Here is a 288358-nt window from a genome sequence, read left to right as displayed (position 1 = left end):
GTATTCATGTCTCATCTTGCTCCTGCTTTCCCCTATGTTCTAACATTTAGAGAATCTTTTAGAGTGCTATGGCAGGAAGGACTGGGCATATGGGATGGTTTTTAGCACTCAGAATCCTTAGGGTCATTCTACATGTAGCCAGCAGCTATCTAATGAAGCCTGATTTCTCGAGTATTTGCCTCTTATGGCTGACTGACTTGCTAACTGAATGGTTCAAAGATTTCGTAATCTGTTTAAATGTCTTTTATCGGTTCAGAGGATAATGATTCCTAAGCTAGGTCCAGGACTCAGCTGAGAGAGAAAAAGATCTGTTTAAAAGATGAGAATTTTTTAATTTAAGAAAATGATTATTATGTCCTGTGGATTCCTACAATATTAGTTTGGGATTCATTTGAAACTAGGTGATTGGATAGTGATAGTGAATTCAGACAACCAATCTGTGAGAGAAGTTGTTTTATTGCTTGCTTTTCATAGAAATTCTAAAAGCCAATAAGCACAAAAGTAGAAAAGTTCAATACCTGAGTATTAACTGTCTGCAGGGTGAAATGTTATGTATAATTTTTAAACCAGAAAGCAAAATCTGAAGCTTTCCCATTTGTCTAACTTCCCACTAATGCCACTATTTTATGTTACACATAAGGTTAAATATATGTCCTACTAAAATGTCACATCAGTTTAGGATGTTTCTGTAACAAGCTCCCAGCTCATATGTTGAGCTCTAGACTATCCAGCCATCACAGAGAGAGGTTCCTTAGATTCCTCTAAAGTGTGATATGCCTGTCTTTAAATAAAAATGTGTATAAAATATTCCTAAAATTATCTCCTGAGAGACACCTGTGAGACTGTAAAAGGACCTATTTGAAGTACCTGCTGGGTTCGCATTAAAAATACGATGAGCAAAAGTCATTCCTGGCTTTGTCTGGGTAACTTTTTTATTATTTTAATAATAAGAAATAGCATATTTGATATGTTATCAAGAAGGAAGCTATTCCCCTATCATTATTTTCTTCTCCAGATCAGAAATGTGGGATGCAAAAGAAATGCCCCAAATTAAAAAAAAAATAAATAAAGTTCCCTTTAAAAATTTTGGCATCCTTTCAAGTCAACAATATTTTTTTTTCCTTTTGTGACTACTAGACAATTAAGAAAAGTCCTGCTTGTAGGTGCCTTTCTATTTAAGTGGAGGAATATGGGAAAGAAAAGTTTACAGACTGAAGGGGTTGTATGTGGTTAACCATTAATAGTTAGAATTCATGCATTGCTTTACCTCTGTAATTCGGAGGCCTTGTTAGAATTTTTTTATCTTTCTGTAAACCATTCCTCTCTCCAAAATAGTGATTTTCTTCCCCCACTCTCTCATAAGTCCTCTGATGGTGATTGTTTTCTCAGAAATTAAGTTTGAAAATTTAAGTATTCACTCTGTCAGCTCTCAGTGATGTTATTTGTTGAGAGCTACAGTATTTTCCAGTTTGTTTTTCTTTCCCAAGAAATAGCATATTTTGGGAACCACTTCATCCCGTGGGAATGTCAGTGGAGAAACATGTGCAGATGAGTGGCTCCCACCCTGTGGGGCATGGACTTTGAGGGGGAGGGACTATGGAAAAAAGCCAAAGGTTTGTAAACTTCCTAAGTACAGGAAATACATAATTTACTTCATGCATAGATGTTTGTTCTTTGTTTTTGAATGTATATAGGTGTTTTTTTCTGAAGAAATTCTGAAGAAAATACAAATTCACTTAAGGCTACTTCTGAATTACTAAGAGCTTCTTGTCACTTTATGTGTTTCCCAATCAATTGTTACTAAATGTACACCTATTACATGCAATTTTTGAAGTGAAAATGGAGCCCTTATTTTTGAAATGGTGGCGGATGCCTGGTAAATAGTGAAAAAGGTGTTTATCCCTGTTTAGAAAAGCATCAGTAAATCAGAAGAGAGAAAAGACTTTTGTGTGAAGACTGATGAACTCAAACAGGAAAAATTAGACCAGGCTCGTGAAATGAAAATAGCCAAGACAGGCTGGTAAACTATTTAGAGTTTGAATTATTGACTACTATATAGGAAATGACCCTGATACTTAGGGGCAACACCATCTCTTTAAAATCTGTGGGTTGACCAGGCTTAAAGAATATGTTCTGCGGCCTGTGACATTGCCTCATTTGGGTTGAGTGCTTGAAGCTTCCCTCACATCTTTAACACTCTTAAAGAGACAGAGTCTCTCTTCTTCTTTATTATATCAATCTCTCTTCTTCTCCGTGATCTCTCTAAAAGGTAGCCAGACTTCTTACATGGTGAATCGGGGTCCCAAAACACAAAATTGTGGCATCTAGGTTTTGTATAAGTTTAGGTCTAGAACTGGCTTAGCACCATTTCCTCCATATTATATTTGCTAAAGCAGGTCACAGATCAACCCAGATTCAATGTAGAAAGGGACCCTGAACTCCTAGGTCATTGAGAAACATCTTTGGAGACAAAAAATGCCATGGCCAGTTTTGATCATATCAAAAGAACAGTGTAGTTGGGCTATTTCTGCTGGGCCTGTAGCCATAGATGCTCACAAATGGCACTACCAGACTCTTAACCTAAATATGTTATTGCTAGTATAATTTTATAATGACAAATACATATTTTACATTATTACTTCAAGTAGCATCTGTTTGGCCAAACTAGTACAAATGCCCACGTCCTTGCTGACAAGGAGCAGGGAAAAGAGTTGTTTCCCTCTCAAAGGAGAAATTGAGATAAGCTGACAATTTGTCCTGGTTTGCTTGAGACAGTTTGGGTTTATGCTGACTATTCCAGAAGGATTATTATTTGTGTCATCTTACTCTTAATTGCTTTCCAGTGTGGATGGTAAACGACTTGGTCATCTTCTGGTCCAGACCCACTCAATGAAAGATTCTCCAAAACTTAGAAGGAGGATTCAGTTTGTAGATAAGCAAAAATGAAACATGCCCACTCGTACCCTCTATTGGCTGTTCCGTATCCACATTTTTTCTTAGCTATGTAGGAAAAGGGAGAAAACATGGGATATTTTCTTGTAATGGGTGGAAAAATGATCTGGGCACCTAGTAGAAATCCCTTGTGTTGAATCATGAAAACCTGAGTACTAGTCTAAGTCTGCCTCAAATTGGAGCCATTTGCATAGATCATTTCTTTATTCATTAATTGGAGGATCTCGATCCAATCAATGAGACTTAACATGGGTATCTCCAAATTCCAAGAGGCCCTCAGTATAGAATTGGAGGGAGGAATATTCTACAGAATTTAGTTCATTATCTTCAGTATATAGACTCATAGCTTCCCTGAAAGGTTAATTCCTGTAGACAGACATTAAACTCTGAATATGATGAGTACATTAAACTTTAAATGTGATGAGTAATGGTGCAGGAAAAATGTAGGGTGACCTGGAAGTGTACTGTGGGATACTGAGCCTATTCTAGGGATCTGAGAAGCTCTCTTCTAAGTGAAAGGTGAAAACCAAAACTGAACATGCCCAGTTATGTTTAAAAAAAGAATCCAGTTTTGGAGCATGATAAAGATCAGCATAATATGGACTGGATATTTTTCTATCAGTATCCTAGTTCTAACTATGTGGAAACAAGGCTATTTGGGATGCAGGTGAAAAATTGCTGCAGAAACTATGGAGATAACTTGGGTTTCTCACATGACCTACTAATTTTCTCTGGTTTCCATCTCCTTAAATGAACCACAGTGCCCTCTTGTAAACACAGCATTTCAGCTCTGAGTTGCTCTTAGAGCACCAAATAGAAATGTACCTTGATTTTAGCTTTTAATCCATGATAACACAACTGTTGATGCTTTAAACAGATTTCATTAAGGCTGGTATATGACTCTGCCTCTCTGTCATGCCCATGATAGTGAAGTATAGCTTTGGATGTATAATTAAAGTCATTCCAGAAAGCATGATAGATCAGTCACCAATTTTGTGAGAATTTCAAGAACTGGGGCTTAGATCTCCCTTCATGATCTTTCTGCTGTCTTTCCAATGAAATTTACTTTTTCTTGAAATTTTTGCTGCTGAATCTTGATAAGAATTCTACATTTTGTCCATTTGATGCTGTTATAGGTTGGTTGTTAGGGTGAAATATCCCCCTCTCCTGTTAGAGTAATTATATTTTAGGTTCTTCCATAGACTTGGGGAGATCTGACTTAGTATTAATCCTGGTCTCCCAAGTTGACATCTTTCCTGTGAATCTAGCTGTCACTGAATGAAATTCTGTGTGGCTAGTGAAAAAGTCTCTCCTTGTGTCTCCTACAAATATTAAAAGACCAAAAGAGCAGAGGAAAATATTTCATGGTTTTTATGAAATACAAATTACCTTTGGTCCAATGTCTATGGATGCTTACAATGCTGAATACCTATCCCCTTTTAGCTTCTGTTCAAGCCTCTTTCCTGATTTATCTATGCATTTTGAATACTCTGAGTTGGCTGTGACCATATTTCCCATTTTGTGTGTCAGGGCAGTAATAAGTGCCTGCCTGATACTCTACCGTCCAAACTCTGCACTTTTTGTTCAGAGGGACAAGCAAGCAAAATGATTTCCATCTGGGAGGGAGCTTAAAATAGTGCTCATGCGTCATTTTGCAGTTAGGAATCTGGATATGGCTAATGGGGTGTTATCAATCAGGAGATAAAATTAAAATCTTACATTAGGAACTGCTCCTGCCAGAAAGAGTGGGTTTTGGAACAGCTGTTTTCTATTAGACATTATTGTGTCCTTTAGCAGCAAATTACATACATCAGAAATATATGGTAACAGTTTCCTCAAGTGAGGTTGTAAATGAGGCTATTGTCATCTGAACAAAAGATATTGCAGGGACAGGAGAGGAAGCTCTGAGCACAGCCTTGTGGACTTCATGCTCCCCTTGGAGACTCAGTAACAGCTCCCTCAGAAGGAATAAATATATTTTTTGTGATACTGGCATAGGGAAATGACCTTTTGAACTCTGAAAGAAATGGTATTAAAGCTTTCACCTGTCTAGTGTCTCAACAGTCTGCTTTTGATTGGTTCCAGAATTCATTAAATCTTAAGAGGGAAAAAATTAGCTGGAGTTGGATAGAGAGAGGAGAAAGAGAAGAAGCACAGTTCTCAGCAAGCACCAATTGTCTCAGCTCCAAATGAAGATAAGTTGTTTGAAATGAACAGCTAAGAGACAGTCCGTGCATTCTCCTGCTTATTGCAGCTCAGTAAATTAAAATTAGTATGCTCAAAGGCTGGCTCCATACTGATGTTCTTGCCTTATGGAAAATAACGTACTCTCCCTGCCCCCCCCCCACCCATTTTTTCTGTCTCTAACAGATGACAGTAATAATGAGAACTAAAATCACTCAAGTCAGCATATGAAAGGGAACTGTCTATTTAAAAAAAATAAAAAGCCATCTCTCATTGCCATCTGCTAAGGTACAATAATGTTTTGTAACAGGTTTTAGAAAGCACATTAAAAGGCTTCATCTGTGCTTGTCCTTTCCAGTTAGTCAAGATATAGTTGTGTCTCTCCTGCCTGATGTGGATTCTTGAATCATGTAATTATTTCTAATTTATCTCTAAAAGTAAGTGTCTCAAATACAATTTTAATTGGAATTTCATTAGGTACTTATTATACCATGTGTCAAATGATAGTTGATTATTCCGAGCATGGATAGAGAGATCTGAAAAAAGATAGTGAAAGACTGATGGGTACCTCTGAAAGTTGATGGGGCTCAATAAATATGCCTTAAAATAATCAGTTGATATATAATTAATGTAAGTAGTTACTGCAATTAGACTCTATTTATGGAGTCCCACTGTGTTGTTTTCCATCTTAAGTTTAAACATGGTTGTTGTTCTTTTGCCCAAATAAAATTAACATAATGAGAGAAAAACAAAATAAATACAGGCCTGGATAATAGAAGAAAACATCTTCTCTCTTAGGGAAAATGACATGAAGAGAAAATTTGACTTTCATAAGAAAAAAGTGTATAAATGTTTAAAAATATCTGCCTCTCATAAATGGATTAGGCATATTCAATGTACTTTGTGAAGCAGTAGAACTAGCAGGTAAGGTGTAGAGCCAAATGAAGGAAGAACAGAGAGATTGCCACAGACTTCCTTACTGTGGGGATGCTATTATAATTTATTTCTATATTCTCAGCATTTAGAATAGTGGCTGGATATAGTAAGTATTTTAAAGTGTGTGTTGTATGATTATGACTATGTTAAGTCTGCTGTCAATGAAAGTGAGCTTGGATGGTTTATAGGGAGATGACAGAAAAAAACAAATTAAGGAGAAATCAATTGACTCAATTAAATATGCTGTCAATGAAAATGAACATTCTTTACTTTGTTTCGGGGAAAGATGAATAGCAGGTACCAGCTTCACCTCTCATCTGAATCAACTTAAAACTGTAGCAGAAAAAAAATGCCTGGAACATTGGATTCAAGAAACTGGATATTGAGAAATAAAGGACAATTTCCTGATATATAAGGAGCAAATAAGAGCCATATGATTGCCCTAGGCTACTCCTGAAGAGAGTTTTTAGGCTGTGGCATGTGAAAGGGAACTCAGGTGGTGCATTAAGGAGACAGAGCTAGTAATCTGGGGACATCAGGATAGCTAGAATACGTAAGGTGAGGTGCTAGAAAAGAGAAATCTACATAGAGATAGAGCTTCAGAGGTCTGGAGAAGTGTCACTTGAAGATTCAGCTGAATAATGATCAGTCTGTGCTATTAGGGAAACTTCTGCAGCCATGGAAAGAACAATTTGAAAGAAATAGAAAGAATGCTTGCCAGAATACACATGGGGCTGGGAGTAGTTCTTGTTCTTATGAGCTATAGTAGAAAAGGGTAATAATATGAAGTTATAATGTGGAGTAGTCAGAAGAACTTTGACTCAGTGATGTAAAAGAATTAGCCATCCACTAAACATCACTCTGTTTCCACTTAACAAAGCTGAAAAGACCTCTAAAGAACAAATTATTTCTAATCAATGATGTCCTCAGGAATATGTACAGGGATAAAAAATATCTAGTACTCAAAAAAGTAAGTCAAAATGTTTGATATCCAGTTACATATTATTAAGCATGCAAAAAAATCAGAGAAGTATGACCTACAAAAAATGGAAAAATGAATCAACTGAGAAGCCCACATTCCTTTATTGTAACTAAGGAGAGTGGCAAATCCACTTACTTGTAAATAATTAAATCTGACATATTATGAAAACAATTATTTTATGGGCCTTGAAATCCACCAAAGCAGAAAAATTTAAAAGCATTTATCATGAAAAAAGGTTGAAACTTAAATAAGTATATTGGGAATCTATCACTTCTTGCCTAGAGCTCTTTCCACTCTTGCCACATTGGTTGGTGTGGTAACTCTGTGTAGGTCAGGGTGTGAAATCTAGAAACTGCTGCCAGAGGAGACTCATCTGATTTTTCATGGAAGTTGATATATCCATTCCCAATAGCATTCTCAGTAAAAGTACCAATTTCAGAAGCAAATTAATGAAGAAGATATCAGCTTCTTATCTGAGATGTAGTCCCAGGTAGGACAGGCCACGGAACAGTGAATCAACTAAAAATTAACAGAAAGATCCGATATTTGAGACATATTGAGCAGGGATTGACAGTATCTCCATATATCTTTGCTGACTTCATTATACAGACACATGGGAGACCACAGAGAGTACAATATGCCTACATATCCCTGGCTAATTGGGGCCACGGACTTGTGCAGAGTAGAAACAAGGAAACCTAGCAGAAGTAGGAATGATTTCATACATCTGATAGTCCTGTCAGAGTTTCAGAGCTTTGATGAACCCACACACATATCCAATTTTAAACAGAGTAAGGCTTCTTGGCTCAAAGAGTTTGAGTAAAACCATTGATAAATCATACTAATAAGCTATGCAGACATAGAGATAAACTTAAAGATGCCAAGTTTTTGAAAAAAAAAAAAAAAAACTTGAAAAATTATTGAGTTGAGGCATCTGGGACTACCCATGGCAGGGGAAACCAATCCCAAAGATTTATGGCTGTAAATTTCTGAAACAAAACAACAAACCATCAACAATAGCAGCATTTAGAGAAATATCAGAATCCAGGGTTAATATATTATTTCAAATGTATAGTCAAGGGGCCAGTGCTGTGGCACAGTGGGTTAAAGCCCTGGCCTGAAGCGCTGGCATCTCATATGGGCACCAGTTCTAGTCCTGGATGCTCCTCTTCCAGTCCAGCTCTCTGCTATGGCCTGGGATAGCAATAGAAGATGGGCCAAGTCCTTGGGTCCCTGCACCCACGTGGGAGACTGGGAAGAAGCTCCTGGCTCTGGCTTCAGATTGATACAGCTCTGGCCATTGCTGCCATCTAGGGAGTGAACCAGTGGATGGAAGACCTCTCTCTCTGTCTCTACCTCTCTCTAACTCTTTCAAATAAATAAAAATAAATCTTTAAAAATATATAGTCAAAACAAATAATGAAACATGCAAAGGTATAGGAAAGGGTGATGAATACACAGGAAAGTGAAGTCAGCAGAAACTGATTGGACCCGGATGTTTTATTTAGCAAAGAAATATTTCAAAATAGCTGTTACAAATATTTTTAAGGATCTGAAGGAGGCCATGTTTAAAAGCTAAAGGCAAATATAATTACAACAACTTAGTAATCAGAGAATACCGATAAAGAGATATCAAATATAGGATAGAACTACATGACATTTTGAAGCTGAAAAGAAAAACAAAAGAAAAATCCAGTACAGTAGCTCAACAGAAGACTTGAGAAGAATCAGCAAATAGAAATTCTCCAATCTCAAGAATAGAGAGAACAAAGATTGAAATAAAATGAAAAAGCCTTGGAGGTCCATAGGTCAACCAGCAAGGTCATCAATATACAAATAATGGATTACCAAAAAAGGAGAAAACACAGAAATAATATTTTTAGAAATAGTGAAATATTTCAAAGATTTGTTGAAAAACATGAATCTACAGATCCATGAAGCTCTACAAACCCCAAGTATGGTAAACAGAAAAAGATTCATACCTATCCACATCATAGTCAAACTGTTGAGAAACACAAAGAGGAAATCCTGAAAGTAGCAAGAACAAAAAGACTCCTCAAATACAAAGGAATCCTAATAAGATTAACAATTAACTTCTCATCAGATACAGTGCATGCCAGAGGCAGTAAAATACATATTCAAAGTGCTGAAAGAAAAAAAAAACCTGTCAGCTAAAACCTGTTTTTTGAGGAAAACTATTCCTCAGAGTAAGAAAAAAAAGACCTTCTCACATAAACAAAAGCTGGAAGGATTTGTTACTAACAGACTTACATTACAGGAAGTACAATAAGCCTTTGAAGCTAAAAGGAATGCCACTAGATGGTGACTTAAATGTTTATTGAGGAGAACAACTAAAGAAACTTCAGGTGGTCAAATGTAAATATAAATGACTGTATGCTGTTTTTCTCTTATGTTCTTTTGAAGGAATTAAGAGTATATAAAGCAATAATTATGGCTCTGAGGTTGAGTTTATAACTTACTTACATGTAATATATATCAATAATAGTCAAAGGGAGAATGCAGGTTATTTTCTATATTTTACCAAAATTAAATTGATATTGGCCGGCGCCGTGGCTCAATAGGCTAATCCTCCGCCTGCGGCGCCAGCACACCGGGTTCTAGTCCCGGTCGGGGCACCAGATTCTGCCCTGGTTGCCCCTCTTCTAGGCCAGCTCTCTGCTGTGGCCAGGGAGTGCAGTGGAGGATGGCCCAAGTCCTTGGGCCCTGCACCCCATGGGAGACCAGGAGAAGCACCTGGCTCTTGGCCTCGGATCAGCGCGATGCGCTGGCTGCAGCGCGCCAGCCACGGCGGCCACTGGAGGGTGAACCAACGGCAAAAGGAAGACCTTTCTCTATGTCTCTCTCTCTCTGTCCACTCTGCCTGTCAAAAAAAAAAAATAAATAAAAATAAATAAAAAATTAAATTGATATTAGTTTGCAGTAGATTGTGATGACTTAAGGTGCATATTGTAGTTCCTAATTCAGTCACTAAGAAAATAGTTATGTAGTAACAACAACAACAACAATAACAACAACTGAGGGACTCTGCTGCTATAAAATATGGAAAAATGGAATATAGATTTAACCTCCCACCTGAAATGACCAAGAGAAAAAATATCCAGATAAAATATACTAAAGATTTTCAAGGTACTGGATTTTTGAAAACAGGAATAACAACGAATATGAGAAAATTTTGAGAGTAATAGATATGTTCATTATCATGACTGCGATGATTTAATATGTGAACATATTTCCATTCTTATCAAGTTGTATACTTTAAATATACGAAACATATTTTGTGCCAATGACACCAAAATGAAACACATTTTCAAAAATCATGGATTCACAAACTTAAAATACATATACACATATTTGTCTAGTACACAGATAACTTTTGCAGGGCGAGGTTATAAAAGTAACATGTTAACTTGGAACTCTTCATATGGAATACTTTCCTGTAATTTGGAAACAATTTCGAAACAATTTAGAAAATGGATAATTTGAAAGATGCAGAAAGCAGATGCAGTTTTTAGCCTGGTAAGTTTAGCCTCTAAACTTAGCCTCTTAGAATATGCATCACAAAATATATTTGTAAAGAAATACTACTTTTTATAAATCCACTGAATTTATATAAAATAGACTGAGTTTATTTCCTTTGACATAGTTTCCTTTGACAACAGAATAGTGCATGGAGAAAGAAGGGAGGACTCTTAAGCATTTTCTGGATAAGTCAATATTGTTTATGGTAATTGAGGTTGAGAAGTAAAGAGTGACTTGAGGAAAAAGAATTTCCATGGCATAATCATGAATGATATTTCTTTTTTTTTTACATTTTTTTAAACTTTTATTTAATGAATATAAATTTCCAAAGTACAGCTTATGGATTACAATGGCTTCCTTCCCCCATAACTTCCCTCCCACCTGCAACCATCCCATCTCCCGCTCCCTCTCCCCTTCCATTCACATCAAGATTCATTTTCAATTATCTTTAGATACAGAAGATCAGTTTAGCATACATTAAAGATTTCAACAGTTTGCACCCACATAGAAACACAAAGTGAAAAATACTGTTTGAGTACTAGTTATAGCATTAAATCACAATGTACAGCACACACTAAGGACAGAGATCCTACATGAGGAGTAAGTGCACAGTGACACCTGTTGTTGACTTAACAAATTAACACTCTTGTTTATGGCATCAGTAATCACCCGAGGCTCTTGTCATGAGTTGCCAAGGCTATGGAAGCCTTTTGAGTTCACCAACGCTGATCATATTTAGACAAGGTCGTAGTCAAAGTGGAAATTCTGTCCTCGCTTCAGAGAAAGGTACCTCCTTCTTTGATGACCCGTTCTTTCCACTGGGATCTCACTCACAGAGATCTTTCATTTAGGTCATTTTTTTTTTTTTTTTGCCAGAGTGTCTTGGCTTTCCATGCCTGAAATACTCTCATGGGCTTTTCAGCCAGATCCACATGCCTTAAGGGCTGATTCTGAGGCCAGAGTGCTGTTTAGGACATATGCCATTCTATGAGTCTGCTGTGTATCCCGCTTCCCATGTTGGATCATTCTCTCCCTTTTTTATTCTATCAGTTAGTATTTGCAGACACTATTCTTGTTTATGTGATCCCTTTGGTTCTTAGTCCTATCATTATGATCAATTGTGAACTGAAATTGATCACTGGGACTAGTGAGATGGCATTGGTACATGCCACCTTGATGGGATTGAATTGGAATCCCCTGGTATGCTTCTAACTCTACGGTTTGGGGCAAGTCAGCTTGAGCATGTCCCAAATTGCACATCTCTTCCCTCTCTTATTCCCACTCTTATATTTAACAGCGATCACTTTTCAGTTAAGTTTCAACACTTATGAATAACTGTGTATTGATTACAGTATTCAACCAAAAGTATTAAGTAGAACAAACAAAAATACTAAGAGGGATAACGTATTAAGTTGTTCATCAACAGTCAGGGCAAGGGCTGATCAAGTCACCATTTCTCATAGTGTTCATTTCACTTTAACAGGTTTCCTTTTTGTGCTCAGTTAGTGTCACTGATCAGGGAGAACATACGATATTTGTCCCTTTGGGATTGGCTTATTTCACTCAGCATAATGTTTTCAACATTCCTAACAGGGATCACTTGTCAGTTAAAATTTAAACACCTAAGAATAATTGTGTGTTAATTACAGAGTTCAACCAATAGTTCTAGAACAACAACAAAAAAATACTTCTGACCATTAGGTTGAAGGAGTCCTAAGATTTCTGTGGATTTGTATCCTGGGTGATTGGGTAGGTGCATGGTCATGAGATGAGGGAAATTTTTCAAGGGTACAGGAGGCTGGAGAAAGGAGGGAATGATTTATTCTTAAGCATGACAGAGATTTTGTTTTACATAACATATTTGAGAAATATAAAGGCACCAATTTCTTGGATATCTTGCCAAAGTTGTCCAGTCATTTAAAAGCACCTTTATGCAGAGAAGAATGTTACACTGATTCTGAAAGTGATAGTTCTCTTCTGTAGCAACACTAAAGATTAACCTCAAGAATCAACTGTCTGAGGGGCTTTAGCGCAATCAGCATATACTCATTTATTGAGACCTTCTCTATGCCAGAGTTGAGTCAGTTCTGAAAAATGAACTAGGTAGACAGACAATGTCTTTCTACTTTCATGGGGTCTTTTTTAAGATTTATTTTATTTATTTGAAAGACAGAGAGAGGTAGAGAGAGAGAGGCCTTCCATTCGCTGGTTCACTCCCCAGATGGTTGCAGTGGCCGGAGCTGAGCAGATCCGAAGCCCAGAGCCAAGGGCCTCCTCTCATGTGTGCACAGGGGCTCAAGGACATGGGCCATCCTCTGCTGCCTTCCGAGGCACATTAGTAGGGAGCTGAATTGGGAGTGGAGCAGCTGAGACTCGAAACAGCACTCATATGGGATGCTGGCACTGCAGGCCAGGGTTTTAACCCGCTGCACTACAGCACCAGCCTGTTTCATGGGGTCTTTACCCAGGAACATGGAAAATACGCAGCTATATTTTTTTGAGCACATCGAAGTGGAGTAGTTCAGCGTTTCTTTGCAGTCACTGGAGAGAAGCAATTTAGGGGAAAGAGCCAGGAGTGCAGACTGAGGTGCTTCATGTAGTCAGGGATGTTACTCACTGGGGCATATGACAGCTCCATTCTGCTTCACTCAGCCTCAGACTGTGCTTCATTAAACTCAGGAAGATGCTGCAATTTCCTAATAATTGAAGGCAGGAGAGTACGTGAAAACTCTGAGTACCTGGAACGTTTCTCTTTAGAATCAAATTATGGCATAAGAGCTACCACAAACACCAGGCCGTTACAGTGACAGTGCTTTGAAAGGCAGAAGGAATGTGGTGCTCTTTGGTTTTCTGTAATAAGATCTCCCTCCCCATTGCTGACCTGATATTTATTTGGTGGGAATGGTATCAATGTTGAACTTTTGCTAGAAAAACAATATGAATTTGTGAGATGCCCAGTTCTAAAGGGGGCTTTTCACTGAAGACTGTCTTGAATTTTGTTTTATCAGCATTCACTCATGCTGTTTATTCTAGAGGAAAAAAAGATGTCATTGTTTTAAACAAGGTTGGCACTGGCGTTGTGGTACAGCAGATTAAGCCTCCATTTGAAATGCCAGAATCCCATATAGGAGTGCTGGTTTGAGTCCTGGCAATTCTGCTTCTGATCCAGCTCCCTGCTGATGTGCAAGGGAGAGCAACGGAAGATGGCCCAAGTGCCGGGCCCTGCCACCCACATGGGAAGCTTGGATGGAATTCCAGGCTCCTGACTTCAAGCTGGCTAAGTCTGGGCTGTTGTGGCCATCTGGGGAGTGAAACAGTAGATAGAAAATCTCTCTTTCTCTCTTTGTCTCTATCTTTCTCTCTGTCAAATAAATAAATCTTTTTAAAAAGAAATAATGAAACATTCATTGTTCTATCAATAATTTGATAGCACAGCGTAATTATCACATTTCTTTTGCAAATTTTGGCTCAGTAATTTTTAAAAAGTTATTTAAGGATTTATGTATTTGAAAGGGAGAGTGATAGAAATAGAGGGAGAAATAAATGCAGAAAGATCTTCCAACTGCTTGTTCACTCTCCAAATGCTCACAACAGTCAGAGCTATGCCAGGCAGAAGCCAGGAGACAGGAAACTCCATCTGGGTCTCTCACATTGGTGGCAAAATCCCAAGTACTGTGACCATCTCCTGTCTCCCAGGCACATTAGCAAGAAACTGAACAGGAAGTATAGAATAGCTGAGACTCAACTTGGCACTCTGATACGGGATGCAAGCATCCCAAGCAACAGCTTAGTTCACTGTGCCACAATGCCCAACCCTTAATTTTAAAACTAAACTATTAGATGGCTCTGAACAGATCTAAATCTAACATTTGAATTAGATAACACAGGCTTTGTTTATTAAGTGGTATCCTATTATTTCCACATATTTTGATTGTGTTAAGAATGGCATATGATTACAAAAAATCACTAAATTCTGGAAAAAATATGTTAGTTTGAGTACAACAGTGCTTTTTATAGCTGTTCTGAGTTTAAAGCCATTTAAATAAGTGTTATTGTGTGATAGATTTGAATACTTCAAAACCCTAGTGAATTTGGCAGTAGTGAGAGGGTCACATGTATGTGTAGCTTTGTGAATTAGCTATTGTATAAGTTTTGAGGTTTAAGCCATAAGTTCAAGCCATGGTCATTTTTATAATGACCAATGTTTAATGAAATCTGAGAGTTATTTGTTGGCCCTTTAAAGGATTGGATGATATCAAAGTAGCTTTTAAACTGTTTCTTCTCCATTTCTTTTGGAAAATATTTCATCGGAAAATACTAAGGGATGACTTAATGTTTTTCACTGTAACCTAGAGAAAAATGGAAGAAATATAAATCACATAAATTTGCTCTTACTTGAGAAAGATTTTTAAATACTGCAATTATTGTAACAGAATTTTAAAGTTTAGGCTGGCGCCGCGGCTCACTAGGCTAATCCTCCGCCTTGCGGTGCCGGCACACTGGGTTCTAGTCCCAGTCGGGGCGCCGGATTCTGTCCCGGTTGCCCCCCTTCCAGGCCAGCTCTCTGCTGTGGCCAGGGAGTGAAGTGGAGGATGGCCCAAGTGCTTGGGCCCTGCACCCCATGGGAGACCAGAAGTACCTGGCTCCTGCCATCGGATCAGCGCGGGGCGCCGGACGTGGCGGCCATTGGAGGGTGAACCAACGGCCAAGAAAGACCTTTCTCTCTGTCTCTCTCTCTCACTGCCCACTCTGCCTATCAAAAAATAAAATGAAAAAAAAAAGAGATGTCTTCCATAAAAAAAAAAAGAATTTTAAAGTTGAGGAGATCTCATTTTCTTATCCTTTGCTTTTAGTTAGAGGGAAACCATATTACTTACTATACACCTGAAATTATTTCAGAAAATGTTATCATTGGTTCCTGCCTCTTTGGAACTTCAAAGTCTACGAGTATATGGCTACAACCCAGAGACAAGGTGCTTGGCATTTGGAACTCTTGCATATTATCTGAACCAGAGTCAGCATCTGTGTACTTCGGAGCTTGAATCATTGTTGACAGGAAAACAACAACAAAAACTTTTGGGCATATTTATACCAAGTAATGTATGCACTTAGGACTGCATAGGTTGTTCACAGAACAACTCCATGGTTAGCCATGCAGACTGGGAATTCACAACTCCTTAAAGTTGTTCCAAAGCATTCCAGTATTCAACTTCCACAAATGTTCCTACCTTTAGTTTTTCTGTGATTTAATTTATTTAGAGAGTCATTGTTATGTTACTTAGATTATCACATTGAAATTATTTGCATTCCCATTGTTTCATTAAATATAATCTGATTTTTTTTTTAAAAAAATTATTTATTTATTTGAAAGGCAGAGTAGGGGAGAGAGAGAGAGCAAGCATGCAAATGCCTTCTATCCCTTGGTTCACTTCCCAAATGGCTACAACTGCTGGAACTGGGCTCATCTGAAGCCAGGAGCCAGGAGCTTCTTCTGGGTCTACCATGTGGGTATAGGGTCCCAAGTATTTGGCCCATCTGCTTCTGCTTTCCCAGGCACATTAGCAGGGAGCTGGATTGGAAGTGGAGTAGCTGGGACTCAAACTGGTACTCATATGGGATGTTGGGACCACAGGTGCTGGCGTTACCCATTATGCTTCAGTGCTTACTCTGGATTTTTTTTTTTTTTTACACAGTTTTCATGGTGGTGAGAATACCTTTTGCTAATCAAAGTATACACACACATACACACAAAGTGCATCAAAGCCATGTTACTGTTTCTGTAACAAACATTAACATTTAAAGCAGCACTTTATTCTCATGGAGTTTGTTTTTCTTTCTATTTTATTTTTTCTCCTGTTGCCTAAGAAATTTATTGAATAGTTAGATGCTACTTTGTAAGCACAAAGTTATATAGATGATATCATAGAAAACAGTATTTAAGAAATATTAAGAAATATTAACTTACACTTAGACTTTTTCTTTTCTATTGTCTTACATTCCTAGTGTTTTTAAAGTCATAGCTCCCCAAATTAGCATATTTCTCTGGAGTCTCTTTTAAAATTGATGATTTCTAAAGGTTCTTCCATAGATGCAATATTAAGCTAATTTTATACTTCCACAATTCATTTGCTTTCATATTAGGAATTTATGTATCTAATTGAGTGAGTGCTTGTTGCAAGTGCAGCTATGATAGATGCATTTCTGGAGCAAAGTCTTTGAAACCCTTTACTGTCAATTCCAATCAGTTTTCTCAGTACTAGAAACCCATCCAGATTGTCATATCTCCTTGCACTCTCCCAGTGTCAATTTGGAGTATAAATTCCTCCCATAAACTAACCTCAGTCATTCTAATAATGGTTGGTATAGCCTTTTATGCTATAAATTTTGTCATTCCTTTTTCCATTTTTCTAGAATTGTAGGTAGTACTTTTCTTGGGTTTCTTAGCTATAAGTTTTAAGTTTCCATTTTGAGATTCAGGAGAAATTACCCTTGTGTCCCTTTTCAATCTTTAAATACATCCTCACTCCTTTGAAGTTTATCGTTTCATTCATTGTTGTTTTCAACTGATATTAATCCAACTCAATAAGACCATTCTTCAATTGATATTAATCCAATTCAATAAGACCATTCTTTTAGGTCTGCTGAATTCAACTTTGGATTCATGTGTTTATCAACTGTAGAAGAATTGCTTGTGAATGCAGTGCTTGATCTGCTTGATCTGGAGTTGCATCAAAACTTTCTGACCAGCGCGGTTTCTGGAAATCATGAGTGTGGTTGATTCTATGAAGTCAATAACATAACTAAAACTGAGAAAAATACTTGCCTGCAGTTCATTTCTTTTGCTGTATTTACTATATCATTATTGTGACATTTACTGGTATAGATTGGAGAGAAATTCACAAGCTTGTACTAGATGTCACACTAGTAGTGAGAGAAGAATTTGAGGGAGTGGAGATGTTCACTGAGCAGGAGCCCAGCCTACCATTCCAGCTCCAGCCACACTAATGCTTGCTTTCTCATTCTTTATCTTTCTCTTTTGAATATTCCTATTGGGAACTAGCTTAAGTGGAGGCAATGGGGTAACTGGTAACTTGTGTGTGTGTGGTGGGGGAAGCTGAAGTTCTGTTTCTGCAAACTATTGTCTCTCACTCAGCTCTATCTCTAGTACTGGCATTTCTTTCTTTCTTGCTTTCTTGCTTTCTTGCTTTCTTTCTTTCTTTCTTTCTTTCTTTCTTTCTTTCTTTCTTTCTTCCTTCCTTTCTTTCTTTCTTTTTACTTTGAGAGGTAGAGTTACAGACAGTGAGAGGGAGACACAGAGAAGGAGGTCCTCCATCTATTGGTTTACTCCCCAAATGGCTGCAATAGCCACAGTGACCCAATCCAAAGGCAGGAGACAGAAGCTTCTTTTAGGCCTCCCATGTGGATGCTGGGGCCCAAGAACTTGGACCATCTTCTACTGCTTTCCCAGGCCATAAACAGAGAGCTGGATAGGAAGAAGAACATCTGGGATACAAGCCCGTGCCCAGATGGTATGCTTGTGCTGTAGGCGGAGGGTTAGCCTATTACGCCACAGTACTGGTCCTAGTATTGACATTTCTTTTAACTTGTAATCCTCTGTCTCCAACTGCCTCTGGCATGCCTGTGCCTGGATTAATGATGCCATTTTAAACTCAGCATACTGAAAATAACTCACTGTATTTTCACAATCAACTTTTCCACGACTTCCCTCTGTCTATCAACAATGTAATAATGCTTTCCCCAGACAATGAGTCTTAAAAGCTATCACATGTAACTCCTCCTTTTTCAATCACCACATTGAACCTACCAAAAGTCTTAATAATTCTCTTAAACCACTCCTTCACTTCATTCTTACCTGGCAGTCCTTTATTCCATGCCCATTTTTTCTCACGTGAGCTCTTTCAGCAGTTCCCTCGCGAATCTGTGTTTTCACTTGGTTATTTCCCTTCCAATCATTAATAGTCAAGTAAGCAGATTACCCTTACCCTACTAAAACATGGTTTTTTTTGTCACATCACTCCCTTGTTCAAAAAAATCTTTAATGACTCATAATTTCCTACAAAAATAAATGTATTGCATTTCAAACTTTCAAAATAAAATGACAACATATCCTTTTAGTTATATGTTGTATTTCTATCCCATATAAATTCTGTATTTCAGCTAAAATAGACACTTTGCAGGGGCTGCAAGAATAGCAATATTTGAAAAAGCAGATTGATGAAGAAATGGAGGCAGATGCTGGCACTAAAATGTAATCCAGGTCACATAATCACATGAGTGCATTTTTATCCATCAGCTACCAGCTACAAAGCACTATGTGCTGTAGAAACTATGTGATAGGAGAATATAAAGGTGGATTCTGTGCCCATGAATAGTTTGCATTTTAGTTAGTTATACAAGATGATATATAATGTTAAACAATAATAAAACATTTAAAATGACAAGGGATGTCATAATGCAAAGTAGGATCATTTTCTTAATGAATTTTATAATTTATAAATTTTGAAGGACATAGAGATCATTTAGTCTGAGCCAGATTTATGGAACTGATGGGATTTGAATGTCTCACAGGCAGCATTGTTTGATTTGACTGGAGGATGAGAATATAAGATTGGTAATATAAATCAGAAGAGGCAGCTTTTCGTTTTGAACAATACATTTTCTTTTTTTTTTTTTTACTTTTTATTATTTATTTTTTTTAACTTTTATTTAATGAATATAAATTTCCAAAGTACAGCTTATGGATTACAATGGCTTTCCCCCCTCCATAACTTCCCTCCCACCCAAAACCCTCCCCTCTCCCGCTCCCTCTCCCCTTCCATTCACATCGATTCATTTTCAATTATCTTTATTTACAGAAGATCAATTTAGTATATATTAAGTAAAGATTTCAACAGTTTGCACCCACACAGAAACACAAAATGAAAAATACTGTTTGAGTACTAGTTATAGCATTAAATCACAATGTACACCACACTAAAGACAGAGATCCTACATGAGGAATAAGTGCACAGTGACTCCTGTTGTTGACTTAACAAATTGACACTCTTGTTTATGGCGTCAGTAATCACCCAAGGCTCTTGTCATGAGTTGCCAAGGCTATGGAAGCCTTTTGAGTTCGCTGATTCTGATCATATTTAGACAAGGTCATAGTCAAAGTGGAAGTTCTCTCCTGCCTTCAGAGAAAGGTACCTCCTTCTTTGATGACCTGTTCTAGTTACATGGTCATAGAGGAGGACAAGGGTGGAAATCAGGACCTGCCTTGCAGAGAAGGAGCCAGGTGGAATCAGTAGTTTGCTGGGGAGGCATGATTAGAAACTCAGATGGGACAATTAAAGCAGAGAGATCACAATCCCATGAAAAAGCTAAAATCAGGATCTTGATATTTGGCCTCATAGTCCACGTTATGAATTCTGTGTAAATTTACCCTCATATCCCACAGTAAATTCTGTGGGTCCTTTTCTTTGAAATATTTCCCCAAATACTTTTCTTCTTTCTAATATCGAACCGATATCATTTTTCACCTGAGCTTTCACCACAGACCCCCATCTGGCCTCCTTTCCTTTCATTTTAATCCCCACCCCTACTCCTACCTAGCCCTAGTCTATTACCATATAGCAGCCTCAGCTTAATTTCAAAGAGAGACCATTTTACAGCAGAACTCTATTATTCCTTGTCTCACTAAGAATAAAAGCCCAAGTCCTTACCAAGGTCTATGGGGTCCCATGATCTTGTCCCCAGGTACCCTTCTATAGTACCTGCCATATCAACCACCTTGTTTCTTCAACTCTCCAAGTATGCTCTTCTCAGGGCCTTGTCTTGTAATTGCCTGGGGTATTCCTTTTCCAATTATGTTTGTAAACTGCTCTCTCAACCCTTCAGACCACCTCCCCAGAAAGGTATTCTCTGATCTTCCACCAAGCATTCATGCTTATCAGCCTATCGCTTTCTACTCCCTTATCCTGCCTGATGGTTTCATACGGCACTTATATGATTAACATAGTATGTATTTATTCATATATTATTTATCATTAACTCATTGCAGTAAATGGGAAACTCTATCAGAGCAGAGATTTTTTTCTATTGTATCCTAAACACCTAGAACAGTACCAGATACATAGTAGGTGCTCAATAAATATTAAATATACTGACAGTAATACCAATGAGTCAGAAGAAGAGAAAATGCATTCGGGGGTGATGATAACTCTCAAAGCAGTGAGAAGGTAAAAATTAGTTTACAGACTGATTGAGCAGGGCCTGTGCTCCAGGAACCATTACAGATGATGATGATGGGAATACAGTTTCTACCTGTATCTCCTGAAAAGATACAGACCATGATTAAGTAAACAAACACAATAATTTAGAGATTAGGCTTATGAAAACCATCTTAAAAATTGCAAAGCTGTAGACAGTGTTGGTGGAGTATGGTACATTAGATGGAGTAGGTAGGCATACCTTTTTTAAGAGGATAATCTTTGGGCTGAGATCTGAATGACAGGGTTCTAGCCAAGTGACATGACAGAAGTCTTGGCACATGTACAGAAGTGTGTTCCCAAGGAAGTCTTTCTTGTCTTTTCTTGAGTGACCCCTGTCTATTCATGAGTATGGTAGTTGGGAGGGGCAGGTGAAGTATGTAGTGCTCTTGGGCTTTTGTTTTGCCATTGTGGAAGTGGCTATGCCATTTTTTATTCTGGAGCTCTCTGACTGTGTCTCTGGGGTTCACTGAAGACTCTGTTGGGGAGCGCATCATGCAATTTTCAAATGAATCTAGTCAAATACTTGACCACAAGAAGGGAAAAGATTACATTACTGATAATCCCCTCCCATATCAATCCAGCATATAATTTAAAATGGGGTCTGGCATACTGACAGAAATAAAGCATTTCACAGTTCTTGTATCAATCACTTATAGTAGAATTTCAGATATTCCTATTTTCTCCCAATTATGAGGTTCTCAGAGTCTCAGATATGTTTACTTACTGTTCACAATGTTATCTTTTCTCCGTTTGTTCAAGTCTTTTTTAGTAGCATTTAAAACTTCCTTCATAAAGGTTGTATATTTTTCTTTTATCTTTTGATATTTTATTTTTCTGGTATTACAAATTGACTCCTTTCTACTTGTTCTCTGCCTGCAATGGCCAGGGCTAGTCTGGGTTGTAGCCAGGAGCCCAGAGCTCAATATGGATCTCCTACATGGTTGGTAGGAACCCAATTACTCAAACTTTTATCACTGCCTATCAGAGTTTACATTGGTTGGAAGCCAGAGCCAGGAGCCAGAGCTGGGTGTCTAGCTCAGGTGCTCTGCTATGGATACAGGCATCTTTAACTGCTATGTGAAGTATCTGCCCCTCCAGGAACTTTTTGAAGTACCCTCATCCATGTGTCCTCCTTGGAGGAGTTTGGGAAAGGGTGAAATCAGAGCTCAGTTCTCAAGAATGTAATATTCACAGATATCCACTGTCTTCATTCTTTTAACTCTTTATGGGGAAATCTGTCATCTAATCATTGCTTAGAGCATATTAGAAATAGAGAATCTTGTATTTACAGCAGATCTGTTGTCCAGGTGTTATATGGGCAATTTCAGTGTGAGAAGCATTGATCTAATCTATTCTGAGGCTCTTGTTTTAAAATTTTTGCTAGTAATCTTATTTACATCTCATGTTAATTTATAATATCAATCATATCTTTGTTTCTGAATAAAAACTTGCAATAAAACATCTTATATATAGAATAAGCATGAATAAATATTAAAAATCAATTGAGATGACTTCTATGTTAAAATTGTGAAAGAGTGATTGTTATGGCTTGACTTGTGTCCCTTCCTCCAATTCATATGTTGAAGTTCTTTGTCCCTCAGTACTTTGAGGTCACTGCAGATAGATATGATGGCCCTGTAATGGGCTAGGATAGTCCTCTAATCCAGGACTTCTGGTGTCCTTACGCACGGGAAAATTTGGAGACAGACATACATACAGAAAGAATGCCTTGTGAAGATGAAGGTACAGATTGTGGTGATGCTTCTACAAGCCAAGGAACACCAAAGATTGCCAGCAATTGTCCAGAAACTAGAAGGGAGAGGCATGTAGCATATTGTCTCACCTAGTTCTCAGAAGGAGCAGACTCTGTTAATTATTGGTCATATACTTCTAGCCTCCAGATCTGTGAGAGCTCATGACATAATAATTTTCCATTATTTCCATTATTTAATGTGTGGTAGTGTGGTATTTAATGTGTGGTACTGTATTACAGAAGCCCTTACAGACTAATAACACAGTAATAATCCATGATAGTGACTTTAGGTTGGGGGTTCAGAAAAGGACTCTTGCAGAAGGTGACATTTTGCCAAGACCTGAATGATAAGAAAGGAACAACCTTGGAAAAACCCGGGAAGAGGTATTCATTAAGAGATACAAGCCGGCGCCGCGGCTCACTAGGCTAATCCTCCGCCTTGCGGCGCTGGCACACCGGGTTCTAGTTCCGGTCGGGGCGCCAGATTCTGTGCCGGTTGCCCCTCTTCCAGCCCAGCTCTCTGCTGTGGCCAGGGAATGCAGTGGAGGATGGCCCAAGTCCTTGGGCCCTGCACCCTATGGGAGACCAGGATAAGTACCTGGCTCCTGCCATCGGATCAGCGCAGTGCTCCGGCCGCAGCGTGCCGGCCGCGGCGGCCATTGGGGGGTGAACCAACGGCAAAGGAAGGCCTTTCTCTCTGTCTCTCTCTCTCACTGTCCACTCTGCCTGTCAAATAAATAAACAAATAAACAAATAAAAAAGAGAATACAGACACAAACCTAGAGAAGGAGTGAGATTTGTGTTGTAATTGTGTATTGGGTCTATGAATTTTACCCCTGAATTAATATTTTTGAGAAGTGTTTGAAAAGAGTAAATACACACACTGAGTTAACCAAGTTACCACTGGAGAGTAACTCGAAACTTTTGTGATTTCTGTGATAGTTCAGTGCATGTCTCCTGATGCACAACACATACAATTAGGTAGGACTGAATTACAGTGGTTGCTCTCTTAACAGTACTAAATTTTAGCTGTACCATAATGGCAACCAGAGTGATTTCTTTTCTAGAATTCTCAATTAACTGCTTTGTTCAAATAGCAAGCAAAGTACCATGTGACTAGGGTCTTAGAGCTGGGAGGGAGCATAGGAGATTATTGCAATTTACAGGGCACAAGATAATCTACATTATTATAAGAAACATGGCATCATCCTATCAGGTTTCACCCAGAAAAGTGGGAGTATAACCTGCTTCTTCTAATCCCCAATTGCATGCAGCTTCTTGTGGTCCTGCTACAGCCTCCTGCAGAGCCTTCGTGGGCAGTGAATACATATTTGTTGATGTGACAACATCAAACAGTGTCTTGCTTTGGAAAATATAAAGCAAAGGGGAAAAGGCAGTTTCTGGTAAATGGAAGTAATTCTTGGCAGGCTGAATTCTTACCCAGTTTGCACTATGGAATTTTGCTCATGTAGTGAGAATGAAAACATATTGAAACAAATAACCCAAGTTTTCCATTGCAGTTCCAGAAGATGAGGATTTGGCTCGTTATTAATATTCTCCGCTTGATTGCTCCTTTCTGTTGTGCAGGAGATGAAAGTACCCTGTGGTCCTACTCAAGCAGCTGTTCATTAATCTCCAGACAGGGTTGGAGGAGCAACTGATGTGAGGCATAGCCTAGCAGGCTAGGGACATGCGGAGTTATTGGTAGGAAGCCCAGGAACATGTTGGCATAAGTGGGAGGCCGGCAGAGCTCCCTTTTCATGCCCTTTTTGCTCCTTTTTTTCAGTTACCTCATTTTTAAAAAAAGAAATTCACTTTTAATGATTGCCATGCATATTTGCATTGAATCCTTGCAGCACAACTTGGCTATAAATATCTTTATCCCCAGTTCCTAAACTGAATCTCTGAACCCAGAGAGTGAGTCCCTTATTTTATTGGATATCATAAAGTTAGTACAGAGTTGGTCGAGGACATGGGCTCTTTAAGCCAGTCTGCCTTCGTTCAGATTCTAGCCTTACCCCTTATTAGTTGTTTTATCTTGGGCAAGTTACTTAAACTTTGTGCACCTCAGTTTTCCTATCTGCAAAATGGAAATAATAATACTAGTAGTTCTTACTTCCTAGGGTTGTTGAGAGGATTAACAAAATCTTTATGTGTAGTGCTTGGAACATTGCGTTACCAAGGAGGATGATATAAGAGGAGCAGGAACCTGTTTGGTTCCAAGCCTCCAGTCTCTTTCCGCTGAGAGCAGTTACTTATACTCCCAGCTTTCATGATATTTGACCATTCTTCAGTCATTTCCCTTCCTTCCCTCCTGCCACAGACCTCTTCTAATGCCAAATTTTTAGGAACTCTCTGGTGTGATTGGTTGGTCTGATAAATCACTAGAGGCTAAGGTGTTACTGAGTGATTTTGGCTTGGTGATGTGCTTTTGCTATGCTGGTGTTTGGAGTTGTACAGACTTGGAATGTGCTGTCTTCTAAAACAGAGGTTGTACAGTTGCTGGTAGAGGGACTGAACAGAAGCTACCTGGACTAAGAGAGATCTGCTCTACTATGCTATGTGAAAGGAAGACCAGTGTAGGAACTGCAGACTTTGCAGGAGACTGGAAGACAGTTCTTTGTGTTTTGAAGCCTTGCCTTTCCTTACAAAGTAAGGCAAGAGGTCTTTGGTTAAGAGGTCTTCTTTACTTGTGTGTGGGTCAGTCAGAGTTGTTCACTCTGGAACCTTTGTGGAAACTGATTTACTCATGTGACAGTCTTCTTATTGAAATATGCCGATGTTTCTGTTCATGGATTTAACATACTTGGGGAGTAATTCTCTGAAGCCAGATTGATTATTTATTTTAAAATTTATTTCTATCTATCCTCAAGACTAGATGTTTAAATTTTAATTTGTGGTAAATTGTTGCCGAGTATGCGATTTCTTGTTCAAAGTTTATTTCTTCCAAAGCTTTATCAGGCTAGAGAAGGTTTGAGTGTAAAACTAGCCTGATCACCTAATGGTACAAAGAGAGTGCATTGAAAAGAAAAATTTTTGGCAGGAGTCAGGACAGAAACAGATCAAATACAACTATCTCCTATTGCTGAAACTGCACCAGGAAGGGCACTGAGCTGAGAGGCCACAGATATTTTAAGAAAACAAAGCGTGTGTGTGTATGTGTGTGCTTATTTCTGTTGACAGATGGGTCTTAGCTACCAAACTTGGAAGAAACGTAGGCAGTAAATCAGTTTTCCCATTTTATGACAGACTTTATCATGAAAGATGATTCTAAATGTAAACACAGTGGGTAAAATGCCACTTAGGGGGAATTTAATAAACATACTAATTTAGGCCTCAGCAAGAGAGCACCTAAATATCAAACATAATGATATACCACAAATCAAATATTCAGGATATCTATTTTAATCTAAGAGGAAACAGAACTCTTTATTCTAATCTTCTGTAAAGCCTTTGGCTTCCTAAAGTATGTGATCTTGTTAAATTAAAGGATTAAATTGAATGCATCCTTACTTTGGTATGTACTTACAACTAAATAAATAACATGCTTGTTATGATTGCAAACAAAATGAATTAACTGAAACAAGACAGGCGGCATGGACTTGCTGATGTCTTTGTTTTTCACAGCATCTAATCCTGGGAACAGGAAGATATTGAGATGAATATATAGTCTTGTCTGTGTGAGCTCCCAAGTGGTGAAGTTTATGTCCATACCTGTGCTAAGAAGTTCAGAACCTGAAGCATCTGGAGACCTTGCATATGTATAAAGGAAATCTCTCCCTTACATGTCTTCTCTGTTTCCTGCTTTTCTGAAAATCCTCTATTGCTTTAGCATTTGTGGCCCCTCATGTACAGTAAAGAAGAGGATGGAGAATAAAAATCCCTTGTTAGACAGACATATTTGAAGGATTGTCCTTTTTGAAGAGCTGTCCAAGTTTAGTTTTCATCAGCTATTACTGAACCTGTCAGAGAGAGAGAGAGAGAGAGAGAGAGAGAGGAAAAGTCCTTGTAATTGTCATTCAACCCCATTCCCAGCAACATTCAACCCAAGGGCCATGGATGTGTCCCCTTTCTTCATGGAATGCTGTGCTGAGCCCAAATATGCCAGTAGTTAAACAGCCCACAGACACACCACAAATATTTGTTTATTGGGACTCAAGATGTAGAGTAGGCTACAGTAACTGGGGGCTGCATTATTAAGACCAGATTGTAGAGTGCTGTGGTGGTGGTTGGGTAAATATCACTAGTGGTACAATATTGAAAAAATTGGGAAGTCATCAACCAGCCCTTCAGAACTAAAACACATGATTTAACCACAAGCTGTACTTTATGAAATCTTAAACTGTGACACGAAAAGTGACCTAATTTAATCCATGTGAGCTACATGTTTGATGTCAACAGATTTTTCTTTTTAAATCATTTGGGGAATGCAACAGGGTCTTCAGTCTTTAATAAAATCTGGATTATTTCCTGCTAAGTCATTTATTTTGGGGGGGGGGTCAATTATTTTTACATTATGAATTATATTCTATGAATTTCATGGATTTTTCTCTTCCATTTTATACTTTTTCTTTTTGTAAAGAACAATTAATTGAAAATCTTAAAACATCAGTCTCTTGCAGGTGTACTGGGTGCAGAAGTACATCCTGAGGCAGACAGTGTTGTTCTCTCTCTGATGGAATTCTAAGAGGCAGTCAAGATAATAGTTTTTGTCAAAAGTAATAGACACTATGCTTGCTTCATGCAGAGGTTTCTTGTAGACTGTAACATGACAGATTTGCACATAATACAGAAAAACACCTCCTAAGTGATTCCTCTTAAAATAGTTCAAGATATGGATTTGGGTTGGAGATTCCCTGTGGATTAGGCACATACCAATTTTTTTTTCCTACCAGAATATAGATATTCTCAACCTGAACTTAAGTTATTTCTTCCATAAGATAGACAATTAGTTAGTTGTTCACTTATGTTTTCTTTAACATTCTACCAATTAGCTTTAAAAACACCAGAGAGGCACAAAGGCTTGTGTGACTGAAATTTCTGAGATGATTGCCTCAGTTCAGACTAGAAGAGTTGTAAGTGATACAATGTCTGCCTCAAGTAGCACTGAAGAGTTGAGGTTCATAAAAGCAGGAATAATATAACCATCGATATGTATATATATATATATATATATTTATATATGCATATAAAATAAAATACCATAAAAGGTAAGCAGAGAAGAATCCAGTCCTTCAAGGAGTTACCCAATGTCTCTATGTATAGTTATTTATTTTTACTTTGCAGTTAATAAGCAATCTGTGGGGGAGATACTTTAAGACCATACAATTCTGTTTATCAAAATTTTTCCCTATTAATATTTCTTGAAAATTGACAGTTGCGGAAGGATGACCTTCCATCTCCAACACTCACCAACCATTATACTTGATGTCTCACTATGACAGAGGCCCTTTTCTTCCATAATTAATTAATTTAAAATCCTATTTTTTCCTTAAAGTATAATAATTAATTATATATAATTTGGGCCTACACTGGCCACTTAGTACTCTTTCAACTAGTTTCTGTGCCCTTCTATTATGATCCAATTATTTTTGTTTTGTGTTTGAATGCTTCCTTACTTTTTGGTTTATCAAGGTGTGCTAAGATCACTGCATGAATCTTTACTGTATCACAGCTCTGGTATCAGCTACTTCCCTAGACCCCTGACTATTTTGGTGAGCAATGATACTAGGCATCAAACCAAGGCTGACTAGTATGCCTATTCTTTCCATAGGAATGCTTTGCACTCCTAGAATGAATCCCACTTGCTATGATATATAACTTTGTTTTTTACATAGATTTTATTTTTGAAGCATTTTTAGATTTATAGCAAAATGAGTAGGAAGTACAGAGAGTTCCCATATACTGCCCCTTTCACCCAAACTTCTACTATCAACTTCTACCACCAGAGGGGTACATTTGTTACAATCAATGAACATACAATGACACATTATTATCAATCGAAGTTCATAGTTTAGGAGGTGGGGGTTGTGGCAGAGTAGGTAAAGCTACCACCTGCAATGCTAGCACCCCATATGAGTCCAGTTAGAGACCAGGCTGTTCCACATCCAATCTAGCTCCTTGCTAATGCTCCTGGGAAAGCAGTGGAAGATGGCCACTATACCCATGTGGGAGACTCAAAATGAAGCTCTGGCTGCTCGCCTCAGCCTGGTACTACCCTGACTGTTATGGCCATTTGGGGAGTGAACCATGAACCAGTAGATGAAGATCAATCTTTCTCTCTCTCTCTCTCTCTCTCTCTCTCTGTCAGCCCAGCCTTTAAAATAAACCTTTTAAAAGTTTATAGTTTATATTAAAGTTCCTTTTTGGTGCTATATACTCTGTGGCCTTTGACCACAGAATACTTGTACTTCTCTGAAAATTTTCACTGCTCTGTGTATTTATCCAATCTTTTTCTTTTTTTTTTTGGATTTATTTTTTTTAAACTTTTATTTAGTAAATATAAATTTCCAAAGTACAGTTTATGGATTACAACGGCTTTTTCCCCCCCATAACTTCCCTCCCACCTGCAACCATCCCATCTCCCGCTCCCTCTCCCATTCCATTCACATCAAGATTCATTTTCAATTATCTTTATATACAGAAGATCAATTTAGTATATATTAAGTAAAGATTTCATCAGTTTGCACCCACACAGAACATAAAGTGTAAAATACTGTTTGAGTACTAGTTATAGCATTAATTCACATTGGACAACACATTAAGGACAGAGATCCCACATGAGGAGTAAGTACACAGTGACTCCTGTTGTTGACTTAACAAATCGACACTCTTGCTTATGGCGTCAGTAATCTCCCTAGGCTCTAGTCATGAGTTGCCAAGGCTATGGAAGCCTTTTGAGTTCACCAACTCTGATCATATTTAGACAAGGTCATAGTCAAAGTGGAAGTTCTTTCCTCCCTTCAGAGAAAGGTACCTCCTTCTTTGATGGCCCGTTCTTTCTACTGGGATCTCACTTGCAGAGAGCTTTCATTTAGGTCTTTTTTTTTTTTCCAGAGTGTCTTCGCTTTCCATGCCTAAAATGCTCTCATGGGCTCTTCAGCCAGATCCGAATGCCTTAAGGGCTGATTCTGAGGCCAGAGTGCTGTTTAGGACAACTGCCATTCTATGAGTCTGCTGTGTATCCCACTTCCCATGTTGGATCGTTCTCTCCCATTTTTACTCTATCAGTTAGTATTAGCAGACACTAGTCTTGTTTATGTGATCCCTTTGACTCTTACCTATCAGTGTGATCAATTGTGAAATGAAATTGATCACTTAGACTAGTTCTTTATTTAGGGGATCCAAAGAACTCTTCTAAGAGACTATTGGAACTCATAGAAGAGTTTGGCAAAGTAGCAGAATGTAAAATCAATGCACAAAAATCAACAGCCTTTGTATACATAGGCAATGCCTCGGCAGAGAAAGAACTGCTAAGATCAATCCCATTCACAATAGCTACAAAAACAATCAAATACCTTGGGATAAACTTAACCAAGGACGTTAAAGATCTCTACAATGAAAATTACAAAATCGTAAAGAGAGAAATAGAAGAGGATACCAAAAAATGGAAAAATCTTCCATGCTCATGGATTGGAAGAATCAACATCATCAAAATGTCCATTCTCCCAAAAGCAATTTATAGATTCAATGCAATCCCAATCAAGATACCAAAGACCTTCTTCTCAGATCTAGAAAAAATGATGCTGAAATTCATATGGAGGCACAAGAGACCTCGAATAGCTAAAGCAATCTTGTACAACAAAAACAAAGCCGGAGGCATCACAATACCAGATTTCAGGACATACTACAGGGCAGTTGTAATCAAAACAGCATGGTACTGGTACAGAAACAGATGGATAGAACAATGGAACAGAGTAGAAACACCAGAAATCAATCCAAACATCTACAGCCAACTTATATTTGATCAAGGATCCAAAACCAATCCCTGGAGTAAGGACAGTCTATTCAGTAAATGGTACTGGGAAAATTGGATTTCCACGTACAGAAGCATGAAGCAAGACGCCTATCTTTTACCTTACACAAAAATCCACTCAACATGGATTAAAGACTTAAATCTGTGACCGACACCATCAAATTATTAGAGAACATTGGAGAAACCCTGCAAGATATAGGTACCGGCAAAGACTTCTTGGAAAAGACCCCGGAGGCATAGGCAGTCAAAGCCAAAATTAAGATTTGGTATTGCATCAAATTGAGAAGTTTCTGTACTTCAAAAGAAACAGTCAGGGTGGTGAAGAGGCAACCGACAGAATGGGAAAAAATATTTGCAAACTATGTAACAGATAAAGGGTTAATAACCAGAATCTACAAAGAGATCAAGAAACTCCACAACATCAAAACAAACAACCCACTTAAGAGATGGGCCAAGGACCTCAATAGACATTTTTCAAAAGAGGAAATCCAAATGGCCAAAAGACACATGAGAAACTGTTCAAGATCACTAGCAATCAGGGAAATGCAAATCAAAACCACAATGAGGTTCCATCTCACCCTAGTTAGAATGGCTCACATTCATAAATCTACCAACAACAGATGCTGGCGAGGATGTGGGGGAAAAGGGACACTAACCCAGTGTTGGTGGGAATGCAAACTGGTTAAGCCACTATGGAAGTCAGTCTGGAGATTCCTCAGAAACCTGAATATAACCCTACCATACAACCCAGCCATCCCACTCCTTGGAATTGACCCAAAGGAAATGAAATTGGCAAACAAAAAAGCAGTCTTCACCTTAATGTTTATTGCAGCTCAATTCACAAGAGCTAAGACCTGGAACCAACCCAAATGCCCATCAAGGGTAGACTGGATAAAGAAATTATGGGACATGTACTCTATAGAATACTATACAGCAGTCAAAAACAATGAAATCCGGTCATTTGCAACAAAATGGAGGAATCTGGAACACATCATGCTGAGTGAAATAAGCCCGTCCCAAAGGGACAAATATCATATGTTCTCCCTGATTGGTGACAACTAACCAAGTACCAAAAAGGAGACCTGTTAAAGTGAAATGGACACTATGAGAAACAGTGACTTGATCAGCCCTTGCCCTTACTGTTGATGTACAACTTACTACTTTATCCCTTTTAGTATTTTTTTTGTTCTAGTTAATACTATTGGTTGAACTCTGTAGTTAACACACAGTTATTCTTAGGTGTTTAAATTTAACTGAAAAGTGATCCCTGTTTAAGAGTTTGAATAAGGGAGGAAGGAGATGTACAATTTGGGATATGCTCAATTGGACTTGCCCCAAATGATGGAGTTAGAAATGTGCCAGGGGATTCCAATACAATCCCATCCCAATGACATCTCAATCTTTCCCTAACCCGTGTACACTAACCCTTGATCTCATTATTTTATCCATAGTTTTGTATTTCTATAATGTCTTATGGTACATACTGCGTATATTATATAGTTTTTCTGATCATCTCTTTTCACTTAGCGATATGCATTTAACTTTCCTCCAGTCTTTTCATGGCTTGATAACTCATTTCTTTTTCACAGTGAATAATATTCCATTCTCTATATTCTCATTTAGCCATAGTTTTCAACTTATTTGGGTAAATGCCAAGGAGTAAAATTGCTGGATTTTATGGCGAAAGAATGGTTAGTAAAATTAAGTAAAAAAATTTTTACCAGTTAATCTAGAATTTGCAATATATATTTATAATTAGAATTACCTGTATATGTTTTTATTTTAATTTTATTTATTTATTTTTCCTGTATGTATTTTTATACAATTTCATGTTTACTTTAAGGACCTTACAATGGTATATTCCCAATTTCTCCTTCCCATCTTTTGTTGTACTGTTGTGCTACACTTCACATTCACAATACTATAGACATATAAGTCATTGATACTGTTTTTGTTTTTGACAATTTTCTTCTAGAATAATTAAAATAGAAAGAATGAATTTTAATTTAATTGAATTCGTTTCCTTTCTTTGTGCTTCTTTTTGTTTTTCATTTCTTTGTATTATTATCTTTCTGTCTTATATAATTTCATCTGCGTTTAAAATTTTGGGGAGAAGATTAGCTGGCAATGAATTCCTACTGTTTTTGCAAGTGTTTATATTTCACCCTCATTTTCAAAAGTCATTTTTGCTGGGGCTTATATTTTGTTTTGACAGTTCCATCTCTAATTATATTAAAGATGCCAGTCCATTCTCTTCTAATTACATAATTTTTGAAGAGAAATCTATTGTTTTTCTTATCTTTTTTCCCCTTGGAATGTAATGTTTCTTTTTTCTCTGCATCTAAGGTTTTTATCTTTGTTTTGCTTTTGGCAATTTAAATAAAATTTGCCTGTACGTGTCTTTTTATCTTCTTCCTTAAATTTCTTGTATCTGTGGTTTGACATTTGTAATTATATTTGAAAAGTTCTTGGTCATATTTTTTTTCAAATATTTCTGCTGTCCTTTAGGGTATCTTCTCCTATTGGATTTGACCTAGTCTAGGCCTGGCTATTGTGGCCACTGGGGAATGAAGCAGTGAATGGAAAATTTCTTTCTGTTTCTCTTTTCCAACTCTTTCTCTCTGCCTTATAATAAATAAAATATTTAAAATATTACTATAATTAAGCATAATATTAATGAAAAGGGAGCCTAGGACAGTAAAAAGAGGAAAAAAAAGATTTAACTTTAAAAAGAAAATAACAATGATGCTTTTGTAACAGAACAAATATGAGTCATTCTTAGCTAAGAACTTCTGGATATTGGATAGTTAGAGAAAGGACTGGCCTAAGAACCAGGGAATTGGAGTTTCCTTCTCTGTGTTGGTTTAAACAAGGTAGTGAGTATTTCTAGAACTCTCTTTTCACAAATAACAAATGAGAGATTGAGTGGGTTGGATTAAAATATCCATAACATTCTTTTCAAACTAATGATTGCTGGAGTATGGATCGTGTCTCCTGATATCTAATATCTTTCCCAAGTACACATGGATATCCATAACAAGTGTCATCTACAGTTCATTTTATAGCTCCAGATGCTGTGTGAGAAGCCTGACTCTTGCCATGTTGGCATTACCTATTTCATGGCTCCATGGAAATACAGTAGGTATTTTCAGTTTTTAGACCTATGCCAGTATTGTTGGTTGAGGCAGGTGGGCTCCTCATGAAGACAGTCACTTTCATTGGACAAAGCTGAAAGCTAGATTCCTGACAATTGTACAGAGCTACTTTACAGTGGTACTGAAAGTTCAATGGAATTATTTCCTGCACAACACCTTTAAGGTAAAAGAACTATTGATTTGCACATGCTCACTGACATAATTGTTTCTTTTTTTCTTTTTTTTAACTTTCATTTAAAAAATATAAATTTCAAAAGTACAGCTTTTGGATTACAGTGGCTTTTCCCCCCATAACCTCCCTCCCACTCACAACCATCCCATCTCCCGCTCCCTCTCCCATCCCATTCACATCAAGATCCATTTTCAATTGTCTTTATATACAGATCAATTTAGAATATACTAAGTAAAGATTTCAGCAGTTTGCACCCACACAGAAACACAAAGTGAACAATACTGTTTGAGTACTAGTTATAGCATTAATTCACATTGTACAACACATAAAGGACAGAGACCTTACATGGGGAGTAAGTGCACAGTGACTCCTGTTGTTGATTTAACAATTGACACTCTTGTTTATGGCATCAGTAATCACCTGAGGCTCTTGTTTCTATACGTTCAAGTCAAATTTATGGAATTTTACAAAGAAACCTTATTGAAGCACTTTCCAAAGGAAAAATTTAAGTCTCTTTCCATGACCTGAAACAAAATAAAATGATTTTGGCCACAGAAACAAACACTGGGCTGTATTATCTACAAACCTTAGTTAGGATATTAGATGGCTGCAAAAAATAAGTAGGAGCAAACTGTCTAATGAGTGTTCTCTGCAGAAAGAGTCGTCATTCCGAAGAGGGAGAAAAGGAACCAGCATTTCTGAAGATACTCACAATAGAGTCATGAGCACCTGGGAGGGCAGCAAATTGTAGTGTCTTGAAAGGTAGTGCCTCAAGTGTCAAAGCTTTTGCCTAATATATGTAGTCATGGGCTGCCTCGAAAGACAAGCTGCAGAAAGGCAGTGTTCTAGCAAGACCTGTGAAAGATAACGTTTCTTGTCTCTTTTTGGTATGGGGCTGCAGAAATATCAGGCTTAAGAAGCTTTGGGAAATGCCACAAGGCTCAGTGTGAAGAAGTAATGACCAATCTGCTGTGAATCTAGGACGGAGGCTCTGATTCCTGGGCATTGATATTTCCATGAGAGTTGTATTTCATTTTTGAAGGAAAACTTGGGTCATTGTGTACAGATCACCTAGGAAAAAAATATATTTTAATAAATCTTAAAAGTCTGGATTTCACCTGAACTCTTAGCGTTTGTCAATATCAAATTTGTTTCACCACCCTGCTATCTAAATGATATTTTGAAATAAACCCATTTCATACCACTACACAATTATCTACTTACCATTAATTTTTTTTATTTATTTATTTAAGGGAGAGAGTTCTCTGGTCTTCTGGTTCACTCCCCCAATTGCCTGCAACAAGTAGGGTTGGGCCAGAGCTGAAGCAGGGAACCAGGAATGCAATTTGGGTCCTCCTGGTGGGCGGCAGGAAACCAGTTACTTTTAGCCATCATTGCTTCCTCCCAGAGTCTGTATTGGCAGGAAGCTGAAGTTGGGAGCCAGAGCAGGGAATGCAACTCAGGTACTCTGATGTGGGACAGAGGTGTCTGAACAGCTACACTAAACACCTGTTCCTCTAATTTCCTTTTATATTCTTCCATAGACTTAAATGAAGAAAGTCTTATAAAACATCCACTTGACACAGCTTTCAATTATTTTGTTGTTGCTGTATTAATTTGTGAATTCCTTAATCACCTTGGTAATTTAAAGATTTCTACACATATTCACAAAGAAAAAGAATCAGATTTAGAAAATAAGGGGGAGCAATTGATTGAGTACCTTGTTGTCTTCAAATCCATCAAGAGAGCAGATAGTGCCAGGGTCTCCTTGTTTATTTTAAGATGAGAGGGAGACTGCTATTTTAATTGTTCAGGACACTTCCCTCAACAGTGGTGACATTCAGTGGTTAAGGGTAACCTAAGGTTTTGAGACAACCATAGTGGTGTGTCAGAAATATTTTATTACCAAGAATGCCAACTAAACAGAGCCTTACAGCAGTACCTTCAGACATATAATCTGCCTTCATTCATGTGAAGACCTGTGGTCCTTCCTTTACTTTCTGCTCACTGTCAGTTTTGTTCAGATAATTCTTACTTTGTCTCATCACCCTCAATGATCTTATTTTCTAATTTTTATTTCTATGGGAACTAAGTTCCCTTGTGGATGTTTGTTATCTCCTGACTGCATATGCTCAATTGGCCAATCAAGATATTTTTTGGTGATCCAGTCGCCTATATTAACCTTGCCTATCAATTTCTTTCTCTAAATGAATTATTCTATTGATCTGATTAGTTAGTGTACAAAAAACTTCACAAGAGATGCTTATTAAAAATTATAAATTTTAAGACCTTTCTTAGGGAGACTGTAATTATTAGATATTATGAGCACCCAAAATCTGTACTCTTAACAAATACACAAGAAAGTCTGATGCAAGTAGACCAGAAGTCCAGTATTAGACTGAAAAGCACTGATTTTTATGTTTAAATTAATTTAGAAAACATATTTTGCCTTTGTGGGCTTGTATGTTTGTTTGCCCCAAATAAATAAGATCATCAAAAAAATGTTGGAATATAAAAGCTTAAAGTACAAAATGCTGACTGCACCCCTTGTGTCCAGAACTCTAATAACAATGCCTTCTCTTCCAAACCTGTATTACCTCAGGCTGCCTTTTGACCATATTCCATTGCTGAGAAAAGTTAGCTAAATTTTCAGTTCTTCCTTTTTTGTTGTTTTTGAGGATCTATGTATTTTATTTTTATTTATTTATGTATTTATTACAGACAGATAGAGAGACAGGGAAAGAGAGATCTTCCATCTGCTGCTTTACTCCCCAGATGTGGAGTGGGTGGGGTCAGGCCTAAGCCAGGAGCTTCATCTGGTCTATCCCACATGGGTGGCAGGGGCCCAAACACTTGGACCATCTTCCACTGCTTTTGCCATACCATTATCAGGGAGCTGGATCAGAAGTGGAGTGGCTATAACATGAACCTGCACCCATACGGGATGCTGGCATTCCAGATGGTGGCTTTACCCACTACTTTCTCCTCTGTAAAATTGTACTTTGGGATCTGATTACCAAAGCACTGCTCCTAAGATTTAGATACTATTCAGTGTTTGTAAATAATAAGGAAAAAATAGACTGTATTTTTAAAAGCTGCCCTCCTTCCCCTCACAAAATGTTACCCTTCTAAAAGTCTCCCAAAGGGTGAAAGTGCTAATCCAAGGCTATACAACAGCAGAGCAGTGTCACATTTCCAGATTGCTATGTGACCTCAACATAGTGGATAAACATAGTGAAGGAAAATAGATAATTAACCAGGAAATAATCTAGTGGGCAGAATTCTAAGTTAGTGATCAAATCTTGGCTTTATCACTGACATCATGATTAATCTCTTGAAAATAATTTCACTGCTCTGTTTTCCTTTCTAGTTCACACAACCTTTGGGTCGAGATATGGCTCTGTAGGAATTTCATATCTAATATAAAGACATTTTATAGTAGTAAACTTAGTCATGATTAGTTTAACAAAATTAATTACTTGCCAATCTTGAAACTATTATGTTTCTGTCTCAAAATGCATTTAAACCCATGTTTAAACAAACGCTTATTTGAAAGACAGCATAGCATAAAGTCAAAAATGTTGAAACTCTATTTCTCTGAAGTCCAAGAATCAATTTTATTATAATGACAATGTCAATAAACTCCTGATAAAAGGTGTTGGACTCAGCATTAATGACTCAATGTAATGAAATATTATGTAGTAAAATATTAGTCGTGTGCTCATATGAACCAAATGTCACTTTTGGGAAACAGTATTTTAGACCTGATTATGGAAGCAAAAGCAAAAACTGTGCTGTTAGAAACTGGGGAGTGAGCTGCCACTGCGGCATAGTGGGTAAAGCCACCACCTGCAGTGCTGGCATCCCATATGGGCAGCTGTTTGAGTCTTGGCTGCTCCACTTCCAATGCAGCTCCCTGCTAATGTGTCTGGGAAAGTAGTGGAAGATGACCCAAGTCTTTGGACCCCTGCACCCACATGGGAAACCACAATGAAGCTCCTGCCTCCTGCTTTGGTCTGGCCTAGCCCCGGCCATCGTGGCCTTTTGGGGTGTGAACCAATAGATGGAAGACCTCTCTTTCTACCTCTGCCTCTCCCCTCTATAACTCTGCCTTTCAAATAAATAAATTAATCTTTCAAATAAGAAAACTTTAGTGAAACAAGTAAAATTGAGTAAATGAGTATACATTAAGGAAATTAAGGTAAACTAGGGAGGCTATTAGGATGTTTGTATATAACAGAACTGGTTATCTTCTGTTTACTGTGTGTCACTTCATTTCATCTCCCATGACACTTATTTCAAGGATAAGGGCACACCTTGGAGTGGGCAGTCTATAAGTCTTTATAAGGCATTGATTACCACATCGGAGAGTGAACCAAAAATTTGCTTGAGTAACAGAATATAATACACAAAGGGAAAATCATTAGATTGACTTCAAGAACTTTCATCAAATGAATGAATTGAAATTCTGAAAATTCTAAATTTTGAATTTGAGACTAAAACTTCTAAAATTCCGATGAACCAAAATGTTGTACAAGAGATCCATTTTCTCAAATCTTTACTATGAATTGGCTATTTTTCTATGATCTTGTTGTTTGATAATTTGGCAGGTACAAGATTTTAGTGTGAAAATAATTTTTCCTCAAAAATTGTTATTATATGGTATATTGTTTTAAATGAGAAATCTGAAGCCAATCTGATTATGCCACTAGTAGGTTGTGTTTTTCTCTCTGAAACCTCTAAGATTTTTCTTGTATTCTCAATATGCGGAAATTTCATGGTGATGTGCTTAAATGAATATTTTTTGTTGTACTGGGTACAGTTGTTCTCTTGCATTCTGAGGAGTTGAGTCCCTAAATTCTGCAAAATCATCTTAAATGGGTTCTTAATCTATGTTCTCATTTTCTACCTATCTGTACTCTGGTTCTGTGACTCTTTCCTTTTAAATTTAAGACTCTTGAACTAGAAACTCTAATTTCATTGGATTTTTTCAAATATTTTCACCTACATTTTGAGTAATATGTTTTACTCTACTATTCTCTCCCATGATTGTTTTGTTTTCAGACTATAAATCATGTTTTATTCATGTAATTTTTGAAATATTTCTAAGGATATTTATTCAGTCTTTAAGAAAACATATATAAACTACCTTTAAGTTTCCTTTGTTGTCTGTTTCTGGTCCATCTCTTTCTATTTTTTTCTATGTACACTTTCCATAATGTCTAATTCTCCTTGATTATTAAATCATGTTTAAAAGTGAAGCATTCTGGGTGGATGATATTTCTGATGTGTTGTTGGATTTGATTGGCTAGAATTTTGTTGAGGATTTTTGCATCTATGTTTATCATAGAAATTGGTTTATCATTCTCTTTCTCTGTTGCAGCTTTTTCCGGTTTAGGAAGTACGGTGATGCTTGCTTCATAGAAGGAATTTGGGAGGATTCCCTCACTTTCAATTGTTTTGAATATATTGAGAGAAATTAGAGTTAGTTCTTATTTATGTCTGGTAGAATTCAGCAGCGAAGCCATCCAATCATGGAATTTTCTTTGTGGGAGCACTTTTATTACTGTTTCAATTCCTATTTTCATAATGAGTCTGTTTAGGTTTTCTATGTCTTCATGGCTCAATTTATATAGGTTATATGTGTCCAGGAATCTGTCCATTTCTTCTAGTTTTCCCAGTGTGTTGGCATACAGCTTTTTGTAGTAATTTCTGATGATTCTTTTTATTTCTGTGGTGTCTGTTGTTACATTTCCTTTGTATACAGGGATGGTTCAACATTAGCATATCAATCAATGTGATACATCACATTAACAAACTGAATAGCAAAAAGCATATGATTATCTCAGTAGTTATACAGAAAGCATTTGATAAAATACAACACCCTTTCATGGTGAAAACTCCAAGAAAATTTGGGATGTAAGGAACATTCCTCAACACAGTCAAGGCAATCTATGACAAACCCATGGCCAGCGTCATACTGAATGGGGAAAAGTAGAAAGCATTGCCAGTGAGGTCCAGTACGAGACAAGGATGCCAACTCTCACCACTGCTATTCAATATAGTCCTGGAAGTTTTAGCCAGAGCCATTAGGCAAGAAAAAGAAATCAAAGGGATACAAATTGTGAAGGAGGAAGTCAAACTATCCCTGTTTGCGGATGACATGATTCTATATATAATGGATCCAAAAGACTCTACCAGGAGACTATTGGAACTCATGGAAGGGTTTGGTAAAGTACAAGATATAAAATCAATACACAAAAATCAACAGCCTTTGTATACACAGATAATGCCAAGGCTGAGATTGAGCTTCTAAGATCAATCCCATTCATAATAGCTACAAAAAATCAAATACATTGGAATAAATGTAACCAAGGATGTCAAAGATCTCTATGATGAGAATTACACAACATTAAAGAAAGAAATAGAAGATAAAACAAAATGGAAACACTTCCATGTTCATGGATTGGAAGAATCAATATCATCAAAATGCCCATTCTTCTAAAATCAATTTAAGGATTCAATGTAATACCAATCAAAATACCAAAGACATTCTTCTCAGATCTAGAAAAAATGATGCTGAAATTCATATGGAGGCATAGGAGACCTCGAGTAGCTAAAGCAATCTTACACAACAAAAACAAAGTTGGAGGCATCACCATACCAGATTTCAAGACATACTTCAAGGCAGTTATAATCAAAACAGCCTGGTACTGGTACAGAAACAGATGGATAGACCAATGGAACAGAATAGAAACACCAGAAATCAATCCAAACATCTACAGCCAACTTTTATTTTACCAAGGAGCTAAAACCAATACCTAGAGCAAGGAGAGTTTCTTCAACAAATGGTGCTGGAAAAAATGGATTTCCCAATACAGAAGTATGAAGAAAGACCCCTACCTTACATCTTAAACAAAAATCCACTCAACATGGATTAGAGATCTAAATCTACACCATCAAATTACTAGAGAACATTGGGGGAACCCTGCAAGACTTGGCATAGGCGTTCTTGGGAAAGACACCAGAGACTTAGGCAGTCAAAGCCAAAATTAACAAATGGGATTGCATCAGACTGAAACATTTCTGTATGGCAAAAGAAATACTCAAGAAGATGAAGAGGCAAGCAACAGCATGGGAGAAATTATTTGCAAACTATGCAACTGATAAAGGATTAATAACCAGAATACAAAAAGAAATTAAAAAAAAAAAAAACTCCACAGCAGCAAAATAAACAACTCAGCTAGGAGATGGGCTAAGGACTTAAACAGACATTTCTAAAAAGAGGAAATCAAAGTGGCCAACAGACACACAAAAATGTAGAGGATCACTAGCTGTCAGGGAAATGTAAATCAAAACCACAATGATGTTTCATCTAACACCAGTTAGAATGGCTTTTATATAGAAATCAACAAACAAAAAATGCTGGTGAGGATATGGGGAAAAAGGTACCCTAATCCACTGTTTTTGGGAATGTAAACTGGTAATGCCACTATGAAAGAAAGTAGGGAGACACCTCAAAAATCTGAATAGAGACCTACCATATGACCCAGCCATCCCACTCCTGGGAATTTATCCAAGGGAAATGAAATCAGTAAACAAAAAATGTTATCTGCACCTCCAAGTTTATTGCAGCTGGATTCACAATAGCTAAGACATGGAATCAACCTAAACACCCATCAACTAAAGACTGGGTAAAGGAATTATGGGATATGTACATTATGGAATACCACACAGCAGTAAAAAAATGAAATCCAGTCATTTGCAATAAAATGGATGAATTTGGAAAACATTATAGTTAGTGAAGTAAGTCAGTCCCAAATGGACAAATACATGTTCTCTCTGATCTGTGAGAACTTCTAGAGCACCTAAAATGGAAACTGTATTATTGAAATTGATGTTTCTATAAGGGATGGCTTGAGTTGCCCTTGTCTTTACTATCAAGGAACAGTTTCAGTTTATTGTTTCTTTATTTTTTTTTCTCTTCATACTGTTTGTTTAACTCTTTACTTAACATAGAATTAATCATATGTGTATAAAGTCAACTGAAAATAGATCTCAGTAAAAAATAAGAGTGGGAATGAGAGAGAGAAGATGTAACTGTAAAACTTTATAGTTCTGCACACATTCCTACGGACTTACTTCTAAGGGTAAAGTTTGAAAACCTGTCATGGGACTACAAATCCCATTAAGCTTGGTGGTAAAAATGTCAACTTAGTTGTTAAAATGATCATATTAAGTGTTAAAGTGAGCATATAGATAGTGACCATATAAATAGGATCAAGTGCCTGGTAATAATAGATAGAATTAAAAAGGAGAGAATGTTCCAACATGGGAAGCACTCCACACAGCAGACTCATAGAATGATAATTGCTTTAAGTAACGCTCTGACCTCAGAATCAGCCCTTGAGGCTTCCTGGTCTGGCTGAAAAAAAGCCCATGGGACCATTTCAGACATGGAAAGCCAAGACACTTTGCAAAAAATGTTCTATATGAAGTATCTCTGTAGTGAGACCCCAGCAGAAAGATGTGGCCATCAAAGAAGGATGTACTTTTCTCTAAAGGGAGGATAAAACATCCACTTTAATTATGGCCTTGTCTAAATATTGACGGAGTTCGTGGATTCAAAAGCCTTCCATAGGGTAGTCATCTCATGTCAAGAGCCTTGGATGATCACTTATGTCATACATAAGAGTGTTAATTGTTAAATTAACAAGAGGAGTCACTGTGTACTAATTCCCGATGCAGGACCTCTGTCCTCAATGAGTTGTATTATGAGAATTAACCTTAAAACTAGTTCTCAAGCAGTTTGTTTGTGTGTGTGTGTGTGTGCAAATTGTTGAAAGCTTACTTACTTTACAGAAGAGTTGGTCTTCTGTGTACAAAATAAACTGAAAATGAATCTTAATGGAGAATGGGACTGGCAAAGGGAGAGGGAGGTAAGGGGTAGCAGCATGCATGGGAGGGCAGGTATGCTGGGAAGAATAACTATATTCCTAAAGTTGTATTTATGGAATTTGTATTCCTTAAAAATAAACTTAAAGAAAAGTGAAGCAGTAAATGATTTGTGGATTTGAATAAACTGTGAGAATACCTAACTAGAGCGCTTTTCTTTACAGTGAATGGTGTGTCAGAAAACTGTTACACTGGGAATCTTCCTCATGAGTGAATGTGGAAGAATCTTTTTGTTTCTTGGGCATCTTTAAAGAATGCATCCAACTTTTTGTTGTTGAATCTCAATTGACTATGTTGTGGGAATGGGAGGGATGGGGCTGTTGACTATCTCTTGTACAGACTTTCAGTTAATCCTGTTTTCAGCTCTATATTTCAACTCTATGCTGATTTATTTTCCCCTTCAATGTGCCTGGTATGTATATTCATGAGTCCTGAGTCCCTTTGTGGTTTCTTTGATTGGTTGATATAGTTCTACACTGGATCCTTCTTGAGACATTGTCAAGTTTGTGGCTTCTCCTGTTATCGTACCTGTTCCTGAATCTTCTTTGATTGTGTTCCAACAATTTGTTGAAAACTCTTGTTAGTTCTTGGCTTTTCTATTATTTTCATCATATAGGATATACCTTAATTTTATTTTCTTTTCTTTCTTTTTTTTTTTGACAGGCAGAGTGGACAGTGAGAGAGAGAGACAAAGAGAAAGGTCTTCCTTTTGCCGTTGGTTCGCCCTCCAATGGCCGCCACTGCCGGCGCGCTGCAGCTGGTGCACCACGCTGATCCGATGGCAGGAGCCAGGTACTTCTCCTGGTCTCCCATGGGGTGCAGGGCCCAAGCACTTGGGCCATCCTCCACTGCACTCCCTGGCCACAGCAGAGAGCTGGGCTGGCAGAGGGGCAACCGGGACAGAATCCAGCACCCTGACTGGGACTAGAACCCGGTGTGCCGGCGCCACAAGGTGGAGGATTAGTCTAGTGAGCTGCGGTGCCGGCTAATTTTCTTCTTTTATAATAATTTAAATAATCTCTTATATGTCTATCATTTTAAATCAATATGATATCACTTTTAGATAAACTGCTTAATGATAATATAAAATTTGGAAGTAGTACATGCCTGTGGATTGTTTACATTTTGGAGATTTTTAAAGTACACTAGCACATTAGTAGAGAAGAAAAGCCCTGCCAGAGATGAAGATGTTTAACCATGATTATTCCCATGTTTCCCAAACTTTTTTTACCATGGAATGCTTTTTATTAAGAAAAACTATTAAAATCTGCTATATATACACAGCCAGTATTCTTTTTTTATCTTTTTCTTTTTTTAACTTTTATTTAGAAAATATAAATTTCCAAAGTACAGTTTATGGATTACAATGGCTTTTCCCCCCCATAACTTCCCTCCCACCTGCAGCCATCCCATCTCCCGCTCCCTCTCCCATTCCGTTCACATCGATTCATTTTCAATTATCTTTATTTACAGAAGATCAATTTAGTATATATTAAGTAAAGATTTCATCAGTTTGCACCCACACAGAACATAAAGTGTAAAATACTGTTTGAGTACTAGTTATAGCATTAATTCACATTGGACAACACATTAAGGACAGAGATCCCACATGAGGAGTAAGTACACAGTGACTCCTGTTGTTGACTTAACAAATCGACACTCTTGCTTATGGCGTCAGTAATCTCCCTAGGCTCTAGTCATGAGTTGCTAAGGCTATGGAAGCCTTTTGAGTTCACCGACTTTGATCTTATTTAGACAAGGTCATAGTCAAAGTGGAAGTTCTCTCCTCCCTTCAGAGAAAGGTACCTCCTTCTTTGATGGCCCGTTCTTTCCACTGGGATCTCACTCACAGCAATCTTTCATTTAGGTATTTTTTTTTTCCAGAGTGTCTTGGCTTTCCATGCCTAAAATACTCTCATGGGCTCTTCAGCCAGATCCGAATGACTTAAGGGCTGATTCTGAGGCCAGAGTGCTGTTTAGGACATCTGTCATTCTATGAGTCTGACACAGCCAGTATCCTAAAAATTACTGTTTAGGAACAGATACTCTATGTTACCAATTAAATAGATATGCAATAAGAGAAAGATATTTTATATCATTATAAAATATAATTTGTAATTAGAAGGGATAATAGAGTATGTACCTCTGATCCTCCTGCTTTGTAACAGATGGGAAAAGTAAGTTTTATAAAGTAACTTTCTTTATTTTTTCAAATTTTGGTCTCTCTTTTTTCTCTCAACAAGAACATGCTTTGTTTATTTGATGGTCATAATATATATATATATATATATATATATATATATGCATCAGTTGCACAGTTGAGTGTAATTTTTCCTGCCATCTACCTGAAGGTGGGATTCTTCAAGTAAACAAATAATCTCAGAACCCCAGAGCTAGTGTGGAGTGTAGTCACTTGGTGATGGGGCAGCTAGTAAGAGATTCTGCCCATGGCTTTCTTGCAAATCCTTTCAGGGACATCATAATGGTGTCATAAAGGAATATTTCCACCTATCATCATCAGTCGTTGTCATCACCTTCCTTTTTCTCTTGTTCCTCTCTACCCCCACACATATCTCCTGTTTTTCTCTTTCTCTTATTCTTCCTCATCCTTCTCTTTCCTTACTCCTTCTTTCCATTACTTCACTTGGAAAATTGATAGAAATTTTCTTCATAATGTTTTATAGAATCTGGTAAAGTAAGCAAGTAAGATTTGTAAGGAACTGAGGTATCATTTGATGGTGGGATTTGTAACCATTACATGTGGTATTTCTCTTGAAAGAGACATATAGATCTTGGCATCTTTTGCTTAAAAACAATAGCTATTATCTATTAATTTCATGTGACTTCTTTAAAAATGAAAGTCATTTTGTGGAATATTGAGGTCTCAGGTTTTATATAAAAGGAGATTTTCCTGAGGATCTCCTTATTATTTGAAGATAATAAAACATGTCCCCAGTCAGGATGTTCATCCAAGATTCCTAAATCTCAGTCCATTTTTCTTTCTATATCTTACATTTCTTTTGGTATTTCTTAAATTCTTAGTAAATTAAAAAACACTGGGGCCTGCACTTTGGTGTAGCAGGTTAAGGTGCATCTGCAGTGCTGGCGTCCCATATGGGTACCAGTTTGAGTCCCAGTTGCTCTGCTTCCAATCCAGGTCTCTGCTAATGAACCTGGAAAAACAGCAGAAGATGGCCCTAGTTTTTGGACTCCTGCACCCATGTGAGAGACCCAGATGAAGCTCCTGTCTCTTGGCTCCTGACTTCACCCTGGCCCAGTCCTGGCAGTTGTTGGACAGTATTTCTGTCTCTATCTCTTCCTCTCTAATTCTTAATTTCAAATCAATAAATAAATCTTTGAAAAAAAAAACACATTTTTGCTCAAATAATCTAAGCATTCTAACTCCTGCCGTAAGCTCTTGAGGGTCTATATTTTCCAATGGCCTGAAGATAACTATCTTTTTTTTAAGATTTATTTATTTATTTGAAAGTCAGAGTTACACAGAGAGAGGAGAGGCAGAGAGAGAGAGAGAGATCTTCCATCCGATGGTTCACTCCCCAGTTGCCCACAATGGCTGGAGCTGTGCTGATCTGAAGGCAGGAGCCAGGAGCTTCTTCCAGGTCTCCCATGTGGGTGCAGGGGCCCAAGGACTTGGGCCATCTTCTACTGTTTTCCTAGGCCATAGCAGAGAACTGGATCGGAAGAGGAGCAGCCGGGACTAGAACTGGCACCCATATGGGATGTAGGCTCTTCAGGACAGGGTGTTAAACTGCTGCACCACAGTGCCGGCCCCTGAAGATAATTATCTTTATTGGACTTTACTGTAATTCCATTATTAAAAAAGCATTTATCAAGAAGACACTCTTCCAAGTGTTATTATAGCAACAAAAAAGGAAATAGTGATCTACCATCTTCAATGAGTTCACATTCTGGAGTTTTTGCATAGCAATGGCATAATCATGTTTAATTTTTAGGGTATCCCTCAAGCTCCCATGAGAAGATTTGTGTGGAGGGGAATAGTATGATAACAATGGACTAGTGAGGAAGGCATTACAATAATGTAGCAGATAGATAATAGGGATTTGGCCAAGTCATAAAGGAAGAGTTCTACATTTGTGACACATTTCAACAAGGGAAATCAATGGCATTTTAAATATTTTGAATGTGGATTGAATTTGAGATGATTATTTCAACCTCAAATAGAGGGACAAATGCCTCCACATGGGAGACCTAGATTGAGTTCCCAGCTCCTATGTTAGACCTGCCCTGGATGTTGTAGACATTTAGAAATTAAAACAGCAGATGAGATCTCTCTTTTCTTGTGTCTTTTTCCATCTCTCTGCTTTTGAAATAGATTCATTAAAACGTAAAAATTGTTTAAAAACTATGCAGTTGGATACAGTAGTTTGAAGTTAAATAGTTGAGTAGGAGGTAGCAAAGGGACCAAAGTATGATCACTGAGGAGAGGGGAAATCAGGAGAGGCTTGGCATCACCCAAAAGTCAAGTGAATCTGTAAATTTGTATATTATTTTTGAGTAAACTTTGGCACAATTGCTCTATTCCTTTCTTTGCTAAAAATACCATCTTGTTTGCCAGCCCTCAAGGAATCATGTCTCTTAGTCAAAATCTTGCTAATTCTCTTTCACATAGACCTTCAGCTTGACTAATCTGTCATTACAAGAATCATGCCAGCAGAGGCTTGATAAACAATTTTATATTGTAATTTTTCCTTTTGGAGCATCTGCTCTGGGGACCCAACTTCCATGTAAATCTGTTCAGCCAAGGCACTATACATGTTATTGAAACCACTTTGTATGTTTAAAATGTAGCTGCCATCTGACTGGCACTGTAGGAAGGACCTCAAGCAAAATTCAAGTGGATCTCCCAGTGGAGTCCCACCCATCCCACAGAATTGTCAATAATTACAGGGTTGTACTAGTAAGCCACCAACTTTAGAATTTTTGATATGCAGCTATAGGTAAGGGAAACAGCAGGTGCATTTATATTTGTTTAGCAACATGGGTATAATTGAACATGATTATATATGTTCCTGTACTTATATTTCCCAAATCATATCTGGAAGGAGTGGGCCTCATTTGTTTAACTGCCTTAATTAATCTATATAAATGTTCATTATGACTTACACTGTAGTGGAATTGGCTCTGGAAAGATGCATGTTCTCTGCTAAATTGATAAGATTGCTTCTTTCTCTGTCCCTTTACTGATTTATTTCTCCTAATTTCTCTGCCACAAGAGTGCACCTTTTAATCCAGGCTCTCCCACCAAAGAGTACTGTCATTATACAGGTCACTTGATTTTGTTTTAGTCTTGGTTTCTTTGTAAAAATAGTAAGAACTTTAAAAAAAAAGCCTATTTTGCTTAACTGGCATAGATTTTTGTGTGTTAAGATGAACCACAAGCAGCTTGCGAACAACTTTTAAAAAGTGCACGTGTAAATCAGCATTTGAAAACTTACAGAAACAAAGCTGTAACTTGGGTAGGTTTAATTGTTATAGGTCAAGCATTATCTTGACTGTTTATTCATTTACTCCTTTAACACATTTTGAGACTTCCTCCCTTGGTGCTGTGCTCAGCACTGGTAAGGCAGAGGTCAGTAAGGGCAAGATGGTTCCTGCCTTTGTGAAATCATACAGCAGTCAGACAGTAACCAGCTGGCTATTCACTGGATTAATTATTTGATGACAGTGGTGGGAGGCACCATAAAGAGGAGTTCACTGTGCCTTGAGGTTGTATAGTGGTACACATGACCTGTTCTAGAGGTCACAGAGATCTGCTGAGTGTGTTGTATACAGTTTTGGAGAGTAAGTGAGGCAAGAGAACTCAGAGTAAGAGTCTCAAGTGGCAGATCTCTGGACACCAGTGGAGATTAAGACAATGGCAGCAGAAAAGCAGGGAGATTTAAAATAATGTTGCATGGTTGTTTACAAATCATTAGTCTCCCATATTTGTCTAGAGATGCAAATGAGATTAAAATTGTTTCTTAATTGTTTTTCTTAAATATGAACCCCTTATTTTCCTAGGTCACTTGAGTCTCCAACCAACATTAACTTGCTTGGATCCACACTGATGTTTTCTGGAAAGATTGGTAAGAAATGGTAAACAATTACTTCTGGTATGTATGATTTGAGGTTGGAGGAATGGGGAAGAGCACTTTCATGTTTGACCTTGTGGTTTTACCTATACTTCTGGAATTTCAAAGTTCTTATCTTGGTCATGTATTATTTTTGTAATTGTTGTTAAAGGCAGTTTTCCTGCATTGATGGAAAAGTGAGTTGATAGAGTTCTGTTATGAAACTCTAATTCCAAGGTCAATAGCTTAGACTGAAAGTTGGAGAAAGAGAACATTGAATAATGTTTTTGAGCAGAAATTAGGAGGAAAAACCCTCATAGGATTTGTGGGTTGAGATAGAAGGAGGAAGACATTCTGGAAGACCAGTGTGGTCTGGTATGTGTAGTTGGATGAATGGTAGAGTTGGTCACACAAACTGGGAAGGGTGGAGGAGGTCAATCTCTTGCTGGTTTTCCTGCCGTTGCCTAACAGTAGGATAGGGCTGTTCACAATCTGCTGTCCCTTGTCTTATGCAGGACTTTCATTCTATGAAGGAACCTGCTAGATAAATGAATTAAATCCAAGAATAAATGAAGGGGTAATGTAGAATATGAAAACACTTGCTTGAATTTTCCAAATAGGAATGTTTTATCATGGTGCAGGCATTTTCTTCAAAGTATCTTCAAAATTTTACTTCTGATGTATAGAACCAAAAGTATATTGGGAAGCCTATACAGTATTTATAACAAATTTAACTAGATTTTAAAATTCTTATAGGCAAAAACCTCATTTTAAACAGACAGATATAATGGCATCTGGTCCTAAAATGGTTACCTTGGAAGAATTTACTGAATAATTAGACAAATGGATAGTTCTACAAAGTATCATATCATCTGGGAAAGTATACAAAAAGGTATACAACTCTTTTTGGAAACTTTTTTTGCAAGAATACATATTGGTTGCAATATGCTTGGTATACACTTCTGTGAATAATATAGCCACAAGGCCACTCTGGTGTAGAATAGTAGCCCATATTTTGCCAGTCAGGTTGACATAAATCTGTGTAAGATAGGCTCTTCGTCTATCTTTTTGGAACTGAGGCTGGAAGGGGAGCTCTTGTCATATACTTGTATATACTTCTATGTCACATGCTTCATGTAACTAATTCTCAGCCACAGTTGCATGCTGGAGTGCTGAAGAGAGTATGATATGGGAAGTTAAGATAGCTATAGTCTGTAACTTGTTAAATTTTGTGGCTCTGAGAATGTGTAATGACTTTGGCTTGGCCAACAATGATAGAAGGCTCTGATTGTATCTGTGCATTTGTTTACTCCATGCTGATGTTGGTTATATTGAAAAAATATTGTGTTGGCAGGAAACTGGAGTCAGGAATCAGAACTGGGTATTGAACCCAAGTAATCTGATATGGGATGCAGGGATCTTAGCTACTAGGCTGATGTCTTCCCTGAGATGAAGAATTTGATCAGATATTGGCAAGATTGCTGATAAAACTGAGTGATGTTGAAAGAATCAAAGAAGTCCAAAGATCAAGGTTTTGTTGAGAGGAGGGTTCAGAGGAGCCTTACTAAAGTTTTTTCAAGGAGAGTCTTTGTCAACATATAACATATATTTTGTGACATCCACAGGAGGATTGGCAATATTACAAAACCAAATAAATTTAGCATTTCTGGATGTAGGAATAGTCAGATTTTGCTACCAAATAATTATGAAAATACTTTCAGTTTTCACAGTTCTTTGGATTTTAAAATTGTGCACTTGTGAGATATCCTGTTCTTTACTCCTGATAACAAAAAGATAAAATCAAGAGAATACATCCAAAAGATGTTGGCAGTAGACTGAATCTTCTTCTTCATCTTTGTCTTTGTCTTTGTCTCCATCTTCATCTTCTTTTGTCAAATAAGGTTCTCTTTTGGAGTTGAGAAATGTAGACTTCAGAAATATTATTGACCACAGATCATAAATTAATCATTGAACAAACTTATGAATATACAAAATAGAAGATAATTATAAAGGAAGGCATTAAGAAGCCTGAGACTAACTCTTAACAGAAGCCGTTGGGTGATACAGAGGAGGGGATTTTTGAACAACAGGACCTAGGATGGAGTAGCTTGAAGTATTAGTATTATTTGGAAATAAAATAAGTTCCTTATGTGAAGATTTTGCACTTAGAGTACTGGAGTCCTAAATGGAGAATTTTTTATGCACATTTACATTTTTATTCATAACAAATGGTGAGCACGCACTTATATCCCATTGTAATTGACTTCATGAACCTTCTATGTCTTTTCACAAAGATGCTCACTCTTCCTTGCGTGGGAGTGGGGAACAATGCCCAGAGGAGACAGCATCTGCTCAGGATCTATGCCTTTAATAAGCAGAAGGAATATTGCTGGGGCATGGATGGCCGAAGCGATGGAATTGGGAACATATTTTATTTGGGGACAGAGACAGGTATTCTCTGAATGGCAGATCTTTTCAAATGAACACAACTTGGGTCATGAATGTGGCTTACCAATTGAAGGCATCTTCTTTTTTTTATTTTTTATTTAATGAATGCATTTTTACAAAGATACAACTTTAGGAATACAGTGGTTCTTTCCTCCATACCTCCCACCCCCATTCCCATCCCACTTCCCATTCCCTCTCCCATCTCCTTCTTCAATATGGATCATTTTTAGTATGATTTTATATACAGAGGACCAACTCTATACTAATCATAGACTTCAACAATTTGTTCCCACACCCACACACAACATATAGAGTACATTTTGGGGAGAGAATTTGCAGTTGATTCTCATATTACAATTCAATAGGGACAGAGGTCCTACCTGGGAAGCAAGTGCACAGTGACTACTGTTGTTCCTTTAACAATTAACACTCTTATTTATGACATCAGTGATCATCTGAGGCTCTTGTCATGGGCTGCCAAGGCTATGGAAGCCTTTTGTGACCACAGACTCTGTTGGTATTTGGACATGGACGTCAACAAAGTGGATGTTCTCGTCTCCCTTCAGAGAAGAGTGTCTCCTTCTTTGATGACCCTTACTTTTCCCTGAGGTCTCATAGAGATCCTCCGTGTAGTATCTAAATGGAGAATTTTTGTAACTCATGCTTTTGTGGCTTAGACTGAGTATGGCATGTGCCTAAATGGAATGTCTCATAAATTGAAGTTTGCTTTTACATTTCAAGTAGCTATTTAGATACCTGGCCTCTATTGTATGATCCTCTGATTTGAACATGGTTTTTCTTTCATTTCTATCCAGTTTCCATGACTCAAAACCTTGTTAGGCCTGAATGTGGTAATAGAGGCAATTATGCCATTGAGTATGCGGCCCAGCTCTCAGAGTAAGGTTTCACACCTGGGTATCATTATTCTTCCCCATATCAATTTATTATTTAAGGACTTATTATCTGAAAGCCCTTATAGTGCATAAGCAATTAGAGTAGCTGAAAATCTGTCTGTATTAAATGTATTTATTTTGCTTTCCTAGCTTTTTGTGCCAGAATAATTAAACCCCCTTCTAAATTGTCAGTTGAAGAGAGTTTTGAGATTGACAGTGCTCTTTGCTCTCCTCTTCAGTAACAAAAAACCACAGAGGCCAACAGATTAATAATAAACAGCTACCAAAAAAAAAAATGATGAGAGAAAACAGAACACATACTAGTTGAGAGGCTATTTCCATTCCTGAAATAAGTACTGACGCATTGAATATATCTTATTTTTAACAAAAACAGTTTTTAAAACAGCTTTTACAATACTTCTATTTTGTGGACTCTAAGAAAAAAACCCACTCCTAGGAAATAAATATTCAATGTAGCACATTTATTCAATATAATGTATGAGAAGGTATTATATTGAGCATTTAAAATAAAGTGACCTATTCCATAGGACATTTTTTGGAGAAGGAAATGGATTGGCTGACCTCAAAGAAATACTCATTTGCATATACTTTGGCTGCGAAGAACACTGCAAATTTTGAATTTTACCATGTGGCTGTTATAGCAGAATAGTTGGTCTCTTTTATAAAGAGTATATTTGCATATGATAGTTTAACAGCTTTTCTCTTTTGTTCCTGGAAGATTAAGTCTGAGTCCAAAGAGAAAATAAATTAAAGGTGGATCCTTATGATTTGGAAAAGTATAATTTGTAGATAACAGGAAACACTGAAAAGCAGCTTTTACTTGTGAAAACTTACATTAAGAAATAAGATTTTTCTCTGTATGTGCCAGAGTTGTCCCTGATTCTTGATAGTGAATATGTCACCAGAAGCCCCGTGAAGTCTAAGTAACTCCTAAAAATCTCTCCCTTATTGTTCGTCTACCAGGTAAAATTCAGTCTCCAGCATTTCACTCCTTTGGTTCAGGGCTTTTATCCTTTCCTTAAAATTCAGATTTCCCTGGTGAGTGGATAGAGAGCATAGAGAGAAGCACATGAGTACTTTCTGAACAACAGTGGTGACCTCAAGATTCTCTGTGGAAAAAGGACTCTGGGCTTGAAGGAAAATTAGGAAAATGCACAGCACATACACTTTTGGTGGTTCACAGTTACACATTAGCATGTGAAAAGACTGTTATTCAATGTGGGGAAGTCTTTCTATTTCTTCTTTTGAGTCTCTTAAACATCTGACCTTGGGATTTTTTTTTTTTTTTCACATAATGCCTATTAGAGTCCTTGGAACCTTCCTCTGGAATATACTTTAGGATATTGTAGAATTTATTGTATAGCACCATAGAATTGTTTATTGATTCATTTTTGTTCAAGGATGTTCATCTTCATAAGAAGAGAAGTGCTTTGGGGTTTTTCATAGTGCTGGCTTCCATTAGAATATGGCAGTGTTGACAGATTATTCATGACACTTGTTATAGAATGGTAAAGCATTATCATAGGTATAGGAATCACTGCAATGAAGTTTTGCAGTGGGAAAGAGAGATTGGGCTCAGCTCTGAATAAACAAGGAAAAGTAGGAATTCAAAACCAAAGAAAAAGCGGGTGTGTAGAAAATTTCTAAGAGGTGGAATTCTGGCTAAAGCGACCTGATAGGCAATTGATCAGACATCCCGTGAACATAGTGGAGGATGAGAAACCTGAGAGGATGAGGAACATAATTACCTATTAAAGGTGATCAGATATTGAGCATGGAGAATTCTGGTTAAATAAACGTAGCAGGATTCTTGGTGAAATCAGACAATTTAGGGAGGGACATGGAAACCCTGTCAGGGCCTAGTTGACAAGAGAGAGCAGAGTGTCTTGATTGGTGTTTGGTCAAAGAAATCTCGTAGGGACCTCAGAATTCTCTGCCTTACTGCTGAGGAGAAAATAGATATGTGCAGAAGGTACTGACTGGTTTCTCAAAAGGAGTTAGGTCAGCAATCAGGAAACTGGCTGACTGACATTTTTAGTTTTGCTTATACTTTGATAGATGTTATATAAAAAAACCTTTGCTATGCTTTTGTCAGGATCTATATTCCACTGGAGTACTGCCAATTCTTTGGGGTGGCATTTGGTTCTTTCCAAACTTTGTCTCCTTAAGTATTCTGAGGAGTAAAATGAGATTTAGAAATATCATACAGATAGTAGAGAACTAAACTTTTAAAAAGTCTCCATTTGGGTCTTCTTTTGTAGATATTTGTGATTACCCTTCTGTTAAAATTGATTTATTTATTCCTCTGAATTTTTTTTTATTTGTGAAAAGAAGCTAAGCCATATAAAGAAGCAATTTTCAAATAGTACTCAAACAATATTTTACACTTTATGTTCTGTGTGGGTGCAAACTGTTGAAATCTTTACTTAATATATACTAAATTGATCTTTTTATAAAGATAATTGAAAATGAATCTTGATGTGAATGGAATGGGAGAGGGAGCGGGAGTTGGGAGGGTTTCGAGTGGGAGGGAAGTTATGGGGGGGAAAAAGCCATTGTAATCCATAAGCTGTATTTTAGAAATTTATATTTACTAAATAAAAATTGAAAAAAAAGAAGTAATTTTCAGATTAAAGAAAATAGAGAACACAGTAAGGTCCAAAGATACTTAGAAATAATAATGTCAGTACTGGCATTGTGGTGCAGCAAAGTTCATATTCTGGCTGCTCTACTTCCAGTACTGCCCAGGACTAATGTTTCTGGGAAGACAGCAGAAGACGGACCAAGTGCATGTGCCTCTGCCACCCATATAGGAGACCTAGATGGGGGTCTATCACTTTCCCTTTCAAAACATTTTTTAAATCTTTTTTAAAAAATGATAATGTCTTTACTCGGTTGCTGCTAAGTAAGCCTATAGCACATGTGGAGTCCTTCTAAAATAGAAATTTAAACAATATTGAATTTCTGAATGAAATCAGGGAATTGAGAAGTTGAATTTGAAACATAGCAAAAGTTTGTTATCTATGAGAAAATATGGGCTATTGATTCTAGCTGAAAATAAAAATAGTACTCTTGGGGCCACTAGAACAGCTTAAAAAAAGCCATTGGGATGTTGGTGGTATAGACCTATTCATGATGTAAAATAATAGAGTAATATTTTGTAAACAACCCTTGCTCTCTGATCATTATTTATTGTATTGTGAAAATATAATACATTTTGTGGCTTGCTATTGAGACATCTATTTCAAAAAACAAACAAGTTACACCTAGAGAATTTGAGCTACCACACATCTGGAAATTAACTTCTTTTATTTCTTTAACTGGTAAAATTAAGTCATACAGATCAAATGACATAGAATGAAATGGGTTGAATGTGTAAACAGTGATATTCTCCTCTACCCACCATTTCCAAATGAATGCCAATAAACCTTTCAAGAGAAATAATGTTGGTCACATAAGCAGTGTTTCTTTTAAATCCTAGCATATGTTTACAGGGTGCCAGACATCTATGGATGTTTAAATATATATGGATGTGGAAACTAAGCTTCATTAAGGTAGACATGAAGTCTGGCTTTTCTCACTCTTTTATTCTCAGCACATAGTCCTGGGTCTGGTAGTTATCACTCACTAAATATTTATGGGATTAATAGGTGAATGAATACATGGCTGGAATATTTGAATGTCTCTTTGGTTTTAATCCTGATATTTGGCACTGTATAAAGTTAACAAGACCATGCTTCCAAATTGATCAGTTGTTAGTATGGGAGACTTGGCCAGTGAGGGGAGGTACCTCTACAGATACAGGATTCATGGGACATATTTAAACTGAAAAATGTAGTCATAGTTATCCTGAATTCAGATTTGACTAAGTTTCCTGTGTTTTTATTTGCTAGCTCTGGTAATCCTTTATAGAAAGAGTGATGCTGCTGGTATTGAAGTTGATTTCTATAGACATCTCTGTTGGGGCCCCTTCCAAACCTTTCCTTTTAGATTAGAAACTCTCATTCAAGATTAGATTGCTGTTGGTCTCTGATGTCTTTTTGCTCACGAGGACAATTCTTCACCCAGGATCAGGTTGAGTGTAGGGACTTGATCTGAAACCCTACCCTACTTGATTTCTTCTTCTTTAGCCTGCTTCTCCCTTACTGGCTTTTCCTAGGAGTAATTCCATAATGAATAAACTGAAAATGTATGTTCTGCTTCTAGGTGACCTGATCTAAAAACAATTTCTGTTTACCTTTGTGAAAAAGGAAGTTTTGACACCAAAACAGGGAATCCTTAAAAATTTTCCCAGTTGAGAGAAATCTTTCATTTTTTTTCACTAAGTTTTTTTTTATTTAGTAAATATAAATTTCCAAAGTACAGTTTATGGATTACAATGGCCCCCCCCCCATAACTTCCCTCCCACTCGCACCCCTCCCACCTCCCACTCCCTCTCCCATTCCATTCACATCAAGATTCATTTTCAATTATCTTTATATACAGAAGTATATATATTTAGTATATATTCACTGAGTTTTAAATAATAAGCAAGTACTGCTTTCACAGCATGTGGTCCTAAGGAGTAGCAGCAGAACAAACGCTCCTGAATGAGGTGTGGCAAAGACCCAGTGGTCTAAAGAAGTTCTGTTATGGCAGAATCACAGACATAGCCAAAATGGAATTGGGCTGACTTAATAGGGTTGCAGTATGGACTCTTCTGAGGAAGGAAAATGGAATTAAGTTAGGTAAATTCATTTATACAAACTTCTGTCTGGTGTAGTATTTCTACCAATACCCACTTTACTTTTTTTTTTCCTGGAAAGCTTTTAGATTGTGCTTAGGGCATCTTGTTCCCAGAACCTGTGAAGTCTGTGGCAAAGAGTCTATAAGTGGGTGTAAAATCCTCTTATGTCTGTGGTCCTTCAGGGGCTCCTTAGTCTTTCTTGAGCCCATCCTTGGCACTTCCTAGTTCATCAAAAGTTTTTGTTCAGTTTTTTCCAATGTCTTACTGTGTTAGACATGTAAGCAAGTGCTGATGTTCCAATTCTCCTTGAAAATACAAGTCTCTCCTCAAATTCTGCTAGTTTCAGCTCTCAGATCAGATCAAGAAAAGTAATAAATTCTCAGGTTGTCCAGTTTTATTTTGTTTTGGTTTGGTTTGGTTTTGGTTTTAGTAAGGATGTGTGTGTGTGTGTGTGTGTGTGTGTGTTTTATATCTTCCTTTATCCCAGAAGCCCGAAGTCCCACATGTTTTCCAGGGTAAGTTTTTACCAAAGTAATAAGAGGCAAAATAAGGAGACAAATGAGAAAGTTGATGTCAGTTCTCATATTGTTAAATGATGAGTAACTGAGTTGCTTCACCTTTGTGACAGTGATGCTTCACAAGCTACTTTGATGCTGGTCAGGAATGCTTCTGGTCTATGCTGTTCGATAGCCATACAACACTATTTAAATGTAAGCACATTAAAATCAAATAAAATTAGAAATTCAGTTTCTTAGTGATACTCACTCATCATATTTCATGTCTTCTTAGCCATATGTGTTTAGCAGTAACTATATTGAACACTACAGACCAGAATATTTCTAAAATGATAGAAAAGCCACTTGAGATCCTCATGACAATATGGCAGTCCCTTCAAATGAGAGAAAAGCTCACCTCTGTCTGGGTTATACTCAGAAACAAAAGTGAAATAGGACAGAATAAAGCATTTTTTCTTTTCATGTGATGAGCATAATGGTCTTCTTCTCTGGCCATGCACAGACCACCAGGATGCAGGTGCAATGGATTAGATTTTCAGGAAAGCACACTGCTCTTAAATCTAGCAACCCTTGGTAACATTAGGCCACTGTGGTGCATTGTGAGTTTTCTGCCCTCAACATGTATTTTCTCTGAGGGACCCTGCTATGGTTTAAGTGTATTCTCCAAGTGTTCATGTATTGAGAGCTTGATCTCCAGTGTGGTGATGTTATGTGGCAAGGAGGGCTTTAAAAAGTGGGGCCTTAAAAAGTGAGGTCTCAAGGCTGGTCCATTTCCCCAGCTTTGCGTCTTGCAGTGTGATCAGTCTGCCTCTCTCGCATTTGCTCTGACCACGAAATGATACAACTTCCATGATGTGATCCAACCAAGGGGCCACTCACTAGAGGCCAAATCAGTGGGGCTGCCTGATGTTGGACTCAGCCTCAAAAATTGTGAGCTAAACAAACCTCTTTTCTTTTTAAGTACCCACTTCAGATATTTGATTATAATAACAGAAGATGGACTAAGAAGGATCCCATCATACTTCACTGAAATTTGCATTTCTTCAAGTGTCCTGTAGTCAATGATATATAGCATATATACATACCCAAGTTTCATATGTTCATATGAAACAAATCTTTATTAGTATATATTGCAGCTATGTTGAAATCCAGTAATTTTTCCATAAATCTTGTCAACTGATTCGCAAATTGGCAGACCCAGTCCCTGAGAAACCTGCTACCTAACCACAGGATAGGACCAGGACTACTGCATGATCTTTGGACAATATCTATTATGTAGCACAAAGTTTGCTTACTCAAGCTTTCCAGACTAAGACTTTATTTAGGGCTCTTACAACATGTATATCTGTAATTCTACCTCTGTGATATCATGAACAAGTAATTAATCAAAAAAATTAAAATTTCAGTTGAGTACTGTTATCACTATCTTAATGATTAATAAGCTCAACTGCTCTAAAAAACTGCCTTGTGTTTATCTTTTTCTCTCTTTATAAATATAGATATAGATATAGATACAGATATAGATATAGATATATCCATCTGCCCCAAGTATTTCTTTTTCCCAAAATCTCCTGATCTTTTGGGTACAATTATAATAGTGGTACAAAACATGTAGATAGCATTTAGTATATACAAGACATATATTTACTTCTTTTTAAAAAGACTTAGTTATTTGAAAAGCAGAGTGATAAAGGGAGAGAGGGAGAAACAGCAGTCTTCCATTTACTGGTTCATTTCCCAAATAGCTGAACAGCCAGGGCTGGACCAGGCCAAAGTCAGGATCCAGAAACTCAACTCCATTTTGGTCTCCCACATGGGTGGAAGGGGCCCACATACTTAGACCATTTTCTGCTGCCTTCCAAGGCCCATTAGCAGGGAGCAGGCTTGGAAGCGGAGCAGCCAGCACTGAAACTGGCACTCTGACATGGGATGCCAGCAATACAAATGATGGCTTGATGTGCTGTACCACAATGCTGGCCTGACCCACTTAGTTCTTACTGCAATCCTATGAAAAATACACTCTTAATATCATTGTTTATTGATTAGAAAAACTAAGGCACTGAGAGGTTAAAGTTCACACTGCTAAAATGGGAGAGTAGCGATTTGAATCAAGATAGTCTGATTCCATATGCCAGTTTTTTTAACCTAAATGCAAATTATCTGATGTTGCTTATTACCTGCTTAACATTTCTATGTTTTTCTTGAAGATTAATTGCTCAGAGCACTTTCCTAATAAAGAAAGGCACTGGCCAACTTTTTCAGCCTGCCGTGTTTTGGGCCTGTTAGTCAGTTACTCCCTATGTTTCCTCTGACCATTTTTTTTTCACACATTGTTCCCGTAATTCATTCTTGAAATCTGTTTTGTTTTTCTTCTGACTTTGCCCTGCCCTGGTGTTTTTTTTTTTTTTTTTTAAACTAGCGTTTCTCCATTTTGTCTGAGACACTAATCCCCAATATTTCCAACAAACATGTCTTTCTTAACATTTTAAACTTTCAAGCTACATAGTATTTAAATGAATATATGACTTTTTTAAGATGGGCAAATTTTTTCCCATTTTCCATATGTATAAAAAATAAAAATGTGACATGTAAGAAAAGCTGTATTAGTTTATATATCTTTGTTACAAAACTTGAATGCCATGATTGAGTGGAAGTTAATTGAACCACTCTATGTATTCAGTTTTTGGGATTCTGTTATATATGAAATCATTATTTTTTTTCTGCCCATTTTTATCCATTTCACCCTCTGCTACCTCCATTTTTCATAAACCACATTTTGTTTTTATCAGCCTTTAGAGGTTTTTTTCTATGAAAGTGCTTAAGTAAAATGTTTGTCATGATAGCAATGATACATAATAATACAACCTAATGAAGGAAAATGGCACAAGTAAGCTTTATTCATGCATCATGCTTTAAAATTAATAAGCACGAAGAATTGAGATGCTAGACGTGATCAGTGTATACCCACTGAGTGTGTGTGTTTGGTAACATTGCCTTCTAATCCATATTGAGGCTAGGTTAGTCACTGTGCTGTGTCGTTTATCTAAACATGATTTGTGACCTTAAGCTTCCCATTTGTTCTCATCCAAGCTCACCTTAGAGTCAAATTTAATATGTTTTTCCCTAGTACCAGTGCGTGCAGAAACCCATATTCCTTGACATTTAGAAAACAGTGTTGCCCACAAAAGCCATTAACATCTAAAGAGATTAAATTAAAATTCATTTAAAGGCCTCACATGTTCCTGAACATTCTTAGTTTAAGATTTCAGTGTAAGATGAACTTTTACCAAATTCCTAGTAGGTTTTTTTTATCTTTTAGAAATTATCATCATTTAAACCCAGTCTTCTCCCACACTTCCTATTTTTCCAACTAGATGCTGAAATAACAGTCTCATTTGGAAATTTGACTTATTGTATAGATAGAAATTGTGATATGCAAGTATCTCTATCTTTTCTTTTTTGTTTTTGGTTGAATTAGGCCACAGCATGATGCTGAAAACCTTAAGCTTAATATATATTTTAAGGATTTATTTATTTATTTGAAAGGCAGAGTTCCAGAGAGAGAGAGAGAGATCTTCCATCTGCTCATTCACTCCCCAGATGGCTGCAATGGCCAGGGATGGTCCAGGTCAGACCCAGGAACCTAGACCTCCATCCATATCCCTCATATAGGTGGCAGCCACCAAAGTACTTGGAGCATCTTCTTCTGCTTTCCAAGGTACATTATCAGGGAGCAGCCAGGACTTGAATCAGCCCTCCAATACGGGATGCTGGCATCACAGGCTATAACCTGTTGTGCCACACACTGGAACCCTAAGCTTAATATTATAACTAGTAACTTAATTAATTTTTTATTCTTGAAGTGTTGTATATTATGTCAAATACTTCTTTTAATATTTGCCTTTGCTATTAACATGTGAAATGAAATACAGACTACAAAATAGAAATGCAGATTTACTCTTTGTAGTGTTGTACATATTAATACAAAAGTGGGCCTAAGAGCACATTGACAGAGTATAAAAATCTCACTGACTTAAACCAGTAGGAAATGCAAGAAGAAATTTAGATTTCTAATTCAACCATCATATTGGTTGAATTTGATGTTATGTCCTACAATCAGAATACGAATGTGAAATAGGTGTAGTAACAATTAATTTGGCTACAAATAAAGTGTCTGCTACAAAGGTACTATAGGTACTATAAGTAGCTCTCTTTTTTCAGGGGTAGAAGAACTAGAATGAGAAAAACAATACTCTTTCAATAAAGGGAGTCTGCTTGTAATTCAAAAGATTTTAATATTAAGCACACGCACTAGAATTAGATCTATATTCAAATTCCATCTATTTAATGTATAACATTGAACAAATTCCTTGTGATTTCAGTTGTATTATCTGTGAAATGGGGGGTAAAACATAGTACCCAGTTTGTGTGGCTGTATGTAGGGGTTGCACATTGCCTGGCACAAGCCAAATGCTCCATAATGGTAATTGCTACAGTAATATTACTACTAATAATAGTGATTATAATAATGATAATATTTGTCAGTAAAATTCTAAGGAGTTTTTAAAAAGAAGTATTTATTTATATGAAAGGAAGAGTTAGAGAGACAGAGAGAAAGAGAGAGAGAGCTCACTTCGGCAGCACATATACTAAAAATTGGAGAGAGAGAGAGGGAGAGAGAGAAGGAATCTCTTCCATCTGTTGGTTCAGTTCCCAAATGTCTACAATAACCAGGGCTGGATGAGCCTGAAGTCAGGAGCCAGAAACTTCATCTAGGTTTGTTTCATCAGTGCCAGTGCCCAAAAACGTGGGCCATCTTCTGCTTTCCCAGGCCATAAGCAGGAATCTCAATCCGAGTGGAGCAGCCAGTTTGGGCTGGTGCTATGGCTTAGTGGGCTAAGCCTCTGCCTGTGGCATAGGCATCCTATATGGGCACTGGATTGTGTTCTGGTTGAAAATGGCCCAAGTGCTTGGGCCCCTGCACCCACATGGGAGACCCAGAAGAAGCTCCTGACTCCTGGTTTCAGATCAGTCCAGCTCCAGCCATTGAAGCCATCTGGGGAGTGAACCAATGGATGGAAGACCTTTTTCTCTGTCTCTTCCTCTCTCTGTCTGTAACTCTACCTCTCAAATAAATAAGTAAAATCCTTAGGAAAAAAAAAAGTGGAGCAGCCAGAACTTGAACTGGTGCCCATAAGAGATGCCAGCATTAAAACTGGCAGTTTAACCCTTTTGTTATGCTGGCCCCAAGGTTTTAATTAAACTTAATTTTGACTCTGTTTCTTTTCTATTTTTTAAAAAGATTTATTTATTTGAAAGAGAGGGAAAGCAAGCTTCCATCTTGTGGTTCACTCTCCAAAAGCCTGCAACAGCAGAGGCAGGCTTGGCTAAGAGCCAAGAGCCAAGGACACCATTTGGGTCTGCCACAAGGATGGCAGGCACCCAAGTACTTGAGTCATCCTCCACTGCTTTCCCATGTGCCTTAGTGGGAAACTGGATCTGAAGTGGAGCAGCTGGGACACAAACTAGCATTCTGATGTGGGATGATTGCATTGCACACAGCAACTTAAATCTCTATTCCACAACAGCTGCCCCCTCTTTTCTATTTTTTAAGTGCATGGGGCTGTTTTATTCGGAGTCTAACCCTATCTAACTCTAATCAACTAGAGTCCTTTGCAGAACCAGAATATGAGTAGTTTTATCATAATTTTCCATGATAAAGTTGAGTGGATGTTGACCTTGGGATATGACTGCACTAGAACACAATTAGCTCCCAAACTAGTGACCTTTAATAAAAGCTCTGTCATTGAGAGTATGCTATCAGCTTGAGTTTTTATGTTTTCATTTTCTGTATTTATCCTGAAACATTTTATTTTCAATTATTTTAAGTGTATATATTTATGGACTACTGTATGATATTCTGATACAGACCTACATTCTGTAGGATCTATTCAGGGTAAATATATCTATCTCTTTGAAAATTTAACATTTCTTAGAATACTCAAAATGCCATCTTCTAATTCATTAAATAAATAAATATAAGGTACATAACATTATCCATAGTCCACCTTACTGGGCAATAAAACCCCAAAATTTTTACTGTCTAGCTATAACTAAGGTGCAATGAAACAGAATAATGAGCAAAATAATGTCCCATTTATTAGAAACAGTCACATGAAATTTTCTTTGCAGGAGCCCGGACATTGTAGATCCTAGACAAAGACTTTAATTCAGCTAGTTTAAATATGTCTGAAGAACTAAGGTAGACCATGTCTAAAAACAATTAAAAGAAAATATGTGGATGATTTCTTTTTTGTTTGTTTGTTTGTTTTTTTTTGACAGGCAGAGTGGACATTGAGAGAGAGAGACAGAGAGAAAGGTCTTCCTTTTTCCATTGGTTCACCCCCTAATGGCCGCTGCGGCCTGCGTGCTGCGGCTGGCGCACCACGCTGATCTGAAGCCAGGAGCCAGGTGCCTGGTCTAGCATGTGGGTGCAGGGCCCAAGGACTTGGGCCATCCTCCACTGCACTCCTGGGTAACAGCAGAAAGCTGGACTGGAAGAGGAGCAAACAGGACAGAATCCAGCACCCCGACCAGGACTACAACCCCAGGAGCTGGCGCCGCAGGTGGAGGATTAGCCTATTGAGCCGTGGCGCCGGCTGGATGATTTCTTAATAAAGTGGAGAATATCAGAAAAGAAATAGAAATTACATAAAAGAGCTAAGCAGAATTATGTAGTTTTAAAGTACAATAACTGAAGTTAAAAAAAAATTAACTAGACCAGCTTAACAGCTGACTTGATGAGGAGGAAGAAAAAAAAAATCAGTGAACTTCAAAATAGGACAATAGCAATGATCTACTCTGAGGAGCAGAAAGACATAGAATGAGGAAAAATGAACACATCCTTAGAGATCTGTGGAACATTATCAAGTATACCAATATATGTACATGAGAAAAAGAGAAAGAATATTTGAAGGAATAATAGTTGAAAAAATTCCCAAATTTGATGAAAAAGATTTAGTATATCTGTCTGAGAAATTCAACAAATCCCAAGGATAACTTCAAAGATATTTACACCTAAATACAATGTAATCAAGCCATAGACAGAAAAAGAGGGAATCTTGAAAGCAGAATGAGAAGAGTGACTCATCACTGCATAAATGATTCTCGATAGGATTTACAGCTAATTTCTCAACAGAAAACATGAAGACAAGAAGATGAAATTTTGAAAGTACTAAAAGGAAAGACTATATCAGTTAAGAATTCAATATCCTGTACAACAGCCTTTTGTAATAAATGAGAAATTAAGTCATTCTCAGATAGGCAAAAATTAAATTAGGCACTAGCAAACCTGCCCTACTTGAAGTGATAAAGTTAACTTGTCTTTCACACTGAAGTGAAAAATACTTCACACTAACTCAAATTTGCGTGTAGAAATAAAGGCTACCAGTAAATCTAATTACACAGGTAAATACAAGAGCAGGATAATGTTTAAGTGATATAAAGTTATATTTATTTGTAACTTTTTCCTCCCAGCTATTAAAAATGATAATAGCACAAATGAGGGGGAATAAATGGAATTATGTAGGATGACAATTTTTTTTACAAATTATTGTAATTAAATAAGTATTAACCCCCAGAAAAACCATGAAGAAAATATATAGTGAAATAAGTGACAGTGGAATGTGTGGTGTATGAAACATATTTTTGTTTAAAGACACAAGTACAGTGAAACTGAAAGGATAGAAAAAGAATGCCATGCAAACAGTAACCAAAAGAGTGGAAATGTTTATACTAATACCAGAGAATGTAGACATAAAAAAAAACATTGTTATTAGAAACCAAGAAAGACATTTTATGAGGATGGAAAAGTCTACCATGAAGAAGATACCACAATATAAACATTTATGTGCCTAATAAGAACTACCAAAGCTAAATGAAATAAAAGCTACAGAATTGAAAGGAGGGATATTCAGTCCAGTTATAATAGAAATTCATTATATTACTTTCAGTAATGTTAAGAACAATTAGACAAACTCAGCAAAGTTCTAATAATTTGAATAATATGCGCAACTAGGCATACCAAATGTTTACAGAACACTGACCTAATATCAAGTGCACACAAAACATTTTCCAGGAAATACAATATCATGATCACAAACAAGTCTCAAAACATTTAAAAGGATTGAAATCAAATATAATATGTTCCTCAACCACAATGTAATAAAATTAGAAATCACTAAGAGAAGGAAATTTGGAAAATTCATGAATATGTGCAAATTACTAACAGTGTATTTCTAAATAACAAATAGAGCAAAAAAGGAATGGTAAGGGAAATTAAAGAATATTTTTATACAAATGAGAATGAAAAACAACATACTCAGATGTGTGTGATGCAGGGAAAGCAGTGCAATCTTCTGAGAATTGTTTATTTAAATCCTTTGCCCATTTAAAAAGTAAGTTATTTGTGTTTTTGGAATTGAGTCATTTTGAGTTCCTTATGTACTTAGTATGTTAATTTCTTACACAATGTATGGTTTGCAAATTCAGTCCCCATTTATGGGTTATTTATTCACTTTGTTGCTTTTTACCTGTTGCTTTGTAGAAGCATTTTAGTTTTATATACTCCTATTTTTCTAAATTTGCTTTTGCTGCATAGGCTTTTGGGGTCACATTGAAAGGTGATTGTTCAGACCAATGTTGTAGAGCATTTCTCCTATTTTTTTAGTGGTCTTACATGTAAATATTTAATCCATTTTGAATTGACTTTTATATATAGGATGAGAAAAGTATATAGTTTGATTCTTCCACATGTGTATATCTAGTTTTCCAAGAACTACTTATTAAAAAGACTATCATTTGCTTTTCTGTACCATCTTTGTCAAATGTCAATTGAGAGCTCATGTCCATGCCTAGCAATCAGCAGAGTAGAGACTCCTGACTCTGGTGGGGAGAATTAACAGGAGGCTGGGTGCTTGGGAATGTGAGAGGCATGTGTTGAAGACTGAAAAAAACTGAGGTTTTGTGGGAGAACTCACAAAGTTGCTGGGTCTTTGGGCAGTCACTGTGCAAGACTCCACACACTCAGGGCGTCCTGGTTACCTGGTGAGGGGCATTGCTGGGGAATCTGAGCTTATATTGAGGACTGCACAGATCCTTTGTATGGTCCTTGGGGCAGAGAGGATGAATATTATACCCACTGGGGCTGGTGCTCAGGCACTGGTCTCCTTTGTGGAGAAGAACTCAGCTGGGCAAAATAAAGCTCCCTTCAATAAAAAAAAAGAGATTCACCGCACCAAATCTGGGTGTGTCACCTTAGAGGAAAACTAAAAAACACTATTGGGAATCTACAGGGCACTATCAAACACCTCCATGTTTATTGCAACTCAATTCACAATAGCTAAGACATGGAATGAACCTAAATGTCCATCAACCCAAGACTGGATAAAGAAATTATGGAATATGTACACTATGGAATACTACACAGTGGTAAAAAAAATGAAATCCAGCCATTTGTAACAAAATGGCTGAATCTGGAAAACATCATACTTAGTGAAATAAGCCAGTCTCAAAGGGACAAATACTGTATGTTCTGCCTGATCTGTGAGAACTAATAGGGTACCTGAAACGAAATCTGTAGAAGTGAAATTAACAAGTTGAGAAGGAATGACTTGAGCTGCCCTTGGCTTGACTGTCGAGGAACAGTTTTGTTTTTTTTTTTTTTTTCTTCATACTGTTTGTTGAACTCTTTACTTCACATAGAGTTAATCATATGTGTATAAAGTCAATTGAGGATGGATCTCAGTAAAAGAGTGAGAATAAGTGAGGGAGAGGATGTTTGTAACTGTAAAGCTGTAGCCTGTCTTCAGCCTGCCCCAGCTTGGTCATTGCTAAGTGAACCAATAGATGGAAGATCTTTCTCTCTCTAACTCTGACTTTCAAATAAATAAATCTTTCCTTGTAAAAAATAAATGGAGTACCAATAAATACTATAACATGGATAAATCTTAATAATATTATACTAGATGAAAGAAAAGTGGAGGATGGCCCAAGTGCTTGTGCCCTGCACCCGCATAGGAGACCAGGAGGAAGCACCTGGTTCCTGGCTTTGGATTGGCGCAGCACGCTGGCCGTAGCAGCCATTTCAGGGGTGAACCAACGGAAAAGGAAGACCTTTCTCTCTGTCTCTCTCTCACTGTCTAAATCTGCCTGTCCAAAAAAAAAAAAGTGGAACTCATATAGAATACTAAACATCAGTAAAAAAAAAAAAAATGAAATTTGGTCATTTGCAACAAAATGGAAGAATCTGGAAAACATCATGCTGAGTGAAATAAGCCAGTCCCAAAGGGACAAATATCATATGTTCTCCCTGATCAGTGACAACTAACTGAGCACCTGAAAAGAACCCTGTTGAAGTGAAATGGACACCATGAGAAATGATGACTTGATCAGCCCTTGTCCTGACTGTCAAGGAACAACTTACTACTTTATTCCTTTCAGTATTTTTTTGTTCTACTTAATGCCATTGGTTGAACTCTTTAATTAACACATAATTATTCTTAGGTATTTAAATTTAACTAAAAAGTGATCTCCGTTAAATATAAGAGTGGGAATAAGAGAGGGAGGAGATGTACAGTTTGGCACATGCTCACTTGGACTTACCCCTATTGGTAGAGTTAGAAAGGTGACAGGGGATTCCACTTCAATCCCATCAAGGTGGCATGTACCAATGCCATCTCACTAGTGATCAGTTTCAATTCATAATTGATCATAATGATAGGAATAAGAGTTCAAGGGATCACATAAACAAGACTAGTGTCTGCTAATACTAACTGGTAGAATTAATAAGGAGAGAACAGTCCAACATGGGAAGCAAGATACACAGCAGACTCATAGGATGGCAGATATCCTAAACAGCACTCTGGCCTCAGAATCAGCCCTTATGGCATCCAGATCTGGCTTAAGAGCCCATGAGAGTATTTCAGGCATGGAAAGCCAAGACACTCTGGCCAAAAAAAAAAAAAATGACCTAAATGAAAGATCTCTGTGAGTGATATACCAGCGGAAAGAAAGGGCCATCAAAGAAAGAGGTACTGAAGGGAGGAGAGAACTTCCACTTTGACTATGACCTTGTCTAAATAAGATCAGAGTTGGTGAACTCAAGAGGCTTCCATAGCTTTGGCAACTCATGACAAGAGCCTCGGGTGATTACTGACGTCATAAATAAGATTGTCAATTGTTAAATCAACAACAGGAGTCACTGTGCACTTACTTCTCATGTAGGATCTCTGTCCTTAATGTGTTGTACATTGTGATTTAATGCTATAACTAGTACTCAAACAGTACTGTATACTTTGTGTTTCTTTGTGGGTGCAAACTGTTGAAATCTTTACTTAGTATAAACTAAATTGATCTTCTGTATATAAAGATAATTGAAAATGAATCTTGATGTGAATGGGATGGGAGAGGGATTGGGAGATGGGATGGTTGCGGGTGGGAGGGTAGTTATGGGGGAAAAAGCCTCTATAATTCAAAAGTTGTACTTTGGAAATTTGTATTTATTAAATAAAAGTTTAAAAGAAGTGGAACTCAGAATAGAGGTCTGCAAACTCAATTGCTAGTTTGAAAAGAGTAACTCTTGTGCTGACGTTGTGGTGTACTGGGCTGGGCCTCTGCCTGTGGCGATTGAATCCCACATGGATGCAGGTTCATGTCCCGACTGCTCCTCTTCTGATCCAGCTCTCTGCTATGGCCTGGGAGAGCAGTGGAGAATGGCCCAGGTGCTTGGGCCCCTGCACCCACCTGGGAGACCTGGAGGAAACTCCTGGCTCCTGGCTTCCAATCTGCTCAGCTCTGGCTGTTGCAGCCATCTGGGGAGTGAACCAGCAGTTGGAATACCTTTCTCTCTGTCACTACCTCTGTCTGTAACTCTGCTTCTCAAATAAATTAAAAATCTTATTAAAAAAAAGAATAAATCATTAGCCCTCTACCAAAAAGCAATTATAATTTTGGCAGGCACTTGGATGATTACATTTTTGCCTTGTACAGTCCTATTTTTTTGTTTGTTTTAAAGATTTATTTATTTATTTGAAAGAGTTAGAGAGGGAGAGACAGAGAGATCTTCCATCTGCTGATTCACTCCCCGGATGCCCTCAATGGCCAGGCTGGGCCTGGCCAAAACCAGGAGCCAGCAGCTTCTTCCAGGTCTCTAGAATGTGGAGCAGGGGCCCAAGCTCTTGAGTCATCTTCCACTGCTTTTCCTAGGCCATTAGCTGGGATCTGGATTGGAAGTGGAGCAGCTAGGAAAGTTAGAGTGAGGAAAAACAACTTGTTGTAAAACAATACAGAATTCATAATGGGATAAAAAGAAGCCTTTACATCACTCCTGGTGCTTTCTGAAATATATTTACCAATTTCCCTAAAATCCTGTTTCTGCTATTTTGTTTCCATATTTTTCCATTATGTAAATATTCACTTTTGCTTAAGTTGTTATGCCATTGGAAATAATTTTACATCTTAATAAGAAATGTTCTTTAATTTCTAGACATAGTAAAGATTTGGTTGTTGTCAATCTCTTAATGCACCATTAACCATAATATTCAACAAGTAAAAAGTAGGAAGACCACAGTTCCACAGGTGTATAAAAAGGGCTAAAAACAACAATCAAATCCTAATATGTCTGTTTCATTCTTAATCATCTTTTTGGTATTCTATATTAACTACCACATAACAGAAAAAAGCATATGCTATTTGTCTTTCTGGGACTGGCTTATTTCTCTAAAACTAATGGGTTACAGTTTCATCCATTTTGTTGCATAAAACAAGATTTCAGTCTTTTTTAAAAACATTCCATAGTTCAGAGGCTGGCACTGTGATGCAGTGGGCTAAGCCTCCACCTTCAGTGCTAGCATTCCGTATGGGTACCAGTTCATGTCCCAGTTGTTCCACCTCCAATCCAGCTCTCTACTATGGCCTGGGTAAGTAGTAGAAAATGGTCTGAGTTCTTGGATGCTTGCAACTGCATAGGAGACCCAGAAGATGCTCTTGGCTCTTGGCTTCCGATTGGCTCAGATCCATCCATTGCAGCCATTTGGGGAGTGAACCAGCAGATGGAAGACCTTTCTGTCTCTCCCTTCCTCCCTCCCTCTCCCCACCCCCTTCCCGCTCTCTCTCTCTCTCCCTCTCTCTGCAACTCTTTCAAATAAATAAATAAATAAAATTCTTTATTAAAATTCTGTAGTTCATTTGTCTATTTTCTATGACCCCATTGTTCCTTTCCCTCAAATAGTCTAACAGCTCTGTTACAATGCCAACAATGTTACTACATGGTAAAACATCAAATAATATATTGACTTCCCCCCTCAGGAAACATTCTTTGACATTCCTCCAGTTTACTACAATCTAGTCATTTACTTTCTCCTTCTTTTGTCAGCCATTAGTTTTGCAACCGCTATTTCCTGGATTCTGTGTAGATAATGTTTTTATTTTCTATAGCATGCCCTTCAGGGGGTTTATAGGAAACAGTGCCTTGAAATTCATCTTCTTATTCTTTGGATATCTGAAAATGTTGATTGGTAATATGGCTGGGTAGGAAATTCTGGATCAAAAATAGAATTTTGAAAATGGTTGATTATCTTACAGATGCTGTTGTTACTACGAAATCTTACTTATGTCTGGCCTTAATTTGTCTTTGCATATGAAACCATTTACGATCTTCTCTTTATCCATGATGTTCTGAATTTCATGATGTTGTACTTTGGTACTTTTTCCTTTCATTTTTCTGTGCTTTCAGCTGGCCTTATGATTTAAAATGCATGGCCTTCAGGGATTTGTTTCAAATCTCTCAGTTATATTGATGCTCATAATTATCATGTTACATGTTGAATAGCAAGGCTTAAAGACATTTGGTTTAGCTTCTCTAGTTGCCATTGCTTAGAAACTTTTCCAGAAAATCTGAAACCTAACCTAGCCAAGGGGTTCTCCTTTCACAAAATTCAGGATTGAACCAAGTCTTTCATGGCTTAGGGCTTTCTGTAGATGGGCTAATGTTTCAGGATAAATAGCTTCCTCCAACCAGAATGAAAAAACAAACAATGAAAAAAAATGACTTTCAGGGAGGGATTTATATTTTCTGATTCTTTCCAACACCTCAGGCTCCCTGTGCTTCTGTGTGGGCACAGACCTTGAAGGAAGTCTTTAATCTATAAATGTGACAGTGAATGAATATGAGATGGGCCATAATCAATCCCCTCCCTAACAGATGCTAGCTGGTTATTTCTACAGAATCAAATCCATGAACAGTTAGGAAAGTGGGCAGATATATCCATAGGCTCAGTAAGTACCTGGTGAGTGAATTGTCCCTTTGTTGGGGCAACAGGTAGTCACAAAGAGTAGAAAATACATGTCATCTTGTAACGGAGCTTTGCAATTTATGGACTCCTTTGTTATTCAGTAGAGTTACTTCAGTTCCATGGTATCATTACTCCCAAATTTAGCTATGTCATTTTCTCTGATATGAACAGAAACTTGAATAATGGCAGCATACATTTTTTGACTGAAGTCCCCTGAGCCTTTTCTATATCCCTTTATACCTCTTAGAACTGATATTTAATCATTCCTCACATCCCTGAAATCTTTTGATAATAAAAAATGAAGGCACAGCTCTGTGTAATTTGGCAGCAGAAACAATACTGGCTTTGACTGAGAGGTGGAGTGAGCACTGACCTGGGGTTTCGGGGACTCCTGTGTGCTAAATGTGGCTCTGACATCACCTCCTTCAAGAACCTGGGCAAACGCTTGTCTCAGTTGTCCCCATCTTAAATTGTGGGATGACTTACAACATTTAACTTGTTTCTGCAGAGAGGAGATATTAAAGAACTGAGCACCTGCTGAGGTGGTAAGATCAGGAGGAAGGCCTAAAAACTACTCAGCATGTTACAAATAAGTAATGTGTGCACCATGCCTCATCCAAACCCAAAGGTGGTTCCACATCTTTGAATAATTAATAGTTGCTAAAATTTAAAAGACCAATCAACGTATTATAATAGGAATTGCAGTAATGAGTATGTTTATACTTACATATGTGTATTTACATAAACCAGGGAGGTATTATGAACATTTGTGCTCCCTTTAACAATTTATGGATTCATAGATGGGAGCTGATGCATATGATGAATTAACATGATCAAATATATATATATAGTTTGCCTGATTTAAGCCCAAGGCACTACAAAAAAAAAAATGAGAATTTGTTGAGGATCTCCTAAATGCTGGATATCCTGCTAGAACTCTTCTCTTAAGTGGATTAATTTAAATATCACAAGAAATCTTTAGGGCATTATTCATAGGCTATAGATTACCAAGGTAGCAGCATAATTAGCAAATGTAAGAGCTGGGGTGTATGACTTAGTGGCTAAAGACTATATTTTGCTTCTTCATTTTATTAAACCTAACTATCTCTCTAATATAGGATTACTAATGGTTTAAGAATCCAAGTCAGTGTGGCAGGAGTCCTGAGGAATCTGGACTCAGTACTTTCATCCATGTTTTGCTAACTTAAATAGAGACCCCCTTTCCTAAAACAGACCCCGCATTCACATTCTCAATTCCAAAAATAACACTAGTTCTGGCCTCCAGATGTGGTTACATAAGTTCCCTAGGTTCCCATTACCACCTCCAATTCTGTAATTTGTCTGTTCTTCATCTATCAATTCTCCAAAAAATTTTTTTCAAACTTCACTCTCTCTGAACTTATATTTTGTGGACAGTCTTGAAATATTTCTTTTCCTGAAGTTTTATTTATTTCATTCATTATTTTTCAATTTATTTGAGAAGGAGAGAAGTAGGGAGGGAATGATGCAGGGGATGGTGGGAGAGGGGGAGAGGAAAGAGATGGAGGGAGAGGGTGTTGGGGAGAGAAAGCGAGTACTCCAGTCCACCAGTTCATGCCCCAAATGCCTGCAGTGGCCAGGGCTGAGCCAGGGACGGAGCCAGGAGCCAGGCTCACAATCCACATCTCCTTCATGGGTGGCAGAAATCCATCAATAGCCTGCCAACACACCTATGAAATAATGCTAATGGAAGACTGAATTCAAATGCAAAAGCCTCATGACTTGAAAACCTACAATCCATTAATTGGCATATTTCACTGATTCTTAACTGGTAAAGCTTTAGTCTTGCCAACTCTTGACAGTAATGGGAAATTGATTTTCCATGTAAGAGTCTTAACTTGCATTTACATGCTGAGAAAATTTAATTTGTCCTCTGAATCTCTTTTAATGAAAATTCACATGTGAAGGACATGTGCCCCATGCTTTTATTGGCTTTTTATATTCTCATCCTTATTATTGAGAAATTTTAGATAAGGCAAGATGGCAGCTGAATAAATGTTCAAATGAACATATACCCACAGATAAACAAATTAGAATAGCTATTCTTTTACCCAGTGTTTAATAAGAGCTACAGAAGCCAGGTGAGAGACCACAGGATCTAGTTTCAGTATAAAAATAAGAAGCTTATGCCACCCCCTCTTTCTCTAAATAGTGCAGCAAGGACAGAGATGCATCCCACTCAAGGATAGGAGTTATGGATTACATAAGGAAATTAAAAAAATCATTAGCAAAAGTACAAATAATCCAGTTTAAAAGTGGGCAGTAGACCTAAGGATGTACTAAAATGGGGTTATACAATGGCCAACAAGTATATAAAAAATGTTCCATATTAATAATTGGGGAATGAGACTCAAAACCACAATATTATCTCACTCCAATTATAGTGGCTGTTATCAAGAACAAAAGATCGCAAGTGGCAAGAAAATGGAAAAAAAGAGAATCCTTCCACATTGTTGCTGAGAATGCAATTTAGTATAGCAATTGTGGATAACAGTATGGACGTTCCTCAAAAAACTAAAAATAGAATTACCATATGATACAGCAATCACACTTCTGGCTGTGTGTATCAAGTGAAATGATATAACTGTTGAAAAGTCATCTGTACTTCTGAGTTTATTGCCGCATACTCACAATGCTAAGAAATAGAAGCAACCATGGAAAGCCAAGACACTGTAGCAAAAAAAAAAAAAAAAAAAAAAAAAGTGGTCTAAATGAAAGATCTCTGTGAGTGAGATCCCAGTGGAAAGAAGAGGCCATCAAAGAAGGAGGTACCTTTCTCTGAAGGGAGGAGAGAACTTCCACTTTGACCATGGCCTTGTCTAAATAAGATCAGAGTTGGTGAACTCAAGAGGCTTCCATAGCTTTGGCAACTCATGACAAGAGCCTCGGGTGATTACTGACGTCATAAATAAGATTGTCAATTGTTAAATCAACAACAGGAGTCACTGTGCACTTACTTCTCATGTAGGATCTCTGTCCTTAATGTGTTGTATTATGTGAATAAATGGCATAACTAGTATTTAAACAGTACTTTATACTTTGTGTTTCTTTGTGGGTGCAAACTGTTGAAATCTTTACTTAGTATAAACTAAATTGATCTTCTGTATATAAAGATAATTGAAAATGAATCTTGATGTGAATGGGATGGGAGAGGGATTGGGAGATGGGATGGTTGCGGGTGGGAGGGAGGTTTTGAAGGTCAAAAGCCTCTATAATTCAAAAGTTGTACTTTGGCCAGCGCCGCAGCTCAATAGGCTAATCCTCCACCTAGCGGTGCCGGCACACCAGGTTCTAGTCTTGGTCAGGGCGCCGGATTCTTTCCCGGTTGCCCCTCTTCCAGGCCAGCTCTCTGCTGTGGCCAGGGAGTACAGTGGAGGATGGCCCAAGTGCTTGGGCCCTGCACCCCATGGGAGACCAGGAGAAGCACCTGGCTCCTGGCTTCGGATCAGCGCGGTGCGCCGGCCATAGCGCGCCAGCTGTGGCGGTCATTGGAGGGTGAACCAATGACAAAAGGAAGACCTTTCTCTCTGTCTCTCTCTCTCACTGTCCACTCTGCCTGTCAAAAATAAAAAGTTGTACTTCGGAAATTTATATTTATTAAATAAAAGTTAAATAAAAGTAATGAATGCAACCTAAGTGTCCATCCTCAAGATATGGGGTACATATACTACTACTACTCAGTCACAAAAATTATGCAATTACATCATTTATAACAACGTGGATAGAGCTGGAGGTTATTATGTTAAGTTAAATAAGTAAAGCACAGAAAGATGAGAATTGCATGATCTTGTGCTTATGGTAAATAAGTAAAAAGATGGGGCTGGCACTGTGTGGCAGTGGGTTAAGCTGCGACCAGCAGTGCTGGCATCCTATTTGCTGGCTTGAGTCACTGCTCCACTTCCAAACCAGCTCTCTGCTATGGTCTGGGAAGGCAATGGAAGATGGCCCAAGTCCTTGGGCCCCTGCACCCATATAGGAGACCTGTAGGAAGCTACTGGCTCCTAGATTCTGCCTGGCACAGCCCTAGCCGTTGCAGCCATTGGGGGTAGTGAATCAGCATATAGAGGATCTCTCTGTCCTTTTCTTCTCTCTCTGTAAATCTACCTTTCAAATAAGTAGACAAATCTTTTTTAAAGATTCTATTTTTAAAAACAAAAAAGAAAAAAGGTGATCCTATAGAAGTTAAGAATATAGTAATATTACAGAAGCTATAGAAGAAATTGGGGAGGTAGGGTAGGAGAAAGATTGAATAAGGGGTACTAAGTTACAGTTATTTGGTTGGAAAAAATTATGGGGTTCTGCTGCACATTATTAGAGTGACTATAGATAATCTAAATGTACTATATATACTTCAGTATTAAAAAAAGAAAGTTAAAATTATTTAATCCATAATCATGAAATTTGCTACTTTTTTTTTTTTTTTTTTGACAGGCAGAGTGGACAGTGAGAGAGAGAGACAGAGAGAAAGGTCTTCCTTTGCCGTTGGTTCACCCTCCAATGGCCGCTGCGGCCGGCGCATTGCGGCCGGCGCACCGCGCTGATCCGATGGCAGGAGCCAGGAGCCAGGTGCTTTTCCTGGTCTCCCATGGGGTGCAGGGCCCAAGCACCTGGGCCATCCTCCACTGCACTCCCTGGCCACAGCAGAGGGCTGGCCTGGAAGAGGGGCAACCGGGACAGAATCCGGCGCCCCGACCGGGACTAGAACCTGGTGTGCCGGCGCCGCTAGGCGGAGGATTAGCCTAGTGAGCCGCGGCGCCGGCCGAAATTTGCTACTTTTTATCTGAGAAAGTTATGTTAATATACTTGCCTTATTAAGAACATCATGCAATCCTGAGAATGTCATCAACCAATCTAGAATCCAGGCATTTCATAGACTTGCAACATGATATATGTTAATCTGATGACTCATGTGTTAACCACTTGACATGATGATTAGCTTGTTAAATAAAATTTCACTTGCGTTAGATATTTGGGAGCCAAGGGAAAGTAGTTTGTGGAAACTTCTGTCAAGACAATCTCTGTGCAAACTAGTTATTTATATTAGCTTTTGTGAATCATCACCATGGAATCTTTTTAATCAAGCAAAGTAGAGATTTATCAATAATTCCTCAGTGAATCTGAAATATTCCCCCACAGTAATTATTAATGTTCATAGAAATAGAAGAATATTCTAATTGCGGTTAAGACAATTTATAGAGATTTAGAATCACCAGCACTAACTGTTAGGATACCCATGAATTCAGAAGTTTACTATGTACATCATTCATTTCTTAATTGGTTACAGTGACAGAACAAATGTATTTGAGAGTATTATACTCCTGGATTACTTTATTATGTACATATTACTGTCCACTAGTTCAACTCAAATATAATGGCTAAGAACAAAAACCATTCCTTTGTTCATGAATCAAAGCTGGCATGGCTTTTCTCTGTGCCACCAGGGGTTGGCATAGGCTCAATGTTGCTTTTGAGCCATGGCTGAGGAAGTGCAGGTTGCTTTCTGCATTCTCTCTTATCTTCCTGGGAGCTATCCCAGCCTTTGCCACATAGTGGTAGGAGTGATCCCAGCAAGCAGAAGAGGTAGGCACCACTGCACAAGCTTTTCTCTAGCTTTTGCTTATATTGTACTTCCTGATATCTCACTGGGCAAACAAGTCACATGACTCAGCAGAATCACTATGGGAGAGGAATGATTCTCTAGAATCCTATAGAAAGGAGTAAAATTTGATCACACCTACTATCACAAAGATTCATGGGGTCCTTTTATCTTTTAGAAAATGAATATTGGGCCAGATTAGGTGGGAAAATGTGGAACAAATATGTTTTGCCACCTGAATTTGTAAGTAAAATTTTACTGGAATACAGCCATACCCACTTATTTATATGTTGTCTATAGATCTTTTGCACTACTGTGATACATTTGAAAAATTGATACAGAAACTGTATGGATCACAAAGCCTGAAATATTTACTCTCAGACCTTTATAGAAAAGGCTTGTTGACCCGGATTTAGATAATTGACCTTTTCTTTGTCACTAAACTGTACAGCAACAAAATTTAACTGCATACTTTTAAAATGAGTTTCAGAGGGTAAATAAAGCTGAAGTGTCTTCTGGGGAACAAAAAACTAGTACAGGAAAGGGAATATTCTCTGTGAGTCCCTTAAACATTGTTTCTTTCCTTAGGAAGAAAGAGTATGTGAAAAGATAAAAGCCAAGACAGGCTGTGGGATGTTTGGACAAAATGACAGGGAACTAATCCTTTGTGTGTATATGTACATCCTTTGTGTGTATATGTACTTTTTTAATCTTATGGACCACCCATAGCAAGTCAGTTTGTGAAAGAATTGGTCCCCTCCCCCTTCTTGCTCCTCCCTTTCCTGAAAGTTTGAAGAGTTTCCAGTGGTCACAGACTCAAACAGTGAGAAATGGAAGTGAGTAGATAATGTTAAGCAGTCTCATTAGATTCTCATTTCAAGGCTCAAAAGGTGGTATATAGATGGCACATAAATATGCATATAGATGTTACATACCTAGATTTCCATTGCTTCCTGTTTTTACTTCTATAGGGAGAGATTTGCTATGGACCAGGCAGGAAGCTAGTAAGGAAAATGTGCTGAGAGATGCTAGCAGTATTCTTGTCACAGTCCTGCACCACTAAAACCCAGCACAGGTAAACCATGGCTGAAGGTTGGCGCATTTATTTCCTCATCATGCACCTGAGCCTCACTTCCTTTCATGCATTTCATGTCATGATGACCACCTTTATACAGAGCAGCGCATTGATAGGCCATGACACCTCCCTAGAGATCACCACTTGTACTGAAGCCCCACCTAAACTTCCACCCATCTGTATATTTAATTAGGGTACCATCCCCTATCCGAGAAGCAAACAACCCAGCGTTATCAGGGGCAGCAGTTTCCACTCTTTGCTCATGTAGACAGGCTGCCTACAATCATGTCTGATTGTGCTGTCTTTGATTTTTTATCAATGTGCTGTCAGTTTAAAATTTATTGGCTTATGTGAAGTGCTTAGAAGAGCACCAAGGATGTAAATTTTGGTACTGTAAATTATTTATTTTGCAGTATATGTTGGTCTTGAAGATTTATGCTGAATGCATTGATTACTACTCTTCACATATATATGTTACTTTTTGAATTTAATATGCATCTATACAGGATGGATATATATATACCAAACCCTATATAAATATAAGAAACCCTGAATAATAAGGCTAACATTTAATCCAGATATCTGAAGTATCAGTATTGCTGATAAAAGTGGAGAAACAGAAAGTTTGATTTCATTTGGTAGGCCTGCAAGAAGGATGGAACCTACTTGAGGAACCAGCACTGTGGTATTAAATACTTGTGGAGTCCCAAATCCATTCCATAATGTAGATGCTGTTTGCGAATGGGCATGGTGGCTTAAATACAAATTTGGTGAGACATAGTATAAAGGTATTCTACCAGTTTTTCCAACAGATTTTATTTTTTAAGAGAATTTCTAGGTTTACAAGAAAGTTGACCACAAAGTATGTGAGTATATACTCCTTCCAACCAATACTTTTCCCCTTATTCCAACTAGTGTTTGTAATTAGCATATTTTAGTTGTATGGTACTTCTTTTTATTTAAATTTTAATTAGTTTTTAACAGTTTCAGTGTGAATTGTACATAGACTATTAAGAACATAATAATATTCCCTCCCATCCCTCCCCTCCCCTCTCCCTTCTACTCTCATTCCTTCTTTCTTTCTGTCATTTTTTAGTTTCTGAGACAGCATATTTTGAATTTACATTACAGGAAAAAATGTTTAATACTTCACTGAATATGATGTAATAAGCAAAAAGACCTTAGTTTATTGGGAATATAGATAGTGGCTATAAATAATAATTGAATAGAAAAATGACCAATTCACCCATATACAGTGAACTTTAAAGTAATTATAGATCATTAGAATTATAGTAGTATAACAATGGTAAACATCAATTTGACAAAAGTATAAAACAAAGTTTTACAAGACTGTACTTGAAGCAATACTGATACACAGAGACTTTTTTTGTTGTTGTTTTTTAAACTTTAGCACCCACATATAAGGGAGAACATGTGGCATTTGTCTTTCTGGATCTAACTTATTGCACTCAACATTGTGTCCTCCAGTTGCATCCATTTTGCTACAAATAGTAGAAGTCCATTCTTTTTTATAGCTGAATAATATTCTATTGTGTATATAAACCACACTTTCGTTATCCATTCATCTGATGATAGATAGCTTGGTTGATTCCAAAGTTTAGCTATTGTGAACAGTGCTACTATAAACATGGTGGTCCAGATAATCTCTTTGATACATTCTGTTCAAGACTTTTGGGTATATACCCAAGAGTGGGATTGCTGGATCATGTGGCAAGTCTATTTATAGTTGTTTTTTTTTTTTTTTTTTTTTTTTTTAAGAAATCTCCACACTGTTTTCCACAGTGGCTGCACTAATTTACATTCCCACCAACAATGCATAAATGTTCCCCTTTGTTTACATCCTCAATAACCTTTGTTATTCTCTATATTTTAGATTTTATCCATTCTGACAGGGCTCAGGTGATGCCTCATTGTAGTTTCGATTTGCATTTCCTGATAACTAGTGATAGTAAGCATTTTTTCATTTATTTGTTGGCCATTTGTATTTTTCCTTTTGAGAACTGTCTGTTGAAGTCCTTTGCCCATTTCTCAACTGGATTTGTTGCTTTTTGTTGTTGAATTTTTTAAGGGGCTGATATATTTGGAATATTAATCCTTTGCCAGATAGGTGGTTTGCAAATATTTTTTCCGATTCTGTTGAATGTCTCTCCACTCTATTGACCATTTCCTTTGTTGTGCAAAAGCTTCTGAGTTTGTTAGTTTCATTTGTTTAGTTTTGCTCTTGTTGCTTGTGCTTTAGGGGTTTTGTCCAAGGAGTTGCCCCCTACACCAATGGCTTGGAGAGTTTCCCTTATGTTTTCTTTTTTTCCAGCAACTTCATAGTCTCAGGTCTTTGCTTCTTCTTTAGTTGATTTTTGTGTATAGTTAGAAGTATGGATCTAATTTCATTTTTCTACATATATATATATCCAGTTTTGAGTATGGCACATCTTTTCCAATTAAGGAACTAATATATATGGTGCCAGTGCCATGGTTCACTTGGTTAATCCTCTGCCTGCAGCTCCGGCATCCCATATGGGTGTTGGGTTCTATCCTGGTTGCTCCTCTTCTAGTCCAGTGCTCTGCTGTGGCCCGGGAGGGCAGTGGAGGATGGCCCAGGTGCTTGGGCCCCTGTACCCATGAGGGAGACCAGGAGGAAACACCTGGCTCCTGGCTTCAATCGGTGCACTCCAGCCATGGCGGCCATTTGGGAAGGAAACCAACGGAAGGAAGACCTTTCTCTCTCTCTCTCTCACTGTCTATAACTCTACCTGTCAAACAAATTAAAAAAAAAAAAAAAGCTGAGACATCAGTTTCATTAAAAAAAAAGGAACTAATATAGATAAATTAATTATACCCAAAGTCCATAGTTGACATTGGGATTCACTCTTTGTTTGTACAGTTCTAGGGGTTTGACAAATGCATAGTCAGGTATCTGCCATCATTGTGTAATATAGAGTAATTTCTTTGTCCTGAAGTGCCTTGTACCCCACCTATTCATCCTGTCCTTCCATTTGAAACCTTGGTAGCCACTAATCTTTTTATAATCCTCAAAACCTGTCTTGATTAACTCACACCTCAGACCTATTGGTCTCTGTATCTTTTTGTTTTATGGGCTGTCATATAGTTGGAATTATATAATATGTAACCTTTTTAGACTGGCTTATATCATTTAGCAATATACACTTATGGTTCATCCATGTGTATATGGCTTGATAACTCATTTCTTTTTATGAAATAAGATCCCATTGTCTGGATGCACCACAGGTTTTTTTTTTTTAAGATTTTATTTATTTGAGAGTTAGAGTTATAGACAGTGAGAGGGAGAGACAGAGAGAAAGGTCTTCCTTCTGTTGGCTCACTCCCCAGATGGCTGCAATGGCCAGAGCTATGCTGATCGGAAGCCAGGAGCCAGGAGCTTCTTCCGTGTCTCTCACGCAGGTGCAGGGGCCCTGGACTGGAAGAGGGGCAGCCAGGACTAGAACTGGTGGCCATATGGGATGCTGGTGCCACAGAGGAATAACCTACCGTGCCATGGCACTGGCCCGCCCCACATTTTTTTTTTTTTTTAAATCCATTCATCTGTTGAAAGACATCTTGATGGCTTCCAAGTTGTTAAAATCCTGAGCAAACCATTGTAAACATTTACGTTCATATTTTTGCATGGGTTTCAGTTTTTAATTCATATAAGTAAATATCTATGGGTGTGATTTCTAAATTATATTATAGGCTTTTATTTATCTTTGTATGAAACTACCAAACTCCTCTAAAGTGGCTGTACCATTTTGTACTCCCACTTGCACTGAGAGTTCAGGCTGTTGCATGTACTCACCAGCATTTCGTGTTCTTACTGACTTAGATTTTAACTATTCTGCTAAGTGTAATTCACCATTGTTACATGACATACGATGTTGAGCATTTTTCATATGCTCTTGGTATTCGTATACCTTCTTTGGTGCGATAGCTATTGGATCTTCTGCCTATTTTTAAATTGGATTGCTTGTTTTCTTGTCACTGAGGTTTAAGAATTCTTTGTATATTTTGACTACAAGTACTTTATCAGTATGTATTTTGCAAATATTTTCCCCATTCTGTGACTTTCTTTTCATTCTGTTAGCAGTGTCTTTCACAGACGAGAAATTTTTAATTTTAAGGAAATCTAGGTTATTAATTTTCTCTTTTATGGGTTTTACTTTTGGTTTTGTACCTCAAAAGTCATCATCAAACCCAAGGTTAGCTAAATTTTCTCCTATGTTATTTCCTATATGTTTCCTACCAGTTATTATTTATTTATTTAGATGTTATCCTTGCAGTGTAAAACATTGTCTCCTATAATGCTTTCCTCTCATCATGTAATACACTTTCGCCCCTTTGTATTCATAGCTAGAGAAATCCTAGCCATTTTTCAAAAATCAGTTCAAAACTCAAAACCTCACAACTTTCTTTGATTATATCAGACCGCTTTGATCTCATCATCCTTCGAACTCCTAAAGCTATGGTCATCTGTACAACATTGTTCGCTACTGTGTTACACTCTGCTAAGTGCTATCTTAAGAATTACTTGAGGCTGGTGCCACGACTCAATAGGCTAATCCTCTGCCTGCGGCACTGGCACCCTGGGTTCTAGTCCCAGTCGGGGCGCCAGATTCTGTCCCGGTCGCTCCTCTTCCTGTCCAGCTCTCTGCTGTTGCCGTGGAGTGCAGTGGAGGATGGCCCAAGTGCTTGGGCCCTGCACCCACATGGGAGACCAGGAGAAGCACCTGGCTCCTGGCTTCGGATCAGCGCGGTGCACCGGCCGCAGCAGCCATTTTGGGGTGAACCAATGGAAAAAGGAAGACCTTCCTCTCTGTCTCTCTCTCTCACTGTCCACTCTGCCTGTCAAAAAAAAAAAAAAAAAAAAAAAAAAAAAGAATTACTTGAATGTGTTAATCCTATCTGGGAGGTAAGAAAGTTAGAAATTTTGAATCTTTTATAACTCCCAACAAATTTAGTGTGGTTTGGACCTAAAGAAAATGTTCCCAAAATGCCTGGGATGACATGCTGTAAAGTGAAATTTTTAAAGGGTTCCAGTTTTGAAGTCAGAGTGATAAGGTTTTTGTTTTACTTAAGTAACTGATGCCTGTTGGATCTTGGGAAAACTAGTTACTGAAACTCTCTGACTTGAGTATATTTATGTGTAATAGTAGGCTAAGAATAAAACCTTTCTATTTTGACTTATGTAGATATCAACATGAGAAAAGTATATATAATACATATAAAGTTACATGTTGTAAAAGCATTAAACTGAATTAAGAATTATTTCAACTCCATTGCTGATGTTATGATGTAGAATGTTTTAGGTGACACCAGCACCTGATGTGGGAGCACTGGTTCAAGTCCCAGTCACTTGGCTTCTGATTCAGCTCCTTGCTAATGTGCCCAGAAAATCATTAGTTGATGCCCCAAGTGTTTGGGTCCCTGCCATCCATCGAGTTCTAACTTTTGGCTTCTGTCTTGTCCAGCCCTGTCCATTGTGGCCTTTTTAATTTTTTTTAATTTATTTGACAGAGTTATAGACAGTGAGAGAGAGAGAGAGAGAGAAAGGTCTTCCTTTTGTTGGTTCACTCCCTAAATGGCCGCTACAGCCGGAGCTGCTCCGATCCGAAGCCAGGAGCCAGGTGCTTCCTCCAGGTCTCCCATGCGGGTGCAGGTGCACTTGGGCCATCCTCCACTGTTTTCCCGGGTCACAGCAGAGGGCTGGACTGGAAGAGGAGCAACCGAGACTAGAACCCTATGCCCGTATGGGATGCCAGCGCTGCAGGCGGAGGATTAGCCAAGTGAGCCACGGCGCCAGCCCCATTTTTAATTTTTTTAAAATTTATTTGACAGGTAGAGCTATAGACAGTGAGAGAGAGAGAGAGACAGAGTGAAAGGCATTGTGGCCTTTTGAGGAGGAACCAGTAGATGGAAGATTCTCTCTCTCTCTCTCTTTTCCTCTCCTTCTCTCTCTCCCTCTCTCCCCCCTTTCTGTAACTCTACCTTTAAATAAAATAAATAAGTAAATCTTTAAAATTTCATATTTTTTCCCAAATCAGAGTCAGTTTTCATAACTGCAACTGAGTATTCAGTTTAGTGATCACATTTACTACTATTGATGCACACATAACCCGTGTGAGCTTATTCAGCCTGAAAGCAAGTCTCTGTTATCCTTTGTTGAGAAATTATCTCTTATCTACTAAACAGAAATGAGGAAGAATAGAGCCTCATTTAGCTTGGAAATCCTGAGTAGACCCAACTCCATGCAATAGCACAGATAGGTGAAAAAAGTCCCGGGGCCAGCCCTGTGGCACAGCGGGTTAATGCCCTGGCCTGAAGCGCCAGCATCCCTTATGGGTGCCAGTTGGAGACCCAGCTGCTCCACTTCCGATCCAGCTCTCTGCTATGGCCTGGGAAAGCAGTAGAAGATGGCCCAAGTCCTTGGGCCCCTGCACCTGTGTGGGAGACCCAGAAGAAGCTCCTGGCTCCTGGCTTTGGATCAACACAGCTCCAGCCATTGCAGCCATTTGGGTAGTGAACCAACAGATGGAAGACCTCTGTCTCTCTGCCTCTCCTCTCTGTAACTCTGACTTTCAAATAAATAAATAAAATAAATCATTGAAAAAAAAAGAAAGAAAAGTTCCTGCATATTTTGTGACATTTCTGAATGTCAGCATAGGTAAGAGTATTTTGCTTAATATTTAAAGTTATTTTGAGACAGAGTGCCTACTACTTGTTGCTGAAAGCATCCTAACTAGTACCTATTTATAACCTCCCTATGTTTAATATAAAGCAGAATATAAAGTAGTCTCTTCCTGATTCAACAGAGTATAAAAACCTGTGGAGTAGGTGTTTGGTCAAGTGGATAGGCTACTGGTAGGCTTGTAAGTACATCTTCGTGCTAATGCACACTCAGGGAAGCAGTGGCAAATGACTCAATTAGTTGGGTTCCTGCTACCCCTGTAGGAGACCTGGCTGGTATTCTTGTCTCCCTGATCCAGATTCACTCGGTGGGCATCTGGGGAGTGAAATCAGTGGATGGGAACTCTAACTCTGACTTTGTCAAATAAAATTTTAAAAATTAAAATAATAGGGGCCCATGTTGTGGCTTAGTGGGTAAAGATGCCCCCTGTGATGCTTTCATCCTAAATAGTTCATGTCCCAGCAGCTTCACTTCTGATCCAGCTCTCTGCTAATGGCCTGGGAAAGCAGCAGAAAATGGCTCAAGTTCCTGGGCTACTGCAGCCCCAGAAGCAGCTCCTAGCTTCTGGCCTTATCCTGCCCTGCCCTGTCCTTTGTGGCCATCTGGGGAGTGAACCAGTGGTCGGAAGATCTTGCTCTCTCTCTGACTCTCCCTCTCTTTCTGTAACTCTGACTTTTAAGTAAATGTATAAATCTTTTATAAAAAAGTAAAAACAAGAAAAAAGCAAAGGCAAAAAAATTTGTAACCATCTCCCTAGGACTGAGAGCCTATCTATATGTGTTATGTGTATGTATGTGTGTGTGTGTATATATATACATATATTATGTACACATATATGAGATTTAATCATGGAACATCACTTTCTCTTCTTGAACTGCGAACTGCTATTAAATCAGCAAGCTACCATGACTTAAGGGAAGATAAGTAAAGAAGGGACTGCATATTAAGGGAATAAGAGGAATCACCTGTGACTAGAAGAGACTTGAGAAGGGAGAGCTATGCCTCCTTTCTGCTAGCCAAAAAAAGTGGAATGTACTCTGCCTTGGGATCATTTCACTCTTTTGTCTAATGGTAGCTGAGAACAAAATGTCTCCCTTAGGGTGTACCCTCCCATAGGCTGGGTGGGTGGGGGGGAAGCTTAGCATTAACATGAGAGAGAGAGAGCAGGAAAGGAAGACTGTATGTTTTCCTGGAGCTGTTAATAATATACTGGACAGGGCAATAAATAATTGATAGTTGTCACCTTGCTGCTTCTTTGTTATTCATGAGCTTGGAGATGGTCCTTTATCTTAGCACCATCTAATCGCATTACATCACAGGCACTTCTCATCGCCAACATTAATACGTCTGCCAGTGACATGTACCACACACCAGGTTTTCAGAGCTATCACAAACTGCTGATCTCCGCCAGTCAAGAGTAATGTAATTGTCAGTGGCAGACAGAAATATTACCGTCAGACAGAATCGTGTAAATAATACAAAAAGTAACCTCCAACGCCACCAACAAATCTCCATAATTAGGTAGAGATCTCTTCCATCACAGCCACTGTATGACTCCCCTGAATGAGAATTGCAGTAGTTGAGAGGGAAGTGGGCTCAATTCAATCAGGCTGAGCACCTGCATTCTTTTGATTTTGTACATTGCAGAGGTAGAATAGGTATGTGGATTCTGGAGCAAAGCAATGGGGAGGCTGTAAATGAGAATTTGAAATTTTTCTTCTTGATGCCTTTATATACACCTGCAGAGGCACCTCAGCAACGCAGCAGTGATTGCCTTCTCCGACAGTGTGTCCGCTTTAGCCTACATAGTGTAATTCTTAAATTTTGATTATAGAAAGAATAAGAGTACCAAGTATAGAGGTAATAACTTCAGGATGAAGGAGAAGGCAAAAGATGTGTTTTAATTGGCAGCTAACACTATTTAGATGTTACGCAGCTCATTTTCTTCACAAAGTGTTCAAGGGAGTGTTAGTGAATGAATCCTTTTCATCATATTCTGTCAGATTTCTCATGCACCTGTGGCAAACACTATGCATTCCTCCTTCTCCCTTGCCAACAGAATCCCAATTCTGAACAGGATGGCAAAATGGTTGGCTGAATACTAGCTTCATCTCCACTGTAGCTACAGTGATCAATAAAAGACTGTTAGGAATTTCTTGGAATGTTTTTTTTCTTTTCCTAGTAAAAAGGGCAGAAGGTTATGGAGCTACCCTTACCCTTTTCATTGTCTCCCTGAATGTGTGAAGCTAATGCCGTTCGAAGTGCATCAAAAGATGCACAGATGTAGTCCTCAGACCCAGGAGGCCATGCCTTATGCTAGCAAATACCTATGGGTTTCATCTTATCTGAGAAAAGGAACCCTTTATATTTTTAAGGTGCCACTGGTTATAATTTGTCACTTGCTGTTGAGCACATACGTAACCATGGCACCCTATATAAAGAAATTGCAGCTATAGCTCTAACATTTAAACAAAATAAAAAATTATTTGAAAAGTCATGTGACACTATGACAAGAGACCGTGAAGAACACAACAGTAAAACTATATTGATAATGTACTATGTGCAAGCACTTTGGTAAAACCTTTAGGTTCACCAATTTATTAAATTCTCAGAGCACCCTTATGAAGAATGTTGTGTTATACACCCGCTTTATAAATGGAACAGAGGCATATTGAGTTTAAGCTAGGAGGTGACAGAGCAAGGGTTCCAGATTCCAGAGTCTAAGCTTTTGCCACTAGATATTCTGGTTTACATTTTTCCGTTTCATAAAGGCAGAAAGCCAAGCCAAAGTTTTAACTGATAAATCTTTAACCTTATATAGTCTGTTTTTGATGTGCCCTGACTATTCCTAGGAAAAAGACTTCTTTTGTGAGGTATGATTTCAAGCGATTTTTGCTTTGCGTAGTATTTTTGTTTTCAGAAGCTGAAAACAAAAATTTAATCTATCCATCCATCCATCATATGGAGATTGCCATGGCAACTATCTGTACTGCATCTAACATATTTGCATTGGTATATGTTGAACTTGCCCAGTTCTTGAACTGCGGCATTTAAAACAACACATTCTTTAAATTTGGATCACCCTGAAGTGAATTTGAAATCCATTTGTATTGCTGATCTTTTTTTCCTCTGGAGGCTAGGGCATCTGTTTGTTTATTCATTGATTATCATTAAAAATGAGATAATGCATGTCAAAATATTTTGGAAACTGTCAAAAATCCATATAAATACAAATAATTACTACATTATAGAAACATTTTTATAGAATAAGAATTAGGAAACTCAAGTTCTTCTGGCTGTGTCCTTGAATTACTATATGACATTGGGTGAGTCAATTATCTGTTCTCGGCATTGCTGACCTGACATTGTTTTCTAGGCCAATATGACCCCCTTGATCCAAGTAGCTACCGGTTAATAAAAGTGAGATGAAAACATTAGTCATGTATTTGGAAGTATTCATGCAGAACTCTATCCTATGTTTGTTTCCAACTTGCTTTTATTCGATTTCATTTAACTCATGGCCAATTCTTGCCTCTGTGACTGAAAATTTAATTCCTACTTTCAAAATGGGATAATAATAGCAGTTCATATTTATTGAGTGTTTGCTGTGTGCCAGACAATGGGATTACTACAACCAGGGTGTTCACCAGTAAACAATAGTATAACTTTTGCCCATGGTTCTGATTGCCTGGTGCCTATGTTTTGTTTACTTAATACTTTTCAAATGACCTTGGACCAGAGTACTAAGTCAGATGTTACTTTTCCCATTTATTATTATTTGTTTCCAAGTAGTTTAATCAAACTATCAGAGGTTCTAAAACCGTGCATTTAAAAAAAAAAAAAAAGATTTGTTTGTTTGTTTGTTTATTTGAAAGGCAGGGTTAAGGAGAAGCAGAGAAAGAGAGAGAGAGAGGGAGGGAGGGAGGGAGGAAAGGAGGGAGGGAGGGAGGGAGGTCTTCCATCTGCTGGTTCACTCCCCACATGGCTGCAATAGCCGGAGCTGGGCCAATCTGAAGCCAGGAGCTTCTTCTGGGTTTCCCACTCAGGTGCAGGGGCCCAGACATTTGGGCCGTCTTCTACTGCTTTCCCAGGCCATACCAGAGAGCTGGATCAGAAGTAGAGTAGCTGGGACTCAAACTGGTACCCACATGGGATCCTGGTACTGCAGGTGGCTGCTTTACCCGCTATGCCACAGTGTCTGCCACAAACCTTGCTTTTTTAAGAAGGAACCTGGATGATTCTAGGTTTTGATTATTAGTAAAAAAGCAATTTTAACCTCCATTGCATCAGATTGCATAAATAAATAATACTCAGTTTCAAGTCATGTAATTGAACAATTTCTTTAAAATAGACACCTAAATACTATATGGTTTCAAAAATCAAATTTTATGTATATAGTTGTATCCATGAAGATAACTATGCTAAACCAAAAACTATTCAATGAGACACATTAACAGCAAATCCGAGTAAAAATGAAGATATTTGTCTCAGTTCACAAGTTTCATTCAGTGTCAAAGACCACCAGTTTTTTAGTTCTTTTCTTGTACAATATTCTGTAGCCACATTCTCTTCTCTGCATCTGATTACATCCCTGGATTTTATTTCATCTTCTATGTGACATTCTCCACAAATATATATATAATTAGCTGCTGCGCTGGGGCTGAACGTCCTTTTGGTCTGTTGTTAGTCCCTGCGCAGCACGGAGAAACTGTGCTTCAGAAGATAACCGTGCAGGTCACTTTCTACTATTTACATTAGAGATGAGAAAACCAATGCTAGGGAAAGATTTATATTTGGGATTTTTAGGAGCCCAAGGACCACCATTCCTACTTCTGGTAATTGATTTGATACTAGGCGTTTTTGTCCACCTATCCACTTACCTATATACAGATAAACTGTTGCATGAGTTTGGGCTTGGTTTCATAATCCTTAGGTTTAGTTTTTCCCTTTTACTTTATAATTATGGCTGACATACTTGTCTGTTATCATTGCCATCCTCAATCCAGATATACTCTATGAGGGGAAGAAGTGAGAATTATGTGTTTCCTTGTGTCTGTGTCTGTATCATATAAGAAGATAGAAAAACATAGCCATGAATTTGTCTTTCCTGCACTTTCCAAAATTTATTCCCTTTTGCTCATAGTAGAACATTAAAATTCATCTCAAGGTTTTAATTAAAAGACATTTTAGCACCTTAGTCCTGTAAAGATGTAGTCTAAGCTATTAAAACTCTACATTGTAAACTTTTAAACACAATAGGAATCATATAACTATTTCTTTTTAAAAAATGATGTAGAGGTGGGTGTTAAAATGGTTACAATGCCAGCTATCCTCTCTGGGTTTGGAACTTGACTCTGGCTCCTCACTTTAACTATTTGCTAATGCAGACCCTGAGAGGCAGTAGATAATAACTCAAGTGGTTGGGTCCTTGAAGCCTATGAGAGAAACCTGAATGAATTCCCTGCTCAGGTCTTCAGCCTGGCCAGCTCCTGTCACTGTGGGCTTTGAGGGAGTGGCTCTGATAATGGGGTGGCGCTCTCCATGGATGGAGAGGCTTGCAGGGCAGAGAGAGTGAATCCCTTTCACCATGTGACTGTAGGAATCCTGTGACTGCATGATAGGCCACCGGAAACTGAGAAGGGCATGGAGTGTGGCTGAGTCTTTGAGCAATCACTGGGTCCAACTCCAGAAGTTTAGAATTACCTGACTGCCGGAGAGGGTCACTGAGAAATGCTCTGTGTTCACACTGTGGAGCACATAAATCCTTTGTGTGGTTCATTATCCTGGGTGAGTGGAGTGCACAGTCACTATGGGCTCACCCGTGGGAGTTGATTCACCTTGGCAGAGAGGGGTTGTGGTTGTCAATAAGCCAGCCAGTGTGATCAGACCCTCCTCACTGTTGATGAGAGAGGAGCTCCACAATGCCCAACTTTGGTGTCACTCTGGACTCTTACCCCACCCTGGAGCTCTGGCCAGAATGCCCTTTCCCCACCCAGCACACATCTCTGGGTATCTGATAAAGGAGCAGGCATTCCACTAAGTCTTAGTGGCACACTTCAAAAAATAATAAATAAATAAATAATCATGGTTTGACTAGTAAATAAGAAAGAAAAATCACTAGGTACCAGAAAAAAAAAAAAAAAAAAAAACCACCACCAGTAAGTTCATAAATCCATGCCACAATGATCCTGAATTGATAGAAGATGAAAAGTAGATATTTTATTCCTGGCAGTAGTGAAAATCTGAAGTTTTGAGACTTTTCTCAATGATAAAGGGAAAACAAGGAAATATGCCTTTACTTAGAACTCTAAAAAAAGAAAGCTTTATTTTGAATCTGATTTCTTGCTACCTGTATGGTAGGGGAAACCAAATTGAAAATTGAACATAGAAACTAGTTCTAATCTGTTATTACCCCAAAATACCTGGCATGGCCAAACAAAGTCACACTGGAGGGATATTTTTCACACCAGGCTATACAGAATCCATATAGAAAATGCCAAGCTGTAGATATCCTCAAAAAAATTATAAATGCCTAAAATTTTAACTATGATTAAAAATCAATAGATATAAAATAAATCACACTTCATACTTTAGAATATTAAAGATTATTACTCTAAATTAGTAACTATAAAATCAACATAAAGTGTTAGACAACCAAATATAAAAAAGGATCTAGATACTATATTTAGGAGCATGAGATATAATCATTGAAATAGAATTTAAAACTGGACAAAGTGCAGATTAAATACAACTAAAAAGAGAATGGACTTGAAGAAATTAAATGTATTACATTTCAGATAAGAATGATATAGAAAATGTAAAAGAGTTTAGAAACATTTAAGGTAGAATATAAAGTTCTAACATATGTCTAAAAAGAAATTTGAGAAGAAATAAATATTTACATTATTGAGTTAGAATTTTCCAGAACTGATAAAAAACTCAACATCATTTTTAAAAACATAAGTTCTGGTGAAATAAGTAAATCAATAGTGAAAATATCATAGAAAAACTCTGATATCCCAAAAAGAAAGCAAAATTTTAATAACTATAATGGAGAAAAACATTACCTACAAATAATAGAGTGAAAACATACATAGTAGCTGCAATAAATAACAGAAAATGACGGAATAATATGTTCAAATGTCAGTTCAGATTGAGTCCTTTTAAATTCTTTATTCTGTTCTGATAATTCCAACATCTTTAACAGCTATGAATCTAGTCTGTTGTCTCTTCAAACTGTGGGGTTTTTTAGTCCTTTAGTATGCCTTGTAATTCTTTGTTAAAACATAATTAAGTAAAATTTGAGTTAAATAGGTTTTAATGTGAGGTTTTATGTTTATCTGACTAGAATTTAAGTAGCACTTACTATTTGCTGTAGCTACAGCTAAAGTTTCCAATTGGTGCACTTGATTTTGTCTTTGTTGTATTTGGATTTTCCTAGAGACTTCTGAGATGGATAGTTTTTTAGTTGTAATCCCCTGCTGTTTATTAACAAGAGCCCTATTGATATGGTGGTCAAGAAAAGTAGAAACCTTTTACAATGCTGTGAATAGATCTTAGTCTTTTTAGTGAACCTATGCCTCTGACTGTGACTTGCACAAATGCTTCTCAGATTTGTTTTTGTTTTTTCCCTTTTATCTGAGAAAGGAAGTTTAGAGGAATCTAGAATTTAGTGTTTCTCTTCCCCCAGGTCATTTAAGAGCTTTGACTCTGAAAAAATGGCTTCTCTCCAGGGAAGCCATTATTAAGAGTAATAGTGCTCTGGCCATATTTAGAAATGGTTACATTTTCCCTCCTCCTACTTAAATCACAAGGCAGTTTTACACTAAGCCTTGTTAAAATCTGGTAGGATTTCTGAAGAATAAAACTCTTGGAATTGTGGAGGATTCCATAAGAATTGGACCTTCTGAGTTTTTAATTCTCAAATTGGCCTATACTAAGCCACTAGAAATGTGTTTATTACAATTTAAGTTTTCATATCTTTGTTCTCCAGTCCCCATGGAGGTTTCTACTCTACTAAGTTCTTTTTTCTGTCGTGTCTATCTTTTCAATTTTGAAGGCAGCGAGTTTCCTTTTTACCTGGTTTTCTGATGGATCTAAGAAAACTTCTTGACTTAGTTTGTTGAACTTTGCTTTTTAAATTATATGGATGGGAGTAATGAATCCTAAGCTTCTTATATGAAGGGTTAGAAACTGGAAGCTCCCACAGTTAAGCATATATCTGAAAAAGTACCATTCTAGAATAAGAGAAAATGAAATACTTAGATTGACAACCCCTAAAAATCAACAGACACACGACACCACAACCAAAAACAACAAATAAAAATCCCAGAAACAAAGAGAAAAAAATAACCCCCAAACTATTAAAATTACCACTCACAGATTCTCAATAAAAGAACTAAAGAATTTATTTTAGCAAGAAGGAAGGAGTGAAAAATACAAAACAATAAAAATAAATCTATAAATTCCTTCTGATCACCAATGTTTCAAAATACAGAATATTTTCCTTGTTATTAGAAGAAATATTTTCCATGATTTTAGATTAATTCTGATCAACACATTTGATTCCTTAATATAAACGCCATTTTCCCATTCTGTACTACTTTTCCACTCTCTCCAATTCCTATTTACCATACCCATTCCTACCAGCATTTCATGCTATTTTCTCACTTTAAATGTTGCTATAGTTTGGATGTGATTTGGCTCCCCAACTTATTAAAAAAATTTAAATCTCATAGCTTTCTATTGATGATGTTGAAAGAGTAGAAACAATCTAATTATAGTGTTGGAAAATAAAGTCTTTGGAATATGATGGGATGGAGTTTAACTGGTAGGACAGAATCCCATGATTGAATCATGATGATTTCGTAAAGAAAGATGACAAGAAGGAGACTCATTTACTTCTTGGCTTTCGATGTGATTGTTTCAGTATCTTCTGACTTCTGCTGACAATGGAGTTGCCTGATCTTGGGCTGGAACTTGTAAAAACTATAAGCTGAAATAAACTCTCTTCACAAGTAGCTCTTCTCAGGAATTTGTATAGTGACAAAAGGATGACTAATACAAATATCTGATTTTTCCCTGAGTTATTTATCTATGGTGTTTCAAGTTTCAGTTCAACTTCTGTTTTCTCTGTTTGTTGCTGAATCATTTCCAAAATGATTAACCATATGTTGTTTTAATCTTTGCAAATGGAGTAGAAGTTCTTCAAGTTCAGAAGGCAAAATTTATTTCTTCTTATATAAGACTTGACTACCAATGTCATAAAAATGGGAGTGGCTGTATAATTTCTCTCCATAATTAAAGTCAGGCGTAGAGATTACAACCAAGTGATGATTTTTGGATCATTAGTTTAAGTAAATAGTGATACATGTCTTACCCTTCAGACGTTTGTCTGCATCAACATTTGGTCAATTTGGCTTTAAGTTAATCAAAATTAAAATACTAAAATGATTTTGAAAATACTATATGAGCTAATGTGTGGCCTCTAAAACACAACTATGTGACTTCAGGCATTTGCATTCATACTTGTGAGTACAACTTGCCTTCCCTTAGTAGGGTATTACAAACTTCAGTTATAGAATAATTCAGTTCCTCTTGATGTCAGTTTGAGGATTTGAACTGCTTTTGGAACTAAAAGACCACCCACCTGTGACCATATGATAAGAAGACATTTGGGGCCAGCACTGTGGCATAGTGGGTAAAGCCACTGCCTGCAATGTTGGCATCCCATATGGGTGCTGGTTCGAGTCCTGGCTGCTTCACTTCTGATACAGCTCTCTGCTATGGCCTGGGAAAGCAGTAGAAGATGACCCAAGTACTTGGACCCCTGCACCCACAGGGGAAACCCAGAAGAAGCTCCTGGCTTCGGGCTTCAGATCGGCACAGCTCTGGCTGTTGCAATCATCTGGGGAGTGAACCAGTGGATGGATGGAAGACTTCTCTCTCTCTCTCTCTCTCTCTCTCTCTCTGCCTCTCTGTAACTCTGCCATTCAGATAAAATAAATAAATCTTTAAAAAAAGAAGACATTTAAATGTACATATACAGTGCATTTTTAAAGAGGAAATCTCACATTAAGCACATAAATAGAATTGAAAATTTATTCATCTTTTTAATCATTTTATATTATCTACGTATTTAGATGGCAAATGGACTACTTAGGAGGTTTTTTTTTTTTATTTTTAAAAAAAGAAGCAGAGTGAAAACCATCCCCATAAATAAACACCCAACTTCCCTACATCTCAAAAATAAACAAGTCTTTTTCTGGCTCTTAATGATTTTGATGGATAATTAAATTCAAATTAAAAATCTGTTGGAAGTGATACAAAATGTAGATACAAGTTTAAATAGTCTATTTGATACTGTTCAAAAATTTTGGAAATACTTTTCCTTTACCTTGATCAAATAAGAATGTATCAATAATTCTTAATAGGACCACATAGTTAACCATTCTATAGAAAGTCTAGTATAGCAAAATACCTATAACTGTGGCCTATGAAACCAAATTTTGTGAGTTCAAATCTTGGCATTCCAACTTGTAAATGCTGGAACTTCAACAAGTAACTTAACCTCATTGTGACTTAGTTTTCTCATTTGTCAAGTAGGGTAGATGATAATGCACTTACCCCAGATGATTGTTGAAGACTAATGAGTTAATACCTATAAGTTACTTACAGCAGGCCTGGTACACAGTTAGGACTCAAAAAAATTTACCTTTAAAAATCTCAAATCTTAAATATTTATGCTTTTGAAGACTTTTGTTTTTTCTGCAGTGCAGATAATAACAGCAAATATTTAAAATATATTTAGATTTTGCTGACTGACAATTTATATAGCAATATTATCGTATTGTAAGTTGTGATCCTATACTATAAAATATAGAAATCATATAAAAACTTAAATTTATAAGGCTATCTCAGGTACCTATGAGTAATACTATAAATAGCATGTTATGTAAAAGAGACAGCAGGCTTCATTGTATCTGTAGTAAACATGGAATGCAAGGTTGTCTAAAAATGTTTTTACTTATTTGTTTGAAAGAGAGAGAGATGGGGAGAGAAAAAGAGAGAGAAACCTACCTTCCACCCTCTGTTTCACTCTCCAGTTGCCCAAAATAACTAGGACTGGGCCAACCTGAAGCCAGGAGCCACAATCTCAGTCCAGGTCTCCCATATAGATGGAAATAATCCAAATGCTTGAGCCAATCACCTGCTGCCTGCCAGGGCAGCATTAACAGAGAACTGGACTGGAAGCAGAGTTGGTACTCAAACTCAGGCCCTCCAACATAGGGTGTGGGCATCCCAAGTGGCTTCCTAACCACTTTACCAAGTACCTGATTCCTAAAAAAAACTTTTCTATTTACTTCTTTTCGTAGAATTGTATATGTGTTGTTGGTAGTAGCATCTTTTAATGGGACAAAAGTTCCTTATCCAGGCTTTTACAGCTATGAAGACAAAAATTATATTAGATGCTTTTATCTATTAGTTGAAAGTACATTTTCCAACTGAAGCAGTTTCATGTATTCCAGGATTTAAGTGTTGAAATCAGAAGTTGACAGTCCAGAAGATGGCGGAATAGTGAGGGCACGCACCGATAGTCCGGGAAAATTTAGTTTAATAAAAGTGGAGTTACGGTACCCTCAGAAAAAGAACCAGGAAAAAATTGCAGAGGAAACTCTTCTGGATCTAGTGGCTGTGACTCGGAGGACCTACTGGGAGAACAAGGTTGCCCACCTTTAAGTAAAGATTTCAACAGTTTGCACCCAAATAGAAACACAAAGTGAAATATACTGTTTGAGTACTGATTATAGCATTAAGTCTCAATGTACAGCCCATTAAGGACAGAGATCCTACATGAGGAGTAAGTGCACAGTGACTCCTGTTGTTGACTTTACAAATTGACACTCCTGTTTATGGCATCAGTAATCTCCCTATGCACCAGTCATGAGTTTCCAAGGCTATGGAAGCCCCTTGAGTTCTCCGACTCTTATCTTGTTTAGACAAGGTCATAGTCAAAGTGGAGGTTCTCTCCTCCCTTCAGAGAAAGGTACCTCCTTCTTTGAAGACCTGTTCTTTCCACTGGGATCTCACTCACAGAGATCTTTCATTTAGGGTTTTTTTTTTTTTTTTTTTTTTTTTTTTTGCCAGAGTGTCTTGGCTTTCCATGCCTGAAATACTCTCATGGGCTTTTCAGCCAGATCCACATGCCTTAAGGGCTGATTCTGAGGCCAGAGTGCTGTTTAGGACATATGCCATTCTATGAGTCTGCTGTGTATCTCACTTCCCATGTTGAATCATTCTCTCCCTTTTTTATTCTATCAGTTAGTATTTGCAGACACTATTCTTGTTTATGTGATCCCTTTGGTTCTTAGTCCTATCATTATGATCAATTGTGAACTGAAATTGATCACTTGGACTAGTGAGATGGCATTGGTACATGCCACCTTGATGGGATTGAATTGGAATCCCCTGGTATGTTTCTAACTCTACCATTTGGGGCAACTCAGCTTGAGCATGTCCCAAATTGTACATCTCTTCCCTCTCTTATTCCCACTCTTACGTTTAACAGGGATCACATTTCAGTTAAATTTCAACACTTAAGAATAACTGTGTATTAATTACAGAATTAAACCAGTCATATTAAGTAGAACAGACAAAAAAAACTACTAAGAGGGATAATGTATTAAGTTGTTATTTAACAGTCAGGGCTATGCTGATCAAGTCACCGTTTCTCATAGTGTCCATTTACTTCAACAGGTTTCCTTTTTGGTGTTCAGTCAGTTGTCACCGATCAGGGAGAACATATGGTATTTGTCCCTTTGGGACTGGCTTATTTCACTCAGCATGATATGTTCCAGATTCCTCCATTTTGTTGCAAATGACTGGATTTCATTGTTTCTTACTGCGGTATAGTATTCTAAAGAGTGCATCATTCTTATCAATATATAACCTTTTAAAATATACAGCTGTTGAAGCCTGAAATTGTATGTGGAATTACACATTATAAAATGTCTTTGTCTAAATATATGTATAACATTGTTTTGTTCATATAGTTTATAACACTAACTATTATAAAGAAATCAAAGAGAACAATCTGGATTAACACCCAGCTATTACTTGGATGTGGTTGGTCCTCCAAGGATACAAATGTTGGATTCTTGGTCCTCAGAGTGGTGGTGTTGAGATGGTGGAAACTTTAAGAGCAGAGCTCACATGGAAAGCCAAGACACTGTAGCAAAAAATGACCTATGTGAAAGATCTCTGTGAGTGAGATCCCAGTGGAAAGAAAGGGCCATCAAAGAAGGAGGTACTTTTCTCTGAAGGGAGGAGAGAACTTTTGCTTTGACTATGACCTTGTCTAAATAAGATCAGAGTTGGTGAACTCAAGAGGCTTCCATAGCCTTGGCAGCTCATGACAAGAGTGTCGGGTGATCACTGATGTCATAAATAAGAGTGTCAATTGTTAAATCAACAACAGGAGTCACTGTGTGCTTACTCCCCATGTAGGATCTCTGTCCTTAATGTGTTGTACTATGTGAATTAATGCTATAACTAGTACTCAAACAGTATTTTACACTTTGTGTTTCTGTGTGGGTGCTTAGTATATACTAAATTGATCTTCTGTATATCAAGATAATTGGAAGTGAATCTTAATGAAGAATGGGATGGGAGAGCGAGTAGGAGATGGGATGGTTGAGGTGGGAGGGTGGTTATGGGGGGAAGAACCTCTATAATCCAAAAGTTGTACTTTTGAAATTTATATTTATTAAATAAAAATTTTCTATTAAAAAAAAAAAACAGCAGGGCTTAGTATATCAGATCACTGGGAGAGCTGCTCTTGGATGAGAATAAAGTGGCTTTTATGGGACTCCAGAACTCTCAAGAGAGTGGGTTGTTGTACAAGTGAATCTGAGCCCTGAATCATTCTCTAACTTCCTGTTTGGCAAGGTGATTCTCTGTGTGTGTGTGTGTGTGTGTGTGTGTCTCACCCTGTCTTGAGGTCCTCGACAAAGCTGTTGCTTGTGCCATTTCTTTGAACCTCTAGAACTCTGAGCTAAATAAACCTTTTTTTCTTTATAAAGTTAACCTGTCTCAGGAATTTCATATGGCAATGAAAAATGGGCTAATACAAATCTAAACTTTAAAGTTACAATTTCTAAAATCAATTGAAGTTTTCAATCAGTCTCATACTGGAATTTACATCTGTATTTTTTTTTTTTTTTGGTTTCACAGTATTGGATTCATACAATTAAATACTTTAAAGTAGTAACTGTTTAAATGACTTCCTTTGCAATCTTAGAATATTTTCAATTGAACTGAACCAAAACCTTGAAAGAGGTGTGGTAGAAACTGTTATCAACAATGTTAAATCAATGCCAGAGTCTTAAACTGCTCCAAATTCATCACTGGGAAGCTTCCAAGTAAGAGGAAGCTCATGCTGCTGTGTGTGAGTCAATCTTAATACTAGCTTTTTTAAAAATCAAGAAATGCTTTTCTAGTTTTCTTTATATCATCAAGAGATGCTTAAAATTATGATTTAATACAGTTTAGATTTTTCAATGCCTGTGTTTGTCAGATATTAAGATTACATTCTTAGCTCAACATTTTTGTTTTGTAATGTTTATTTAGTTTCATTTACTTGAAAGGCAGAGTATAGAGAAAAAGAGACAGAGAGATAGAGATAAAGAGAAGTGAGAGAGGGATGAAAGGAGGGAGGGAAGGAGGGAGGGAGAGAGAGAGAGAGAGAGATCTTCTGTCTGCTGGTTCACTGTTCAAATGCCTGCCACAGCCAGGGCTGGGCCAGGCCAAAGCCAGGAATTCAGACCAGGTCTCCATGTGAGTTGCTGGGACCCTAGTCTTTGCACCATCACCAATTGCCTCTTAAGATGCATGAGTCAGGAATCTGGATAGGAAGTGGCATAGGGGGCATTTGAACTGACACTCTCCTATGGGATGTGGGCATTCCAAGTACCAGTTAACCTGCTGTGCCACAATACCCTGAGGTTAAGTTTCATTATGGACAATATATTTGTAGCTGTGCGCATATGACATTTTAACCCTAAAATAACAAACTCAACTTGTTCTACTTAGTAAGGCTATCAGATGATAAGATCATATTATCATTGCAATATATTTAGTGAACAAGTTTTTTTTCATAAACAAAAATCAAATATAAATATTTTTATTTGTGGCATTCATGCAATAAATATTCTTGTTTGGATTCAATAGGCTGTACAATTCAGTGTGAAATGTAAATGATGCTGCTCTCAGCCAATATAACTACAAATAATTCCAAAACTGGAGAATATAAAGAACACATAGTAATTCCAATGGCTTGTCTAAGTCTGGAAATACTCTGACTCATTTTATCATTGGTCACACACATTTAGCATTGTACCACATGCATTTGAATCTCTTTTCCCAACCATTTTAATAGAAGGTTTAGCTTCTATGTGTCACATTATTTCTCAGATTGATGCTATGTCAAAAATGTACCTATTATGTCTGTGTATGGTATTTTTATAAAGTAATCAATCTCTTATTTTTTCCCATGAGTTTATAAAAAGATGACCAAGATAAGTTCTGCAATATCTATCTTTGGCTATTTGATCAGTAAAGAAATACTCTAATATGGGTTTCGACTTCTTCATGTACATTCTAGGATTCTTATCTGGATTGTCTTTTTTCAAATAAGGATGATAATTTTATTATTCAACATTGTGCTCCTGGCTTTACATGTATTGGAATGCCAACAGAGTAGATTTTAATAAATTCCACTTCAATCACCTCAGTACCATATGCTTCTTGTTGTCAGTGTGTGTGTGTGTGTGTGTATGCATGTGTGTTTCTTTGAATGATACTTCAAGTGCATATTTATGGTCAGATTTTAATTTTGTTTGTGTTTCTATAAAGTCCTTGGCTTCCTCAGGAGACATTTTAAGATTATGGAATGAAAATGAAATTGAATATGAAGATTTCTGAGTTCTCACCTTCACCCTTATTATTCTGGCACTGCATTTGTTTTTAGGGACCAAATATAGAAAGTTTTTGCCTTAGGCTTATCATCTGTGAAGTGGAATTAATGCTGCTTTCAAATCAGATATGGAAAGGAGCAAATAAGAGCCTTCTGATGCCCTTTGATGCTTCAGAAGAGCCAACTATGAAGTTTCCTTGGGACACTGATAAGCGAGGAGAAGAGATGGTGAGATTTTTTTTGGAGAATCAGCAGGAACTGTTCATTACTGATTTAGATAACAGAGCTGTGAAACATTTATATGTATATTTAGCAAATACTTATTATTTATGCCATGTACTGTCTAGGTTTCAAAACTGCAATTATTCTCAATTCTTCATCTCTCAGTTCTCACAGTCTTAAATGTTAAAATGAAGAATGAGATGCTATGGAACCATATAGTGGGAGAAACATGGATCTGCCTTGTGACAGAGAAGATTATTTTAAGTACATTAAGATATTTATGGCATGAAGTTTCATGTAATTGGGACCTATACGATAGAATCAATTTTCTCAGGTGTAAGGAAATAATCACTTGGGTCATATATCTTCATAGAGTCATGGATTTGATGTCAGCACAGTGTCTGGATTCACTTATGTCATTAGCTGAGAACTAACTTCTGTACTAAGGATCGGTGATACTGGCTCTTAAAGAGAATTTAGACCTCAATTTCCAATGTAAATCCTGAGCGTTACCTGTTTCACTTATATCCCAGAAATGAATGGTTGTGAAATAATGTGACAGTATGTTGTCTCTCAGATATCTTCACTTCCTTCCACAAAAGTCAAGCAGTTTTCCTACAATGTGTCAATTCAGGTTCAGGATGACAGAGACATTGTTAATGAGAAAACTGGCTTTGGAGAGAAGTCTTCACTATACTTACCCTGCCTTACACTATTAATAACTTTTCCTCTCACTTTATAAATGAGGATTTATATATGTAATAAAATTTGTTTTCTCACTCACTCCCATTTCTAGTCTTGTAATTATAGACCTAACTCTTTGTTCTTCCTGATGCTTATTAATCATTTTTTTAAATCCCGAGATTAGTTCCTGGTTATAAAGAGGTAACACAGTGCTATCGTTTAGACCTTAATGTGGGTTCTAATGAGCAGCGTGAGACATTTGTGGGGAGGTGTTTGTGGTGCTGTTCCAGGAGAAGAGAAGCAGGAAAAGATGAGAGGGTGAATACGCAAGGTTCATTTTCACCTTCTTTGAATATTCCCTGGGACTGGTCTTGGATGTGCCACTTTAAGTTCCGATTTTCAGGTATTGTTATTGTTGCTGTAAGGATTCACATTAGCCCATATTTTAAAAAGATGGATAAGGGGCAGTAACAGATCAAAACACAAGTCAGATCATAAAGACATTTTCTAGCTTTTCTGGAATCAGTCAATCCACTTGCTACATTTTATAGAATGGAAAACTAGGGCCAAAAAGTAGATGTGTATTTATTCTTTTTTTTTTTTTTTTGACAGGCAGAGTCTGTCTCTGTCATCCTGAACCTGAATTGACAGTGAGAGAGAGAGACAGAGAGAAAGGTCTTCCTTTTGCCGTTGGTTCACCCTCCAATGGCCGCCATGGCTGGCACGCTGCAGCCAGTGCACTGCACTGATCCGAAGGCAGGAGCCAGGTGCTTCCTCCTGGTCTCCCATGGGATGCAGGGCCCAAGCACTTGGGCCATCCTCCACTGCCTTCCCAGGCCACAGCAGAGAGCTGGCCTGGAAGAGGGACAACCGGGACAGAACCGGCACCCCAACTGGGACTAGAACCCTGTGTGCCGGCGCCGCAGGCGGAAGATTAGCCTAGTGAGCCATGGCGCCGGCCATGTATTTATTCTTAATAATGAGGTTTTTTTTAATTTTTATGTTGAGTGTCAATCAAATTTTCCCAATTTCCTTAAACTGTTAGAAAAATTATTTGCTAAATTTATCTAACCTTGGATAAAAAGCTATGAGTTTCCCATGGTGTGTGGTCTCAGAGGCTTACCATTTTCTGGGTCTCTAGATCATGCAGCAAATGTTTGTGTGTATGTGGGAGTGAGGGAGTAGCAGTGTTAGCTACACACATGTATTTGGAAAATCCAAAATGCATTTGGCCCTAAGCACTTCCCCCTTCACCTAGTTTCTAAACCCATGTGTAGTTCGAGAGAATCTTAATCCATATGTTCCTAATTTACTTTCACTAAGTCATCTGCATGTTGTTGCTAAGAGTCCTTTGATGTCCAAGAAGACTTATGAGCAATTTTTATGGCCTCTCTGTGCCTTTGTTCTTTCAGGAGGCAAGATGTGCTTTGTCTGCTTAGATGGCATTCTCACTGTAACACCCACAGTTTCTGTAAAACTTGGAAAGGGACAAAGTGGATCCTAACTTTGACCAAATGCCCATTCTTTTTCTGAATGCTAAAAACTCTGGAGCAAAAAGTCTTGTCTGACCCGAGAAGGGAATATGCTGTCAACATTCCAGCATCCCATTGTGTTGTGCTTTGATCTTTCTGTGTTGGGGCAAATGAGTCCCTCTTGGAAAGTTGGTTAAGACAGCTTAATAAAATATTAGTTTGTGTGTGTTATCCTTTCATTTATTTTCCTCCCTTCACTTCACACAGGTAGTCAGTCCTTTTTAATTCCCTACCTTAGAATTTAGAGTCCTTGTTTGTTTATTTATTTTTACATATTTGAAAGAGAGAGAGAGAGAGAGAGAGAGAGAGAGAGATATCTTCCATCTACTGGTTCACTACCCAATGCCTGCAAGTTCATTATCCACACAGCCTATAAAAAGTATAACCAGGTACCCTAAAACGTATTGAGAGAAAGGGAATTGGTTTTCATGTCAGGGAGTTCATGGAGAAGAATCCCTTTGGCTTAGATGGGAAAAGAGAATAATCGGGCCTTTTGGCGTGGGGCTTATATCCCACTCCTGGCAAAGTCCTGGGGAGACAACAAAATCTCAGAAGTGATAGTCAGGTGGAGCACTGCTAGGCTGCACCTTGAGCTCCGACCTGGTTCAATTTTCTGCATTCTATTTGAGGTATAGAAGTACCTACATGGCCTGTAACCTACAGGATCCACATGGACTGGCTGCCCGGGCACCAGTGTGGAACAGTGTGAGGATTCCTTGATGCTCTGGTTGCTAAATGAGAATTTGAGAGCTTTCCTCCCAGAAGGGGCAATAATGACTAACACTGAGTTTCCTTCAGCACAGTAGGAGGAATCCATCATCAAATTGAAGATGGATTAAAGAAAATGTGGATATTTGATAACTGAAATACCTGAGTTTGTATGCTGTTTTGTTCCTGAGAACCATAAAGATCAGTGTACCTGCTAGGTGATACTATCATTGTCAGCTCTGGAGTGGGGGGTGGGGGGTGGTGGTGGTCAAAGATACAAAAGAAGCTGCCATTTCTGACTTCAAGTTACACTGATTTTTATTAACTTTTTTTTAAAGATTTATTTATTTGAAAAGCAGAGTTACAGAAGGAGGAAGAGACAGAGAAAGACGTCTTTCATCCTCTGGTTTGCTCCCCAAAAGCCTGCAACAACCAGAGCTGGGCTGATCCAAAGCCAAGAGCTTCTTCAGGGTCTCCCATGTGGGTGCAGGAGCCCAGGCACTTGGGCCATCTTCCATTGCTTTCCCAGGCCACTAGCAGGGAACTGGTTTAGAAGTAAAGCACCCAGGACTTGAACCAGCACCCACGTGGAATGCCTGCACCACAGGTGGAGGCTTAGCTTATTATACCGCAGCACTGGCCCCTATTAACTTTTTATAGAATGCCTTGATAAATTCCAAGCACTGTACTAATTGCTTTAGGTATATCATCTTATTTAATCTTTGAAACAATTATACAAGACAAAGTTACTACTCTTATTTTACAGATAAGAAAGCTGAGATATACAAAGAGTGTGTCTTTCCTAATATTGTATGACTAATAATCAAGCCGGGGCTTGATTCAGGTCTATTTTATTCTAGCTTCTATGCTGTTAATCTGTTTTATAATGCTTTTTTCCTATGTTTAAATGTGGGGCAAACAAAAGCAAGACTGACCAAGTTCAAAAAGAGGATTTACAAGAAGGCCGGAGTGATGAGAAATGGGCTCCTTAAAAGGTGGGATTTAAAGTAGGTCACATTGTATTAAGGTTGTAACGAAACTTAAATGTTAATTAATTAACTTAAACATTAATTAATTTGTCCACTGACCTGTGGAAACAGGCCTTATACATGGACTTATTTCAGAGAAGCAGAAGGTAAAGGAAAATCAACATGATTGAAGGTATGTAGGAATGCTCATAGTATAGTCATTTTGTACAATAAGAAACCAAACCAGAGTACAACTGAAAATGACTTAGGCAGAGACTTCAGTTCCAGTGGATAGCAGGATAGTGTAGGGTACAGAAGGTCCATGAATTACATTCCATAGCTCTGAATTTTATTTCAAGGTATACTTCTTACCTTGGTATCATGAATGTCTGGATCCCATGTTACACTGAAATCAAAAATCTAATCTTGATAGGGACAGCTAATCTGCATTGTTCCCATTCTTGCCCTAGCATGCTAGTGGTTCAGACACTCCCTGAAGCTTCAGAACTATTGCTGTAGAAAGCACAGGACAGGCTCTTCCCAATCACAGGACATTGCAGAACAGAGAAGAACCTGTGAGGATTGGTAGGTTGTGGAACATATATCGGAACCCAGAGGATCAGCATAGTATGGAAGACAGCTACAACACAACACAGGAGTTATCATATTGGAAAGGGCATTCAGTAGCTATGGGGAGAAATGGGAACAATTGAATAAGACTTCATTTGAAAAATGAATTGCTAGACTTGGTGATCAGCTAGGTTAGAATGATGAAATCAATCTCTAATTCTGTCATCCCTACTTCATAAATAGTTCGTGACAACTTCCAGCTTTCTCAGTCTCAAATCTCATGCCTAGTTCATAGCTGCTACCTTCTTGCTAGGTTTTCTGACTTGGTCTGTCAGCCGCCCCTCCTCCAGTCCATTCCTCACTGTCATCAGAGTGATTATTGTGAAATGCAAAACCTACCATGTCACTTTTCTGCGTAACAGTGTAATGGTTTCCTGTTGCTCTCAGAACAGCTTGAACGTATTTATAAAGCATACAGAACCCTTCAAAGTCTGGCCTTTATTGCTTCAAACTTCCTTTTTTCTCTAACCCTTCCCTGTACCTCTTAGTCTCAGGTTTTCTGAATCTGATCACCACTTTTACAGCTGTGGGTTTTTGTACATGCTCTGCTCTTTTTTGCAAACATACTTTCCCTCCCCTTTCTCTGATTAGCTTAGTTTTCATATCCTTCAGCAAGCCTTCCTTGACCATCACCACCCTCCCCAGACAGGGCCAAGACTGCCTTTTATATTCCATTGCACTCTGTTTTTTCTTCTAGTGTGCAAGCTGCTTGAGGGAAGGCTATGTCTTATTTATGGTTGTAACTCCACACCTAGCACTATTCCTAGCCTGTGGCAGGCGCTCACAGAATGTTGGTAAATGAACAAATGAGTGATTGAAAGAATTGCCAAAGTTGTCTCCAAGGTTTCATGACTCGTTACCTGAAGGAATGGGGATGTTAGAGCTCTCTCATCTCTTCAACAACTTCCACTTGAAACTTAAGAAGATACAGGTCATTTTTGTTGTCAGGGCAAGAACGCCAAGACCTGCACTATCTTAACTACACTGTTTCCTTAACACTCAGAAGTCAACAGCCCTTCAAATCACAATGATCACTTCAGATTGTGTTTAACAATAATGAAACCAGTATCTACTATCTTGGATAAATCCTGTTAAGACAGAGGGCTTCCCGCCATCATTAAATGGAGATTTTTGCCTTTTGAAAGGAATCTTTGTTCAGCTGAAAGAGGGGGAGCCAGGGAACAGGGTGCCTTGATACTGGAGAGAAGCAGCAACCTACTTTGTGTGTTGACTTTCTGTTTGTGAGATATATAGTCAGCATTTCTAATGAATCTGCTAGAAGCGGCTGGAATATTATGATTTATAGCACCTTCCCACTTTCTATCATAGCATTTTATTAGATGGATGGGAAGCTGGTAGTAATGAGGTTAGGAATGAGAAAACATCCATCAAGCCTTGCTACATCTTCTCAGGAAAGACAACACACTATCTCATATGTCACAGGCAGTGATCTAGGTCACGATGATATAAAATGCGTGATTAAAACCAAGCATTTGACACTAGATAATAGGCATCTAGTTAAAAAATAGCTCTAGTGTTCCTGACTTTTAATTAAACCCAACTCGTAAATATGCACTGTGGTAAATATACTGCAGAATGGGGCTTGTTTATATTCCACCACATAACAATTACCTCCAGAATGGGAGCTTTATTTCACTACATGGTGTTATTAGTCAGGCGATGGACTGAAATACAAATGTTAAGCCAGTGATGTCAGACTGACGTGCCCCAGCAGTGCTATCCACTCAACTCCCACTTGCTCCTCCCACCTATCCTGTTATCCTACCTCCTTCCTTCTCCAAATCCTCTTACCCTCTTCACCAAAGTTATTAATCTAAGGTAAAAGGCATTTAATCATTTCTGGAAATCTCTTCCAGTACATTTGATTGCATCAGTAATGACTGCAAGAGAGATCTTTTAAATATATAACATTGGCATCCAGTAAATCTGTCCTGTTAACGGTTTCTTCTTTCACAGGGGGCTCATTTATGAGAATTTTTTTAAAAAATATAAAAGCCAGTACTAGAATGCTAACATAAATGTAGATGGGAAAGGATTAGGAAACAGGCTAATTGAGCAGTTTTTAAATTTTCTTAGGCATTTGGAAATTCACGGGTAAGGAGCGTACCATGGATTGACCACTGGTGTAGGATCTAAAGTTAACATTAATTGGTTATTTGACACTTACCCCATTTTAGCCAGGTAACTGGTACATTTTCAGATCTGAAAAATGAAGGGATTAGTTATGACCTTTTCTAGTATATCCTTCCTTTGGTAACTGATGAATTTGTTAAATCAATGCCTCTCAAACTTTTATGTCTCCTGGAGAACTTAAAATGTAGATGCTGTTTGAACAGCTCTGGGTGGAGCTTGGGAATCTGCATGTCTGATCAGCTCCCTGGAGATGCTGATACTGTCAGTTCATGGACCCACACTTTGAGTAACAAGGTGTTAAATAGTAAAGATCATTTTCAACCACTGAGGGTTTTAAAACTATGGGTCTTAAGATTTCTATTTCTCCCAGCCCAGTTACTTAACATTTACGTAGTTCCCATCAGTAGAATGCCCATCTTCTTTGAACTGCATAGTCTTAGAACTGCTCTTTTGGCTGATGATAGCAACATAAGATCATTTCTGGACATATGGCTACCTTCGTGAACTTTGGTTCAATTCAAATAATATTTGTTGTATTGCAATCTGATTTAATAAGCCATCCCTGTGATCAAATGACTATGTCAGAGCAATTCTTTGCTTAGATCCCACATGTTCACATTTAAGCCTTCTCTCTTTCTCTGATCTCAAAGGGGATGAGAAACAGCTGATCACCTGTGGAAGTCATTTATCCTAAACTGGCATGGACAGACCATGTGCATTACAGCAAGAAAATTCTGTTAATAAAACAGGAAACCATCCAGCCAAGCTTATCCCCCAAGACTTGTGTCTCCCCAGAGCTAGGTAGCAGTAATTTCATACATAGGGTAGTCAAGCAGTTAACCAGCCACAAACAGCTGTGAGGGGGATAGTCTGAGCTGCCCGTGTACTCTTAGAATAAGGAGAGTTTCCTCTTGCATGAAATTTAACTTATTATTTTATTTCTTTTTAATATGAAGATCAGACCTCTATTCTCCTTCCCTTTATTTTCATTCAGTTTTGGTGTGATTGCCGTAATTACGTGTCAGCTATTACTGAGCACATTCTAATTACTCCATTTATTGCTAGAATTACTGTTACTACATACTGCTCTGTTCATTAGTGAACTCTGAGGAGACTTCCATGCACTTGTCACACTTTAGACAGAGTCTGATTTTAAATGATGTGTAATGCAGAAATCACTATTATTTTAAGCAAATTCACAAAATTAATATGTAATTTTCTACTGGATATTCTTGTCTAACGCAATGCAGAATTTTCCATTGCTGAACGTGTTGTTGCTAGGAAAAATATCAATCTCATTATTTGACAAGTACACACAAAAAAGGAAAGGTTATGAGTCAATATTTTGCTTTCAATTCTTAAAGATTGTGCCGTGATGTTTTAATTTGCAAATAATTGAATCCCTTAATTGATATTTTTGTTTTTTACTACATGCGTTGGAAGGCTTTGTGATTTTAAACTTGGCTTCTCTATTGACTTTGGTGTTATCTTGAACAACTATTCAGTGAACCCTCACTTTATCCATCTGCAAAATAGTTTGGAGAGTCTTGTCTCTCAATGTCCTAATGACGTTGTGAATTTAATGCGTTGGTTTTATATATAAGTTAATGCTAATATCCATAAATGTTGGAAAAGCAAAGGCTATTTAAGAAATTTATAGTAATTTGACAATATATTCTAAGTTTTACATGAAAATAAGTTCAGTGCTTTTTTTCATCCATTCAAAACTATAAAAATAAAACTTTATATAACATATAGAGTTGTCCACTTTTTAAATATTTATTTATTTATTTATTTGAGAAGCAGAGAAAGAGAATAAGACAGAGAGAGTGAGAGAGAGAGACAGAAAAAGAGAGAACATCTGTCTGCTGGATCATTCAACAGGTCTATACAAACTGGCCAGGTCTATACAAACTGGGAGTCAGGAACTCAATTCATGTTTCCCACATAGGTGATGTGAACACAGTTGCTTGAATCATCATCACTGCCTTGTATGGTTTGCATTAGCAAAAAGCTAGAGTCAGGAGTGAGAGGTGAACCCAAGCTCTCTCATGTGGGATGTGGACATACAAACCAGTGGCCTAACCACTAGGTCAAATGCCCATTCCTTTCTATTTTTCTTTTCTTTTTTTAAAAAAATTTCTTCTTTCCTTCCTTCCTTCCTTCCTTCCTTCCATCCATCCATCCTTTCAAAGAGTTACAGAGACAGGGAGGGAGGGAGGGAGGGAGAGAGAGAGAGAGAGAGAGAGAGAGAGAGAGAGATTGTCCATCCACTGGTTCATTCCCCAGATGGCCAGCCAACATTGGGCCAGACCAAAGTCAGGAGCCAGGAGCTTTGTCCAGTTCTCCCCCTTGGGTAGCAGGGGCCCAAGCACTTGGACCACCTTCCATTGCTTTCCCAAGCACATTAGCAGGAAGCTGGATAGGAAATTAATGGAATTATTACAGTGCTTATTATATATTTTTCCTGATTCTAAAATTTTTTGACAAATATAACTTTCTTTGTCTCATCATTTAAGTAGCCACCAAATTGGTCAAAATAAAATATCTGTATCTGGAAACTAGAAATAAATGTTTATGGGAAGATTTTCAGTACTAGAAGTAAAATAAGGCATCCTGAATGCAAATAAAGATAATAATATTTAAAAATGTAATCTACAGATATAATTGTAGATACTTTATTTGTGTTTGCAATAAAGTGTGCAGAGCACATATTATGAAATTAAATATTAACGGTAAAAGAACAACAGTAAAAGAGAACGAAGAAGAATTACCTGAGGCGTATCGACAATTTAGTAGGGAACTACACAAGCTTAAGCTGTGTACTAAAAAGTAAGTAAGAAAATAATGACTCTAGAGTTAATAATTGCAGAAAATGAAATGAGCACTATTGAAAATAAATTTGAAGCTGAACAAAAGAACAAGAGGCAAAAATATCAATAGAGAAGGTTATAAATACGAAGGTTAAAATATATGTATCTACAATAGATGAAAGTGTTTCTGACTAATGAAAACCTGACCTGAAGATCTCAATGAAAACCAGAGCAGTGTCTTCGACAAGATGGACCTCTGGGCAGATTCCACAGACATGATTAAATCTAAGTAGGAGGCAGGTCCCACCAACATATGATCACAAAGAATAAAAATTAATAATCATATCTGTTCCAGACTTTTCCTCTACAAAAGTGTTAGTAATGAGACAATAAAATAATAACAGTTTCATGGTTATAAGATTCTAATCCACTACTTTGACAGAGTTAAATTGTCATTCATGGGGAAAATAAGCAACAAAAAATATCAGTGGCTAAAAGAATAATTCTGTCATGCGCATTTTCTGGGGAAAAATCTAACCAAAAACATATAGCAATCAACTGGAATGTTAATGTTAATTAAAACTTAAATATGAAGAGATCACACTTAAGATAGAATACAGGTAAGCTTAAAAGCAGGTAAATTTAACACTGAATAAAATTATTTTGTAAATATCACAAATGAGGATATGAATATCATACAAATTAATTAAAGAAAAATACAAAATGTGAAAAATAAGTTCACGTAGAACCTCAATTATATAACTGGAACATAAAAAGATGAGAAAACAGTTAATAGGCTGGCGCCGCGGCTCACTAGGCTAATCCTCTGCCTAGCGGCGCCGGCACACCGGGTTCTAGTCCCGGTCGGGGCGCCGGATTCTGTCCTGGTTGCCCCTCTTCCAGGCCAGCTCTCTGCTGTGGCCAGGGAGTGCAGTGGAGGATGGCCCAGGTGCTTGGGCCCTGCACCCCATGGGAGACCAGGAAAAGCACCTGGCTCCTGGCTCCTGCCATCTGATCAGCACGGTGCGCCGGCCGCAGCGCGCAGGCCGCGGTGGCCATTGGAGGGTGAACCAACGGCAAAGGAAGACCTTTCTCTCTGTCTCTCTCTCTCTCACTGTCCACTCTGCCTGTCAAAAAAAAAAAACAGTTAATAAAATTAATATCCTTATTTCACCTATGAGGTGGTCGATAACTAGGGAATTTTGTTTAGTTATGCTTAGAAGAAACTTTGAATTTATAAAGGTAGGCAACTTATAGTTCATTACAAAAATTAGTAATGTAGTAATTGTCAAGATAACATAAGAAACAGAAAGGGTAAAACAAAATGACAATAGTATATTATTAAAGAAAATGGTTATAAACAGGTAAAATCTTTCTACCATAAAATAACTAGGATAGGAAAAAAGTTAGCTCTGTGTTTTATATAAAATGTCAACCTAAAAAGAAATAAAAAATTAAAGAATAATTGCTATGTAAGGATAGTAGGAAAATGCATAAGAATAAAACAGTTGGTATAAATGTTAAACAATGTACATTTCAAGAAATTATTTGAATGAATAAATAAAAGGCAAACATTTTAAATATTGAATAAATCTTTAAAATTCATTGGAGAATTGTGTCATGCAATTTATCTGATGAACAACATATAGCTTAAGATGTAAGTAAAAACTATTAGAAAAAAATTAATGAAGGTAGCACAAATGTTACTGTTTTAGTTCTTGAGAGGAGGAAAAGGTAAAGTACAGGTAAGAAAATAGAGGCTAAACAATGAGACAGTAATAATGATTTTAGAAACTTCTGATTTGCTACCCATATTAAAAAAAGTACTTTGTGATTAATTTCAGTTCACAATTGATCATACTGATAGGTCTAAGAGTCAAAGGGATAACACAAACAAGACTAGTGTCTGCTAATACTAACTGATAGAATCAAAAAGGGAGAGAACGATCCAACATGGGCAGCAAGATACACAGCAGACTCATAGAAAAGCAGATGTCCCAAACAACACTCTGGCCTCAGAATCAGCCCTTAAGGCATTCGGATCTGGCTAAAAAGCCCATGAGAGTATTTTAGGCATGGAAAGCCAAGACACTCTGGAAAAAAAAAAAAAAAAAAAAAAAGACCTAAATGAAAGATCTCCGCGAGTGAGATCCCAGTGGAAAGAACAGGGCCATTAAAGAAGGAGGTACCTTTCTCTGAAGGGAGGTGGGAACTTCCACTTTGACTAAGACCCTGTCTGAATAAGATCGAAGTCAGCGAACTCAAAAGGCTTCCATAGCCTTGGCAACTCATGACTAGAGCCTAGGGAGATTACTGACGCCATAAACAAGAGTGTCAAATTGTTAAGTCAACAACAGGAGTCACTGTGTGTACTTACTCCTCATGTAGGATCTCTGTCCTTAATGTGTTGTCCAATGTGAAGTAATGCTATAATTAGGACTGAAACAGTATTTTACACTCTGTGTTTCTGTGTGGGTGCAAACTGTTGAAATCTTTACTTAATATATACTAAATTGATCTTCTGTAAATAAAGATAATTGAAAATGAATCTTGATGTGAATAGAATGGGAGAGGGAGCAGGAGATGGGAGGGGTGCGAATGGGAGGGAAGTTATGGGGAGAAAATCATTGTAATCCATAAACTGTACTTTGGAAATTTATATTTACTAAATAAAAGTTTAAAAAAAAGAAAAAAAGTACTTTGGGTTGATCTAAATGGTTTTGTAAAATGTATCATGTGTTGTATCACAAAAAAATCTTAGTAAATTCACTTAAATCTTACATTTTTAAAGTCTATATCAGCTGTCCAAAATACAACATAAATATTAAAAATATCAACAACCAAGAATGGAAACAAAAAGGAAAATCTGGGCATCTAAAATAATCTCTTAAATATGAAGTAGCTTCGAAGAGTTCACAGAAAGTAAAATCAAAAGGTGTGGTGTTTATTTTGTTGCAAAAATCTTGAAATCTGTGCGTATGAGGGATCTTAGAAGGTCATAGAAAATGTGCATTATTAAAAACTATAAATTTTGAAAAAAATTGGGCCTAAAAACAAGCTTATCTTTTTAATTCCAATTTTCAGTGAACATCCTGAGATACAACTGTATGTTATGTTCAATAAACAAATACAAATGGAAATACTGCCTATTTGGAAAATAATCATATTTTCTATAATGTACTTTGCCATCCTGGTAAATAACAAAGATTATAATCCAGAAGGAATTTCTTATTTAAAATAAAGTAAAAGCAAATGAGAGAGTTCCAAATGGCAAAATAGGGAGGGAGTTAATGCTATAGTCTGAAAAATTTGGAGAGTGCAATCTCAAGGAATAGTTAAAGAGAAACTTGCAAAGGAAACTCCATGCAAATTAGAGGCACAATGTGGACCTACGTGGAAGGTGTGGACATGCACAATTCAGGACCCCAGCAGCCCAGAGCTTCCACACCAGCTTTGAAGAGTGAGGTGAGACCAGACTGCAACAGCCCAAGCCACTGGTGGTAAAGCTGTGGGAAGAGCCTAACGTAGTCTGCTTGGAGCACTGTGGGGGACAGTATACCTGCCAACCTAGAGGGAAAAAAGGAGGGCATGTTTCTCTCTCCCTGACCACCCATCACCAGCATGATGTAACTAGCCAAGGGAAAGTGGGCAACATTTGGACACACCTAACAGATGCATCACCTCTTGTCTGTGTACCCAGCAACCAGCCGAGAGGAGATGCCTGAGTCTGCCTGGGTGCTCATGACTGCGGGAACCTGGTGTGCTGGAAATGTGAAAACACTGTGGCTGCCTAGGAGGTACTGGATGTGCATGGGACTTTGGGCAGTCACTGTGGGCAGCTCCACATGCTTGGAGCTCCTTGATTCCCTGGGGCAGTCATTGCTGCAGGATCCTTTCACACACTAAAAACTACACAGATACCTTTGTGTGGTACTTGTGGCAGCACAGATAAATATACTCACTGGAGCTAGTGCCCAGGCATTGGTCTCCTTGGAGATGAGAAGGTGAGTGTGAGAGCATGCCGATAGAGCTGATCAAACATCCCCTCTGATTAAAAAAAATGAGAGAGAGATTTACCATACTCAACTTGGGTGTCATCTTGGATAGTCCACTCACCCAGGAGCACTGAACAGAGCTCCTTGGCCACACCCAGCACATGCTTCTGGGTATTCACAGAAAGAGCAGACACTCCACTACACTACAGAGGCATAGGCCAAAGATAAAAGCCATCACAGGGCAAAACAGAACAAAAACAGCAAATATCTCCATAAATGACTAATAATAAACACAGCAATTCAAGAAACAATAATAAAGAAGACAACATGATGCCCCCAAAAGAACATGACACTTCAATATTAGAATGTGAAGATGAAGAGATTGAAAAAATGCCAGAAATGGAATTCAAAAAATTGTAGGATTTTAGGATTGTAGGATTACTTAGAAGTAATCAGAAGCAAATTCATTAACTAAAGAAATCCATACATCAGATGAATGAAACTTTTCCCATGCAATTGAGATTTTAAAAAGAAATCAAAACAAAACATTGGAGATGAAGAATTCAATAGATAAAGAATTCAACAAATAAAAAGAAGAATTCAGCAAATAAAAAATGTGGTGGAAAGCCTTACCAACAAACTTGGTGAGGCAGAAGAAAGAATATCTGAGTTAGAAGACAAATCTCTGGAAAGTTTACAGTCAGACCAAAAACAGAAGAAGAAATTAGAAAACTAAAAAAAAATGTTGGAAATTCATGGAATACTATCAAACAACCCAACATATGGGTCATAGGAGTTCCTGAGGTATGGAAAGAGAGAATAGATAAAGCCACTTTAGTGGAATAATTATAGAAAACATCCCTAATTTGGAGAAAGAAAAGGAAGTCCAAGTACAGGAAGCACATAGAACTCCTAATAGACATGACCAGAAAAGATCTTCTCCATGACACATTGTAGTCAAACTCTCCACAGTAAAACCTAAAGATTCTAAAATATGCACAAGAGAAATGCCAGATTACTTTCAGAGTCTCTCCTATTAAACTCACAGAGGATTTCTCATCAGAAACCCTACAGGCTAGGGGAGATGGCAATATATGTTCCAAATATTTAGAGGAAAAAAGCTCTCAACCCAGAATACGGTACCTTTCAAAGCACTCATTTATGAATGAAGGTGAAATGAAGACCTTCCATAACACAGAAATTGAAAGAATTTGTCACCACTTGTCCAGCCTTACAAAAGATGCTTAAGGATGTGCTACCCACAGAAACACAGAAATATGCTTATCACTTTGAAAGAAGGTGAAGGCAAAAGACTTTAAAGAGACAAAGAAGGGTGCTTTGTAATGATTAAGGGATTGATTCAACAGGAAGATATGACTGTTATAAACATATTTGCACCTAATTACAGGGCACCTGGCTATTTAAAAGAAATATTAGTGGAACTAAAGAGAGACATAGACTCCAAAAAATGGTAATGGGATATTTAAGTACTTAATGGGAAATTTTATAGTAATTGCTGCCTACATCAAGAAATTTGAAACGCACCAAATAAAAGAGCTATCAATGTATCTCAAGGACCCAGAAAAACAAGAGCAAACCAAACTGAAAATTAGTAGGAAAAAGAAATCATTAAATTTACAGAAGAAATAAACAAAATTGAAACCAAAATATACAAAAGATCAGTGAAATGAAGTACTGGTTTTTGAAAAAAATAAAGAAAATTGACACACCATAGGCCCAACTAACTAAAAAAATAAAGAAGACCCAAATCAGTAAAAATTAGAGATGGAAAAGGAAATGCAACAATAGACACCATGTAAATAAAAACAATCATCATAAATTAATACAAACAGCTATATGCCAACAAATCAGGAAACCTAGAAGAAATGGATAGATTCATAGACACATAAAACCTACCTGAATTGAGGCATGAAGACATAGAAAACCTAAACAGACCAATAGCCAAGAAGGAAATTGAATCATTAATAAAGACTCTCCCAAAAAAGAAAATTCATGGACTGGCTTCATTGCTGAATTCTACCAGACATTTAAAGAAGAACTAAGTCCAATTCTTCTCAAGCTAGTCAAGACACTTGAAAGGGAGGGAATCCTCTCAAACTCCTTCCATGAAGCCAGCATCACGCTAATTCCTAAATTTAAAAAAAGATACAACCAAGAAAAAGAACTACAGACCAATTTTCCTGATGAATATAGACACAAAAAATCATAAAAAAAAATACTAGCCAATCAAACCCAACAACATATAAGAAAGATCATTCACCCAGAACAAGTGGGGTTTATCCCTGGTTTCCAGGGATAGTAAAACATTCACAAATTAATAGATGTGATACATCAAATTAACAAATTGAAGAACAAAAACCATATTATTTTCTCAATAAATGCAGAGAAAGCATTTGATAAAACATAACACCCTTTCATGATGAAAACTTTAAGCAAATTGGATATAGAAGGAAAATTTGTCAATGCAATCAAGGCAGTTTATGACAAACTCATGGCCAACGTCCTATTAGAATGACAGAAATCAACAAACAACAAATGCTGGTGAGGATGTGGGATAAAGGTACCCTAATCCACTGTTGGTGGGAATGTAAACTGATACAGCCTCTATGGAATACCATATATAGATACCTCAGAAATCTGAATATAGACCTACCATATGACCCAGCCATCCCACTCCTGGGAATTTACTCGAAGGAAATTAAGTTAGCATATGAAAGAGTTGTTTGTACCTCCCCATTTATTGCAGCTCAATTCACAACATCGAAGATATGCAATCAACCCAAATGCCTGTCAACTGAGGACTGGATGCAGAAATTATGGGATATGTACACCATGGAATACTACACAGTGGGAAAAAATTAAATCCTCTTGTTTGCAACAAAATGGATGAAACTGGGGGAAAACATACTTCATGAAATAAGCCAGTCCCCAAAGGACAAATACCATATGTTCTCCCCAATCTGTGATAACTAATAGAGCATCTAAAAGGTAATCTATAGAAGTGAAATTGAACTTTGAGATCCAATGAATAGCTCTTGTCTTGACTCTTGAGTAGCAGGTTTTTTTTATACTACTTGTTGAACTCTTAGTATAATCATATGTGTATAAAGTTAATTGAAAATAGATCTTAGTAAATCTTGAGAATGGGAATAGGAGATGGAGGAATAAGGATGGGAGTGTGGGTGGGAGGGTGGGTAGTTTGAGAACAATCAGTATGTTCCTAAAGTTGTACTTATGAAATCCATGAAATTTGTATTCCTTAAATGAAAGGTTTCTGGAAAAAAGAAGTATTTAGTTATAAATCAAACAAAGGCTACATATTAAATGCTGCATTCGGTGTTGTAAATAAAGAAAAATAGAATAATATTAGAGGAATCACCAAGAATAAATTTAAGAATTAATGACTTAAAAAACAGTTCAAAAGCAAGTTCTTTATGAGATATAATTATTATTCTAATAATTACTCTTTAAGAGAATATTATTTTGAGGAGAAAGTAGTATTAGTTACTATTGTTTTAAGAGAGTAACCTCTACCCAGCAGGATAAATACAAAGGAAGAAAAACCAAAGCACACAATTTGGAATGATATATAATCAACAGCTGTATTTCCTTCCTCAACACATTCTTCCTTTGGCTTTTGTGAGGCTCTCCTCCAATGGATTTTTCCTCCTGCCTGCTCTATTCTGCTTCCACATTATGTACCCACAATCATCACCTTCCCTCATCCCCTCTTCTCCCACCCTAGTGACTCTGGCCTGAATTATTACATTTCCACACTGGCCTCTCATTTCATGTGTGTGCCATGTACTCTATTCTCTACATAGCACAGGCAGATCATCCTTTCCATGAACACATATTCAGAACTCTTCAGTGGGCTGAAAATCTAGATAATATAATATCTAGACTACACAAAACTCTGTATATAAATACTTAGCAGCTTCATTCATAATTGCCCAAACTTGGAAGCCAGCAAGATATCTTTTGATAGGTGAATGGATATAAAAAAAAAAAACCTAATACATAGAGATAGTAGAATCTTATCCAGTGATAAAAGAAATATGGTATCAAGCCATGAAAAGATCTGAAGGAACCTGAAAGGCATATTGCTAAGTGAAAGAAGCCAGTCTGAAAAGGTTATGTACTGTGTAATTCCAACTCTATGACATTCTGGAAAAGAAAAACTATGGAGAAAGTGAAAGTATCAATGGTTGCCAGGGCTTGGAGGTGGGGGAAGTAAAAGGCAGACAAAGGAAGAATAGGTGGAACACAGGGATTTTTTTTGACAGGAAGAGTGGACAGTGAGAGAGAGAGAGAGACAGAGAGAAAGGTCTTCCTTTTTCCGTTGGTTCACCTCTCAATGGCCACTGTGGCTGGCGCACCGCACTGATCCAAAGCCAGGAGCCAGGTGCTTCTCATGGTCTCCCATGTGGGTGCAGGGCCCAAGGACTTGGGCCATCCTCCACTGCACTCCCGGGCCACAGCAGAAAGCTGGACAGGAAGAGGAGCGACCAGGATAGAATCCAGTGCCCCAACCGGTATTAGAACCCAGTGTGCCAGCGCCGCAGGCGGAGGGTTAGCCTATTGAGCCATGGCACCAGCTGGAACACAGGTATTTTTAGGGTAGTGGAACTATTCTGCATGATACTGTGAATGATGGATATGTGACAATATACATTTTTTCAAAACCCACAAAACTATATTACACAAAGAATGAATTCTTATGTAAACTTTGAACTTTAGTTGATAACAGTGTATCAATACTGGCTCATCAATTATAACAAGTGTACACACTAGTACAATATGTTAATAGGAGAAATGGTGTGGAGTAGGGAAACTGGGAGAAACAAAGTGAGTGTGGGGAGGAAGGGGCTATGTGGAGGCTTTCTGTACTTTCTGTAAACCCCAAACAGCTAGAATTTATTAGAGTTATTAACAATTAATTGATTAATTAAGATGTATCTTTGCCATAATCCACAAAATGCTCTTTATAAATTGTCCAATTCTTGGATATGGATGACAACTATTTTTTATTACATTGACGAATTTGGAAATTCAGCTTCAGTTTTTCTCTTTTGACTGGATCTCTAGGACCTGATCTCCTCCTCTACAAAAGTTCTCAGGCAACCATCAAAAGGTCTGCATGCTTCATGACTTGCTCCATTTCCAAATTCTCAAGTTCCTCTCCACATTATACCTTCTCCTTCTGCCATCTCATACTTCTTTCAGCACCTTGCAGGCTCTGCCCTACCTTGGAATATTTTGGAGATTTTTGTTCTGTTTTCATCAGAGTTTCTTCTTCCTAACCTGGATTTAAAAGTTACTCCATGTTGAGGTCTTCCTAGACCTCCCTAGTTGAAGCTACCCTGAGCCCTCTAGCCTCACCTCTATTACTTTCTTTTTTTTTTTTTTTTTTTTTTTTTTTTGACAGGCAGACTGGACAGAGAGAAAGGTCTTCCTTTACCATTGGTTCACCCTCCAATGGCCACTGCGGCCGGCATGCTGCAGCAGGCCCACCGTGCTGATCCGAAGCCAGGAGCCAGGCACTTCTCCTGGTCTCCCATGCGGGTGCAGGGCCCAAGCACTTGGGCCATCCTCCACTGCACTCCTGGGCCACAGCAGAGAGCTGGCCTGGAAGAGGGGCAACTGGGACAGAATCCAGCACCCCAACTGGGACTAGAACCCAGTGTGCCGGCACTGCAGGTGGAGGAATAGCCTATTGAGCCACGGCGCCGGCCTACCTCTATTACATTCTATCATTAGAGTTTGTTCTTGTCATGCCACTTACCACAATTTGTAATAATTTGTTTACTAGTGTTCTTCCCCACTAGACAGGAAGATCCAAAGGGCCTGGACCAGATATGTTTTATTCCTCAGTAATTGTCTTGTGCCCTGAACAGTGCCATACACAGAGTAGCTGGGCCACAGTGGGGCAACTGATGGAGAAAGGGATTTTGATAGCAGATAGGGAGGAAGTAAACACTAAAAGTGAATGCAATAAACAACTTTTTATGCTAATAATTTGACAAACTTAATAAAATGAACAATTTATTAGGAAAGGTGGATTTGTAAAAAAAGAATTCAAAAGGGAATGAAAAATCTGCATAATCATGGGAGAGATTGAAAAGGTTATTAAAGAACTAACTCCAAAGAAGATAACAGGTTAGGAATATTTTATGGCTAATTTCCCCACACCTTCAAAAGTAGGCAATGTCTCTATTATTTAAAATGTAACTGAGCTTAGAAAAAGATGATCCCCATTCATTTTATGAGTTGTAGATGTAGCCAATTCATACAAGAATAAAGATTCAAAAACCATAAATAAAATATACTTATCCAAATATAGACTATAGAAATACATTATGCTATGAACATTTTCAGAAAATGTTTAGAAAAAGATGAATTGATCCCCTGTTCATTTTATGAACTGCAAAAATAGCTAGTTTAAGAATTAAGATTCAAAAACCCTAAACAGCACCAACACTAATATAATATTATAAATATAAAATAATATCACAACAAGGACATGTTTTTTAAAGTGATTTTTCTTTATTTGAAATGCGGGGGTGGTTCAGGGGAAGGAGACCTTCCATCCACTGAATCATTACCCAGATGCCCATTAGAGCTGGGGCTGGGCCAGGCTGAAACCAGAAGCCATGAATTCCAACCATGTCTCCTGCATAGGTGTCAGAGAACCAAGTACTTGAGCCATCATCTGCTGCCTTCCCAGGGTATACATTCGCAGACAGCCAGATTAGAAGCAGAGGTAGAAATCGATATTGTATTCCAATAGGGAATGTGTGCATCCCAAGCCTTGCCTTTACCCATTGTGCCACAATCCTTGACTAAGAACATGTTGACTTTATCAGACATGCAACAAAACTTTGAAAGTAGAAAATTTGTTAAAACAATTAATCATGTTAAGAGATCAAAGAAAGTGGAAAGATTATTGGATAATCTCAGTTGATGCTAAAAAGGCATTTGGGAAATTCAATTTTAATGTATTAAAAAAAACTGAAGTAGAAATATATATATATTATATGTGTGTGTATGTATATATGTATTCAGTATGGATAAAAGTATGCCAAACATGAAGCAAATATTTGAACTAAATATGAAAAACTAAAGGCATATAGGCATATAGAGTCATTTTTTTTAAAGATTTGTTTGAGAGGCAGAGTTACAGGCAGAAAGAGGGAGAGATGGAGAGAGAAGTTTTCCATCCACTGGTTCACTCCCCAAATGGCCACAATGTCTGGAGCTGAGCCAATCTGAATCCAGGAGCCAGGAATTTCTTCAAGATCTCCCATTCCCATGCCGGTGCAAGGGCCTAAGCATCTGAGCAATTTTCCACTGCTTTTTCAGGCCATAAGTAGGGAGCTTGATCAGAAATGGAGCATTAGGATACAAACCGGCACCTCAGGCATAGACAAGGGAACCCCAAATAAGAATAACAGTTGACTTCTTTTTTAAAAAAGATTTATTTATTTATTTGAAAGTCAGAGTTACACAGAGAAGGAGAGGCAGAGGGATGGTTCACTCCCCAGTTGACTGCAGCAATTGGAGCTGCACCGATCCGAAGCCAGGAGCCAGGAGCTTCTTCTGGGTCTCCTACGTGGGTGCAGGGGCCCAAGGACTTGGGCCATCTTCTACTGCTTTCCCAGGCCATAGAAGAGAGCTGGATTGGAAGAGGGGGCAGCAGGGACTAGAACCAGCACCCATATGGGATGCTGGCGCTTCAGGCCAGGGCATTAACCCTCTGTGCCACAACGCTGGCTCAACAGTTGACTTCTAATCATAAAACAGTGGAACCCTGAGGACAAAGGATGACATATTTAAATTACTGAAAGAAAAAACATTATCAGCCAATAATCTTATACCCAGCAAAACTGTCTGCCTTGTAAGCAATACTTAAGGAAGCCATTCAGGCTGAAAGCAGGTGGAACCAGACTGTAATTTACATCCGCATTTTTACAAAGCAAGTAATGGTAAGGGTAGTTGTCTAATGGTAATTGATGCAAAAGCAGTTGCATAAAATATACCTATAATTATAAAAATATGATACCCTTGACAATAATAGCAAAAAAGAATGGGCACAAGCAAAGCTATATTGGAACTGGTAATTAAATTCATGGAAATAACAGAACCAGAAGCAATAAATCAGAAACTCAATAAATAATTCCCAGCTCTCTGCCTCTTTAAAAATAAAAATTGTATAAAATCATAAGAATCTACAATTGGATGTGTAACATGCATAAATATATATAAAAACAATGGCAGCAAAGCAGATTAGGGACTGGAGCTGTATGAGAATGAAGTTTCTATGTCTCATTGATACTGTTAATGTGAATCTGGAATGGATTCCTATAAATTAAGATGTATAAGGGGTCTTCAAAGCATATATGCAAAACGCATATTATGGGAAAATCATCCATAGATTTCAAAACTATTTGCACCCAAAATAAATTTATCTTTTAATTCCATCTTTCCACAGGATTTTTGAAGTCCCTTTATATATTGTAAGCTTTGGGCAATCGCTAAGAAAAAATGGATTATACATAATTTTAAAGCCAGTATTTAAAAAAAGTATTAAACAGTTTTAAAAATGATTGTATATGACTTAATTTAAACAGCAAACAAGGAACTATTTAATAAACTAAATAACTAAATAAACTATAAAATATATAGCTACATATAGTTCTATAGTTTAAACTATTTTATAAAAAATACAGATTTTTTATAATATACAAATAAGAAAGGAGATAAAATTATTTATAAAATAAATATTCCAAAAGGCCAACAAACATGTACCAAATGGTCTTTTGCTACAAATTAAAACTTATAATGAGATGTCATTCTTTTGTGTGAAACTTCAAATATTAAAAATAAATAGTACTCATTGATGGGGAATGGAAATAGGATCTTCAGTTGCAAATGAGAGTGGGGGTTAATATAAGCGTTTTTGATGCCAATTTGAAGATCTGTCTTGTCCCTTTAAAATGGCTATACTCTGACTTAGTGAACTCATGTTTACAATTTACGTCTATAAAATATTAGGAAATGTAAGCAGAATTTTATGTGGGTGAACAATCTTCAAAATTGCTAAAAGCAACAAATGTTTAACAAAGTGTCAATTGTTGGATAACCTGTGCAATATCCATGAGCTAGAATAATATACATCCATTAAAAACGCATTAGATAGGTATATTAATTACCTAAAACATACTATAAAAATATTAAGTGAAAGTATTTATCTTTATAGGAAAAAATGCTAAAATAATATACCTCAAAGCATTAATAGTACTTAAGTGCTAGATTACAGGTATACTTTGGAATGTCCATTTCATATATCTTTGTACTCTCCAGGTTTTTTTGTGCAGGGACAGGTGGGGACAATAATCATATATAGGTATCTAGTATCAGAACTCTCATTCATATTAATGCTGCTTCTACAGCCATCCTGTTCCGTGCCAGACTTGTCACCTTTGACCTATATATTTTGAGGTCATCTTCATCCATTTTCCATTTCTGTGTTCTAGATAGGAACCCATAAATTGAAGTGCTTGACCTTACTTCCACTCTAGGTCTCGCTAACCAATTAAATAACCTCAAATCTGCACTCCTTTAAAATTAACCTGTCCAACTCTGTTGTAGGAAACGAACCTATATGATGCCATGGACCCCAATAAAGGCTTTAGCCCATGGGTCCTTCCTCTCTCTTACTCTCTACCTGATGATCAAGCACATGTCACCGGAACCCTCTCTCGCACCAACACCTTCCCATTGGCATGCAAGTCATGCTCCCCTCTTTTAGCAAGGTCTGTGAGTTACAAGTGTAATATTGTTACCATTCTGGTCTGAGTGTTCCTCACTGTGCCACACCTGATTACATAGAACCTAACTTGAAATACCCAATTTAACAAATCTCAATGCATACAGTCAGAAAAAAATATAATTTCTTAAAAGATTAAAGTCTTTTCAAATATAAATAAAAGATGATGTATACTGTAGTGTGAAAATATATTAAAAGCAACAAAAATTATAATAAAACTGATTTTTTTTGGTCCTAGCATCCAAAACTATTATTCTTTTTTTTTTTTTTTTTTTTTTTTTTTTTGACAGGCAGAGTGGACAGTGAGAGAGAGAGACAGAGAGAAAGGTCTTCCTTTGCCGTTGGTTCACCCTCCAATGGCCGCTGCGGCCGGCGCGCTGCGGCCGGCGCACCGCGCTGATCCGATGGCAGGAGCCAGGAGCCAGGTGCTTTTCCTGGTCTCCCATGGGGTGCAGGGCCCAAGTACCTGGGCCATCCTCCACTGCACTCCCTGGCCACAGCAGAGAGCTGGCCTGGAAGAGGGGCAACCGGGACAGAATCCGGCGCCCCAACCGGGACTAGAACCCGGTGTGCCGGCGCCGCTAGGCGGAGGATTAGCCTAGTGAGCTGCGGTGCCGGCCCCAAAACTATTATTCTTACTGATTTTTTTTTTGCAATGTAAGAAAGCATAGAGTATGAAATATAGTCAAGGGAAATTAGAGTTGAAGGAAAGCTTTTTCTCAGGGGAGTTTTTTAGTGATTGTTTGGATTAGGGGAATACTGATAATTTTTAAGGTAAAAATATGTATTATGAAAAATAATACTAGAACTAGACTAAAATTTGTAATGTGATTAGTCATTATATATTTCTGTCTTGCTCTCTTTTAAGCCTTATGAACATGCGTATTTGAGACATAACCCTGCAGTGAAGAGTATGTAGAAAGCCCCATGTAGTGAAATGAAATTCTGTCAGCCAGACCAGGGCTTCTCAAACTTTAATGGGGACATGCTTACCTGGTTGATGTTACTAAAATGCGGATTCTGATTCAGTCCTAATGGACGGGAAAGGAGACGCTGCATTTCTAACAAGCTCCAGGTGATGCCTATGCTGCTGCTCTGTGGACCACACTCTTGAGTAGCAAAAGTTCTGCAATTGAGCCTGGAGTGATTAGCTCTTGCCACTTGTCTTTATGTAACCCTGGCAATAACATTTTACGTTTCTAAACAGAATTGGTGGTTAAATTCATTTTTTAGTCAAAATAATGGATTTCTACCAAAGTAATTATTAAGTTTCAGTCATATAACAGTGTTCTGCATAATTGTTTTGTGAGGGCATTGCTTGTTCCTTTTTTAAAACTGACTGCAAAGAATTTGTCTTCCTTCTGTGTTGTTATTAAAATAACTGCAACAAATTGTCAGTTGCCATTTTTAAGTGACCTATACAATTATTATTACATGTCTATATTATATCACAGTAAGAAGTGTAGCTGACATTTAAACCACTGAATGAACTAGACAACCGTTGCTTGGTGTGCTTGTCTTTATGTGTGTGTGAGCAGTCCTGTGACACATGGCTTCAGTGGTGACCACCCCAGCCAAGCTTATTAGTCATTTCCTTGATAAGTCAGCTGTACTTATGAACACAGATGTGCTACCAGGAGTTGTGAAAATGCTACAAAATGGTGATGAAGAGAAGTGAATTCTTAGAGGAGGGAATGCCCATAAGTCTTGTTTTCAAATTGGAATATTTTTTCAAGATGAACACTTTTCTCCAAAAGAAGTAGTGTCTTCCCTTTCACTGCACCACCTGGCCTCTCACTGCAAGCCCAAATATCCCTAAATAACTACATACAGCATGTGTTTCTTTAAAAGGTGTTTTGTATTAGCTTTCTGATGGCCACAGAAAATGAAGACAGGCATCTGAAAGAGAGTGAACAACCAACATTGCTACATATCTCTCTGGTTGCTCAGCAGCTCTAACTAGAAGACCAAGGGGGATATGATTTTCTAGACAAGATAGATAAATTCTTAACAAAAGGTCTCAGCTTACTTTTAGAATGCCGTAATTAGCCAGCAGAATATAGTTTTGTTGTTTAATTAAAAGCTTTTATATTTCATGGAAACTATGACACAATGATCAGTAATCCACTGAAATATAGTTATCAAGAAGGAGACTACTAATGTTGATAAAGCTCTGTGTGTTCCATAGCATGTGTTCTGCAACTTTGTTTCTTTCATTTTCATTGGTTTTTTTATTTATTTGGAAGCAGGCTCACACAGAGAGAGAGCAAGAGATAAAGAGACAAAGACAGAGAGCTTCCATCCCCTGGTTCACTCTCCAAGTATTCTCAACAACTAGGGCTGGGCCAAGACAAAATTGGGAATTTGAAACTCAATCCAGGTATTTCATATGGGCAGGGACCAACTAATTGAGCCTTCCAGGGTAAGATTATTTATATATTTATATATATTTTATATTTATATATATTTTTATTTTGTTTAAGGAATACAACTTCATGCATTTAATATATACAGATTTGTGAACATGATGATTCTCCCCCCATTCATATTCCTGCCTTTCTTCCTCTTCCTTCTTCCTTTCTCATTCTTATTTTTTACAGAGATAAATTTTCAGTTAATTTTTATACTCATAAGATTAAACCTTCACCAAGTAGAGAGTTCACCGAGTAGTATGAAGGAAAAAAGAACAAAAACAAAGAAAAACATTGTTCCCCTACAGTCAAGGTGAGGGCTATTCAAAATCTTATTGAGAGCAGAGCTGGACTCAACCAAGGCACTCTGGTATGGAATGTGGGTGTCCAAATTGGTGGCTTAACCACTAGACCAAAGGCCTGCCTCTTACTTTTTTCTGATGTTTCATTTTTTTCTGATCCATTTATATTTACATATGTATATATATGTAAATACAGTCTGTTCATTTTCATTGATACCATGATGTTCCATTTGATGAATATAACATAATTTAGGGATGTATCCACCTAAGCAATAAATATTTAGATTGTACATCAGGATGAGATATGATATGCTATGAGCGAGTCTCAGTGCTCTAAAAGAAGATGTGTCATTGTAGTTTAGTTTGGATTTTGCTTGCAATACATGCCCACCTTAGGTGGGACCCAGGCTGATGGAACCTTCACTGTCTACACTATTCTAGTCACTTTTGCAGGAGAAATCACAGAAGTGAATCATAGAGGCTCTTAAAAAACTTTGACCCAGGGACCAACATTGTGATGCAATGGGATAAGACCAGCCTGTGACACAGGCATCCCACATGAGTGTGAGTTTGAATCCCAGCTGCTCCACTTTTAATCCAGCTCCCTGCTAATGTACCTGGGAAAGCAGAAGCAGAGGGCCCCAGTGCTTGGGCCTCTGCACCAACGTGGGAGACCCAGATGGAGTTCCAGGCTTCAGGCTTCAATCTGGCCCAGCCTTGGCTGTTGCAGCCATTTGAGGAGTGAACCAATGGAAGAAAGATCTCTCTCTCTCTCTCTGTGTGTGTATAAAAATCTGCCTTTCAAATAAATATATAAAGCTTTTTTTTCTTTAGGCAAGTGAGTGTTATTGTGCATTTCTTAAACAAGAGGAAGGGACAATTCCAGAAAACCACATCGTTTTACAGATGGCCAGGTTACAGAAACAAGAATGAAACTCAAACTTCTCTACATCAAATTTTAGACCATTTACTGTAGAATTGTTCATAGATACAACAATCCCAGAGTAGCTTGAAGAGATTCTCATCTTCATTTGTTTCCAGCATTGTTTTTCTTTCTTTTCTTTTTCTTTTTTTTTTTTTTTTTTTTTTTTTTTTTTTTTTTTTTTTTTTTGGACAGGCAGAGGTAGACAGAGAGAGAGAGACAGAGAGAAAAGTCTTCCTTTTCCACTGGTTCATCCCCAATGGCCGCTACAGCCAGCGTGCTGTGCCGATCCAAAGCCAGGAGCCAAGTGCTTCCTCCTGGTCTCCCACGCGGGTGCAGGGCCCAAGCACTTGGGCCATCCTCCACTGCCTTCCCAGGCCACAGCAGAGAGCTGGACTGGAAGAGGAGCAACCGGGACAGAACCGGTGCCCCAACCGGGACTAGAACCTGGAGTACCACCGGCGCTGCAGGCAGAGGATTAGCCTAGTGAGCTGTGGTGCCGGCCTCCAATTGTTTTTAAAAGCAATATTTAATAATTTTTTTCCTATTAACATATAGTAACAAGGGATTTAAAAAACTCAAGGGGTGGGCATTTGGTCTAGCAATTAAGACAGCAGTGAAGATCCTTCCTGTGTCTCTCATTGTACCTGTGTTCAATCCCTGACTCTGGCCCCTGATCCCAGTTTTCCTGGAGAGGCAGCAGTGCTGGCTCCAGTAATTGGATCTTTGTCATCCACAGAGAACTGAATGAGTTCTCTGCTCCCAGCTTTGGCGCCCCAGCACTGGCCCTTGCAAGCATTTGTGGAATGAACCAGCAAATGGGAGTTCTCTCTCTCTCTTCTCCCCATCCCCCTCCCTTACCCTTTCTTCCCCTTTCTCCCTCCTTCTGAAATAAATTAATAAGACCCTCCTAATGACAGCGACCAAAAAAAAGTAATAAAATTTAAAAGAAATAATGTATATATGTATATAAACATTATTTCACAAAGAAGCTCCATCAAATTTAAGATAATTTCCTAAGTGATATTGGTAATTTAGTTCATCCCTAAAGAACTAATGCTCCCAGGAGTTTAATCATGTCAATGCAGTTTTTTTTTTTACATTATCAATGGAATGAAAATTGGTGCTCTGTAAAGATTTTTTTTTAAATAGGAAACAAAAAGCAATCAAAAGAAGCCAAATCAGGACTGTACAGTGGATGCATAGTGAAGTTCCATTGAAACTTGCAAAATTGTCCTTGTTTGATAAAGTGGAAGGAGCAGGAGCACCATCATGGGGAAGGACTCTGTGATGAAGCATCCTTTTTTTTCATTTTTAATTATCTTTATATACAGAAATCAACTCTATAGTAAGTAAAGATTTCAGCAGTTTGCATCCACACAGACACACAAAGTATAAAGTACTGTTTGAAGACAAGTTTTACCATTAATTCTCATAGTACAACAGAGGTCCTACATAAGGAGCAAGTGCACAGTGACTCCTGTTGTTAATTTAATAATTGACACTCTTATTTATGACGTCAGTGATCACCCAAGGCTCTTGTCACGAACTGTCAAGGCTATGGAAGCCTCTTAAGTCCACAAACTCCAACAATATTTAGACAAGGCCATAATCAAAGCAGTTCTCTCCTCCCTTCAGAGAAAGGTACCTCCTTCTTTGATGGCCCGTTCTTTCCACTGCGATATCACTCACAGAGATCTTTCATGTAGGTCATTTTTTGCCAGAGTGTCTTGGCTTTCCATGCCTGAAATGCTCTCATGGGCTTTTAACCAGATCCGAATGCCGCAAGGGCTGATTCTGAGGCCAGAGTGCTAAATACATAAATCTTAAAAAAAAAAAAAAAAAAAAAAAAAAAAAAAACTTTCACCCAGATTTCTCCCACATTCCTTCTGTTTTGATTGTATTATCTATAGAAAGTCACAGGACCACACTTAATATCCAAGGAGTGGGTTAGAGCTGTGTAATCCTGCTATGCATCCCCAAAGACAAGAATCATAATATGAACAAATAGCTCTGTGATAGCAACCAGCTGTTTACAAAGTTTTGTTTTGGTAATGTTCCCATTAGGAACATAAAAGTACTTATTTGTGTGTGTGTGTGTGTGTGTGTGTCCACACACATGCACATGTGAAATTTCTTTAAGGTTCTACATTTAGGAGTGGGGATATCAACATTTCACCCTTATTGAATATTATCAGAATGCTCTCCAGAGTGATGTGAACTTTTGCTTCTACTAGCAGTACATGAAATTTACCTTTGTGCTGTATCCTCACCAGCATATTCAGACTTTATTTTTTTGACATGCTGATATTGGCATTCCATTATGGTTTTATTAAATTATTTTTGTTTTTAGGGTTATTTATTTACTTTATTTGAGAAAGAGAGAGAGAGATCTTATATCTGCTTGTTCATTCCTTAAATGCCCACAACAGTTGGTGCTAGGCCAGGCTCAAGCTAGTAGCCAAGAACTCAATCCAGGTCTCTCACACGGGTGGCAGGGACTCAATCTTTTGAGCTGCTGCCCCCGAGGGTGCACATAATCAAGAAACTAGACTTGTACCCTAATGCAGGCACTCTGATACTGGTTAAGGAATCCACTGTGGCATTTTTACAGATATATCAAATGTCCACTCTTCATTGTGGTTTTAATATCCTTTTCTCTTATGATAAAGGAGATAGAGTAAATTTTCAGATGTTTATGAGCCATTCAGGTTTCCTTTTTCTTTTTTTTTAGTTAATTGCCTGTTGAAATGCTTTGTTCATTTTTCTAGAGTTGCTTATCTTTTTCATAAGCATTTCTTGAAAACTGTTATTTTTGAATGTTTATACTGATTAATTCATCTTGTAATTATCTTTCCCTAGCAATTGTGTAGAAGTTTTCAATTTTTAAAAAATATATTTATTTATTTATTTGAAAGGCTGAGTTACAGAGAAAAAGAGGGAGAAAGAGAGAGAGATAAAGAGAGAGAGAGAGCTCCCGTCCACTGGTTCAACTCTGCAAACAGCCACAGTGGCCAGGGCTGGGCCAGGCCAAAGCCAGAAGCCTGGAAACCCACCTGGGTCTCCCACATGGATATAGGGGCCAAGGACATCTGCCATCTTCTGCTGCTCCCAGGTGCATTTGCTGGGAGCTGAATCAAAAACAGAGCAGCTGTAACTCAAACTGGCACCCATATGGAATGCCAGTGTCACAGGCTGCAGCATAACCCACTATGCCACAATACCAGCCTCAAAGTTTTCAATTTTATTATATCAAATTCATTAACAATTCCTCTAAAGTTTGTGGGGTTTGTGTCTGTGCATGTGTGTGAGCACACATGTGCATATTCACATGCATGTGCAGGCATGCAAGCACCTTTAAAAATATTTTTAAAAATTCTGATATTGCAAAGATAGTTTATTCAGTTTTAAGCAATGTAAATGTTTTTGTATATTTAGGTACTTAATACACCTGGGTTCATGTAGGCCCATAAAATTGAATAATTTATATGAAAGGAAGACAACCTTATGAAAACTAAAATCTTATTTGTGTGGCTATAGCCAGAGTTGATGCCTAAGACAATAACAGAATAATAGAGAGCATCAGTAGTATTATAGTATCTAACTTAACGGAGGTAATGGTCCTAACCAACCTGTTTGTACAAGTACCCCTAGAGTTTTAGCTCCATTTCTTTGTCATTGTCTATAAGAGAGATAAACATAAACTGATATATTTTTGGAAGAGAACTCTAGTTAAATGTGGGCTCAAAATTCATATTATTAATGCATAAAGGTATAGGGATGTTTTGACTGGAGTGGTGAGGAGGCAGGAGGTGGGAAGACAGCCTTTAAGTGGTAGAAACAAGAGGAATAGACCATGTCTAAAGGAAATGTCTCTCACTAGCAGTGATCAAGAATGGATTCCCTAATCAGTTTATCATGGGAATTTATATAGAAGGGATTCAGTGGTATTTTTCAAGCAGCTTCTGCAATTACATACATTTCTTCTTCTTCTTCTTCTTCTTTTTTTTTTTTTTTTTTTTTTTTTTTGACAGGCAGAGTGGACAGTGAGAGAGAGAGAGACAGAGAGAAAGGTCTTCCTTTTGCTGTTGGTTCACCCCACAATGGCCGCTGCGGCCAGCACACTGTGGCCAGTGCACCATGCTGATCCGAAGCCAGGAGCCAGGTGCTTTTCCCAGTCTCCCATGCGAGTGCAGGGCCCAAGGACTTGGGCCATCCTCCACTGCCTTCCCAGGCCACAGCAGAGAGCTGGACTGGAAGAGGGGCAACCAGGACAGAATCCGGCACCCCGACCGAGACTAGAACCCGGTGTGCCAGCGCCGCAGGCAGAAGATTAGCCTAGTGAGCCACGGCACTGGTCCATTTATTTCTTAAGACATTTTCTTTATACTTTTTAAAATTACCTCATGTTTGAGAGTCTTGTTCCTTTTTTGATATTTGTGCCAGGTATTGAATATGGTCAAGCATTAACTATCCTGCAACTTTACAGATACGTGATTATAAACTTAGTCAAACATACTAATTTCTTATTTGTTATGCATTGATACATGTATTCACCAGCCAACCTGTTCAAAAAAAGCAAAATAGGATATGAGACTTTAATTTGAATATATTACTGAACTTCTGGGTTTTTTAAGATTCATTTATTTATTTGAGAGGCAAAGAGAAAGGTCCTCCATTTGTTGATTTACTCCCCAAATGACCACAACAGCAAGAGCTGGGCCTATCTGAAGTCAGGATCCAGAAGCTTCCTCCGAGTCTCTCATGTGGATGTAGGGGCCCAAGCATTTGGGCCATCCTCCACTGCTCTCCCAGACCATAAACAGAGATCTGAATCATAGGATGAGCAACCAGGACACGTACCAGTGCCCATATGGGATATCTGCACTGTGGACTTTGACTGAATGCAGGCCCCTAGCTTTTGTTGTTATACATATTAGTTTGTTTTAGAAACAAGGAAAAGCAATGAAGAAGTCTTGGCTTGAGGGCCACATCTTAATTTCATTTCCATCTATTTTTGATGCTAAATATTTTGTTTGGAAAATCAAGTAGAAAATGAATGTTTCAAGCAAAACTTCTTTCTATTGCATGAAAACTGTTCATGTTTTCAAGGGTAAGGAGGACTGTAGATTCATATTCATAAATTTGTCCATCTTGCACAAAATCTAGTGTATTCAACATTTTTTTTGACAGGCAGAGTTAGACACACACACACACAGAGAGAGAGAGAGAGAGAGAGAGAGAGAGAGAGAAAGGTCTTCCTTCTGTTGGTTCACCCCCAAAATGACCGCTATGGCCGGTGCGCTGAGCTGATCCGAAGCCAGGAGCCAGGTGCTTCTCCTGGTCTCCCATGCGGGTGCAGGGCCCAAGCACTTGGGCCATCCTCCATTGTACTCCTGGGCCACAGCAGAGAGTTGACTGGAAGAGGAGCAACCAGGACAGAATCTGGCGCCCCAACCGGGACTAGAACCCAGGGTGCCAGCGCCGCAAGCAGAGGATTAGCCAAGTGAGCTGCGGCGCCAGCCTCAACATATGTTTTGAAGAGCAGTGGAGGGAACTGTAATACTGTGTGCTGGGAGAAAAGAGATATTTGAAAGTCAGAGGTTTGGTTTTGAGCATACATATAAATACTTTACAACTCTACAAAATAACACACACCTCATTTTCCAGAGTGCAGAACCATTCATGAAATAAAAAAAAAAAAAAAAAAATTGGAAATCACTGTAGCAAAAGCTTTTAAATTCTGCACTCCGTAGAATAAAACCAGAATTTTGTATTTTTATTACATATTATTTCAAATGACTTTCAAATTAACTATTCAAATCCACTTTGACAGTTTAGAAAAACAAGTTTTACCAGTCATGCCACACTTGAAAATTGTGGCTCTGCAAGAATCTGACATCAATTTCTCTATTTTTGAAGGGTACTGACAAATGTCATGTACAAAGGAAAGTTTTCATCCTAGAAACTAAAATTTCATTATGGGGCGAGAATACTTCTATAGAAAGAATAAGTAAATGCCTGATGAAAGTACAAGATGCCATCTTGATGCCACCATGATCCTCATAAGAAGAGTGATTTAATATGTTGGATTATATTACACAACTCTTTTTTTTTTCAAAGGAATAAATCACACAGTTTTGTTACTATAATATGCATGCAACTATGACTGCTATTGAATGTTCTCTCAACCCCATCTTTTATATTGTGCCAATTAAGCAGAAGGTGGGGAATGTTGGCAGGGGGATTTAAATGTCTCATCTAAAGGTCAACACCTAACAACAGGACAGCATTTATCCTGAACTGGACTGTAGAGTCAGCGCTGGGTTTGAGCCCAGATGCTGTTGGGTGACTTAAATATACAGTTCTCCAAATGAGAGCAGGTGGTGTCAAAGGAGCTATACTGGTGTTCAAGAAATATCCTGAAATAGCATTAAGCTTCTCCATGACCTCATTTTGCCACGCTGGCTTGCTTACGAGTGTGTTTTTGGGTGGTGTTAATGTTTCAGCATTAGCCTTCATAATTTATGGAGTGACATAGTATCGTTAACACTGAGCATGGATTGTATTCAGTAGCCAAGGCATAACTTTTTCCCCCTCTGTGTTTCCTGCAGCTGGTCAGTGTTTTGTAACCAGGGCACCAACTCTGCAGCCAGTTGGTAACTTTAGATGTTTGATTGGGTGTGCAGTTGGGATCACAGACATGGTTAACCAAGGATAATATTAGAGTATGCGTGACAGTTTCAAGATTTCATCAAGAACTAGTTTTAGCACAAGTTGAAAACAGATAACTGACTCTGTAGTAAGTTTGTATTTAATAAAAGCATTTCATCCAAGGTAAAAGTAACTATGACTGTTTAACCTTTGAATAGGTGAATGGGTTAGAAATTTCTTAAATCTATTTTTTTAGTGTAAGACTTTTAAATGTTTGTGAACATTAATAATGTAATAAGATTTATAATGAAAAAGAACACATCCTTGACCTCTTCTTTCCTAAACTAAGTCCTGTTGCTGAGAACAACCATTTCCCATTCTTTTAGACACTTCTCATATTGTCACCAAATTTCTATACAGCACAATTAACTCTTGACTCTTCAGTTCTAGAAATTATATAAGGATATTGTATTTCTATCATGAATGATGAAAATTTAACTCTATAATATTTCAGTTAGGAGATAACATTGGCTTTTCCTTTGTGTTATATGTGTAGACAAATTATATTACCTAAGAATTTCATGTATTTTAAGAGGACATTCGAAGATATGTTAAAAAATATGGTGTGGAATCTAAAAAGGTTGCAAATACTTGATACTTGAGCCTCAAAGTAACTTTCTTCAGCAACTGTTATTTGATTAATGATTGTTCTATGTTTTCATTGCTTTATTTTCTATATAGCTAACAAAAACTGTGAAATTTTCCTCAATATGGTTAACACATCAAAGAATCCACCAATTCTATGGTTTCTTTGGTGAACTCCCCATTCTTATACTACCTGATCTCCCTTTTCTTTCTCTTTCCATCCTTCCTTCCTTCCTTCCTCCCTCCCCCCCCCCAACTTTCCTTCTATCCTATTTTTCCTTTCTTGGTATACAACATGGCTCTCATTCTGGGACATCGTTTGTCATCATAGCAATTTCTATTTATCTCTCTTAATTCACTCCCCATTTTGGTGGAACAATTTCTGTAATAGTTTCATGAAAAAGAGGCCAATTAAGTAAAATTTGTGTGACTATGTATGTCTGAAAATATATTTATTCCATTTTCATACTTGATTCATAACCTGCATAGGTATCAAATTCTAGGTTTGAACAAATTTTTATTCAGAATTTTCATAGGTGCTGAAGTCTAATGCCAATCTAGCTACCGATTTATATATATGTGTGTGTGTGTGTGTGTGTGTGTGTAATTTACCCTCCCCTTCCTCCCTCCCTCCCTCCCTCTGTCTCTGTCTCTCTCTCTCGCTCACTCGCTCTCTGTTCCTGTCATTTTCTCTCTCCTCCTTGTTTTTAGAAATATTTGTCCTGTTAAAAGTTCTACACTGACATTTTGGTGTGGGTTTCCTCATCGGTTGAGCTAAATATTCAGTAATGGCACTTTTACTTCATTCACTTGTTTATTTATTTATTTATTTTTGACAGGCAGAGTTAGACAGTGAGAGAGAGACAGAGAGAAAGGTCTCCCTTTTCCGTTGGTTCACCCTCTAAGTGGCTGCTACGTTCAGCGTGTTGCAGCCGGCGCACTGCATTGATCTGAAGCCAGGAGCCAGGTGCTTCCTCCTGGTCTCCCATGTGAGTGCAGAGCCCAAGGAACTGGACCATCCTCCACTGCACTCCCAGGCCACAGTAGAGAGCTGGACTGGAAGAGGAGCAATCGGGACAGAATCTGGTGTCCTGACCAGGACTAGAGCCCTGGGTGCCGGCGCCACAGGCAGAGGATTAGCCTAGTGAGCCGCGGCGCCAGCCATTTCACTTGTTTATTTTAAAAAATAGTTATTTGGGGGCTGGTGCTATGGCGTGGTGGGTAATGCAGCTGCCTGTGGCACCAGCATCCCATATGGGTACTGGTTCAAGTCCCAGCTGCTCCACTTCCCATCCAGCTCCCTGTTAACGTGCCGGGGAGAGCAGTGGAAGATGATCCAAGTGCTTGGGTACCTGCGTTCATGTTGGAAGCCCTGAAGAGGCTTCTGACTCCTGTCTTTGGGTGGGCTCAGCTCCGGCCATTGCAGCTATTTGGGGAGTGAGCCAATGTATGGAGGACTCCCCCTGCAACTTTGCCTTCCAAATGAATAAACAAATCTTTAAAAAATATTTATAGGGGTTGGCACTGTGGCATAGTAGGGTAAGCCTCTGCCTGTGACTCCAGCATCCCATATGGACACCTGTACATTTCCTGGTTGCTCCTCTTCCAATCCAGCTCTCTGCTTATGGCTTGGGAAAACAGTGTAAGTCGGCCCAAGTGCAATGGCCCTTGAACCCACACGGAAGACCTGAAAGAAGCTCCTGGATTCTGGTTTCAGATCAACTCAGCTCTGGCCATTGTGGCCGTTTGGTGCATGAACCAGCAGATGGAAGGCCTTTCTGTCTCTCCCTCTCTCTATCTGTAGGTCTACCTTTCAAATAAATAAATAAAATTTAAATATATATATATATATATATATATTTGACAGAATGACAAAGAAAAAAGGAGAAGGGTGAGGGGATGGGGATCATATAGTGGAAAAGAGTTCTTCCACCTGCCCCTTCACTCACCAAATTATCATAACAATCAGGGCTAGACCAGGCTGATTCCAGGAGTCAGTAATTCCATCTTGTTCTCCAAAATGGATGACAAGGATCCAGGTATTTGGGCCAGGCACATTAGCAGGAAGCTGCATTGAAAGCAGAGCAGCTGGGACAGGAACAAGCGCTCCCACATGGGATGCCATTGTCATAATGTCATTAACAGGAAGCTGGATGGGAAATGGAGCAACTGAGACTCCAACTAGCACTCTTACATGAGATGCTAGTGTTGCGAGCAGCAACTTAACCTGCTGCCGTGTAACCCTAGCCCGCATTTCGTGTATTGCTTATCGGAAACTTTTCCCCTGCTCATTTTCTCTATTCTCATTTTCCTGGAACTTTTCTGCAAAAGTGACTGCAAAAATTAATTTTTGAAAATGTCTTACATGTATATTACTTAATCTATTTAAACATTCTATTTAATAGATAATTTCTTGAAGTTTATCTTTTAACAAAAGCCGAAACTTCCCCCCTGCTATCCTATTGTCTCTTTAATTTCTAAAAATGGAGTCATGTTTTCTTAGGTATTACTTTTTATAATGTTCTACTCTTCTTAAATGTATAACCTTTTCTTATTTTTGTGATGATCATCATAGTTTTTCTAAATTTTTCTCATGTTTAATGCATGGTTTACATTGCTTCTGAGTTCCTGTTTCCAGCTGGCTTGATTTGGTCTCTATTTCATGTTTGAGATTATCTATCTATCTACCTATCTATCGAGATAGATCTTTTACTGTCTTTCATACTTGCAATTAGTTTCCTATTACTACTGCAACAAAATAGACTCAGTGGCTTTAAACAGTACAAATTTGTAATCTCACAGTTCTGGATTTCAGACATTTGAAGTAAATTTCACTGAGCTAAAAAGGTGTCTTTCTACGGGCTTTGTAGGTGTCGCTCCCCGTCTTCGTGGAGGAACGACACAGGACCCTGCGTTGTTCTTCTGTCTGCTTGGCCCTCCCCGGGTTTGCTGCTGGTTCTTCCCGGGTTGGCTACCATCCCTTCCACCTCCGTGGAAGGGCGGTTCCCCCTGCCACATTCCCCACTTCCGCGGGGGAGCGGCACACCGCCGGCCGGCTCTCTCGGGGGCTGCACAGGTGTTCCCCTTAGATGTTCGCCTTAGATGTTCGCCTTAGATGTTCCCCTTAGATGTTCCTGGTGCATGCCGTCTCTCTCCTCCTTTATAGTCCTCCTCTGCCAATCCCAACTCTGCTGCCCACACGCCGAGTACAGCTGCTCTCCTCCAATCAGGAGCAAGTCTTACAGTTTATTGGCTGAACTGGAGGCAGCTGTGTAGAAGCTGTTTTCTTCTCTCCCAGCGCCATATTGTGGGAGAGCAGATGCATAGAATAAGTCTTAATTCCAGTAACTTAGTCTAGTCCGAGTTGCTCCCCACAGTAGGGAACATGATTCCTTGCCTATGCCAGTTACCTGAAGCTACGTGGATTCCTTTGCTTGTAGCTCTTCCCTCCATCTTTAAAGTACATCACTCTGATAGCTGATTCTGTTGTCATATCTCTCTTTCCTCACTTTGATCCTCCTGCTTCCCTTTTGTAAGAGCCTTTGTGATTGCATTACCTCAGCCAGATAATTTCCTTAAGATGTTTTAAATAGTCTATCAGCATGGCCATTTTTGCCATGTAAGGTATCATATTCACAGGGTCCAGAGATGAGAATGTAAATATCTTTGTAGGATTGTTATTTTGCTTGCCATTATACATTTTTTTGACAGGCAGAGTGGACAGTGAGAGAGAGAGACAGAGAGAAAGGTCTTTCATTGCCGTTGGTTCACCCTCCAATGGCCGCCACGGCTGGCACGCTGCGGCCGGTGCACCACGCTGATCCAATGGCAGGAGCCAGGTACTTATCCTGGTCTCCCATGGGGTGCAGGGCCCAAGCACTTGGGCCATCCTCCGCTGCACTCCCTGGTCACAGCAGAGAGCTGGCCTGGAAGAGGGGCAACCGGGACAGAATCCAGCGCCCCGACTGGGACTAGAACCCGGTGTGCTGGCGCCGCAAGGTGGAGGATTAGCCTAGTGAGCCGTGGCGCCGGCCCGCCATTATACATTTTTAAAACATGAAGCACAAGGCTGGCATTGTGGCTAAGCAGGTAAAGTCGAAATCTGTGAGGCCGGCATCATACGTGGGCATCATTTGGAGCCCAGGCTGCTCCACTTCCAATCCAGCTCCCTGATAATGGCCTTGGCAAAGCCACAGAAGATGGCCCAATGTCTGGGCCCCTTCCACCCACGTGGGAGACCCAGATGAAGCCGATGGTTCCTAACTTCAGCCTCTCCCTGCGCTGGCCATTGTAGGCATTTGTTGAGCAAACCAGCAGATAAAAGATCTCTGACTCTGTAACTCTGAATTTCAAATAAATAAATCTTTTGAAAATGTGGCTCTAGTTACTGATAATATCTGTGTGTGTGTGTGTGTGTGTGTGTATGTAATTAAGGATATTGCACTGGTGTCCCTTACTTCCATTCATTGGGAAACTGCCAAATCTTGGCTCCTGTTGGTTTCTATTTCTTGGACTGGAAAAATATTCCTTGCCTGGGCTGGTCATTTCTGTTCTGGAGAGATTCTCCTGCTTGGGAGAACCAAGGCATTCTTGAATTCTGTTAGAATTTTGGGAACTATGCAGGTGGAAGGAGTTGAGGGAGGTGATGGTGGTTCTCACCAGTCTCCAGGGCTTTACTTACTCATATTTTAGTGCAGATTCCAATCCCACCCTCAACTTTGGCTGGTATCACCATGTCTTCTATAGGTGAACTATCCTAGAGGCCAGGAAGGATGCCAAATTTCTCACAGAGAAGAGAGAAGTAGGGGATAATTCTTTCCAACTGGTCCTGCTTTCAGGCCTCCTACAATCAGCCTTCTGAGATACTCAGGGACACAATTCCTGAGTTTCTCTGGGGCTCTGCAATGCACATTTAGGTTTTTCACTGATTTTACCCCATGTTGGATGATACAATTAAGTTTCCAAAAATGATGGCTGGTCATCTGTCCAATTTCCAGATATTAGTATGTGTCAACTGCTATCCTTCTTGCTTCTCTTACCTTGCTCTTGCTCTTATCTACCATTTTATCTCATTATTGTTATTTTAAAGGTGTTTTCACAGGAAGAAGAGATAAGCTTCTTTGATTTAATTGTCATGTTTGACTTCAAATTCAAAAATTAGCAGACAGGGCAGGTGTATAGCAGTTACAACACTATTTGAAATATCTGCATAACATATCAGAGTGCCTAGATTCTAGTCCTGGCACTACTCCTGATTCTGGCTTCCTGCTAGTATGCATGTTGAGAAGCAGCAGGTGATAGTAGTTGGTTCCCTGCCTCCTGAATGGGAGACTGAATCAAGCTCTGGTTTCCTGGCTTCAGTCTGGCCCAGCCTGGGCTGTTGCAGACCTTTAGGGAGTGAACCAGAAGATGGGAGATTATCACTCCTGCCTCCCCCTCTTGCTCTCCATCTCCCTCTCACTCTCCCTCTCCCCCTCTCCCCTCCTCCCCTCCCCTCTCCTTCCCCCTCTCCCCCTCGTCCTTCCTCCCTCCCTCTCCCCTCTTCCTCCCTATCCCACTCCCCCTTCCCGCCTCAAAAAAAAAGATGAAAAGAAAAGAGGAAGGGTTTATCCTCACAAATACCAAGAGTCACACAGTTCCTCCTTTTGGAGGTTTTGCCACTAGGTCTCATTTTCATATTCTTTCCTCCTCATTATCTATTTATTTTTTAAATGTTAAATCTGAGTTCAAGAAGTCTCATCCCCACCAAAAAGATTTCTTTTGGGCTGTTCCTGAATCTAAATTAAAACATTTTATTTTTAATTTTATTTACAGTTGACCAATAATGAAAACATATATTTATGGGGTGCAGTATGATATTTATTTCGTGTATATCATTTTGATGATCAAAACGAACTTCATGGAAAATGCATATTATGAAAAAACTATATGTGGATTTCAATTGTTTTTGCACTAAAAAAAACTTACCTGTTTTCCACAAACTTTGAATTCCTCTAGTCTCATATGGGGAATAGTACTATCTGCAGTTTCATCATTCTCTAGAGGTCTTGGAATTTCTGCCCCACAGATAAGCATGGATTAGTGTACTAAGTCACTGAGAAAGCTCCAACAAATGTTGTTCTCACACAGCATTGAGTTTTCAGGTTGTTAGTGATTATTTTTCCTCTTTACGAGTATTATATTGGGTCTCAAGACAGAAGAAACACTAGAATAAAAAAAAAAGTCTGCTTTTTCCAAGATGATCAAATTAAGGTGATTAAAATTTCCATTACCTCAAACAGTTATTGTTTTTTTGTGATGGCAACATTCAAAATTCTGTCTTCTGGGCATTTTGAAAGTACACAGAAAATTAGTGGTGTTTATTTGAAAGGCAGAGTTACAGGAAGAGAGGGAGAGACAGAGAAAGATCTTCCTCCATGAATTTTCCAAAGACCTCTAATACATACTATCCTATATCTATGATAAAGTTTATTTTCTAAATAGGCACAGTAGGAGATTAGCAGAAATAAAAATAAAACAATTAAAGTTTATGTGAATGTGATCTCTCTCAAAATACTTTTTTTGAAATAAAGTCATAGCAATGTCAGCATGATTCTATTCCCTTATTAAATTGAGAACTTTTACCTTTTCATTTAAAGGATTCACTTTATTAATTTTCTTTGAATATCTGAATTATCAGCAAGATTTCTCTTATAATTTGGGGCATTAGTATAATAAAGATTACTTGAAGACAAGCCCTCTATTCCCATGGTAAATGATATGATAACTGGGATAACTACTAAGTGACTAATGGATGGGTAGCATATACTGCATCGATATGCTGAATAAAGGAATAATTCATGTCCTGGGTAGTACAGGGAAAAACAGCAGGACAGCCTGTAGCTTAAAACATGAATTTTTGATTTCTGGAACTTTTGATTCAATATTAAATATTTTTGGATAGTGTAACTGGAACTATGGAAAACAAAACCACTGATAAAATGGTACCACGGTATTCTTTTGTCCTACTCTCTACTGTTACCTTAACCTCTTATCAGCTTCAGTGTTACTCTATTATTAGAAACAAAGCTTTATTCATGGTCAAAGCAGATATGGACTTAATCGTAACTGATTTAACTCTTACCCAAAGTTACTGCCCTTTGTGACTCAGGGCCTTTCTTATATTTGAACAAAAATAGTTCTGAGCAACACTGCCTTAAACGATTCATCCCTTACCAATGAGCTAGCTGGTATACAACAGCATGGTGACTGGGTTTACATTCCCGACCAAGATCACCACATCTGTTTACCCTCAGTGTCAATAGAAAAACATTGTAAATGAAGACATTTTCATTATAGATCCAAGTAGTAATTTCAATGGTAAAATGTTTCAAGTTCCATAAAAGAAGCATATAAAAACCTATACACTGATTATTCAAAGGCATTTACAAATGATAAAGTGTACATACATCAAACATTTAAATCACAACTTTAATTTCCTTTGAAGGCATTATTTGAATTATCAAAAATACTTTTAAAAACTATCAAAGGAGGCTTGACCATTTTTAAAATAAACAAATTATTGTTCTACCAAGTAGAAGGATTTAGAATCTTTTCATTGACCTTAAAATTGCACTCAAATTTCAGCAGTTGATCTCTTTTTTTCCCTAGAGAGCCATTGTGGTATCTAAATATTTCGAGGACTCTCCAAGGATTTTCACTGTGAGAGTTTGAAAAAAAGCGGACTCTTATATCTAGCCCTTCTGTTCATCTTCTTTGTGTCTTCTCTCAACAAATATAAAGGCAGAATGGAATTAGAAGTCACAAGAAAGGCCTCTTAAACAATAGAGAATATGGGATTGGGGAAAAGTAGTCATATCTTCTGCTCTTGGGGTGGGAAGTATTTATTGGCTGCTATGTGTGTGTGTTCATCAGCTGATATGTATACAAATACATGTATACACTCATACACACACAAACACACATATATGATATGTGCTACATTGTGCATCTTTCTCAGCCTCAGAGTTTCAGAGCTTTTTAAAACACTTCTAGAAGAGTTTCTGTCTTATTCATTTTTTTTTTTAATTTAAGGGACAAAGAGGGTGAGGGAGACTGAGAGACGAAGTTTCCATTCAGTGCTTCATTCCACAAATACCTGAAATGGTCAGGACTGAGCTAAACTGAATCCAGGCGTCAGGCACTTAATCTAGGTATCCCATGTGGGGGGCAGGGCCTCAATTACTTGAGCCATCACCTCTGCTACCCAGGGTTTGTATTGGCAGGAAGCTGGAGTCAGGAGCCAGAGCCAGTTGTTGAAACCATGTATTTAGATGTGGGATGCAAGTGTCCTAACTGACATTTTAATCACTGGGCCAAATACCATCCCTGTCTTTTTCAGGTGTAACTATCTTCTGCTTTGGCACCTTGTTGCAGAAACTCTATAAGCAGATGTCCCAAAAAAGTAATATGACAGTAATATAATATAAAACTAATTTAATAGACATTAATTAATAATCACCAATTTCATCACTTGCTCACTCTGTATAGTTGAAAAAGTCATTAATATATTTTGAGATCAATTTTCCTAGCTTTGATATGAGACTGTTAATACCAACACTTTAATACTGGGATGAGATTGCATTACAAAATACAGAAGAAGTATCACAGAACCTGCTTGTGATAGATAACTGCTCAAAAACAGTTGTTAACAATTATTTTTTCTATCATTCTAATATTAATAATAGTGTTAAATAAGTAAAATTTATCAGTGTTGACCTGTGGAACTAACTATCTTAGGTTGCTTGAAGCTATAAATGCCACTGTAATTACTGTTTATTGGTTCTGATGTTGAAAAAGAAACAACACAAAAATCCATTTGCCTAATGTGATATTTACTCAAGAGAATGTCATGAAGTAGGTGTTAAATTGATCAAGTCAACTTTACATTTGTTTACTTTAGTGTGTCTTGCAGGCAGGTGAGAAGGTAGAAGAGGAGATATTAGATGACATACATCTCTTCTGAAAGTATAAAGGAAATACACTGTATTCCCTGCATTACCAATCAATGTCCACTTGATTATGAGCTTCAGGATCTTGATGTTCTATTTGACTTCAAATATGGAAAAGGCTCATTTCATTCAACTTTGTATAATGTTTTCAGGGGATTTGGTCTGATCATTTTTTTTTGCTTCAAATATTTAACCAGTTGTGGGTAATAAGGTCTTCTCCTCGACACTAATAAGTTGTTTTCTCATTCAGTTATCCTTTGATATTTTGAGTTGTATGTCATCTTTGGCTTTCTGCACAAGCAAATGGGAATTTATGGGGACTTCCTATGAAAATGTTTGCCAACCCAGAAGTCTTGACTGTTTCACAATGGGCTGTTTTCAGAATATTTCACTAAGGCTCTGTCTACATCATTGTAAATATCAGAGGGCTGGGAGTGTTTGCAATCTTTTGGCTTACGATTAAATTATTATTTTAACTCTTTCTTTTCCTGAGTACCACAAATGGAAAATTTTGCTCATTTTTTTTGTTTGTTTTCTTAAAAACTTGTCTACTGTACTGGAAAAGTAAATAAAATAGTACAAAACATTATGAAAGAACAACAGCAATGCTATGCAATGTGTAACCCATCAGCCTTAATCACTGGAGTTGTGGCTTATTAATTTCCTATCTTTGAAAAAACCTCAGCACTATTGCCTGAATATAGAATTCTCTAAAAGCCCTAGGCTTTGTGCAAGCAGAATTTTCCTTTTAAAAAGGAAAGAAGGTTACAAGAAAGAATGCCAGCCCAAGAAAAGGATAGTTGGAGAAATGTTTTAAATGAATTTGCATGTGAATAATTCTTAAAGATGTTATTTAGGTATAAGAGTATTGCAACTTCTCCAAAATGGAAGTGAATCCAAAAAAGGAAGTATAATTTTTATAGTTTGTGTTTGAGAGAATGTAAGATGGGAAAGATGAAGAGACCAATTCCTTTACAAATGTTAGATGCTTGGGTAGTAAATACATCAGTAGCAATCCTGCATTTTGCTTTTCTTCAGGGCTACATATTGTTGCTTTGGGTGCATAGCATTTCTCTTATGATGCTTCCAGGCCCATTTCAAACCTTTATATCCCAGATTGCTTGTCTCACATTGGCTCTGTATTAAATTTTCTTTATGTCATACACTACTTGCCATTTAGAGAAAGATTTTCACAGTGGAACAAACTTGAAAAAAAATATTTCTATGAAAAGCAATTTGCTTTGGTAGGCTTTGCCTGTATTCCGAGTGCAATTACTATAGATTATATGAGTTTGAAAATGAGCTTTCTTCCTTGCAACCCACTCTCTCCCTCTGTTTGATTCTAATGTGAAGTCATAATCCTCTGTTTGTGCAGTAAGCCTGTTGCCATGGAGATTAATGTGATGTTACAAATTTGCTATTATTTATGACTTCATTGTAGGATGGATCAGAATAAGAAATTAATCTCTGATTTCTTCACCAAATATTTGGTGAGCCATATGAGAACAGGTGAAGGCACTTCCGTTTTTGTATATTAATTGGAATATAGAATTGGTTTTACTGTTCAAAAGCATGAATGTTTAAGAAATAATAATTTTTAAATGATAAGATAAATATCCTATAGGTATATGTGAAATAGAGTAAAATACATATTCTTTTTTTAAAATATCAACACAGTTATAGGTCCCTGAGAAACCAGACTTGTCAGTATCATTCTCTGAACAAGTTTCTCCTTGGCACCGCCATGTTTACTTTCTTTGCAAAGAAAAAGCTAAACAGTGAGCACTCTGGTGCATAAGCCCCTCAACCATTGAGATATTGAATTCTGATCTTTAATAAACCAACATTGATTTACTTCACTGCTTCTGTTTGCTTAGTTAAGCTCCATCGGCGTAGGAAAAGGCACACATAATTTAATCAAATTGCTTTTTTTTTTTTCCGTTTGATTTTTTATTAGTGTGCAAAGCAGGCTGTAAGCATTCAGAATTTATTTTTACTGGTAAAATATCATTCTGTCTTCAAGGAGAAATTTGAAATTATAGTTAATTTTATTCTCACTCCCTGTATGTACAAGATGAAATACAACAGAAACTCTTATTTTTTTAGTGTCAAATTCCCTCTTTCTTTCTTGACATTAATGTTGACTCTTGATTAATCCAATATAACATCTAAGCAAGATTGCACTTTGTTTAGATTGAAGATGCTGATGAACAAGTTGTTATCTTCAACACTTTTAATTAGGCAGCATTTTATATATGTTGTTGAAACAGATTTTCCTGACCATTTTGTTCACCCAGTTAATAGATGAAAAACTGACTTGGAAAGGTCTTGGGAAGTGATCTTAGAAAGGTCATGAGGCTAATTGGTTGACTAAGTGGGGGCAGAATCCAGAAATCTTGAGAATTAGATTCTAGATTATCAGTGCTACTTGAAAAATGACCTTTGTTTTTCCTCTAGAATTTATTTCAAATTAGAGAGATGAAACTCATTTTCCTAAACATAAAGGTTAATGTTAATCATTTTGATATCTAACTTTTATTGAGTTTTTGTGTTTTTTAGGATATAGGGTGTTTGATAGCTTCCAAATGAAGGTGCTAGTTATTGTGAGAAGGAAGCCGGTGAATTATTTTAGAACATAAGTGGGATTCATAAATCAGCTTGCGATGTCACACTTTGAGAGGCCCAGAAGCACACAGACGTGCCAGCTTTGCTGGAGAAGGACAAGGTCGAAAAGCTGTGATTTCTGTTCCTCTGCACGATATCCTTGTTTCTTCTGACTTGATAGGGCAATATTTGAAAATTCAAAGTAGTGTTTTCCGTTTTATGAAATTAGTTTAATCAAGTTTTGTGTATTTTTGTCTCTATAATTCTTTTGAAGCTTTTTGGAATAGAGGCTGTTCTCCATAAAAAGGATATATCCTTTTCTTATTTCCATAAGATTTAAGAGAGGGGAAGAGTTTTTCTTTCCTGTTTCATGTAGACAGGAAGTGTTTTTCCTCTGGTGAACGATGACAGCCACCTCCTTATCACGTGGAGAACTAAGCTTGGGTTGATGTAAGGCAGCATATTTGCCAGAATTGAGAGATAAAAAGAGAATATCTGGGACATGGATGAACATGGTGAAATGCTAAATCAGACAGTCCTTGAACTGGAGCTACATTTGAACTCCCTTCCAAATGTGATCATAAATGTCCTTACTACTACACTGAGCTAGTCTTTGTGCTTCTTGGATCTGCCTGGCCACATCAGCTTCCCAGCCCTCAATCATTGGCTTGAATGAGGACCCGGCCAGAAGAGGCCTAGGCTGTGACAAAAGTTCTATTATGTCTTCCACATGTGGAGCTGCAGCAGCTTTAATAGGCAAGTCCAAACCAACTGGACCCACTGAATCTGGTTTCCTGCCCAATGTCTTTCCAGAGGAGCCAATAACACAACCCATGTATGAGAACTTGTTAATCAAAAGATGGGAGGGAGCTGGCAGATAAACTGCTGCCCTGGACCCCTACTGTGGGCTACTTAGAGATGTAGTAGTTCCATCCTTGGATCGCAAGCATCATGCATGATTAAACAAACCAGCTGTACTTTTACAAGACTGTGTAATGATCTCCCTTTCCTGATCTCGCTTTCCCCCTCTTTTCCTTCTCTGGAATTACACTTTGCCACCTCAATAAACTGTTAAGCAGATAAAATCCCCTTGGGTTCTGTTTACTAGGAAACCTAGGCTAAAGATTCCCTTTAAAATCCTGATATTAAGAGAGGCCCTCTGGGGAGCTGGCATTGTGGTGCAGTGGGTTAAACCACTTTTGATGCCGGCATCCCATATTAAAGTACTGATTCAAAACTCTTTCAGTTTCCTGCTAGTGCATCCAGGAAAGCAGCAGCAGATGTCCCAAATACTTGGGCCTCTACCACTCATGTGGGAGACCAGGATGGATTTCTTGGCTCCTGGCTTCAGCCTGGTCTGGTGAGCCCAGCTTTTGTGGCCATTTGGAGGAATGAACCAGTAGGTGGAAAATAAAATCAATCAATTTCTCTCTCTCTCTCTCTCTCTCTCTCTCTCTCTCTCTGCCTACCTCTCTCTCCTGAAACTCTGCCTTTTAAATAAATAAATAAATCTTTTTAAAAAATTTTATTTAAGTTATACAAGTTTCATGTATTTCATATATACAGATCAAATAAATAAATAAATCTTTAAAAAGATAAAGAGGAGCTTTTGAAAACACACTCTCAGGATGCAGAACAGTCTACCCAGCGGAGGGCTTATAGGGGCATGATTGCAGCTGCTGTAGGCAATGGTAATGATTTCTGACATGCATGACCTCACAATGATTAAAGTTTCATTGGTGGTAAATTAAAAGAAGGTACAGATAAATGCAAGCCATTGGAAATGGAATGGCTACTGCATTTGATGGGGAGACAGAAAAAACAATGTGAGAATTGTGGCATGAGGTAGGTGCTTTTGATGCCACTGGGGTTTTTGCAAAAGCAAAGTGATATATTCAGGTCCAAAAGTATGTACACAAGATATGCTGTGAATGCTTGGGGACTTCAATAGTAGCTGTAAAGAAAACCAGCTAAGGGGCCAGCCAATGTTGTGGCATAGTGGTTAAAGCTGCTACCTGCAATGCCAGTATCCCATTTGGGCTCCAGTTCTGTCCTGGTGGCTTCACTTTCCATCCAGCTCCCTACTAATGGCCTGGAAAAAGCAGTGGAAGATGGCTCAAGTGTTTGGATCCTTGCCACCCACATGGGAGACCAGGATAAAACTCCGGGCTTCTCGCTCTGGCCTGGCCCATCGCTGGCTGTTGTAGCCATTCGGGAAGTGAACCAACAGAGGGAAAATGCCTCTCTCTGTCTCTCCTTCTCTCTGTAACTCTTTCAGATAAATAAATAAATAAATATTTATATAAGAAAATAAGACTAGCTAAACATACATACACATGTGCGTGCTCACACAAAACAAAGTCAAACATCATCAAGCTTGAGACTGGGTTATAAAAATGGGTATAGGTGCAAAGGAAACAAAATGAACATCTTGTGAGGTCCCGTTTGTAAAAGTCAGATCCTTGATAAGGAAAGAGTAGCAAACGGACCAGTGATGGAGATAGTAGATAAGCCTAAAGATCTTTAAAAAAAAAGATTTATTTGAAAAATAGTGTTAACAGAGAAAGAATAAGAGACAGAGAAAGATCTCCCATCTGCTAGCTTACTCCCCAAATGACTGAAACAGACAAATCTGAGCAAGGCTGAAGCCAGGAGCCAGACATTCCATCTTGGTCTCCCACATGGATAGTAGGAACCCAAGAATTTGGACCATTTATCAGCTGATGTTCCAGTCCCATTAACAGGAAGCTGGATTGGAAGAGCATCTGGGAATTGAACCAGTACCTGGATATGGTATGCCAGCGTTGGAAATGGGGGCTTAACTCATTGTGCCACTACACTGGATCCCAGCCTAAGGAATTGTTTTTGTTTTTTAAAGTGTTATTTTCTTTGTTTAAAAGGCAGAGTGACAGAGAGAAAGCTCTTCCATCCACTGGTTCACTCCCCAGATGACCACAACAGACAGGGCTGGGCAAGGCTGAAGCCAGGAGACTGGAACTCCATCTGGGACTCCCATATGCATGGCAAGGTCCCAAATACTTAGGCTTCTTCTACTACTTTCCCAGGCACATTAGCAGAGAGCTGAAATGGAATCTGAGCACACAATATTCCATCTATTGCTCTGATATAGGATGTGGGTGTTACAGTTGGTAGTTTTAATCTGCTGTACTACAACTTTGGCCCCCCAGCCTAAGATTCTTGATCTCTCACATCCCCCCTGAGTCTCTCCAGCTATCAAAAGTAGCCCATTTCTCTTTCTAAAAAGGGTGGCCTAACAATGCCTGGCAACTACAGTGTCTTTATATAAAGCAATGCCCAGCAGATGATGTTTGTGCTTCTCACTATCACTACTGGCTTCATTTAAGAAGAAATCCAAATTCATGCTTATAGCTAGTACGGACATGCTGGAAGTGGAAGTGGGGTTTGGGATTGACTGACAGGACCAAGTGAAACTGGTTTCTCTTCCTGGTGGCTGGGCAGAGGAGCAAATAACACAATCTGGAAATCAGAGTTAATTTGCCATGGAGTGAACTCTGACCAATAGGAAATGATAAACTTCGGGACTTGTTCTCTTATTGATGAATTTAAAATGCAGAGGTATTATATGGCTGGCATCCTGTGCAACTGAACAGATTAACTGTGCTTTCTTTAAAGACTTTAGCTACTTGGCTGTTATAATTGTTGGCAGTGGGGAAAAGAATATAAAGATGGATAATGGTAATTCATTATCATGGAGATATTCAACTTTGACTTAGAATTCAGGTTCTGGCAAGGATATCTGGAACTGGATATGGTAATTTGCTGGGACAATTTAATGTTTCACAGAACAATGATTAAACCAGGGTAAATGTGCCATTACTTCCTTGGTAGAATATGAACAAAGGAATTTAAAAAAACTCAGAAAATTGAGAATGTGCTCTTCATTACTATTGTTGTATCTGAGACTATGTACCTGACTATATATCTGACTATGTACCCTGGGGAAGGCACAGGGATACTACCTTCACTTAGGTAATGCAGGGTGTACTCACATAGAGGACAATATAATCTTTGAGAAACTAGTGACAGTTAATTGACTCTTAGTCCACTGATTGGAGGGGAAAGCAGGCTTCCTTGAAAAGGATTCTATCCAAAGCGTAATTCATCCTTTGTGAAAGAAGATGGCAGACTTCTTAAGGATTATTAAATTTGAGGTCTGTGCTGACACTAATATCCACGAGATGTGAAATATTATCATGATCTTGTGATTACTGTGAAGATCTTTGGAAGCCACCTGATAGTTGATATATTGATCCAATGGCTTGAGGATCCACTCTGAAATTATTGCCCCAGAATGGTGTGGGAGAGATAGATATACCTAGAAGATAGCAGAACACTTATATTGGTTTCCAGACCCATGAAATAAAATGTGGTATGGTAGGAAGCATTGTGGAAACCCTTCAAGTTTTCCCAAAACCTGTCATAGAACTATGATAGTAAGTCAAAGATAATACTGGTCTGAATTGCAAAAATTAATACCATTTTCAAAGACTTGAAGGATGTAGTAGTTATGTTTCCTATTTAGTTTCATTGCTTCAACTCTTGAAAAAGCAGATGGCTTATGACAGCAGATAATGGACTACCATAAACCTAACCAGATGATAGCCCTAATTGAATCTGCTACGCTAAATGTGGTATCTCTGCTGAAGCAGATCAGCGTTGTCTCTATTATTTAGTATGTGGCTATTGATTTGATGAATGCTGTCTTCTAATCTGCCACTGAGAAGAAAAATTTAAAAAGTTCATCTTTACATAGCAAGGACAGCAGTACACTGATCTGTTGTCCTCATGGCATTAGTAACTCCTCTGCTCTGTATTATAAAGGCTTTGATAATTGTATATTTCAGACATGGGACAGACACCACACAAATTACTTTCATATATTATAGAGAACTGCTAACTTGCTATTGGAAATAAAGTTGAAAGAGATATATATGTAACAAAAGTAGAAAGTACAGTAAATATCACTCCAAGTTTGATGGTAGAAGGAAAGAGGTTGAGATTATTAAAATCTGGACTCTTTAATAAGGTACTTTGTGAAGGTGAGATTAGGACCACTGTAGAAGGGCTCTGCCTGGATGTTATGTGTGCCTTGGGAAGCTCAGTGATGGGACCTTGAGGATCTGGGATTTGGACCTTAATGGAGAAAGCCATAAGTGCTGGCTGTGAAAGAGCATGAATGACTCTTTCTACTTGCTTGGAAAAAAGTACAAATTGGAGCTCACTGCCATAGAATCAACAAATAACAAATTAACTGGAAATATTACAGTCAGACCAAAAAAAAAAAAAAAGAAGAAATTAGAAAACAAAAAACATGGTTGGAGATCTACAAGATACTATCAAGCAACCCAACATACAGATCCAAGGAATTCTGGATTGTGTGGAAAGAGACAAATGATTAGAAGGTCTTCTTAATGGAATAATAACAGAAAGCATCACCAATATGAATAAAAAAGGAAACATCCAAGTTCAGGAAGTACACAAAACTCCCAATAGACACAACAGAAAAAGATCTTCACTATGACACATTGTAGTAAAACTCTCCACAGTAAAACATAAAGAAAAGATCTTCAAATGTACATGAGAGAAATGCTGAGTCACAAGCAGAGGAAATCCAATAAGACTCTCCAGACTTCTCATCAGAAATCCTACAAGCAAGGAGAGAATGGCGAGATATATGCTAAGGCCTAAGAGAAAAAAAAAAAAAAAAAACCTGGCAACCAGAACACTGTTCCTTACAGAGCTCTCATTTATGAATGAAGGATAAATAAAGATCTTTCACAATAAACAGAAAGTGAAAGAATTTGTGACTATTCACCCAGCCCTATAAAAATTACTCAAGTATGTGCTACACACAGACACAAAGAGAAGAAGATGAACACTACAAAAGAAGATGAACACAGAAAATTACCCAATAAAATTACAAATAAAACCCAAAAACAAAATTAGGACTATTTAAGGAAACATGACAGGGCAAAGTTGGTACTTAACAATAGTCACCCTGAATGAAAATGGTCTCAACTCCCCAGTTAAAAGACACAGACTGGCTGAGTGGATTAAAAAAGAAAATCCATCTATTTTCTGCTTATGAGAAACACATTTTAACAACAAATATGCACACAAACTGAAAGTGAAAGGATGGAAAAAGATAATCGATGCTAACAGGAACCAAAAAAATTGTAGGTGTAGTCATCCTCATATCAGACAAAATATACTTTAACACAAAAATTATTAAAAGAGACAAAAAAGGACACTATATAATGATTAAAGAATCAATTCAACAGGAAGATGTAACTATTATAAATGTAAATGTACCTAATTACAGAGCACCTGGCTATCTAAAAGAAATGTTAAGAGATTTAAATAAGATATAGACTCAAATATACTAGTAATGGAGGATTTCAATACCCCACTGTCAGCAATGGACAAATCAACAAGACACAAAATCAACAAGGAAACAACAGAGTTAATGCACACCATAGACCAAATACACCTAGCAGATATCTGCAGAGTCTTTGACCCTACAGCCACAGAATACACATTTTGCTCACCAGTGCATGGAACTTTCTCTAGGATTGATCACATGCTAAGCCATAAAGCAAGTCTCAGCAAATTCAGAAAAATCAGAATCATACCATGGATCTTCTCAGATAATGCAATGAAATGGAAAGCAGCAACTCAGGAATCTCTAGAACATATTCAAATGCATGGAGATTGAACAACATGCTCCTGAATGAACAGTGGGTCATAGAAGAAATCAAAAGAAAAATCAAAAGAATTCTAGAAACAAATGAAGATGACAATACAACATATCAAAACTTGTGGAATACAGCAAAAACAATGTTAAGAGGAAAGTTTATAGCAATTGTTGCCTACTCAAGAAATTGGAAAGGCACCAAATGATTGAAATATCAATACACCTCAAAGATCTAGAAAAATAACAGCAAAACAGACCTAAAACTAGTAGGAGAAAAGAAATAAAGTTAGAGAAGAAATCAACAAAATTGAGACCAAAAAATAATAATACAAAGATCAGCAAAATGAAGAGCTGGTGTTTTGAAAAATAAACAAAATTGACACACCAGTGGCCCAACTAACCAAAAGAAAAGGACAGACAAGACCCAAGTCAATAAAATTAAAGATGAAAAAGGAAATACAACAACAGACAATACAGAAATAAAGATAATCATCAGAAAATACTAGAAAGAGCTGTATGCCAACAAACAGGGAAACCTAGAGGAAATGGATAGATTCATGGACACATACAACCTACCTAAGTTGAGCCATGAAGACATAGAAAACCTAAACAGACCCATTACCAAGATGGAAACTGAATCAGTAATAAAGACCCTCCCAACAAAGAAAACCCAAGACCAGACAACTTCATCACTGAATTCTAAGAGACATTTAAAGAAAAACTAATTCCAATTCTTTTTTTAAAATTTTTTTTGACAGGCAGAGTGGACAGTGAGAGAGAGACAGAGACAATAATTCCAATTCTTCTAAAGTTATTCAAAACAATTGAAAGGGATTAAAGCCTTCCAAATTCTTTCTATGAAGCCAGCATCAAATTAATTCCTAAACCTGGAAAAGATGTAACAGAGAAAGAACTACAAACCAATTCCCCTGATGAACATAGACTCAAAAATTCTCAATGAAATTCTGGCTAGTCAAATTCAACCACACATCAGAAAGATCATCCACTCAGACCAAGTGGAATTTATCCCTGGTATGTAGGGATGGTTCAACATTTGCAAACCAATCAATATGTATCACATTAAAAAACTGAAGAACAAAAACCATATGATTATCTCAATGGATACAGAGAAAGCATTTGACAAAATACAATACCCTTTCATGATAAAGGTCTAAGCAAATTGGGTTTAGAGGGAACATTCCTCAACACAAGGCAATTTATGACAGATGCATGGCCAGCGAACTATTGAATGAGAAAAAGTTGGAAGCATTCCCACTGAGATCCAGAACCAGACAAGGATGCCCACTCTCACCATTGCTATTCAATATAGGCCTGGAAGTTTTAGCCAGAGCCATTAGGCAAGAAAAGGAAATCAAAAGGATTTAAATTGGGAATGAGGAAGTCAAAATATCCCTCTTTGCAGATTACATGATTCTATATATAAGGGATCCAAAAATACTCCACCAAGGGAATATTGTAATTCATAGAAGAGTTTATTAAAGTAGCAGGATATAAAATTAATACACAAAAAAATAACAGCCTTTGTATACACAGACAATGCCACGGCTGATAAAGAACTAAGATCAACCCAATTCACAATAGCTACAAAATACCTTGGAATAAATTTAACCAAGGAAGTCAAAGATCTCTACGAATAGAATTAAAAAACATTAAAGAAAGAAATAGACGAAGATACCCAAAAATGGAAAAAACCTTCCATGTTCATGGATTGGAAGAATTAATATCATCAAAATGTCCATTCTTCCGAGAGCAATTTACAGATTTAATGCAATACCAATCAAAATACCAAAGACATTCTTCTCAGATCTAGAAAAAATGATGCTGAAATTCCTTTGGAAACACAGGAGACCTCAAATAGCTAAAGCAATCTTATACAACAAAAACAAAGTCAGAAGTATCACAATACCAAATTTCAAGACATACTACAAGGCAGTTATAATCAAAACATCCTGGTCTTGGTACAAAAATGTCCTGGGAAAGCGGTGGAAGATGGTTTAAGTGCTTGGTCCTCTGCATTTGCTTGGGAGACCTGGAGGAAGCTCCTGGTTCCTGGCTTCAGAGAGGCGCAGCTCCAACCATTTCTGCTATCTGGGGAGTAAACTAGAGGATGGAAGACCTTCCTCTCTTTACTCTCCTCTCTCTCTCTCTTGCTCTCGCTCTCACTCTCTCTTTGCCTCTGCCTTTCTGTAAGTCTGACTTTCAAATAAATAAATCTTGCAAACAAACAAACAAACAGATGGGTAGACCAATGGAACAGAATAGAAATGCCAGAAATTAATCCAAGCATCTATAACCAACTTATATTCGACCAAGGATCTAAAAACAATACCTGGAGTAAGGACAATCTCTTAAAAAATGGTGCCTGGCAAACTGAATTTCCATAATTGCAGAATTATAAAGCAAATCCTCTAGCTTACACCTTACACAAAAGTCCATTCAAAATGGATTAAAGACCTAAATCTATGACCTGATCCCATCAAATTAGTAGAGAGCATTGGGGAAACCCTGAAAAACTTTGGTACAGGTAGAGTTCCTGGAAAAGACTCCAGAGGCATAGGCAATAAAGGCCAAAATTAACAAATGAGATGACATCAAATTGAGAAGCTTCTGTTCTACAAAAGAAACAGTCAGGAAAGTGAAGAGGTAACCAACAGAGTGGGAGAAATTATTTGCAAAACTATGCAACAGATACAGGATTAATAAGCACAATATGCAAATAGATCAACTAGCTCCACAACAACAAAACAAACAACCCAGTTAAGAAATGGGCCAAGGACTTAAACAGAAATTTTTCAAAAGATAAAACCAAATGGCCAACAGACAGATGAAAAAATGCTCCAGATCATTAGATATCAGGGAAATGGAAATCAAAACCACAATGAGGTTTTATCTCACTGAGACTCCAGTGGAGAGAAAGGGCCATCAAAGAAGGATGTACTTTTTTCTGAAGGGAGGAGAGAATTTCCATTTTGCTTATGGCCTTCTCCAGATACTGACAGAGTTTGTGGACTCAAAAAGCTTCCATGGCTTTGCAAGCTCACGTCGAGAGCCCCAGGTGAACACCGACATCATACATTAGAGTGTTAATTGTTAAATTGACAACAGGAGTCACTGTGTACTTAACTCCCCATGCAGGAACTCTGTCCTCAATGAGTTGTACAGTTGTCCTGTGAGAATTAACTGCAAAACTTGCTCTCAGTCTTTTATATTTTGTGTGTGTGTGTGTGTGTGTACAAATTGTTGAGCACTTAGTGTAGAGTTGGTCTTCTATGTTTTAAGTTAATTGAAAATGAATATTAATGGACAATGGGACTTGGAATGGGAGAGGGAGGAAGATGTGGGGTAGGAATGTGGGTGGGAGGGTGGGTATGTTGGGAAGAATTACAATATTCCTAAAGTAGTACTTAAGAAATTTGTACTCCTTAAATAAAATGTTTCTAAAAATAGATACAAAAAAGAAATATGCTTATCTTTCAGAATACCTTTATATTATATTGTAGAACAGTTCTCCAAATGCATAAAATTCATATTATTTTAGCAAATGCTAATGAGTATAAAAATGTTATATGTAAATAGTCTTTCTTTTTTCTTAAGAGTAAAAACTCATTTTAAGGTATAAGCATTGAATATGAAATTAATTAAAAATAGATCTTTGTAAAAAAAGTGGGGGCAGTGCTGTGACATAGTAGGTAAAGCTGCCACCTGCAATGCCGGCATCCCATATAGGAGCTGGTTCAAGTCCCGGTTACTCCATTTCTGATCCAGCTCTCTGCTATGGCCTCGGAAGGCCGTGAAAGGTGGCCCAAGTCCTTGGGCCCCTGTACCCACGTGAGAGACTGGGAAGAAGCTCCTGGCTCCTGGCTTTGGATCGGCACAGCTCTGGCCATTGTGGCAATCTGGGAAGTGAACCAGTGGATGGAAGAACACTCTCTTTCTCTCTCTCTCTCTCTCTCTGCCTTTCAAATAAATTTAAAAAACATTAGAATGGGAATGGGAGAAGGAGGATTTGAAAGAAGGGTGAGAGTACAAGCAGGGAGAGAAGCAGAGTGAGAAGAATCACCATTTTCCCAAATTTGTGTATATGAAATACATGAAGTTTGTATTCCATAAATAAAATTTAAAAAGAAGAATTTCAAAACAGAAAAGAAAGGTACAAGCATTTGTTGAACTTCATAGTACTACATAAAAATAATAACTATAAGTAAATTAGTGGCATTTATTGAGAATATACCAGATATCAGACACATTACTAGGTTGTCTCTATCTCATTTTAAAAAACTGCCTATGAAATAGATGCTGTTATTGCCCATGAGAAACTAAAGTATAATCAAGTGCTTTGAAAATAATTGGATTTGGGGTCAGCACTGTGGCACCAGCGGGTTAACGCCCTGGCCTGAAATGCCAGCATCCCATATGGGCACCAGTTCTAGTCCCAGCTGCTCCTCTTCCGATCCAGCTCTCATACCATGGAAGGAGTCTGAAGTTCAGGATTCTTATCTGTTTTTAGAACATAAAGAGCCAGACTAGAAGAGGAATACACCACCTAAGGCCTAACTGCACACAGAAAAGCAGAGGCCTGGCCTGGACTTCAGGATTCTACTATGATATCAGAGCCTCTTTTATCATATGGCAAAATAAATGACAATTTTCATGTTCAAATCTTATTTTTCTTGGTCTTAGGAAATATTTGGAGTGAATTATAAAACATAAAATATTGTCTTTGAACAATTAGAGACAAAGGATATAAATAATCATCAAATCTCAAAATGTCAATTTCACTCAAATATATTACATTTTAGATACTCTATTAGTTATACAGATCAGGAAAAGCATATGGTATCTGTCTTTTCAGAATTGGCTTATTTCATTAAGTATGATGGTATCCACTTGCATCCATTTTGTTGAAGAAGACAGGATTTTAATTATTTTTTTAACCACTGAGTAGTATTCTTTAGTGTATTTATACTGTAATTTCTTTATCCAGTCATCAATTGATGGATATGTGGGTTGATTTCATATCTTAGCTGTTTTGAATTGATCTGAAATGAACATGGCAGTGCAGATAACTCTTTAATCTGCTGATTTTGTTTCCTTTGTTTAAATTCCCAAATGTGGGAATCTGGGTCCAATGGAAGATCTATTTTCAGATTTCTGAGGAATCTTCATACTGTCTTCCATAATGGCTGCACCAGTATACATTTCCACCAATAGTGGATTAAAGTGCCATTTCCTCTACATCCTCACCAGCATGTGTTGCTTATTGATTTCTTTATGAGAGCCATTCTAACTGGGGAAAGATGAAACCTGATTGCTGTTTTGATTTGCATTTCACTGACGGTTAGTGATCCTGATCACTTTTTCATGTGTCTGTTGACCATCTGAATTTCCTCTTTTGCAAAATGACTGTTCAAATCCTTTGCCCATTTCTTAACTGGATTTTCTGTTTTGTGGTTGGTGAGTTTCTTGAGCTCTTTATAGATTCTAGATATTAACCCTTTATCAGTCTCATAGTTTGCAAATATTTCTCCTATTGTGTCAGTTGCCTCTTCACTTTGCTGAATGTTTTGCAGTGCAGAAGCTTCTCAGCTGGATGTAATACCATTTGTCAATTTTTACTTTGATTGCCTGTGCTTCTGGCATCTTTTCCATGAAGTCTTTGCCTATGCCAGCATCTTGCATTGTTTCCCTGATGTTCTCTACTAATTTGACGATATTGGGTCTTACATTTATGTTCTTAATCCATTTTGAGTGGATTTTTATATAAGGTGTAACATAAGGATCTCATTTCATACCTCTGAATCTGGAGATTGTTTTCCCAGCACCATTTATTGAAGAGATTGTCCTTACTCCATGAGTTGATTTTAGCTCCTTTATCAAATAAAAATTGGTTGTAGATTTGTGGATTGATTTCTGGAGTTTCCATTCTGTTCCATTGGTCTACACATCATTTTTTGTTTTTTGTTTTTTTTGCCAGTACCAGGCTATTTTGATGATCACTGCCTTTTAATATATCTTGAAATTATATATTTTGATGCCACTGACTTTGTTTTAATTTTATAAGATTACTTTAGCTAATTGGGATCTGTTGTGTTTCCATATGAATTCTGTCATCATTCTTTCTAGATCTGAGAAAATGTCATTGGTATTTTGATTGAGATCACATTATACTTATAAATTGAACCAAATAAGTGAGCTAATCAATCAGTGTGATACATCACATTAACAAACTGAAGAACAAAACCATATGATAATCTCAATGTATGCAGAGAAAGCATTTTATAAAATATAACATTCTTTCATGGTGAAAACTCTAAGCAAATTGGTTATAGAAGGAGCATTCCTCAACACAATCAAGGAAATTCATGAAAAACCCATGGCCAGCATCTGTTTAATGGGGAGAAGTTGGAAGCATTTCCACTGAGATCTGAAGCCAGCCAAGGATGCCCACTATCACCATTGCTATTCAGTATAGTCCTGGAAGTTTAAGCCAGAGTCATTAGGCAAAAAAAGAAATCAAAGGATACAAATTGGAAAGGAAGAAGTCAAAGTATCCCTATTTGTAGATGATATGATTTTACATATAGGTGATCCAAAGGACTCCAATAAGAGACTATTGTAACTCATAGAAGAGTTTAAGTAGTAGGATGTAAAGTCAATACACAAAAATCAACAGCCTTTGCATATACAGACAATGCCATGGCTGAGACAGAACTTCTTAGACCAATCCCATTCACAATAGCTACAAAAAATATTAAATTCTTTGAAATAAATTTGACCCTGAAATTCAGAGGTCTGTATGATAAAAATTACAAAAAATAAAGAAACAGAAGACACAAAAAATGAAAACATCTTCCATGTTTGTGGGTTATAAGAATTAATATCATAAAAATGAAGTGAAAATTCTTAAAGTTACAGTGACAACTGCTTCTAATTGTCTCCATGACTTGATTTCATTTACTTAGAATAGTTCATGAATGAGAAATATATATGGTTTTATGTGATATGTGAAAAGCTATTATTTTAGTTTTTACTAATGTTTACTTTGTAGAATGGCTGAAATTCTAAGGTTTTTTGTTGAAGGTGTACATACAGCCTGATGTTTATGAATGGGAGGTGAAGAATTGCCACGTAATACTTTTGTGATTCAGGATGAGTCTTGGAAATGTCCAAAATCTTGTTTTCTTCCTTTATTCAGTATCTGTGTAGAATAACCATTGTTCCTTGAAAAGTATGCTGTTGAGGTTATTGCATATCTTACTATATATGAAAGCATTTCATGAACGATTAAGTATTTCATAAATAATAGAAACAAGTATGCCAACAACTAATACTAGTTTGGCTATATGAATGAATTTTCAGGGTGATTTTTAAAATATCAGTCCATAAAAAGGCATCATTCTTTATGTTGAAGAGAAAGAAATAAAAATACACAAAGATTAATATAGATCAGAAAATTTATTTTCTGAAAGTAAAAACCCTTTCCATATTCAAATTAATCATTCATTACAAGTTACTGATTTTAGAGTGGATAAGAAAGAAGACTTAGATCAATAGCTCAGGGCCATTGCTGTGGCTTAGTGGGTTAGCCACCGCCTGTAGTGCTAGCATCCTATACGTGTGTCAGTTCAAGTCCTGGCTGTTCCACTTCCAGTCCAGCTCTCTGCTATAGCCTGTGTAAGCAGTAGAAGATGGCCCAAGCCTTTGGGCACCTGCACTCACATGGGAGACTCAGAGGAAGCTCCTGGCTCCTGGCTTCGGATCAGCACAGCTCTGGCTGTTGCAGCCAATTGGGGATTAAACCAGTGAATGGAAGTCCTCTCTCTTTGCCTTTCCTTCTTTCTCTGTGTAACTCTGACTTTCAAATAAATAAATAAATCTTTCAAAAACAAACAAAATGAACAGTAGCTCTACTGTCTTCCCTTAATCTTTTATTGACGAAGGAAGACATTTTGCTGCCTTTTACTTTTAATTATTTAATTGTGATGTAAACAAACAGCAGAATTCCAATTCAAAAGATACCTCGACCTTCAGGTGAACTTGAACTAGTATCTTCTTGATTTGGCTAGACGGAGACCATAATGCTCATTTCCAATAACAAATTATAAATTCTGTCTTTGCATTTCCTACGTAAAAATTTTCAAACCCTCATTCATAAACATACCTGGCCTGTAGATAAAAAGAAAAAAAAATTTCAGGAAACTAATATGTCCGATTCCCCTATAGAATAGCTGTGAGTTTCTTCTTGGCAAGGGCCTTACTGTAAATCCCAGCCTTGCCGTTGAATCTGTTGTCTCCTTCCCATAAGAAGTGTACTGATATGGGGTGCAAATCTGGTGGAATTTTACCTTCTTAAGTCCAAGAATGTCTCTGGGTATTGTAAGGGCTTTGGTATAATTCTTCCGTGAAAATTTATTCTTAATCACTCTAATATAAGAAATGATTATCATTAATAGTTTGGATAGAGAAGCTATTAGCAAAATAAGCAATAATAGGAGACCGTGTGTTCAGTAAGGAAAGGCCACAGGTTTCAGTCACTGGAGAATTTAGTTCTGATTTTGATTAGCTTGCCATGTAATGTGAAGCAGCAGCTTAACTTCTCTGTGCCTTGGTTTTCTGGTCTGAAAAATGAGTTTTGGCTTCTTCTTTAGCCCTTTCTGTAATGATGCTGTTCAAATGTACACCACATTCCATTCGTTCCATCTCCTGTTGCATGCAGTGGGTCCTATTAGTAATGCTCTCTGTCCTTGCCAGGTGGAGACTCAGCACTAAAACATCCCTAAGGTTGCTCAGAACTCTTAAATTCAGTGTCCTAATTCCAGGAAAGTCGAGAGTCTGGAATGTTTTTAGGCAAACACTTATCTTTCATATTACTTTCATCAAAGAATGCTTAGTGCACTTGTCAGGAGAATGTTTCTTTTGTTAAACCACTGTGGTTTTTTTGCTATTACAAATAGCTTAGTTATGTCTTTAGCCTGACAAATACAGGCACAGAAGTCAGCTTTAAGGATGCTTCTGTATAGTGTAGTCAGTTTGAGATCTGTAGAGCTGAATTCCCTGCCTGAATCAGCAATACGAACTTATTCATTGCCTGAATTATCTTGGAGAAACTTTTGCATTTATATGGAGGTATCCAGGGAAGGCATAAGAGGACATTATAAAGTTTCATTAAAGATTTATTTTAGCCAGTATTTTAATTTACATTTTGTTAAAGGATTTTAATTTTTTGGTGGAATTTGCAGTGAAAGTACTATTGTTAAGAGAAGTGATTGCACTGCTAAGTCCCTCTAATAGTAATTATAAGCTGTGGGTTGAATGTCTATAAATGAATTCTAATTATTGCTTTGAAAAGAAGTGAGAAACAGAGCAATGTTGTCATTCACTGGGTATCTTTTTATGAAGAGATACTTGGGGAGGGAGCCACTGCCATTAAAAGAAACTGGTCGATTTGACTTTGGCATTCAGAAAGAAGATACTGTTACCACCCTTTAAGGTTTGTGCTGGGTGACATGGAGATGTGCTTCTCTAGTCCCTGCCTCATCTGCCGCACTTTTAACATTTCCACAGAGGGAAGAAATTTCCACTGATGAGAAGGGATGAGAATGGGTGATACCCTTCTGATCTCTATGCTTATAGACCCTAATCCCTTGCTTTTAGGAGATAGGTGGAGTAATTTTCCTGATAGCTGAAATCTGGAAATGTGTTTGGTTTCTATATTTTGGAGTGTCAGGCTTAGATCAGGGGCTCTGTGCTTGTCCCCACCTCCATGGCTAGACACTCCAGTGATTGGAACAGGGCTTGTGCCTGACTCTATCTCCACTTTAATAGCTCAGTGGCTGTTAAGTTGGTCTAAGCTATATACTCATGTTCCTCTTTAAATAAATCTCGGAAAGTCCAGACTTTGCTTTGGGGACGGTGTTGAGATTGAAGAGGAAAAAGTTTGGACACATATCTACATAACGAAAATTATGTTTGTGTTTCCAGCAATCTGATTATGTGTTTCTCAGCTGCTTTAAATTTGGATGGGATGTAAAGTGTGAACAATGATCACTTTAAAAATTCTAACAGCTCTGTTTCTAAGTTATGAACAAAAGGTAAATGGTTATTATTCTAGGTGTCTGCAGTCTTCATTTCAAGTACATGTATTAGTCCATTTTAAGTTTTTTTATTTATTTATGAAAAAGGTCTCACTGAAACAATAAAGTATATATCCCTAGACATTCACTTAAAGAGCATGAAAATCATGTATTTTTAATTTTCAATACAATTGTCCTAAAATCATGCTGTATCAAAGAGAATTTAGCATAATGCTGATGCATTTTAAAGCTCTAAATAAAAGCAGTGGGGCTGGCACTGTGGCATAGCAGGTTAAAGCCCTGGCCTGCAGCACTGGCATCCCATATGGGTGCCGGTTTGAGTCCTGGCTGCTCCACTTCTGATCCAGCTCTCTGCTATGGCCTGGGAAAGCAGTACAAGATGGCCCAAGCCCTTGGGCCCCTGCACCTATGGGAGATCTGGAAGAAGGTCCTGGCTGCTGGCTTCAGATCAACTCAACTCTGGCCATTGAAGTCATTTGGGGAGTGAACCAATGGATGGAAGATCTTTGTCTCTCTCTGGCTCTACCTCTCTCTGTAACTCTGTCATTCAAATAAAAATAAATCTTTAAAAAATAAAAATAAAAACACTTCCATACCAAAAATTTTGATAATTCAACAAATGTTTCTAATAAGTTTTAGTTTCCATTATTGTGCTGTGGACATAGCTGATAAAAGACTGTCAGAAAATTTGTGAATAGTATTATTTCAAAGAAGAATAGTATAGTATTATAATGGAAATTAAATCTTAAAATATGCTAGGGATTAGTGGGCTAGATGATGAATAAACTACATTATAAGAAGTGGTTATTAAGAATTGAATGGAATTGGGGGCTGGCGCCCCTGCAGCACCGGCATTCCATATGGGCACCGGGTTCTATTCCTGGTTGCTCCTCTTCCAGTCCAGCTTTCTGCTGTGGCCCAGGGAGGCAATGGAGGATAGCCCAGTGGCTTGGGCCCCTGCACCCGCATGGGAGACCATGAAGAAGCTCCTGGTTCCAGGCTTCAGATGGGCGTAGGTCCAGCCTTAGCAGCCATTTGGGGGGTGAACCAACGGAAGGAAGACCTTTCTCTCTGTCTCTCTCTCTCATTATCTAACTCTATCTGTCAAATAAATTAAAAAAAAAAAGAATTGAACAGAATTGGTTTCCCAAACTCATGCAGATGTTTAAACTCACAGGTCTTTTATTTCTCAAGAGTTTAATTTTTTGAAAAATGTATTCATTTATATAAAAAAAGGAAACAGAGTTCATATATTTCATATATACAGTTTGGAGAACATATTTACCACCCTCCCTTCCTCAAACCCACCCTCCCTTCACCTTCCTTTCTTATTTTTTTTTAATTTTTTTTCAATGACATACTTTCAATTCACTTTATAATCACAGGCTTAATCTTCTAATAATTAATGAATTCAGCAAGTAGTAAGTAGAAAGACTACTGTTCCTCAGGAGTACAATAATCAAATCTCAAAATGTCAATTTCCCACATTTACATTATGTTTTTTGTACTCTATATGTTAGTTACCACAAAACAGAGAAAACATGATATTGTCTTTTTTGGAACTTATTTATTTCAGTAAGCATAGTGGTTTCATCATCATCAATTTTTGTTGTGAAAGACAGGATTTCATTCTTTTATGTCTAAGTAGTGTTCCATCCATCCCTTTTCTTCATCCAGTCATGAGTTGATGGGTATCTGGATTGATTCCATATCTTAGCTATTGTGCATTGAGCTGCTATAAACATGGAAGTACAGATAACTCTTTGTACTCTGATTTCATTGCATTTGAGTGAATTCTCAGGAGTGGGATGGCTGGGTCATATTATAGATTTATTTTCATATTTCTGAAGAGTCTCCATATTGTCTTTCAGCATGGTTGTACTAGTTTACATTCCTACCAGCAATGTATTAGGGTACTTTTGTCTCCACATCCTTGCCAGCATTTAGTATTTCTTTAATTTTTGGATGATAGTCATTCTAATTGGGGTGAAACAAAACTTCATCATGGTTTTGATTTGCATTTCCCTGATGGCTAGAAATCCTGAGAATCTTTTCATATGTTTATTATCTATTATCCATTTGTATTTCACCTTGTGAAAGACACCTGTTCATATCCTTAGCCCATTTCTTAACTGGATTGCTTGTTTTGTTGTTCTGAGTTTCTTGAGATCCTTATATATTCTGCATTTTAATCCTTTATCAGATTATAGTTTGCAAATATTTTCTCCCATTAATAAAGAAATGGAAGAAGACACCAAAATGGAAAAAAAAAACCCTTCTAATTACATGGATTGGAAGAATTAATGTCATCAAAACATCCATACTACCCAAAGCAATTTATAGATTCAATGAGATCCCAATCAAAATGCCAAAGACATTCTTCTTAGATCTAGAAAAAGTTACTCAAAATTCATATGGAAAAACAAGAGACCCCAAATAGCTAAAGCATTCTTAAATAATAAAAATAAAACTGGAGATATCAAAATACCAGATTTCAAAACATGTTACAGGCAGTTATAATCAAAACAGCCTGTTGCAGACACAGGAATATGTTTGTGGACAAGTGGGACAGATTAGAAATCCCAGAAATTAATCCACATATCTACAACCAACTAATCTTTCATGGAATAGTGAAAATCACTCTCTGGAGAAAGGACAGTGTCTTTAACAAATGGTTTTGGGAAAATTAGATCTCCACATCCAGAAGAATGCAACAAGACCCTAATTTGCACACTGAGAAAAAGATCAACTCAACAGTGGATCAAGGTTCTAAACCTAAGATCTGAAACTATCAAATTACAAGACAAAAACATAGGAAAAAGACTGTAAGACATTGGCCTAGGCAAAGACTTCTTGGCTGAGACTCCAGAAGCATTGACATTAAAAGCAAATGGGATTACATCAACATAAGAAGGTTCTGCACAGCAAAAGTAACACTAAACAAACAGGAAACTGACAGAATGGGAGAAAATGTTTGTAAACTGATGCCTTAATACTAACGGTAGAGGAAGGAGAGTGGAGTCATGATCTAACTATGGTGCCAGAGAGGTGAATCTGGTCTTAGGATTTCTTTCTTTTTTTTTTTTTTTACGCTAAACTTGCTTTAATGAAAAGTCATTATTTACATAGCTTACATCAACATAAGATGACAAGCCACTCACCAGATAAAGGGTTCTTTGTCTGAATTATTTTTTTTCTTCCTTGTTTTTTAACTTTTATTTAATGAATATAGATTTCCAAAGTACAGCTTATGAACTACATTGGCTTCCTCCACTCCCCCGATGACTTGCCTCCCACCCGCAACCCTCCCCTTTCCTGCTCTCTCTCCCCTTCCATCCATATCAGGATTCATTTTCAATTTTCTATATATACAGAAGATCAGGTTAGTATACATTAAGTAAAGATTTCAACAGTTTGCACCCGCATAGAAACACAAAGTGAAAAAACCTGTTTGAGTACTTGTTATATCATTATATCTCAATGTACAGCACATTAAGGACAGAGATCCTACATGAGGAGTAAGTGCACAGTGACTCCTGTTGTTGACTTTACAAATTGACACTCCTGTTTATGGCATCAGTAATCTCCCTATGCTCCAGTCATGATTTTCCAAGGCTATGGAAGCCTTTAGAGTTCTCCAACTCTTATCTCATTTAGACAAGGTCATAGTCAAAGTGGAAGTTCTCTCCTCCCTTCAGAGAAAGGTACCTCCTTCTTTGAAGACCTATTCTTTCCACTGGGATCTCACTCACAGAGATCTTTCATTTAGTAGGTGTTGGTTTTTTTTTTTGGTTTTTTTTTTGTTTTTTTTTTTTTTTGCCAGAGTGTCTTGGCTTTCCATGCCTGAAATACTCTCATGGGCTTTTCAGGTGGATCCAAATGCCTTAAGGGCTGATTCTGAGGCCAGAGTGCTGTTTAGGACATCTGCCATTCCATGAGTCTGCTGTGTATCTCGCTTCCCATGTTGGATCACTCTCCCCTTTATTTATTCTATTGGTTAGTATTAACAGGCACTAGACTTGTTGATGTGATCCCTTTGATTCTTAGTCCTTTCATTATGATCAATTGTGAACTGAAATTGATCAATGGGATTAGTGAGATGGCATTGGTACATGCCACCTTGATGGGACTGAATTGGAATCCCCTGGTATGTTTCTAACTCTACCATTTGGGGCAACTCAGCTTGAGCATGTCCCAAATTGTACATCTCTTCCCTCTCTTATTCCCACTCTTATATTTAACAGGGATCACATTTCAGTTAAATTTAAACACTTAAGAATAACTGTGTATTAATTACAGAATTAAACCAGTAGTATTAAGTAGAACAGACAAAAAAACTACTAAGAGGGATAATGTATTAAGTTGTTCATTAACAGTCAGGGCTATGCTGATCAAGTCACTGTTTCTCATAGTGTCCATTTCAATTCAACAGGTTTCCTTTTTGGTGTTCAGTCAGTTGTCACCGATCAGGGAGAACATATGATATTTGTCCCTTTGGGACGGGCTTATTTCACTCAGCATGATGTGTTCCAGATTCCTCCATTTTGTTGAAAATGACTGGATTTCATTGTTTTTTTACTGCGGTATAGTATTCTAAAGAGTACATATCCCATAATTTCTTTATCCAGTCTACCGTTGAAGGGCATTTAGGTTGGTTCCAGGTCTTGGCTATTGTGAATTGTGCTGCAATAAACATTAGGGTGCAGACTGCTTTTTTGTTTGCCAATTTAAACACCTTTGGGTAAATTCCAAGGAGTGGTATGGCTGGGTCGAACGGTAGGGTTATCTTCAGGTTTCTGAGGAATCTCCAGACTGACTTCCATAGTGGCTTGACCAGTTTGCATTCCCACCAACAGTGGGTTAGTGTCCCTTTTTCCCCACATCCTCACCAGCATCTATTGTTGGTAGATTTCTGTATGGGAGCCATTCTAACAGGGGTGAGGTGAAACCTCATTGTGGTTTTGATTTGCATTTCCCTGATTGCTAGTGACCTTGAACATTTTTTCATGTGCCTGTTGGCCATTTGGATTTCCTCTTTTGAAAAATGTCTATTGAGGTCCTTGGCCCATCTCTTAAGTGGGTTGTTTGTTTTGTTGTTGTGGAGTTTCTTGATCTCTTTGTAGATTCTGGTTATTAACCCTTTATCTGTTGCATAGTTTGCAAATATTTTTTCCCATTCTGTCGGATGTCTCTTCACTCTCCTGACTGTTTCTTTTGCAGTACAGAAACTTCTCAATTTGATGCAATCCCAATAGTTGATTTTGGCTTTGACTGCCTGTGCCTCCCGGGTCTTTTGCAGAAACTCTTTGCCTGTGCCAATATCTTGAAGGGTTTCTCCAATGTTCTCTAATAACTTGATGGTGTCAGGTCATAGATTCAGGTCTTTAATCCATGTTGAGTGGATTTTTGTGTAAGGTGTAAGGTAGGGGTCTTGCTTCATGCTTCTGCACGTGGAAATCCAGTTTTCCCAGCACCATTTATTGAATAGACTGTCCTTGCTCCAGGAATTGGTTTTAGATCCTTGATCAAATATAAGTTGGCTGTAGATGTTTGGATTGATTTCTGGTGTTTCTATTCTGTTCCATTGGTCTATCCATCTGTTTCTGTACCAGTACCATGCTGTTTTGATTACAACTGCCCTGTGGTATGTCCTGAAATCTGGTATTGTGATACCTCTGGCTTTGTTTTTGTTGTACAAGATTGCTTTAGCTATTCGAGGTCTCTTGTGCCTCCATATGAATTTCAGCATCATTTTTTCTAGATCTGAGAAGAATGTTGTGGGGAGCAACTCGGACTATACTGTTACTGGAATTAAGACTTATTCTATGCATCTGCTCTCCCACAATATGGCGCTGGGAGAGAAGAAAACAGCTTATGCACAGCTGCCTCCAGTTCAGCCAATAAACTGTAGGACTTGCTCCTGATTGGAGGAGAGCAGCGTACTCGGCGTGTGGGTAGCAGAGTTGGGATTGGTGGAAGAGGACTATAAAGGAGGAGAGAGACGGCATGCACCAGGAACATCTAAGGGGAACACCTAAGGGGAACACCTAAGGGGAACACCTGTGCAGCCCCCGAGAGAGCCGGCCGGCGGTGTGCCGCTCCCCTGCAGAAGTGGGGAATGTGGCCAGGGGGAACTGCCCTTCCATGGAGGTGGAAGGGACAGTAGCCAACCCGGGAAGAACCAGCAGCAAACCCGGGAAGGGCCGAGCAGACCAAAGAACAGCGCAGGGTCCTGTGTCGTTCCTCCACGAAGAGGGGGAGCGACATAATGGTGCCGTGACTCGGATATGAAGCCTAGGCAGGGTTTAGTGTCGTTCCTCCACGAAGAGGGGGAGCAACAAATGTCTTTGGTATCTTGATTGGAATTGCATTGAATTTATAATTGCTTTTGGGAGAATGGACATTTTGATGATGTTGATTCTTCCAATCCATGAGCATGGAAGATTTTTCCATTTTTTGGTATCCTCTTCTATTTCTTTCTTTAAGATTTTGTAATTTTCATCGTAGAGACCTTTAACGTCCTTGGTTAAGTTTATTCCAAGGTATTTGATTGTTTTTGTAGCTATTGTGAATGGATTGATCTTAGCAGTTCTTTCTCAGCCGTGGCATTGCCTGTGTATACAAAGGCTGTTGATTTTTGTGCATTGTTTCCATATCCTGCCACTTTGACAAACTCCTCTATGAGTTCCAATAGTCTCTTAGTAGAGTTCTTTAGATCCTCTAAGTAAAGAATCATATCGTCTGCAAAGAGGGATATTTTGACTTCTTCCTTCACAATTTGTATTCCTTTAATTTCTTTTTCTTGTCTAATGGCTCTGGCTAAAACTTCCAGAACTATGTTAAATAGCAGTGGTGAGAGTGGGCATCCCTGTCTGGTACCAGATCTCAGTGGAAATGCTTCCAACTTTCCCCCATTCAATAGGATGCTGGCCATGGGTTTTTCATAAATTGCTTTGATTATATTGAGGAATGTTCCTTCTATACCCAATTTGCTTAGAGTTTTCATCATGAAAGGGTGTTGAATTTTATCGAATGCTTTCTCTGCATCTATTGAGATAACCGTATGGTTTTTCTTCTGCAGTCTGTTAATGTGGTGAATCACATTGATTGATTTGCAAATGTTGAACCATCCCTGCATATCAGAGATAAATCCCACTTGGTCTGGGTGGATGATTTTTCTGATGTGTTGTTGTATTCTATTGGCAAGAATTTTATTGAGGATTTTTGCATCTATGTTCATCAGGGATATTGGTCTATAATTTTCTTTCAGTGCTGCATCTTTCTCTGGCTGAGGGGTTAAGGTGATGCTGGCTTCATAGAAAGAATTTGGGAGGATTCCCTATTTTTCGATTGTTCTGAATAGTTTGAGAAGAAATGGAATTAGTTCTTCTTTAAATGTCTGGTAGAATTCAGCAGTGAATCCATCTGGTCCTGTGCTTTTCTTTGTTGGGAGGGCCTTTATTACTGTTTCAATTTCTGTCTCAGTTATGGGTCTGTTTAGGTTTTCTATGTCTTCCTGGTTCAATTTAGGTAGGTTGCATGTGTCTAGGAATCTATCCATTTCTGATGGGTTTTCCTGTTTGGTGGCATACAAGTCCTTCTAGTAATTTCTGATAATTCTTTCTATTTCTGTGTTGTCTGTTGTTATGTTTCCTTTTTCATCTCTGATTTTATTGATTTGGGTTTTTTCTCTTCTTTTTTTAGTTAGTTGGGCCAATGGGGTGTCAATTTTGTTTATTTTTTCAAAAAACATGCTCTTTGTTTGGCTGATTTTTTGTAATGTTTTTTTTGGATTCAATCCTGTTTTTAATTTCTTCTGTGATTTTATTTATTTCTCTTCTCCTACTAGATTTGGGTCTGGTTTGCTGAAGTTTTTCTAGGTCCTTGAGATGCACTGAAAGCTCATTTATTTGGTACCTTTCCAATTTCTTGATATAGGCACCTATTGCTATAAACTTGCCTCTCAATACTGCTTTTGCTGTATCCCAGAAGTTTTGATATGTTGTGTTGTTATCCTCATTTACTTCCAGAAAGTTTTTGATTTCTCTTTTGATTTCTTGAGTGACCCAGTGTTCATTCAGGAGCATGTTGTTCAGTCTCCATGTGTTTGCATACTTTCTAGGGTTTCCTGAATTGCTAATTTCCAGCTTCATTCTGCTGTGTTCTGAGAAGCTGCATGGTATGATTCTAATTCTTTTAAATATGCTGAGACTTGCTTTATGGCCTAGTATGTGATCAATCCTAGAGAAGGTTCCATGCACTGCTGAGAAGAATGTAAAGTCTTTAGATGTAGGATTGAAAGTTCTCTAGATATCTGTTAAATCCATTTGGCAATAGTGGCAATGAAATCTGCTGTTTCCTTGTTGATCTTCTGTCCGGATGATCTGTCTATTTCTGAGAGTGGAGTATTGAAGTCCCCCAGTACTATTGTATTGGAATCTAAATCTCCCTTTAAGTCCCTTAACATATCTTTTAAATAGACCGGTGCCCTGTAATTAGGTGCATATACATTTATAATAGTTACATCTTCCTGTTGAATTGAACCCTTAATCATTATATAGTGCCCCTCTTTGTCTCTCTTAACAGTTTTTGTATTAAAGTTTATTTTGTCTGATATTAATATGGCTACACCTGCTTTTTTTTGGTTTCTGTTGGCATGGAATATCTTTTTCCAACCTTTCACTTTCAGTCTGCATGCATCTTTGTTAGAGAGATGTGTTTCTTGTAGGCAACAAATAGTTGGGTTTTGTTCCTTAAGCCAATCAGCCAGTCGGTGTCTTTTAACTGAAGCATTAAGTCCATTAACATTTAATTAGACAATTGATACATAGTGACTTTGCCCTGCCATTTTCCTGGAGATATTTTCTAGTATATGCTTTGAGCTTCCCATGCTCTTTTACTGGTAGGTTTTCTTCCTTTACCTTCTTTCATATTGATGGCCGTGTTTCTGTGTTTCTGAGCGTAGCACATCTTTAATTATCTTTTGCAGGGTTGGACAAGTGGCAGCAAAGTCTTTCAATTTCTGTTTGCTATGAAAGGTCTTTATTTCACCTTCATTCACAAATGAGAGCTTAGCAGGATATAATATTCTGGGCTGGCAATTTTTCTCTCTTAGCACCTGTGCTATGTCTCGCCATTCCCTCCTAGCCTGTAGTGTTTCTGATGAGAAGTCAGCTGTGAGTCTAATTGGAGATCCTCTGAGAGCAATCTGACATTTCTCTCTTGCACATTTTAGGATCTTTTCTTTATGTTTCACTGTGGTGAGTTTAATTACAACGTGTCGTGGTGAGGATCTCTTTTGGTCATGTTTAATGGGGGTTCTATGAGCTTCCTGTACTAGGATGTCTCTGTCCTCCAAACCCGGAAAGTTCTCTGCTAGTATCTCACTAAAAAGGCCTTCCAATCCTTTCTCTCTCTCTCCATGCCTTCAGGAACTCCTAGAACTCGAATGTTGGTTTTTTTAATAGTATCCTGTAGATTCCCAACAATATTTTTTAGATTTCTAATTTCCTCTTCTTTTCTTTGGTTTGACTGTATGTTTTCCTGTTCTCTGTCTTCTAAGTCCGATATTCTCTCTTCTGCTTCACCCATTCTGTTTTTAAGGCTTTCTAATGTGTTTGTCATTTGATCTATTGAGCTCTTCATTTCATTTTGATTTCTCTTCACTATCACACTTTCCTGTTCTACTTGTTTCTGCGTTTCATTTTGATTCTTCCTTAAAATTTCATTTTCATGAGAGAGATTTTCAATCCTGTCCAATAAGGATTTCTGTAGTTCTAGGATTTGCTTTTGAAAACTTCTAAATGTTCTTATCATAAATTTTTTGAAATCCGTATCTTGCATTTCTTCTATCTCATCATCTTCATAATCTTGGCTTGGGGTGTTTTGTTTATTTGGAGGCGTCATAGTGTCATCGCTGATCTTGTTCCCTCGATTTTTGTGTTTGTTGGTTGGCTTTGTTAATTCTTCTTCCCTCACTGTGCGTTTTTTTTTTTTTTTTTTTATTTTATACTATGTCTGTGTCAAGTGGACTGCCTGCTGTTGGAGGAGCCTTGGAGGCTTGAGATGGGTGTGGCCTGAGAGCTCTGCCTGGTTCTTCCGGGTTACGGGTGTGCAAAGGTGACACCCTCAGGTTATATGTGATAAATCTCTCTCTCTCTCTCTCTCTCTCTCTCTCTTTATTTATTTATTTATTATTCAGGAGGTAAATAATACCACATGGCTGAGCAGAATTGATGGTATTTAGCTTCCAATCTCTGGCTTCTACCCAGAGTCTGTGCTGACTCAGTTTCTCCTGCGGACTCCCACTGGGTTGCCTAGGCTACTGAATTGTAGCCTTAACTCTCCCCTTTTGTTATGTATATCCCGAGTGGGGCCTACTCTTTGTCCTTTGCTAGCCTTTGCAAGGTTGGCGGAGAAAGAAACTTGTCTGTACCAGTATCCCCCACCTTTTTTTTTTTTCCTTCTCTCCTATAGTCAGTCTGGTGAACTTTCCCGCCTCAAAGCCCGCTTCCCTCTAGATTCTGTCTGCCGTTTCCCCGCTAATGTCTCTGGTTACTGAGCTCACCTCCCCTTCCAGCACTCATGTGTGGACCCAGAGCCCTGGGCGTCCCTCCTCTCCCCGCTGGTATCTGTGTCACATCCACTCCCCTTCCCACACTGGCATGCAGACCCTGCGGCTCCCATGGCTCTGCTTCCACACGGTGGGGACCTTGCTCTCCCAGTAGGTCCTCCAAGTCACAGCCACTAGATCCGGAAGAGTTTCCTCTGCAATTTTTTCCTGATCCTTTTTCTGAGGCTACCGTAACTCCACTTCTATTAAACTAAATTTTCCCAGACTATCGGTGCGTGCCCTCACTATTCCACCATCTTGGCTCCCTTTGTCTGAATTAAACAATAAATGGTCTTAGGATTTCGATCGCTGGGGGCTTGCCCTCAGAAGGTAATTCTTGCAAGAATATTGGTTATTTAAGCCAAGTTTAGCCTAGCTTCTTTCTCTGTACCTGCTGTGCCATTTCCATCCTCCATGAGACTAATGGGTCTGTCTGATCCTGAACTGTGAACCTCCAAACTGTAAGCCAGAATAGGCCTTTTCCCTTCCAAGAAGCACCTCTTGGGCATTCTAGATAAATGCTGGGGCTGTCATGGCATTAATGGTTAAGCTCCTGCTTGTGAGGCCAGCATCCCTGGATGGGCACCAATATGAGTCCTTACACTTCCAGTTCTTATCCAGCTCTCTACTCATGTGCCTGGGAAGGCAGCAGAGGATGACCAAAAGGCTTGGACCTGTGCGTCCACATGGGAAACCCAGATGAATCTCCTGGATCCTGGCTCTGACCTGGTCCAGCCCCGACTTTTGTGGCCGTTTGGGGAGTGAACCAGTTGATAGAAGATCTTTCTCTCTCTGTCTCTCCTTCTGTCTCTGTAACTCTTTCAAATAAATAAAGTAAAAAAAAAAAAAGAAAACTTCAAGTAACAAAATATTGACTAATACAGTGGTCAAGCAAAGAGCCTTTAGTCAAGATAGTCTAGATTATCAAACAGTAATAAATACTCCTTAAGCAACAGTGGCTTTTTTAGCATATTGACTAATTTATTGCTCAACCTTCAAGTCCAATGTAGATGGTGATGTGGCAAGAACATTGAGATTTGCCCATCACCGAGCACCACAGGCTGCCAGAGGCTCTATCTCAGTCTGTATTTACATAATCACCATAGCAGGAGGAAGATGTGGCAAATCACACAAAGGCTCTTAACAGCTTGTGCCTGAAATTGACATTTCAGTGTAAAAGTTCTACATGCCACCTCTAATCAAATTCTATTGACTATAGCATGTCATATGCCATACCTAACCTCAGAGAAGGTGAGGAAGTCCTGACATACCAAGTGCCTAAGAGGAAGAATACTAGGATATACTTTTTGAGAAGCAGAGAGACAGACAGATAACACACACAGTGCTCCTGTCATCTGGTTCACTCTCTAAATGCCTAAAACAGCCAAAGAGGCTGAAGCTGGGATCCATGATCTCAATCCAGATCTCCCATGTTGGGTGTTGCAACCCATGTACTTGAACCATCACCACTACTTCCCAAGGTCTGCATTAGCAGAAAGCTGTGTTTGAGGATGCAGATTTGTGTGTTGAACCTAGGTACTCTGAAATAAGATGGGGGCATCTTAAATGCGAAGCTAAACACCTGCCCTGTGAAATATTTTTCAACATTCCTAATGACTATCAGAGAAAAGCTCTTTGAGGAGGTCACTTTGAATTGTGGTCTTTCAAGAATGAACCAACATAGATATAGGAAATAATTCTTAATCCTCAATAGAATCACCATAGATAAACACTGTACTGTACGGTGTTAGGCATTAACTCCATTCCTCTCACAACAGTGCTATGGGATAGGATTCTGATTCATCCCTCTTTTGCAGAAAAAGAAGTTGAGGCAGATGGAAGTTACATAATTTTCCCAAGTCAAAAAACTAATATGTAGAGAAGTCAAGATGTATACTTGGGTATTTTGACTCTAGGATCTGCCATGTTAACTACTGTAGTCCTTATTAGAATGATGTCCTTATAGGTAACTAAGTTAAAATCAGCAAGTGGAAGATCTCTCTCTCTCTCTCCCTCTCTTTCCCCTCTTTGTGACTCTGCCTTTTAAATAAACAAATAAATCTTTAACATAAAAAGTGCTACCTGTTTGGACTCTCCTTCTCTAGCCTTGCCTCAGATATGTGTGTGTGTGTGTGTGTGTGTGTGTGTGTATCTACAGTGAACATGGACTGTTATGTCATGGATGTCCTTGTTTGGTCTACCCCAAACATGTTATGAGCTCCTTACTATCTCTTGGACTCTTCAAAGCACCTATCTTCCTGTGCTGTGGCTCGTTCCTCAACCTAGAATTAATTTACCACAGATGTGTATACGGTTCATTTCCTGATTTTATTTAAACCATTGCTAAAACATTACCATTTCAGTGAGGCACATCCTGACCATATCATTTATAATTGGTTGAATGAATGTTTTATGAGAACTCAGGCCATAGGCTTGACTGAGGAAAGTATTGACATGGGGCGCCACAGTCTTGCCATGTGGAAGCTGACTGGAATGGGTATCTGGGGGGTTGTAGTATGATGGAGAGGAATGTCCTCATCAGAGGTCTCTGCTGGTTGTATCCCCATCCCAGTGAGTCCATGAACAAATATAAACAATAGTTACAGCAGCCAAGGAGAGGAATACAATATTCCCTAACTAAGAAGACTCATTTTTCTCTTTATCTACCCGTTGTCTGATTCCTGAGGAGTCAACACAGGGAAGAGATAATGTGTAGAAGGAGCAGATGAAAAGTCTGCCATATCTCCATTCAACTCCAGAATGCCAATCATGATCTATCCTGCACCAGAGGAAGGGAGGAAAAGAATATAAATCAGATAAGGGATTAAAGTCTAATCTAGTCTTCTAATATTGAAATAAGAACATTGTACTAACCAAAATTCATTGAATAATTGTGGAATCTTCCTCAAGTTCATTAATGGAGTCACTGATCAGAAGGAAGCATTGTTTTTCCATGGCAGATTTGGAGCAATATTTTGAAAAATATTTTAAAACTACTGATTGTTTATTCTTCAAAAAACCATTTTATTTTAAAGTAGATAATTATTATCTCATTTTAGAGAAAGTAGAAATTAAAGCTTAGAAATAATAAATATCACAATAAATTTAAAGTCACCCCACTAGAAAGTATTAGCCAGGAATAAATATCATGCCTGGCTGGCTCCAGTCTCTATATTTGATTGTTAAGGGTATTTTCTTAATTGCAGTGAGATGGTGGGAAAAACCAAGCACAACACCCACGTGCATGCACACATGTATGTGTACATACACACACAGACACATAAGATCTTCTCCCAAACTATTTTATATTGTTCCTATAAAAGCACTATACACATTTTCTTTTCATCATAGGAATCTTATTAGACAGTCTGATAGCCCCAAATTTATGCAACTGGAATATTATCCCAGTAACAACAAGAAAATATTAACACAGTAGGATGGAAGCTGTTGTACTCTTCCATGTAGTTTACCTCCCAGGTTTTTATTTTTTTTTCACTAACATTCAATTAATAAGTAGCATTCAGTTAAAGGCTGAAATTACTTCATTAGCTTAGCCAAATTATCTTTTTATGCTGGTGATAAATAAGCAGCTATTAGCAATGATTCACATTAGTTCCATGGTTTAAAGCAGCTAATTTCCTCCTACATGTTTTTAGCACGCACACCGATGCTTTTGCTCAATGTATTCTTATTATAGTACTTGTACTAACAAGGTCACTTTCCTCTCTTGACCAAGACTATACATTTTTCTTTTTTGTGGGGCTAGGCATTGTAGAGCCCACTTTATTAGAGAAATGTACTTTCATTTAGATTTCTGGCTTGGTTCAAATGCCTAAGATAAGATAAGCAAAAAAAAAAAAAAACAAAACAAAAACAGGGTTGTGAGTGATTTTTCTCAGGTTCATGGATGCTCATTGTGCCAACATATGAGTCTGAACTATTTAGTTAGGATTTGAATCCTAATACAAATCCTTGAAAATGCCAGTAACTAGTAGTCTTACTAAATTTCGTGATTCTTTTCTACTTGCACTCAAGGATAATAAAGATCTCTGGATATAACTTGTGAAATCATAATAACTTGAGAATACTTTTTGAAAAGAAATTCTGTGATTGTAATTTTGGAGGCCATTCCAAAGGACCCAATTTTTATAAATACTCTTAGACAAATCTTAGCCAAATTTCTTTTATTAAAAATTGTTAAACAATTATTCCTAAGTGTTTACATTTAACTGAAAAGTGATCCCTGTTAAATACAAGAATGGGAATAAGAGAGGGAGGAGATGTACAGTTTGGCACATGCTCACTCAGATATACCCCTAGTGGTAGAGCTAGAAATGTGCCAGGGGACTCCAATTCAATCCCATCAAGGTGGCATGTACCAATGCCATCTCACTAGTCAAAGTGATCAGTTTAAGTTCATAATTGATGATAATGATAGGATTAAGTGTCAAAGGGATCGCATAAACAAGACCAGTGTCTGCTAATACTAACTGATAGAATTAAAAAGCAGAGAAAGATCCAACATGGGAAGCAGGATGCACAGCAGACTCATAGAATGGCAGATGTCCTAAACAGCACTCTGGCCTCAGATTCAATCCTTTAAGGCATTCAGATCTGGCTAAAAAGTCTATTAGAGTTTCTCAGGCATGGAGAGCCAAGACACAGTTGCAAAAAAATGACCAAATTGAAAGATATCTGTGAGTGAGATCCCAGCAGAAAGAACGGGCATCAAAGAAGGAAGTACCCTTCTCTGAAGGGAGGAGAGAACTTCCACTTTGACTATGACCTTGTCTAAATAAGATCGGAGTTGGAGAACTCAAGAGGCTTCCATAGCCTTGGCAGCTCATGACAAGAGCCTCGGGTGATTACTGGCGTCATAAATAAGAGTTGTCAGTTGTTAAATCAACAACGGGAGTCACTGTGCACATACTCCCCATGTAGGATCTCTGTCCTTAATGTGTTGTACTATGTGAATTAACAGTGAAACTAGTACTCAAACAGAACTCTATACTTTGTGTGGCTGTGTGGGTGTGGTCTGTTGAAATCTTTACTTAGTATATACTAAGTTGATCTTCTGTACATAAAGATAATTGAAAATGAATCATGATGAAGAATGGGATGGGAGAGGGAGTAGGAGAAGGGATGGTTGCAAGTGGGAGGGAGGTTATTGGGGGAAAAGCTGCTATAATCCCAAAGTTGTATTTTGGAAATTTATATTTATTAAATAAAAGTTGAAAAAAAAAGATATCCTAAAAATGGTTAAATAGTTCAGACTTTTTATTATGTTATCTTCTTTATTTCTACTTAATAAACATTCTGTGATTCATAATACTACCTTACTAATTGCTTCATGTTCGTATATTCAACTAAATAAGCTTTGGAGGATATGTACTATGTCTTAATTGTATTTTATAGTTCCTAAAATTTTTCATGATAGTGGAACTGATAGTAGATTCTCATTGGTTCTGTAACAGTTAGTTCTATCACCATGTTCCTAAAGGGATAACTATGAAGTATATGGCATTTGTAACTGTAAAGCTGTATAGTTTGGCATACATTCCTATAGACTTAGTTCTAAGTGTACACTTTAAAAACTTTCATGGGATCCCAAGTCCCCTTAAGCTGGGTGGTAAAAATATAATTTTAACTGTTAAAGTGTCATATATATAGGATTAAGTGTTAAAGTGATCATATGGATAGGATTAATGTTTGGTATTAGTAATAGGTAGAATTAAAAAGGAGTGAATGCTCCAACATGGGAAGCAGTCCATTCAGCAGACTCACAGGAGGACAATCACTTTTAGTAGCACTCAGAATCAGCCCTTAAGGCATTCTGGTCTGGCTGAAAAGCCCATGAGAGCATTTCAGGCATTGAAAGCCACGACACTGTGGCAAAAAATGTCCTACATGAAGGACCTTGGTGAGTGATACCCCAATGGAAAGAAGTGTTCATCAAATAAGGATATATTTTTCTCAGAAGGGAGGAGAGAACTTCCACTTTGCTTATGACCTTGTCTAAATTCTGATCAAGTTTGTGGATTCAGAAGGCTTCCATAGCCTAGGCAGCTCATGTCAAGAGCCTCAGGTGATTACTTATGTCATATATAAGAGTGTTAACTGTTAAAATAACAACAGGAGTCATTATGCACTAACTTCCCATGCAGGACCTGTGTCTTCAAAGAGTTGTATTATAATAGTTAACAATAAAATTTGTTCTCAAAGATTTATTTCATTTTAGTGTATTAAGTTGTGGGGAGCAACTCGGACTAGACTAAGTTACTGGAATTAAGACTTATTCTATGCATCTGCTCTCCCACAATATGGCGCTGAGAAGGGAGAAACAGCTTCTACACAGCTGCCTGCAGTTCAACCAATAAACTGTAGGACCTGCTCCTGATTGGAGGAGAGCAGTGTACTCGGCGTGTGGGTAGCCGAGTTGGGATTGGTGGAAGAGGACTATAAAGGAGGAGAGAGACGGCATGCACCAGGAACATCTAAGGGGAACATCTATCTGAAGGAACACCTGTGCAGCCCCCGAGAGAGCCGGCCGGCGGTGTGCCGCTCCCCCGCAGAAGTGGGGAATGTGGCAGGGGGAACCGCCCTTCCACGGAGGTGGAAGGGTCGGTAGCCAACCCGGGAAGAACCAGCAGCAAACCTGGGAAGGGCCGAGCAGACCAAAGAACAGCACAGGGTCCTGTGTCGTTCCTCCACGAAGAGGGGGAGCGACATAATGGTGCCGTGACTCGGATATGAAGCCTAGGCAGGATTCAGTGTTGCTCCTCCACGAAGAGGGGGAGCAACATTAAGTGGAGGATATTCTTATGTCCCATAAGTTTTAGTTAAGCCTAAGTGTCCAAACTCCATTACTTGTTTTCTTAGGTGCTTCCTTAATTAATGATAAAACTTGTTCTCAAGGATTTATTTTCTTTTAATGTATTGAATGGAGGTTTTATGTCTCATAGTTATGTCTAATTGCTCACAAAAAGATGTATCATTCTTGGGTACTTCTTTAAAGTTAATTAAGTTTCTAAAAAAAAAATAAGTGAAATTAACTTCAAGATGAAATGACTTTGAACAATCCTTGTCTCACCTGTTGAACATTTTTTTTGTTTTTTTCAGGCAAATTTTTGCACACTTAGTATAGAGTAGGTCTTATGTGTATAAATTAATTGAAAATGGATCATAGTGGAGAATGGAAATGGAAATGAGAGAGGGAGGAACAGGAGTTGTGGAAGTGTGGGTGGGAAGGTGGGTATGGTAGAAAGAATCATTATATTTGTAGTCCTTAAATAAAAGGTTTCTTTGGAAAAAAATTAATTCTTTTGTGGCAACTAGAGTTATGAAAATTTATCAATGGAAGCACAGTAGGTTATTCGAAGTATTGAGTTTGGCTTTGGCTTCTAGTTCACTCCCTGGTTTTCTTAAATTTTTTGTAAGGCCTTTTTGTATATGGCAATCTCTTGTTCTTACTTCAGAACCCATATATGATTCAATCTGATGATGCCATTTATGTCCCTAAGTCATGATATAGTGGAATTGTGAGAGTATCTTCTTATGAATAAAGGTTTAATTCTTTTTTTTTTAACTTTTATTTAGCAAATATAAATTTCCAAAGTACAGCTTATGGATTACAATGGCTTTTTCCCCCCCATAACTTCCCTCCCGCCTGCAACCCTCCCAACTCCCGCTCCTTTTCCCATTGCATTCACATCAAGATTCATTTTCAATTATCTTTATATACAGAAGATCAATTTAGTATATATTCAGTAAAGATTTCAACAGTTTGCTTCTTTTTAACAACATTTTTTATAGTTTTTATGACAGATTTGTTAGTATTTAGTTCATATCCTATATAACCTACCCATTTAATTTGTGTAATCAATGGTTTTTAGTATATCCAGAGTCAGCCACACATACACATAAATAATTATAGAAGATTTTCATCACTTCAAAAAACAAACCATTTACACTTTAGGTATCATTTTTTTTTCTTAAGATTTATTGATTTATTTGAAAGTCAGAGTTACACAGAGAAAGAAGGAGAGGCAGAGAGAGAGAGAGAGAGAGGTCTTCATCTGCTGGTTCACTCCCCAGTTGACCGCAATAGTCAGAGCTGTGCCAATCTGAAGCCAGGAGCCAGGAGCTTCCTCTGGGTCTCCCACACAGGTGCAGGGGTCCAAGCACTTGGGCCATCTTCTACTGCTTTCCCAGGCCACAGCAAAGAGCTGGTTTGGAAGTAGAGCAGCTGGGACTTGAACCGGCGCTCATATGGGATGCTGGTGCTTCAGGCCAGAGTGTTAACCCACTGTGCCACAGTGCTGGCCCCAGTTTTCACTTTCTAATAGCCTTTCTCCTTCAGCTCTAAGTAATCATTAACCTACTTTCTGTCTCCATATATTTGCCTGTTTGGAAATTTCACATAGATAGATGCATATAGTTTTTAATTTTTATGATTTACTTCTTTTGCTTATTTTCAAATATCATCCATGTGTAGTATATAGCACTATTTCATTTACTATGACCCAGTAATAGTCCACTGTATGGATAGATTACATTTGTTCATCTATTCATCGTTTGATGGACATTTGGGTTATTTTGCCTTTCACCTCAAATTTTCAGGGTACATCTGATAGCTTCCAGTATCATTCTGATATGTGTGCCTATCAGTTTGAAATTCTACAACCAAAAAAACCTAAAATATGCCAAAAACTTCAAGAATTTGCTATATTTAGCCTTTCTTAGATCACTTATGCAAATATAAAAGAAGGATTAATCTCTAAGTTACTGTTTCTTGGAATATACTTTTACTAAAACCCTATTTATTACTGTTCTGTCCCTAAGTATTTCCATAATCATACATTACATTACCACCAATTTTCTTCAGTTATAAAGTATCAATGATACCTCTATACTTTCAGAAAGAATTAGTTCAAGAAGTCTTGCCTTGCTGGAACATTAAAGCTTGGTCATTCATTGAACACCTACTACATACTAGGTCCTCTTGTTTCTACTTTTGAAGAACTTTTAGTTTATTGACGAAGATGTGTCAGGTAACAGATGTTTATAATACAATGGGATAAATGCTCTTTTAAAGTCTATGGTGACACAGAGAAAGTATTGACCTATTAGAGAATGAACAAATGGAATCAGAGACAATAGCATGCTAGACAAAAGAAACAAAGTGGAAAAAAGCCACAGAAATAAAAATGACCTGAGAATGCCATAATCTAATATAGAGGCTGAATAGAAATGGTTAGAGATTAGAGATAAGAGTATTTTTGGAAGAGGAATTTGGGTCAGATTTTCAAGGTCATAAAGTATCATTTCTGAAATGAGTGATCTTTTGAAATTTCATAGCAATGCGTATTATGAAGAAAAACTATCCATGGACTTCAAACAATTTTTTGCACCAAAATAACTTACCTTTTAATTCCATTTTCCTAGAGCTTCTTGAAAATTCCTTATATTGTCTGAAAATCATAATCTTATACTGATGCCTCAAGCCAATCCACCAGTGCAGAATTCAAACTAGTTTTTCCCTTTCCATATGTGTAATTCCAATCTCCAATAATGAAATCAGTGACTCTCATGTTCTTCAGCTTACTTATCTTTCAATTCCATTTTCCCACAAACATTCTGAAATACCCTTTTAATTTGAGGTGATGGACAATCAGAGAGGTGTTGTTTTTTATTAAAATAATTTAGAGAGAGGAATGGTGTTGTCAAATAGGAATTTTTCTATGGTATGTTAACAACATGCCTCTGACAGAAATGTAGATATTGGAAGGATTACTGATTAGGCTATAGTAATAATCAAAATTACAGAATTTGCAAGCAATCAGTGGCAGTATTGATTGAGAAAGAAAAAGGTGTACAGTAATTCCTTGATATCCATGAGTTGGTTCTAATAACACTCCTGGATATCAAAATCTGTAAATGCTAAGGTCCTATATAAAATGGTGTAGTGTGAATGATCTCCAAAAATTTCATGGTAACGTGTATTATGGACAAAAAACTATGAATGACTTTCAACATTGTTTTGCACCCAAATAAGCTTATCTTTAATTCCATGTTTCCATGAACTTTTTGAAGTACCCCCATATTTGAATGTAAACTACACAATCTTCTCTTATACGTTAAGTCATCTTTGGATTACTTATAATACCTAATATAACATAAATGATTGTAAAATAGTTGTTACACTGCATTGTTTAGGGAATACTGATAAGAAAAACATTTGTACATGTTAAGAACAGATGCAATTTTTAAAACATTTGTGATTTGCAGTTAGTTGAGGGCTGACTGTATTCAAATATTTGAGTCAACAGGTCTTGGTGACTTTTTGGAAGACATTATGTCGAAGAATTAGAAAACTAGGAAGCCTCCCATGCTGAAACTTGGGTAAAAGGAGGTGTCCTTCCCTGAAGAAGCACCTGCCTACATTCATTTATTGTCTTAGTAACAGAATATCTGTCCCTAAATACAAGAAAACAGCTATCAGTAGTTGCCCATTGCTTAAAGATATGTTGGAATTCTCCACAATGATATTGATAATGCCATAACAATACTGCATATATAATAAACCTCAAATTCTCCAGTATATAAAATTAACATTTGTTTATGCCTCTGCAGATTAGTTAGCATTCCCTTGATCTAGGAGGATTTCATTGAGCTTGCAGTCACAGTGTCACTCTTTCTTTCTGGACCAGTAGGTATTAAAAGCATTTTCTTTTCATGACAAAAAGCTAGGACACAAGAGAGCCAGCTCAATTATGCATGAAAATTTTAGCATTTTTTCAGGCCAGGTCCTCTAACACTCTGTCATCCAAAGCATCACAAATGGCCAACCCCCTAGTCAATAGAGGTGTAGATTCTACCAACTGTGAGGCCATGAAACAGGTAAGGAAGTGTGGTACCGTTGCGGGAGACAGAACCAGTGAGACCAAAAGTCATTCTACAATACTCTGCTTCTCTGCAAACTGAGATAGACTCTTTTTAACTACAAAAGCATTTCTCAAGTTTTTATGATTAATCAAAAAAGATAAAGAGTCATTGCATTTAACCCTGGTCTAGCACATATGTATTATGGTGCTGCTGAATCTGGACAGCAATGTTCCTTTTAGATCATCCCATTCATGAGAAATATAGATAGTTATATATATATAGATATATATATAGATATAAATATATAAATATAAATAGAACCATTAAATATTATAGATAGAACCCTTCTCTTTACTACTGTAGTAAATTTCAATATCTTCCCTAGAGATCAGCCAGTTCTAGGGTTTTGATTGTCCTGATCCTAGTTAATTTATGCGAACAATCAGGCTTCCCACTTGAGGTAATACAGTATCTGCAGGTCTTTGGAAAGAGTTACTAAGTAAATGCACAGAGAGAAGTCTGCACAGAGGCAGTCTCTGCCTCTGCCAGGAACTGTCGTGTGTGTCTTGAGTCTGTCGCCACTGTCACCTGGCGCGCTTTTACCTTTGTTGTCTAAGGGTTTCCCACTGCAGTCTCTTTTTGCCATCTCTTGCATCTCTTCCCATAATGTAGGCAGTTTATGGTAACAGCATTGGAATGAAGCTCAGCTTCAGGCAGGAAAGGTTAAACATTTTTAAAATGCAAACCAGATAAATTTTTAAAAACCTCAAAATAGTCTTGGAGCCACAATGCCTCTGTGCCATCCCCAGCCATTCTCTAAACAAAAGACACTCCTCTCTTCTGCAAGCTTCTCATTTGTCAGAGGAGAGATTTCCCTGTCTCCTCCGCGGCACACTCTGTATAATTTAAGGTGACTCACTGTACAGGAAAGTTCACCTTCCATTAGCATGTTTTCTTTAGTAAGCACTCTCTTGCAAGTGCTGTAGTGTAAACATGAGTGCCTACGAATATGAACATTTATTAAATAGCACTGATGAATATTTCAATACCTCAGGGAGAGCAATTCACAGCTCAATCATTCAGGCTGTTTTAAGTGCAGCACAGGACAATTCCACTACATCTTCCATTAATATTTAATTGCCCATTTTATTCTGTTTACCTTTTTGGTTAATATATAATTTAAAGCCCTTCTACTAAAAAGGGGGAAAAAAGAACAGCTGTTCATCTGCTTTTAACAAATCTCTGGTGAGAGCTTTTACCTCATTTAAAATTCATTGCAAAGAGTTTTTTATTTAATATCAGTAACACAAAACCTCAGGTATTAAAAGTAAAACTTGGAAGCGACTCTCCGGCAGAAAGCCTCCCTGTGACTTGGGTTTGATTACACATCCATTCCTGAGTGGCAGGCATTGACAGGGAACGTCTGAATCACCAGCAATGGCGCCATGTGTCACGTCCTCCTGAAACAGAATCACCGTAACTCGACCTGACACATTCTGACAACATGTCGGAAAGTTGTTATGCACCCTGCAGAAAGGGAGTCCTGTCATCCCAGCAATGCAGATTTTACTGATGGGATAAAACACATCTCTGCTTGCTAAAGGACAAGGGAGTCAAATGTGTGCGTGGCCTTGAGGAGCCTGGGACTCCCTGAGGCACTAACCATTCACTTCTCTTGGCCTCCTTTGGTGGTTGCCACCAGCTTCTGTGTTCAGAATCTTGTATCCTACCCTTGTCATTTTAGCTTTCCTTCCCCCCAAACTGGCTCCAGTTGGGTGTCACATGTCTATTCCTAATCCTGAAGCAGTGACAGGGACCCTGACGTTAATGACAGGTCTCCTTGTTTGTTGGGGCCTCTTAGGCATCCCCAGCTAGGAAGTGAAAACCCTCTTCAGCTCCTCCCAGAGAGGGCCACTTGCCTTTCATCCTCAGTCACCTGGAATCAGCTGCTTTCCAAAACAATGAGCTTCATAATCTGTTTTTCCTGTTCAGCTTGACCTCTGCAGCAGACTTATTTCTCCATCTGTATGTGTTTGGGCCTGTTTAAATATCCCCAGCATGGTCATGCTAGCAACAGCAAGAATCTCAAAAGCACCATTGTCACTATCAGGTCACTTCAGCCTAGGGCTTTCTACTGTAGAGCAGGCTTCCTTTATCTGATTTTGCTTCACTTTGTTGTTGCTTTCCCTAGTCTCTGTTAGGTTTGGTTCACTTTCTCCATCTGACTCTGCTAATGCCCGCCCTTACATAATATTCCTTTAGTTCATTCATTTATTCATTCACAGATAAATGTTGAGAATCCAAGCCAAGCATTATTCAGTGTGCTGGAAATATAGGGATACAAACATGAGGGAAGGAGAGAAATAGAAGAGGAGACAGAAAAGGAAACAAGTGTTTTTATGACCCTTACATTATTAAAGGAGGAGGAGTTCATTTGATCTTGAACTATACTAACCATAGACATTTTGGCACTCTGTAGCAGCCCTAGATGTGAGAAAACCTCCATGAATTTGCTCAGAGTGCTTCAAGATGCAGCTAGAAAAACAAAGAGATCAAATACAAATATTAATTGATTGCAGGGTCTAGCACTGTGGCGCAGTAGGTTAATCCTCCGCCTGCGGTGCTGGCATCCTATCTGGGCATCAGTTTGAGTCCCAACTGCACCACTTCCAATCTAGTTCTCTGCTATGACCTGAGAAAGCAGTATAAGATGGATGGCCCAAGCACTTGGTCCCCTGCACTCATGTGGGAGACCCGGAAGCAGCTCTTGGCTCCTGGCTTCGGATCGGTGCGCCACTGGCCATTGCAGCTAATTGGGGAATAAACCAGCGGATGGAAGACCTTTCTCTCTATCTCTCCCTCCCACTGTCTGAAACTCTAGCTCTCAAATAAATAAATAAAATCTTATATAAATAAATAATTGATTGATTACAAAGATAACCCCAACTCTTTGCACAACCCAGGATCTGATGCTTGTGCTAGAGGTGAAGTCTGTTTCTCTACTTTGTAATTCTTGGCCAGAGATACATGAGTGATCCAAGCTTAGACCAGAAGAATGACACAAATATTTGTGGGCAATACAATGCATAATGCTTTAGGGCGCTAAGTAAGTGGGTGGTTTGGTATGCTTTAATAGCTAACTGATAAAGATACTCTCTAAAGTTTCCATTTCCTGTAGTCTAGTTAGAGGAGACGGAGACATACTCATGGGCTCTCTGCCTCTTTTCCTGTGGTAATCTCCATGCAACCACATCTTAGGAATTGACAGTTTGGTTTTCTTTTTAAAATTTTCTCAAGTTCCGGGACAAGGCAATTGGATCAAATCCCTTAAAAATTGAGCTGGGAAGACAGCGAACTAGAAATATAATGAGAACCAAAGGCTGAAGTTGGGGGTGGCGGAGCGAAATGAGGTTTAAATTCATTGCAAGGGAGAATTGAATGACAGTTTGGATTGATTTATATCTCATCAGAAAGGGCTCATGTATCTCTGGGTGTAGTCATTTACCAGCTTGAGTGGAAAAACTGATACCATGATGTAACTGTACACAGCTCAAATTGTGGTTACAATTCACAATTCCAGTCTTTCTCCCCCATTATCTTCTTTATTAATTCAATCATAGAAGTTAGGTGGGTTGGTGGGGAGACTATTAAGTCATCTTGCTTTTCCCCAAGAGCCATATATGAATTTCCACCCATAGTATATTTTCAGATGCTTTCTCCAATATAGTTGAAAATTGCTTGAGCAATGTTCCACCCTAAAAGCTTTAACTGGAAGTATATTCTATAAGCACTTTACCAGAAGAGAAACTAATGCAGAAGAAAAATAATTGGAGTTTTATCTGACCAAAACCCATACAAGCAAGGAAATTCAGAGCAATGGTCAGATTTTCTTCTTCTTCTCTTCTATTCTTTGCCTTATATTTTGCTACAGAGGCATCACGTGCCGTTCAGTGGGGCTTAAGAGTATATGAGGGTTAAAGTTAAGTCTAACAATGATTCAGGGGTGTCAATTACATGGCTAATCTATATTTCTCAGACATGACCGAATTCTCAGATTTATCAAGGTCAGCAAACCTAAATGATTTGTGGGAACAGTAATTTGATACTGAGATAATCACAGTATTCCATTTTGCTAAAGTTGAGCCCAGGGAAGCAGCTTATAGTTTGCAAATTGTGGCCTCGGGAGTCCCAAATCCTGGGTTCTGACTCTGGTGTCATCTCTTCAATTCTATATAGATTATCCTTATTCTAAAAATACCAAAGTTAAATAAAGGCATCTAGTTTAAAGTAATTTCTCAACTTGGTAGATTTTCAAGGGTCAGGAGTTTGGAGTTGGGAAGACTTAGGTATGAATCCCGCATATGAGTAACATGATCTTGGTCAAGGTTATTTAAATATTTCAAATCTCTATTTTCTTATTTTTAAGTTGGGGGGAATAGGTATTTCTCCTAGAATTGTTATTAGTGTCAGTTGAGATAATGTACATTAAATGAGGTAGGCTAGTATTTCCCAAGAGCATTCTGCCAGTGTTAATAAGGATTATATATAAAAAATACTCAGTGGAAAAGAGTATCAAATGAAATTAAATAGTTTTTTATACTATAAGAATTTACAGAGTTTTTAATATACTAAGAGAGTGAGTCTTATTTCCTAGATTTATTTAGTGTGGTGCTGCGAATGATATGCAGAAAATAGTAAGTATACGAAAATGTTAATTTCCTTCCTCATCCTCCTCATAGACTAATCCCAGTGGCTTGCATGAACTTTTTTTTTTAAAAGATTTTATTTATTTCTTTGAGAAGTAGAGTTACAGACAGAGGGAGGGAAAGGCAGAGAAAAAGATCTTCCATCCTATGGTTCATTCCCCAGATGGCTGCAACTGCCAGAACTGGGCCAATCTGAAACCAGGAGCCAGGAGCCTCTTCTGGGTCTCCCATGTGGGAGCAGGGGCCCAAGCACTTGGGCAATCTTTTTTTTTTTAAGATTTATTTATTTATTTGAAAGTCAAAGTTACATAGAGAGAGAGGGAGAGGCAGAGAGAAAGAGAGGTCTTCCATCTGCTGGTTCACTCCCCAACTGGCTACAGTGGCCAGTGCTGCGCTGAGCTTCCAGGAGCCAGGAGCTTCCTTGGGTGCAGGGGCCCAAGGACTTACACCATCTTCTAGCAGAGAGCTGGATCGGAAGTGGAGCAGCCGGGACCCGAACCGGCGCCCTTATGGGATGCCGGCACTGCAGGCGGTGTCTTTACCTGCTACACCACAGTGCCGGCCCCTTCGGCAATCTTCTACTGCCTTTCCATGCCATAGCAGAAAGCTGGATCAGAAGACAAGCAGCCAGAACACAAACTGGCGACCACATGGTATGCTGGCACCACAAGCAGAGACTTAGACTACTTGGGACATGGCACCAGCCCCTTGTATGAACTCTCAAATCAGAGGCATTTATTGATTCTATCCAACCCATTCTCCAAATTTCCCACAATGATATATTTAAATCAAACCCGTAGAATATACAAAGCTAGGAGGGAACCCTAGTGTATACTATGGACTTGGGATGGTAGTCATGCATCAGTGCAAAGCACCTGATGGGGGATGTTTGAATGAGGGTAAGGCTGTGCATTAGGTGGCAAATAGCATATGGGAGCCTTCTATAGTTTATTTTTTTCTGTAATATAAAAGTAAAGTCTGTTTAAAAGAAGTCTCTCTTCACATCATGGAATTCCAAAGTCAATCAACAATTACTTACCTTTTCACATACAATTGTTGCACATACCAGCCATATATATGGATGTATGTACATGTGCATGATTCTATTTATTAAATATGTAATTGTTTATTTATGCAAAGGAATCTGTCATTTATCTTTTCCATTTTAACGAGTAAAAATGGTTTCTTATTTTTTTGAATTTATATTTTGAGTTTTAAACAAAGTTTGTTTTCTTGTCATATGATTGTTACTCCTTTGGATAATTTAAGCCTAACAATTACTATTCAAATATTTAGATATGATTACTGAATTAGAATTTTCTGTGTGTATGTGAGAGAGAGACAGAGACAGAAATGGAGATTATGATTTCATTGATACAAGATTTTAAAAGCATAGAATACCTAAACAGATTATTTTGTTAGATTCCAATGCCTAGTTCTCAACTGGTTCATTTTAGTGTCCTGTCGCTATACTTTTAAAACTTGAAGTAAAAAGTGGGGCATGCCCTGTAAAATATTCTCCTTTGCAAACTGGAAACAGCAAAATCAATGCAGTTTACACAAATATCATCCTACAATTCCTGTGTAGTGAGCCAGTCTAATTATTCTCATTTCAAGATGAATGGGAAAAAGGTAAAATTAGGAAAATTTTCTGATTAAAACCAAAATTGATTCAATGCAAGGACAAGAACCAAAGACCCAAAGAGTGCTGTATACAGACAACCTTATTGGAAAAAGTAAGCCTGGATATTTGCTGGGCTCCATCTTTATTTTTCTTGTTTTGTTAAAGAAAACTAAAGGTAAAGATTACAGCAGCTGATGGGACCTAACAGAGCATTCTCATCCTTCAACAAAGCTTTCTGAAATGTCTTGGTTTTACTTCCAGCATTTGATTGTCAGTATAATGACCTTTGGAGATTATTTAATCAGAAAACTTAAACTAAATCCAACTGAAGCATCAGAATTATAGGGCAGAGGCAAGAGTCTCCTCTTTATCTGGAAGTAGTTGCAATTATGCCTATGTTTTCACCATTTCCAGATAGGAACTGAGTAGTAGATTCTAATCTAATAGTTCATTTCATGTATTAAAATGTGTGGCATATATGTTGTTTCCTTTCAGATTACATATTTTCTAAATGTCTTTCTTTTACCAAAATTAAAAGTTAAACTGCTCTTCTTGAGGTAAACGTAATTCCATGCAGATATGATAGTCACTATTTAAACCCCTTTCTTGTCATAAAAATAATGCAAATTTAGAAATGAATCTCTTAAAAACCTTAGCTATGTCTTTTCCATTTCTCTCTGATGCTTCTTGTCTGGATTTAACAGATGAAAGATATTCTGTCTTTATCAGGAGCACCACCATTATCTCCCCACTTCCGAATTCTCATGCTTTCAGGGGAAGAAATCTGATCCTCAAATGGGACAAATCTCTAGTCTTTTATATTTGTGAAGACAGCTGCAAGTGATTGTTTGGTGTCTCTGCTATTTCCTTTTCCATTGTCTGACTCCCCCTGTGATTATTATAAGTGCACACAATTTTCCCTTGATGTTTGGCCTTTTAAACACATATTGCTTGCAGAACACTTTTTTAAAACTTCTTGGTTGTAATGTTCTGCTTTTTCTTGTGCTTACTACTTAATTTTTACCCTTTAGTTTTTGATTACTTGTTTATGGTTTTTTTTTTTTTCTTTTTTAAGCCAGGCTTTGCCTTTTCACCTTAACTGATTTTTTAACCTTTCATAGTAAGGGTACTTCAATACCCAGAAGATGGGAACAAAACACTTTTTCTATTTCATCTCAACTTTAACAGCTAAATCTTTTCTTTAGAAAAATTTATTTATTTATTTGAAAGGCAGTTACACAGAGGCAGAGGCAGAGAAAGAGAGAGAGAGGTCTTCCATCCACTGGTTCACTCCCATGTGGCTGCAACAGCCAGAGCTGGGCCAATCCAAAGCCAGGAGCCGGGTTCACATTGCGAAGATTTCCCTCTTGCTCTGTGCCCTGGAAATACTTGATTTTTTTTTTCCTGGTAATCTAGAGTGTCATTTTTCTTTGTTTCTTTGCTTTTTTAGAATTTTTAAAAAGATTTTATTTATTTATTTGAGAGGTAGAGTTACAGACAGAGTGAGGGAGAGACAGAGAGAAAGGTCTTTCATCCTCTGGTTCACTCCCCAAATAGCAACAAAAGCCAGAGCTGGGCAGATCTGAAGCCAGAATCCAGGAGCTTCTTCTGGATTTTCCATGGGGTACAGGGGCCCAAGCACTTGGGTCATATTCCACTGCTTTCCCGGGCCATTAGCAGAGAGCTGGATCAAAAGAAGGGCAGCTGTTATAAGAGCTGGTGCCCATATAGGATGCTGGCTCTGCAGGTGGAGACTTAGGCTACCAGGCCACTGTGCCAGCCCCTTTTTGAGTTGATGATTTTGATTTGTGGATAAGGGAGTCAAGATTAACATAGGCAGACTGAGATTTTGTTATGATTTGTTATTTGGAGCTTGTCTTAATCTGTTTTCTGTTGCCATAGAAGATATCTGAGGCTAGATAATTTACAAAGAAAAGAGGTTTATTTAGCTCACAGTTCTGGAGTTTAAAGAACATGACACCAGCATCTGCTCACCTTCTCTAAAGGGCTTCATAGTGAAGATGGAGGGAAAGTGGGCTTGTGTGGAAAAGAAGTTACATGGTAAGACACAGAGGAGGCCGGCGCCATGGTTCACTAGGCTAATCCTCGCCTGTGGCACCGGCACTCTGGGTTCTAGTCCCGGTTGGGGTGCCGGATTCTGTCCTGTTTATTCCTCTTCCAGTCCAGCTGTCTGCTCTGGCCCGGAAAAGCAGTGGAGGATGGCCCAAGTGCTTGGGTCCTGCACCCGCATGGGAAACCAGGAGGAAGCACCTGGCTCCTGGCTTCAGATTGGCGCAGCACACCGGCCATTTTGGGGAGTGAACCAACAGAAGGGAGACCTTTCTCTCTGTCTCTCTCTCTGTCTACCTCTGCCTGTCAAAAAAAAAGAGAGAGAGAGAGAGAGAGACACAGAGGAGATACTAGGCCTGCTTTATAACAACCCACCCATGATAACTAATCCTTTCCCACAGAAACAATCCAGTCTCACAAGAAAGACAGGACCACCTCTTGAAAGCCCCAACAGCTCTCAATCTGTTCTCCTAGAGAGAAAGCCTCAGCATCACTGTTGGTGGGGACAACATCCAAACCACAGCAGGGCTGTTTTTGAACTTTTCCATTTGATATGCTTTACAGTTTTGAAAAAAGCAGCTGGCACTTCTAGTTTGCTGGGCCTTGTGCTAAAATTCTAATTCTTCCAGAACTTGTAGTACTTTTTAACATATAGACAATTTCCGTCATTTCTAATTGTTACTCTAGAGTCCTGGTTTACCTGCTAGAGTGATTAACTGGGAAAACTCACAGACACGGAAAGGCTTGGATTCTGGATATAAATAGCATACTAGAATCTTTTGAGACTGGCCCAGTGCATATTTGTACATGCAAAAACACATTGTATTTTCTTAAGATAATAGCCCATTTTTTTCTTAAGGTAATAAAAATAAATTTATGCTTACAATTCTTAAATGTCCCTTACTAGCAACCTCAGAAGGTAATGAATCATTGCTAGTAGAATCTTCACCAAATAGCATAGGTATCCTTATAGGCTACCCTTCTGTCATCATGGCTTTGGGTTTGACATGCCTGCCCACCATGGCATGCATGCCTTAAGAAAAGAGTTTTTAAGAAATTATTTGTGAGCTGGCGCCACAGGCGGAGGATTTGCCTATTGAGCTGCGGCGCTGGCACACCAGGTTCTAGTCCCGGTTGGGGCGCCGGATTCTGTCCCAGTTGCTCCTCTTCCAGTCCAGCTCTCTGCTGTGGCCCGGGAGGGCAGTGGAGGATGGCCCAAGTGCTTGGGCCCTGCACCCGCATGGGAGACTAGGATCAGTACCTGGCTCCTGGCTTCAGATCAGTGTAGTGCACCGGCCACAACGCACTGGCCGCAGTGGCCATTGCAGGGTGAACCAACATAAAAGGAAGAACTTTCTCTCTGTCTCTCTCTCTCACTGTCCACTCTGTCTGTCACAAAAAAAAAAAAAAAAAAAAAAAAAAAAAAAAAGAAAGAAAAAAAAATTATTTGTGAGGCAGAGAGGCAGAGAGAGAGGACAGATAGAAAGACAGCTCTCATCTGCTGGTTTGCCCTCCGGATGTCCAAAATGACTGGGGCTCGAAAGGACTGAAGATGGGAACTGGGAACTCGATCCAGGTCTCCCATATGAGTGGTGGGGACACAGTTACTTGGGTCATCATTGCATCTCTCAGGGTCTGCATAGGTGGGAAAGTAGAGTCAGGAGCTGGAGCCTGGCATCAAACCTAACCATTTTGATGTGGGAAGTGGTATCTTAACCAATGTCTTAACTGCTAGCCTGTATACATGTGCCAGTCCTATCTACTCTCTTTCTAGTCTCTTGTCTTTCTTCCTGGCTGTGTCTCTATCTTCCCTGCCTATCTTTGCTAGGAACTTAAAACTTCCTATTCCCCTTTCCCATACCCTGTGCCTATGGTTATTGAAACCAACTTCCTAATAAGCTTTGATTACTAGAGGTCCAAAGGCTATTCATTTAAATTCCGGAGCTCTAGAGTCTGTGACTCTTCTAACATCCTCTTTGGATTTGTGTCCTCAATGACAGGGACTATTTTTTCTTTTTGCCTAGGTAGTTTCAAATGCAAATAATAGCGGCAACAAAAATATTTATTGAGAACCATTATCCTGATCAGCTTTAAATGCATTCTTTCATTTACCCAACAAGCAGTGAGCTAGCTCTTATTGAAATACTCATTTGAAAGAATAGGAAATGGAGGCTTGGGGAAGTAAATAAACTGCCTAAGGTCTCAAAAGAAGCATATGCTGAAGCTTGGAATAGCATCCAATTCTGCCTGATTCCAAAGCCTACCTCTTAATTACCAGCAGGAACTTCTTCGCTACATGATTTAACATTCCAGGATAATTTCTGAGGTATACTGTTTGGCTTCCTATTAACAACAGATTGATTGTGTTACATCAAAGGCTTTGATTTTTTGATAGGATGTCACCAAGAGTGTCCAAGCAGGAATATTTTATTATTTGTATTGTGCTTTACTGTATATATAGTTTCAGTATTTGGCCTTCACATGAATCCTGTAAAGATGTCTTTTTCAAAGATGAAAAGATTTATTTTAGGGAAATCAAGGTACATGTGAATGACAAAATTAAAAATGAAATAATCTTTTGACAAAATTTATCTTTTTCCTAATGTAACACACTGTTAGTAATTATCAGGATTCACCGCACTAAAGCATCTCTGATTGGGAGATGTGTGCCAGCTCTATTTAGGGTTAGGGTTAGGGTTAGGGTTAGGGTTAGGGTTAGGGTTAGGGTTAAGGTTAGGGTTTAGGGTTAGGGTGATTAAAAACATAAAGCATAAAAATATTTTCAAGCTGGCGCTGCGGCTCACTAGGCTAATCCTCTGCCTGCAGTGCCAGTACCCTGGGTTCTAGTCCAGGTTGGGGCGCCAGGTTCTGTCCCGGTGACTCCTCTTCCAGTCCAGCTCTCTCCTGTGGCCCGGGAAAGGCAGTGGAGGATGGCCCAAGTGCTTGGGCCCTGCACCCACATGGGAGACTAGGAGGAAGCACCTGGCTCCTGGCTTCAGATCGGCATAGTGTGCCAGCCATAGCAGGAGTGAACCAATGGAAGGAAGACCTTTCTCTCTGTCTCTCTCTCACTGTCTAACTCTGCCTATCAAAAAAAAGAATATTTCCAGAATTTTATATACGGAATAATTCTAGTGATCACCCATGGTCTTTAGTGCCAGGGAAAAGCCTACATCATATGGGATTCTAAGAATAAATCTTCTTCCAGTCACCAGAAGAAGGAGAACTTCAGATACTTTTATCCCGTTTATTCTTGCCAAATCCCCTACATATTTGAAAGTGAGTTCTGTGGGCTTCTGTGCAGCATTTTCTGATGTGGCTTTTGGTTCCACTTTAGTAATTTCCATGTCACAGACTTTTTGTTTTGTGTTGAATTGCACTGTCCAGTATTCAAAGTACATCCGTTATCACCACTGTAACAATAGGGCAGTATGATTTCCTGAGTCCCTTAGTTAAAGACAAAACATAACAATTTTTTTGGTGGTACTACTTCAAGTTTAACAGAAAATGCCCACTCCTTATTAAAATCCAGGCAATTCAAAAACTTACAAACTGGGGCCAGCGCTGTGGCATAGTAGGCTAAGCCTCTGCCTGCCAGGCTGGCATCCAATATGGGCACTGGTTCCTGTCCTGGCTGCTCCTCTTCCGATCCAGCTCTCTGCTGTGGCCTGGGAAAGCAGTAGAGGATGGCTCAGGTGCTTGGGCCCTGCAGCCGCATGGGAGGCCCAGTTCTGGCAGTTGCGGCCACCTGGGGAATGAACCCGTGGATGGAGGATCTCACTCTCTTTCTCCATCTCTCTGCCTAAATCTGCCTCTCAAATAAATAAATAAATCTAAAAAAAAAAAAAAAAAAAAAAAAAACTAACAAACTGTGTGAGGGTACTTCAAAAAGTTCCTGAAGGAGGAAGTGTTTGTCCCACCGGTAGAGAATCTGCTGGGACCCTGTATCTTGCAGCACCTTGGTTTGAGTTCCGACTCTGCTCCTGATTCCAGCTTCCTGCTGGTGCACACCTTGGGAGGCAGCAGGTGATGGCTCATATAGTTGAGTTCCTTGCACTCAAGTAGGAGACACAGATTGAGTTCCTGGCTTCCAGCTTTGTTGTGGCCCAGCCATAGGTTTTGTGGGTATTTAGGGGTTAAACCAGCTTTCTCTCTCTCTCTGTTGCTTTGTTCCTTTGTCTGTCTGCATCTCAAATAAAATTTTTAAAAATTCGTGGAAAATGGAATTAAATAATAAATTTATTATGGGGCAAAAAGTTGAAATCCATGCATAGGTTTTTCATAATACACACTTCTATGAACTTTTTGAACTTAGTTTTGCTTATACTAAGAGATCAGTTGGCAATATCATTCTTTAAAATAATGGAGCAGAATTTTACTCAGTGTAGATTCTCTAAATTCAGAAGCAAAGTTGTCTACAAACTCTTCAAGATAGGAAAAGAAAGTGAAAGGAGTGTGTATTTATTAAACATTTTGCATGGATTATCTAGTTTTCAATATGTTAGTGATACGGTTCTTCAAAATATAAGCCCTAATTTGTAGATTTCTGAATTGCTACATTATAAATATTCCCACAAGAGTAGCACACCACTGAATACTCATAGAAACTTTATGAAGTAGCTTATTATTAAAGATACTAAAGATGTTTAAGCCACTTATCCCTGGACACAATGGCTGAGAAATTAAAACAATTGAATTGAAATTGAAATAGTCAGTTCCATGTATGATTTTCACACTTTTCCTGCTGCATTTCCTTCCCTGTACCTGGCTTGGGGGTGGAAGTAGAAGGGAGAAGTAAATATGAATGTATATTGTGAGCCTCTCCTGTACCAGGCATTGAACACATATTGCTCTGGTAATACCTAAAAATAATGGAGAAGTGCACCAAATCTCCAAACTTATAATGATTTTCTACCTATCCCTTATGAGAAGTGTGCAAGAAGTTTTCAAGATTTCTAAGAGAGGTACACTAGAAAGGAATTTACTTAAATAAAAACCACAGTGTATGAACACTTGTAAGGAAACATCAGTATTTATTTTGTATGTGCATAGTTGTCACATTATCACTTAAGAGTTGGGAACTTTGTAATGTTCATAATATTCCTGAAACGGGGGAAAATCAAATGTAGTTAGGTCTCTCGTGCCTTTCATTCCACAGAGCAAATAAGAGCTCATTCTGCCTTTCTAGTTTTTCTCACAAAGGATTTGATAATACTACATGATAATATAAGGCAACAAAGAAATGGGCCCATTTTCAAATCCCACCCAAGGTGATCAAAGGTGTTTCATTTTATTTTGATTGATTTCTCATCTGTTCCTATTCTCTGTTTAATTGGAAGAAATTGGCAGAGAGTGCTTGGTCTAAACATATTAGAATCAGTTCTAAATTTTGTTTACCAAACTCAGATTTTCAGGCTTGTACCATTAAAAAAAAAAAGTCTAGTAATCCATATTTTTTCTAATTAGTTTACCTGGAATAAGTCATTATCCTAAAGTTGTGCCAGAGCCTTACAATCTTTTATGACATTGCCTGATAGATGCTCAGAGAGGTTTTAATGCCTCAGTGGTCTGAAAGAATGAAAGGACCTCTCCAACTAGCTAATTTACCACCTGCCTAACGCTGTGGCCATGACAGTTAGAGAGTCAGTTGAAAAAGAGCTAAACTGCCTCTTTCCTTGCAATCCCTGGTCAAACTGATTCCATCCCTAGGCTATTACAGCATCGTGGAGAGATGAGCTTACAAGTTCATAGAATTGAAACTGTTAGTGAAAATTATGGTGTTTCAAAATGACTGTTGGACTATGTGGATTCTAAATAGAAATTCTAGGAAATGTATTTTATGAACAGTGGATGGGAAGCAGAAGAGGGGAACAAGACTCTCCTGCAGGTTTTCATTTTCTGCTGCTGTGTGTCTTGACTGACCTTTGGTAACAAGATCAACAGAAACTAGAGGCTACTGTCTTTGGAGTCAGTGAGAGTTGATCAGAAGAATACACTGTCTCTCATTGCCCCAGGAGAAGATCTCCCAAAATTCCTTGACTGTTTATGTGGGCTGGCAGTGAAGATGTGTCAGGTGATCAAGGTTGTGGAGTCTGGAATGATTGCTTGAATTCAAATTCCAGCTTGTGATTTTGAGCAAGTCACTTAACCTCCATGCGTCTAAGTTTTATCATCTGTAAAATGGGAACAGTAAAAGCATTCAAATTGTAGAACTATTTACACTATGCTGAGATAAAAGCTATGTGGTGCCCAACACAATTAGCACTTCACCCAGACAGAGCCACTTGAACTAAGAGCTCTGATGGATATTTCAGGGTCTTGGCCACGTCTCCTTGGCCCTTTTACCTTCCATGCAGAAGACTGCTGCAGCAAACACCAATATAAAGATTTTTCTCTGGTCACAGTTTGGACTATTTGAAGGACAGGCTAAAGTTTCTGAGGAGCAAATGTTCCTCAAACAAACCTCAAGTCAGTGTCAGAAAACATCAGCTTGGTGGATAAGCACTCGGCTTCTCAATTTTTCAGTTGAGATAAATCTGAGTATGTCCTACTCTGGCTTCCAAAGTGCCTCAGTGGTATTGGGCTTCAGTTACCCACAGGTATCATCGTCTCAGAACCCATCCTTTACTGGCTTTCTTTGCTTTCCTTCTCTCCCGACTACTTTACTTCCCAACTATTGCTTCCTGGGAGCACATGCCAGATAAATTACCTGGCTTGAAGCCCTTTTCTCAGTCTGCTTCTGCAGGAGCCAAATGAAGACAGGTTTCATGGTTTTGTTTTTGTTTTTGAGTGTTGTAAATGACTATTGAATGGGATGTATTACTTTATAAAAAAAATTCTTTGAGACACTATACTTCTCTTAGAAGCTCAGTAGGCTATTACATGCAGACTTTTCATGCTTCAGTAGTTGTATATACTGAGTTTTAAATTATTTATTTAGGGCCGGCGCCGTGGCTCAATAGGCTAATCCTCCGCCTTGCGGCGCCGGCACACCGGGTTCTAGTCCCGGTCGGGGCGCCGGATTCTGTCCCGGTTGCCCCTCTTCCAGGCCAGCTCTCTGCTATGGCCAGGGAGTGCAGTGGAGGATGGCCCAGGTGCTTGGGCCCTGCACCCCATGGGAGACCAGGAAAAGCACCTGGCTCCTGGCTCCTGCCATCGGATCAGCGCGGTGCGCCGGCTGCAGCAGCGGCCATTGGAGGGTGAACCAACGGCAAGGGAAGACCTTTCTCTCTCTGTCTCTCTCTCTCACTGTCCACTCTGCCTGTCAAAAAAAAAAAAAAAAAAAAAATTATTTATTTATTTACTTACTTACTTATTTATTTATGAAGCAAAGTATGAGAGAGAGGAGTAGGGATAGAGAAAGAGATATATTGCATCTGCTAGGCCATTACCTAAATACCCATAAAATCTGTGGCTGGGCCAGGCTGAAACCAGGATCCCAGAACTCCATCCAGACTGCCCACCTGGGTAGCAGGGACCCAAGTATGTGGGCCATTACATTCTGTCTTACAGGGTGCACATTAGCAGAAAGCTGGGTTGGAAGTTGGGGCAGGACTGGATCCCAGGCATTCCAGTTCTGGATTGAGCATCTCAAACAGCATCTTAGCCTGTTATGCCACAGTGCCTAATCCCCTGAATTTTTTTTTAAGTGGGAAAAAGTTCTGGACTTAGAGGCAGAGGAACCGAACTGCTTCTAACCAGCTGGATAGATGCATCTTAAAATAATTCCCAGTTTTATTATGTGATACACACACAATTATAATAAATAAAATAAATAAGGTATCTGAGTGTGTGTCTGGAAGTCCTTCGTTGGATAGGTCTCGTTGCCAAATGCTTTCTTTCAGGTTGCCACTTGCTTTCCAGTCTCCATGTCACTCCTGGGCTGCCTTTCCTTTCCACAATGGTCTTCTGCCCCTGGAGACACTCTTAGCTCCTAACCCCTCAGGATGCTGCCCTAAAATGACCATGTGCCTGAGTTTTGTCATTTGGTACACGGCCACAGTCTAGAGATTCTGCTTCTTCAGGCAAACTGATTTTTTTCTCCGCTGTAGAGTGGCTTTTGTGCCACACTCTCACTTGTGCCACACTCTCACTTGGAGTGACTGAGACGTATTTCTCCCTTTGCTTTCTTTCATCCTGGACAACTATACATTCATTAAGGTTGTGAGGAAAAGGTAAGGTCCTTATAGACTCCTGCCAGGTTTCCTTTCCCCCTTGAAATTGAATATCCAGTCTAATTAGTTTGTTATTAAAATTCTGTTTTGAATTTTCAGTGTAACATTGTGACTGGTAGGGTGGAATTTCAACATGTAATGTGACCTCTTTTCTTTCTGGAGGTTGAGACAGCAAGTCACCTTAGGGTAAATTTTTCTTACTATGGAAAAAAATTGCCTGGCCTTGCTGTCATGAGCATGCTCGTGTAGCCTGTTCCAGTATTCACGTGCCTCCGCCTGAACTGCAGAGCTGAGCAAGCTGGCATCAGCAAGGCTTCCCCTCCTCCTCTGCCCCCAAACTGCTGTCAGTGTTGTGAAGCAGTCTTTCCTAAGAAGTCTAGAATCCTTGTGAGAATGATGAGACCAAGACCGTAGTCCCCTCTCCTTCAGATTCCACATTAGGGACATTTAAAATAAGCCCCAATGTCCTTGCCTGAGGCCCCCTGATGGGAAAAGGGAAGGGTAGTGACAGAGGGGTACTCATGGTAAAAGGGAGAAAGTTGGGGGTTTCAGCAAATTTCCAGCAAGGGTGTAAGTTTGGCCTGGCTTTGGCAGACCCTGTCCTGGGCTGTCATCTGATCATAAGCCTGGCCAGCCTGACCCTGGGGTCTTGTTGAGGCAATCACAGACAGCTGGGCAACTGAAGTGCAGGCAATCTCGCCTGTGCCTCAGGACCCACGTGTTAAAGGGCTTCACTCTGGCCTTGGTCCGTTTGCTGATGTCAGCAGACCCTGAAGCGGCAGTGCCGTGGTGGCTCTCTCTTGTTTAGAAGAACTAACAAAATCCTTTGGCCTACATCATTGCAAATGAGAGAATGTGGGATACCAAGCAAGCTGCCTAACAATACAGCATGTGGGGTTTTAAGTGATTCATTAGAATAATAAAAGAGGATTGGCCGTGTTTATACCTCCAGGCTTGCGAAACAAGTTATTATTTGAGCATTCTTCATGTTATTACAAAGTTTAATGCCTGCCTGACAGTGTACGAGTGAATATAACATATTTTATTTTCCCTTTTCTTTATTATTGGACATTTAAGTCTTTTGCATGAGACATTTCTGACAGAACCTAGTATTTGTTTTAGTACTATTAGTGTAATGGCTGCAGCCATATATTTTCTAAATGTTAAAAATATGCAGCTATAATCTAAAACAAGTAATTTAGAACATGAACATTATTCTTTGCAGCATGTTGAAGTTAGCTTCCTTCTCTTTGTATTCCAGGGGCCCTAGGAAGCTTTGCCGATGGGGCTCAGAAAACCAAGTGTGCAGGCCATTCTTGCTAGTCCTAGGACTGCCTGGGCACCCTCCATCATAAGGAAGGTCAGGGATTGGTGTCTGCAGGCTGGAAAGTACACATCCATTGGATGTAGGAGGCTCTCCCCAATGAGTGCGAACAACAAGGGGGATAAAGCACATAGTAGGCTCTTGGAATGTCCCTTGAAATGAATGTTTCACTATGTAATTACAGAACAGATGACAAAGCCATGTAAGCATTCCAGAATTATAGGATGAGATTTGCACAAACTTGTCTCGCAGTATTTTATGTGTTGGCACTATAATTAGTGTATTGTATTTTTTAATTGACATATAATTATACATAGTTATCAGATACAGTGCAATAATTCAATGCATGTATACGATGTATAATGATCAAATCAGGATAATTAGTAGTCTGTCTACTTAAACATTTATCATCTCAGTGTTGGAAACTTTGAACTCTTCTTTTTTAGTTTGTTATAAAATACATAATAGGGGCCAGTGCTGTGGCATAGCAGGTAAAGCTGCCTCCTGCAGCGCTGGCATCCCATGTGGATATCGGTTCAACTCCCGGCTGCTCCATTTCCAGTCCAGCTCTCTGCTTTGGCCTGGGAGGGCAGTAGAAGATGGCCCAAGTCCTTGGGCCCATGTACCCACATCGGAGACCTGAAGGAAGCTCCTGGCTTCTGGCTTCGTTTCAGCACAGCTGCAGCTATTGCGGCCAATTGAGGAGTGAACTTGTGGATGGATGACCTCTCTCTCTGTGTATCTCTGACTTTCAAATAAATAGATAAATATTTAAAAATAAAATACATAATAAATTGTAGTAATCTCTAGTCACCTGCATAACATTAGAATTTATTCTTCTTTGTTACTGTATTTTGGTACCCATTATCCAAGCTCCCTTGATACTTCTTTCCCCTAATCTTGTTGCCTACTTCTATGAAATCAACTTCTTTAGCTTCCACATAAGAGTAAGAATATGTGGTATTTGTCTTTCTGGGTCTGACTTATTTCACTTTACATATTGTCCCCTAAGTTCTATCTATGTTGCTGCAGATGACAGGATTTCATTCTCTTTATTGCCATGTAATTTTGAAAATGCTGTTGAGCCAATGGAAAGCCATCTTCTTGCATGAAAACTCAACAATGATGTCTGTGCTTACCTATATAAAGAGCACAGTATTATAATACAAATAGATCCCCATGGCTCCTTCCTACCTGATATTAAGTGGTTACAAGGCATTATTTTTCCTGCGAGTGGTTATATGATCTTCTAGACCTAAACAACAACCACAACAAAAATGAAACAAATGAACAAAAGCCCCACTGATACCAAAGGAAATGATGATTATAGGTCATGTTCATGAATGATGCTTTAGAGATAGACCTGCTAAGTAAAACATAGGCGAGCACATTGGTTTGGACTGAGCTCGTGTGTCAGGCCTAACAGACCAGACCAAAATGGAATTTACTTATGCTGAAGTTCCAACTTTGCTTAGCCAGAAACTAAATTGTTTATGTGAACTTCTAAGAAATCAAGAGGGAGGGAGGAAGGGAGAGAGAGAGAGAGAGAGAGAAGGAATAACTAAAGGCAAAAACAGATGGGATAAAGAAGCCCTGTCTTGCTTTAATACTTACAAAAAAGTAACTTGAAATAACTTGATGTTAAGAAAATCACCTTTCTTTCCCCCTCCCTCTGATGTTATCTTGTTTCCTTTTTCAAAACCTATAAAACCCACTTTTTTTAAACTTTTATTTAATAAATATAAATTTCTAAAGTACAGCTTTTGGATTACAGTGGCTTTTCCCCCCCCATAACTTCCCTCTACCCGCAAACCCTTCCATCTCCCTCTCCCTCTCCCATTCCATTCACATCAAGATTCATTTTCAATTATCTTTATTTACAGAAGATCAATTTAGTAGATATTAAGTAAAGATTTCAACAGTTTGCACCCACACAGAAACACAAAGTGTAAAGTACTGTTTGAGTACTAGTTATAGCATTAATTCACATTGTATAACACATTAAGGACAGAGATCCTACATGGGGAATAAGCGCACAATGACTCCTGTTGATTTAACAATTGATACTCTTGTTTATGGCATCAATAATCACCCTAGGCTCTTGTCATGAGTTGCCAAGGCTATGGAAGCCTTTTGAGTTCGCTGACTTCGATCTTATTTAGACAAAGTCATAGTCAAAGCAGAAGTTCTCTCCTCCCTTCAGAGAAACTTACCTCCTTCTTTGATGGCCCATTCTTTCCACTGGGATCTCACTCGCAGAGATCTTTCATTTAGGTGTTTTGTTTGTTTGTTTGTTTTTTGGCCAGAGTGTCTTGGCTTTTCATGCCTAAAATACTCTCATGGGCTTTTTAGCCAGATCCAAATGCCTTAAGGGCTGATCCTGAGGCCAGAGTGCTAAAACCCACTTTTCTGTCATTGCCCAGTGGTACATTTCATTCTACTTTGTAGAAGCGGGGCATCCATGATTCAGGAATTGGAAATAAAAGTCAATTGGATCCATAACTTAAATTTGATACAATTTTGTCTTTTGACATGCCTATACTTCTGGGTGCACATTATTACTTTTGCTCAGCTTACCTCTAGCTTCTGTTCATTTGAGAATCATGGCCAAATAAGACTCCAGTACCACTTTCAAATTGTAGAGACTGAGATCTATAGAATGTGGGTTTTGTTTGTTTTGTGTTGTTTTCCCAGAATACATTTGCCATTGTGTCCTGAGAACACAGAGTAACTTGTTCAGTGGGGCTCCAGCTACCTGGCCTTAAAGAGGAAACCTGTAAAAGCAGTTACTCTGGGAAAGTTTACTCTACATCTACTTTTTTTTCTTTTTTCTGATTTATATTTTCTTACAGACATCAGGACATAAATTTTCTTCTACAACACAAAGATTAGATTTAAAAGGTTTGTGTGTATGTGTGTGTGGGGGGGGTGTTAAAAGGAAACTGATTAATTGAACATGAGGTAAAGCTCAAGGCACAAGATGCGTGCTGCTTAAAACAGTATCTTCAAAGGGATTGGTTCTCGTTAGCTAATGTATATGATCACATTTAAATCTCAGAAGGGCCTGGAGAAAAGTTAGAGAAGGTTTGTTATCCTCCTTTTGTAATGGAGGGGACTGAGACTCAAAAAGGTTAAGAGCAAGGTCCATGACAATAGAAGTTGTAATTGAAGATTAGAGTTTGGGGTTTGGGTTTTCTCACATTTCTTGTACCCTTTTCCAGGCTCTCTGTCCTCCCCCCGCCCTCCCCCCACAACCCCAATTTTATCTTTCTGCTTAGAGGTGCCAGAATCTTGGTATTCGTAGATCTTTTTCCAGAGTAATTCTATCATAGTCTCAGAATATCTTTGCAAGGGGGAAATGAATGACCCTTCTGAAATTCAGAACCATTAGCATGTTTGTGTCATCAGTGCAGCTCCAGCTCCGGACTCTTTCAAATAACATGAACACTTGAAACATTTCTTTATTTTCTTTGTTATCTCACTTTCCCCTTTATGCATGGCCAGAGAGTTTTCTTTTTCTAGGGGAAAGACATAAATATTCTTGTTCTTCATCACGGCTAACACTCTGGATGTTTTCCCTTTCTTCTTCTTCTTTTTTAAAAACAATGCTTTCTATAGACTTGATAGGTTATCCTGAATCCTTCTTATCTGTACTCAGAGATTTAAGGGGATAAGAGAGGGAAGAGATGTACAATTTGGGACATGCTCAAGCTGACTTGCCCCAAATGGTAGAGTTAGAAACATACCAGGGGACTCCAATTTAATCCCATCAAGGTGGCATGTACCAATGCCATCTCACTAGTCCAAGTGATCAATTTCAGTTCACAATTGATCATAATGAAAGGACTAAGAGTCCAAGGGAGCACATAAACAAGTCTAGTACCTGCTAATACTAACCGATAGAATAAATAAAGGGGAGAGTGATCCAACATGGGAAGCGAGATACTCAGCAGACTCATAAAATGGCAGATGTCCTAAACAGCACTCTGGACTCAGAATCAGCCCTAAAGGCATTCCGATCTGGCTGAAAAGCCCATGAGAGTATTTCAGGCATGGAAAGCCAAGACACTCTGGCAAAAAAAAAAAAAAAAAAAAAAAAAAAAAAAACAACTAAATGAAAGATCTCTGTGTGTGAGATCCCAGTGGAAAGAACAGGTCTTCCAAGAAGGAGCTACTTTCTCTGAAGGGAGGAGAGAACCTCCACTTTGACTATGACCTTATCTAAACAAGATAAGAGTCGGTGAACTCAAAAGGCTTCCATAGCCTTGGAAACTCATGACTGGTGCATAGGGAGATTACTGATGCCATAAACAGGAGTGTCAATTTGTAAAGTCAACAACAGGAGTCACTGTGCACTTACTCCTCATGTAGGATCTCTGTCCTTAATGTGCTGTACATTGAGGCTTAATGCTATAATGAGTACTCAAACAGTATATTTCACTTTGTGTTTCTATGGGGGTGCAAACTGTTGAAATCTTTACTTAATGTATACTAAACTGATCTTCTGTTAAAAAAAAAAAAAAGAAGAAGAAATTATCAATTCCCAACTTGACTCTCGCTGGGATTAAACATGACAATAGGTCTGATCTGATTTCATCATCATTTAAAAAATCATCTATTATTTTTCACTTTATGTTTCTGTGTGGGAGCAAACTGTTGAAATCTTTACTTAATGTATGCTAAACTGATCTTCTGTATATAAAGAGAATTGAAAATGAATCCTCATGTGAATGGAAGGGGAGAGGGAATGGGAAAAGGGAGGGTTGTGGGTGGGAGGGACGTTATGGGGGGGAAGCCATTGTAATCCATAAGCCGTACTTTGGAAATTTATATTCATTAAATAAAAGTTAAAAAAAAGTCACAAAACATCAAAAAAAATAAAACAAACAAACAAAAAAAAAGTTTTCTTTCTTGTTTTCTGGCCACAAGTCTTCTTGACAAAAAATTACAAGAGAAAGGTCTGTTCCTTTTGGAAGGCTCTCCACGGAGTCTGGGAGGAAAGTTGTAGCATATGTTAGAGACCCGGGCTTCCAGGAGCTGGGCCAGAAGAAGCAGTGCACAACAGGGGAAGGTGATTCTGCTTCCCACGCTTCAGTTCCCTTCTTAGGGAACTCCATTCTCCTGGGCAGGAAAAGGAACCAGAACGAGTTGTGAAACAGAAGCTGCTCAGACTTCTTGCTTGCTGGGACAGCAGTGAAAAGGCAAAACACAAAGGAGAGAACATGAGTGTGCATGTGTATGCTCACTGCTGCATGACTGCTGCGATGAGGGCGAGCTCTAAACTTGGCAACCCAATACAGTTTTCAAAAAGTGACACATTTTCAACTTCACGGTGCCATGAATGAAAGGAAATTAATATGTCCACAAAGGTTCTCTATAAAAGGCCCTATAATAAATATTTTAGGCATTGTCGGCCGTACAATCTTACTCAGATTCTTAACTCTGCTCTTATATTGTTCAAAAGCAGCATCTTAGACAACATTTAAATGAGGCTGGCTATGTCCCAATTTGTCGCTCCCCCTCTTCACGGAGGAACGACACAGGACCCTGCGTTGTTCTTTTATCTGCTCGGCCCTCCCCGGGTTTGCTGCTGGTTCTTCCTGGGTTGGCTACCGTCCCTTCCACCTCCGTGGAAGGGGCGGTTCCCCCTGCCACTTTCCCTACTTCCGCAGGGGAGTGGCACACCGCCAGCCGGCTGTCTCGGGGGCTGCTCAGATGTTCCTCAGGTGTTCCCCTTAGATGTTCCTGGTGCATGTTGTCTCTCTCCTCCTTTATAGTCCTCTTCCACCAATCCCAACTCTGCTACCCACATGCTGAGTACGCTGCTCTCCTCCAATCAGGAGCAGGATCAGCTCCTGCAGGTCATCACTCAAGTTGGCGAGAGACAGCTGCGTAGAAGCTGTTGACTCCTCTCCCAGCGCCATATTGTGGGAGAGCAGATGCATAGAATAAGTCTTAATTCCAGTAACTTAGTCTAGTCCGAGTTGCTCCCCACACCAATTAATATTTAGGAACACTGCAATTTATATTAACTTTCATGTGTCATAAAATATTATTCTTGCTTCCTCCCTCCCAACTATTTAAAAATGAAAAAAAAATGTTTAATTTGCATGCTCTAGAGGAAGGGGAAATGTTAGAGTGGGGTGATGTGGAAATGTGGGAGTTATTTTATTATTATATGAAATAATGAGTAGTTGAGTACATTTCCCCACATGTTTTTTTATCCCTCTTTTGCCAAAAAAGAGAAATATATATTTATATTTACACCACAAATAGAAAAAAAGTCAGTTATAATCTCATCTATTTGAAATTCCTTTAATTCTGAAACTTTAATAGAGGCTACATCAAAATTCAACAGTGAGAATTTTTTGAAGTTTATTTGCAGAGCCAGCTTTATATTTAAGGCCTTCTGAATTTAATTCAGAGAAATCTGAAGACCAAAAGAATGTCTCATTTCACAGTATGTTTTATTTAAAAGAACCAGCCTTCCCAGATTGAATTATCCCTGAAGTACATACCAGTACACCCCTGGGTTAATCTTCCATCTATAATATGACAAAAAAAAATCAGGATACTGATTTGTGGACTGTCTTTTTGTTGTTGTTGTTCGAGATTAGGATATGAGGCTATGTGAGTTTTGGTACAGTAGCGAAGCTTTCTAGTCTCTGACCACATTAACTAATTATTGAAGCCTCCTGACTGTAACTTGGAAATGGAATCTGAGAAAACAGCAAATGCTCTCCAAAATTCCCTATTTTGTACTTTTTGGGTAAAGAATCAAGTTCTTAGGGATAAGTACAAGGGCTGGCATATGTAAAAGAAAGAGATATAATTCAGCATCTTATATATTAGCAAGGTCCCAGAAATCATCATTTGGGTTTACTGCTTTGGTCCCCTTTCATTTGTAATATCAGTTAAAGTGTGCCTTTAAATAATAATGATTATGTCTGTAAAGGAACTGAACCCACATAATGATATAAAATGTGCAGGTTACTAAATAAGTAACCAAAAACAAACAATATTATGGATTCAGTTCCAACTCTAGTGGGTTTTGCGACATGTTGATTCTAACTAAAGAGAAGTCTGTGTAGGGTCTGAATGGCTTTGAGTTGATTCTTCTTTGTTTCTACCTGTTGTTAATTATGTGTCCTATCTAGACCTTCCTACCCCCCAACTCAGCCTGTTATTTCAGGCTCCTGGGCCTATAGTTTATCTCCAAATTGCAGAGTTCTAAGTTTTGGCTTGGCACTGTTTTATACAGCCCATCTACTATATTTCTATTGCTGTAACCATTTCTGTGCTTAATTGCTAATTTCACAGACCTGTGGAACATTGGAAGTGCAATTATCCTCCAGTGTAATTGCCTTCTGAAAAAATTCCTTCCCACAAAATGGCAAAAATTGCTTTCTGTTTGATGCTACCCATGAATATCTATTGATGCCTTTCAGCCTTATGGAGAAGTATCCTAGGGACCTCCCTGACTTTAGACAAGAATAAGTTATCCTTTTCGTTGAAACAATCCCTTTAATTATCAGTCTTTTTACCATGCTTTTTTTTTCAGGTGTCCCATTATCTAAATCCCTCCTGGATATAGCAGTTGATGTAAAAAGTGGTCTGATTGATATTACTTGGGAGCTTTTGTCTGTTTAAATATTTCATGTTCACTTATTAAAAAGTTACATCCATTAAATAGATCCTGAATTCTAAAGTACCATAATATGGGATGCTATAATACACACTCTTTTCAAGATTCAATTATAAATTAAATGATTTACTTTACAAATATGAACAAAAGGAGCCTACTGTGTGTGAGGTAGTATTCTAGATTTTGTGAAGAAGTATAAGATTCAGATAAGGGTTTGTGTTCTTCTGGGAGCCCAAGGATAAGAAAAGGATACAAATACCCATTATCCCAAGTCAAATGCAACTGATTTCTAAAACATACAATCACTAAGTGCTGTGAGAATTCAGAGAAAAAGAAGACAAAGACATGGTGGCAGTGTTCTATCCAGGCTCTGAAAGAGGTGGCACTGGAAGTGGATCTTGGGCATGAGCAGTTTTGCACAAATAGTTTCTGGATGAATGGAAAAAGAGTTTACAAAGATGTTTTCCCTAAATTCTGAGAATGTATGAGTATTCAGCACATAGAAACAGCCTCTCATTCCTTCATTGAAATGTTCAGGTGACCTTTTGCTAAGGGCTATCTGCCTGGAAATGATATGTGGCAACAAATATAACAAATATTCTTGGTCTCCATTGACTGAAGTAGAAATGAGACACTCCTCAAAAGTGAAAGTTATCACCAAAGACTCATATATCTGTCACAAACAGAGGAAAACCAAAGTACAGAATTAAACAAAGCCCAATTGTCCTGATTCAAAATCTATTAAGTGGACCCCCAGAATTGTCTGTGCATTGTTAGAATTTATAAAGAGTTTTCTTTTCTCATTTGGAGAAATCAGGGACAAATCAAAGTTTTGGTCATTGTTGAGAAATATTCTCAATAAATCTTTCATTGACTGATGACTGCCAAGTGTCAGCAGCAGGTGGTAACAGTTCCTTTGTAATCATTATAATTATTTGAAATAATCCCTTTCTCTGTTGTTTTTGGAAAGAAGTCCTGGGAGAGATAGTACAGAGGGGCCAGTTTTTAAACAGTACCCTTATGAAAAGTGCTCATTGTATTTGCTTCTTAACTTACTTGCAAATTTAAATATATCAAACTAAATATTGAAAAATAATAGCTGCAGCTGTTCTGTCTTTATTTTTAAAAGATAAAATATGTTCACTTAGATATGCATATCTGACGTGGCATGTTTTGCAGTTTTTTTTTCCCCCCTATGGCACTGGGGTCTCTGATGTTATGATGTTTCTTTTTCATTATGAATAGACATCTATGTGGGGATTTTTTTCTTTTAAATTTATGGAACATATGCAGTATCCACTTCACCCAAAGCTATAGAATAATGATGCTATTATTGTAGCCATCTGTCTCTTCATATCAGTGTCTTCTATGGTTTTATAGTCACTTTGAGGGGTTTGTAAGAAACAATATTGCTTAACATTAATAACTGCCTTTATCTGACAATTTACATCTCTATTTGGCGTCAGCTCCTGCAAGCATCTACCCCTGTTAAGGATGCGGGGGTACAGGAGGAGGGAGGGACGGCCGTCTTGAGGGAAATGGAGGAAGAGCTGCCTATTTTGCTCCACTTGACTGACGCCCAAAGGAAAGGGTGAGTCAATCTCCCACTTCCTATTATAACTGTATGTGCAGGCTCCTACCTTGACAGGCAGAAACAGTTCCAGCCAATGCTAATTTGGGTAACATCTAAAAGGCTTGCCTGACAAGGCAGATTCAAATTATGAAGCAAACCCCTCACATACTGAGACCTTGTTAGCTAGATTAGTGGCGGATTGGCTCCTTGTGACAGCTTGTTTGCTAGAGGTGAGCTATCTGCATTTCCAATGCAGGCAGGTTATATCATCATTTAAAGAAAAAAAATAAAGATGTCGTTTTTCTTGTTTGTCACAGAGTTCATGTAATATTCCCTCTCGATTTTCTCATTGTTGACTTCAGAAAGAAATAGCAGCAAGTGTGTACCTTTGAGTACGACAGCTAATTTTGTTATGGATGAACAGAGTATTGTGACAAAACAGTGGCACAGCTGTCATAACAGCTGTCACACATTAATCATGACAGTGACAAATAGCATAATTACCTTATCTTGAATTCCTAGCATGCACACTCAGTATGCCCCACTGCCAAGCGAGCATATCACGCATGGTTTAATTAAAAAGACATCAATACAGGTTAGTTAGACAAGGGCTGGAAGACATTGATCCAAAATGAAAATAAAATTATTTATAGGTTGGTGTTTAGGGACACCCAAAGACCAATTACTTAGCCAACATGATAATTTGAAATTATTTCCCTAACTGGCCTTTCTTAATCTATACATCTCATGGTGAATTAGCTGTTCTGCCCTAAACTGGCAGCCCTTCCTCCTTTAAATAATTTGATCCCCTCTTTTTCTGCTCTCAACAGAGGTCCTTGGGATCCATCTTTATATTCTGTTAATTGAAGGTACTCTATTGATAAATGTGTGAATACCATGAACAAGTTGTGATTTTGTATTAAGTTGTTTCCCAAGGCTGGTACTAACCCAAGGAAAATAATAAGCCAAAGGTTCTATTATCTGGAAATTCTTACTAAGTAAAGAATAGGTTGAAGTAAAGGCAGATGAGAGTGGATTTGAGCCTAGAAATGACATGCACCTACATGTACTGTGTTTTAATATATGTACCTATATTCATGTGCATATACATGTCAAATCAGTATGTATAAATATGCATACATGCCAATGATATGTATATTTCTGCCCCCCTGGTATTTTAAGTTCAACAATTCATTGAATTTACTGATTGAATTCCTGGGAGCTGATTCTTGAATTGCTCTGAAGCTGCCTCGATGAAATATTAATGAATCAATTTCCATAGACATGGACTCATTATCTTGCTGGATGCCACTGGAAAACACAGTCCTGCCTGCGGTGTCCTTCCACCTGCCTGTGACATGATTTGATTTTCTCTCTCTCTTTTTTAATTAAATAAAATTTTGCTACCAAGAAATTTTTGATAACTTTGGGACAGACATTTCCATTTCTCCTGGTAGGTACCTAAATAGAGGTAAGCCATTTAAATCAAATTTATGTACTACTTGAGTGATGTATTGAAAAATGGGTCCAGGAAACAAAAGAAGAGATGGCCAGCTGAGTTCTGAGCTCTCTGCAATACCCTTTGTCAATGAGGAAACTGATAATTTTTGAACAAATTTCCTACTCTGGGAAATGTCTATATTTGAGGAAGCAGTGCCAGCCACCTAACTGTTTACAAAGTCATCAACTTTAGTAAATGTTACTAACCAGAAACACATTGTTGCTTTAATTTAGGACTGAAAGGAAGTAGATGGAATTATTCAGGCTTTGCAAAACTGCCAAAAACCAGCTGCTTAGAGCATGAAAAAATGCAGTCAGTCAAGCAATGATTATGTATGTACAAAATAAATAGATGATTTTAGGTATTTTTGGTTTTTTTTTTCATTTACTAAAATTGACTGCTTTGTTACCCTTTATACAAGTCAACCCAGGGATTTTAAAGTGCCTTAAACTACAATTATACCAAACAGAAAGTTCTTAGCTTCCTTCCTTCCCATTCATTCATTTTGTTCCAGTAAATATTATTAATGCCTGCTTTGGGTACCATCAACACCCACTTCATTGAACTCCAAAAAATTCACTGGTAGATGGTTGTCAACATTGTTAGACAAAGACTAGGATTATGTTATCAAATTTAATGGCTTTCACCATTTTGATTTAGCATTAATAGTATATCAGAATGTCATACAGTCTGAGGACAATATCACCATTTCAACACATACACATTATATGATCTGAAAAGTGTTACCATTTCAACACATAAATTATTCTAGCGGAAAGGTGAAAGCGCAAGCTTGACCAAGGAAATATTGTGATTACTCTGCCAAGAAAAATTGTTTTTATCTTTGTTGAAAGAAAACCCGATTTGTTATTTCTTCAGTGTGCTGATCCCATTTCGATTTTGGTCCCGAGGAGCCCACCTATAATTGACTCCTCCTCTCCCAAACTAACCTAATAGATACCACATATTTGAAGTGCCTCAAAATAGCTCTTGCCCTGAAACATTTAGATGAAAGCTATGAAAAAAACCTGTGCATTGCACTTTTACCTAGAATGTCAAGGTACCGATCAACTGGGAACATCATCGCTGGACCCTGGGAATACGTATCTTCAATGGGTATTAAGAAGATCAGAAATAAAACAGTTCAGAGAACAGACACCATTCTAGATCTTTTTAGAAGCAGAAAATAACGTTTCTTGAGATTAGTTATTCCACTGAGATATTCAATGAGGTTCTAAAGAGACAGAATCAGTTTTAGATCAAGTCCTAACTGAAATGAGAAAGGACAATAAAAATGAATTCAGCTTTTCTTGATCAAAGCGTTTAGAAGCAATCACCGCCCTTCTACACTGTCTATGGTACTTTTTGTTTGGGGATACACTGTTTCCACTGGGTACTGCTGCCTTTTATGCAGCATCACTTCTCAGTACATTGCTAGCCTCTTGAAAGTTGACTCTGACTCTCCTTTTTGTTGCTCATGGCACCTGTCGCTCCCCCTCCTCGCGGAGGAACGACACAGGACCCTGCGCTGTTCTTTTGTCTGCTCGGCCCTCCCCGGGTTGGCTACCGTCCCTTCCACCTTCGTGGAAGGGCGGTTCCCCCTGCCACTTTCCCCACTTCCGCGGGGGAGCGGCACACCGCCGGCCGGCTCTCTCGGGGGCTGCTCAGGTGTTCCCTTTAGATGTTCCTGGTGCATGTTGTCTCTCTCCTCCTTTATAGTCCTCTTCCACCAATCCCAACTCTGCTACCCACACGCCGAGTATGCTGCTCTCCTCCAATCAGGAGCAGGTCCTACAGTTTATTGGTTGAACTGGAGGCAGCTGTGTAGAAGCTGTTTACTCCTCTCCCAGCGCCATATTGTGGGAGAGCAGATGCATAGAATAAGTCTTAATTCCAGTAACTTAGTCTAGTCTGAGTTGCTCCCCACAGGCACCTAGGATTATGCCTACATGTTGTAATCACTGAAAAAAACATGCACATGATGAATAAAAATGTGTTGGCTTTCATAATAAAACAAATGCATGGTGTTTCCCTGAAATCTCCAGGTTCTTTCCTCCTATTCAGCATATTTATAGCTTGCCTAAAATCTCTGAGAAGGCCGAAGAGCTTACTTTTAAAATAAGTTTTCTTCCATATCCTCTTAAGAAGATAGTTCTCTTCCCCACCCTCCCTGCTCCATTTGCTGCCTAGAAGTATAAGACTTGTTCTTTTTAAACACGAAGATTGGGTTGATTTTTCTTTAATTCTGATGGAATAAAGATATTGATTCACTGGCTGAGACAGCAAATGATTTTTCCCCAATACATTAATATTTCTGTCTTCCATGCCATTGAGAGGCATTTGTATATATTGTACAAAACAGTATTTTCCATATTACATATTACTAGTTTCCTGATTGGACTGTGCCACCTAGGTTTGCTCCGTCTACCGGTATATCTTTATCCACCTTGAGAGAACTGGTACAATCAAAGCTACTGGTCTCTGCACCCCATTACTCTAGATTTGTGTCCAGGTCTTTTACTCTGTGTCTCAAGAATATTTTAAAGCACTTCTTCCCTCCAACAGTGACAATCAGCAGGTTTTCCATGTAAGGACTAGCAGCGGCAATTGTGTTTATCTCCCTGACTAAAAGATCTCATATTCATCTTCCCTGAGGTGGTGCCCATGTGGCTGTCCTGATATTGAGCAGCTGGACAGATTACACCCTAGAGCCACATCTGTGGACATATAGATCAGCACCATTTTCATTGCTTTGGTGCCCAAGAAGTTTATCTTTTTGTCAGTGAGATTTACTGCTTTCCTCATGAATTGTTAAGGTTTTTCCTCCTCCCATGTTTCCTTTTCTCTTCCACTTTACTTGGTTTCAAACCATGTTAGCATAATCTGACCCAGACTGTTAACAGCTGATTAGTTAGCTTTGGTTTCCTGCCATTGTTAATAAGGATTTCCAGTAAGGCTTCTGCAGAAAAATCTTGGATGGTAAAAAATATAAAAAATATTTTTCACAGAACAAAATGACTTTGTTGTTGAGTATGCAATTACTAAGGTTCATTTTGCTTGCTGCATCTAAATGCATGGGAAAGATACTGCTGTGGGTTTGTCTCACAGAACTAAATTGTTTACTGATGCCCTTTCAGCTATTTGGACATAATCTCTCAGAATATGTATTAGATCTTAGAGCTTTTACATTTACAAAACACTTTGACTATTAGTGTTTCCAGTGATTATCAGTGAAGGTTGGAAGGTAGGAAAGAGATGAGAAAAATCAAAGTTCAGATAGATAACAAAATCACAATCACAATCAGCCATGAGGCCAAAGCTCAAATCTAGGAAATGTTTACATTTCAACCTCTACCCATTTAACATCAGTGCCACCTCCAAATGATTTTCCTTATGACTGTCAGTTTAGCTTTCTCTCACCTATCCCAAAATCTTATGCCTTTTCCATTTGCAGAGTTCTATGACTTGCTGACTGGATTATGACAAAGGGTGTAGTGGTTAATGAAAGTTCTTTATCCATTTATATAAACAGTAAAGAGAAGCAAAAAAAAAAAAAAAAAAAGAGAGAGAGAGAGAGGTAGGAGTTTGAAGTATTGACTACTTCAATATTTTTGTTTGTTTTGCTTTTTGTTTTTTAAAACTACCGGCACATTTTAATTACCTGAGGAACTTTAAAAATGAATTATGATGCCTGGATCCAACCTCCAGAGAGTCTGGTTTGATTGCTCCAGAGTTGACATCCAGACATGAATACTTTTTTTAAATCCTCCTAGATAATTCTAATGTACATCCAATATTGAAAATCTTTGGGGGAAATTCCTTCCTTCACCCTGTACTGAACCCATTCTGTGTGTTTTTCCTTACCAACCCTTGAGAGATGCTATGGCTCCTGAAATACGGAGTTCTGCAGTTCTGCATCTTGGCCAACATTAATGATATAGTTTTAAATTCAGAGTCCAAATAAATTGTGTGTGTGTGTGTGTGTGTGTGTGTGTTGTCTTTGGCTACCTTGGGAGAAGGGGATTGATTATGGAAAAGGTTGTTGTGTATATAGATCATAGGCAGGAGATACTCTGTGGCTTATATTTATATTGACTAGAATGGAGACCCCACTGGCGCCATGATTTGGTTTGATTTAGTATCTGCTATTTCCTCACCACTTTGAAAAGTACTTGATACAACGTAGATACTCAATAACATTTTTAAAAAGATTTACTTGTTTGAAAGTGAGAGAGAGGAAGAGAAAGAGAAAGAAAGACCTTCCATCTGCTGGTTCACTCCCCAAATGGCCAAAATGGCTGGGGCTGGGCCAGGTTGAAGCCAGGAGCCAGGAGCTCCATCCAGGTCTCCCAGGTGAGTGGCAGGGTCCCAAGCACTTGGGCCATCTTAGGCTGCTTTCTGAGACACATTAGCTATGAGCAGGATCAGAAGTGGAGCAACTAGGACTTGAACCAATACTCTAATATGGAATGCTGGCTTTGCAGGCTGTAGCTTAACCCACTGTACCACAACATTGGCCCCTCAATAAATATTTACTAATGAATAGTTCACTAACATCTCTCTCATCAGAAAAAATCTAAAATTAAATATAACCCCTTGGAAGTTTGGTCATGCTGGGGGAATCCCAGTGTTGGGTGCCTCCACATCTCTTCCTTATGTATAAATCCTTTGTTGTTTAAGGCTTAGGTTTAGTGAACTTTCTCGCACAAGCCTTTCTGATTCTCCTTTAATGTTTACAGATTGTTATCTGTATTTCATTCATCACTGCTACATTGCATTCCATATCTTGAATAAATTCGGTATTTACCTCTATGTTTTCACTTTCTTCTAGACATAACTAGTTTTGTCTTTGCTTTCCTCCCAGTGCACATGGAAGCCTCAATACACATTTGCTAGAATAAATGGCCATTACTTCTACTATGTGAGATTCCTATATTATACAAGGATTCATTTTTTAAAGATTTTATTTTATCTATCTGAAACATAGAGTGACAGAGATGGAGAGAGACAGAGAAAGAGATCTTTCATCACCTGGCCTACTCCCCAAATGACTGCAATGGCCAGGTCTGAGTCAGTTAAATCCAGGAGCCTGGAACTCAATCCAATTCTCCCAAATGAGTGACAGGGTCCAAGTGTTTAAACTATCATCAGCTGCCTTCCTAGGAGCATTAGCAAAGAGCTGGATCAGAAGTGGAGCAGCCAGGACTCAAACTGGAACTCTGATATAGGATGTCATGTCACTGGTAGTGGCTTAACCTGTTCCACATGTCTTGCCCCTACTTTGAGGGCTTAAATAGCAGGTCATGACCTTTGACTCTGTTTTATGCTTTCAATTATTGGAAATAATTCCATATACGACATCTGATTTTTCTCCTAAACACATTCCTGGGGAAGGAAACTGATGAATATTATCATTTTAAATGAAAAGAAACTGGGGCAAGTTGATGATGTTAAATGGTCTCTTAAAGGGCACAGTCTATCAAACGCAGAATGTAGATAGAATGTGGCTATTTCCAGTTCTGAGCTCACCCAGCTTTGCTAAGGAACAATATGTTTTTCCTAGCATAGCCAAGCAAACTGATACCTTTGCTTTTGTTAATTTTTATAGTCCATACTGTGGACTCTGGTTGAATTAGAAATCTAAGTCCCCATCCTGGGTAAGAAGTGGGGAGTTCCCATGTTACTGGTGATATAAATATATATGCTTTTAGATAGAATGCAACTAAAATAGGTCATTTCTTTTTGTCCTTGTTGGTTTCATATAAATCATGTTGTTCTTATTTCAGTGCATCTTGACTTATTTATCATATTTTTCATGTAATCTTCAGTTCATTATATAAAAATCATAAAAAAGGAAATACATGTATGTAACACTATTAGCAGATAAGTAACCAGGCTGTGACAAGTATCACATTCAGAGAACCAGTAGAAAAGTGACAGAACCCAATATATGACTTCCCAGTTGGTTTTCTCTGTGTATTTGTAAAAAATATTTAAAATCTTATTTAAGTATTTAACAGTTTTTAAACACCAATCAACAGCATGAACATAGAGTGCAGAGAGTCCCTTTGCTCATATATTTTAGTCCAAAGGAATGATTAAGAATCTATGTTAAAATACCAGAGGTTTTTTTGCATAAATATATTACATATGCATCAAAGAAAACATCATTTTAATCATTTGAGTGGGGCTGGCCCTGCAGCATAGAGGGTAAAGCCTCCATCTACAGTGACAGCGTCACATATGGGTGCCGGTTTGAGTCCTGGCTTCTCCACTTCCAATCCAGCTCTTCGCTATGGCCTGGGAAAGCAGTAGAAGATGGCCCAAGTACTTGGGCCCCTGCACCTGCCTGGGAGACCCAGAAGAAACTCCTGGCTCCTGGCTTTGGGTCAGCACAGCTCCAGCCATTGCAGCCAGTTGGGGAGTGAACCAGCGGATAGAAGACTCTCTCTTTCTGCCTCTGCCTCTCTCTAACTCTAGCTTTCAAATAAATAAATAAATTTTTGAAAATAAAATAATGTGAGCAAGACTCACCATTGATTTCTCCAAGAATGAATGAAAATAGTTTTCCACTACACAAAGGGTGTAAATAGCTCACCTTAATATGATTTAAATTTGATCATTGCATATTTTTAATGATAATTTGTGAGCATTTTGTTCAGTTTCAAGTGTACTTATTTTTTTAAGGGTGGAAATAAACATTTTTAAATACTCTGGAATGAAACGGAATTCTGTTTTGTATAAGTGGAGCTACATTGGAATTGTGCTTTATTGTGAAGGATAAAGTAGCCCTATGATAGTTTTTTTATTTACATTAATACAGCTCAGGGACTATCACTAATGAAGTAGATATGGGGTCACCTAGTCACCTTAGGAAAAGGTTACTATTTTACTTTAAGTAGCTCATCAATCATTATTAATTAATGTCATATTCTAGGTGAAAGCAGTAATCATAATAAATTAATTTTGTATTCATGAGAGTATCAAATGTACACCCAAAGGAGTCCTGTGTCACTTATTGTTATGGAAAGAAAAATTTAAATATGACCTATTCACAATCTCTCAGCTGTGGCTTAGACCCAGCTGCTTGTTATGGTACTGACAGACAGGTAATGCACATGGAGGAAAGTTGGGAACCTTCACTAAGATTATTGGAAGTTGAGTCAAATCTGTGTCAGGTATGGGACCTGAGGCTGCTGGCTGAAGTTTCCAAGTCCTCCAAGGGATTCCAAGGAATCAAGGGAATGCCTGAGAGCAAGTTGTTGAGTGGAAATGCATGAGCCTTCAAAAGAACTGCCTTATTTAACTCACTATTTCCAAGACCTCTATCCATGTTCCATTTGAGGTAATATTGCCATGACTTTATCCATTATATGGAAGACTTAAAAACCTTTCCCTACATAGTTTGTGGGCAACCATAATTCAGTGAAGCACTGGGCATTGTACAGGGAAGCCTTTTGCTCCCTCTTTCTTTGCCCTGAGCTGGAAGTATTGGAGAGAAACATCTCTTCTTTTGTCCTCTCATAGAATCCATTTCCTTTGGAAAAGGAGTGATAAAAATGCCAGATGGGTGAAATAGTGACTAACATACTTTTTATTAGTGTATCTCTATTGGGAGAAATTGATGTAGTAAATGTCTTGCTAACTTATTATTTTGATTTTTGTTATTGTGGATATCATCTCCATTGTAAAAATGAGGAAACTCAGTGACAGATGGGTTAAAAAGCACACCTAAGTTATAAGTGGTACACTCTGCTTTCAAACCAGTATTCTCTCTCTCTCTCTCTCAATGATTACAATAGCAGGTATTACATGAGATTTTTATGAAGATTAAATGAAGCTAGGAGTATAAATTTCTTAGAAGGGTACTGAATTAGGGGCCGGTGCTGTGGTATAGTGAGTAAAGCCTCTGCCTGCCATGCCGGCATCTCATATTGGTGCCAGTTAGAGTCCCGGCTGCTCCACTTCCGATCTATCTCTGCTATGGCCTGGAAAAACAGTGGAAGATGGCCTAAGTCCTTGGGCCCCTGCACACACATGAAAGACCTTGAAGAAGCTCCTGGCTCCTGGGTTCGGGTAGGCACAGCTCTGGCTGTTGCAGCTGTTTGGGAAGTGAACCAGTGGATAAAAGACTTTCTCTCCCTCTCTTTTCTTCTCTCCCTCTCTGCTTCTCTCTGTAACTTTGTCTTTCAAATAAATAAATAAATCTTAAGAAAAAGGGTACTGAATTAATTCATACAACTAAATAATCTGGAGTAAGTTCTTGCTATCCCCCAACCTCACTGGGACTGAATTTTTCATTTGGAGATAGGAAAAGACATTGTGTTCATAGCACCATTTTAGTTTGTTCTGATTAGTTGTGGCACCAGGATGGTGATTAGTGTTTGAATCAGGTCTGCCTTGCCACAAGAAACCCTTATTGCCACCATTGCTCAGATATTCCTCATCATACCATGTTTCTGTTCCCAGGGAATGTCTGGTACCAGGAAATAGCCCCTAGCACCACATTTTCACCCCAGGGCCCAGATGGATAATTTATGCACCAGGGAACTCATTTCTCTAATCTCATCACACCTCTTTTCCTTTCTACCAACAACTCTCTGATAAAGTGGAGACATACTTGTACCAGAAAAGCAGGACTCAGAAACAATGGGCCTTCAGAACTTCACTGTGCTAATCCTAGGAACCCTTTCATGCTCACTCTCCTTGCAGATTTAACAGCAGAGAGCTAACCTGAGGCAGTCTATGCATAACAGTTCATTTCTCTGCAAAAATGTCGTATGAAGTTAGATCAAATGAGAGGAAGTAGGGCTCAAAGGACTTCTCAAGTGGCCAGAAATATGATTATTAATTCTTTCTAAACCCCAGCTTTGCTACTGAAATTTCCAGCTGCCTTGGTCAAGATATGTATTCATGATGTTTCTCAGCCAGATAAAAATGATTCTTACTCATATTTATGGGCATTCCAATCATACTTTATATTTAGTTGACCTTCCCTGGACTTTTTTCTTAGTTTAGCCTATACCCAATAATTTAAAACTTAATTGTATTTTGACTTATTATTATCTGGCATTCTAGGCTGCAAGTTCTTATAAAGTAGGGCATATGTCTTAATTTAAAAAGCAATCTTATGTGATAGGATATACTGAAATTTATCTCAAGGGCAGTATAAATGTTTTGAATGGGGAAGGAAGCTCATCAGTAGGTAACAAATTGCAGAGTTTTGATTGACACAGAGATTCCATCTGGGGAAATGGGAGTGTGACATTCATGCAGGTTTTTTTGAAAAAATATTTTATTTATTTAAAGGCAACATTATGGAGATATAGGGAGAGACAGAGTGAGAGATCTTCTGTCCACTGGTTCATTTCTCAAATGGCTGAAATAGCCAGGGATGGGTCAAGCTGAAGTCAGGATTCTAGAACTCCATTTGGGCTCCCACATACGTAGCAGGTGCCCAAATACTTAGGCCATCTCCACTGCTTTCCTAGCCTTATTAGCTGGGAGCTGGTTGGGAAGTGGAACAGCCAGACTTGAACTGGTACCCATATGGGATACTGGTATTACAGATGGCAGCTTAACCTGCTGTGCCACAACACTGCTCCCCCATTGAGTAACTTTTTGAGAAAGTCAGGCACTGTATTTAGGTACCACATTGTTTATCCTAATGATGACATGTAAATGTCTGATGATCACTGAGGATGCTGGAGAGGAGGGCTCTGTAATACTTCCATATATTTATCAAAAGAAGGTGAAATAGGGGGCTGGCATTGCATCATAGTGGGTTAAACTGCTGCCTATGGGTGCTGCCATCCCATTTGGGTGCTAGTTTGAATTCCTGCTACTCCATTTCTAATCCAGCTCCTTCTGAATGAACCAGAGAAAGCAGTGAAAAATTATCCAGGTCTTTAGGCCCCCGCACATAGGAAGCCTGAATGAAGTTCTTGGGTCCCAGCATCTGCCTGGCCCAACCTGGACATTGTGGTCCTTTGGGGACTGAACCAGTGGTTGGAAGATCTCTTTCTATGTGTCTCTGCTTTCTCTGTAACTCTGCTTTTCAAATAAAATAAATATATCTTTTTTTAAAAAAAATGAAGTAAATATACAAGTCAATGCTTAGACCTCATAGCCTATCACAAAGAACAATTTATATAAAAGTCACCTCTTATTTATTTTATAGAAGTAGCCCTTCATATGTAAATTTCATGAAATAAGTTGATAAAAAAAACTCTTCAATATATCTTAAGCATCCATTTAAAGCATAATTTTATATAAGATTATTGATTTTCTAAAAACCAAGAGGGTGAACATTGTGATACAGTGGATTAAGCTGCAGCTTGTGATAATCCACATCCCTTATTGGAGTTGTCAGTTTGAATCCTGGCTCTTTGTTTCTAATGCAGCTTCCTTCCAATGCACTTGAGAGACAGTATATGATGGCCCAATTTCATGGATACCTGCCACCCATGTGGGAGATCCAGATTCAGTTCCCAGCTCCTGGCTTAGGCTCTTGTGGGCAGTTTGGGAGTGAACTAGATGATGGAAGATTACTTGCTCTCACCCCCTTCCTCCCTCCCTATCACTCTGTCACCCTGCCTTTAAAAGAGATAAATCTTTTTAAAATGTCAGTATGCCAGAGCATCAATTCTTACCTTTTTAGGGATTAATACTTTACCATTGAGGACACTGGAAGGCAACAAGTTTAACTGAAGATATTTTAGTGAAGAGAGTATTTCAGAAGTGTAGGCATGATTAATGCAACCAACAACAAAAGGTAAAGCATTCTGGGATCCACAACAGAGAAAAACCATTACCACCCCTGAGCCTTTATGGGCAAATGGAAGGAATAGTGTTTCCAAAAACAAGGAGGAGGGGATTCCCAGGTAATTCCAATCAGAATTGTGTCCATGGAGGAATGTTGTCATTGCCAATGTGACTCAGAACTTGTTGGGTTGAAATTCTCCAGAGAAGCATGTTATAGAGAAGTGGGTGAGACACTCATTCTGAAACCTAAATTACCTAGGGAAAGACTCTAAGAAGAAAAGCAGAAAACTGCTGAAAATCAGAGTAGACTATTTTGTAGTTTCAGGATTCAAAGGAAATAAAAGTTGTAGTCCAGTATTCCCCAGGTTCAGCTGGACCCCCACAAAGAACTATGTCCTAGGGATAAGGTTGGAACAGAAGTAGATCAAGGGGCCAGCACCATGGCTCACTTGGTTAATCCTCCACTCGCCATGCTGGCATCCCATATGAGCCCTGGTTCTAGTCCCGGCTGCTCCTCTTCCAGTCCAGTTCTCTGCTGTGGCCCCGGAAGGCAGTGGAGGATGGCCCAACTGCTTGGACCCCTGCACCACATGGGAGACCAGAAAGAAGCACCTGGCTCCTGGCTCCTGGCTTCAGACCAGCACAGTTCTGGCCATAACGGCCATTGGGGGTGAACTAACTCTCTCTCACTGTCTGTAACTCTACCTGTCAAATTAAAAAAAAAAATTCTGGGAAGTTAATAATACCATGATGAGCATAGAATAACCAAAAATTAAAAAAAAAAGAAGTAGATCAAGCTTTATAAAAACTCCATCCCTGGCTTGACTGCTGACTGGATTAATGTAATTTTTGAGAGTGCAAAAGTATTCTGGAATAGATTAAGATTATCTAGAAGCCTCTAAAATTATTAATACAAAGATTTGATTATTCAGAAATTACCAGCCATACCAAGAAGACCTATTTATTTGTATCATCAAATATATGCTTTAATATGATTAATACATTGAAGAAATGGAAAATTTGCCCAAGAAATGGAACTTATTTAAAAGCCAAGGAACCTGATGATATTTTTAACAGAAGGTTGCAACAATTAGAAAGAGAAAACTCTAATTACTGGAAACAGGACATTCAAAAATACCCAGACTGAAGCATAGAAAGCAAAAGATATCAAACTGGTAGAACAATGATAAGAGATATGTGTGGGGGGGGGGGGGTGGCCAGCACTGTGACACAGCAGGTAAACCTGCTGCCTGCAATGCCAGCATCCCACATAGGCACAGGTTTGAGTCCTGGCTGCTTCACTTCTGATCCAGCTCCCTGCTAATGTCCTGGGAAAGCAGCAGGATACATATGGCCCAAGTGCTTGGGCCCCTGTCACACAGTGGGAGACCCAGAAGAAGCTCCTGGCTCCTTGCTTTGGCCTGGTCCAGCCCCAGTCATTGTGGCCATCTGGGGAGTGAACCAGCAGATGGAAAATATCTCTCTCCCTCTCTCTCTGTAACTCCATCTTTCAAATAAATGAAAAATAAATCTAAAAGAAAAAGATCCATAGGATATGATGAAGATGTCTAGTACAGATGGAATTCAAATTTCAGGAAGAAAGAAAAAAGGGAGAATAAGATGGAAGATATGTAAAGGAGGTAACTGAGAATTTTCCAAAACTGGTGGAAGACAGCCAAGCCACAGGTTCAAGAATTACTATTGTCCGAACCAGAATAAATATAAATAAAACTGGCACATCATAGATTGTTGAAAACCAAAGGCAAAAAGAAGATTTTAACCACAGTCAGAGGGGGAAAAATGTTACATTTCCTTCCATAAGATTGATGGCTGACTTCTCAACAGAAATAATAACAGCTGGAAAACAATGGAATGATTTTTTTTTTTTTTTTTTTTTTTGGTTTTGTTTTTTGACAGGCAGAGTGGATAGTGAGAGAGAGAGACAGAGAGAAAGGTCTTCCTTTTGCCGTTGTTTCACCCTGCAATGGCCGCCACAGCTGGCGTGCTGTGGCCGGCGCACCGCATTAATCCAAAGGCAGGAGCCAGGTGCTTCTCCTGGTCTCCCATGGGGTGCAGGGCCCAAGCACTTGGGCCATCCTCCACTGCCTTCTTGGGCCACAGCAGAGAGCTGGCCTGGAAGAGGGGCAACCGGGAAAGAATCCGGCGCCCCGACTGGGACTAGAACCCCATGTGCCCGTGCCTCTAGGTGGAGGATTAGCCTATTGAGCCGCAGCGCCGGCGGAATGATTTTTAAAATACTAAAAAATTGTCAACCTAGTGCCTACTTACTGAAAATATTCTTAAAAATTATAAAAATAGGGACTGGCACCGTGGCTCACTTGGTTAATTTTCTGCCTGTGGCGCCACCATCCCATATGGGCGCTGGGTTCTAGTTCCTGTTGCTCCTCTTCCAGTCCAGCTCTCTGCTGTGGCCCGGGAGTGCAGTGGAGAATGGCCCAAGTGCTTGGGCCCCTGCACCCACATGGGAGACCAGGAGGAAAAACCTGGCTCCTGGCTTCAGATCAGCACAGCGCTGGCTATAATGGCCATTTGGGGAGTCAGCCAATGGAGAGAAAACCTGTCTCTCACTGTCTATAGCTCTGTCAAATAAATTTTTAAAAATTACAAAAATAATATGAATAAAATCACAGTTATTTGTTAATCTCTTTACTTAGTGTAGGGTTAATCTTATGAGTATAAACTTAACTGAAAATAGATCTTTGTAAGAAATAAGAAAGAGAAGGAAAAATAATCCCACATGGAAACAGAATTACAGGAAGAAATAAAGAGTAACAAAGTGAAAATATCTGGGCAAATATGTATTAATATATTCTAAACAGAACATTATTGACTTTTGAGGTCTGAGTACCTTGAAGAATTAAAATACAGAACATTAATGAATGGACCAATGCATAGAATTGAAGTGTTTTGGGTCCATAATATTTCCTAGGAAGTGATAAAATTAGTAATTTACATTCAACTTCCATAAATCAAAGTATAATCTCTAGGACAACTGCTAAAAGAATAGAAATTATATCATTAATTATCCATAGAGGTGAAAGTGGAAAAATGAAAATATGGATTAATCTAGAAGAATGGAAGCAAAGAGAGAATATAAAGGAATATAAAAATAGGTCATACAGAAAATAATAACTTGCTAGATACTACCACAAATATATAATTGGTTAAATGTAATGCAAATATATTTGAATGAAAATCATGTAGCTTACTAAAGCTAGACCTCAAATATAATCCCTGTATGATAGAAATGAAAAGAAAGGCTCTTTTCTGTTGACCTCATAGGCAATCAGCTGCTTCAAAATGAAGCTGATATGTCCTTGCCATCGACTGGTTGCTGGAAACTCATTGAAGTGGATGATGAACATAAACTTAGTAGTTTTTATGAGATGGGTTTTGCCACAGAAGTTGCTACTGATGCTCAGGGTGAAAAATGGAAGGGTTATGTGACCCAAATCAGTGATGGGAATGACCAACAAGGTTTTCCCATGAAGCAAGGTGTCTTAACCCATGGCCAGTCCCCCTACTGTTGAGTAAGGGGCATTCCTGTTACAGACCAGTAACTGTAGAAAGGAAGCCCAAATCTTTCTGATGCTGCATTGTTGATGCCAATTTCAGTATTCTCAACTTGGTTATTGTTAAAAAAAAAAAAAAAAAAAAAAAAGCCTGCACCGCGGCTACCTTGGCTAATCCTCTGCCTGCGGCGCTGGCACACCGGGTTCTAGTCCTGGTTGGGGTGCCGGATTCTGTCCCGGTTGCTCCTCTTCCAGTCCAGCTCTCTGCTGTGGCCCGGGAGTGCAGTGGAGGATGGCCCAAGTGCTTGGGCCCTGCACCCCATGAGAGACCAGGAGAAGCACCTGGCTTCTGGCTTCGGATCAGTGCAGTGCGCCAGCCGCAGCAGCCATTGAGAGGGGTGAACCAATGGCAAAGAAAGACCTTTCTCTCTGTCTCTCTTTCTCACTGTCCACTCTGCCTATCAAAAAAATAAATAAAAAAAAAAATAAAATAAAATAAAAGGCTATTTCTGTATTGACTGATCACCACGATGCTTCGTGGCCTGGGTCCTAAAAAAGCCAGCAGAATCTGCAAACTCTTGTCTCTCTACAGAAGGTGATGCACGCCCTTGAACAAAGAAGGTAAGAAACCTCAGACCAAGGCACCCAAGATTCAGCGTCTAGTTACTCCACATGTCCTACAATATATGCACCAGCGTATTGCCCTGAAGAAATAGCATAGGAAGAAGAATAGGGAAGAGGCTGCAGAATATGTTAAACTTTTGGCCAAGCAAATGAAGGAGGCTAAAGAAAAATGGCAGAAACAGATTGCCAAGAGATGTAAGCTATCTTCTCTGAGTGCATCTACTTCCAAATAAGTCCAGTAAAAAAAAAAATAAGGTTTACTAACAACAAATAAATAAGATTGGATTTCAAAAAAAAAAAAAAGAATGGAAAGATGTATGCCATGAAAACAATAATCAAAAGAAAGTAAAATATAACTGTAAAAATATCTGGCAAGGTACATTTTTAAGATGAGAAACTTTACTACAGAGAGAAACATTTAATGTTAATAAAAATTTAATCCACCAGGAAGATAGTATTCTAAATTTATATTTAGTTAATAACATGGTGTTCAAATATATAAAATGATAAATGACAGAATTGAGAAGAAACACAAATCCATATTTGGAAGATTTCTCTCACAAATTAATAAAACAAGAAGATAAAATCAAATTATATTGAAAATTTAAACAATTAAGAATGATGCTGCTTCTCTCTGTATAATCAAAAGTTTCCTAGTATTTTAATCTAAACAGCATGACTAAAATGAAAGCAGGGGGTGTTTATATAGAAGAAATCCTCTTGGCATAATTTTTGGGGTTTCTGGTTAAAACAAATCAACCCACTGAAATGCTCCATATTGAAGTTTTCCTTGTTAAAACTTTTATATGGCCTAAATTTTAAGTAAAAGTGAAAAATCTTAGCTTTTCTTGATCAGTATACTATCACTATATTGTGGGGCACACGTACACATGGATTATCTCCTTTACATTTCTGTTTATGTGAATCTTCATGACACATATGGTATGGTAATTATTTAGCACTGTGAAAAATAACACTTTTAAATGCTCTGGGTTTGCTGTTAGGATGTTATTGTTACAATTGTTATGCTTTGTGTATAATAGATGAAGTATCAGAAAAGCATGTATTTGGGCATAATCATTGGGAATATATTCTTATTTTTTAACTTTTATTTAATGAATATAACTTTCCAAAGTACAGCTTATGGATTACAATGGCTTCCTCCCCCCATCCACAACCCTCCCCTTTCCCTCTCCCTCCCCCCTTCTATTCACATCAAGATTCATTTTCAATTATCTTTAGATACAGAAGATCAGTTTAGCATATATTAAGTAAAGATTTCAACAGTTTGCACCCACACAGAAACACAAAGTGTAAAGTACTGTTTGAGTACTAGTTATAGCATTAATTCACATTGTACAGCACATTAAGGACAGAGATCCTACATGAGGAGTAAGTGCACAGTGACTCCTGTTGTTGACTTAACAAATTGACACTCTTGTTTATGGTATCAGTAATCACCCTAGGCTCTTGTCATGAGTTGCCAAGGCTATGGAAGCCTTTTGAGTTCACTGACTCTGTTCATATTTAGACAAGGTCATAGTCAAAGTGGAAGTTCTCTCTTCCCTTCAGAGAAAGGTACCTCCTTCTTTGATGACCTGTTTTTTCCACGGGGATTTCACTTGCGGAGATCTTTCATGTAGTGTTTTTTTTTGTTTTTTTTTTGTGTTTTTTTTTTTTTTTTTTTTTTTTGCCAGAGTGTCTTGGTTTTCCATGCCTGAAATACTCTCATGGGCTTTTCAGCCAGATCTGCGTGCCTTAAGGGCTGATTCTGAGGCCAGAGTGCTGTTTAGGACATCTGCCATTTTATGGGTCTGCTGTGTATCTTGCTTCCCATGTTGGATCGTTCTCTCCCTTTTGGGCATATATTCTTTACTAAAGAATATATTTAAAATTAGTAACAATCAGAGTAAGTGATGTGTGTTACAGTTTAACTCTGAAATGACTCCTAATCTTGGTTTTATGACATCCTAGTACATTTCCAATTAGGTCAGGGTGTATAAAGACTTGCTAAAAATTATCAAAGATAATTTATGGTAAACTTATTTGAATTGAGTAAATACTGGTCATGTTATGGCAGCTGACACAAGAAAAGAAGGCTATGAATTTTAGAAACAATTATAGAGTTTAAGAAAATGATAAAAGATACATTATTATAAAATGAAAAATAATGAACTGGACTTCTTCTGTTTATATGTTTAGAATCCCCTTTTCTTTTTCTAGATGCAACATAAAGAAATACTTAATACAGTATCTTTGAAGATAATTACATTTCCATGAGGGCAACGGAGGTTTGCATTTTCTGAATAAGACTATGAGGGATCCAGTTAATTCATAATAAAAACAAGTTTGTGATTCAAAAGAAATTAGAGATCTCAAAATGATATGTACCTCTTGTTAAAAGAAGAAAAAAGATTATTACTCTACAAAGCTATCAGTCATTATTCAGAAAATAAGCTGACCTCCACAATAAAAAATAATTTATTATTGTTAGCTAATATTAAATCACAAGAGTACTTTTTGTCTCTGATGTAGCTGGAATTTATTCAGATATATGATTGACTCTTCATTCAAATGTGTATTTAAAGTTATTCAAATATGCTTTTATATTTTTTTGAAAGTTCAAATATTTAACATCCCTTAAATATTTCTGAGTAAAGAATATATTTTGTAGTTTTCATAATTAAATGTTGATCCATATTTACCCGGCAGTTTTGTTCTTTGCTATCTGATCTACACACCATTAAAATGACATGGATTTAACTGCAGTAAAAAATAAAATTAAACATCATTAATGCAAAATTTCTAATGCAGGTTGAGTATCACTGATCTGAAATGCTTGGAATCAGAAGTTTCAGATTGGGGCCAGTGTTGTGGCTTTGTGGGTAAAGTTGCTGCCTTCAATGCCAGCATCCTGTACAGGTGCAGGTTCATGTCCTGGCTGTTTAGCTTATGATCCAGCTCCCTACTAATGGCCTGGGAAACACAGCGGAAGATGACTCAAGTGACCTTTCACAGTGGTAGGAAAAGTGAGATATGTAAATGAGTGCAGTGCAGTGTTTGGGGAAGCATGATAGATATAAGGAGTATAAAAGCAAGGAGGAGGCAGAGAAACAGAAAGTTTAAAACTGATGAGCTTAGTGAAAATTCAGATACAAAAGAGGAGGAATGGCACTTTGAAAAAGGGAAATTAGGAACAATCTAAGACAGGAATGAAAGAGGTTGGCGAGTTTGAAAACTGAAGAATAATTTAGTATATTTGAAGCATAGGATGAGAACCAGCACATAACAAGCGATGAGAGTGGAAAGATTGGTGGTTCCTAGGCTTCTCAGGAAAGACCTGTAAGGACTCTGGACTTCTTGTTAGGGTGAAAAATAGAATTATCTAAAGGGTTTTAACCTGGGTAGGAGGGTGATGTTATTCACATTTTTAAAAGACTATTTCCTGGCAGTGTTGTGAATGAGACAGCAGGGAAAAGCAGGACTTGAGACCAGGTTATTAAATCATGGAGTCTTTATTTGGTAGCCCAAGCCTGAATTATAAGGCTTTAAAACAAAGTAAGGGTACTGTGTGCATAGCATCATATTCATTGTATTTCCTTCCTTGGTCTTCTATCTGCTACAGAAGGAAATGTTAATATATAAGTGATTGAAGTATCCAAGGATAATTTAAAGGAAATACCTTATTATCAGACATTATAAAATATTAATGAAAATATTTCCAGAATGGGAAACGTGGCTTATGTATTATGATATTTCTAGTACTTGATTAGAAACCATGTTTTATTCAACATTTCCCCATGGACTACATGTTTGAGCACATTCCCTAATCTTTCTAAGCCTCAGTTTCCATGTCAGAAAAAAATTATCTATCCAGTCTTCATTTTAAGTTTGTTGGCAATAACTTTCTCTTTGTTATTGTAAGGAAAAACACACTGTGGTTTGTGAAAGTATTTTGAAATTATAGTTTATCATTCAAAGGTTAGTTAATAAAATGTAAAGAAAACTTTAGAGAGCATGAAATATTCTTGTTTCCTTCATCTTCAACAAATGGGGAGAGATCGGATAATGTCAATGTGTTGGCAGAAATCCACACCTACTTATACTTTTAGCCAGCTCAGTAATCCAGACCCATGAAAAAGAAAAGGGAAAATTCATGAAATCAATGATTCCTTTTTTAAAATTTATTTAATATTTCCCTCCAAAGAAATATTTTATTTAAGGAATACAAACTTCATGTATTTCATAAGTACAACTTTAGGGATATAAGGATTCTTCCCACCATATCTGCCCTCCCATCCACTCTCCTACCCCTCTACCTCTTCCCTCTCCCATTCCCAGTCCCATTTTCCACTAAGATCCATTTTCGATTAACTTTATACACAGAAGACCAACTCTACACTAAGTAAAGAGTTCAGCAATTCGCACAAAAAAAATAAATAAAAATAAAACAACAGCAACAAAAAACTCTTCCTCAACAGTTGAGACAAGCACTGTTCAAAGTTCAAAGTCATTGCATCTTGAAGCACCCAAGAATGATACATCTTTTGCAAGTACTTAGACATAATTATAATACAACTCTTTGAGGACAGAGGCCCTGCATGGGAAGTTCGTGCACAGTGGTTCTTGTTAATATAACAATTAACACTCTTATATATGATGTCAGTCATCACCCAAGGTTCTTAACATGAGCTGCCTAAACTGTGGAAGCCTTTAAATCCACAATCTCGATCAGAATTTAGACAAGACCATAAACCAAGTGGAAGTTCTCTCCTCCCTTCAGAGAAAAGTATATCCCTCTTTTTTCTAGATTGGAAAAGAATGTCCTTGGTATTTTGATTGGTATCATGTTGAATCTGTAAATTGCTTTCAGAAGGAAGGACATTTTGATGATATTGATTCTTCCAACTCATGAACATGGAATATTTTCCCATTTTTTTATATCTTCTTCAATTTCTTTCCTTAGTGTTTTGTCATTCTCATCAGAGATCTTCGACATCCTTGGTTAAATTTGTTCCAAGGTATTTGATTTTTTTGTAGCTATTGTGAATGGAATTTATCTTAGAAGTTTTTTCTCAGTTGTTGCATTTTCTGTTTGTACAAAATTTGTTGATTTTTTTTGTATTTATTTTATATCTTTCTAGTTTACCAAACTCTTCTATGAGTTCCAATATTTTCTTGGTGGAGTCTTTTGGATCCCCTATCATGTCATCTGCAAACAGGGATACTTTGACTTCCTCCTTCCCAATTTGTATCACTTTGACTTCTTTTTTTTTTTTTTTCCTTTTCCTAATGTTTCTGGCTAAACCTTGCAGGACTATATTGAATAGCAGTAGTGAGAGTTAGCATCCTTGTCTGGATCCAGATCTCAGTGGGAATGCTTCCAACTTTTCCCCATTCAATAGGATGCTGGCTGTGGGTTTGTTATAGATTGCCTTGATTGTGTTGTATAGAAGGAATGTTCCTTCTATACCCAATTTGCTTATAGTTTTCATCATGAAAGAGTGTTGGATATTCTAAGTTGGATATTCTTTCTCCTGCTTCACCAATTCTGTTGTTAAGACTTTCCATTGCATGTTTTATTTGTTCTATTGAATTCTTCAATTCTGAGATTTCATTTCTTTAAAATCAGAATTTCATGGGAGAAATTTTCTTTCATGTCATGTATGGGTTTTATTAGTTTGTGCTTCTCTTTACTTCTAAGTAATACTGTGATCAATTTTTTGAATTCCATTTCTGACATTGCTTTAATCTCTTCATCGTCACAATCTAATATTGAATTGTATTCATTTGTTCTTTTGGGGGCATCATGTTGTGTACCTTATTACTGTTTCTTGAATTGGTGTGTTCATTGTTTGGCATTTGTGGAGATACCAGTTGGTTTCTTTGTTTTTTTTTTTTTTTTTGTTGTTGTTGTTGTTGTTTTGGTTTTGGTTTTGTTGTTGTTGTTGTTGTTGAGGTATCTTTTATCTTTGGACTATGTCTGTATTGATTATTGGAGTGTCTGCTTTCAAAAAATACCTAAAGACGTGTAGGGTGTGGCCAGGGTGCTCCTGTTCTGTGCTCCAGGGTGAAGGGATTTTTAAGGTGACAAGTGCCTGGGCACTAGCCCCTGTGTGTATAATATTCATCCACACTTCCACAAGAACCACACAAAGGATCTGTTCAGTCCTCAGTGTAAGCAAATTCACCAGCCTTGTCCCTTACCAGGGACACGTGGGGCCTCCCATAGTTACTGCCCAATGTCCCAGCCATACCCTGAGCTTTCCCATGCAGCCTCAGTATTTTCATAGTCCTGTAGCCTCAGTGTTTTCACAGTCCCAGCACACAGCCTCCCATAGCCATGAAAACCCCGCCCCCTCTCAGTTCTCCCCACCAGACTCAGGAGTCTCCCACTCAGCTGATTGCTGGGCATGGACACGAGCTGGCACAACTGTTACGTATGTCCAGAATGGTGCCCACTGTCTATCTACTTGTTACAGAACACCAGTGCAGAATGACTGGGGAGAGAGAAACATGCTCTCCCCTTTTTTCTCCTCTAGTTTGGCAGGTTCACCATCCCCCACAGGGCTCCAGGCCGGATTCCCTCCAGGCTTTTCCTGCAGCTTTATCACTAGTCTTGGGCTGCTGCAATCTGGTCTCATCTCACTCTCCAAAGCTGGTGTGGAGGCTCTCAGCTGCTGGGGTCCTTAGTTTGTGCATGGCCACACCCTCCATGTAGGTCTACTGTGTCCCTCTAATTTGCATGGAGTATCCTCTGCCTTTTTCTCCCTAACTCTTCCCTGAGACTACACACTCTCCACTTTGTTTAAACTATCTTCTCCTAGACTAGAGGAGTAAGTTCCCTCCCTACTCCGCCCTCTTAATCCAATACCAAGATTAATGATTCTTGTAAAATGACCTACCCCATGGTGCTCTCAGGCTCCTAACATTGGGTATGTATCAGAGTGCTCAGATGCATGTATTCCCACACATCACTCACAGATACATAATATATTTAAAATCTTTGTCCTTGGCACTCTATTTTAGTAATGCTATTTGCAGTCTCTATGGATGTGTACACAACTTAAATGTTTGATGTGTGGCCAGAGTGTTGTTATCTCCTCATCCTTCTGGCTCTGTGATCACTCTTTCATGCAGTTCCCCTAGTAGCCTCCCAGATTCATACATAGAACTACAATGTGTTCAAATTACAAGCAAAACTCACACAGAACATATATCATATACGTAATACACACTCATGTAGCATACAAACATACCCAACGTATATACTCAGTGATCATAACACATACAACAAACACACACACAAAATAATACAATATAAAATACACATAAGATACTTACAACACACTCAAAAATCATACAATGATGACTTTTTCATATCAGTTATTCATCTACACTTGTCTTATTTGCACAGCATTTAAACATTAATTTACCTAATACATTTCTTGCTTATATAAATTACACTATAGAGTACTTTATATATATTTCTCCTGCTCTCCCTTCACTTCATCATTCTTGGTGAACTTTCATTATTTGATTTTTTATGTATTTCAATCATCAGAAGCATGTGATATGATTTGATGTATAGAAGGAAAAATATCAAGTTGATATGACATTATGTCCATAGTATGTTTCTTATTCTGCTCAAGGTAATTCAGTGATTGAATGTATGCATTATTTTTTCAAAGATGTATTTATTTATTTATTTATTGAAAGTCACAGTTACAGAGAGAGAGAGAGGGAGAGAGAACGAAAAGGAGGGAGGGAGGGAGTGGTCTTCCTTCCATTGGTTCACTTCCTAATTGGCCACAATGGCCAGAGCTGTGCCTGTCCAAAGCCAGGAGCCAGGAGTTTCTTCCTGGTCTCCCACATGGGAACAGGGGCCCAAGGACTTGGGCCATCTTCTATTGCTTTCCCAGGCCGTAGCAGAGTTGGATCAGAAATGGAGCAGCTGGGACTCGAACTGGTGCCCATTTGGGATGCGGGACTGCGGGTGGCGGCTTTACTTGCTACGCCACAGTGCTAGCCCCTGTATGAGTTATTATAATGTAATTTGTAGTAACCAGAGAACATTGAAAAAATACAAAGAGGTATAATTAAAAACTTGAAAGCATGACTATTCTTACTACTTGAAAACACCATGGGGGTGAGCATTTGGCACAGCAGTTAATAAGGTGCTGGAGACAAATGCATCCCATATCAGAATGCTCGTTGAACTCCTGGCTCCTCTGCTTTCAATCCGGCTTTCTTCTGGTAGGGAGATGATGACTCAAGTCAACCACATGAGAGACGTAGATTGAGCTCAGGCTCCTGGCTTCAGTGTGGCCCAGCCTGGACAGTTGTGGGCATTTGAAAACAGCAATTGGAAGATCTCTCTTTGCCTCTCTTGCCCTACCTTTCAAATAAAATGAAAACATATAGATAAATAAGTTACAAAATGATATGTTTATTTCAGAAATAATTTTATTGATTCAAAAAGACGTGAACATTTTTTTTATTTTTTTTTAAGACGTGAACATTTTTAATGCTTCAGAAACATAGAAAACAGTTGTTTTTCAGATTATTTGTGACAACATGTGCCTTTCTTAACACTGAGCATATTCTACACCATCTTCTCATTGGCACTGAATATTGCTGTTCAATATAGTCTTTGGACAGGTATTTGGCCTAGCAGTTTAGATGTCCACGTGCTCTTATCAAAGGCCTAGGTTTGATGTCTGGCTCTGGTTCCTGACACCAGCTTCCTGGGAGGCAGCAATGATGGCTCAAGTAACTGAGTATCTGCCACCCACATGGGAGACCTGGACTGAAATCCTGGCTTCAGGGCTGGCGCTGTGGTGCAGCAGATAAAACGACTGTCTGCAGTGCTGAAATCCCATATCTGCATCGATTTGAGTCCCAGCTGCTCTACTTCTGATCCAGCTCCCTGTTAATGTGGGAAAGCAGTAGAGCATGGCCCAAGTGCTTGGGTACCTGCACCCACATGGGAGACCCTGGAAGAAACTCCAGGCTCCTGGCTTCAGATCAACCTGTCTCCGGCCCCTTGGGGCCATTTTGGGAGTGAACCAGTGGATGGAAGACCTCTCTGTCTCTTTCTGCCTCTGCCTCTCTGTAACTCTGCCTTTCAATTAAATAAAAATAAATCTTAAAAAAAAAAATAAAGACATACCTCATTTAAAAAAAAAAAAAAAAAGGAAACCCTGGCTTCTACTTTTGACCCAACCCAACCCCAGCCATTGTGGGCCTTTGAGAAGTGAACCAGCTGATGAGGGAACTTTCTCACTTGCTCTATTTCTCTGTCTATATGTCAAAGTACTTACTTACTTAATTAAATATTTTTAAAATAATCTTTACAATACATTGCTCTTTAAAATTGAATTTTCTTCATAATTTTTTACCAGATTTATATTTTATACAGGACCAATTCTGAGGAGAAACACCTATTATAATTTAATATAATTCTTAAAATGATGAATAAGCAAGTCTTGATAGTATAATCTTCTCCTGTGAAGAAATTTGTGTTGTGACATCTTGTATCCACAATCATGTTGGTTAAAAAGAGAAAAAAAAAAAGTTTTCTTGACAACTAACTTCATGTTCTGAGCAACCAAACACTTTCAATCTGGAAGAGAAGTTGCTATATAGTATTTGAAAAGGTGAAAGTATTTTCATAGTTCAGTTATAGCACATTTGTGTTTAATTATTTAGGGTTTGATTTGTAGATCATCATTCTAACGTTTTTAATGCAAAGTAGCTTCCAATAAAGGTAGAGTTGCTGCAGATCCTTTTGAGCAAGGGCGTGTTCTTTATGATCCATCTGCTCATTCTACTTTATATGAAGCATGAAACGGCCTCTTTTGAGTTTGATGTATAGCAAATCCAAAAACATACATAAGCACAGAGATAAGTTCTCACTTGGGATGCTATACTAATTGGTTAATAAGCCATACTGACATATAAGTGGGAATTCATTTGTGAATATTGTTGTTCACATATATGTTTTTCCAAAGAATTTAACTTCTAAGCAAGTAGCGACCTTGGCTCATAAATTTTGGATAATTACTACTTTTGTATTTCCCCATTATTTTTCCCAACAGTTTAAACTCATTTAAAATATGCATCTTTTTATAAAATATTTTATTTCAGTTGCAATCAAAATAACATCCTTTTAACAGTGTGCAGAGTTTCTAAAGGAGTTCCTGACTCATAAATAATTTTTAAGTGTATAGGAACCCTCTAAAGGAATAACTAAGTCTAGGCGAATGACACCAAGATGAGTAATGCTTACATGAAATGATGCACTGAAAATTTTCCAAATTCCTAAGGATTTGAGATACGTTTTGAGGTTTAGCCTTAACTATTGAGTCCCTTTTTGCTTTCTTGCAGCATGAATACTCTTGGGTAATGTTTGAAAGTCAGAGTTACACAGAGAGAGAAGGAGAGCCAAAGGAAAAGAGAGAGGTCTTCTAACCACTGGTTCACTCTCCAGTTGGCCACAATGGCTAGAGCTGAGCCAATCTGCAGTCAGGAGCCAGGAGCTTCTTCCACGTCTCCCACATGGGAGAAGGGGCCCAAGGACTTGGATCATCTTCCACTGCTTTCCCAGGCCATAGCAGAGAGCTGGATCAGAAATGGAGCAACTGGGACTCGAACCGGCACCCATATGGGATGCTGGCACTGTAGACGGTGGCTTTACCCACTATGCCATAGTGCTAGCCCCATATCTTGGTAATACTTTGATAAATCTATGTTCAGACTGGTAATATCAGGATATTAAGGTACTAAAACACCAGGATTTTTGAACAAATTATTTGAAATTTGCTTTTAGTTTCATTAGCCTTTGATTAAATATTTGTATAATTTAATAAACAAACTCCAAATCACAAGAAATACATTGTACTTTATTTTGAGAAATCATTTTTATTTATTTTTAATTTGTATGTATCTCATAAAATCGTTATGTACATAGTAATTCTTCCCAGCGTGTCCACCCTCTCACCCATTCTCTCTCCCCTCCTGCTCTCTCTTGTTTTATCCAAGAGAGAGAAATAAAAAGAAAGAAAGAAAAAGAAAAAAAGAACAAATGGAGTAAAGACTAAGAGAAGTGTTCCTCAACTGTCCATACAGAGGGTTATAGCCTTTCCAGTTTTTTGCCCCCCTTGCTCTTTTCCCTTCCTTCCTCCCTCTTCTTTCCTTTTAGAAATCTGACTGTCTTTAAAGAAGAACCCAAGTATGTTACTTCTTTTGTGAGCTCTGGGACATAACTATAACTTATGAGATATAATAGTATCCTTCTTTTAATATACTGAAAGGAAGTGATTCTTGAGAACAAGTTTTACTATTAAGTTTCATGGTACAACTCTTTGGGGACAGAGGTCCTGCATGGGAAGTTAGTGCACAGTAACTCCTATTGTTTATTTAACAAATAACACTCTTATGTATGATATCAATAATCACCCAAGGCTCTTGATATGATCTCTCTCTGCTATGGAAGCCTTTTGGATCTGCTAGCTCTATAGAGCCATAAGCAAAGTGAAATTCTCTCCTCCCTTCAGAGAAAAGTACATCCTTCTTTGGTGGCCCCTTTGGGAAATCATTTTGAAATTTATATCAAAAAATACTATTCTGGGTGAAATCCAGTGATGTATATTCTGGAGGGTTCTTCTGTAATAATTTAGATTCTGGATCTTAGATTTGCAGCAACTAAAGGAAAATATCAAGGGTCAGTAATCCACAGAATATACAAATAAATGAAAAGCAATGAGCTGAAAGCCCAAAGGGAACATAAATTAACACACATGCTGATGTACTGTTCTGATGTTAATTGAGGTCCTTGGAGGGAAGTAAAGAAACTACATGGTGGTATCCTGGAGTCAGAAAAAGCAAATCTTTCTTGGAAGAAAGCATCTCCAAGTTAACATCAGGAGTCTCATTCTCTCAAATCAACCAAATATAAACTCACAACCAAAGATTGTCAAATACACAAAATAAAAACCAGAGTGAAATGTAAGCAGTGGAAACAAAATGCAAGATAAAGACACCTAAGGACTTCAAATATTGAAGTTATAAGATATAGAATAAAGTGTAACTGTGCATAAGATTTTCAAATAAAATGGATTCACAAAAATGAAACTCAATAAGGATGACAAGGAAGATTAAGACAAAAATAACTTTTATAAATAAGATCTTTTAACAATTGAAATTAAAACCTAATGGCTAGATTAGATACATGTAAAGAGGAAAAATTATGAATCAGAAGATCAATCTGGAGAGGAATAGGCCACAACACACGAGGATAAAGAAATGAAAATATGAAACAGAGGTTAAAGGACATGAAGGATAATACATATATACATATATACATATATATATGAGTTTATCCATTTCTTTGAAGTTACCCAATTTGCATATACTTTATCATAGAAGTTTCTTATTATCTTTTGCATTTCAGTGGTTAATGGCTCCTTTTTCTTCTATAATGTTATTAATTCAAGTTTTTTCTCTTTTTTCTGTGTTATTCTGTCTAAAAGTTTGTCTGTTTTGCTTATCTTCTCAAAGAAGCTTTTTGTTTTGTTGATCTTTTATATTGTCTTTTTAGTTTCAATTTCATTTTTTTCTATTCTGATCTTTATTATTTATTGCCTCTTTCTGATTTGGGGTTTGGTTTGTTCTTGGTTTCCTAAGTATTTTGATGCATCATTACAACACTTATTTGAGGGGCCTGCACTGTAAGGTAGGTTAAGCCTCTACCTGCTGTGCCAGCATCCCATATGGGCACTGGTTCGAGTCCCAGCTGCTCCATTTCGGATCCAGCACCCTGCTAATGTGCCTGGGAAAGCAGCAGAGAATGGCTCAAATCCTTGCGCCCCTGCACCCATATGGGAGTTCCAGAAGAAGCTCCATCCTGGGCCATTGCAGCCATCTGGGGAGTGAGCGTGTACCACAGGTTGTGTTTTCATTTTCATTTATTTCATAAGAGTTGTTAATTTCCTTTTTAATTTCTTCATTCAGTAGCATGGTTTTTGAATAATCTATTATATCTGTTGGTAATCTATTTTTATCCCTTTGTGGTCAGAGATAATGTATAGTATGATTTCAATATTTTTAAATTCACTGAGACTTGATTTGTGAGCTAATGTATGGTCTATCCAAGAAAATGTTCCATGTGTTTAAGAGAAGAGTGTATTCTGTTGCTTCTGAGTGGAACGTCCTGTAGGTATCTCTTAGGTGCATTTGTTCAATGGTATGGTTCAATTTCAGTATATCTTTGTTGATTTCCTGTCTGGATGATCTGTCCATTGATGAGAGTGGGGTGTTGAAGCCACCCACGTATATTGCACCGGAGTCTATCTTTCCCTTTAGGTCTAATAGTATTTGCTGTATATACCTGGGCGGCCTTGTGTTGGCTGTGTATATATTTATAATTGTTTTATCTTCTTGCTGAATCATCCCTTTGATCAAAATGTCCATCTTGGTCTCTTTTTACAGTTTTTGATTTAAAGTATATTTTATCTAATCTAAATATAGCTAATCCTGTTCATGTTTGATTTTCATTTTCCTGTTTTATCTATTTGCAGCAATTCACTTTCAATCCATGTGTATGTTTATTTGTGAAGTGAGTTTCTGTATGCAGCATATAGTGGAGTATTTTTTTAATCTATTGAGCCAACCTAAATCTTTTGGTGGGGTGCTTAATCAATTTACACTCAAGCTTAGTATTGCTAGATTAAAACTAACACTTGTCAGCGCTCTGGCATAGCCGCCACCTGCAGTGCCAACATCCCATATGGGTGCCGATTCAAGTTCTGGCTTCTCCACTTCTGATCCAGCTCTCTGCTATGGCCTGGAAATGCAGTAGAAGATGGCCCAAGTGCTTGGGCCCCTGCACCCGTGTGGGAGACCCAGAAGAAGCTCCTGGCTACTGGCTTCGGATTGGCACAGCTCTGACGGATGCAGCCATCTGGGGATTGAACCAGCAGATGGAAGACCTCTCTCTCTTTCTCTCTCTCTGTCTGCCTCTCCTTCTCTGTGTAACTCTGACTTTCAAAAAAATAAATAAACCTAAAAAAACTTGTCATTTTATCGATTGTTTATTTATTATATCTGCTTTGTTAGTGAACTTAGTGGTGTCATGTGATTTCTTGATGTTTACTTTTAATGCAGAGTCTCTTCAGATTTTTTATAATGCTGTTTTGATGGTGGTGATTCTCAGTTTTTGCTTATCTTTGATTTTTAAAATATTTATTTTTTAAATTTTATTTAATAAATATAAATTTCCAAAGTACAGCTTTTGGATTACAGTGGCTTTTTCCCCCATAATTTCCCTCCCACTCACATCCCTCCCATCTCCCGCTCCCTCTCCCATTCCATTCACATCAAGATTCATTTTCAATTATCTTTATTTACAGATGATCAATTTAGTATATATTAAGTAAAGATTTCAACAGTTTGCACCCACACAGAAACACAAAGTGTAAAGTACTGTTTGAGTACTAGTTATAGCATTAATTCACATTGTATAACACATTAAGGACAGAGATCCTATATGGGTAGTAAGTGCACAGTGACTCCTGTTGTTGATTTAACAATTGATACTCTTGTTTATGGCATCAGTAATCACCCTAGGCTCTTGTCATGAGTTGCCAAGGCTAAATAAATAAATTCTGAGGCCAGGACGCTGTTTAGGGCTTTTGCCATTCTATGAGTCTGCTATGTATCCTGCTTCCCATGTAGGATCATTCTCTCCTTTTTAATTCTATCAATTATTTTCAGACACTGGTCTTATTTATGTAATCCCTTTGACACTTAATCTATCCTTTTGATCAATTATGAACTTAAACTGACCACTTTAACAAGTAAGATGGCATTGGTACATGCCACCTTGATGGGATTAAATTGGAACCCCCTGGCATGTTTCTAGCTCTACCATTAGGGGTAAGTCCGAGTGATCATGTGCCAAACTGTACATCTCCCTCTCTTGTTCCCACTCTTATATTTAACAGAGATCACTTTTCACTTAAATTTAAACAACCAAGAATAATTGTGTGTTAATTAAAGAGTTCAACCAATGGTATTAAGTAGTTCAAAAAAACTCTAAAAGGAATAAAATGGTAAATTGTTCCTCGACAGTCAGGACAAGGGCTGATCAAGTCATTGTTTCTCACAGTGTCCATTTCACTTCAATAGGTTTCCTTTTAAGTGCTCAGTTAGTTGTCACCAATCAGGGAGAACATATGATATCTGTCCCTTTGGGACTCGCTTGAAATAAGGTATTTCAAAGATAAGCAAAAAGTAATGCTAACTGATAGAATTAAATAGGAGAGAATGATCCAACATGGGAAGTGGGATACACAGCAGACTCATAGAATGGCAGATGTTCTAAACAGCACTCTGGCCTCAGAATCAGACCTTAAGGCATTCAGATCTGGCTAAAAAGCCCATGAGAGTTTTGCAGGCATGGAAAGCCAAGACACTCTGGCAAAAAATAAAAAACAAAACAAAACAAAACAAAAAAAAAAACAAAACCTAAATGAAAGATCTCTGTGAGATCCCAGCAGAGCAGAAAGAATGGGCCATCAAAGAAGGAGGTACCTTTCTCTGAAGGGAGGAGAGAACTTCCACTTTGACTATGACCCTGTCAGAATAAGATCGAAGTCGGCGAACTCAAAAGGCTTCCATAGCCTTGGCAACTCATGACTAGAGCCTAGGGAGATTACTGACGCCATAAACAAGAGTGTCAAATTGTTAAGTCAACAACAGGAGTCACTGTGTACTTACTCCTCATGTAGGATCTCTGTCCTTAATGTGTTGTCCAATGTGAAGTAATGCTATAACTAGTACTGAAACAGTATTTTACGCTTTGTGTTTCTGTGTGGGTGCAAACTGATGAAATCTTTACTTAATAGGTACTGAATTGATCATCTGTAAATAAAGATAATTGAAAATGAATCTTGATGTGAATGGAATGGGAGAGGGAGCGGGAGATGGGAGGGATGTGAGTGGGAGGGAAATTATGGGGGGGGAGCCATTGTAATCCATTAACTGTACTTTGAAAATTTATATTTACTAAATAAAAAATAAAAATAAAAATAAAAAAGTCTGTTTCAGATAGAATGCAGGGTATCACTTGGTGTGTTGCTTGGTTCTAGGTGGGTCCAGAAATGTAGCCTCTGAATGATTTCCTTTACTTTAATAAATGCCAGCTATGTTTATAAGTGGCACGGTGATCCAGCCTGCTGTAGTTCACAGAGGTAGGAATGTGACTTTGAGGTGAATGTGGGCTTCCTAGAATGTATATCTTCAGTCCCCTGAGAGTTTGGTGTCAGTTACACTGGGGATTGTGAAAGCTAAGTTCCTGGTGCTAAGGGAGACAAAGGGGGCTTTTCCCTTGCCTCACTGGCAAACCTGAGTGATGGAGGGGCTTGTGGCACCAATTTGTGTGGCTGTAGGACTGTGTGATGTGGATGTGCCCTTCCTCAGGTCCTTCTAGGAGACTGCAACTGGTGCTCCAACAGTTTTAGTCACAGTACTGGGAGATGTGAACTGAACCCAAATCCAGTCTTACAGGATGACTACAAGCTATACAGAAGATTTTACACTGGCGGGCATGGGTCCAGAGAGATGGAATGCAGGCAGGTTCTCCCCTAGGTCCACCACATTGATTCCCGTGTGTTTGAGGAAATTAGTTTTGATTGTTAAAATACTATTGTTTCAGGGTACCATGGTAATTTTGCTTAATGTACTTTTCAGTTGAAAAAAATGTTTGATTTTTAAGAATTATTTCCATTTCTCTGTCAAACTTCTCTGTTAGAGTATTAATTGTTTCTTTCTGTTCTCATGAGGTGCATTGAATTTCCTTAAAAGCACTCTTTTAGATTATTCTTCTGAGTATTTGAAAATGTTGTCTGCTAGGTGTTTTATATCTGGCATGCTATTTTACTCATTAGGTGAGGTAATAGTTCCCTGACATTTCCTGATGCTTGTTGGCTTATGATATTGCTTGTGTTTGTAATGATTAGTTATTTTTTTCTCATCTTCATAATCTGACTTCATCTGTGGCTACAGCAATTAACCCCAAGTGATTCTGGCTAGAATTTAAGTCTGATCAACTGGGATCAGCTAACTTCACATGGCACTGGGGCAGGTTCAAAGGCTATATGTATAGGTACTGGCCTGGGGTCAAGGACTGTAAAACCTGCCCAGTATTGGTTTACAGTAGCCCACCACCAAGTCTCAAGAGTTGGGTCAGGATGAAAAAGTCAGCCCCATCCTGGCACCAAGCTGAGTCACAGCTGGGTCTCTTAGTCACTAAGCCCTGTGCAATCTTGAGGGTGCACACCAGGCCCATGGGAGTCTGCCAGTGCTACATGCTGAAACAGTAGCATTCTATGGAGGCACAGGTCTCCACCTGATGCTGGTGCATCTCTAAAGGCCCCATCTTTTATCACTGGACTTGGGGTACAGGGCTTTGGGCTCTATCAGGCACTGGGTTTTACAATGGCAGTTCAGACTCTGATCAGCACGGGAGTTTTGACCTGCTCCGTTTCCGACCTGGGCCGGTTCACCCCTCCTTAGGCAACCTGGTGGTCCCCTGCTCCCGGGAGGTCACCATATTGATGCCGAACTTAGTGCGGACACCCGATCGGCATAGCGCATGACAGCCCAGAACTCCTGGACTCAAGCGATCCTCCGGCCTCAGCCTCCCGAGTAGCTGGGACTACAGGCACGCGCCACCGCGCCCAGCGGCAGTTCAGATTCTGAACCCCAAGGCACAGCCCTTATTTCTCTTTTCATACTCCCCATTGGCTAGATTATTGCCCTGCTCTCAGTTGGAGGTCAGAGGAGGGATAGTGGAAGTGGTCTCATAGCTGCCTGGCTTCAAAGATTTCCTGTACTTACTTTGCATTGGGCCTGGGGTCATGATCCATGGGGCTGTGTCTGGCACTGGTTTTTCTTGTGGTGAGACTCGTACCTGATTTCAAGTCTAGGGATTGAATTTAATTCACTGTCCCTTCCCAAGCAGAAAGCAAGCCATTTCTTGCTATGCTGTGCTACCAGGAGCTGGGGAACGGATGATGGCGGCAACTCTTTCCTTCCGCTTTCTTCAGCATATCTTTTCTTACTGTTAACTAAAACCGTGACTTCCTGCATGATTAGCTGTTGAAAAGGTGCCTCTGTGGGGAGATATTTGAACATTTTACTCAGTTGCCATCTTGTTCCATCTCCCTCTGTAAAATTTTTAATTATTTCTTGTATGCATGTATTTCAAAATTTTTAAACTTATTTATTTGAAAGGGAGAGAGAGATTCCATTCACTGGTTTGCTCCCCAGATGCCCACAATAGCCTAGTCTAGGCCAAGCTGAAGCCAGGATCCTGAGACGCCATCTGAGTCTCCCTTGGTGGTGGCAGGGTACTAAGTGCTTGAGCCATTACCTGCTGCCTCTCAGGGTGCACATTTGCGGGAAGCTAGATCAGAAGCAGGATAGGGACTCTGAACCCAGGCACTGTGATATGGGGTGTAGGCATTCCAAGTTGTGTCTTAACTGCTGTGCCAGATACCTGCCTCAGGTTTCAGAATTTTTGCACCAAAATAAATGTGTCTTTTAGTTCCATTTTCTAAGAACTTTGTGAAACCCCTTGTATATTTATCCTGGCTTTCATATTGCACAATGTATACATGTATGGATATAGCACATGAATATGTATATTTTATGTATTAAATTTTTTTTTGGACAGGCAGAGTGGACAGTGAGAGAGAGAGACAGAGAGAAAGATCTTCCTTTGCTGTTGGTTCACCCTCCAATGGCTGCCACAGCCGGCGCGCTGTGCCGATCCAAAGCCAGGAGCCAGGTACTTCTCCTGGTCTCCTATGCAGGTGCAGGGCCCAAGCACTTGGGTCATCGTCCACTGCACTTCCAGGCCACAGCAGAGAGCTGGACTGGAAGAGGGGCAACCGGGACAGAATCCGGTGCCCCAACCGGGACTAGGACCCGGGGTGCCGGCGCCGCAGGTGGAGGATTAGCCTATTGAGCCGCAGCCCCGGCAGTATTAATTAAAAATTAAAAAATTTTAGAAAACAAAATAAAGGGGAGTATTGGAAATGTATTAAGACTCATGGAATCAGAAGAAAGCCAGGGAACTAAAAATTTAAAACATGCTGGAAACAATGATGCATCCTCAGGCAGAAGCACAGATAATTCGCACTGAAGGTATCTCTGGTGAAATGTGACCACTGACACAAAAGTTCCCATGGATTCTGCCAGCACCAACATCAGCAGCGTGGTCACGTCAATGAGCTGAGCATCCACTTCCCCATGTCCTTGAACCACACAGCTAAGATTCCAGATTTCAAACTGATTTTTCATGTTTAGGTCACATGTTCATCCTCTAGCTGTAACTTTCATAACAGAGAGGCTGTAGTGGAAATTCAGTCTGGCCAATTCCTAACCCAAAAACAATATGTGAAGTGGCAGAGGCCCAACTCCTTAAACTCCTTATTGTAAGGCAATTTAGGGTACTCCTGAAAAGGAGGAGTAAGCAATGGTGTACTTGCTTCATTAATAAAAGAAAAGTTCAGCTGTTATTAAGTTGAATATGTGAATATTTTCTCCCCAGACTTGCAAAAGACTGAGTCAAATTCAGACACAGGGGTAGGCATTTGGTACAGTGGTTAAGTCTTGGATACAAGAGTGCCAGGTTTGAGTCTCTGATACAATGCTTCTGATCCAGTATCCTGCTAATGCGTACCCTACGAGGCAGCAGATGATGGCTCAGGTACTTGGGTCCCTGCCACCCACATGGGAGCCCAGAAGGAGTAGGATGTTCCTGACTTCAGCCTGTCTCAGCCCTTACTGATGTGTGCATTTGGGAAATGAACCAGTGGCTGGAACAATCTCTTTCTCTCCCCCCGACCCTGCAACCACTGTCCTTTTCAAATAAAAATTAAAATAAATACATAAAATAACATAAAATCCTGGCATAAGCACTATTAAATATTCCCCCAAATCATACGTGCAATGCTTATTGCAATTAGATATTTATTTCAAAAGATGGGCTCATCTGCTCAGAAAGGAAATTAACTTAAGAAGTTTGCTATTTGTGATAGCTGTAATACCAATACCTTCCCTTTACCACCTAGAAAGTAAATAGATCATGCAGGATTTATCACAGTTAAGTTTAAATGTACAAATGAAACACCTGACCCAGTCAGAATGATGTCCATTAGTTGTTTAATGCAATATTTCAGAAGAGTAGTATTAGGAGCATTAAATAAATAAATTGAAAAGATATCATGAAACTATGAATTCTAAAGAACCCAACCAACCCCTTGTGACCCCTTTGAACCAAAAGACCACATACAAAAAAATTAATGGAACAAAGAAAATAACTTGACAAAGAAATTGGAAAGGAAAGGAAATTACTGCATGTAACCACAACTGGGGACAGATTGTATCACAGGATTATTAGAATTTGGAGGAAAACATTATTATTTTTTAAATTGAATTGGATTATTTATTACAGTTCTAAAAAGTATTGAACATGAGGAAGATTCCTAGCAAATATTAGATTATACCAGGAAATAATGTATATGAGAGGAGCGTCTCAGAGATAAATCTCTATATAAACATTACAAATATTAAATTTTTCTTCTTGTAGCGCCAATCTGATAAAAATTGCTCTTCTATTTTATAAATAGCAGGTGCTGTAATTCTGCTTTCTTACCTTTGCAGATAGAAACAGCAGTGTTTTTCAGAGGTGACAACTATGGCATCATTTTCATGAGTAGTCCACCTGGTGATCCTCGTGAGGGCAACATAGAACTCTTTTGCGGGGGTGGGTAGTTTTACATTTAACTGCAGGGCTTTAGCTAATTAACTCCTTCTACTTCTGCTTCTATCTTTCCAAATTCAAAATCCCTCCCCAGCCCTGCTTTCCAGGAAGCCCTGTCTGAATGCCACAGAGTTTTCCTAGCCATGCCTAGGCTCACCTCATGCTTTTTTATGTAACTGTACTTATCACAGTGGTTTGGTGTGGCTTTCTCTTGTACTACAGAGTACTATGAATATCTCTTTTCCCCAACAGATTATAATTTATTTGAAGACAAATAATATATGAGGGATTTTTAGAAAGTTTATGGAAAATACATGCATTCTGAACAAAATGATGGAGGGGTTTCAAATGCTTTTGTACTAAAATGAAGTTACTTTGGGCAGAGAAAGTGGCTGATAATTACTGCTTAGAAGAAAAACTGAATAAATGACTTATTAGATAATTACAGTAATTCTAGTAACTGGTAAAGTTCATAGGAAAGAGTATCAGGATTAGAAAGCTTTATCTTCATGAAAGGTCTGTTCATTCTTAAAATTGTAATAGAAATACATATTTTTCCCTTCCTTGCCCTTCCTACAATTGGAGAAGCCCTAGTTGCTTCACAGGTCATAGTAACTATAGAATCCAGCTCTAAGCTTTTCCTACTTTATACTATGCCATGAGGTCCATGAGGTTCCAGTAGGTCAAAAAGGTTTACTTTCTGCCATTTATTGGGTATTAGTGATATAAATTGCAACACCATTGCTTGAATTTTGGGTATATAAAAAATGCAATCTAATATTAATCCTTGAAATCAGTTTTACAATGCTCTTCTTAGCAAGCCCAGTTTCCTGAGAGTATTGGGCAAACAGTAGGGAGAGAATTTAAGCTGTTGTCAGGAAGTCATGTAAAATGAGAGATTTTTAAATGGAAAATGAGACAAGTTCATTAAGACAAAACCACCTCAAACCGCATGGCTGTAAACACTGTTGCATGAATATACGTCTGGATCAAAAATCCAGGTGGTCTCCAAAGATTTTTGTCTTAGATTTCTGTTTTTAATGCCTTTGTGGAAACAATACAGGTTTTTGCAATACTCAAACCAAATGAAGCACCTCTTGCCACAGTTATTCTTAGAATTCATGGAAGAAAAAGAATGCAATGAGTACACTCTATTCATTTGCTAACAAGCACAAATAACTGGCCAATTAATTAAAAACTGAAGGAGAAAGTCATTTCCCTCTTTCATGCTGTTTGGTATGTTTATAATTGTGAAGAATTGGGAAATTTTAACACTGAAAGTATCCTCTGAATTTTGGGTAGTAATTGTGGTGGAAAGTCTGACCTTTTCAGCATTCTCATGTGCTCTGCCTTGAGTCCTTTGAAGGTTAATGCTGTACATCACCAGTCTCATAAAGCATTGCTGGGAGATTTGAGGGCAGAATTTGTGCATGATTATTGCTCATTCTCTTGTGCTTAAAACCCTGACTGGACTTTTCTTTTTGATACTGGTCTCAACTGACTGTATCTGCTGGGAAGGAACATAAAAGTGGGTGTTACTCATGTGCTCTTCCAAGGACAGACCCCAGAAGAACTGAGAGCTGCTTTCTGTTTGCACCAGGCCTTGGTCTCCTTCTCATATGTTCAATGAAGTATCAGAAACCATAATTAGGGGCCACCCTTTTAGATCCTTATTCCTGCCTCCCACCCAGTGGGCATATGTCAGAAAACTGGTGGTCTGGAAGCATTTGGGGAAAAATCTTTGTCTGCTCAGCCAAGCTGTTTTATGCTATTCTATTATTAAAGCAAGTCTAGTTTTTGCATTTTGTGTTTGTAAATGTAATGTTCTCTAACTCCAAAACTGGAACTACTCCTAAGATTTAGGCAGAGAACAAAGCTAGACACATGCATCTAATTAAGCTTGAATTTTACTCACAATGCATGTCAGTTTTTTTTTTTTTTTTAAGAATGAGTATGGGGAAATTTTAATGAATGATTTGAATCCTCACTAAGGGAAATCTTGCCTCAAATGTTTAAAAACACCCTCATGTGTAATTTTGCACACACAAATTGTTATAGGGTAGTAGTATTCGTGAGAGGGGTAATGAAAAGTTCAAGATGTGAATTTTTCTTATATTAAAGTTTAAATCTGCACAAATAAGTTTTACTATAAGGAAAACTAAAGGTTAGATCCCTCTTTTATTAATTTAACTTCAAAATTGGGTGGGGTACAGCTAAATTTCAAGCTAAGTTTCATATTAATTTCATGCCCAGCCTTGTAGTTTATTAAAGAGTCAATTCAATTTCACAAATCATGGAAGCAGATTAGTTAAATGAGGCCATACTGACCTAATGGCCAGGCCTTTTGAGGTTCACCTGTAACTAGTTTCTGTACTCCTTGTTGTGGTCATATAATATTCAGCTGGGAAGGAGCCTTGTCCGAATGCAGTAAGGATTTTATTTCTCTTTTAATGTGTGTTGCAAGATAGAGTGCTTCAACCACCAAATATGTGCCCACTGAATTGCTTTGAGGTTTGTTCTTTATATACTGTATGGGGTTGTGGGAAAAGAAGTCTCTGTTGACTTGAGCTAGCAAAACCAATATTTTAATTCACATACAGCACTCACCTGAGCAACTGGCAGATTTGGACTACAGCCCTTATCCGGATCTGGTTTTCTTTCTTTTCTCCACCTCATGATAAATTAACAAATAATTGACAACCACTTAAAGCTTGCTGCCTTTTTAACTGAAGGCAGTATGTGTCCCTACTTTGGCTATGTATTAAAAATAGAGGAATTACTTAGTTTTTGAAGACAATGGAAAGAGTTTTGGAGAACCCTTTTTATATTTAACATTGAGATTCTTAAACTTTTAAAATTATCATGTCAAACATTGTCTCAAATTGCCTTTGCAAGACAGCAGGTTTATTTTAACAAATGTTTAATTTTAAATAACAAACACCACCACAACAAAACAACCACTACAGTGTTTTGTGTTGTTTGTATTTTATGTGCTTAGGGAAAAAAAGACATAAAAATAACTTTGCAGAAAGCATGATGGATCTATACCAGGAGAGTGAGATTACAGAACTGAAAACATATGGGCTTGTTAAACTCTTTCTCCTTAACTCACTCATCACTCAGGAAACTGCCTCAACTGCAATCTAAAATTGACCATTTCAGGAAAAGCAAACCTCAGCCTTCTCCAGAGGGTCCAATCTGGGTTGTGGTCATTATTTTGCTACCAGTAATTTTAAATCTTCTTGGAAACATTACCTTTCTAATTTACTGTAAATTTTGATGGATCTGTGAAACCACACTTGAGATGTTGATAAACAAGATAGATATGTAGAGTATGGATTGGGGAGAAAACAAACAACAAATAAATCTTAAAAAAAAAAGGGGGGGGGGCTGTGTAGTATGAGCCTGGAAATCATCTGGCTTCAAGATGCTTCATGAATTGCAATCCAGCAGAAAGTCAATCCAGCTTCTTTCTTTCTTTTTATGTTTGCCTGTGGACCTTTCAGCAAGCAATAATAGGGCTTAATGCCGCTGGAAAGTCATAAACAATGACATTTTATGAAAAAAATAGGATCTTTTCAAATTCACTCCTAAAAAGTGCAAGCACCCAAGAAAGCCATTCAGAGAGATCAAGTAGGCAAAGTGGAAACATTTGTCAAAATATTTTTCTTCTTAAATAAGAATCTGTCTCATGATCTTCTCCAAGAATTTGGAACATTGCTGATTGTCTAGAGCTGTTGTGACTCTATTCAATAAAACCAAAGATACTCCATCCCAGCGCAATTCTTGGTGGTGAGAAAGCAACGAAGTCTCATCACTGTGACCAGGAAGGCCTGGCTGAGTTTCATAATAAGAAAAGGTAGGTTTTAAGAGAGCTGAAAATCTCAAGAGATTTTTGTCAGCTGTCTATTTAGGGACAATCTGATAAGCCTAGAAAAGACAAACTTTATTGGACAGTGTGGGAGCCATTAGTTATGGAATTTTATTTTCCACATGAGAAAATATTAGAAGATTTTTTATTACAATATAAGAATGCAAAAACCAAGAACAGAAAGCAAAAACAAATGCAGTGGGTCTTTCCTGATTATAGAACTTTAACATGAAATTTTATTTCAAAAAATTTTGAAATAATGCACATAATATGCATTTCCCTGACCTTTTTGGAAACCACTTATATGCACTCATTTAAAAATGTTTTTGCACCAAAATGAAGTTATCTTTTAATTTCATTTTTCATGAACTTTTTGAAGTTACCTTACTATTCTAGAGATTGCTAGTTGAGGCGGTATAGGTTGACCACATGCATTTACCTCCATTTCCTCCTAATCATCTACTAAAACATGTATATATAATATATAATTGTGGTATATAAAGTAAATATAGTATATAACATACATAATATGTAATATTGTATATATATATACTTATTTATTTAAGAATTTGGTATGTGGATATGACTCTGCTTGGGACACTCACATCCCTTTTGGAGTGCCTGCGTTAGAGTTCCCACTCTGCTTCCTATCCAGCTTCCTGCTAGTGTGCAACCTTGGAGGAAGCGGATTATGGCTCAATTGCTTGGATCTCTGTCCCTGATGAGGGAGACTTGGATTGAGTTTCAAGTTCCTAGTTTTTATCAGGCCCAGCTCCAATTGTCACAGGTATTTGTGGAGTAAGCCTGAAGATGGAATATCTGTTTCTCTCTCTCTCTTTCAAATAAAAATAATAAAATTTTACAAATTACATTAAAAACTAATTCTACAAGAAAAAAAGTAAAAACACGAAGGCAGCAACAATATTTTAAAAACATAATGCATATAGAGAAAGTAATCTATCACAGCAGACCTGAAAAAGGGAAACCTTAAATGTTAGAGAAGAAAGGAAAACAAAATCTGATTTACTCCAAGAATCCCTGCTATTCTCAGGCACTGGTGATACCAGGTAACTCTGGATGTGAGGGGTATAGGTGGGGCTTTGAAGAGAAAGAGAATTAGTTGAAGGAATACTGGTGATAGAGTAACCCCAAGCTTCTCTTTCGCCTCTGTGAGCTGGGAGTACAGGCTTATTCTCTGGAAAAGTCAAACAGAGGTTCTCTGAGCTAAGGAAACACCAGTCATGGTTAGGGGTGGGTTTTCATAGTGAACAGAATAATTAAGTAAATGTCACTGACATTGGAATTTGTCAAATAGCACCCTGTGGTGAAATCTGCTGTCAGCAAGCCTTAATCATGAGCATAGAACTTCCAGTCAGCATCTTAGTGCCCTACACTTAGGAGGAGCAGAGAGTAAAGGATCAGCCGGCACTTGAGGAATGTATCTGATACAAATGGCAGAAATCAAAATAAGCTGACTAAAGCGATATGGAAGAAACAGAAAATGCGGAGAGAATAAAATCAAAACCAATAAGGAAACCCACTATTAATATTGCTGTAGACATAAAAGGTAATATCTCAGCTGCAGCTTTGGAATGAAACACTGTATGTTAAAGAAAGCCCAGGACAAGGATAATATGTAGAGATTAAAAGTAGCAGAAATAAAATCTCAAAATTAGGAAGATTAGGAGGTGTCTTCTAGAAAACAGAAAAAAATAAAAAGCAACGTAAGAAAAGAAGTACAGTCTTAACAAGTTTCAATAGCTAAATAACAGAAATTTCCAAAGAGTGAATGGAGGAAGGAAATACAGGAAATCATTCAATAACTAATCCAAGATAATTTCCCAGAGGTGGTGTGTGGCCCAGTGGTAAGTCACTACTTATGACACATACATCCCATAGTGGAGTGCCTGGATTGAGTCCCCATTACTCTGCATTTGATTCACCTTCCTGCTAATGCTTGCCTTGGGAGGAAACAGGTAATGGCTCAAGTAGTTGGATCCCTGCTGGCCACATGGGAGACCTGAATTGAATTCCAGGCTCTGGACTTTGGCCTGGTCCAACCGTGGCTTTTGCAGGCATGTAAGGAGTGAACTGGCAGATGTATGATCTCTGCCTGTCTCTCTGTCTTTGCCTTTCCAATAAAATGGAAAAAAAAAAAAAAGAAAAAGAAAAAGAAAATTTTCCAGACATGAAGGTATAAGACTCTAGACAAACTGGATCTATGCAGCATCCTGAAAAAAGTACCACACCAAGAGTTGTCATTGTAAAACTGCAGAATGTTTTGGATAAACAGAAGAGCCAAATAAACTCTAGAGAGAGAGAGAGAGGAAAACATCACACAAGAAACAAGAATCAGACTGGGTTCAGGTCTTTCAACTTAACATAGGCTTCTTGAAGATAACAGAGTAATCATTTAAGAATTATGAGGAAAATTATTTCTGATTTAGAATTCCATACCCGTAATCTCTCAGTTAACTTTAAATATGGAGTAAATGTTTTTGTGACAGATAAGAACTTAAAAATTTATCTTCCTCAAATTATTTAAGTTATGGAATATGTGCTCTGCAAGCAATTGAGTAAACCTAAAACAACAAGCCTGTGAGATCCAGAAAACAAGTGATTTAACATAAGAGATGGACAAATAAAACCACTCCGAAAAGGTTGAAATGAACCCCCAAGATAAGTACCATACCACACACAAGTTAGGAAAGCCACCAGTTCAAACTAGAGCTGATCAAAAGGCTCTTGGAGAGAGATTTATTCCAAAAGCTGACATTGACCAAAGGCCTAAGGAGTGCAAACATAGAGATTTTGTTTCTTTGTTTAGCTGAAGGAGAGTTTGTGTATAAATTAGAGATGTGTTTAGAAATCTAAACAAATTTAGTGCCATTGTGGCATGGCTGCTTAAGCCTCAGTCTTGATGCCAGCATCCCATATGGGCATCAGTTTATATCACAGCTGCTGCACTTCCAATCCAGCTCCTTGCTAATGCACCTGGGAAAACAGTAAAAGATGGCCTGGGTTTTGGAGCCCCTGTCACCCATGTGGGAAACCAGTATGTAGTTCCAGACTCGTGCCTTCAGCCAGTCTCCAGGCCGTTGTAGCCATTGGGGAAGTGAACCAACAGATGGAAGATCTCTCTCTTTCTCTGTCTCTCTCTCTTTGTAACTTTGTAACAAGTAAATAAATAAAGAGAAAGAAATCTAAGCAAACCTACAAAAGGTGGATCATTATTATAATCAGAAAAAAACAAAAGACAAGAAAAAGGCAAGATGTTAAAAATGTAAAAGCAGTTTTATGACCCATGTGTGTATAACATTTACATAGTCATAATAATGTAAGCACAGGGATAGTGATCAGGCAACAAATATGATGTTACTTTGTTGGGATAGAGGACTAAGAAAATGAACATATGTGTAAAGTGTGTGGGGAGAAATAAAACTACCTCAAAAGTAGAAAATCCATATATAAAACCAAAGATAAGAAAATCTGGAGGATGATTATTTCTGGAGATAGGGAACTTAGAAGAAAGGAGTTGACTGGAGGACTTGCTAGTTTTCCTGCCATGTAACTAGTTACTTGCTTTTTTTTTTTTTTTTAAGATTTATTTACTTCGGCCAGCGCCACTGCTCAATAGGCTAATCTTCCGCCTGCAGCGCCGGCACACTGGGTTCTAGTCCCAGTTGGGGCGCCGGATTCTGTCCTGGTTGCCCCTCTTCCAGTCCAGCTCTCTGCTGTGGCCCGGGAGTGCAGTGGAGGATGACCCAAGTCTTTGGGCCCTGCACCCACATGGGAGAGCAGGAGAAGCACCTGGCTCCTGGCTTTGGATCTGCGCGGTGCGCCAGCCGCAGTGGCCATTGGAGGGTGAACCAACGGCAAAGGAAGACCTTTCTCTCTGTCTCTCTCTCACTGTCCACTCTGCCTGTTTAAAAAAAAAAAAAAGATTTATTTATTTTATTTGAAAGACAGAGTTACAGAGAGGCAGAGGCAGAGAGAGCGAGAGCTTGAGCAAGGGGGGAGGGGGGGAGGGAGAAAGAGAGAGGTCTTCCATCCACTGGTTCACTCCCCAGATGGATGCAATGGCCAGATCTGTGCAGATCCAAAGCCAGGAGCTTTTCTGGTTCTCCCATGCTGATGCAGGGGCCCAAGGACTTGGTCCATCTTCTACTATTTCCCAGGCCATAGCAGAGAGCTGGATTGGAAATGGAGCAGCTGGGATAGGAACCAGTGTTTATATGGAATACCAGCACTGCAGGCGGTGGCTTTACCCTCTAAGGCAGTGGCTTTACCCACAGCTCCAGCCCATTACTTACTTTTTAATTATGTACATGAAGAACTTAAAAATGTTAAAAGAACCTACCAACAATTTTTCTAGTGCCCAATTCATAACAGAGATTATTCCAAATTTGCCTTAAAATATTAAATCTGTTTGCATTGGCAGTAAATATTGTCTTTACTTTTTATAATATCATGCTTTGCATTAAATTATGTTTCAGTAGTTTTATTATCATATATTTATCAATATTAATGTTAATAATGAAGTTATTCACCTTTATGGATGAAAATATTTTATATAAATTATAATTAGAAGTTCCTAGATAATCATGTAATCATGTAGTCTTGTTATTTTTCAAACATAGAAAAAATAGCATATATATGCCATAAATCATCACTCATTCTGAAGGCACACACAATCAATCTTTTTGCATTTTAGTTATAAGTGGAATTGGATTTATCGTATTGCAGATGAGAGTTGAGTTCTAATTTCTTCTTTACAAAAGAGTCCCACATATATGTTAAGTAAGTAATGATTTCTATGATGAATAAAATTTATCAGACACTATGACAAAGGCTTTACTAAAACCCTAAAATCATATAGACAGATAGATAGATAGATAGGTAGAGATACACACACACATAGTTTTTGAGGTAATGTAATTTTCATTCTGATTAATGAGAAAAACTATAGGTAGTCTAAGACATCCAAATTTGCCCTACTAAGTAGTGGCTGTGTCAGGGAACAGATTTTTGTCCAGTCGTATGGCACTGTGAGGTCAAGTGTCCTCATTACCATCTTCTTCTTGAGTCAATCTAGTTTATGTCAGTTAACTGTGACACTTCATATTGTTTTTGTAATTAACCAGGTGTAGACATTAGGCAAGAGGGGATCACAAGAGCACAGGGCAGAGAATCAGAAACAGTTTGCTGATTTGAGCTTGTATTTCTGTGGATGTTCCAGAAACAGTAACCTTGCAACATTTCATTCAGAGGGGCCAGACCAACACAAAGAATGAGATCTGCAAGAAACCAGTCTAAGTCAGATTTTTGAACATGCAATGTATGAAGATGTACATTGCAAGCAGAAAGGACCCTCCCACTCCCCCTTTTCAACATCCTGAACTCTGGCACCCTTACTATAAAAGCCCTACAGAGCTGCTTGTGGGGGAGGGTGTTTCTTTAGGAAGCTGTAAGTTCTCACTGTCTCCTTTACATGTCATGAATAAATAAAGCTGTTCTTGGAGAAACATGTAACACTCTAAAGTGAATGGACTGCTTGTGTTCACTAAAATTCTGAACATAGTTCCTACAGTTAAATGGTCCATATTTCTTATATAAATAAAATCTTTTACCAGATTAATATAACCTTTGTGTAATATAATATTGTTCATTTATGTGTTTTCTAAAATATTCTAATTTCTTTTTACAGGGCCTTTTATACCAGTATGATTCTAATGACCTAGATAGATACTAACCTCACCTAAATCTGATATCTAGTTTTTGTTACATTCTTTTACCTTGGGAACTAAAACTTTGAAAGTGAAGTCTGGGGAGTGATGGGGGTTTATTGATATAATTGAAGTGGAACTTAACCAGATCCAATAATCTTTTCTTTGTCCAAACTCTCAGTTTGATTATGCTTACATGTTGATTCATTCATCCAACGTATTATCAATTACTTGCTATATGAAAAATGCTTTTGTGTCTTACATATGGATAGTTTAGGACTTACTTGGAGACCACTTAGATTGTTTCAGAGCCTTATACCAAGGTGCATAACCATCAGGGGTGTAAATGGTGATAATTTATATACAACTGTTGTCTCTTCCTTTGTAAGTGAATGACTTACTAACACTGAGGTTTTGAAGTTTCTCACCAAAAAATCTTAGGAAGATGATAATGACCCATAGAGATGATATAGAAATTCTTGAAAAAAGTGGGGCTTTACAGATTGAAAGAATGAAAACACAGAAGAGAATGGATGCTTTTAAACTGAGAATAAAATAAATTACTCTCTAGGTGGAATGACATCATTTGGATAATTTACCCAAATGATTAAAGGGTTGGAAAGTATCCCGCTGAGAAAAGTCTAAACCATCTAAGATAACTTGGTGTAAAGGATGGAAACTGAGAGATTACACATTGATGAATTGCTTTGAGTTTGTAAAGGGGCATACTTTAGAGAAATTTTCTGTTTTATGGAATCTAGACAAAGAATTATCTAGTGATATAACAAAGAAAATGTTTGATAAATATGGTGGAAATTGTTAAAAACTCAGTTAACTATTGTGGGGAGCAACTCGGACTAGACTAAGTTACTGGAATTAAGACTTATTCTATGCATCTGCTCTCCCACAATATGGCGCTGGGAGAGGAGAAAACAGCTTCTATACAGCTGCCTCCAGTTCAACCAATAAACAGCAGGACCTGCTCCTGATTGGAGGAGAGCAGCGTACTCGGCGTGTGGGCAGCCGAGTTGGGATTGGTGGAAGAGGACTATAAAGGAGGAGAGAGACAACATGCACCAGGAACATCTAAGGGGAACATCTATCTGAAGGAACACCTGTGCAGCCCCCGAGAGAGCCGGCCGGCGGTGTGCCGCTCCCCTGCGGAAGTGGGGAATGTGGCCAGGGGGAACCGCCCTTCCACGGAGGTGGAGGGGATAGTAGCTAACCCGGGAAGAACCAGCAACAAACCCGGGGGGGGGCCGAGCAGACAAGAGAACAGCGCAGGGTCCTGTTTCATTCCTCCATGAAGACGGGGAACGACATAATGGTGCCGTGACTCGGATATGAAGCCTAGGCAGGGTTTAGTGTCGTTCCTCCACGAAGAGGGGGAGCGACATAATGGTGCCGTGACTCGGATATGAAGCCTAGGCAGGGTTTAGTGTCGTTCCTCCACGAAGAGGGGGAGCGACATAATGGTGCCGTGACTCGGATATGAAGCCTAGGCAGGGTTTAGTGTCGTTCCTCCACGAAGAGGGGGAGCGACAACTATCAGGCAATGTTGCAGGCCATGTCCAAAGGAAACTGTTACATATTTTTTCAGTCATCATGTGATAAGGTATAAATTAGGATTCCCCTTAAGTACCCTTCCAGCTTTCTAATTTAAGACTCAATATGAACTTTCACTTTGCTTCCTTTTTCAGAACACTGCAAAAGATGATTCAAGAACTACTGTGTAAGGGTTCCAGTTTTAAATGAGGCTGCCGGTGGTTCTCTGGGTCCCCTGCTCATAGTGTGGTCCACGGGCAGCTGCATCACCTGGGAGTCTGTTTGATATGTAGTATGGCAGGCCCACCACAGACATCCTGAGCTGGAATTGGTCCTTTAAAAACGTTTCCAGATAATGCATATTTGCTGAGGTTTAAGAAGCACTGCCTGACTCATTCTCTATTCCTAGAATAAACTGTCCTTGCCTTTTTTCAGATTGTTCCGAAAGATATTTTAAAAAGGAAAAAATTCTCCCTTGATTGGATTGATTATATTGATGGGTATACATTGAAATTTATTCTCAATTTATTCTATTCTATAAAGCTTTTCTCCAGAAAATCAGAAATGCAGACTCAAGGTTGTCTCACTCTAAGGCATTTAAAAAAAAAATTCCAGTCTGCTATACTTTACACAATAAAAAAGGACAGTCTGATATTGTGAAGAATTAGAGGTGAGGTATAATGGTTTCTATTTCGTAGAAGACTAAGGATAGTGTTTGTCTCTTTCCTCTGCTTCTATCCCAGTGTCTATCTTGCTTTCTGTTTCTCTGCTCCTTGTACTCCATTTCTTTTTATTCCTCTCTCCCTCTGCCATTGAGTATATGTGTGCACTCACACAGCACAGATGTGTTTGTACAACCCAAAACTTTGGAAATCTTTACTGTTTGTAACTTTGGCATCCTGAATTCATTTGAATCAAGATGTAAAGAAAATTTTTGATTTTGAAGACCAACAGAAATTAAATGCAAGAAGAAAAGCTTTGTAAAATATGGTGCAAATCAACCACAGACATTTCAAAGGACACCACTATTAAGACAACATGGAAGTGGAAGTGGAATACTATTACAGAGTAAAATGTAAGTTGACTATGTTTAGAGGGTTAAGAAGTTTCATAATGATTTTCTGGGTTTTGAGCTTTTGTAAATATAACAACATATGCCTCTTGATTTTAATTTTTCCAATCAGCCTTCCCAAGTTTATTATGAAAAATTATTTTAAGCATTTATGTGAGGGGACTTCAAACTTTCAAGTCCTCTCATATTTCACACCTCTTCTGTAAATAATTTATGTAAAATGAAATTACTTCAGGTGACTTTGTGCCCTACCTTCCCTCCCCCTTTTTTGTCCCAAGGCCCTTGTAAGAAGAGGATTGGGCTGAAGGAAAATGAAATATTTGATAGTAGTCTAAAGACAGCAAGTAATGCAGTTTAAAATATGGAACATTCTCCCTAAACTAATTTAGAAGATGATTACCACTAGAGTGGCCAAGTTAACTCAAACTCATTTAGGCCAATTTGTTTTCTCCCAATGAAGCATGAACTCTGTGGAAGGCAAAGCCCATGGTAATGGTAAAGCATTTTAATTTTTCATTTAAATAACTAAGGCTCAACTTTAAGTATTTCTTTTTCTACAAGTGACCTTTCATTTTTCTCAGTTTACAGCCTAACAGATAAGAAACCATCTCCCATATGATGCTATGCATTTGTCTCACGCTTCTGCTGTAATTAGTGAGGTTTCTCGATGAATTATGCCATTTAACATCTGTTATTAACTATAACCACATTTATTGCCTCATAACAATATCATTACAAAGGAAAGCTGTGCAGATGAGAAGCATTTCTTTGTAAACCCTAATAAGTGTACAATGTGTGTATAAATATTTACTTTTCCATAATTCTCTCTCTGTTTAATTGTGACTCTGTGTTCAGCCATTTTAATTAGGTTGAATTTCCAGCCCTTTGGCATTTAGATATTTAAGTTTAATGCTCTGCTGATGAAATTTTCTTGCTTTTACTCTACATTACATGTTACAGAAGGTTTATCTGTGCAACGCTACAGCTTTAAATAGAAATTAGGTAAAAGGAAGGCTATCAGTACAACCAGAATCCATTCTGAGGACACTATGGCCACTGTAGAGTTCAGCGAACCACTTGAGTTGTGAAACTGAGCACCCAACACACTGCTGGAATGTGCATGTTAGGTACTACCAGATCTCAGCCTCCCAGCCTTCCTCTGTTAGCTTAAGGTGCCCTTGCTCTGTTATTGTTGTTTTTAACATGTATTTGTTTTATTTGAAAGGAAGAGTGCGTGCGCGCGCGTGCGTGTGTGTGTGTGTGTGTGTGAGAGAGAGAGAGAGAGAGAGAGAGAGAGATCCACTGCTTTCACTCCCTAAAGGGCCACAACAGCAGGGGCTGGACCTGGCCAAAGTCAGCAGCCAGGAACTCCATTTGGGTCTCCCACATGGGTGCCAGGGATCCAGAGACTTTTTTGGCCATTTGCTGCTTTCCCAAATGCATTAGCAGGGAGCTGAACTGAAAGTTGAGCTGCCAGAAGCAGTGATTTAACTTGCTGCTTCAAAACAGCCCTTTGCTCTGGTTTTGGTTTGTTTGTTTTTAATTGGAAATCACCCTCTTACTAGAATTAGCTCACTGAATTGAGGGAGTGGTCTATCACCCAGTCTCATAAGATCACTTGTTTCTCTAAGAACTAACGTCTTAATGGTCAGTATGTCACAAGGGGTTTCTGTTCAGGGGGAATTCCAGGCCCAGCTCCAACCCAAAAGAACCTTCACTCTTCATCCCTTGGGTAGCCTGGAAATTAAGTGATAGCCACCCAACTCCTTGCTCTGTAGTCCCCTGGTTTTGTACTTCTCAGGAGTGAAAATGCGCATGGTTTGAGGCTTCCTATTTTGGTCCCTCTATTTGGGCACAATAGTATTGAGGAGGTCTGGCTCAGAGCATAAAACATTTGCATTTTTGGTGATAACAATAGTTGAACTCTCTTCCAATCTCTTGAGAACAATAGCAATGAAAGCTAACTACTCACCAGGTATTTTCAGGTACCTTTTAAGCATTTTACATATATTAGCACTCTTATTCCTTAGTAATGTAATCAGATGAGTTCTATCATTATCATCTCATGAGGAAAGAGGCTCAAAAAAAGTTGAGTAAATTGCTCAAGGTCACATGGTTAGTAGGTTACAGAACCAAGATTCTAGTTCTAGAATCTGTGCTCCTAATTGCCTTCTCTGATGACTGTGTCAATAACTCATATTGTTATGGGAAAATGGCAGTGGAAAAATTATTATTACCTCGGTTCTTTGTCTCTCATGGGAAAAGAATTTCCAAGCTATCAGAGAGGTTTAAAAAGCAAGATTTTTTAGAGTCAAAGACCTCCAGCCAGAGCTGCATGGTCTGGGGGCTTCCAAGAGAGGTAGTTGAGTTTTTAAGCACAATTTTGATTGAATTCAGTTACAAGGCAGGGACAAAACCCATCAAAGACTTCATTTGTAATTTTTTATCCTAATCTGGCTTTCTCTTGATAAAACAAAAAGCTAATTGAATGGTGGGATAGGTAACTTGCTTTCACAATAAACTTCGAGCTCTGGAGTATGGGACCACCACTCCCTTGTTATTCTCATGGTAAATTTGGCAATTCCTGAGGAAGGAGAGTGAACAGTTTGTTCTTGCTAAAGATAAACTTTTGGGGGGAAGCAAGCATTTTGCACCCCAAATTCCACTGGGACTACCCTGACTGCCTATTAACCCATCTGACTCCTCACAATATTACTTAGTGAGTCATTGCTATGTGCCATTCTCTGTGTTAAGACCTTTTTATACATTAACTCATTACATAATCACAACAGTGTAAAATAGTTATGGTTTTGATATCAGAAATGACCCCCTAAAATCTATATGAAAATGTGGCCCCTTAAAGTTCCACGGAAATGCCATATAGAGTGCCACATATGCTATCGAAATTTGGGGTGCCATATGATATATCACCATAAGTTTATTAATAAATCCCCAATATTAATAAACTCAAGAGGGTTCTTGCCTAATATTTAGAGAAGAATTCTAAATACTGGCATAAATAAACGAGGCAGCATGGTACATTTTAGACTTTTATTTAGTGCAAAAGATGCATAGGAGAGTGAGAGCTTTATCTAAGAGAGAGAGGGGTAAATCTGGGTTCATACCAAGCACCAGGAACCAGCCACGTGGAAGGGCATCTAGGCCAGGAAGACGCAGGGCCACAGCAAGCCCCCTCCTGGCAAGAGGCCAGGGAAAAGAAGAGAAGGGCCAGGCCACACCATGTCCTAGGCTTTTAACCCACTTTTAAAGGGGAGTGGTTAATTAACCTGATTGGCTGGTGGGCACCCAGGTGTGGCCAGGTAGGGGCATGAGGGCACACAATGGTGTGGTGAAGGTATCAGGTAGGGGTTGAGATCACACATGGGTGTGGCGAAGGCGTGGTCCTTCAGCTCACAACCTAATCATTTTATTTATTTATTTATTTATTTGACAGGTAGAGTTATAGACAGTGAGAGACAGAGACAGAGAGAAAGGTCTTCCTTCCATTGGTTCACTCCCTAAATGGCCGCTATGGCCTGCGCTGCACTGATCTGAAGCCAGGAGCCACGTGCTTCTTTCTGGTCTCCCATGCAGGTGCAGTGGCCCAAACACTTGGGCCATCTTCCACTGCCCTCCCAGGCCACAGCAGAGAGCAGGACTGGAAGAGGAGCAACTGGGACTAGAACCCTGCGCCCGTATGGGATGCTGGCACCGCAGGTGGAGAATTAACCAAGTGAGCCATGGCACCGACCCAGACCTAATCAATTTTAACCTGTATACCTGCCTACTTCAGTTTTGCTCAAGGAGATAATATGCTCTGATTTGTTTATGTTAAATTTAATATGTCTTAAATTGTGTAGTTTCTTTCTCCAAACAACCTACCTGTACCTTCTTACTCCATCTAATATCATCATGCTGATGTTTTGGCTCTAGAAATAGGAAACAGTAATATCATTTGGTTTTTCTTGGGCCAACCAGATGCTGATCACCAGAGAGAAGGAAGCAGCGCTAGATCTGATGCATGACTTCAGACACTAGCCTCTTAGTTGAACTATCTTTAATCTTCTCCTGTGAATCATTAAAATTCAGGACGAATCTATAAAAGTAGCTTCTGTTACTACATTAAAGTTGTATTTTCACTAAGTTTGAAATCTTGACAACTGTTTCCTGCCAAAAATCTCAGTTCTGAAGAAAATTTAAACCTTCCTACTTCTCTTTCTTCCTGCCATTCACCCAGACCCTCAAAGATCATTAATATCAATTGTACAACCTCATTTTTTCTCCTAAACAGATCTCACCTCAACAAGGTTAACTTTGGCCATCACTAGTACTGATGCTTACATTTATATATCACTATAAAAATATTAGGCTATTGCTTACGCATTTTTCTGGACTCACACACCATCATGTGACAGAAGCAATCTAACAGGAGTGGTAAGTAATGTGCCAATTTAAAAAAAAAATCAGAATCTCAAGGTTCAATTGAGATCCAATGGCCCCACAAGACCACTTGTGAGTTGCATAACCAGGACTGAAATTGGTTTTCTGATCCCTAGACTAATGATTTTTTCACTTTGCCACTTTACGACCCAACTCCAAAGCTCAAGAACCATTAAAACTAGAAAGACAAAGACAATCTTATCTTTCTCTGGAAGAAGATGCACAATTCCCAAATTAACTCGGAAGCAATGTAGGAAGATTTTCACTCATCCTAGAGGTGAGGAAGTTTTTACATTTAGCCCAGAGAGATTGAAAAACACTAGACTTCCCTAACAGCTCTTCATAACTTCTACAAAATCATGTGAGCCTATTTCTAAGGATGCTTATATCTGGCTGTCACACTTGATTTCCTCCTCTCAATGAATAGAGTGGCTTTCCTTTGTAATCCTCAAATCACTTTGCTTCTTACTCTTTAAAGCCATGAGTAGGGCAGCTATAGCCCCACGACATATCTTGTGGCTGAGAAACAGGGCAGGCAACACAGCAATACTTCTCGCAGGCTTGTGAATACTGTTCTTGATCCCAGGAATCTCATTGACCTAGAAATCACTTTGAAAAGTAGCTGATATTTGGGGAATGCATTTGGCCTATCAGATAGCGTGCCAGTGAAGACACCTGCATCCCATATCTGAGTACCTGGGTTTCAGTCCTGTTCTGGCTCCTGATTGCAGCTTCCTGCTAATTCACACCTTGGGAGACAGCATGTGTTTGGGTCCCTGCCACTCTTTTGGGATACCTGTATTGAGTTCCTGGCTCTTGACTTCAGCCTGGCCTAGTCCTGGTCATTGAAGGCATGTAGGAAGTAAACTAGGACATGGAAACTCTGTCTCTCAAATATTAAAGAAAAGCTTTCTTTAAAATAATAGCTGATATTCTTAATTTCACTTTTTTTACCCAGTTTTGGCAACCTCATGCAACAATATGAAGGGGCTTGCCAGTACTGTGATTTTTATAAAGATGAGTTGTTTGTGACAATTTTTGCAGTAGATATTCTCTCTCTTCTTCATCAAATAAGACCTAGATTAGATTTCCTGTAACTATTTCTTTAACACCTTGAGTATTCCTAACAATTCATCCACAAAAATGAAACATCCATAAATGGTCCTTATTTATCAGCAGGTAAGACTATCAAAATGAATATGTTTATCCCAGTAATTTATTTCCTATTCTTCCAGAGATCGGCATCTAAAAAGGGCAGGACTAGAAATTTTCCAGGTGTCAAGAAACAGAAGTCAAGAAGTAATTTCATTACCTAGAGCAACTTCTAAGAAAAGCTTGGTACATGTGAAGGCAAACTCAGAGACTACTGAGAAATGTAATTGGTATGATGGGAGACTGTTGATTTTGACAAACTCATTGCTAGAAAATATTCCAAGCTTAAAATTTAGATGTCTCAGCCTCCTAAAAACTTCTCATGTCTTCCTATCACCTTTAAGATAAAACTCAAATTTTGTAATATCACATTCACAATCTGGACTCTCAACATCTGTTTACCTGTATGTCTTGCCGTTGTACCCCACCAAACTCCTGTATTGAACAGTTTGTAATGAATACTCAGAACTTCATATACCTCCATGCACCTGCTGATATTATACCTTTTGCCTGGAATAATGACCTTCTTCTTACCTTGCTCAACTGAAAACACCTACTCTTTCCAAATCCAACTTGAATTATAACTGTTTTTTTGAAGTCTTCCCTGCCTTCCCAGGTAATGTAGGGCATCCCTCTCCTGTGCTCCAGAATATCTTATATATGAGGATGCTTCAAAAGTTCCCAGAAGCAATGAACTAAAATATGAATTTCTTTTCGTGCACTTTTTTGAATTCTATACACTGCTCATGGTAGGAAGTTTCCACATATTACAAAAAAAATATTGCTGTTCCTGTCAATTATTTTCTCAAAAACAAGCTCATACATTTGATGAGTTTTAAAAATTTTATACTTTAGAAGATTTATAGGTAAGTGAATACCTTATCTGTAAGTTTATATGGCTCTATCCTATTCATCATCATCATCATTTTGCATTGGTTTTGTCACTTTCCTGGCTGTCTTCACACCAGAATGCAACTCTCCAGAGGGCAGGTATCATACATGGGAATAAATGATTGCATTATGTTCCAAAAATGCTTTACTCTTTATTTACACTCATAAAGGTGAAAGAGAATATGTAACAAATGATTCTCATGTATTTTCTCTTCAATACAGTATTTTCTGTCTTCAGTAAATCTTTGCCTTTTGAGTTGGGTTTTAACTTAAGACATAGAATGAACCTAAAGCAGGTCATGAAACACTATGATTGTTCTACACTTGACCCACTTTCTATCACACTTCTGTCTCTATTCCTTCCTAAGCATGCCTATTCCTCCCCAGAGAATGGCTGAAAATGTCTTTAAAACCTCAGAGCAACAATCAAAAACAGCTAAGACTTCATAAACTCGAAAAATAACAACAGCAAAAAGCACACAGGTGAGAGTATGTTTATCGACATAGATCCTAAAAATACTTTATAAAACATTTTCCTATTTACTGCTCTGCCTTTTTCTTTGGCATTTTTCAAATTCAGGCTCCTTGTTGGAATACCTTGCTCTTTACGCCCTCAAACAAGGCTAAGACACGTCTTGCTTCATCTGTTGTGGTTTCCTTTTTCATGACATTACAAGAATCAACTAAATTTTCAAGAGTCCAGAATGTTGCAGCTAAAGTACTTTCATATTTGTAAAAGGCATAATCAAAATTCTTTCCCCATATGCTACCATTGCAGCAAGGCTATTTTTTCATGCTTAGAAATTTATAGTGTCAGAATTCCTCAAATAATTTAAAAACTGAGAATTAAACCGAGGGTGGGCTTCTATCTACATTCCAGGGGAATCACCCCTTTTTCCCAGAACCTGCTCTAGACTTTCTGGACCCCAGCCCCAGTTTTGTGCCATTCAACCAGAACAAGTTTAAGTACCTCTGTTCAGAAAAGACCTAGACTTCTGTTTTCATCCAATTCAGCATGTGGTCTGAGATGTGTATCTGAAAGCAAGTTTCTGTGGATATTTTTTTCTCTTATGATATTTGAAATGTTCTTGATGCCATCTGGGAACAGGTCTTCCTTAATAATGTTAGTCTGTCTTCATGTTTCTGTGGTTCCCACTTCCTTTCTCTCTGTCCCTGCCCTATTTATTGGCTATGGTAGGAGAGACATTTTTTCTTTCATGCCTCTGTGTGATGAGCACTTCCTCAGGCTCTCTGAGGTGAGGGCAAAGGTGGTGCTCACTTCCTTAGTCCTCACCCCTCTTGCTCACCCTTCCAGGTTACTGTCCTTTCAACTGCCTCTTAGCCTCTCCCAGGACAGCCTGGCCAGTATCCACTTCACCTTGATGACTTGAGTCTTAGGTTTCTTGGGAAATAAGCAGTTCATACCATAAACTGTAATACTCATTACATAACAGTGTATCAATAGATGCTTGAGTGAGAGGAAAAGTGAATGTCTTCCCAGAGTTGATTTTCCTTCATTGGGCTGTTTGCCTCTTATCTTTTTCTATTTTTTGAAAGTGAATACTATGTCTAGATTTACTCTTCCATTTTTGCTTTTTCTTGGCAAAGGACCTTTGATTTGGTAGGACAAATTCCAGAATATATAAAAGAGGTATAAAAGAGGCACTGATGTGGAAACAAATATATGCATTCCCAAAGTGTGTAGCCTGAGTGAGGGCTGATTCAACATAGAAGTGCTCTATGTCTATAAAATTCACTCATTAGAAGGCTTTTATCTTGAGGCCATAATACCTCTAATTAGCATAACTTTGAAGTCTTCCCCTATGAAGTTCCCCAAGTAAGTGATTCTCCGTGTTTGCATGTCATCTTTCAGCCGTGGCTTTGTTAAAGCAAGCTGACTTAAGCTTAGTCATAATTACAAAACTCACTGGGTAGAGCAAGTACTTTGATATTTCTACTTTACTGTCTGAAAGAACTTAAGGAAGATGAGCTCATTGTGAGGGAATGAATGTCAATGGCCATTGAAAGCTGTTTCCACTAGTGTTCTCTGAATATTCCACAGCACTTGACATCGAAAGCGATGAAACTGATTTTAAGAAAGTGTTAACATTCTAAAGAATTCTTTGGCTTGCCTTTCTCTGAATTCAAGACATAGGTATTCCTACACGGGAGCATTAAATCAGTGTCCTGGAGCCTTGAGTCAAATTTGGTCTGGATCTTCTACCTCTATTTCTGTGTACACAGTCTTAATTCAACCAGAGAATGTAGTCTGTAATGGCAGCAGTTCATTGAAAGTTAAGAGTTGCAAAGGATTAGGAAGTTCTAGAGACTAAATCAGGGATAGTTTCCTTCTTCATCTCCAACTACTGTTATGACTAGAACAGCTAATCTCAATGAGAAGTGCAAGGCTCCCCCATTTTGCTATTTATTGCTGGAGCATGGAACACATTTCCTTATAGAAATAAAGTAAATGAGGTGTGTGCAGTTGGAATAGTGCTGTTATTGCCTCCAAGTACTTGAAAAGGTTCTTTGTGAGTGACACCAGGACTCAAGTCTCCAGTGATTATATGCCTGCAAGACTACATCAATTTAAAAACAAAAGTTAGGGATATAACTCATTCAAAGAAATACACATCAGGGTCTAGTCAAAACAGAAACATAAATTCCCAGCTAGCTACCATTGATGGTGGTTCTGAAGTTACCCAACCGTTTAATTCTCCTGCACCAATGTAAAACTTGATGCTTAGAATTGCAAACAATCATCTCGAATTGCTTGCTAACATTAGAATGAGTATTATACTTACTACACTATTTAGTGCAAGAGCAGGTAATACAAGAGAAAAATTATTGAAACTTGAGAACAAAGCAATTAAAATAGCATTTGGAAAAGAGAAACGTTACTTCAGTGTGGGGGAGTTAAGAGTTGAAACTTTTTTGCTATAATTTTAGGTAATTTGGCCTCCTTGACAATTTTGTAGGCAGATATAAATTCCTTTCAAAGTTATTATATCTTTTATTGTCAAGTTATTAACAAAGGAAAAGCTAGATTTTTGACAGTTAGCCTCGAGGCTTTAAAGAAAGAGAGACAACAGACTATTCATGAGTTATTGTTTGTTCGTTTTCTCTTGTGGTTTCTGTTTACCTAGGAAGAAAAAATTGGATTAAAAAAAGGGAATCTAGCTAAAATTTCCCAAAATGAATCTTTTACTAGAAAATTGAAAGAACCTCATAAAAAGTTGATATTCTAGAGACTAGACTTATTTACTAATTCTGTATTTGCATACTGTAATGGGGAACATGCAAGAATACTAAGTCAAATGTACAGTTAGGAGAAAAAAAAAACTACCCGTGGCACTTTTTAAAGACATTATTTATAACCATTGAGATAGGTATAGGGACCACTGTAGTGGCATTTGTGAAGCAGGGGGAAAAGTTTAGACTCAATTCCAAATCCAGTAAGGAAAATTAAGAATTTATAGGTAAGGAGTGGGATGCGGCTGGGGTGGTGTCACTGGATGGAAAATTACTCAGAGGAACATCAGGTTCAAGGAGGCTTCTGGCCAAGCTGAACTAATTGGATTCTTGCTAAAGTCAGGGTAATTTCATATCACCTGAGGCATGGGGAGGCATGAATGAGGGGTTCTGGTTAGACTGCCCTTATAGGATTCTTGCAAAAATGAAAAATTCAGATACAGACACGAGGAAGCACAAAAGTCAAGGCCTAATTGGGAAGAAGATTCACAAGAGTTTTAATAGTAGCCCCCATCCAACTTAGTGAAGAATGGGTAGTCACAGATCCAATGAGTGCTATGGGAGGAGTACAGCAAGCAATCTGACCTGGCCTGGAACCTAAGAAGGCTCCTCTGAGGAAACTGGAATCTCAGAAGGGTAAGAATTAGCCAGAGGACTTGTAGAATGGAGAGGAAGTTGTACCGTGAGACCTAGAATATTGTAGGAGGGAACAGAACCCTGCGGAGATGGAAGGAGCACACAGAGCTGGGAGGGGCACAGTAAAGAGCAATAGAGGAATGGGGACATAACCAGACCGTGAAGGGCCTTAGCATCCCATATAGATTCATTCTCTACCCTAAGACAAATAGAAAGGCTTTAAAAAGTGATATGGGGATGGCATGGTGGTGCATCAGGTTAAGCTGCCATTTAGTATGCCCAAATCAGAGTGCTGATTTGAGTCTCAGATATTGCGTGCTTCCAATCTTACATGCCTTGAGGCAGCAAATGATGTTACAAGTATTTGGGTTAATGCCACCCAGGTGGGAGACCCGGATGGAGTCCTTGGCTCCTGCCTTTGGCCTGGCCCAGAGCTGGCTGCTGTGAGCATTTAGGAAGTGAAACAGCAAATAGAAGATCTCTCTTTCTGCCTTTCCTCCTCTCTGTCCCTGTTTCTCCATCTATTTGTCATATTGCCTTCCAAATAAATAAATAAATCTATCTTTTAAAAAATGTGGTGGGTGATAATCTGATTGAATTTGTATTTCCAGTGCTGTCTTTAGCTGTGAAATGGGAAAAGAGGAACAAAGGCCTAGAGAGGGAATATGAAAACACTTGACAGAGAGAAGCATATAAAGGGAAAAGATTTGAGAGATATTTAAAAAATAAATACCATGTCACTTAGTGATGGGCTCAATACAAGAGGTTTGTATTAAACTTATGTCAACCGTAGATTTGTGTGTGTGTGTGTGTGTGTGTGTGTGTTGGGGGGGGATTTTGTTTATTTATTTGAGAGGTAGAGTTACAGACAATGAGAAGGAGAGACAGAGAGGAAGGTTTTCCATCTGCTAGTTTACTTCCCAAATGGCCATAACAGCCAGGGCTGAGACAATTGAATCCAAAGCCAGGAGCCAGGAGTTTCTTCTGGGTCTCTCATGTGGGTACAGGGGCCCAAGCACTTGTGCCACCTTTCATTGCTTTCCCAGGCCATAACAGAAAGCTGGAATGGAAGAAGAGCAACTGGGACTAGAACCATCACCCATATGGAATGCTAGCGCTGCAGGCAGAGAATTAACCTACTGTGCCACAGTGCTGGCCCAACCATAGATTTTTTAATTTAGATCATAGTGGTGCCATTGTATAGAAAATAATGGAAAAAGCCAGATTTGTAGGTGGGAAAATTCCATGATTCCTGTTTTGGGCATGTTAAAATATAGGGCCTTTAAGGTGTAGCAGGAGATACAACAGATTTTAAAATATAACATATATCGAGAGGACATTTTACTTCTACGTTTTCCTTTAAACATCCTAAAATTATCTATGTTATTTGAAAGGCAGAGAGCAAGAGAGAGAGTTCTATGTACTTGTTCATTCCCAAAATGTCCCAAACAGCCAATATTGGGACTGGGAGCTGGGATCTAAACCTGGGTCTCCTACTTGGTTGGCAGGGATCTAAGTACCTGAGCCATTACCTGCTGCTTTGCAGGGTGCACGTTAGTAGGTAGTTGAAATTGGGAGCAGACACCAGGACTCCAATATGGGATATGAGCAGTTTAATCCTTGTGCTAAATAACTACATCGACTTCTTCATCCTCTATAATTGATTCTCTTCCTCATAAACTCTTCCCCTCATCTGTTGGCCTGGTAATAGAGTACTTTCACTTGATAACTAATGTGTTTCAGGTTTTCTTCTGTGTTTGGTAGCATCTTTTTATTTTACTGAGTCTCCCTGAGGTAAATTCAGTCTTCAGATTTCTTCTCCCTCTTCCCATGCCTCCCAAGATGGTGTAGGGTTCCGAGGTGTTTATTTAGCTGGCAGCAATGGGGAAAAAGAGTTGAACTCTCACTAATCTCTGGGTCTCACCAAACTTTTATCTCAGGGTGGCCCAAGTCCCGGCCCTGGACTGTCATTGTAATTCGTCATCACTCTGAATGAACTACTTTGTTTCTTTCTTTATCATAGCACTTTTCATAGTTTTTACTTTCAAATGTCAGATGATACTCTTTAAAAAATGATGTATTTATTTATTTATTTGAAAGGCAGAGTTACAGAGACAGAGGAAGAAACGGAAAGGGAGAGGTATCTTCCATTTGCCTGTTCACTCTCCAAATGGCCGCAACGACTAGGCCTGGACCAGACCGAAGCTTGGAGCTAGGATCTTCTTCCAGGTCTCCCACTTGGAAAGTCCACTGCTTTCCTAGGTGCATTAGCAGGAAACTAGATCTGAAGTGGAGTTGCCTGTACTCACCAGGTGCCTATAGGGGTTGCTGATGTTGCAAGCTGAGTGTTAATGCACTATACCACAACACGGGCCCCATCGAATGCCAGATGATAGTCTGACTTCGGGGCCAGCGCCATTGCTCACTTGGTTAATCCTCTGCCTGCGGCACCAGCATCCCATATGGACACCGGGTTCTAGTCCTGGTTGCTCCTCTTCCAATCCAGCTCTCTGCTGTGGCCCGGAAAGACAGTGGAGGATGGCCCAAGTGCTTGGGCCCTGCACCCGCATGGGAGACCAGGAGAAAGCCCCTGGCTTCTGGCTTCAGATCAGCGCAGCTCCGGCCATGGCGGCCATTTGGGGAATGAACCAATGGAAGGAAGACCTTTCTCTCTGTCTCTCTCACTGTCTAACTCTACCTGTCAAATAAAAAAATGATAATCTGACTTCTACATCTTTCTACCACCAGTTTAGATAATTCACAAGGGGAGAAAGTTTGATTTCTTTTTTGCATCTGGACTTGAGCATTGTGCCTGGCTTAAAAAAAAAATCTGTAAAAAAAATTATTGAATTGTAGTTAAATGGGATCTCTTGCTTTCCAAAGTTTGTTGGCACCCATTTGACGTGACAAAAGTTATTTCCATATGTTGTTTTACCTGTTTTAATGAAAAATGAATTTATTTTGTTATGCTAATGTATTTGGAAGAGATATAAGGCAGTGACAATGAAAAAGGATTTCTTGAGACACTGAAAATTTATTCTAAAATCTCTTTTATTTCATCTTGACCTGGTTACCATCTCTTTTACAAGTGTTAAGCAGAAATCCTTATCAATTACCCAGTTTCGAAGAGTCAAGACTTGAATATAGCCATGACTCCAGGACCCTAAGAGTCCTGAGTTCCTGGATTAGTGACATAGATAGGAATCTGAGTTGCAAATGGGTCATTAGAGACACAAAAAAGAAAAGACTTTCACTGCCTTTTGATTTCTTGCTTCATTCCCCTGTGTAGACATTTCCATGATCTCCCAGTTTCAAAAGCAAAATAGAAAGCAATGTTTTCACCTCCTGATAGGCTCAGAGATAATGAAACACTGAATCTTGTCTCTGGATAAATTTTAGAATGGTATAGACAGTAGTTATAGAGACTAGAATCTAGATCAGCAAACAGTAGAATCCTTGCTATGTCTGTTCTTGGAAATGTCCCCATAACCTAAATATGCTTGGTGCAATACACATTTGGAAAAGTGAATGAATGAGTAACATTTCCTTCATTGCAGACAGATAGGCTGAAGTAGCGAAAGGTTGAAGAACTTGCCTGGGGCATACCACTTGTCCCTGGTAGAGCAGGAGAGGACCCCTTTCTCCTGACATCTTATTTGTTATACTTCATGTTGCACAGTAATATTTTCCACAGCTTAAACCACAGAAGTACTTGCCCTAGAGTTCTGTAATAGGTTTTGAGAATTTATTGAAACTGTAAAATAAACAAAAAACAAGCAAACAAACAAACCAAAAAAACCACGATGAATTGTTGTTTCGGCTCACTTAATGGATCAGATATCCAGGAATGCCAAAAGCGTATTTAGTCACAGGTAGCAAAAACACCATATAATTCTTTTTGTGGTTGTCTGGCCAGTGTTAGACTTTTTTCTGTTCCAGTAAAGTATGCATTGATTAGAAATTATTGCTGTAAAAAGACCACCACTCAAACAGAGGGTCTGAACCAGGCAAGATATATGAACTCCAAAGTGCCTGTTAGGGTCCTGTGAAAATGTACATCTTTCTTTTATTTAGTTTTTAAAGATTCGTTCCATACAGAAAAGGAAGCTCTCTTTTGTGGTCCTATTTGGAAGTCTCAGCTGGTAAATGAGCTAGAAAGAGGGAGACTGCCAATAATCCCAACCATTTAGGAATATAGGAATCAGATATCGTACTGGATGTGTAGTGAAGAGAAGGAGGATACATTTTAAACATTAGTGAATGAATAAATCTGATTTTCCTCTGGCCCTTTACTGTATCTCACTCTGTTAGGGTATAGCTTGGATTGAAGTGAAAAACCCTGAGGTAAAGCATAGGGTGATTAAGTATCCACATTTCTAATACCTAAGTTTACAGACGTGTGGTTTTTAGAATGACTGTTTTTAATTTAGTATTGAATCATTGCATAGTTGCAAGCCTGCTTGGCTGCACTTTTTGAAAAGGTGTTCTTCCCCAGAGTAAAAATCTCTAAGAACTTCATGAAATTGGTAACTCTTCTCATTGGGGGAAAAATTTCCTCCAGCAACTATAAGAATAATGTTTCAGGCTTAATTAAAAACAATCCTAGGGAAATATCTTCAGTTGCATTGTCTTCTTAGGTAGCACCACCTGCATTATTGCAACTAATGACAAAAACTTTAAAACCAGGCAGATGCATACCTTCCTGATCTTTCTATGCTGTTAGACAAGTTTTATGGGAGCCTGTTGTTTTGGAATAGCCTCCTGTACTAGGCCCCAGCAGACCAAACCTAGCCAGAGTGGAGTCTCCTGTGTTAAGTGCCATGTAATCTAACTGAATTTAGGCTAGCTTTCCAAAATAAAAACAGAAACAACGCAGTTGTTTCCAGTCAACCTTAGTTAGCATAATAAAGAAATCTCTTCTGTTTTAATGCTATAAGGACAGTAATTTTCAAATGACCAATCTGGACCCATTTCTACTTCTTTAACCCTTTTCTGCCTATTAAAGCCAATCTCTTCTGCTCAGCTTATTGAAACAATAACAATAAAAACAAAATTTCACCCAATGCTAGGATCAAGAATAAAAGCCAATTAGATCTTTAAATTAAATCTTTTGTTACTTTGTCTTGATGGTACTAATGATCATTTTGTAAATAACTGTGTTGTTTTTTTTTTTTTTTTTTAGTGGGGATCAGAAAAAGAGAAGGGAAAGAGGGAGACCCTTGACTGCATTTCTTCCTAAAACAAGTAGCCTTGAAATTTTAACGTCCTAGATAATATCAAAGAAACAGGGGCTCGGTGTAGCCATTTCTCCTGTTTTAAATAGTTCTCTGCTTTTACACAAGTTCCATTTTTTTCCCACTAATTCCTGCCACATTTCTGATATCACCCAGCCGTGAACACTGGTGCCTTGCAGGCATGCCACATGGAGGGAGTGGAGCTGGAATTAGATGCAACCAACTGCATGCTCTTTTATTCCTGGTCTCAATAAAAGCACTTCCTTGGGGAGATATTATATTTCCATTTTCAAGTCTGGGAGTTTGGGCACCCAAAAGCGATTGTCGGCAGCCCAGCCAGAGCAAATTTAACCTTGCCCTGAACTCTGGTGGGGCTCCAGGGGGACTGTCAGAAAAATGTTGAGTTTTGGCCCTGAGTCTCCATTCCGAAGTAAGATTTAGGGAGCCAAAGAAAACAGTGAGAGCCTGAGTTAAGCGGTGAGAAGAGAAGTAGGCCAGAAACCTCCTCAGAAGGACCCTGCAGCTCAGCAAGCATAATGAAAGCCAAGAGTTAGAAGCCAGGCTTCTCCCTTAGGCTCAGCACCTCCAAATGCTCCTGTTTTCTCTTCTATAAAATGGGCATCATGTATTCAAATTGTGGCTACTCAAATATTCAAATTGTAGCTTTCAGACTAACAACATTGACGATACCTGGGAACTTAGTAGAAAAGCAGCCTCAGAATTTGACCTAGAATTTCTAGGTCAAAGTCAACATTTTAATAGGTGTTCCACATCAGTATTTGAGAACTCTGGCATAAAAGGCCCAGGTTCAAATGCCCAGAATCTAGTACATAATGGTATATCATGTTTGAAACACAAAGAGTGTGACTGCACAGTGATCACTGTATTTCAGAGAGCAGTCCATAGCAGTCCATAGCCTTGATTGCATAAACTAGATCACCAAGCCCACCCTGAGCTCCTACCAATGCAAGGGTACACACAAGAAGTGGACTGATTAGAGTGGATCCTTGAACATCCAGGGGCTAGAAATCTGACTGTAAAGGTGAAATAAGCAGAGACAATACAAATCTATCCTGGGATAATGTCCACTCTATGAATCTTATTTGCAGAAGTGTTCCTGAGTTTTTTAGGGCTTTAAGCAAAGAGAGATTTGAGACTTCTGCCAAATCCAGCACAATAAGATAGGTACAATTAATGTCCACCCACGGAGAGAAGAGCCTTACAAAGACTAAAAATCCTCCCCACTGCTGTGAGACTCAGTAACTTGGGTCCAGCCATAAGCCCAGCCCAAAGAGATGAGAGATGTATTTGAGGCCCCACCATAGCACAGACAACTTCTTTCTCTCACAGTACCATGCTGAGCCTTCTCCCAAGATCCTTGGCACCACCTTGTCACCACTAGTCTTCCAAGGCTCAGCAAGAACTGGAGAGCTGCTGCAAACATAACCTCATGGTTTCCATTTACTCAGAGCTGTCTAGGGAAGCAGGAGGCACTTGGGAATTTGGGAAGCCACAGGCAGGAGAGGTGCTGCACACTGCAGGGTTCAGCAGATGATGTATCTGCTAAAGCCCTCAGGAGCCCTTTTGGATAGAATCAGCCCTGACAATAGAATCCCTGCTGAGAGATATTGCTTCCATACAAAGTAGCCATGAAAACCACTGCACTGGATTCTGGGTCAAGAATGTTAATATATAAGCTCTAGGGAAGGTATTTATTACCTGGATTGAGAAGATGAGGAGGCAAGGGCTCAAAAAGCTCAAATAGGTTATCCATTTGAACCAGGGTCAAATTTGAGTTTAGGCCTTCCTGGCTCCAAGCACCAGCTCCCTTCATTGTGTTATTGAATGTTTTCTGGGTAGACAGGACTTTCCAACAAGAATCAAGGCAGGGCTTTGCAGGGAGTGTTAGTCGCCCAGACTCTTGCACTAGAAAAAGCAAGTAAGAGTTCTTGCCCAATGAAATTCTTCTGCTCAGAGCTCTGCACTCAGACCATTTGAGGCCTATGGAGAGTGTTGGGCTCTCAGAGCCCATCCCTTCCTCTATATCCTGACAGATACTCACACCTCCTAGGAGGGAAGGGACTTTCACCTGGCCAGAGAATTTGAATCAACTACAGTAGGGTCAGCTTCCTGGGTATGCAATAAGTGCAATCACATAGAGCCCCCCACCCAGAAGGCCTCAGTGTTTGGGTTTAAATTCCCTGCGATAGCCATCTTGAAATTCTTCATAGGTTATCTTTGTTTTTTTTTAAAGATTTAATTATTTATTGAAAGTCAGATTTATACACAGAGAGAAGGAGAGAGAGAGAGAGAAAGGTCTTTTGTCCACTGGTTCACTCCTCAAATAGCTGCAATGGCCAGAGCTACGCCAATCTGAAGCCAGGAGCCAGGAGCTTCTTCAAAGTCTCCCATGTGGGTGCAGGGGCCCAAGGACTTGGGCCATCTTTTACTGCTTTCCCAGGCCATAGCAGAGAGCTAGATCAGAAGTGGAGCAGCTGGGATTTGAACTTGGAAGTGGGAGCACCAATATGGGATGCTGGCACTGCAGGCAGCAGTCTTACCCACTACGCGATAGCACCAGCCTCCGTAGGTTATCTTTGAATTTATGTTGTGGAAGGTGGAAGGGAAGTCTGGTGGTCCAATGGAGCACGCATCCAGGTCTTGGAGCCCTGCCTCATGCACAGTCCTATTCCCCACCTTCCTGGGATGGCTTGTTTATTGCTTTCCTGACATCTGGTGCAGAGGTTCTGACCAGCCTCCCTTCCCCCTGCCACTGTCCATGCAGAGATCTAGATTGAGAGGTACAGCCGTCTTTGGTGGTTGCCTGTTTGACACGGGTTGGATGAATGGGCCTTGAGAAAGAGAGAACAGCTTTCCCGCCTCTCAGGGGGGCCTTGCATTTCAGTTTTCAATTGGCCATGTGAATATGTAACCAACCTTTGGCTATAATTTTTTCAGGGTTGGAACTGTCAAAGTGATTACAAAGTTCAAGCAGAGTATCTCCTTCTGCCACCACAGAGGCCCTGGGGCAAGCAGTCTCAGCTGTCCTTCTCTGCCCTTCCTCGGGTAACATCTCCTCCAGGACCAGGACTACTGCCCTGTTTACAATCTAGGCCAGCTTGATACCAGGCATTAGGAATGAACCCTCTCTCACTGTTTTTACTCCCTGTTCTTATGATTGTTCATGCTTTAGTAGGTGAATTTTCAAATTGATTTTTGACACAGTGTTAGGGTCTGAGATGAGGGTCTATGGGTGAGCAGTGGAATAGACAAAGCTGTCCTCTAGGAGTGCCTTGCTTCAAGTCACATGCATGTACTTAACCTCAGTAAAAGGAGTCTTCTGCGTTGTCCAACTCATTTGGTATCTGGGTTCAAAACCCCTAAATATTGAATTGTTATTTCAGTTTCATTGTGCATAGATTTTCCTTAGAGAATCTGTGGATGGGAGAAAGCCCCGAGTCAAAGTAATATTCGTATACTGCTGATCTCTGGCCAAGTGTCAAATTAATCTCATTCTAATAATACTTAATGTTACCCAAACCCAGTGAGGATAGGAAGGATACAAATAGACATCTGTGGTCTTTCAATAAAGTCTCTTTATTGACTTTATTGACAAAGAGTAAATTTTTCTATCAAGAAAACTTGAGGGACCAGTAACAATTTCTAGGGACTTAAGGCAACCTTATCAACCTTAGGGTTTAATCCAACCACAAAATCCCAATGTGGAAGAATGAGTGTCAGGAAAGAATTAGGAGTTCATACAAACGGTACTTAAGAGAGGTCACAATGCCACTTATGACTGATGGTCATATTTTTGACCCAGGTGACAAATTATAAAAGCAGAACATTTTAGACCTTGAAGCAATATTAAGATTACATATTTCAAAACCTTCAATTTTCCAATTAAAAAACTGAGTAACAGGTGGAAAGACATATATCATCTCTCAGGATTTCATTGTACTAGTTGATAGTTGAGACCCATGTCTCCAGTAGTTAAGGCCCATTCTTTGCATTATACCATATCCAGAGGTTAATTAACCATTGTGGATAATTATACCTAGCAAAGCAAAATTGTGTTTAATGTGAGACTAACATTCCTTATACAAATTTATAAAGTAAGACTAACTGCTGAACAAAGCAAAATGGAGAAATGTGTGTGTGTATCCACATGTGTGTATGTACACTTACATACACACACACATACTCATAGGTATCCTGCTTTATTATGGGGCATCCTTAATTAGTATTGACAATAAAGAGATGGACTTCATGGCATGGTTTAGGGATTCTAAAAGGATTCCATATTGCCTCTATAAACTATTACCACTATTATGGTTTGAACAGGATTTGGCTTCTGAACTTGAACAAACATTTAAATCCCAAAGTTTTACACTGGTGGTACTAGGAAGGTAGAAGGTTGATTCAATTATGGTGTTTTGGAGATGGGCCTAGAGAGAGGTCCTTAGTTTTCTGGGAACGTGCCCTTGAAAGGTAGTTCTCACAAGAAGGTTGGTTATAAAATCTGGGTTTGGCCCAGCCCCTTTTGCTCCCTGGGTCATCACGTGATCTTTCCTTTGCACAAGCTCTGCCGTTGCCATCCTTCAGCCTTATCAAATGGACAAACAAACCAATGTGGCCCACCTTGTCTTGGGTGGTGAACCTCCTAAACTGTGGGCCAAAATCAGTCTCTCTCCTTCATAAGTAACCTGTCTCAGGTATTTAATTATAGTAACAAAATGCTGAGTAATACAGACACAGATTAGAAAATACCTAAAATTCTAAAATTAGGGAGTTAGGTCTCTGGACTAAACAGAAGAGAGCTCTGTGCCTGGTAGAGTGAGATCAATTCATACATGACACAGACATGAGAGTGCAAAAAGACCTTACCAAGATTTTAGTATAATTTTGTGTGACACATGATTCCAATATATCAGTGCCTAAAGTATAGTGTGCTATTCTGTAAGAAAATATGAATCGTCTGTCTCTTTATCCTACCATCCAATTATTCATTAATGTAGTAACTTTTATAACTTTTTACTGTTCCAGTGTGCCATATCAGTTTATATCTTGTCTCAGCAACAAACGCATCCTCTTTATTTAGATTCTCTCATTGAGAAGCATTTCTGTGAGCTTTGGAAGTCAGGAGAGAAGGAGAAGGCATTGTTTTATGGCAGAAACTATGGGGAAATACATGAGCACTGACAGACAGCAGAGGGACACCGGGTTTCATTGATATGTCTCCTAGAGTCACCCACTTTTGTGCTGCAAAACACTCCCCAAATGACCTCAACAAGTATGTCTGGGCCTGGCTGAAACCAGGAATCATGAACTCATCTGGGTCTCTCACATAGGTGGCAGAAGCCCAAGTACTTGAGCCATCATCCACTGCTTTCCCAGGCATATTAGCAGGGAGGTACAATGGAAGCAGAGCAGCTGGGACTCCTACCAGGGCTATGACTGGCAGTTTAACCTTCTGTGACATAATGCCAGCACTCAGTTTTTGATACTTTAGTCTTCCCAAAGCCAGCAGAAACTTCTCTAAACTTGACTCACCTGCCCTCCCAAAGGGTACATACATTCTGAATTTCTGTGTTAAATTCATTATTTTTCAAAATACATACAGCAGTTGCTCTGTTCTTGACAGATCCTGACAGAAAGCTAAGCACTAGACAGTGAACAAAACATACAAAGCGGAGTCACCCTGCTCTGTTCTCAGAAACTATTCCTTATCTTGAATAGTATCCTGCTTCTCTCTTGTGTACCTTTGTACATATTAAATCTTGTTCACTCATTTGTGAACTCTGCTCAGGTTGGACTTCCTGAGAAGAAGAATCCACAGGGAAGAAAGAAGCAGATGAGGACTTGGGTGTGTGATTGGTGAGGAATGTGCACTCCTGAGTGTATAAATACCACATTCATTCCTGTATAGCTTTCTTGACTCTAGGAACATGGAGATTGGATTCGGTCCTCAGAGGAGCTTGAGTGAAGTGCACTGGCCTCTGTGAATATCATACATATTGTGGCTGAACAAGGAGTACATGGAAGGCCTTGGGAATCCTGCTGTGTCAATGTGAGGGCCCTCTCCTTTGCCTCTGATAATTATGCAGGTGATGGCTGCAGCCCCTACAATTTTCTCTGTTCTTTACTAGTTGGCTAATAAGGAAAAATGCTATGAACTCAAGGAGGGACTTTGCATTCCAAAAGAACTATTACATGGCAACTCCATGAACCAGACTTGACTCTTTTTTTTCCTCTTAAATAGCTGGAAAACTTTGTGTTCGTTTACTGCCATGTCCATCTTTCATAGTGGACAACTCTTGGCCATGTGCTTAATGAGAGGAGAAATGGATTTAGGTTGATACTATTTTATCAGCATCAGGAAACTCTTTATGCATGAAGTTATGCTCAAGTAGGCTCTATAAATATTTATTCTCCCAGAAAAATTAGTATTTTCTTTTCTTAAGACTTCTCCAATTTTTCTAAAGTTTTATAGCCTTTTCGGTATTTCCTGGCAACATATATGTGGTTTCTAAAGAAGCTGTTACCCAAGTAATCACCTCAGTGTGTGTATGGACATGTGGTAGTCACATTAAATGCTCTAGTGGTATTTAATACCTAGTGGAATTGAAGAACAGTGGATTCAATTGTACAACAAACAATGTGGTGATTTAAAGAATTCTCTGTCTAATTAGGCAACAAATGTTGTAAATAGTATGTAGTGTAATGTCTCCCCTGCAGCTCAAACTTTTCATGTGAATGAACATAATTTGGAAACCATGGTGGAGGGAGATGAGTTGCAAGACAACCCTGAAGATTTGTTGTGTAACAGGGAACTTTTGTGCTTGACAGTGTCGGAAACTCTGGAATCTATTTTGCTAACTGATCTTGCCTTTCATGCATGTTTGTAAAGAGGCTGCCTCAATTTTACCGAGAAAAAAATGATTTTACATTTTGCTTGTCTTGACCGCTTAAATATTGCTTTCTTCCAAATGTTTATTTAATGCTTACCCTGGCAGAGCATTGCCCCTTGCAGTGTTAAGTAACCCTGAGTGGCTTTGTAGTTGAGTCGGACAATCAAAATATCACTCTTGGGACCAGTGTTGTGGCATAGCAATGCCAGCATCCCTTTTTGGAGCACTTGGTTAAGTTCTGGTTGCTGTACTTCCAATCAAGCTGACGCTAATGTGCCTAGGAAAGCAACAGATGATGTCTCTCAAGTGCTTAGGCCCCTACTACCTACATGGCAGATCCAGATGGGGTTCTAGGCTTCTGGATTTGGCCTGGCCCAGTCCTGTCCATTGCAGTCATTTGGGGAGTGAACCAGCAGATAGAGTATCTCTTTGCCTCTCTGTCCCTCCCTCTATTCCTCTGTCATTCTGCCTTTCAGATCAATAAAATAGTAATACAAAGATACCACACTTGAAATCTAAAATAATGATGTGATTTATTTACATAAGTATCTTAATTTTTTAAAGTATTGCTTGAGCCTCCACTCTGTGTAATGCAGGGCATTAAGTGTTTCTCTGGGTATCTTCTGTCTTTCTCCAGGTTTGTTACATACTCTCCTTCTACTTGTTCTCAAAGCAAGGTAGTGGGGCCACATAGATATATCCATCCAGGATGCCTTGCTTTCTGGCTCTGATTGGCTGAGCCAATGGGAGACACTGTCTTAAAATCAGAGGGTAGAGGACAGAAGAGATTGTAGTTGCAGTTGTTATTCTCTTGGTTTTCTTTCTGGATATTCTAGATGTGCTGTTTTAGTCACAAAGCCCCCTTAACCTTCTAATAATGCTCATTTTCCTGGCCCTGCAGTTGTTGAGCTTATAGTACTACACAATCTTCTGCTGGTTGGAGAAAATGTTAATCCTGCCCACAATTTTACAAATATAAAATTCAATATAAACAAATTTTATTGTGCCACCCCTTTCCTTCACAGGTCTGAACTCATACAGAATCTAAAGACAGGCATCTAGTATTCAAGGAGAAGATAAAGCGTATTTCAGTAAAAATGTGTCAAGGCAGAATTTGGCAAGTAAGAAACAATAGAATAGATCAATTTGGAAAACTTCAAATTAGATCATATAGATCCTAATGCTTACTTTGCTTCTAATTGTGAATACTTGAAATATGCAGTGGTGCTTTGGATGTCAGTTACCTTAGATGTATAATGGGAGGAATATACCAAATATGTACAAATATTCTATCTGATGTGGAGATGCTGTGACTTTATGCTCTCCTTTTTATTTTTTTTAAGATTTTATTTATTTACTTAAGAGGTAGAATAACAGACAGTGAGAGGGAGATACAGAGAGAAAGGTCTTCCTTCCATTGGTTCACTCCCCAAATGCCTGCAATGGCTGGAGCTACACCGATCCGAAGCCAGGAGCCAGGTGCCTCTTCCTGGTATCCCTTGCAGGTGCAGGGACCCAAGGACTTGGGTCATCCTCCACTGCTTTCCCAGATCACAGCAGAGAGCTGGATTGGAAGAGGGGCAGCCAGGACTAGAACCGGCACCCAGGAGGAGGATTAACCTACTACGCTATGGCGCTGGCCTCTTTATGCTCTCTTTGAGTGCTACAAAGGAGTAGCTGTTCTAGAAGGGAGTGGCAGCTACTAGAATGCCATGACAATCGAGAGAAAACTTTGATTGTCTGGCACCAAAACCATTAAGGTCTATGGAAACTGCGGAAGATCTGATTGCTATAATAAGTGAAAGCTCTAGGCTAATCCTCCACCTTGCGGCGCCGGCACACCGGATTCTGTCCCAGTTGCCCCTCTTCCAGGCCAGCTCTCTGCTGTGGCCAGGGAGTGCAGTGGAGGATGGCCCAAGTGCTTGGGCCCTGCACCCCATGGGAGACCAGGATAAGTACCTGGCTCCTGCCATTGGATCAGTGCAGTGCGCCGGCCGCGGCGGCCATTGGAGGGTGAACCAATGGCAAAGGAAGACCTTTCTCTCTGTCTCTCTCACTGTCCACTCTGCCTGTCAAAAAATAATAATAATAATAATAATAATAAGTGAAAGCTTCATGGAATAGAAGGTATGTGGGAAATTTTTATTTCTTACATTTGATTAGAAAATCAGAGTGAGTGAATAAGTCTTGCTAAATCTTCCTGAGTGGAAGCAAAATCTGTGGAATTCCCATTCCTCCATATAGAGCAATACAACTACCAAAGCTACCTTATCGGAGTTGGCTAACGCGTGTGTGGTGTTAAATGTCCCTGTGTTGTCTCTGCAGAGCCTCTTGCATCCACTGTAGGATATCTATAGTCACTGTTGTTAAATCTCCTCTCTGTCTCCCTTCTAACATGACACTTGGGTTCCTAAAGTTTTAGCTGGATAGCCCAAAGACTTCTTTGCTGGTAATGAATGACTCAGACTTTTCCAGAAGTGAATTTGAAACTCAAACAAAGCATGACTCTTTGTGTTGGGCACGAAGAGAGAGAGTTGGTGTGTTGGATGGGAACTCCTGGAGGCAGGACTTGTTTGGCTGTCAATTAAATTGTCATTGAAGAACATTTTCTGAAGCATGATTTATTGGCTACAGTTATGGCCAAGGCCTTAATGAATTTAAGTGTAGCAGAAGAAAGGGAAGGCTAATAAAGATATTTTAGTCCAATGTTTTTTTAATATTTATTTATTTATTTATTTGAAAGAGTTGCACAGAGAGGAGAGGCAGATTGGGAGGTAGGGGAGGTCTTCCATCCACTGGTTCACTCCCCAATTGGCTGCAATGGCTGGAGCTGTGCTGATCCGAAGCCTGGAACCAGGAGCTTCCTCTGGGTCTCCCACATGGGTGCAGGGGCCCAAGGACTTGGGCCTTCTTCCATTGCTTTCCTAGGCCACAGCAGAGAGCTAGATGGGAAGTGGAGCAGCCGAGTCTTGAGCTGGCGCCCATATGGGATGCCGGTGCTTCAGGCCAGGCCATTAACCCACTGGGCCATAGCACCGGCCCCTAGTCCAATGTTTTATAAACACTATGACATGGCATTGTCTATGCCTGGGTTGTGTTGGGAACTCACAGAGCCCACACAACTCAACTGGACTAAAGGTAGGCTAGGAAGGAATCATCTTCCAATAACAGACCCAAATATAATCAATCAGGCCCAAATACAAGAGTTATTCACTTGAACAGAAAAGGGATGACTATTCAATAATAATGGGATGATCAATACCTTTGAAGCATAAAATATCTGAGAATGTGTTTGAATTGTGTATGCATGAATGTTATCATATGAACACAGAGTAGCTTGGTGTACTAGAGTTTAAGACAAAAGTAGAAGAGTGTGCTCTCTAGGGTTAATAGGACCTTTATTGGCTACCGGGGGAAGCTAAGCACCCAGGACAGCCTTAGTTGTCAGGGAAGTATATTTTCATATACATCGAGTCAGTCTATTAAAGAGATTATGAATGT

The 288358-nt window shown here is 38.5% G+C and overlaps 1 non-coding gene and 1 pseudogene across 1 annotated transcript; one reads left to right on the top strand and one right to left on the bottom strand.

Annotated features, from left to right (window-relative positions):
* The first annotated feature begins 91273 nt into the window (after window positions 1-91273).
* Window positions 91274-229527, top strand: LOC149128693 (small ribosomal subunit protein eS6 pseudogene; annotated as a pseudogene).
* A 17212-nt stretch (window positions 229528-246739) lies between these two features.
* On the bottom strand, window positions 246740-247040 carry LOC149128692 (signal recognition particle RNA). The gene has a single exon (XR_016227749.1).
* Between the last annotated feature and the right edge of the window lie 41318 nt (window positions 247041-288358).

Source organism: Oryctolagus cuniculus, chromosome 1, assembly GCF_051225735.1.
Source record: "Oryctolagus cuniculus isolate XC-2025 breed Fujian yellow rabbit chromosome 1, ASM5122573v1, whole genome shotgun sequence".
NCBI classification, from domain to species: Eukaryota; Metazoa; Chordata; class Mammalia; order Lagomorpha; family Leporidae; genus Oryctolagus; species Oryctolagus cuniculus.
This window is presented reverse-complemented; position numbering and strand designations above follow the sequence as displayed.